Raw genomic sequence first — 288,358 nt, 5'->3', positions numbered from 1 at the left:
CTCCAGTGGCATCCCGTGGGTTTGCCAATTCTATTATTATTATACTGTGTGTAACATGAGACAATTTTAGATGAAGCAACAGAAGTACTAAAAAAAAGTCTTTTAAAAAACTACTTCACTGGCTTTAGTTCGATATCATACGTGGGTAATTTGTAAGAGGTATTAGGGGCACGCCCGCCTCTGGCACGCGTGTTCCAAATCAATTTCCAGTCGATAATTTTACCACCTACGTCGATCTGTGTGGCCTCGCCCGATACCTCCATATTATCGATTATGATCGGTCTATCATTATCGTGGGTTAATATCGATAAAGTATCGGTCACGATCGATTCCGCGTGACGACAACCAAACCCGGCGGGGACCCAGACGGGCAGGAAGGGGATTTATTCAATAACGCGCACGTCCGATGATGATAGACATTTAAAAACAAGGCGAAACGTTTCTCGAATTTGTATTACTCTGTGTCTTTTAATTTGCAACGATTTAATTTCGTTATTGCGATCCAAAGTATCAAAATTAACACCGCGCCATATTTTTTTTATAACGGCCCCGAAACTGACATAAAATTCCTTTCTGACAGCTTTTTGTTATAACAACAAACCAAATTTAAACAAATTTTACTATTAAAAAAAAATGCAACTCAGTAATGGCGATTGTTTATGTAAATGGGTGAATAGTGGGAAAATATAATATTTTCGTTGTTGAATCCTTTAGTTAGTAGTATAATCTTACTAAAATTATTTATTATTATTATTATTTAATGATCAAAGAATATTTTACGTTGATATACTTCCTGATGAAGATTGTCGAATAACCCAGAATTTCATAGCGTCACATTAGACATTTCCTTGTCAGAGAGTCAGGTGATGCTGCAAGGTTGCCAAACGGTAAAGAAAACATCATTCGGAAATCAAATAATAGATATCATGACGAAATCGTTATTTAGACCTCGAATACAGAAGAGAGAAGGTCTAAAAGAACATGGTGGCCTTTAATCATCAGAATCACATGTTTTATTTTGTTTTTTTAATAAAAAATATAAACTAAGTTTAATCAATCAAAAACAATTTGTAATATATATTATAATTTCTTCATTTAGAAAACCTAATAATTTTCAACAGAAAACACTGGATTCCATCTATCGAATATTTGAATGGTTCCTAAAGCAGCCAATATGAATGATGTAAGGTCAATTTTATTTAGAATGCGATAGTAATTGTAGGGATTGTTTTCTTTGTCATACATATTGATACTAATGGAAGAGAAGTGCGCCAGTAGATTGTCTACATCCTAGGTCGCCAACCTGCCGATCGCGAGCTACCGGTAGCTCGCGGAGGCAATTCTGGTAACTCTCACAACGATTTTAATTTTAAGAATACAAACTGCAAAATCAGAGAAGCTTCAAAATTCCACAAAAAAACTAATTGTCTTAGGTAGGTCATAGGGGTAGCTCACTGTTTATTCTAAAATTAACAAAGTAGCTCAGCACATTGAAGAGGTTGGCGACCACTGGTATATATTATTTGTTAACCAGCACGTTGTGAAATTATTTGTTCCTAGACGGTGGGAATACTTGCTTATAGAACACCTTATAATAATTCCATGTTTATCGTAATTAGCAAACATTTTTTTAAAATTGCACATCCTTACGTTGCACGTGGTTTAGACATTTTTTGAAAAACAAAAGAAAAAACAATTTGCGGCAGATGATCAAATTCGTTCCAGGCCGTCATCTTTTTCTTCGCTTTTGGTTTTGGGATGGTTTCGGTTTCTGTAGCGACGAAATAAATAAGCAGACAGTGGAAATAGTTTAAAATTTAATGTTTTGTCTACGGTGACCACATCGACGACGGAAATAAGTATAGCAGAACTTAAGCGGTCCCCCTATATAATCCCCTTTTTATCCTTTAACTTTGCGCCGTTCTTCCCGTTTGGCGCTTGCTTCGACGGCCCCCCCGTACGCCCCCCGATTTTCCCATTACCGAAAGAGATTCCACCGCCCCCGATGCCGCCGCCGCCGCCGCGGAGGGCTTGATTTATTTTATTGCTTTTAGTACCGTTAATGTTTATTTCGGTAAATTACAAGAAAGGGGTTTGCGCTGCACACGAGAGTGTGTTCGTTCGGTTCCCGTCGACTATGCAAATAAATCCGCTAATACGCAATAATGTAGAGACGCGACACACACACACACAGACGCTGCGACGACGGGGTTTGGGGGACCGTTTCGGTTAAATGACGCGTGGGGGTTCGATCCCCGGAATGCGGCAACGAAGCAATATGCACAAATACGAGCAGCTCCATGCGGCCCAACTCTCTCCCGCGTCCTGCGAGATATTCTTCTGTGGTATTATGGTGCGGCGCTACGAAATAAACTAGAAAAAAAAGGGAATACCAATTATCCGATTTACTTTTCAGATTCTTTGTTTCCCTTAGCAAAAACGACCGCGATAACTATTCAGTTCTATTTTACTATACTTACTGTTTGTTGTTGTTGACTCTCATGCGCAACCGCCATCATCAAAAGACAATTTTGGTGCGTCGCTTTGTGCTGTGAATGCTTTCCTGTGGTGCTTAATAATATTGACATAGAACCATCTATATGGCGTGTTTGAAGCCAAGCATTTAATATGTTCATTTAAAACTGTTTTCTATTTAATTTTTATCTATCTAAGTCAAACTTTTAAAATATTGTCATATACTTTTTTTTAATTTTCTGATTGAACTAAATGTTGGTTTTTATTACAGATCTAGGCACACTATTTAAGAAATGGATGTTTCCTTTTGCCATAGTTGCTTAATTTTAAGAAGCACCTAGTTGTGCTAGTCGTTTCTAGTCTTCTGTATAATTGTATTATAAGGACAAATTGCTCAACAAATTTCTGACAATAGCTGCACTATAACTATGATATTCTCTGCTTCAGAAATATTAACCAAGCAATTGTATCTGTGTTGTATGAATTTTTAAATTACCATCAATAAAAAAATATTTCTCCTAACAAACATATTTTTCACATAGTAATAATATTACAAAAATATTTAACTGCAAATCAAAAACTCTAGGTGGAAGACCATTTAGGAACAAAAACAGATGTTTTTAAATAACTTTTTCTTCACGAAATTAGATTGCCCTTAATTTTTATTTTCAAATCAATATATTCTTTCATCAATAATCAGATTGCTAACTCGTGTGCTCAGTAGGGACTTAAACTAAATGTTAATAAAACTAAATATATGATCATTAGTAAACATGTCTCACATCAGGACGATGGCATATATGTGGAAGGTACACCTCTGGAACGAGTTGGGAGGTTGACGTACTTGGGCAGTAACATCAACGATAAATGGGACCCATCTAATGAAGAGCAGCATTCGTAAAAATGAAAAAAGTTCTCTGTAACCATAATCTAACGTTGAAACTGCGAATGAAAATGGTTAAATGATACGTACTTCCGGTTCTCCTATATGGGATGGAGTCATGGACACTCACTGACGCGACCATCAAGCGTCTAGAGGCGTTCGAAATGTGAGAAGTATGCCATACTGCACCTCATAATGGAGGGAAAAGTGAATAGCAAGAGGGGCCCTGGATGGTTGAAAAATCTAAGACAATGGTATGGAAAATCCTCGATCGAACTGTTTCGTGCAGCTGTTAATAAAACAATGATTGTCACCATGGTGGCCAGCCTGATACTGAACGATCGTTAAACGGTCACGGCACTATAAGAAGAAGAAGATCAATAAAACAGGTAAGGGAGGAGTTTCCAACCTTTTCGTACCTGCGCCCACCTTTGTTGCTGCCGTTTCAGTATAATTTCATAAATGCTCGACTAATAATATAATTTATTTAATTGGCTACAAGATCATATACGATATTGGAAACAGCTGCATGACCCCCTTCCAACAGTCTCGCGCCCCCTTAGGAGAGCGCACCCTACACTTTCCACTGTCCTAAGGTGTCCAAAAGCTATGTAGTTACGGCTAGAAATCTTTGCTATTCCAGATAAAATCGATGCCATAGAAAAGGTCTAAAGTCTAATTAATGATCCCTAGTCGCACAGTTCCCATAGAAGCAGATTGTTGCAACCAAAACCAAAAACTTACAACAACCGTATTTACATAGGCTATAGCCAAGAGCTATTGTGAGCAAAATTCGTCATCATATTTCCAAATTTTCTGTGATGCAATGGAAATTTATTTAATTTATTTGAGAACACCTGTAAACATTTCTCTATACCCTCCCGTCACGACGTTGCAACAGCGGCAAAAGTCGACAAACTCCATTGACAACGCGTGCCACGTCACCGCGACTGCGATCGCCGATACCATCTTTCCATTGGTCGCCCATCGTCACCCATAGTAAACGAACGACGTCGCTCGAACAATTACCAAATGCACGATTTTTTGTAATTATTGTTAAATCGCGACCGTACTCTATGACGGTTTAATAGTGTTTTTTAACGCAATGTTACTCTGACGTAACTGTTTCTGGTTTAACTGCTACGCGGGGACAACGATCTCCGCGTTACAAGATGGCGATCGGATTACTAAAGAAGTTCCTGGCATCAAGTCGAGGGTCTACCACTATTACTGTCGCAATCTTCAACTAGAGTTTTAGAAATCATAAGTGTAATCCAACCAAATTATAATATTTAAATTTAAAAAGAAAAAAAAATTAAGGGACTGCTCGATCTGAACGGAAAATGTTTAGAGACAGTTAGGTTTGTGTTTTTGTTTCTAGTCATGCCACAAAATTTATGATTACACGTTCATTTGAGTGTAGAATGAGAAAGTTGGGAAAATGACCCGCACCTACTCCTAACTAAGTCACGTAAAATTCCCATTGATCGTACGCGAGATTCAGAAAAACATCTGTTGATATTTATTTTACGCACAAGGTAAGAATGAACCATCCAACCAATCTCTGGTGACATCTGGTGAGGAAAGAGCCTGGAGTCGCTCAGCGCAAACTCAATAGAATGGGCTCGTCGAACTACACTAGCAGTAAAGGCACTACATCTACTTAAACATGGAAACACTGTTACCACACGACTAGTAGTCGGCGTGGCATTTTCTGAATGTCTTGCTTTGTCTCTCAATTACGTAACTTTGCATTTGGTCAGTGACGTTACTGTCCACGACCCACGAGTAGTTCAGCAATGACACCCATCAACATTGATTCAAAAGAGTAGTGTAGGAAGTTTTTCGTTCATAGCTTCTACAGGGGCGCAGTTAAGTAGCGAAGATTTCTGGACGTTTTGTCTAATCACATTTACGTCACTTTTCCATTTGCTGACGGCACTGCCCAGCGACCGAAGCACCATCTCACTCCCCCAATCAACAACCCTACTACTGTTACTTTTAGCACCTGTCGCCCCGTCGGGGCGGGGGCGGGGGAAACGGTTCGAAAACCCCGGGATAAAATACGGCCGTTTGAAAATTCTCTTCCCGATTGCTTAACGACCGGCACTGGGGGCCGCTATATCTTATCAGACGAACATACTGTAGCACTATTTAAATTCCGCTTTGGGGCTTAATCGTCGAAATATAACCCTTAACCTCTCAGCGGCACGCCCTCAAACTGTAAAATATCGGAGGGTTAATTGCGAAATTTTCGGCGGGCGCTAAATTTTCGATGATTTAAAACTTTATTAGCGAAGACGCAACATCTGCTCGCCTCAGACTGTATTTAGTTTGCGATTTAGTCGTCGACCGTGTGCGCCATTCGTCACTATGTAACATGTAGCCTCCGGGGTGGTACGTTAAGGATTCTGTCAATTTCGATCGTAGCAGAACAGACCCGACGGACCTCGTGTGTAACCTTTGCAGCATGTCAACATCAATTTTTGATGTTGACATGCAAAGCCATATGTCACAAGATTGGCAAAACATTTGGAGTGGAACTAATGCTTTGCTTCAGAAATTAGAACCAGAGGTAGAAACAAAATATGAATCTCAGGATATACAGGCCATGTGTAAAATATTACAAAATTATAGTGTAAGAATCTGCAAAAGAAAATAAGAACTGATCGGTCTAGCAGGTAGCCCCATCCTAACCTGTGCTCAGCACGTAGGGCGTCCATAAAGGATTTCACCTCCAATTCCCTCGAACAAAAAAAAGAAAAGAATGTGATTTGCACAAGCAAGGTTCGTCATGTTGAATTGCTGAATTGCTGGAATCAGCACTCACAAAACATTGTCTTCCACAGTCAAAGAAAGAAATCACTACCGTTACTTCTGTTGTTATAATCAGAATTCTGCGAGCTTGAAGTTCCATGTACGTACAGGCTAGCATAGTCAGGACACTCGGTCCTATCTCGAAACGTAAAGTCGTAAATACTTGGGGAAGAAAAACTTATAAATAAAGCTGTCGAGAAAAAATTCGGGAAATTATTTTTCAATTTCTGAAACCACCGCCAAGGGACGCAATCGTATTCTTCAATTTTGAGGACTAGTCTTTTTTCATTCATTTCGCTAAAATGGTCACAGTTGTCAAGTTGGTATAATAGTATATTATCCAACAAGTGCGGTAAACGTCATTTGACTCACGAGTTTATTTGAGCGGAGCAAGTTTTTGATAAACTAGTGAGTTTTTGGGTACGTTTTTGGCAAAACAACACGAATACATTCACAGACATGACCGTCAGAATTGACAAACGTCAAAATTCAAAGCGTGAGAAATATCTCCGAAAATTAGGTACTTTACAGACGGGAGTAGAAAAATTCAATTTTTTTTTGTTAAATCGATTTTTTCTCCTTTTGCTACATCTCTTAGGGAAAGTAGGGGGGTTTGTCCGAACATTTTCGGAAATGAATGTCTATAACTTCAGAAGAACTCAACGGATTTAGTCAAATTTGAAAACGACTATTCTTAGGTCATCAACGCTGCCTTGGGCTGATTGATTTAGATAGCTTGTATCGCCGCTAGAGGGCGCATTCGAAGTCGAAATAATATCGCATCTTCCGGACTATTTTCAGTATATAAATATGTATAATGATACTGTGACATGCTTGTTTTTTTATTGGTTTTTTATTAATTGATCGTGAATCTTCTACAAGTATGAGAGGAAAATAAATAAAAACTGTTCCCTCCTCGTAGCCCCGTCGTTCCTCTCGCTTACTAGAACTTGCGTGAAGGTGAATTTTATAGAACCATGAGGAAGTAGTATTCCCGAGCGCCAGATTTGATGGTTTTTGTCTTTGTTTGATTGCAGCAAGGCGTGGGAAATTTTTTATCGACCCATAATGACGTTTTACGAGGAGCCTAATGAAATCTTTCGTTGACGGTGTAATTTTAACGACATTATCCGATCGTTGGTGAAACTGGGTGTCGAAATCGCAGATAAAAAATAGATTAGATATACCGATCAAACATGATCTACGAACTGAATAGTAGATATAATTTCAAACGTTTGGAGCGTACACAAGAGCCCGTCGGGCTTCAATTGCCGCTGCGAATTCGCAAATGTAAGGGCATAATTTGGGTAAAAGGGACAGTCGACTTTGTGTAAGAATGCGGACTATTACATATGGAATTTGGTCATTTGGCTGATGGCGGCGCGGTCTGATTACACACGGACCGGGTGGGCGACGTCGCGGGAGTAGAATTAATGGGGCGGCGGGGGGATAGTCGTTGGAGACCTGTTTTTTTTACCGCGTGAAAATTCGAAAAAAGTGATTGTGATAATTATTTTAACAGTGTGAACTGAATCAAAATTGAAACGGTCTCCGCAGAGAGTCTGCATTGAAAATAAAATTTCCACGGAGGCGACTGCTGTCAGTGGCGTTCGGCAGGGATCAATATTGAACAATATATGCGTCAAATCTGGCTACTCCCCTTGAAAACTGCCGAGCACAATACTATGCAGACGATACGCAAGTATATTTTTCGTCTTCGCTGTCAGATCTAAATAAATTACAATCTTTTTAGTTCTCTAGTTAGTTTTTTTTTAGATGATACATTCTCCAATTTAGATAAATGAGCGAGAGGAAGACAAGGATCCTCGTTAAAACCCGTGCCTTTCTATTGCAAAATTTGCCTCGCTTTTCTCTCACGTCCTTGTCATTCCATTTTCGAAATCGAGTCACTATTAGTCAAATTAGCAATTGCTATGGAGCTTCGAAAATTTCCAATAAATATAACATGAGTTTAATTACTTATGGTTCGCCCCTCCTTTTTTTTTCAAAAAGAGTAGATTTTTCAGTAGGCGTGTCTACCGAAGCGCAACAAATGACGTAGCAGCTCGCTACGACGCTACACGGATGTAACCACGTTTTAAACGTCGTTAGATACGAAAAAAATATATCGGCCGCGGTGGGAGGGGGGCCGTCCGCATTCGGCTCGTCACACACACGTACACGTTCGTCGTACGATCCGTGAAATGCGCCACGCATCGCATGGTTCCGTAATCGCGAACACCCTGAAGGTGTAATTGCGTTTAAAATCCGGACATTCGACCGCGCGCATCGGGCGGCGAAACCGTCTTCCTTTGGTTGACGAAGCGTTGCCCAAACACCCGAAATGCTGAAAACATTTCAGAGAAGGTAATACATAGGACAATTACAGAGGAATTCCATAGGAACTTTAAACATATCGGCGACAAAGGTTAGGTTAGTTAGGTTAGGTTAATTATCGGCAGGCAACATAAGGGTTAGGTTGGTTATTGGTGTAATCACGATTTCACCAGTGGTTAACAACGAGTTGGTCTTTTATCAATTCTTTAATATTCCGTGGTCTAATACGTAACAATATTGGATCTAGCCTACCCCAGATATCATTCACTGTCGACTTTGATTTTATCTTTGACCTGACGATAATAGAAGTTCTATCAAGAAGGCGCTGCAGGAAATCTTAAATTTTCCAATGTGGAATTTGTCGTGGGTAACTTTGCTACTATTCTCTGGTATTTTAAGTCTGGAGAGACGTAAAACAATTTATTTCCCGAGGTTTTTTTTTTACTTTCGTTTGACTTGCTGTTAACGAGGACAGGTTCAGTACCTCAGAGTTTGGATTGAGATAGTGAAATTTTCTTCTCCCGATATGACTAAATTAACAAGTCGATCTATGAAATCCCCTGTGATAGCCATCACTCAAACCGTTGGCAATAAAAAAGCAGTACTACGTTGCGGTTTTCCGTTGCTTCAAATAATCAATACTGATACCGATCAATCTAGAAAATTTTCCGAAACAGCAGTGCGATCGTCTAATTACCTTAATCATTAATAAAACACGTCGAAATACACCTGCCTATAGGTCGATTTCGAACGGCAACAACGGTCGACGGTGCAGACATCATAGTTCGTTGAAAATTCTTTAATTAACGAACAGATGAGAGAGAGAAAGAGACGGGAGACAGGTGTAATCACCCTCTTCCACCGATAATGACATTTTAATGTGGGTATTTCTTTAATAACCGATAAAGTTTGATGTCCCATTGTGTTTTCCTTTTTCTCTTTTTTTATACGTCGACCGGGCAGACGAGAGACGCCATTTAAATATTCGTCTGATGACGATTTACAACGCCGGCTTCCCGAGATTAGGTTTTCGCGACGTACAGGCTTAACAGTTTTTTTATGTCGTTATAAAACCCGGCCGCCGTGATTTGGGTTAAATTAATAAATAGATATCGTTTTGTCTTAATCAATGAATTTTCACGGATAAGTGATATTAGATATCATTTGCACTTGAAACTCTGCGTTTGAAGTGTTTTCGGAGTTCAACAAGCGAACGGATGATATCCCGGAATATAGTGTCATCACATTTTTCCATCCATGAATCAATACGTGAATATATATATATATATATATATATATATATATATATATATATATATATATATATATATATATATATATATATATATATATATATATATATATATATATATATATATATATATATATATATATATATATATATATATATATATATATATATATATATATATATATATATGTATGTAATATATATATGTAATGACATAAAAAGTCATCACATATTTTTTCAGAAAATTACTTTTTTTATATTATGTTTACTGTTTAATTTTTAATCACCGTACGCATTCTAAATTTGTTTTGGACGAAAATGGTGACGTGAAAACCAGCAAATTGATAAAAACTGTGTTTAAAAACAACCGCCCCCCTCTTGGCACCCCTCCGCATCCGTACCGCGGGCAAACATCGATAAATTACCAGAACCAGAAGAGCGAAATATTAACCGAAGTCGGGGGGTTGGGGGGGGGGGGGGCGGATCAGTCGCGTTCCGTTTTTCCCTCCAACTTCGGGCTTTGATCTCCTTCGGATGAATATAACCGCTTTTCATTGAAAATTACATCCGTAGCGTTTAAAATATTTTCTACAAAAGCTTTTCAGATGGAAATCATAAAGAAATATTTTCTACCTATCCGTCCAGAAATACTAAAAGGAAATCATTACTGGGGGGCGAGGCACAGCACCCGTCCCCCAACCCTGATGGTTAGTTTACTATTCGGTGTGCGACGTGTTCACAGGGAGATGCGATAAACAATTTTATCGGAAGTGAATATCTCCAATTAATAAGGAGTTTTTTTTTCGATGTAGAGAACTTTAAGTTGCAATAAAACAACGATGGATTATTCGATTGACATGAATTTTATTTATCCGCAAGATAATCTTGTGGCATTACATTTTAAATTTGATTTCTGGCATATGACCGGATATAGTCCAATCTGGACGTCCAATTTTCGATAACTTTTTCCAACATTTGTGGTCGTATATCGGCAATAACACGGCGAATGTTGTCTTCCAAATGGTCAAGCGTTTGTAGCTTATCCGCATAGACCAATGACTTTACGTAGCCCCACAGAAAGTAGTCCAGCGGTGTTAAATCACAAGATCTTGGAGGCCAATTCACAGGTCCAAAACGTGAAATTAGGCGGTCACCAAAAGTGTCTTTCAATAAATCGATTGTGGCACGAGCTGTGTGACATGTTGCGCCGTCTTGTTGAAACCACATCTCCTGGACATCATGGTTATTCAATTCAGGAATGAAAGAGTTAGTAATCATAGCTCTATACCGATCACCATTGAATGTAACGTTCTGGCGTTTGAAGAAGAACGGACCAATGATTCCACCATCCCATAAAGCGCACCAAACAGTCAGTTTTTCTGGATGTAACGGTGTTTCGACATACACTTGAGGATTAGCTTAGCTCCAAATGCGGCAGTTTTGTTTGTTGACGTAGCCATTCAACCAGAAGTGCGCTTCATCGCTAAACAAAATTCGCTTATGAAAATCTGGAACAACGGCAATCTCGTTTTGGGCCCGTTCGACGAATCTACGCCTTACTTGATGATCGTTTGGCTTCAATTCTTGCACGAGTTGGATTTTGTATGCACGTAAACCAAGATCATTCCGCAAAATCTTCCATGAAGTGGATGGACACGGATCCAATTCCTATGCTCGATGGCGGATGGACTCATTCGGGTCTTCCTTAATGCTACGTTCTACAGCAGCAATAGCTTCTTCTGTACGCACCGTACGGCGTCTCTGCGGATGCGAGTTATCAATAAGAGTAAAAAAATATTTGTATTAACTAAAAATAGCTATTTTTTGATATATGCCGTTGTTGCACCCAGCTCAAAACAGAAACCTTTCAAAAAACACAAAAGCTCGAATGCGGGACAGCAATTTTTTATTTTAATTTTTGAAAATTAGTTTGTTTTTGTTAAAGAATAGAATGGAATTGAAGAACAAAAATTAGAAAAATTTTATGAATGCATAAAGTGCAGAAAGTACTTGTGAGTGGTTTTAAATTTTCTTCTTCTTTTACTTCTGTTGGCCAAACTGCTAGGGATCATTCGGTCATGGTTTTAAATCTGTAATAGCTTAAGCATTGTCATACTCATATAATCAGATCGTAATCAGTGTTTGTCGTTCGCTTAGTAACTTCAGGGCCGGGATCTATGTCAAAAAATCAAAAGTTCAGATTTTCAAGAAATTATATATTATGACATGCCAATTGTTTCGACAACACCAAACATTTTGGTTTTTAATTTAAAGTGTTGCAAAAATCTTGTCCGCTTAAGACAATGGTGCTAAGACTGCACATCACCGGGCTCTTTATATTTTAAAAAACACGTAAATTTGGAAGTTAACTCAATGTACCTTTAAAAAATGTCTTGGAGATATTTCAGTAAATATTAACTATGAAATAAGAATATTCATTTTGGGGGGATGCGGATTTTTGTTGTATTTGCGCTTAGTGTAATCTATTGTAAATTTCCAAAGAACGCTCAAATGCATTATCTCTACGTGTGTCAAATTTGTTTAATTTAACCATTTATTTATTCATTATGAAATTCTTCATCTTGTCACGTTATAATCTCACACGTGAATAAATCATTGCCCTCCAGAGAATTATTGGGTCTCACCTTATCTGGTTACGACAGCAATCATTCATATGTAGGCAACACTCCTCACATCCGTTGCCCCTTGCCGATTTGCGTCACAACAACGAATGACTTATGCAGTCTAATTTAGTTAGACGTTTTAGTTGTGGCATAAATTACTTTACTAAACCATTTTTGCGGATTAGGTCTTAACACATTAGGGTGGAGATTGACGCCCGGAGAGCAGCCCTTAGATTGCATATTATGGGAAACTGGAAGCCGGGCACAGAGGGGCACGGACACCTTCCATCTGTCTCAAGCCAGGAAGAGGGACAAGGATCACTGCAAAGGACGACTGGCTCTGTCCGGAAGAAAATTTTCTTGTGCCTCATGGGCTAGTCTAGTATACGGACACTGGAACACTGGAACAGGAGCTTGAGTATATAGAAACTCTCCTATAGCACAGTATCATCTGCTCACCGAGTGCCCTGCTTTGACATGGGCCCTGATCGATCCGGACTCGGTGCACGGTATTGGGCTAAAGGAGTTGCTGGCCTTCTATAGGAGGGGCGACATTCTGGACTCTCTCTGGAACGGTCTGGGGGCACAACGGGCCCATCTGGTGGCCTAAGTGCTTGGACGCCCCCCTTTAATACCAATACCAATACCTACAGCACAGTTGTCCCTATATATTCCAGGTAGAGATCTATGGGATATTGGTGTATGCTTACGGGAACCTCAGAAGAGGGTACTCGGACAAGCACATCTATAATTGCAGTGATAGTCGAGCAGCTGTCCAGTCTTTGTGAAGGTGAGCTCGGAATTGCTAGTTAACTGTCGTCAATCTGGTACTCGCTCATTTGGGCATTAGGGCCGGAGCCTTCAGTTGAAATAGCAGCGTGCTGAAGAGCGAGGGACGCAGTTCGCTCTGCACTGAGAAACTTTACAGGCCCTGAGGACACTGCCATCTAAGAAGGCACCTCCAATTCATCTCCTAACCAGCTGCGCACCCCTAGGGGGAGCCGACTAAGTGTACTAGGAGCTCGATACTTCCTCTTTTAGGGGAGGGAGTGAAGACTTGAGGGCATAATGGATCGAAAAGTCTGAATGCAGCGCCCTGGCCATAAAGGGCAGAAAGCACCGCAGATAGAACAGGAATAGCAATATGCCATTTTCAGCATCAACAAATGCACTGCACTAATGACATTTATAATATGTTTAAATATTCACTCTCTGGAACGCCTTTAGCATACGAAATTTTTGAAAAAAAACCCTTTTACTTTTCTTATTAAAGTTTATATGCACATTCTTATCTCAAATCCCAGAAGAAGAATAATTTTGTTTGTTTAATAAGAAGTATACGCGGCTCGCAGTATTAATCGTAAATAAAAATTCCCAAAGGTCAAAACGTAAACGTTTAATTTTAAAAAATTAAAAACAATACGGAGGGGGGGGGGCGCGAAAATTCGTCCGTCAATCAATCAGTCCGATCGGGTAAAGGCCGTCAAATGCCGCGCGTTTCAATACAATTGCGGTCGACGTGACATTTGTTTTCGAGCCGATGCGTTTTTGTTACAGTCGGTCGCGTTCCGGATTGAAAATTCGACGCTTTTGTTCCGGGCTGAGGGAGGGAGGGAGATCGTGTTCGACATCTAGTGAGGCTTTGATAGAATCGCCCGCATCCGTATGCGCAAAAATATTTAATAATAATAACAATTATTTAACAAATCAAAACATGACATTTGATATACTTTTGTAAACATTTTGATATTAATTTATTTATAAACTATTACTTTAGTCACTTTCGTTTTTCCTATATTGAATGTATTGCGTATGTTTATATTTTAAGGGAGTTCGGTTGTGGCTTCCAACCTTTTAAAAAGAAAAGGTGGTCATGAGACTTTTAACCAATAGGACGGTGGTCGACTTGTTGTGTTGCTAGGTAGTAGCCGGTCGTTTGGATTTTCAGTATCCCCAAGAATTAGGTATGATTGAAAACAGTTAAACGATTTAAAGATCGGCTTTTATTTCTCTTCTTAAAGTATGAATCTTTAACTAAACCGTAAACATATGCTGATATTATTAATTTAAAGTAGGGGAGAATTTAATTACAATGAAAACATTATATGTTATAGACAGAATAAGAAAGTCTGTTACATTAATATCGCATGTGACTTTCTTCTCTAAGGACGGCCTTAGCAGAAAAAAGAAAGATTTACAATGTTATTTTAAACAATTCAATTCAAATGCAGACATTAGTTTTGTTTTATTAAGAAAAAGCACCAATGCAGCAAAAATATATTGAATTTTAATCAAATCGTTAATTTTTTTTTTATTTTACGACAATTTTTCTCTGATTGCTCCAAAGCAACTAAAATAGAGAATTAAAAAATACAAACAAACAAAAATTTTACAGTTTCCCCGTCGATACTAAGGAATTGATGTGTTTTGGTCTGGGTTTGAGAACCGGGCAAATTTAATTGCAATGAATATCCTGTTTTTTATATCCATATTTAAATAAATTATGCATGTTAATAAAACAGATACAATAAATATTTTGCTCCAACTATTTCGGTTATATTCGATTTGGTGTTTCCAATATTCGAATTGAGCAGTATACTCACTATAAAGGTAGAACAAAAAAAAAACAAAACAAAAATTTCGGTACTGGATTTTGGAACTGTATATAAAATAAGTTAAGAAAAGTAAGAAATATCAGATTAAAACGGAGAAAAAAAAGGAGATGAGAAAATTGTGAAATAAAGAAATATTACCTTTACTCAAAAATTAATTATGGTAATAAATTTACATCACCAAAGGTGTTATCATCCATAGTAATAAACCCTGACTTCATACTTACATTTTCTAATATAACCCAGATTTCTTATGTTGGGATTGATTTGTTCTAGGCCGCTGAAACCGAAAGTTTGATGACGGAGGTTGGGATACAAACCACCATCGTAACAGGTTAAATTCTTATTGCCGCTAGTTGTAGGTCTATAGTACAAAACAGTTCATTGCCATGTTGTTTGACCTAAAGTTACCAGGCGCAATTCTTCAGATTGTCCGAAGCATAATCAAACTTGCACAGTCAATAGCAGTAACTTTTTTGGAGCCTTTGAACCTACCTTTATCTTTATTAATTAAAACCGCCTAGTGAACCAGTGCACAATAATGGATTTGGAAGAGTATAAAGCTGTCATGAAACTTGAGTTTAAACTTTGCTTAACAGATATTTACACGTTTTTGTAAAGTATCATTAAGACAGAAACTAGAAGTTGAAACAGAAAGAACCGACATTGGCTGTTGTTCTATAGGTGAAGTGTGTGTCCCGTTGCTTGTTTCCGTCTAGGTGTTCATGTAATGTCTCATTTCGGCTCCCAAACATGGATAAGGCCTCTTAACAGCTCCTTGCTACCATGAAGGCGCGTCGAAATAATTTCTGCACCTTAAATGCTGCCTGGCTATAGGGGTGTTGATTTTCTCTGTAGTATGTATTTCCACTTGAAATGTGCCATTTTCCCTTCCACAGGATGTGGTGAGATTATTCATATTTGATTCAGCAGTTGATTTCATGCTTGCCCATTTTGTGCAATCCTATACTAAGGGTGCAGTCTATACTAAGGGTTTTGTTCGGTCTACTCATCTAGTGGGGCATTTGCCTTCTTCTTTCTGATCTTTTAGTTATAAGCACCAGGTTATTCCGGTTAGGAGGCTTGTACGCGGATCAATTTCTTGTAACACGGATACGTTGGTTGGACGCTCTGACCATGAGACGCGTAAACCCACATTTCAAAAGCCTCTATTCGGTTTTTTACTGTTTTGGTTAAAGTCCAGGTTTCCGCTGCGTACGTTGCAGTGGGGAATATTAGAGAATCAACTTAACGGAGTTTCGTTTTTTTAGTGATAGTGATAGCTTGGTAGTCGCTGATCTTTTCAGCGACTACCAAGTGTACCAACATTTCCCAGTGTTGGTAATTTAGGAACCAAGATAGTTAAAACTGTTTGTCACTTCATAGCCTGCAATTTGTATCTTGTATCTCAACAATCATTATTTTCGTTTTAGACAGTCTGTTATGGCTGGTATGGTTGACGATATGATCACTGTGTCATCAGCGTAGCGCAAGTTGTTAATCCGCTTTCCGCCAACAGATATTCCGTCTTGTCACTCGCCTGGAACCTCTCTCATGACGTATTCGCTATATGCGTTAAATAAGATTACTGAAAGAATGCAGCCCTGTCGAACTCCTGCGGTCGTTCTGAAGGTCCCCGACCACATCCCGTCGATTCTGGCTCTCGCGCTGTTTTTATGGTAGAGGACCAGTTCCCATTTGCTCCATTATGGTCGAAAGGAAGCTCCAGTCTACTGTATCAAACGCTTTCTGATAGTCTACAAAGCAGAGATACGATGGAATATTAAATTATCTAGCCTTTTCAATGAGTTGCCTGAAATATGCTGGGATATATATACGAAGGCCAATATTGGTTATCTTCTTTCACCAGTAGGTCAGTGTTGTTCTGAGCCCACTCTTCCCCGCTAGACAGGTTTACTTCTTAAGGCAGGTTCAACTTAGTTACATGATGGCCGCTCCAGAAAGCAACGACTTTTAACAAAAATCCTGCCGCTTTTTACCTTATCAGTTCAGCACACTTTTCGGCAATCAAAAACGGAGTCGCGAGCGCGATAATAACACGTCGCTATTAGAGAGGATAATTCAATTTGGTTGGTGTCGAGTAAAAGGCAACACAAAAATTACTGATAATCGTCATTTCAAAGGATTTCCAGACGCCACACATCCCGTCCTCGTCGTCGCTTTAAATTACCGAACTAAATTTCTGACAATTTATTCGCTCGTAAAGGCCTATCTCGGCTCAAACGCCGGGTTCGAAATCGTCTGACTCATCTCTCTCTCGTGTGAGTAAACTTTTTAATTTTTATTAGGAAATCGTTAATAAAAATTCTTAATTAACGCCCGTCGCGCGCGTACATGTGCGTGTACAAGCGCTCCTCCCCCCCGCCCCACCCAAACTGCATGCGGGCGGATTTCTTTCGAATTAGGGGTGAGGTGGGTTTCTTCAATCGGACTACCTACGGATATCCTAAAAATATGCTTTTTGATAGCTGTTTGATTTTTTTTTGGGTGCCCATTTTCCAAAAAACGCCACATTTTTTAAATGTGATTTGGCAGTATTGATTTGAAGATTTCTCTCTGCAAAGCAACTGAGCTGGCGCAGTTGCGCAGTTGGAACGAAGTTATTTTGAAAAATGTATACCACGTATATTTTGGTTTGTTTGCTCGTTTGCGTCATTTAGAGACGTAATTGATAAGTTTCTTGGGAACTCTTAGGACGAAAACTACGAAAGTATTGTTCAAAATATGTTGATAAAGCCTGGCGGCGGACTACTGGATGTTAAAACGGAATATGCCTTTAAAAACACACAGACGAATGTCCGGACAATGCAGCTTTCTGGCGAAAAGACGAATATTTCACTCAAAAAAATCCGGGTATAGTTTTGTTTTTTTAACTAGGATTCCACTTTTTTAATGGATAAAAAAAATTCTTTAATCGTCGCGCGTCTATATCCGACGATATTTGCGCGCTCCGGTTTATGAATTCAACTAACTGACAAGCGAGCGGGGCATTGCGCTTTTATAAAACGCAGCACCTGTTTGCGATAAGGATGGAATATTCGGCCAAAGTTCCAAAGTCCAATCTAACTTAACATACTTTAAACCATTTTCTTTTCCAAAATTTCTAAATGGATCACCCCGTATCTCGCTACTCTTGTCTAGTTGGCGTGTAAAATAATTACCCAGGGGCTTCACTCCTATTATAGTCTATTTTTACTATGATAAAGGCAACAGATTGAAGATATAGGAGGTCACAGGAAAATCGTAATGTGAAAAAATATATAGGGGGTTCCGTTTTAATTATTATATTTTTTATTGCCACACCGTTGGGAGTATTATATTGACGAAAACTAACTAAGTAAGCACTATTTAGTCATTCTCTTAGAACTAAATCACAGGTAAGTGACTCGAAAGATGAGGCTTCGATACCTCTTCTAAAATGTTAAGGAAGATTGGTCCGGCATCTTGTGATATTTTAACCTCCCGTGTAGATTCCCCAGAGATTATTATTTATTATTTTGTTATAGGTGTTTGCAAAGGTTCTCCACCCGACCGTCGCAGATATAGCACACCCTCACCCCGTTCCTTTTTCCGTAATACGTCATTACTTTGCTAATTACCCCGGGAAAAGCGTCTATAAATTTGCCACCCTTTTTCAACACCGCTCGCCCTTTATCTGGTTTTACCGATAGGCCGGGGCCGCGGAGGCCCTTATGCCGATGCCCGAATAATTCCCCAGATCATTCCCTTCAACCCTTTTTTGGGCTCTTCGGGCACATGTGTCTCCGTCGAACCGGGGGGCGAAGAAGAAGCCGTCGCGGCGACATCTACGCGTCGTCCCCATCAACCCTTCTCCGTCTAACCGGATGGGTGAGACGGCAAGCGCGAGCGAGCCGACTAGCGTTAGCGGGGGGGATGGGGGGATCGAAGATGCGGGAGGGGGGCGCCTTAGTATTTAGCGTCGCGCTGTAACCCTTTTATTTTAATGGCGGTTGAGTTAAAAGGGAGAGACAATGTTATATAAAGTATAAAATTACCCCCGAGGAATGTGGATTCTAATGCTCCCTTCGAGGGGTGGGGAGTGTTATTAGTGACAAGCGCGGGGCAGTAGTGGGGAGGGGTGGAATTATTTTAAAAATAAAAACGATCAGTCAATCTTGTAAAATGAAAGTTGACTTTTCAATCGCCGATGACGTCACCCATTTACATGTTAGCAGTTCCTTCTGTAGTTCTAAATTGCGATAAATAAGGAACTCTCTCTAAAGTAGAATTGCAACTGATTAATAAAAACGTGAAACAAATTTCAAAATACAAAAAGACGATTAGTAGTGTTTCCTATTTGCATTAATGGGAGAACGTCTATACATTTTTTTTAAATATTTTTAACTAATAAAATTTATAATAGTGTATATCGAATGTTATACATATTTTCTTTTGTTAACCAGACAAGCGAACAAGCTAACGTTAAATAGTCAGGAAAAAAGGGAATCTAAATAATAATTACTGGAAGTGAAAGCTATGGTTGACCTGGAGTACATTTGTACTGTCTAATTATGACAGGTTGCAGAACGCGACAATGGAAACATAAGTCGCTATAAGCAATAGTGGGTGGTGGAACGCCCTTTCCTAAATCCATACTGGTTTGAGTTAATTTCGTTTGACCCCAAAATAATAAGACGAACTCTCGAAACTGTTGGGATAATTGAAACAGGTTTCATCTTTCTCATGCATTGGGACAAATTTAGATACTCCGGACATACTCAAGTAAGGAAACTCCCATTTGTTATGTATATCAATGGGAAAACAATTACGTTGCAGTACTCTTTGATGGTTTAATGGTTGGACCCTTAATAAAAAAATGCTCAATAAGATTAGTTGCTCCATGTAGGACAAGATCGGGAAAGATGTAGAGACATCGTGAACCGGGCAGTTGTCAACGTTCAATGGGAACATGACACTTGAAGAAGAAAAAATTTTTTTGAATTATTTATTTCATTTTGATACTCTGTTCTGTATTTTTTATATATTTCATAACGTAATGCAAACCGAACCAGAAGTGTTTCCATTTGCATTGCATTTTCAATGCATTTTCAATGCAATGCAATGCAAATGAAAGATTAAAAGGGAGTTTATGTCTGACAGTGTGAAAATATACATGGGGACAGATGTAACTTCGTATAGTAGTGATAGCAGTGAAATAGTTGAAGATAACAAAAACAAATCAAGTTTAGGATCATTTTTGGCCCACAGATATTCTTGGTTTTATAACCGTATGAATAAAATAATGCAAATTAATAATATATGCAAAATGAATTCACATTTTAGCACAATTTAAATCCACGAGTCTCTCTGACAAATCTCTAATTTATTTGGGATGTCACTTATGAATTATTCGTAATTTCTCAAACAACTAATACCAAAACTTGTTTTATTGCCAGTTTTCAATCCATTACAATCCAAGAGACCTAGACGATAATGCTTTGGACGAACCGCGATCCTTTAAAATGTTATAGAAAGAAAAGGAAATGAAAAGCAAATATGAGCAATCAGTAAAATTACACATATGAACATGTTCGGCTGGTTGTGCTACTACTAGATGGCGTGAAGGTCTCGACACAAGCATTGACGTCATTACCAATAAAAGCGCCTTCTTTCCGCTTATTTTGCTTTCACTTTCAAGCCGAAGTTGTTTTAGTATTCCTCTTTTGTTTATTTGTTATTGATATTAATGAAATATTTAAAATGATAGTTTGACCCCACTTTCGTTTCATTCGTTCCACTTCACGAGGTATTTGAAAAAGTTTGAGGCAAATATGCAAGAGGGCTATACTATAGTCATCGAAGTCCATCGTGGTCGTGGCCGCAGCAGCGGTGAGAACAAGTGGACGGCAATCAAGTTGGCGCGATTAAAAACAAACGAACGCTGCCCGCATCCGACGTGCTTTAATTGCCGTTTCAGTCCCATTAAGCGTAGTTTTGTTAATGAATACTTAATAATAATTTTAACGGCTGATTTTAGTGGTTCTCGTTCGACGCTTTGGTGCGGGGTGCCTGACCGGGGAGGAATGCCCCACGCATAAGGGTTTGTTAAAGTTATACTTCCATTCGGTCGTTAAGGATCAATGATGGTCACTTTAATTTATAAATATCATTAAGTGTACTTTCAAAACCAAAAAAAAAAACCCTACACTGGAATTTAGTCTATCTCCGCTAGACGACTGTTTGTTGACATTTTGGAGAATTTTTTTAATAACAGATGATGTTAATATGCGAGTTGCCTCAACATTCAACAGGGATGCCAACATTTTTTGACTGTTTGAAACTCTAATTTTGGTTAGTCGAAAGTGACACTGTTTAACCTTAGTTATCTTGATTTACTTGGTTTTAGACACAAACCTTTGGTTTGTTTTTTTTATATTGGTTTAGATAGTTAGGAACCTTTTGTGAGCTAAGATTAGCCTTCTTATTTCTTCTTATAATATCTTATGATATATATATATATATATATATATATATATATATATATATATATATATATATATATATATATATATATATATATATATATATATATATATATATATATATATATATATATATATATATATATATATATATATATATATATATATATATATATATATATATATGGTTAGGTATCATAAGATATATATATATATATATATATATATATATATATATATATATATATATATATATATATATATATATATATATATATATATATATATATATATATATATATATATATATATATATATATATATATATATATATATATATATATATATATATATATATATATGGTTAGGTATCATAAGATATATATATATATATATATATATATATATATATATATATATATATATATATATATATATATATATATATATATATATACATATATATATATACAGTGTGTCCAAGATAAGGATGCACAGCATGGGGATCTCGGAAACTATAAGAGATACAGTGTCGGTTAAATTAGACAAAAGTTGCGCATTTTGATACCGAACAAGATCCCGTTTTACAAATTTGAAAATTCCAAGCCGTTCCGGAAATATCCGAGAAAAACCGAAATATTGCGATTTCGTTTTTATTATTTTTTAAAGCTATTTGAAAAGATATGAAAAAACGGAAAACACTTTTCCATTGGCACTTTTTAATCTCTCCAAATTGACGTTAACAAATTTTCATTACAGCGTTTCGATTCCATGGAACCACCATCAACTTTGATTTTTCTTATGGGACGGAAAAAAAGTACACACAGTATTAGGTTGTGCTTTTCATTGCGAATTCAACGATGTACGATACAATACGGTTACTTATGTTTTTATCCAGAAAAATGGATTTTTAATACATTTCAGCATTTAAATGGAGTAGGCCATGACAAAATGACATCCAGTCAATTTCAATGACACATTAATGTTATTTGTCTTTGTTATCAGTCGATCATAAGTTTATTCCTTTAGTTATTGTTTTTGTATTTTTATTGTTGTTGTCTTTTTCTAATTTATTTTGTTCTACAATGGAGGGAGGTAATTTTACAAACGAAGAAAAATGTGATATGCTGTCTTGCTACATCTGATGCCAAAGAAATTGTGTGGAAGCCGAGCGTATGTATTCTAACAAATACCCAGAGCGGAGACAACCTGACAAGAGTATTTTTCGGCGTTTGTTATTTAATCTGAAAGAATATGGATCATTTAAGAAGCCTGCATTATCCCGACAAAAACCTTCCAATGAAGAAAACCAATACATTGTTCTACAATCTGTTATCGAAAATCCACAAACTTCTACCAGAGAAATTGAAGACCAGAATGGGGTAGCTAAATCTACAGCTCAGTTTATTTTAAGGAAAAATGAATTTAAGCCTTACAAATTCAGAATATGTCAAGGATTAAAACCGGGTGACGACGAACGACGTAGACATTTTTGTGAGTGGTATACCAGGATGTGTGATGAGAGTTTTAATTTTCCATATAAAGTGATTTGGTCTGATGAAAGTATGGTGACCAATAACGGTATTTATAACAGGCGCAATACACACTATTGGTCGCAACAAAATCCACGTGTTAATAGACTATCCAGACATCAAGTTTGCTTTGGGTTTAATATTTGGTGTGGGATTTTTGGTAGCAAGATTATAGGCCCTATTTTCTATAATAATTCCTTAACTTCCGAGCGGTACCTTGACATCTTGAGGCACGATTTAGAAGATGCCTTAGATGATTTACCGCTAGGCGCTGTGCAAGGCTGCTGGTTCCAACAAGATGGTGCCCCAGCCCATAACTCCAGAGAAGTTCGCCAATATTTAACTGAACGGTTTGATGGAAAATACATTGGGACTTACAGTGAAACACCTTGGCCTCCAAGGTCCCCGGACTTAACTCCCTTGGACTTTTTCTTATGGGGCTACATAAAAAATGAGGTATTCAAAGAATGTTTTGACAACGAGGAACAATTACGTCAATCAGTACGAGCAGCGTTTAATAAAATTACTCCTGAAATGTTAAGTCGTGTTTTGGAGTCTACCGTGAGACGGGCGTACTTATGCCTAGAAAATGGAGGTCATTTATTCGAACATTTGTTATAGAATTTGTTTTTCATTAACTTGTTGGATTTAGTTGTTATGTTAAATGAACAGTTAGAGTTAGTAAATAAATAAACACATTAACTCGAACTTGTCAACCATTTTCTTTTGCCTTTCATCGTTCGGATCTCATGGTCTACTACAATAAAATACTAGAAATGTATTAAAAAGCCATTTTTCTGGATAAAAACATAAGTAACCGTATTGTATCGTACATCGTTGAATTCGCAATGAAAAGCACAACCTAATACTGTGTGTACTTTTTTTCCGTCCCATAAGTCCCAAAGTTGATGGTGGTTCCATGGAATCGAAACGCTGTAATGAAAATTTGTTAACGTCAATTTGGAGAGATTAAAAAGTGCCAATGGAAAAGTGTTTTCCGTTTTTTCATATCTTTTCAAATAGCTTTAAAAAATAATAAAAACGAAATCGCAATATTTCGGTTTTTCTCGGATATTTCCGGAACGGCTAGGAATTTTCAAATTTGTAAAACGGGATCTTGTTCGGTATCAAAATGCGCAACTTTTGTCTAATTTAACCGACACTGTATCTCTTATAGTTTCCGAGATCCCCATGCTGTGCATCCTTATCTTGGACACACTGTATATATATTATGATATATATATATATATATATATATATATATATATATATATATATATATATATATATATATATATATATATATATATATATATATATATATATATATATATCTTATGATATGAAATATCTTATGATATTTCAGCATTCCATATCTAATAAGATTTTTCCATAAAAATGTTTTTCTATTCTGTCAACTAGTACAAATACTTATGGTTATATTATAAGATAAAATCTGAGGTGCATCTCTGCCTGTTGAGCAATCACCGTTTTTGTATGAATGTACGTATTATCCTTCTTCTACTTCTTGGTGATAACTTTGTACTATCGGGTTGTCTTCTGTTTTAGAAAACTCAGTTACCTTGTAAACCTTGTAGAGAAAGGCCTTTTGTTTTTTCTATTCATAACCCACCAGTTGATAAATTTATAAAGAAATTGTACTTCTTTTGTTAAATTCCAATTTACTTATTTTGATTAAATTTTATCGTTTCTTAACATCTCCCAGACATTTTGAAACTTGTAGAAGCGACCACTTGTAAATATTTGTTGGCGAATCACTAATGGGCGATCAGAGGTGTAGATTTAACTAATATTTTCCTCATCGCATTGTTATGCAAAGGAAACATATATATACTTTACAATTCGAAATCCCTCTCTCCACGCCCTGAACCCCCGAAATACATTTGTCAAAGATCAAGAACTGGCCGTTTCGGCATCGGCGCGGGCAGGTCCACAATAAAAGGGCAATTCAAACAAATGACCTCCGCACACACACACATCCACGCGCGTATTCGCGATGCCGGATAAGACAAAAACGCAAAATCCATCATTAACCGAACGGCATTGTCCTTTCGCGCACCCCACCCCCCTCGCGCCGCCCGGGGAATCTAATCCATCCCGAAGCACAAGGGGGAAGCCATATCCAGAAAGGTCTATATGTATGTGTGTCACAACTGTAAAAGGACGGCGATGGTTTCGCCGGTCATTCGAATAAATGACGTTACGAGAAAAGGATAAATACGTGGGATCAGTGGTGGCGTGCGGTGGTAGTCCGAAAATTTTCATTTTTATTTCAACAAACAAGCCCACTACGGAAATCTCTTGTGCGTCAATTAATATATTATATTTTTCGCGAACTCGTAACACAATTAATTATCTATAGCGCCACCAACGACAGGATTAAAATTATTACATAACCAACAAAGTTTGTCTTACGTTCCATTAAATACAAACAATATAATAATTGACCTAACAAGATTAAATGATGAGTTAAATGGAATGTTTAAGAAAAATCTACTTGAAGAATAAATTAATTGCAGTTTTATACTAATTATATTATTCGCTTGCAAATGGTGCAATTTTATTTCGAAAATAATGGTTCCGTGCGGAATACGTATCGCGTACTACGTCCATTTTATCGTCGACAAAATCGTCCATCAGAGCAGTTAATTCGATGGAACGTTTTCGCACCACGGAGAGCGTAGCATTGAGGAAGACCTGAATGAGTCCATCCGCCATCGAGCACAGGATTTGGATCTCTGTCCATCCACTTTATGGAAGATTTTGCGAAAGGATCTTGGTTTACGTGCTTACAAAATCCAACTCGTGCAAGAATTGAAGCCAAACGATCATCGAGTAAGGCATAGATTCGTCGAATGGGCCCAAAACGAGATTGCCGTTGTTCCCGATTTTCATAAGCAAATTTTGTTTAGCGATGAAGCGCACTTCTGGTTGAGTGGCTACGTCAACAAACAAAACTGCCGCATTTGGAGCTAAGCTAATCCTCAAGTGTATGTCGAAACACCGTTACATCCAGAAAAACTGACTGTTTGGTGCGCTTTATGGGATGGTGGAATCATTGGTCCGTTCTTCTTCAAACGCCAGAACGTTACATTCAATGGTGTAGAGCTATGATTACTAACACTTTCATTCCTGAATTGAATAACCATGATGTCCAGGAGATGTGGTTTCAACAAGACGGCGCAACCTGTCACAGAGCTCGTGCCACAATCGATTTATTGAAAGACACGTTTGGTGACCGCCTAATTGCACGTTTTGGACCTGTGAATTGGCCTCCAAGATATTGTGATTTAACACCGCTAGAATACTTTCTGTGGAGCTATGTAAAGTCATTGGTCTATGCGGATAAGCCACAAACGCTTGACCATTTGGAAGGCAACATTCGCCGATATACAGCCACAAATGTTGGAAAAAGTTATCGAAAATTGGACGTCCAGATTGGACTACATCCGGTCATATGCCAGAAATCAAATTTAAAATGTAATGCCACAAGATTATCTTGCGGATAAATAAAATTCATGTCAATCGAATAATCCATCGTTGTTTTATTGCAACTTAAAGTTATATACATCGAAAAAAAAACATCCTTTATATGCAAGAAGAAGATCTACTAGTAGTATCAGTAATAAAATTATACAGCACTCCCTAATTACACTAATACTAATCTAGCTAGTTCTCCTTCGCAAAATTCCATCATCCAATATGAGTTAAGCAAATTGGAACATATTCGAGCTTAACTAACCAATGTGTATTCAGTCTTCAGAACAGCAACATCAGAAAAATAAATCCAAGAGCTTTAATGGAAAAAAAAATTACAGATTCTTTGAAAGTTGAAATTTTGCCTCCGATTTTTATAAATAATTCAATCAACATTCATGAAATTTGGAATTTGGTTTTTTAAGCAGAGAAGTTCGACTCGGTTCTTAGTTTGCATGTGATTTGCAGAACGCAAAGTCTATAAAATGACCTCACTTTTTAATTTCAGGGTGCATTGGCCCCAAAGACATTACCTTTTCCCATAAAACGTTGTAAATAACATAGCCTTTAACATTTACCTTACGAAACCAACAATTTCAAACTTCATGCCGCCATGTTGCCCCACCAATTAATCAAAAACGAGACAAAAATTATAATTTTGACACTGTGTATCTTAGTTATTAACCACTTTCGTGGTTTTTGCATTGCAATTTTTTTGCAAAATAGTTTTGCTGAAGACACATTTTAAATTAGGTCAAGGTTTGTTATTTAATTAGCAACAAGTTTCGTGGTGAAGAGGTTGGTATTTTTAATTATATCATTATATCATAAACTTGTTGCTGTGGAGTGCCGGCAAAGGCAGTAGGACACAAACAACCTCTTCGAAGGTTCCGGTCGAACTTTGAGGTTCTCGTCACCCCGCGTTACGCCACTGACGTTCGAAATTTAAAACAAACGTCGTATCGAAGAGAGACGGCCGAACAAAGACATCCGAGAAACCGGGCTGTGCGAATTAGCCCGATATTGTTTGATATATGATTCGAATCATACATCACGACGACGGACGTCCCGTATTACAATATGAAGGGGGGTAAAAGGGTTTGACTAATCATCGGGGTGGGGGGGGCTGCGTCGCGACGCGAAGGAGATCGTCAAGTGGGCGCAGGCCATCGGTCGTGGAACAATGGGGCGGCGCGCGAGGGGCATTAATTAGGTTGGGATATTGATTGCTACGTCGTAGATGATAGAAGAAGAACTTCGTAGTTTTTTTTTCTTTGAGCGGACTGGTCGTATAATTATTCGTAGACGCGTTAACTGGAGGGCAATTAACGCGAGCGGTTCGGGTCACCAAACTAATTTAAGTGGCCCCTCGTTATTCCGGGAATATTAAGAAATAATATCAGGTGTTGTTCTGTATATATATATATCTATGTCGTACACCATGGGAAAGTTGTTTCCGAAATTATTTACGGTCGACGGACTAGGAAATGGTCGGGTTCTGGGAATCGTTGGTCGAATATGGATGCTTCTACGAGGAAATGGGTGATACGCGAGGTGTTTTGGTTCCGAGGAAATGTTCGAGATTCGTATGGGGTATAGGGGGGTAATGTTTTAAATTCGTTTTATGCATTCGTTGCATGTATTGATATTGGTATGTATGGTTGTTATATATACAGTGTGTCCAAGATAAGCATGCACAGCATGGGGATCTCGGAAACTATAAGAGATACAGTGTCGGTTCAATTAGACAAAAGTTGCGCATTTTGATACCGAACAAGATGCCGTTTTACAAATTTGAAAATTCCAAGCCGTTCCGGAAATATCCGAGAAAAACCGAAATATTGCGATTTCGTTTTTATTATTTTTTAAAGCTATTTGAAAAGATATGAAAAAACGGAAAACACTTTTCCATTGGCACTTTTTAATCTCTCAAAATTGACGTTAACAAATTTTCATTACAGCGTTTCGATTCCATGGAACCACCATCAACTTTGATTTTTCTTATGGGACGGAAAAAAAGTACACACAGTATTAGGTTGTGCTTTTCATTGCGAATTCAACGATGTACGATACGATACGGTTACTTATGTTTTTATCCAGAAAAATGGCTTTTTAATACATTTCTAGTATTTTATTGTAGTAGGCCATGAGATCCGAACGATGAAAGGCAAAAGAAAATGGAAAAACAAATTCTATAACAAATGTTCGAATAAATGACCTCCATTTTCTAGGCATAAGTACGTCCGTCTCACGGTAGACTCCAAAACACGACTTAACATTTCAGGAGTAATTTTATTAAACGCTGCTCGTACTGATTGACGTAATTGTTCCTCGTTGTCAAAACATTCTTTGAATAGCTCATTTTTTATGTAGCCCCATAAGAAAAGTCCAAGGGAGTTAAGTCCGGGGACCTTGGAGGCCAAGGTGTTTCACTGTAAGTCCCAATGTATGTTCCATCAAACCGTTCAGTTAAATATTGGCGAACTTCTCTGGAGTTATGGGCTGGGGCACCATCTTGTTCGAACCAGCAGCCTTGCACAGCGCCTAGCGGTAAATCATCTAAGGCATCTTCTAAATCGTGCCTCAAGATGTCAAGGTACCGCTCGGAAGTTAAGGAATTATTATAGAAAATAGGGCCTATAATCTTGCTACCAAAAATCCCACGCCAAATATTAAACCCAAAGCGAACTTGATGTCTGGATAGTCTATTAACACGTGGATTTTGTTGCGACCAATAGTGTGTATTGCGCCTGTTATAAATACCGTTATTGGTCACCATACTTTCATCAGACCAAATCACTTTATATGGAAAATTAAAACTCTCATCACACATCCTGGTATACCACTCACAAAAATGTCTACGTCGTTCGTCGTCACCCGGTTTTAATCCTTGACATATTCTGAATTTGTAAAGCTTAAATTCATTTTTCCTTAAAATAAACTGAGCTGTAGATTTAGCTACCCCATTCTGGTCTTCAATTTCTCTGGTAGAAGTTTGTGGATTTTCGATAACAGATTGTAGAACAATGTATTGGTTTTCTTCACTGGAAGGTTTTTGTCGGGATAATGCAGGCTTCTTAAATGATCCATATTCTTTCAGATTAAATACCAAACGCCGAAAAATACTCTTGTCAGGTTGTCTGCGCTCTGGGTATTTGTTAGAATACATACGCTCGGCTTCCACACAATTTCTTTGGCATCAGATGTAGCAAGACAGCATATCACATTTTTCTTCGTTTGTAAAATTACCTCCCTCCATTGTAGAACAAAATAAATTAGAAAAAGACAACAACAATAAAAATACAAAAACAATAACTAAAGGAATAAACTTATGATCGACTGATAACAAAGACAAATAACATTAATGTGTCATTGAAATTGATTGGATGTCATTTTGTCATGGCCTACTCCATTTAAATGCTGAAATGTATTAAAAATCCATTTTTATGGATAAAAACATAAGTAACCGTATTGTATCGTACATCGTTGAATTCGCAATGAAAAGCACAACCTAATACTGTGTGTACTTTTTTTCCGTCCCATAAGAAAAATCAAAGTTGATGGTGGTTCCATGGAATCGAAACGCTGTAATGAAAATTTGTTAACGTCAATTTGGAGAGATTAAAAAGTGCCAATGGAAAAGTGTTTTCCGTTTTTTCATATCTTTTCAAATAGCTTTAAAAAATAATAAAAACGAAATCGCAATATTTCGGTTTTTCTCGGATATTTCCGGAACGGGTTGGAATTTTCAAATTTGTAAAACGGGATCTTGTTCGGTATCAAAATGCGCAACTTTTGTCTAATTTAACCGACACTGTATCTCTTATAGTTTCCGAGATCCCCATGCTGTGCATCCTTATCTTGGACACACTGTATATATATATAGTGTTCGAAGTGTTTTCGGAGCGCGAGCATTGAAGATGCCAAGTGAGATTTTGGCGAAACGTCTGCAGGATTCCAGTCGGATGCAAGATTTGCAGGATTCCAGTCGGATGCAGGATTCCAGTCGGAGTTCAACGAGCGAACGGATGATATCCCGGAATATAGTGTCATCACATTTTTCCATCCGTGAATCAATACGTGAGAATATATATATATATATATATATATATATATATATATATATATATATATATATATATATATAGTATATTTTCTAAGGAGCTATTAATTGGATAGAAGACAATATGTATTCACTTTAAAAGGTTAAATGTGCTTTAATACACTTAGATAAGGTAGTTCTGCCAAGTTTAACACCGGTTTCATCTTTTTCAAGCCTCCTAATTAAAATATCTAATGTAGGCACGCTTTGTTCCTCGTATAACTGCTAAATTTTACGCCGTATTATATCTTGATCACTTTCATCTATCCTCGAGAAAACGTCAACATCGCTTCTTTTTTTCCTCGCTGAAATGGGATTATTCACAATTTTCTATAATGTTGGAATTTTCGTCAATGTGGCCGTTTCTTCTAAAGATGCTTGCTTGCTGGCACCACGTTCAATGAGAGTCAAATCAACATTGTTTATAACTTCCTTAGTCTCAACAGAATAGTGTTTTCTACATTTGGGCGGGAGCATCTCTTGAGATACACTAGACTCGCACATATTTTGCATAATTCGCACACGATTCAACACACGTTGTATTACATACGAAATAAGAATGATTACTAATAAACTTAAACTAAGTAGTATACCAATCCAAAGAATATTAAACACAGGTAGGTATAAAATTATTTTCCATCACGGACCACAATTTTACCCGAATTTAAATTCCGATCGCCCTTGGATAATCCCATGCAAAAGCAATTGGTCACTTTCTTATATCTATGAACAGACCATACCCACAACAGGTGTTAGGTCCTTTGTGCGACGCTGTAAGTTCTGCGCTTGGCTACAAACCCCGGCATTGTCCTCGACGCCGCACCGCCACCCCACCCCGCGCAGATAAAACTGATTTACAAGTTTGCGTTTACGATTTCACACCATCCTTATCGGCGGAGGATCAAATAAAGTCGGTTTCTTGTAAACTTCCGACACTACGCCACCTTATTAGAGACCTCCGCCGCGGCGGAGGGTTAACAATGCCGCCCCCGCCAAAGCGAAACGCAAAACAGACCGCCGAGATTTTTCGTCGCCCCCTTTTTTTCCCGCTCCTAACCGCCACCCCCTCGTCCGCCCGCCCCAACGACCGAGAGACTCAACAGGTGCAGGTATTGATATCAGTTTATTGGAAAATGGGGTGTTTTACAGGCCGATTTGAAGTATCCGGCAAGCGGCACGAACCGCCCCCCGATGTCATTTTACGAGCCGGCGGCGGCGACGTTAAAATCGAACAACAGGGGCGGGATGGATCGACGCGATTTTAACCGTTTTTTTTTTATTGCTTGTCGCCGGCTTGCGTTTGGAATTACAATATTATTTACTTATTAGCTATTTTTTATTTGTTCATATTCATTCATATTGAAAAATAATTGCAAATAAATGCAGAAGGAATCCATAAGATTTGTAAAAAAGTTAATGAATCCTCTCACTTTCGTATTTGATATAACCCACAGCAAACCGTGTAGATGTGGGTCAAAATATGGGCAGACACCATGTATCTACAGTGTATCCAAATAATTTGTTGTGTGCGATTTGCTTTGTTGATGGAGAATTATAATTATTGGTTAGTTGGTTGGAAATTTTTCGAAAACCACTGTTTAATTGCTCAAGTTAATGCAGTCAGTCAGCGGTGTATGGGGAGTCCCGAATACTGAAGAGAAATGAAGAAATTTCAAAACAGCATGTCTCAATTTCTTTAAATATAACGCCCAAGTTTTTTTTTATATAAAATGTTTGGTTATGTTGATTTGAATAAAATCAATCTTTACGGCTCTGGATGTTGTTTTCTTGATGTATTGGTTGTCAAGAATTAGTCCCGGACATTCTGTCCCTTCACGTAAACTTAGAAGCTCATTTTAAATAGTGCAGTTTTGTGCAAAAAATTACAGGCATACATAAGGAGTGAACAAGGACTTATGTTTGAAAAACTCGTAAATAACCATTAGGTTTAATGTGATCTGTAGCGAAAATTCAATTGCAAAAACAAAATATGTATGGCACTGTTATTTCGACGAAATTCTAATATCTCATCAAATATTTCTAATTTAAGTTGTAATAATGGATTTTCATTATACTAAACGTATATCTCAAAAATGTCAAGCTTAAATCCTAGCCTTGTCCAAGTCATTCTTTCAGTCATTTTTCGAAAGGGTCGTGATTTTTTTTAATTCTTGGCCGAAAACACCCACCCATTTAACAGTACAAGCTGCGTAATCCGATTGCCGATCCCGAATATCTGCATTCGTGTAAATACCCTCGCCCGTACGTGTGCATACGCGTATTCCGCCGCCCCCCACGATTGAAACGCGGGGGAATAACAACCCCCGCTGTTGCGCTCTTGACCCAGTGAAGCTCGCAAAAATGTGGGTCAGATTGCCAAGCACCAGGGTGACTACGGAGGGTGTGGAGGGGGCCAGGTCGAAAAACTCGTTCAGTGCCGTTTATGTCGGTTGAGACGTCGTCACACCCTAGAAAAAAATTGCGGGAAATGTACCGTGCGATATTATCAATTTTTCAAAAACAAAACAAAGATTAAAAATTTTAAAAATATCGATAACAATGTACACATTCCAACGATCGTTAATGAGAATGTTTAAAGAGATTTCGGCCGCTGATGCTTCTGCGTCGTTAAAGTCGACATTCCCATTTCTTTTACGGTTTTATATTAATTGTTTATTCCGGGAAATCGAAATTGGGCAACGGGCGTTTGTTTGACGTTTTTAACAAATTTACCAAACCTCGTTAAAACGACAATAAAGTTAATTTATGTGCTACCGATCCGGGATACTTACGCAATTTAAATTCTGAGAAGCCGCCGTCATGTTTTATTCAAATATGGACGTTACATTTTAATATATTAGAAAAAAATCTATCGGTATACGAAACTTTTCGAATGCCCAGTTCAGTTCAACACAGCAAATTAATGTTATGATCGAAATTCTTATAATCTTACTCTCGTCTGGCGTCCAGAATAATGATTATTGAACGTTTGAAACTATTAAATAACAATAAAACCAAACTAGATTCTTGAAATTACAAAACAAGTCAAAAAGCGGTCATTAACCCACTGGTCATAATGGCACTGGTTGCGTGAGCTGACAGGACTCAATAATGGCCATAATAATTACTAATTATTCTTAAATGTAGTGGTACGAACGAATTTTCCATATTTCAGACAGTCATACTACTCTACGAAAAAAATGCATGATGTTTTCCCTGTGGGTAACTTGTTTCCAGGTCATGTTCGTTACTACATATTCTTTTTATCGGTCATACTTATATGAACCGGACGTAATGGCATCCGGACACAAAATTGGTCATAATAATTACGAATTCTTGTTATAAGTCCCATCGATGGGGAAATGTGGGGGTTATGTTTGTTAATACACCTGAGAACATATCCGGTGCTCGTTCTGGCTGTCCATAGCACAAATCTCAACCAAAGACCAAGGTCAAAGTCGTTGCAAGTAAACATTTTTTTGAATTTTAGGAATGCACCTTGTTCAATTCGGATTTCAATGTCCTTGTCTGAAGACCATTCTTCATAAGGCCCAGTTCCAAGGTACCTAAAATTTTTCCACGCATTCTATAACTTTTCGATTATCCGTTAAACTGGCACTTTTAAATGTATTTATATCTCTAGGGATAACCATGAATTTAGTTTTCTTTGTGTTTGTTTAATCCTACATCCGGGCTACAGTCTCCCATTAAAGTAACAATCTGTTGCAGATCATCCATCCATCCATCATCTCTGATGCATTATCCTCAGAAATATTTTTAGGGAACGACTCGTGAGGGTAATGAGTCTGTGTTCTTCGCATTTTCGTGCACCGGTCTTCTTTGGTAGAGGAATAAAATTTGCAAATAGTCACTGTTCCGGGTATTGCCCAGTGTCATATATTTGGTTGAATTACTTGCCGCTCTCGTCTAAAAGATTGGGTATATCTGATCGCAGATAAACCATTTAAGAGACCATGTTCGCATATTTTTGTTGATAAAACCCATATGAATCGGTCATAATGCCATCAAATGCGCAAAAAATTGAACGGCCATATTACCACTTCTTCGCAACCGTTATGACCACAGTTCTGGCACTGTATTTAGGCATCACCGTTTTCCAGGGACGGCCGCGACGCCACTGGGATTATGACTGTGAGCTGTCCGTGCTTTTTTTTATTTGTTTAATTGTTTTTTTCATCAATTTTACAGTCGAAACGTACACGAACGTATAAATCACGCGGGCGGTCAACACGGTGGAAATATAACACGTCCTTACATATTATTATATGAAATTTTATGACGGCCACGACGCAGCGGCAGCGACAAAAACCCCGAACGGGTATATGTACGTCCGAACAATAATTTCGGCCATTAACGTTATTAACGGCGGCCGTAAATTCCGAAAACTAACGACAAACAGAAGCCATTTTAATAGACGTGACGACTACGAAAATCGTCATTTTACGGGAAAAAATTTAATAACCACGGACGCGGTCTCTCGTTCGCGCTCGCGTATCAAATATTAAGATCTTCTACGTTCGGATAACGCGGGAAGAGGGACCGAGAGGGAGCGAGAGTTTCGAAGAATCGGAACGGTCGAAGATTCCGACGGCAGATGGTAAAAATGCCGTGTTTAATGTTTACCTTTTTTTTCCTCTCTCCCGATTCCCTTAATATGCGTTTTATATCGTCGGTTTTATGTCCGAGATCTGTTTTGGAAGCTCAGGACGTAAACGTTTCAATCCTATCGGGTTACACGTGGGAAAAATGCGATTTCCTGGAAGCGACCGTCTCTGGGGGTACCACGGGGACTTCGTTTCGGGCTTCTGGTGCTTAATGGTTCCGTTAACTAATTTAAAGATCTTAATTGAAAAATGGTTGCCTTAAGGGTTCTCCATTATCACCAGTTCTTGAGTAACCAAACAATCGCAATATGGGAATCACTCTAACAATATATAAGCAGGCACAGAGTAGAATGCTAGTAAAGCTCTGAAGAAGCCAACAGGACGATTCACCAACAACCGACACCGGAATAATCCAGAAAGTTGGAACATTATATTGGGTTGTTCGGAAAGTCATTTCGTTTTTTTTTTGGGAACATGAAAGACAGTTTTCGTATAATGAATAAATATTTTATTAAATTATATATTGGCCATTCTGGTCCCACACCTTTTGCCATCTTTCTGGCAGTAACATAATTCCCCTCTCATAAAAGTTTTGGTCCTTGCTGGCAAAAAACTGGTTCAGGTGGTTTTTGACATCTTCATTTGAGATAAAGGTTTTGCCATCCAAAAAATTTTGCAGGGACCGGAACAAATAGTAGTCGGAAGGCGCCAGATCCGGAGAATATGGTGGATGTTGCAGTACGTCCCATTCAAGCTGTAAAAGTTTTTGGCGAGTGACCAAACTTGCGTGAGGTCTCGCATTATCCTGGTGGAACACTACACCCTTCCTGTTGATTAATTCGGGCCTCTTCTCTTTAAGTGAATCATTCAATTTGTCCAGTTGATGACAATAGACTTCTGAATTAATCGTTGTATTGTCCGGCAAAAGCTCAAAAAAAACGATTCCTTTGACATCCCACCAAACGGAGAGCATCACCTTTTTTTGGTGAATGTTGGCTTTTGACACGTTTTGAGCCGATTCATCTTTTCTGCTCCATGACCTCTTGCGTTTAATATTGTTGTATACAACCCATTATTCGTCCCCAGTAATAATCCGCTTCAAAAATGGATCATTTTCTTGACGTTTGAGGAGCGAATCAACGCGTCAACAAATTTCGCTCCGTAAGGACATGGGGCACCCACACATCGAGCTTCGAGGTTAAGCCCATGCCTTTCAAATGGTCATAAACAGTCGAATTCGACAAATTTAATCTCTCACCGATCTCTCGTGTGGTTATTCGCCGATTTGCATCAACTAATGCCTTTATCGCATCTTTGTCAGCTTCGACATGCCGTCCAGACCGTGGTGCATCTTCGACATCAAAATTGTCGGATCGAAATTTTGCAAACCAGTTCTGGCACTGGCGTACTGTTAACACGCCTTCTCCATACACATCCGTCAATTTTTTTCTCGCTTGGATAGCATTTTTACCTTTTCTGAAGTAAAAAAGTAAAATATGACGAAAATGCTGCTTATTGCTCTCCATATTTAAAAGGGCACCAACCAAAAACTACTGCGTAGAATTAATAGAACTTTTTCACACACAAGCCTTGCAATATCAGCTGTCAAGACATATAATGATTATGCGGCTTAAGTGTGAAGTTGGTTTCGAAAAAACGTAATTAAGTCCTCTGACGGGAAAAAACGAAATGACTTTCCGAACAACCTTATAATTGTTTTCCATTTTTGTCAGTTGCCGAAGACTTGAAAATGTGTCGGCCTTAAGAACATGTCATCTATAAAATGCCTGTAACATAAACAATAACTTAGAAATTAATGATTTAGGAGTTATCTTGTACCATTCTTTCGGGAAAGATTTCAGAGAAGGGTACTGAACATGCTCAATAAATTCAAATTGTGCGGGTCTACTGAAAAGAGAGAAACGATTACTTAGGAGTTGCCCTGCACTACTTCCTCAGAAAACATTTTGGAAACTTACTTTGAAAATGCTCGATCGATCATTTATCTTGCTATGTACTACTATTTGATTGGAGTTTTCTGCTGAGAGACCCCTATCATAATTGACCAGAAATACACAACGCTTAAAAACGAATGAAGCTATAGGTCTTAGTCCATAGTTTAAAAGCAAACACAAGTTCAGGGTTTAGGATTCAGTTCTTCCCTTACATTATTCTAGTAATATCTGTTTAAAGAATAATTATTATTATTACTAGAAGAGACTAAATTATCATGGTCCAGGACATGAAACAACTGTGACATTATGTGAACTCATTAACGAAGCCTAAAGCAAGCCAGCAAGCCCTAAAACCACCTTCTAGAACTTTTTCATTCCTGCTGATATCCCGACGTCGTAACCCTCCTTCACCCCCGGCACGACGTCGTCCAAGAAACACAACATCCCACCCCCCGCCCCCGGTAATCGATAATCCGGCGAAAACGAGGGGTAGGTTCGAGTCCCCGACCCTCCCCCTCCTCCTCCTCCTCAGCTAACCGCTATATATGTTTCGGTTACTCTCCCGTTCGCTTCGAAAAAACGCGAGATATATCGCGGCACTAAAGACACCCCCCCTACCCGCCCTTTTCGTCCCGTTCCGGCCGTGGCGTCCGTCTCAGTCGCACGCTATCTTGGAAGTTACTCGAGTCAATGATTTATCCCTGCGAGAGCCGACGGCGTTCCTTAAGCACCCTCGACAAAAGGACTTTTCTTTGCTCCGGCCAAGACTCCACTTGGAGCAGCTCTCGGTTATTTATTGGGGGTCTCGCGCGGGGGTGGTTTGTTTATCCCGTGTCGGTTTTTGTTCGGTCCTCGGCTAGTGGGAGACTTCGACCCCAACACCCGCACGTCTATGTAACGACCCGGTTCGAAGGTTCCACCTTTACTTTTCAAGCTTTCTCCTTGTCGGGGAAGCGATTCTTCAATGCCGTCCGGCCTGCCCTTTACAGCCAACATACATATTTCGGGTATTCTGAAAACGCTTTGTTCAGCTCGAGAGTTAGATGATCCAGGTGATGGTTGTACTATGCTATATTTACTCTTTGAGTGCTGGGATTACAGTGGAGAGTGGCTAGTTGCTCATGAATTCTAGGGACAGCACCTTTTCCATAGACAATATTATAAAGCATTATAAGGTTTCTTCTCCTAGATCGATGTCACATTCTCTGATTAGTATTTTCTACCTGAAATTATTATAGACTTATTATAGATGAAAGACTAAAAAGAGGAACAGCATGCGGGTTTGACCAACATTTGCTAAAATCTGCCTCTTATTCAGATTCTCGTCCAAAAAAAAATGACCCCACAGAAGAACGCTTTCTAGACTCAATCTAGGAATGAATTAACGGTATTCCTGTATAAACTTAAACTAGAGGGAAGGATCAAAAATATTAGTCATGAATTGATTGAAGAAAATGTGGAACGGAGCAAGAAAGTGAATCAGATAATGTTGGCTGGCTAGAGTAGAAGGAAATAATATGCACCAGTTGCTTTGACAGGGTTAGCTTTATCAAGAAATCTAGAAGTAGCATCTCTTCCATGGAGAATATGATAAAAGGTAATAAGTTCTCTTCTCTTATATCGTCATCATATTAAGGATAGGAAATATGTTAATATCATCGTAATTGTTCATTTGTAAGCTATTTTTATTATTATTATTATTTGGTTATCTTTTATATTTAACCTGCTAGAGTCTGTATCGCAGTGAAATGTAATAAACAAAATATTTTTTCTACTCCCATCTGTAAAATACCTAATTACATACCGATTTACCACGTCAGTTTCGTTTCCGATCCGGATCCCGAACCACTTCGGACTTTTCTGGGATTTTACCGCACGGGTTTGGGAGCAATCGGACGTTTGTCAAGTCTGATGGTCATGTCAGTGAATGTATTCGTGTTTTTTTGCGAAAATGTACCCAAAAACTAACGGTCGTAGAAAAAGTGTACTACGCAACACGTTCGGTAAACTATTTAAGTTACTCGTTTATAAAACACTCGCTCCGCTCGTGTCAAATAAACTGGTGAGTCAAATTCTGTTTACCGCACTTGGTGCATAATATACAATATCAATCTAATTTTTTAAATAATTTATGCTCGATCAACTGAAGATATTCCTTATGTACAGCATAAAATGGAGACCAGGCATGAGAGAAGTATTGGAAATGAGGACTCACAAGCGAACAATACAAAAATTTTGATGTATTTACACCGGTGAAGTACTATGGTAAAGGAACCAAGCATCTGAAAAGTTTTATTAACGACATTATGAATTTGATTAGATTAATTGATCAATTTGTAGACATTTAGACATAGACATACGATTTTGCATTTTGAAGGGTTAAGATTCATGCCATTTTTGGTGAAGAACGTGGCCCATATTTACATTCGAAACGTTGACATAGTTGATGTGATATTGATATTGATATTTGTATCTTTTTATCAGCTATACAGGACTATGACGACCGAGCCCAATTTTGCTGTTAAATAGTCCAGACTCGTTAACACGATACTGAAAAAAAAGAACGGACAAACACTCATCACTTAAGCCCCGGGTATATTAATTTATTCACAATTAACCAGTTTAAAAGGGTTCGCCGTCTCACTCTCTCCAGCTCGACACTCGTCTGAATACGGTTAAAATAATTTTTAATCATTAATGAAAACGGTCGCGATATTTTAACGCCATCAAAACACCACCAATTCTAATAATTGTGAGTTGAACTAATTAAGGACTGGCGAGTCCGCGCGTCGAATACACACCGAGTGTTAAATAGTTGTCTCCGATATAGTAATTGGACGTTTCCGGAGACCGTACCGGCGGGGGGGGGGGGGGGGGGGGCGACGAGCGTTGTTTGTGTGTGTGTGTGTGTGTGGGTTAGGACGAGCCGGTAATTTGTTTAAAATTGTTTTTCGTTCGTGCGGCGGACTTGCCCGTAGGATCTAAATTGGTGCCATTGGTGGTCGCCTGCGCGGTGATTCATTGCAAAACTCGGTTTGCTTAAATTAAAATTATACTAATGGAATTGACAGGTCATTTTTTTTGTTTCAGTTGACAGAAACAATTTCAAAAATACAATTAAATTTGTATTTACCACCTTCTTCTTGAACGTATAATGTATAATGCTTTCCGTGCCGTGGAGTTTTCCAATAACAATACCGTTATTACTTCTTTGAAAAGCTTTGACTCACGTGAGTCAAACCCTCTTGGTTGTCTTATTATAAATATATTAAAGACGCGTTATTGTTAGTTTACTATTTTGATTTCATATTAATTTTCAATGAATAACAATAATAATAACAATAGTAATATTAATAATAATTATATCGCCACAAATCTGCAAAAAAAGCACGACTGGAAAATTAGTAAGTGCTTACCTCTTGCCAATGAAATAAAAGATATGTGGAACCAAGGAAGAGTCATTGTAGTACCATTTATTATAGGCGCAACCGCAGAAATACCACATACATTGATCGCAAACCTTAAAAAGCTCAACATTAGAGAACGGATATGCACATTTTGGTGGAATTTGACTAATCAATTAACAAATGGTCAGTTGACCAGTCCCAACACTAGTGCGGAGAAATAAAACCTCGCATGCGGAAGGACGACCGGGTGGCCCACCAATAATTTGACCAATTTCGATAGTATAGGATAGCAATTTTTAACAACTTTATTTTCTCTGTTGTTCTAAAAATCTGCTTAAGCGTGAAGTGATAAAAAAGAATATAAAATATATAATACATAATAATATTTATTACAGACAATTCGCGCCAAAAAGAAGTTGGAAATAGGAAAAAAAGAATCAAAAAAATTATAAATTAAAAGAAGAGAAAAAAACTACTGTTTGGGGAAAACAACAGGGAAATTATAGTGTACGGTATGAAGTAATTAAAAGCAATTCCAGAATAATTCCAAGGAGGAAAGCGAGCAATTTCATACGGGCGGAAAACAGCGTAGCCAGTGCTTTTTCATAGACCATAAGTTTTTGCGGATAATAGAAATTATAGTTGCATATATTACGTACAGGGCGTATGATAAATATAAATGTCATATGGTTTATCCCAAATGGATAAAATAAATAAAATCGTTATTTTACAATTTATTCTGTTGAATAACGCCTGTAGCTGGGCGCCAGAATATAAACAGACCACCCTGTACTATTTATAATAATGTTCACAATAGGCTATTTACTACATAGTAATATTTTGTAAGTCAATAGTACCCAACAACGAAAAAAAAGAATAAGAAAACAAAACAGCGGACAGTGCCAAGAAAGCGAAAAACCAGTAAAAATTAAACATATAAATCTAAACACGCGTAACCTCTCCCTCACCCCTTGCGCCCGCGAGTGTCCAGACGCCCGCGCTCGGCCTCCTTAGTTCTCCGTACAGCAGACGAATCAAGCGTGCTGCCACCGCGTTGCCGAAAACAATTGAATTATTTATACTCCGGTCAACGGGGGGCCGCCGCCGCCGCCACCTATACGCGGAACATAATAGAAAATAAACTTAATTATGGCCGCTGCGCGCTTAAGAGACCCGCCGCCTCTGGGCTTGCCCACTAATGTCGAATTAACAATTAAATATTGCGAAACATTCAATTTATGAATTATTCTACCGGCGGGGGACCAGGGAGGGGCGGACGCCGCCCCCGCCTCCCTCTCCCTCGAAAATTACGCTAAAATTTAGATTAGATTTGAGAGTTGGTCGGCCGCTAAATAGATTTTAAGGTAAACGTTGTTACCGCCGCCGCCGCCTCCGTCTGTGTTGTTTTGTTTGCGCGCAAAGTAAATATGGAAGACGGGGGTCCCCCCGAAGCTTTTTATTCAGATGTTTGCACCGCTACCGTTTCGCCGGCTCGTTACGCCGCTGGCGACAACGACAAACTTCGACGGCGGAAGTTTTGAAGTTTTCCATCGCCCCTGGTATAGCAAAAAAAAATCGATTTTATGCTTTTCGAGTTTTACGAACATACGTATTATTTGGAGTGCAATGGATGACAATTGCAATTATGTGCCAATCGCATTTCGTGCGGAAGAAATCAAATTACGTTGCCTGATTTGTTATACGAAAGCAAATTTGTAAGAAGATATCATATACCTATCATAGTAACACTTTTATTTTGAGAACATCAAATATGACACCATTCGATATATAGAAACATAAAGTTGTTAATACATTAGGCTAAATTTTGGACCACCCTGTATTATAACACATACACGCAACTGGTCAACGTAAAGAAACTGTAGACATAGTCATAATTAACGATACCCAAATCAAGGCATTTGCAATTACCAAAAAGACAAAATACCAAAAACATTTGGATTTATTTGTGAAATGCTTTTTATAAATACCAACATCCTTGTAGATCTGTTGACACACATATCTCTTATGTTATCACCTGCTATTGTTAGTGGCTCTTTTTATTTAGACGCAAACTTACCAAAATCCTCCTGGGGTCAGCAGGATTATAAACTTTAAACATTTTTGCATTATACAGGAATACGCTTAACTTTTTAAAGACAACTTTTTTAACGCTTTGTTATAAGATTTAGTCTATTTTGTGCGGTTTCTAAAAACATGATACGAATAATCCAAATAAAGCGAAATGGGTCAAATATTCGATTTTATCGGTTCTCATGTCGATCGGCCCACGTAACCGTCCGCCTAACCTCCTCGTGACTTTGACGTGTTCGACCTTGACTCCTTACCGCCACCCCCGCCCCCAGACGACCGACCAGCCACACCGAGCCTCTCCACGTAAAAATCAATCGAATACACGGGACCTCGGCAGAGCTCTCTCGCCGTCGTCGTAGTCGTCCCCCCTCCGGCCCCTCTTCGACCCCGCGCGCGCCCCCGCCCCGCGATGTTGAACCGATCAGTCGATCGTAGCCGGTCGGCTATTGGCCGCCGTGCCGCGCAGAATCGATACATGCTATTCTATTGCTATAGATGACTACCTATCGAACCAATCGAGTCCTATATATAGGGCATACGGAGGCTGCCCTATGTATTACCTGCTCGATCGGTTCGGGCTTATGTATAGATATATAGGTGAGTATAGATAGGAGCGGTGACTGCGGACGATCGCGTAATATACAGAGGGTACCGCGGGAAATTGCCTCGCGCGAGCTCAAAGAGGTGCGTTTTTTTCATTCGATCGACTGACGCCGTGGTTCGGCCGCCGCATCGAGCCTCGAGGTGAGATCAAAAAGTAACCAAAACTAGGGATAACTATTCTTTGTGCAAAAACGTCCAGTAGACAGCAGCTCCTTCGAGATCTCGGAAAATTGGACGGTACTTTTTTCTTGGGAGGAACTCTATGGTGAAAAGCAGAACTCGCTATGGTATGGTTTGTTTTAAATTAAATTTAAATAACTGCAGTGCAACAACAATAACAGCGATAACACCAATTACATGACGAATGATAACAGAGATTTAATTACTATCTACAAGGAACCTTAGCAACGCCTTTCTTATTAGAACCTACATTCTGAAATACCCTAAATTAAATTAATCTGACTTACCGATACACTGCTTATATTACATTACTTACTACTAGGGAAAAACTATTTATAAATTCTTCGTTTGCTGTTACAAAGTTGCATTATTGATATGCCTGTGTGTGTTATTGTGAAATTTGCTAAGTAGAATAGTAGAAATAAGGAATAAGTCCTTTATGAAGGCTATCATGAACCTGTTATTAATGTCCATTCGGAGCAATTGCGCAGTTACGTCACGACATCTTTATCTAGTTCATTACTGGATGTCCTAAATTGACTCAGGAATTTTGTTTGAATATATATAATATAGCTAAGACATACGGGGCATTTTTGATTACGTCACTATTTATTACTGCACAACTGCTTTGAGCGGAGTACAGAATGTTCGCGTCTTTCACATATAAATATATTTTTGCATCGACCCGTCTGAAATTTTTTTCAAAAAATCACTCAGCTGGATTTTTTCAAATATCTGGAGCATCCTATGGAGATCAAAAAACATGAATACAAAACGTCACCGTTTAATCCACAATGTTCCGTTCGCCACGCTTCTTTAGTCAAGGGTAATAATTTACCCTCCCAAAAGGCGCTATTTCACTTATGGCCCAATTTATTTCCGAAAAAATCAATTTTTGAGTTTTTCGCCCGTAATAGGTACTCCCTGTACATTTGTAATCTCTAGCGTCTTCCGGTTAAACAATTTTTATGACAGGTCAAAGGGTTTTCGAAAAAGAATATTTTTGTGGGATCCCTATTATACAACTGCGATTTTTAAATTTTAAAAAATACTTACCCTCAAACCCATCCCAGAAACAATCGGTTCCGTCCGAATTTCAAATCGATAGCTTCAAAAATCGCAAAAAAAATATGCCCTCCGAGTTTGCATCGCAGCCATTTTCGATTATGTTGCGAGGACAGAGCAGTGTTAAAAAGGAACCACATTTTAAAGGAATTGGACATTTTACAGAATTAAAAACAATAACTGATAACATAGTCTATCGAAGCCGAACCTTATACAGGTCGGGATGACGTGGACGTTTCCTAGAAACGAGACTATACAGAAATCCCCCGCCATTGGTCGGCGAATTCGTATATAGACCCTCAAAGTGTGTCAGGCAGCTCGCCCGGTCTGTATTTTTTTGCCTCCTCGTCCCAATATCGATTTTATATACGCCGCCCCGCTTCTCCTTCCTGCGCTTTTTCTCTTTTCGGACTTTTGCCTAATCCGTTTTTCCAATTGCCTTCCCGTTCGCAAAACGCAGACGACGTGGCATATGAGGACGTTGAAATTCGGCAGCCGTGTTTTTCGAGGGCAGAAAAAGAATTAGAACATAAATAAATGACAGCCAATAGAGTAAGACCGTGAAAAAAAAACCTCTTATTATTTTTCATGCTTTCTTCTCTTTTATCAGGATCTGAGATCCTTTACTGTTACCAGGTCAAAATTGCTTTCTTTTTTTTAACACTTCTATAGGGTGCAGTTTTCTTTGGTGCCCCATACAAGAATCACAGTAATTCACATGTGGAGATCGTGCGTTTGACAACTCCTTTTGGATGAGAGTGATATTATTATTATTAAACCAACTTTTTGTGATAGTGATGGTTATGTTTGTTTTTTTTTTTATCTTTATGTCATTTTCGTCGTTTCCTTGAATTATAACTATTAGTAAATTATTTTTTTGTTATTAAGTACCAATTTTGAAATATGTAAACCAATTGGCTGTGTTCTGGCACGTTTATATATGATTTGAAGTTTGCAAAAATAATTTTTTCCCTATGCATTGCATTTTTGTTTGAGTGTCAAATTAAAATGGTCCCAAGTCTTCAAAATTGGGAGAAACGACAGAGATATGATTAGAAGTTTTCTAAATATCTATCTTAAATTTTTTTGTCCGTTATTTAGTTCGTTTTCTTGAAAAATCACCTATATTAAATGGTATTACTAAAATAACAAATACGTTCACAATAATATATTCATAATACATATTTTCACATAAAAAATTAACGCGCTTTACAACATTATGAATCCAAAATAAAATAATCTTCTTTCGAGAAGTAAATATTTATGCATAAGTTTCTCCATATTAGTATTCTGTACCTACATTTTTTACTCTCTCAAAGCTAAATCTCTAAAGAGTGCAATGGATTCAGCAAGTTTCAAGAAAGAGGAGTAGCCATCTTTTTTTTTATAGTACATCAGTACATAGTATTTAATGTAACTTGAGTGATATCAAATGTGTAAAAAGGAAATTTAGTCTTTCGACTACTCACTGTTTACAAGAGGTACATAAAATATTATTCGAGAATTTAAAAAAATATATCAATTTAAGAACAAAAAGAGAATCGAAAACAGCAAATAAAAAAAAAACAAACAAAGTAGTAAATACAAATTGGAAAAAAGGTAACAGCTGAAGGGCAAGCACATAGTATTTTGTAAAGTAATTTTGCAAAACATTAGCTTTTGGGTACAGATTCACTCACTGAATGGCGTGTGATGTAACCCTCAGACCCGACAAACGTCAAAATACCATTGAACTGAGGTGGCTTTTACTTGATGAAAATCCGTTTATCAAATTAAATAAGAACTAAAAGTTCAGATTTTCAAGAAAATTATATATTTTTAAATGACAATTGTTTCGATAATTCAATTTAAATTTCGGGAAAATCTGAACTTGCAGTTATTATTTATTTTCAAAATACCATAGCTAAAATCTACCGTGGCTAAAGTATAGCGGAACCGTCCAAGGTGGCTAGAGGCCGTGGTTAACGAAGCTATAGTCTTAAGCTGCCACTTTGGGCAAGCGCAAGCGCAGTACAGAACTGAGTATTTTACATCGGGACGATGATGATGATGATTATTATTATTTTACGCCATTAATTCGAATGATACAGTTGCCGATATTTCTTTCCGGTATGAGCGGTTCAGAGTCCTGCCCGTGGTCCCCGCTGTGCAGGTACAACGACGCGTCGCGACGCTCCGAAAAAAAAAAACAACGGGCCGACTAAAAAATCCACTCTTCGTATTGGCCGTCGCCGATATCGAAAAGCCATCAACCAATAGCCGCCCGTTCTACCCGATATATACTTCCGATCGAACCTATGTATACATACCGACGGTATATGTATCGACGTCAAGAGACGCCCGATCTGGCATCGGTGGTGGGGAGCGGACCGTTCGATCGGGTTGGGCGGATATCGTAAAAAAGTCCATCGGCTCGGCTGCTCCCCCGCGCCGTCTTCCCACCCCCGCCAGGACCCGCGTCGCGCAACACCCTTCCCCCCTTTCCGCCGACCTCCCCCCCACGCCCTCCGCGTCGCCGCGACCTCGCGACGACCCTTGACCCCGCCGTCGAAGCAGCAGTTCGACTCTTAGTGCGCTCGTATAGATGTTCGATTTTTGCGGCGGCTATCGTCGTGACGCCGACGCCGTAGCCCCACGAACGTGGGGGGAGACGCCCCGCCGACGGAGGCAGACGACGCTGCATCTGGATGCCCGATCGCAGGAAGCGTATCCGTCGAGCGCGGTGGAAAAATGAAATTCGCCTGGTCTACGTTTCGAGGGCAGGTTATGGTTAGTTATCGACATTCACTCCTCCTCCCTCCCCACCGCTTCGGACGTATGCGTGCGTATAGGTATTCCAACCGGACGCCAAGTTTGGAGGAAGATCGCTGTCGTTTTTTGGGTTCACTTCACTTCTCCTATCATCATACTTTTCCTAATGAAGCGGCTGTTATCCACTCTGTCCAAGATAAGAATGTCTATCATGGGGAAATTGTAAACCACAAAAGTTGTATCTCTTATGGTATCCAATGTCCTCATGATAGACTTCTTTGGCTCACTGCCTACAGATTTAGAGGCCTTTCCAGTAGAGTTATATACTATTATTCTCACATTTAGTCAAGAGTTACAATTAAAGCACAAAATTAAAGAAATATTGGCCATAGCTTCTTGATTGATTAAATAAATCACTTTCTCTTTAGTTATACTGTGTTCTTCTTGGTAGAACCGCATCTGCGGATTTTCGGTTGGGGTGGCTGCAAATCATTTGACTTGCTATTCTGACAAACCAAAATTATGGTTTTCAAATTACAAAAAACCTTCCTCAAAGTGAGAAAAAAATATATTCCAATCTAAAAAATGTAAAACACAAAAGTCCATACCATCACTTTACCAAGATGTAAAATCCTTTCACAAATTTAACATTAATTTATGTTATATAAGGTAAATATATAAAATAAATGTTTTGTCTATTTAATAATGGCAACATTATAGGGAGATTCACTTCATTTTTTCTCTTGGTTTTGTAACATTAAGGAGAATTTTTTTCTTATAGTTTATAAAGGGAAGGAAAACATATACGAGGTGCGTTCAAAAAGTAGGGTGACTTTTGTCATTGGGCTGGCTACGTGCGATCGATCTTGGTTTTTTTTGTTATGTTGATACAGATGCAAAAAGAATGCAAAAAAATGTTTATAAGTGGTACAAGCCAATGATAGACGCCGATAACGAACCTAGCTCTGTGAAGTGAAAGAAGTGGTGTTGAAAAATCGTTGAATCACTATTAGAGATGTGACTGAAGAGCTTGGCATCTCTATTGGCTCTTGCTATGCAATTTTTTCCCAAGTTTTGGGCATGAAACGCGTAGCAGCAAAATTTGTTCCGAAACTGCTTAATTTTAAACAAAAGGACTGTTGAGCGAGCATCGCTCAAGGGCTGTTAAACAATGTAAATGATCCAGTTGTCCCAGAATTGCCAAGACCGAAAGAAGCACGTCAAGTTCGATCAAATGTAAAGGTTTTCTTTGACTATCGTGGCGTAGTACATCAAGAGTTCTTACCACAAGGTCGTACCATCAATAAACAATATTACCTTGAAGTTATGCCCCGAGAAGCAATACGAAGAAAACGCCCCGAATTGCGGAGACACCAAAATTCATGGATTTTGCATCACTGCTCAAGAAATTCCAGAAACCTATAAAAATAGGAAGGTTTAGAACGATTGAGGAGATTAAGGAAAAACGGCTATTCCGGAAAATGCTTACCAGAAGTTCTTCGAGAACGGGAAAAAAAGTTATCACGAATTATATCTGGTAAATTGATAAATAAATACTTTTTGATCAAACTTAAGTCACCTTACTTCTTGAACACACCTTGTAAAATTATTATGAAATACAAAAATTGTAAGTAAACGACAAGTATTTGGTCGTTCCTAACTAACAATTTGTTCAAGTATATTATTATTATGCCTCGAATTAATTTCTTAATTAATTTTGATTATTTCTTAAAAGTATTATTTATCCTTTTGGAACCAGTGTCCACTGCGCTTATTTGCGTGCTACTTTGCTTATATTCACTTAAATTAAAGAAAATCTTGTTATATCTTATTTATATTACCAATTTAATATTATACTATATTTAAATTTGGAAAATATGTTGACAAAATTTCACATTTATCGCATATCGGCAAACGCCCCCGAGTGTGTGTGGTTTTTTTTTCGGGTTTTTGGTAGCGGATTTTTCCACACGGGCGGGTCGGGATGCGACGCCCGATATCCTACGGGAACGACGCGCGCCGCCGCGACGTTCTATAGATTCATCGCGTGCTATTCGATTGGCCGATGGGTTTTCGATATCCACGTGGCCGATTCCCGATCGGACTCGTCATTGGTTCGATTGATTTTGTTTATCGGGATATCGGCGAACCAATCGGTTGGTTTTAGTTGCGCTACGGCATCTACTTCGTAGTATGTCCGGATTGTAGGCCATTCAGAATGTTCAGTTTGGAAAAAAAAGGGTAAAAATGCGGTTAGGCTTGAAGTATTTTGCCTCTGAAGAATGGCCAAAAGTCGCTTTTTAAGGAGGTCAATAAGATGTAAAATTATTTTAAAAGGGTTGTGCATACGTATATTTTTTCGGCAAATTTAGTCATTATTGCAGCTCGCTAGTAAATTGAAATAAAATCCACACATCTCGCAAAGCTCTTTCTCCTTTCTACTACGAAATATAAGAGACGCCGTGCCTCTGGACATGTGGTGTTTTACACTGAGCATTAGCGACCCACTTGGATCAAGTTTTTAGATAGCAAAAGCTCACGGCGAAATATAATGGGTGTTTTTTTTCGTTTAAGTTGGCATTACTGTTCAAGATGGCGACCCATTTAACAGCTGTCAAGTGTTTTATTCTCAGTTTGGTTTGGCAATTCATCGTGAATAGACTCACGCCTGAACAACGCTTGCAAATAGTGCAATTTTATTTCGAAAATAATGGTTCTGTGCGGAATACGTATCGCGCACTACGTCCATTTTATCGTCGACAAAATCGTCCATCAGAGCAGTTAATTCGATTAACCATGGAAGGTTTTCGCACCACGTTTACTCTTATTGATAACTCGCATCCCCAGAGACTATTGTTGCTGTAGATCGTAGCATTGAGGAAGACTCGAATTGGATTTGTGTCCATACACTTTATGGAAGATTTTGCGGAAGGATCTTGGTTTACGTGCTTACCAAATCCAACTCGTGCAAGAATCGAAGCCAAACGATCATCACGTAAGGCGTAGATTCGTCGAATGGGCCCAAAACGAGATTGCCGTTGGTCCCGATTTTCATAAGTGAATTTTGTTTAGCGATGTAGCGCACTTCTGGTTGAATGGCTACGTCAACAAACAAAACTGCCGCATTTGGAGCGAAGCTAATCCTCAAGTGTATGTCGAAACACCGTTACATCCAGAAAAACTGACTGTTTGGTGCGCTTTATGGGCTGGTGGAATCGTTGGTCCGTACTTCTTCAAAAACAATGATGGCCATTTTTTTTTAGAAACAGGTCAAAATAAGTGACTCACTATCTGTCAAAATATTTCACTTTATCTTGGACCAAAACTATATTATCATGCAATGAATGTTGTGGATGCTTGAATGGGAATGAGAGTCTTTTCAAGGGTTCAAAGCGATTAAAATAGGAAAAGGGTACGTAAAAGTAACTTTTCATTTTTATTTTAAGTTTCCTATCGTAAATTTGTTAGTCGCTGCCCCAACTACCAAAACTATATCTCCAAATTTACATATGTTTAAAAGCTCTCACGCAGGCCGGCGCCCAAAATAAAGAACTTTCGCATCACCAGACCAGACGGCAATTTTTTTTTTAATTTTTTAAAGAAACTTTCACAGGCTGCTGTAATACTTTCTATTGAGTCGAACTACCCAACGTTTCGATTATCATTCTGTTGGCTACTTCAGAGCTTTACTGGAAATGTCTGCTCTCACGCGAAAGTCCTTTAGTTTAGACGCCGGCTAGTCCGTTTGATCGATTATTGAATACTTGTTACAGTGTATAAGCTGTTTTGTAACTAATACAAATTGTGAGACTGCAAATTCTATTATTATATTGTTCAAATTTTCATATTTTTGAATACCTTAATTTCAATATTATATAATATAATTCAATATTGAGAGCTTTGTTTTCTAAGCTCCCCTCATATACACACATATACACACACTCAAACAAAACAAAAATAATGATTTGCACATCTCTCGTTTTTGAATCGCGTTTTTAATTGGGCAAACAATCCGACAAACAGGCAAAACGGAATCCAAGATGTTACGTCCCGGCCCCTTCCGTCTCCCTTTCATTCGGTTTTCAGACGCGTTAGGCCGGTACCTGTGGCGGAAAAAATATTTTTTTAATTCCGAATCAGGCAAATAGGGATTCGACAGCTAACAAGACGACACAACTCGCCTATAGTCGTCGGTAACTTCGGCTCGTTATTTCGAGAAGGTTCGCGCGAAACGTCGTCAAAACTAACCAAACTTTCTTCGCGACAAAGACCGAGCTACGAAAAAAAACGAACACACCCGCACTCACAAGTGCATACGTGTAAAGGAACGAGCACGCTTGAGTAGTTTCCTTGCAGAAAATAGAGTCAAGTGTTTTGGATCGTACAAGCGAGCTCGAAACAATTGAAGCGCATTTTCACTCGACGCCGCTTTGTTTCTGGGTTTGTGAGGAGCGGGAGCTCACCTCGCCCACTTGATAATATCGCAGCGTAATTTTTCCCGAAGACTTATTTGTAGTTTCGTCGGGAACGTGTCGCGTAGCTGCGTTCGGGAACTTTATTTCCGGAAAATAGGGAGTAAACATCTGGAGCCTTCGTTTTATTTTCCTTGGCCACCTCGCAAGCTAGTAATCACTATGTACAAATCGGCTACTTCTTATGATGTGCGCGTAAACTACATGATCGCCTCTAACCTGGAATCAGGAATCTTTTTATCCAGTTATACCCCTCTTGCAATGCAAGTTATCACAGTAGACAGTTGACTAAAACCCATTCCTCATGTGACACAAAATAACGACTTTTTTTTTCCAAGAAGATTATACCAAAAAGCAATTAATTGAGGTTCTACAAAGCTTGAACCTAAAAAAGGAATATGTCTATGATAATTATGCAAAAAATCTAGGGCATACAGTTTTAAGGCTTCCACCTTACCACTGTATATTTAATCCCGTTGAACATTTTTGGCACCAACTGAAATCCGCCATTCGTCGTAACAATGTTTTTCCCCGTGTCAGCTCCAATGTCCTCAAAGTTATATAACATCCCTCCGCAAATTCTGTTAAACATATAGAAAAAGCAGGACAATCGTATAATAATTAGAACAGGCGATGATAGCGATAGTGATACTGATATATTATGTGAATAATTTTAAGTAATTTAAGTAGGTAATAAAAAGAATTTGTAATTTTATTTTAGATTTAAACATAAATATATACATAAAAAATAAACAAAACTCCAAATAATTAAATTCTAAGCAAAGTACGGACCTGTTCGGCCATATTTCATTCTTACAGCTTGCCCGGGTCTTTCCTTAATTCGTATCAGTTAGTCACTTTCTTATATCTATAAACAGACTTTACCCTCCAAATAATAAAATCTCAGGTTATTCGTAATTAAAAAATAAATAAATATACGTAAATTTGTATTGGAATTTTTATTACTTTTATTAACGTAGTGACAACGTATTCATATTGTGTTATTGCTATTATTATTATTATTTCTTTTATCACTGCGCATAAAATAAGACCAAATATTTTCCTGCTGACTTAACTATTGCAAGCGAAACTAAATATTGTAGAGTTGCTTCACCTTTGACACACTGAGAAGTGATCGCCGGTAATTTCAATCGGGAAGGACTTGATCTTGTGTATCCAAGAGTGCTCCTTTAGTTTCAAGAAAAAAGTACCCTACTTAAGGCAAATATTGTTCGCTACGTTATCAATACTTTTAATATGAAAGTGGATTTAAATTATGACTTCATTTTTTTAGATGGCAAGGTAAGATGAGGTAATAATAATAATCATTAACTGGTTTATTTTCAACAGGTATTCCATCAATTTTATAAAACGTATAAAGTAAAACAAAACAATAAATGAGAGCGCGCAAATTGATTCTTTTACCTGCCCCAAAGCGAAAATGTTAACAGTAATAATAAAAAACCAACAAATGGGAAGTTAGAAGCAAGAAAGCTAAAAATTAATAAAGTATTCCTTAGACTCTGTTTATATTTATAGAAATTACAGTGTACGGTCTAAGTCTAAAAATAAAAAAAAGTCTGAACGTGAATTATAGCGTGAAATCAAAAAGGAATTCGCTCGAGCAGAGGCAGACAATGTGTACAATTAATAATTTTGTTTTATTTTTCTTTTCAAAGAAACTTTCACAGGCTACGGTAATGCTTTTTACAAAACTCCTGCGTCGGTTTTTGCTTAGTCCGCTTAGTCGAAATTGAAACTGGTCAGTTTCAGTCCAGCTCTGAAGAAGCCAACAGGATGATTGGCGAAACGTCAGCAATTTCGACTAAGTAAAACCCGACGCGGGAGGAATCCAGAAGTTTTGTAAAAAGCTGCACAATCGTTAGGTTTAGGTTTAGATTTAGGTTTGTTTATTTAACCACAGTATACAAAATGTAGGTGCAGCAAGTCAAAACAAAATGAACAAATACATACAAGGATAATAACACAATATATGAATAAAAGTACAAAACACGAAACAAATTTGTAAAAGTAGACAGTTCACACAGGTTTAAAATTTGAACTTTAGCACTGTAAAAACAGTTTATTGTCAGTAGATTCTTAAAACCTCTCTTTAAAGAATTGTTACCAAGGCAATATTACTAGGTAATTTATTGTAAAAGTTCAGGTTTAAGGAATTTCTGATCGATTTCGGGGAATCATTAACCGGTGTGCATTACGCGTGGCGTAGGAATGAGTGTCAGACCAAACAGAAAAACTAAATTTATTAGAGTGAATCTCGATCGGGCTATTGTATATGAAAGTGGATGGTAAATTCGTAATATGAATGCTGGAAAATGTGTTCTACGGGATCCTGTATAGTCCGCGTGGCGTAGGAATGAGTGTCACGCCGAACAGAAAAATTAATTTTATTGGAGTGAATCTCGGCTATTGTAGATGAAAGTGGAATCGTCATTTGCCGCAAACCAAGATCGCACCCTCTCCTCAGCAACATTACTTCTACTGTTCAGTTCGTCTAGAGACAAACTTATAAATGTAATAGTGTGTACTTGGGCTTAATAAAATGTGCAAAATAATTTATATAAATGAGGAGAAGGAGCGGATCCAAAACCGATCCTTGTGGGACACCGTGACGCTGGGGTAAAAACGAAGAGCTCCTACCATCTACGCTCGCACTTTGAAGACAATCTGACTCTGATAAACCTTTTACAATAAGAAACTATGATTGACACAGTCGAAGGCCTTTGATAGAAAGAAAGAGATAGAGATGCATGCTGTCCATTCTCTAACAACAATCGCACGCACCGCTCTTATTACTTTCCGGGTAAAAAGCCCTACTGTTCATGAGCCAAAAATTAAATTTTTAGGAAGTAGTCTAACAGTAACTCTTTCAGTATAACTTTAAAAAATCTTTAATTAAATCTTAATTGTTTAACCGCTTTTTTATAAAAGCGGAATTACTTCTGCATCCTTAAATTGATCTGGGAAAGTACTGCAGGCTAAACAGGCTTTTTATAAATGTTTTAAAAAGTGTTAAAAAAATCGAATAAAGTTTGACTGTAGTTTTTAACAGAAGACGCGTTGAGACGCGATTTTTGTAGTAGACAGATCTTAGTAGTATAACTTTGTGGATTCTTGACCCGTACTGTGGTGGGGGAAGTCAAGCATGTTTTTTGTTTTTCCATAATTTTTGCAGCTGGAAACTGAAAAATGGGCGTGGTAATCATTCCGCCATTGCCAGAAAGTTGTTTCCGTAAAACTGACTCGCGAAATTTTGATAACCCAGACGCGGCCGCCATGACGAAGAAAACGACCAAAACAAACGTTTCGTTTTTCGACGTTCGGTTTAGATTAAACAACGGAAATGCAAATTCCCAAGCCGGGAACAGGGTTTCCTCTCTCTGTAATTAGTGATGTCCAATCTAATGAGTGGGCAGAGTGACCGGCCACCAGAAGTAATTTGCATCTTGCAGCTCGGGCTAGTGAGAGGAATTCTTCGCGTCCCGCCCGTTAATTCCCCCCACCCCCCTCGGTTTCCGGTTTTAAAATTCGCAAATGAAATTCGTTTGCCGTTTGCTCTAAAACGCGCTCGGTCGCCATATATATGTGTATACGGCCAAAGAAACGCCAAGCGGGGGCGGGGCGGCGCGGCGGGCGAAACGGTCGTAAGCCACTGGTATCGGAAAAAAAGCCTCGTATTTGACATGATAGGCAGAAAATAAGTTAAGTGGTGAGGAGCTAAAGATAAACGTAAAAGTTATCGCGACGCGGGAATATAGTGTAAAATTTTTGGATTTTGGAAAAATTACACGCCAGATCATTAGTAGTCAGATGTATGTCACACCAGCACGTGTAAAACCGCATCTTGCCTGAAATTCTACATTCAGCTTGTAATTACACATTTTTCATAGGAACTTTTATAATGCAAATTTACACTAAGAGTAAACAGTAATTATTCCTATTTTAAATGACCTATATTTACAGTGTTCTGTTTAGTACTTTTACACGATTACATATGTAGAATAGCATAACAATACAAATTTCTGGTTTAACATAGTAATTGCATCTAAAATATACATAGAAGGGTTTGGCCAAAAATTGAGTTAAACAAATAAATAAAATATTCGAACTCAACACATAACCGCTAATATAAAGGTTTCTTTATATGAAAAACATCGGACTCATTTATAATAACTTTTATTAATGTAACCGCGCCTCCAAAACGCCGAGAAGACCAAACCAAAATCAAAATCAATTAATCAATCAGGCAGAAAATAAATAAAATATCATTTTAAAACATATTTTCCCATTTTTTGAATAGAGGTAATTAGGCACTAATTGGTAATAATTTTAGTGTAAATTTAAATGAAAAATTGGATTTAAAAATGTTCTTTAAAATACTTTTTTTTAATACAGTTCTATAACTTCTCTAACCTGCGAAAAATATTGTAAAACTGGTGTGGAACTATTAACATTTTTTAGGCTTTGTTAAACGTTGTTCTTTTTATACTGTAGTGTAATTTTATTATATTTTTTTTGTAGATATATAAAAACTGGCGATATTAAGAGTTTTGCGATCAAAATAGAAGTCGAAGAGGAAACCTATTTCTACTAATCAAACGTGAAAATACGTTTTTTCTGCTGTTAAAAATACACCACGAGCCCGGAGATCTAGGCAATCATAGGATCGACTCGGAGATAAATTTTCCGGGCAATTTAATCGAAAATTGCAAGCGCTCTCGCAGAGATATTTCAATTTCTTCGAATTGCTTAAACCCAATCCGAAATTCAAATTGAAAAAAGATAATATAGAACAAAGGATAAACTGATATGCAAGCTTGTTTGAAACGAACGAATATTCTAGACAACATTCTCCAAACAAAAAACCAACAAAAATTAAGCCCTTAATACTAAATAAGACCAAATAAAGAAGCCGTGGCTATAGTACACCTAAAAGTTGTGAAACGGAAATGTTCGGAACCCCCTCCACACGATCGACGACAAACTTTTCTGCAGAATTCTTTCCGTATCTCGTATTAACAATAAATTACGTTTTGAATAACGCATTTGTCGGCTTGCCATGAGTTATCGGTTCGTTTCGGGGGGTTATAGGGGGGACACCAGCCAGTAAATAACCCCGGCGTTATAACACACACACACAGCCAGCCAGTTACCCGCGCATTAAGAAAAGACACGCAATATTTCGTCGCTTCTCGGGCATCTCCCCCCGCCCGCCCTCTAGTCGGAACATGAAATATTTCCCTACTTAAGGTGATGGCTTTTCTTAAAATCGCGCGCGGTGTTGTCGTCTCCGCGCGAAAACCTAAATAAATTATAACGACACGGCCGTGTGTATTTTTATTTGGCGACGAGTAGAGACGAGGCTGAATTTATCTATCTCCCCCGTTTCACGGAAAACGCTTTCCTCCCGCCCCTTCCCCCTCCCCCTTCCCGCGCGTTGAAAATACGATTTATTGTTTAAGGAAATATTATATTTCATTTTTTTTACGTCACTCCGTCTGCTCCCCCGCGCGCCCTTAGCAAATCTACGGGGTTCGAGATTACGATTGCTCCAATGCGTCGTGCAGGAATTTTTTTTAGCCCCGTAAAAACGTTTATTTTGCCTGAGGCTTGTCAACTCCTCCCCCTTTCCCAGCGAATCCGGAAAAAAAAAAAAAAAAACGAAAAAGCAAGCCACGAAATGCAGCCCATCGTTCGCTCGCGTGTAACTTCGACTGCATATACGCGTTTAGGAATTTTAGGTATTTTTTAACGAATTTTTCGCAATTAATTTGGGCGTGCGGAATTTCGGTCGACGAGAATTTCGACGGCGGTTTTGCCACCCCCCCACCCCTTGTATTGGTAATTTTCAATTCAAAATCCGATGAAAAATACGACCACAATATTCAGCAGATAAAGTGATAGTTAATTATGTCCCAAGTATAGACAAAGATTAGAAGAATACTAGAAGTGATTTGAGGTGCCATCTTTAACATATGGTTAATGTATTATACCACTAAATAGCAGGAACCAAATAACGTCTTCTATGAAGAAGAGATGGGACTTTATTTCGGTTGAAACCAGACTAAATGAATGAGCATTAGCAGTACAACGTTGGGATATCACTTATTTTCTTGAATTATTTCTGCATCTGCGTAGCAGCACGCTAATCTCCCAATCATGTTTGAAACTTCCGCTTTCCTAGGTCAGTTTTGATCGATAAGTTAGGTCCAGATTAAAATAAATTTATTCTGAAACGATTAGGAACTGAGTTCCTCTTTGAAAAATACCAGAAACCAGATTTCTAGGGAGCTTTATTTGAACTAAAAGGAAGAGCATTTGAAATCTAGCGATGAATTTTAAAAAGAGTGAAAAGACTACGAGGCGAGTTAGTACTATTTATAAAACTTCTAGATTCCTCCTGCACAACATTGTTGATGAACCGAACTTGCTGGCTTTTCGCAGTTTTTAATGAAACAAATCCAGCCTGGGAAGTTTCTTTGAAAATTTAGGCAGGTTAGTCCCTGTAGAACATTGAATATCACGTAATTTAGGATAGACTCCACATCAAAAGAATTCTCGATCTCCAAGCGGTCAACGAAGCTCGCTAGAAAGTTATGCGTTTCTGAGTGAGTTTTTTGTTAGTTTTGGTTAGTTAGTTGTATCAGAATAAAAATAACTCCGCTAAGATGGCGCTTTGTTTGGAACCGTTTTTAGCCCACGGATGAATGTTTAAATGTTTGTAAAAACTCTCTCGCTCTCGTATGGCTGAACGTATCTCAGTCGTGTTATAAACTTCCGCGTTCCTAGATGAGTTTTCGTGGTCCGTCGGACTTCGAGGCAACATTGTCGCGCCAAGTAGACGCGAACTGACACTAATCGAACCGGCTTTAAACAAATTCGGGCGCCTCTCTCATTGCAGGGACATAATACGGCAATTAGCGGCCGATGTTTTGATCGGCGCGAGTCCAGAAATAACCGAGCGGATATTAATGAACGCGGAGGTGAGAGTGTCGGTATTATTGTGTCGGCGACTGCCAAGAATCCGTTGAGACATAAATATCGGACGGGAATGGATCGAGAGGTTGTGCACTAGATGCGTGGACTTTGCCTCCGGCACGCCATGTGGATACTTTTCTGTCAATGTCTAGAAAAAGGGCGGAAAAGATGGATTTAGGTTTTCATGGTTGTGGCTTTACCATTTCTTCTGTGGAATTCTTGTCCATTGAGGGCATCAGCACTACTAGGGGGGCGACGTAGTGAATAATAATTGTAAATTGTAGAAAAAATTGGAACAAAAAATGCAAAGAATGAAACCAGTATAAGAGGCAAGCTACGGAAAAAAAAGCAATTCACCAAGAGACGTACAAACATTTACACACCAATTGTTGTGTTATTACAAAAGAATTCTGTAAAAGCAATTTTTGAGCAGATTTGTTTAAACGGTTGGGAATTTGTTGCATAAATTTAAGTTTAATGAATTGTCCTTTGCTTTGGTATAATCACTCGGTCTGATCTCATGCTATAATTTTTTTTCAGTGTCCCATACATATCATCCTGCACCATAAAGATGTTGACAAATTTTACTGCAACCAGTAAAATTCATTCGTTTCTGCGCTAGTCCATTAACACACACGATAAATAATAGGGGATCAAATATTGAACCCTGTGCCATATTAGATACTGCCCATTTTCACATTGAGTCTATATATCTGGATTCTAGGTGACTGTTGATGATAACATTTAAAACACTCACTCAAAATCTTCTTTTTTTCTAAATAAAGAAAAATGATCTAAAAGAAGGAAAGACAAAAGAGATGTGTTTGTTGATGTTTTATTTTTAAGAATAATCCCATTCGAGGAATCCAAAGAAATATATACAGAGTGTTTTCTAATTGAATGTAAATAATTAAGGAACTATTTTTAGGTCCTTTTTAAAATGAAAACTTCATATGAAAATATGTCCTAAAAGTCTCAAATTTTGAGTTATCAACTTCCTTATTAATTAATTAGAAGATTGTTGTTTTTACTTTTACAGTTTTAATGAAATAACATAAGATCCTGACAGCAAAAAAAAACACCATCTACTATTTGCAATGTTTAACAAAATTGTATGTTAATAAATTAATAACAACCTTTTTGAAAAAAAGTAGATCGTAGAAACTAGACAGAAACTGATATTGCCGCGCACTCTTCAGTGTTTCTTATTAAATCGCAGGAAGCTTTTATACGATCCTGCAGCTCTTCTGCAGTGATAACCAAGGTGTCCCGATAAGGAAAAGCCCAAACTACTTAAATCTGGCCGTTTAGCCTTTATGGCAGAAAAAACGGTCCAATTAAGCAATTTCCAACAATTTCGGTCTAAACATTTACCGAAAATATGGTTATTGTGGGAATTTCTCATTGCATTTCTGGAAAAGTTAGTTTCTTCTGTAATAAGCGTTTCTTGGTCAAACAAGTTGTCCAAAAGCCATTGAAAATAGAAAATAGAAATTAGAAAATAGTGCAAACCAAGACGTGCGAAATATTAAGATTATTTTTAATTTTTCTAATACTAAGTGCAGGATTTTCATCAATAGAATTTGTGGAGTTCTTACCCCCTCTTAATTGATTATTTGCCCTCAAAGTACCTGTTTCAGTCAACCTTCTATGTACATTTTAAAATGTTCGCTCTTGATATAATCGCCTTGCTTAAAATGCATATCTGCTAACTCTTCTGTACGGAACTGCACTTTAAAACTGATGTCAAACTATCGCCTTGACAACAGAATTCTTACAGACACAGCCTGCTACAATGAAAAGAGATAATTATAACGATTTCAGATGGACAATTACTTAAGCAAGAAAGAATAATGATATATTAACGATATTGTAATGAAAATGGAGAGAAAAGGATTGAAAAAGAAAACAAGAAACTAAATTTCGTTTTAAAAAAAATTTAAGAGCCCCCCCACCGTTTCGATTTTTCGCCCCTGTATACTAAACGCCTTTCTCCGCCGCCTCTTTGGGGCGGAAAAACGATCTGGACGTATCCAGAACGGAAACTTATGTTCGCTTTCGCGTTTTCTCCATTTTAATCCATACTTATTACCGGCGTCTTATTCTTTTTCTCGTGGCCCGATGATTAACGATAATTGGGTTTGGAAAAACGATAGATAGAGCCCGGGGCTCTCTGGCCGGAACGCCGGGAAATATTTCGCCCTCCTTAACTGGCGGGGAAAATCCGCCTTTTATAGGGAAAATTTTAATAGGAGAACGGGGGACGGGAGAGGATCTATTAGTGTTTTAAGGACGTATTAAAGGATTTAACGTAATTATATTTGCTCCTTCTCTGGTCCGCGATCGAGTTGCGCTCTGTAGTCGTCTCGTCGCTGGTGGGGAGAAACTGCAACCCCCACCCAATCACAGACCCTACAAAGGAAACGAAAAAAAACAATAGAAAAAGGTTTTTTTGCAACAAATATAATAACGAAACTATTTTTTAATACTTTCGTACAAAAATAACAACTCTACAAAATAAACGAAATGAAGAGTGTTACAAAAAAGTTGTCCAGTCGACCATATGCATATTTATATGTTTATTTTTGGTTCGAAATAGCCAGCTGTAATATCCTTTTAAGTCCTTGTTTATCCTCCACAAACGTATAATATTCTACTTCCAATCCAGCCAAGCGCAGACTCAAGACATACAACTTATACAAGAGGGGCCCAAGGACGGAACCCTGAGGGACCCCCCAATTATCAACCAGTCCTCCGGAGATGCGTATTGTCTCTGGTTAAGTATAAATAGTTTCTGTATGATTTGAAGCAAAAAATTGAAAAATGCAATAAAAGAAAAAGGGGAACGTATTAATCATTGACGATTTTTATTATTTTATCATTTTATGTGACGAATGTAATTTTTTTTTAATTAAGTTAAGATGCTTTGCCTATCAAATTTTTGTTGGATTGTATTAAAAAATGCAATATAAGATGCACACGAGGACACAAACCAAAACTTTATTCGAGACATTTAGATGAGATTAAAGGAACTTCTATTAGTAAAAAAATTAATTAGGAAACAATTTTCCGACTTTTTGATTATCAATTTAACCCGAAATTTTCTGCGGGTGGGTTACTGAAACCAAAATATATTCCAACATTTTCAATTGTTAAACAATTTTTTTCATTTTTTTCTTTTATAAATTTTTCCGAAAATTTTCTGCTGGGTGTAATAAAACGAAATAAACGCGTTCAAATAAGAAAAAAAAAATAACCCCTGTGGCGGGGGGACCGCACGTGTTTATCGTCATTCATTTGTCCGGCGGCGGTCTGAACAGGACGCGGCGGTATTTTTGCCGTAAAACCAACTGGACTGGAAAATTAAATTTCGCAAAACGTTCCACGCACATTAGTTTTTGTTTCTGTTTAGTGTATGTACGGTTGCCGTTATTAGTCGTTTAGATACTAACGCCTAATTGTATCTATCGCGCCGGGGGTATTTTCGACTAATTGTCCAAATGGACGACACTGGAGTGATGATGGTCCGATCTTTCGCTAGCCGACAGCCTAAAAAGGAGTGTCGCATTAGAGAGGGAGGAAATCGTCCTCTATGATTTGGAAATTAGGACCTCTGTTGCCCGCTTCTCCACAGTGTACTGATAACGTTTCCTAAGGAAGTTTTATTCTCTCTAAATGCACGTGGTGTTATAAAACAATTGATTATGTAACCATTGTTGCTTGCTTTCTATTTGAACGCCTTTGCAAAATATATATCCGTTAAAATCTTCTCTGTACTCTACTTTTGGAAAATTGGTCCTTATTATACTCTTACTTAAGCACAGTGTCTGCATAATTTTTAGCAAAATAATGAGAAAAGAAACTACTTCATTTCCCACTTAAATACAAATAAATGTAAACAATTGCTGTATTCTATGATCACAGTGCATCGATAATGTTATCGTCCACATTTAAATATAAAAAAAATATATCCATTTTAAAGTGAGCTGAAAAATGTATATTTTTTATTTGTATTTTATAAAATGTTTGATTTTCTTTTCTATCTTCTTCTTCTTATATATTTAATTTTTTTAAATTCAACTTCTCTGTTCGAAATGCACTTTGCATTTAGCTGTTCAATAGAAATCATAATTGTTGCTTATAAGGGGTGTCTTTTTTCGATGTATAGAACTTTAAGTTGCCATAAAACAACAATGACATGAATTTTATTTATCCGAAAGATAATCTTGTGGCATTACATTTTAAATATGATTTCTGTTTGTTGTCTTCCAAATGGCCAAGCGTTTGTGGCTTATCCGCATAGATCAATGACTTTACATAGCCCCACAGAAAGTAGTCTAGCGGTGTTAAATCACATGATCTTGGAGGCCAATTCACAGGCCCAAACCTTGAAATTAGGCGGTCACCAAACGTGTCTTTCAATAAATCGATTGTGGCACGAGCTGTGTGACATGTTGCGCCGTCTTGTTGAAACCACATCTCCTGGACATCATGGTTATTCAATTCAGTAATGAAAGAGTTATTAATCATAGCTCTATACCGATCACCATTGACTGTAACGTTCTGGCCATCATCGTTTTTGAAGAAGTACGGACCAATGATTCCACCAGCCCATAAAACGCACCAAACAGTCAGTTTTTCTGGATGTAACGGTGTTTCGACATACACTTGAGGATTAGCTTCGCTCCAAATGCGGCAGTTTTGTTTGTTGACGTAGCCATTCAACCAGAAGCGCGCTTCATCGCTAAACAAAATTCGCTTATGAAAACCGGGAACAAAGGCAATCTCATTTTGGGCCCATTCGACGAATCTACGCCTTACGTGATGATCGTTTGGCTTCAATTCTTGCACAAGTTGGATTTTGTAAGCACGTAAACCAAGATCCTTCCGCAAAATCTTCCATGAAGTGGACACAGATTCAGTTCCTGTGCTCGATGGCGGATGGACTCATTCGGGTCTTCCTCAATGCTACGCTCTACAGCAGCAATAGCTTCTTCTGTATTCACCGTACGGATTCTCTGGGGACGCGAGTTATCAATAAAAGTAAACGTGGTGCGAAAACGTTCCATGGTTAATCGAATTAACTGCTCTGATGGAACAAGTTTGATAAACGACACTTTAGTCACGAGTTTGTTTTCGTACGATCGGGGCGAGTGTTTATTCAGCGAGTGTCTGAAGAAGTTAATAAATGCGTTGCATACTAGGTACACTAGTGGCTCGCGGCAGTGTTTTATGCAGCGTTATGAAGTCTGATCAGTACATAATTGGATATTTTAGAATAACGAGTACAAATTAGCAAATTATTCAACAACAACAACTGTTTGAAGTCTCTGTTCGCTATCTGCTGAAACCCAATGGCATTGTCATGCATCTACCAAAGGATATGGGTATCGACGTTTTCACCCAACTTTCCATTTTATCCGTAGAACCAAGGAAGCGAAATCTCGTTACCACAGTTATAGTCGATTTCATTGTCTTCCTTCGTTGAATACCCTTTACAATCTTAACAGATTGTGATAGTATTAGACTCACATTAGAAAAGAAGGACATTGAACCTAGTATTTCTCGAGTCTTATGATTATAAAATGGAACACCGTCTCAGTAGGACAAGTTCTGATAGGTGAACCGCTTTTACCTCTGAAGCGTTTGGGAACTCTCTCGGTTACAAACATATTAAGCATGTTTTAATCGCGACTGGTGCTCCATGGGCAAATGGACAGGTCCGGAGGGTAAATTTTCAATTATTGCACTTATTGTAGCCAAATTATCACCAACATCTGATTCTGAATTGGTATCGGTATTTACCCTATCTTAAGGAATATTCCGTTAAAAGCCTGCGTAACATCCGGTATAGCGAGTTTGATTAACATGAGAAGAATAAAAATAAATAAACGCAAATACTCGAGATACAACCCGAGAACTCTCGCCATCGACGACAAAGGGACAAGCAACTGTCATTCAGTTATATTTCCCCGATTTCCACTTTTGGGACAAGTGCTTCTCGAGCTCAAAACAAATCATCTGAAGTGATCCACGGCAGATTGCCGATCCCGTAGTACCGATATTGTTTTTATTACGAGCTCAAAAGGCCTACGATGCCGAATACTTTGCTCCGAAGACGTCCTGTTATGCAAAAGGGGAACAGTAGCATCATTACCGTAGACTAAAATACAGTAGACGACCGGGGATATAATATTTTACAAAATAATTCAAAACCTGTAATAAAATGTAAATCCTCTAGAAACAGCTCAGCTACTCTTTAAATAAACGCGTAGCTATCGTCGATAATTACAGGAGCAACTGATAAAAATGAAGTATGTCAAAATTAGCCAGTTGTTCCACAAAATTACTTCAAACTTGTAACGAGAGCATTTAAACAGAGTTTCATTTTCATGGAGAATGCACACAGTGCAAAGTTCATTATGGTTTATAATATCGATCGAAAGCTGAGGAATTTTAGAAAACAGTCAACATTATTTAAACACAAATGGCCAAGCAACTGTAATTCATAAATAAATAATATCTCAACAATGATTTTTGTGACATGGATATTATTTATATTATTATATTGTATGATATTGATTGATTTTAGGTTACTATAAATGTAAATAAACATTTCATTATTGTAAAACTCTAAGTAGGTAACTTTAACAGAAAATTTGGACAGAAGACGTAGATATAAGAAGAATTGATATACCAGCTAAAAACTTTTCCTATTATCGATGACTAAAGAAATCCTGTCAGTTATCCATTTGATTTATGTATTTTCATTTGAGTTAGTTTTGGTTTGTACACAAAAACTTGACCCCAACATAAACCTCCATCATGGAATTCGACAATATTTCCGGCCTGCTTTCGTCACGCGAGGCCGGGACCTAGAAGCGTGTTGCTCATTAAAGCGCACTCGAGTCCCGAGAGGCCGAGCTCTCTTCAATTGTCTGAGCACGAGAGGCCGCCCGACAGTCACTTGTTTCGCCGTTTCTTTCATCGTCGACATCCACCCCGGCGGGGGTAGCGGGCACGACGTTGCCGCCACCTTCCTTCGATAGGCAGATCGGGCAATAAACTTCAAGCCCGCAGGCCCCAGTATAGGACCGTGGTGCACACCGGATGCTTCAGCTTCCGCCCATCCTGCCGCGACAATCTTTAAATCATTCAAATTTAAATCATGTCGGCGAGTAGAAATAGACGCAAGGGGGCGGGTTAGGATGGCCGCCCCGACCCCTTTTTTTTTCGGAATTTCGCTATCGCATACCGTCCGACCGTTTCGACTCATCAACGGCCGATAAATCCACGTCGGGCCGCGATTCCCAATTGGTTCTCGACGTAGCGGGACGAGGGATGCGGCGTTGCAGGAATTTGCTCCTGCAGCTGCAGCAGGACCGCGTCCCGTCGCAGGAGCCGATTTACAGCCGCGGCAGGTTTATTTATCGCCGTTCGATCCCGGCAGCGGATATAGAAGTGGGAGGAAGGGTTATTTTCATTGTTTTTACAGTCCATAGACACGTAGCAGGAACGGAAGTATGCGGTAGTACCCTCTAGTCATTTAACTGGGGGCAAAGTCGTCAACGTTTGGGATGTTTTATCTTGAGATTTGTCCGGGGCTTTGCCGAGAAAAACTTATGCAACTTTTTTTATCACCGTTTAACAACTTGTTCAGCTGCGAAAATGTTGCCGTTTATATCAATTGAAGCGCTAAAATTGCTTTATTTTGCTCTGGTTCGCTTCTCTTATAAGATCCATCAAAAACTCACTTGAAGTTTTTTATAAGCCTTTCTTAAATATAATCTCATTTATGCGGCAATCTCATCCTTAGAAATTCGAAGGCAAGGTGACAAGGTGCGTGGATACTTTTTACTGTAAAACGTTTTTCGATTTCCGTCTTAACAGGATTTTGAATCGAGTGTTTAGAAAGCATAATGAGGAGTTCAGATAGATTTACATTTAAGGACATTGCATTATGGACATAGATTTAAGATAACGGTGTTTCTCTACAACAGTTTTGCAGTGATAATAATTTATACTGTTTACTTTTTAATTCTACATTATTGTCATGTAATTGGAATTATTCTAGTCTGCGTCAAAGATATATCTGCAGAGTGTCACTAGGCATTGGCAAGCAGGGAAAACTGATAGCTTCGTACTTAATTCCTTTCACTTCATTGGACAATTAAAAAGCGTTTATAATTTATCAACTCCCTTGTTTACAGAGCCATAGAACAATCTCAGCCCGAGTCACTGAACCCTGAATTAAAACACGTTACCTCTACTCTTCTCTCTAATAATTTCCACATTAAAGATGTACTACACTACACTACACCGCAACTTTCATCACAACACAATTACGAAACAGGGCATAAAATTTTATTGGAAAAAACCAAAATTCTTACATGTAATCAATTCTTTGAGCAGATGTAGCTGTCTATTCGGGATCTCAAAAACACGCCTAACGCCCAAACCACCACACCAATGATTTTTCCTCTATCGATTGCATTTTTCCAGTCAAACAGTACATTTTGAAAACCACTTTCACATGAGCTGTTATTTCTGAAATCCGACTGATACTCCCTAAGAATGTTATTTTCTTCAATATAACTCTATTTGTTTGGAATATTCAAAATTTGCTTTAGAAGCAATTGTCGCAGAGCCTGCTGGTGGTGACCATAGGTTTTGTTAAAAACCAAAGCCAATAATAAGCATTTTCCCATTTGGGGTTGTTGTCCTGATGTAGATGGCGATGGCATCGTCCACGAAAACGCATCAAAGTCGTCGGCTATGACGACGCCGAGAATAAAATCTAAAAACGGTTAATGAAGCCGTACGGCAGTGAGCGTGTATGTACAAAGCCAACGGCAGCACCTGAGTTATGCCAATAAGTTGGTACACCTGTCGTTCAGTGAATCACCCGTCCGATCTATCAGCTCGGGCTAATCAAAGATTTCTAAATTTAACGGCAGGCGGCGGACCCGTCCGCCTGAGAAATGCGTATCGCTTTAGTCTATTTTACGTGGTATTATCGGAGGCTGATTCTATAGGTTGTTTGCCGTTTGAACCGACGAGTTAATTAAGGGCACGGGCGGCACAGAATTACTCGTCGGTTTAGCGTGGAAATCGAAAGATTTTCGTCGGGAGAAGAAAATCAGTAAAAAATTTTTTCAAGTATACAATCAGAATATTATTAGAAAGCTCAAATAACTAAACATGACATATTTATGAACATATATTGGGTTGTTCGGAAAATCATTTCGTTTTTTTTGGGAAACATGAAAGACAGTTTTCGTATAATGAATAAATATTTTATTATATATATATATATCGTTTATTGACCATTTACAAATACAAAACGTATTTTTAAAGTCAGCAAAAGAATAACAATTTATAAAATAACTTAAAATAATTTAGATCTACTGTGCCCGATAAGTAACAAATTCGTTTATGGAATAGAAACAATGCTCTTCAAAAAACTTTTTTGATAATTGTTTGAATTTTTTGATGGAAAGTCGTTTAATATCAATATTTTTGGACCGAAAAATAGTGTTTGCAAAAATATTATACAATTCTAGATTAAGTTTATTTTTTTGTGTAGTACACAACCTCGATCTTAATGTTTTGATATTGTCAGCTGTTCGCGTCATGTAACTGTGATATCCACCATGAGTCGGAAAAACAGACAAATTTGAGTGGATTTCAACTAAAGTTTGGAGAATAAACATACATGGTAACGTAAGTATTTTCAATTCTTTGAATATTGGGCGGCAGTGGCTGGACGGCGGAACACCCCCAAGAACCCGAACCGCAGACTTCTGCAATCTAAAGGCTCTCTCGGCCTCCGTCGCGTTCCCCCACAGTAGTAGACCATAAGATAAGATGCTATGAAACAGTGCAAAATAAACTATACGGAGAGTGCTTTGCGAGATCGAACCTCGCAGTTGTCTCAGAACAAAAACCTGAGATGACAATTTACCGCACAGGTAGTCTATATGAGGCGACCACGTTAAAAACGCATCTAGGTAAACACCAAGGAGTTTGACCGGTTCAGATTTTTTACTTCTTCGATTGGTATTGAAAATTAGAGTCTTTGTTTTATCGGAATTTAATTTAAGTTTATTAGCAGAGAACCAGTGCTCAATCATAGAGAGTGTAGTGACAGCCTTTTTATTTAAATTAGTTAGATCTTTCTCCGATTCAATCAATGATGTGTCATCCGCATAGAGTATACTGCGAGCAGCATTTGTTGCAAATACTACATCATTGACATATATTATAAACAAAAGTGGACCAAGGATGGAACCCTGAGGCACTCCATTAGTAATGTCCAACAGAGTGGATTCCCGATTATTCCAGACAACATATTGCTTTCTTCCGGTCAAATAAGATTTTAAAAGGGCTAAGGTATTTTCACGAATTCCGTAGTACTCAAGTTTAGACAGAAGTATATTAGTATCCACGCAGTCGAATGCCTTGGTGAGGTCGCACATCGTTACCGAAGTCGACAGGCCCTCCTCAAACCCATCAATCACATGCTCAATCACTGTGTATAAGGCACGGATGGTGGACCTACCTGACCGAAAACCAAATTGGGAATCTGTTAACAATTTCCTTCCCTCAAAGTAAGCAATAAGTTTATCTTTTATTATCGACTCAAAAATTTTTCCAATGATAGGAACGATTGCTATTGGTCTAAAATTATCTAAGATATTAGTATCCCCTTTTTTATGGAGTGGAAGAATTTTTGTCACTTTTAATTCATCCGGAAAACATCCCTCTTCAATGCTATTGTTTATTAGTAACGTAATAGGTTTCAGAAGTGAAGATATTGATTGCTTAATAATATTGGCATTTAGACCATAATAGTCAAGACAACGAGAGTTTTTTAGTTTTAAAATCGCTTCCCTAACATCACTCTCCACAACTGCCGACATAAAAAACGAGAAATTAGGTCTAGATGATCTGGAGATGTAGGTCATAGCATCTACTACTGAAGGTGTGATGGTTTTCGTTATCTCCGCTGACACAGAAGCAAAAAATCTGTTGAACTCCAACGGAGTAATAGATGATTGAATAGAGTTACTGTGCTTAGACCGTCTCTCCGAATTAACAATATTCCATGTCGTTTTAGATTTATCATTTGAACTCAGAATTATGTCATCATAAGTCTTCTTTTTCTCCACCTTTATAGTGTGACGATATTCTTTGTGGAACCGCTTGTAAGCATGAAAGTCTTGGTTACTTTTTGAACTATGGTATTTTTTTTTAAGGCATAAAAGATGCTGGCGCATTTGTTTAAGGTTTTCATTGAACCATTTAATTGGCGAGCAATGGATGGTAGAGTTAACAATGGGAAAGAAACTGTCGACAGCTCCCCTAAGTTGTTCAATAAACATAGAACAAAACTCAACGCCACTTTGTTCGTTACTGACAAGTTTGGACCACTCAATGTGCTCCAGACTGTTGCCGAACGCAGTTATACGTTTATTATTTATTAACCTTCTTTTAATTTTATCATGATTACGACAAAGCACTGACGAATTAACTTTTATTAATTGTCCCAAATGATCTGACAAAACGGGGTCACAGACTAGGACACTTAACCGGTCACTAGGAAAATTGGAAATTACATTGTCCAAACAGGAATCTACGGATTTAGACTTCCTGGTAGGTTCTTTTACAAAGAACTCTAAGCCAAACGAAATGAATATATTTTTTAACTCCTCTGATTGTGAGGTTTTTTGTGTTAAGTCTACGTTAAAATCGCCAACAATAATTAAGTTGTCATAACGTTTATGAAGAAAACTTATCATTCTGTTCAAATGATCAATAAAAATGGATACATTGCCTGAAGTAGAAGATCTGTAAAGAGCAAGTAAAACAGTCTTATTATCAATAATTTCCGCTGCACAAAATTCTGCATGAGTTTGAATAGCAAATCCGCCGACATCTAGATATTTGTATTTGATATGCGGTCTTGAAAAAATAGCAACGCCACCATGTTTAAGTTTTGGTCTACAAAATGACGAAATTAAAGTAAAATCGTTCATTTTAACCGACTCAAGCCCACCGCCATCCAGCCAATGCTCAGAGAGGCACAAAATATCAATATTATTTAATCTTGCAAACAGTGAAACTTCATCAATTTTATTATGTAGCGCTTGAATATTTATATGTAAAATATTGTAGAAATTATTAGTTGACAAAGAATGGATTTCCTGCACTTTTCCCCAAGCCTTAACACTGTTCATTCCCTTGGGTGGCACAAACCTCACTTGCTCCGGACCCAAACTTCTTAGATGGAAAAAATCTGTTTATCTTCACTCCCACAGGCCAAAGATTCGGATCAAGAATCTTACTCGAATCTACCTCTAAATTATATTATGGCCATTCTGGTCCAACACCTTTTGCCATCTTTCTGGCAGTAACATAATTCCCCTCTCATAAAGGTTTTGGTCCTTGCTGGCAAAAAACTGGTTCAGGTGGTTTTTGAGGTAATGGTTTTGCCATCCAAAAAATTTTGCAGGGACCGGAACAAATAGTAGTCGGAAGGCGCCAGATCTGGAGAATATGGTGGATGTTGCAGTACGTCCCATTCAAGCTGTAAAAGTTTTTGGCGAGTGACCAAACTTGTGTGAGGTCTCGCATTATCCTGGCGGAACACTACACCCTTCCTGTTGATTAATTCGGACCTCTTCTCTTTAGGTGAATCATTCAATTTGTCCAGTTGATGACAATAGACTTCTGAATTAATCGTTGTATTGTCCGGCAAAAGCTCAAAAAAAACGATTGCTTTGACATCCCACCAAACAGAGAGCATCACCTTTTTTTGGTGAATGTGGGCTTTTGACACGCTTTGAGCCGGTTCATCTTTTCTGCTCCACGACCTCTTGCGTTTAACATTGTTGTATACAACCCATTTTTCGTCCCCAGTAATAATCCGCTTCAAAAATGGATCATTTTCTTGACGATTGAGGAGCGAATCACACACGTCAACGCGACGACACAAATTTCGCTCCGTAAGGACATGGGGCACCCACACATCGAGCTTCGAGGTTAAGCCCATGCCTTTCAAATGGCCATAAACAGTCGAATTCGACAAATTTAATCTCTCACCGATCTCTCGTGTGGTTATTCGCCGATTTGCATCAACTAATGCCTTTATCGCATCTTTGTCAGCTTCGACCGGCCTTCCAGACCGTGGTGCATCTTCGACATCAAAATTGCCGGATCGAAATTTTGCAAACCAGTTCTGGCACTGGCGTACTGTTAACACGCCTTCTCCATACACGTCCGTCAAGTTTTTTCTCGCTTGGACAGCATTTTTACCTTTTCTGAAATAAAAAAGTAAAATATGACGAGAATGCTGCTTATTGCTCTCCATATTTAAAAGGGCACCAACCAAAAACTACTGCGTAGAATTAATAGAACTTTTTCACACACAAGCCTTGCAATATCAGCTCTCAAGACATATAATGGCTATGCGGCTTAAGTGTAAAGTTGGTTTCGAAAAAACGTAATTAAGTCGTCTGACGGGAAAAAACGAAATGACTTTCCGAACAACCTTATATTAATCATAAAATTCTGACGTGTCACTTTGCACTTGATATTTGGAAATTGGAGAAAATTTGGTGTCTTATCATAATGTATCAAAAAAAATATAGCCCAATTTTTTTTTTGTAAATTAGTTCGTATCAGATTTGCTAAGTTTAAAATCTAGCGGAAAAAAATCTATAATTTATTTTAGAAAGTAAAGTAATAAAACTTTCTTAGGTATGCAAAAATAAAAAAAAATGGTTTGCCAAAGGAGTTCCAGTAGAATTCTGGAATTCTAAAGGACTATAAGCACCTATCTGCCCTAAGAATATGATGATTTTTATTTTTTTATTATTGTATATTCTGTTAAAATATTACCAGAATGGACCTGAGGCATTAATTATATAATATTAATTACCATTATTTTTTACTAAACGTTTTATACAAAACACATTAAATTCATTGAAATAAATAAAATAAAAAATTCATCATATTCTTAGGGCAGATTGCATAAAACAATTGTGCTCTTAAGTTCAACATAGCAAGTTAATTTCTCGTTATGTTGTTCAACACGAATTGAAGTTTAGTTCAGCAAAACTACAATGAAATTATGCTGACGCGTGTTGGTCAGTTTTTCACTTGTATCTCTTACTTTTACACTATAATAAAAAGAAAAAAGTTATACAGACAACAGCACGCATGAAAAATTGTTTCATTTCTATTATTCCGTTGGAAATCTGCTTATGTTGAAAAATCCTTGTCGAACAATATGATTGTTCTCCTGGGATAGTGAAATCTATGTTTCATGTTCTGAAATTTCTCGGGATACTTTGTTAATGACTCTATTAGCTGTTGATTTGTATACACCAGAAATCTCTCCAGTTACTTGTAAAATACTGCCTATTGCAAGAAACCTCAACATTAGAAGTGCAATTTCTGAGACTGATAATGCACGACAAGTCACTGAAATTATTAGAATCACTAGTTTCATCGCCAATACTGATATTAATTAATATATAATTAATAAGTAGAAGAATATTCTGCCTGTCCACTACTCATTCCCTGTTATACAACTCATCAATTATTCTTTCCATAGGCGGATGGAATTTTTCCACATTTCAGAGGTAACAGTTTTGTTTCTATAATTCAATAATTATAATATAATTCTACGAATAAGTTTAATGGAGTTAAAAGTGCGGTGATATGGAAGTAATTCTAAAAAATTACTCTTTCGATAAGTCGTCTATCACATACTTGAGTGGGGGTTTATTTCTCTCTCATGGTTAAGCAGTTGGGCACAAAATGCATTCCATTTTGGTATTGGCGTACCTCAGTGCCGTTAGAAGTTTAGATTTGATTAGAGTTATGCTGTTCAATCTCGATAGTGAATTTTATACGATTATGTATTAAGTTAATGTAATTTAAAAAGGAATTCAATTGTCTGTCCGTTACAACAAAGCAAGAAAAGACATCGCCCACATATCTATACCACTATAAAAAACTTTTACTTACTGGATGTTCTAGTATGATATTTTCTAAATTACCCATAAAAATCTCGGCTAACAAAGGATTAAGTGGGTTTCCCATAATCGAACCTTCTTTAGAGATATAAATCTGTCCATTACATTCAAAATAATTTTGGTCTAAAGATACTATTAAGCAATCTAATAAATCTTGTTTCACCAATGGGTTAACCTGCTTCCGAGTTAGGGTCAAATCTACTAAATCTATCACATCCATAGGTGGAATACTGGGAAATAAGTTTTGTACATCAAAAGACAATAGGGTTGCGTTAGGAGGGATTTTGGTACCTTTAATTTTGTTGATTAATTCAAAAGAATTATTTTGGTTTAAAATCTGTGTGGAACTTTAAAATATTTACTAATGACCAGTCGATATTTTTTATCTATGAGATGAAGTTGGAGTCGTCTTCGTGTATCGTGATCCAGAAGCACCATTGAATCAGCAAGAAGATATTTTAATATTCCACCAAAATAGTAGAAAGGTCAGCAAACCTTCTTTTTAAAATAACCCCTTACTGTTGGTCGCGATCAAAGTCTTCTGACAGTTCTTGCTATCCAAATGCAAATTTTCGAAAGGAAAAATATAATTTATTTAACATCAACTAAAATATTTTTATCGAGATATCGAAGATGCTTTAAAAGAGGAAATTCTGTTCAAAATATTGGACAAAATGGGCATAGAGTGACGCCAATTTCCCCGAGAACATTTCTATTCGTGGGCAGATGAAATCGATCAATACTTTGTAGTTCACTATATTATAAATAGCACACAATAACCACAAAGGTAAGCAAACTATCCACTTAAAAAATCTAGATACATAATAACATTATAACAAACTTTCCAAGAAAAAAATGCCAGCTATAAACATAGCAATAACGTCAACTCACAAACTTCTAGTTCAGAAATTTCTAAGGAAGGTACCTCTCCCCCGAATTAGCCTATAGAAAATTTAAATTGGTAAAAAGAAAAGGAAACGGGAAAAAAGAGCCTGAATCGTAGTGAAACTTTGTAAATGAATAATTGGTGCAGAATATTTTGTCACTACAATTTTCTAACAGGAAAAGTGTTAAAAAATTCAAAATTTGATATTAATTTGCATTTCCCCCACCCGTCCCGTACCAGGAACGCGTGCAATCAACAACGTCACTTGTAACGAGTACGCCCGCAAGACGCCGTCGTCGCGACGGTGCGTATCGCTTCGTTTTTGTTTCGGCCGTTATTATAAATAGAGTGGCGTCGGAATGTGGGTGGCGGAACGCGCGCGCCTACCTCTCCTAACAATTAATTTCATTATCCTTTACTTAGCGCGCGTAATTTCGAAACGCGGCTCTGAAACCGTGCCAATAATATCTCTCTTCACTTGCCATTTACTTTGACGCATTGTCGCGTCGATTTTACGCGGAAGTTCTCGGAGCGAAAAATCGCCGGACCGGCGGCCGCGTCGATGGACCCCTTTAACCGGGCGCTCTGCCTGCCAAAAAAAAAAATGGACTAATGGCGGATACGTATTTTCCCGCGAGTGTTTTTTAATCGCTGTTTTTCATTAATTCTTTGCTTTTATTTATTTATTTATTTATTTATTTATTTACAGCCCCAAAGGCACTCCAACAGACGCGACGGTTGTTATACATACGAGCACACCTAACTTTATAAAGAAAAACTACGTCTGAGAAATTTCTGCTTGTCTCAAGCGACCCTAATTTATAAGAGTGATTTTAATGCCAAAGTGTCTATCCCTATTATATATAAAATTCAGGTTTCTTAAAATTTGATGACGCTGTTATAAGAGCCACCGGATGCGTAATCCAAAATCCAGATTTGTTAGGCTTCTTTTTGCAATATTCTCTCTACGTTACAAATGGTCCTTGGATTTTTTGTGATGTGGTTTATTTTCTAGATATCAAATGTTCTATTTTTGTTAATTTCGAAAATTGATGTTTCTAGAATATGATTTGTTGATATTTTTTTGTAAAATTTTATTGATTCTGTTCTGATTTTTTTATTATTTTCGCTTTTTTTGGTTGTGTCGTTTCTTCGCATTTCGTAATTTTCTTAATTACACAATTAATTTATTTCAAATCAATTAATAGTTGGAAGCTTTTAAAATTATATTCGTCACAAGGAAAATAATTTACCTGAATTATAATTGTTTCCGTTTATTTTCACTAAACTTTTACATTAATTAATATCTTCGGCTTTTTTGTTCTTTTTTTTTTAAATTTTATTGCAGGCGTCCATATAACTGTTTGCCATTGCTTTCATTGTCCATTCCATGCATCAACCAAAATGGAGTGCCAAAGACATCACGGCAGAACAACATAACGTTATAGTATCATAACTATTTTAAGTTATTTTTAAGTTTGTGCGTTTATTTTTAGTCACTATTTGGGTTTTTCACCTCTTTCGAAACACGATCGAATTTTCTAGCGCCATTATGACCGAGCGAACGCAATAATATACGGTAATATTAATGAAGGAGCCCGAGCGGAGCAGAGGGGTCACGCTAGACTGATCCCCCCGAAGGTTTCCGATGCCCCCCATCACACGTTAAAATCGTAAAAATGACGTCTGGAATTCGTCTCGGATTGTTGCCTTCGCCGAAGCATTGAACTTATGTGAATCCTAATAAAAAAAGCACAAAAGAGATACAAGGATATACCTATATATATACGCGCCGACTCGACCAGTAGTAATTATTATTTTCAGCTTGCTACAGGGCGGTCGTCTAATTTCTATAAAAGCCCCGGCAGATTTTTTAATTTCTGTTTATTGATTTAATGGAATTTTTGAATATTATCAGGATACGTTTCATAATTGAACACACATTCAGTGGATTTTGAGTCCATAGATCTTGAAGCTCGTGGTTGATGATTTTTTGCTCTGATCAATGGAAAAAAAAACATTTAAAATACTGAGTCAAATTTCATGTAAACATCCAGAGCTAAGTGGATTGAGAGGACATTTAACCAGAGGTTAGAGCAAGTCCCGCTCTCTACCAAATGTTTCTTCCCTCACTGAAACATAATAACACTCTAGATATACATCTACTTTCTCGTAGTTAAAATAGCACCAAAAAGACTGTATCAAACTTCACCTTTATTCCCAAATTACTACAGAACCCAGTGCGGCAGAACTGGGAGCTCTGAAAAAGCTGAAGTTTGATGAACTATACTGGAGGCATTGGAGGCAAATTTCATCAGACGTGAAACAAGTTTCTTTTTGAATATTTCCGTCCTCTATCTCATTATTTTAACGTATATTCAACAAATTCAACCTACCGAGTCGTTTCAACCGATGAAACGCCATCGGGGGCAGTTGTTTCACCCTGTAGCGGCATTATCTGCGGCCGTTATCGGCGATTTTTACGGTTCAGTCGAAACAATATCAGAATAAATTAATAAATTAGGCTTTAATTACACAATTTCACCAACTGACACGTCGCTGGCTCGGATCGATCGTATGACTCGGTCGGTATAATTAAGATATGGTGGTCCGCGGCGGTGGTGGTGGCGGCGGCAACGTCGGACACCTGCCAGCGTTGCCGAGGTAGGCGACGGTATTTTTTTTTTTAATTTTTCGGATTTTACTTTATAGGGACGCGACGTTTGGCGTTTTCTTTGGTTCCCTGTGACGTACAAAGTTATGAGCCTTTCACTTCGCATGGAAAAGGTTATTAATCTTTAATAAATATTAATCGAATTACGTACGAGATATAAAACGATTTATTTTTGCGGTTAGTTAAAAATTATTGCCACGGAAACGATGTATTTGCAAAAGATAGGAATTAAAAACTAATTATTATACTTAGTTGCGATAATGTATGGGAATGCAATCTGCGAGGAAAAATGATAACGAATACTTAAATAGGGAGCGCGATAAATTTTTTGAATGATCGGGTCACAGAATACAAATCAAAAATAGTCTGCAATCACAGATTAATTTAATGAATAATGAATATTAAGTATTTTACAAATTTTTAAAAATATTTTATAATATTTATTATGTTGCTAGTTTTACTCGGGACCAATCTTCCAAATACAGTATTTAAATTTGTTTCTACTGATATTTCGCACTTTTTCCTCAATGTTCCGATTTCCGATCACCTTTTATTTTATTTTATTTTAAATTATTTTAATAATATTTATTTAATTTTGATACTATTTTTTTAAATTTACAGTATAGCTTTATTTATTTAGTAATATGTATTGACATTGTTGTCCTTTTTTATTCATTCTTAAAATCTCGCAACTGATTTTAGTGGGGTTTACAATTTGCTTTGTTTTATTATGCACTTTGGGCATTTTTGGTTATATGTAACTATAATAATATTTAACTATCTTCTCGAAATATATTTTTTAATTTAATTTTTATTTAATATTTGATATTTATTAGTTTATATGTATATATATATATATATATATATATATATATATATATATATATATATATATATATATATATATATATATATATATATATATATATATATATATATATATATATATTACTTTGATAAGCTATTCATATTAACATAAATTTTTTAGACGAATGAAAAGCCCCGTCGTCGATCCAGGAGTCCGCGAACAAATTCCGATCCGCATTTTCGAAACGTATTTAAAACGTTGGGATGCAATTTCCTATAAAATACAACCGCTAAATTAAAGCCGAGTCAATTGGCGGGGCCATGAATCAACCCCCCGGTCGCGACGACTGCGAAAATACAATCGTAAATTACCGAAAATCACTCTGAATGTTATAATAAGTGATATACGGTTAATTATGGCGAAATTTACACCGGGTTTTATTGCATTTCTATTTCGATATTCGGCCGGCATCGGCCGCTGACGTCACCGCGCCGCGCCCGCATACCGACGCGTACGATTCATTTTGACGTCGCACCGACGTCCACCTACCGAAATTAACCCACGTCCATCATTTTTTTACCCTCTCCCTTCCTTTTGGGATATATATATATATATATATATATATATATATATATATATATATATATATATATATATATATATATATATATATATATATACAGGGTGCTTCAAAAAAATGTATACACACTTTAAACTATTGTAGTTTTCCCGCTCTACAAGGCTAATGTTATATTTCTTCGCCAGGTGCCAGCATAATCGTCCCTCTATGTTATATTATCAGTTGGAATTTGTAATATCAACATGGGGAACGTACGTTTGAGTTTTGAAGAACGTAAGCAGGTTATTAAGTGGTACTGGAAGTTTGAGAATGTAAATGAAGTTCAAAGACAGTGGAGAAGGGAGTATGATACAGAACCACCTTCAAGATTAACAATTACACTCATACGAGACAAATTCGAAGTTCATGGAACAGTGTGTGATGTGCATAAAGGTCATTCAGGTCGGCCTCGAACAGCTGCAAGTGATGAGTCATCAACGGCAGTCTTGGAACTGTTTCAACGCTCTCCTAACAAATCTTCAAGACAAGGGGCACGTGAAAGTGATGTAAGTGCTAGCAGCGTGCTACGCATTCTGAAGAGAGGCAAGTATCGTGTTTACATTCCAAGGCTGGTGCAACAGCTAAATGACGACGATCCAGATCGAAGGTTGCAATTTTGTGAATGGATTCAGGAGATGGTGATACGTGAACCGGGATTTATGGGTAGCATCATTTGGTCGGATGAAGCCCAATTCAAACTTAATGGAACTGTCAATAGGCACAATTGTGTTTACTGAGGTGAAGAAAATTCTCATATTACAATTGAAAAAGCTGTAAATTTGCCTGGTGTAAATGTGTGGTGCGGTTTGTCTTCAAGGGGACTCATTGGACCTTTTCGATTTGAAGTCACTGTAACTGGTATTAATTACCTAACAATGCTTGCTGATTGCATATTTCCTACCATTCGTGCATTATACGGTAATGATGATTTTTATTTTCAACAAGATGGTGCTCCGCCGCACTATCACAGGGACGTACGAGCTTACCTGGATCAAAATTTGTCGGGCCGGTGGATAGGACGCAGGGGGCCAATCGAGTTTCCAGCACGCTCTCCAGACCTTACACCACTGAATTTCTTCTTGTGGGGCACAGTAAAAGATGAGGTGTACAAACGTAAACCACGTAACCTAGACATTCTTTGGAATGAGATTCAAGCAGTGTGTAGAGAAATCTCATTGGACGTTTTGATACGATGTACAGAATCAGTGGTGATTCGTACTCAGAATTGTATTGATGCTGCAGGTCACCAATTTGAACAGTATTAACATTTGTTATTTATGTTTCATTTACATTGGACTTTCAGCTTTCTATTTTCCTGAAATTTAACTTTGTAGAACGGTAAATAAATTTTCTATGGAAGTTCAAAGTGTGTATACATTTTTTTGAAGCACCCTGTATATATATATATATATATATATATATATATATATATATATATATATATATATATATATATATATATATATATATATATATATATATATATATATATATATATATATATATAATGTCTTCCTTAGTTGTAAATCAAACCCGCGATTAAAGTGGCGTTATACCATTTTGGTAGGGTAACTGATCGAGAATATTATTGTTGAAAATTGTCAGGATCAACAAGAAACCCAGGCCTATTAAATTGAGGCGATAATTTTATTACAACGCCCGGAGTTGTAGTACCCAAACGATGAAACTCCAAGAGGAGGAACGCACACACCTTTTGTTCCTTTCCTACGAGGCGGCGGTCTGTTTCTTTACCGAAAATTTATGTAATAAAGCGGCCCCGACGCCGGCGGCGGCGTCGGGGCAAGTGTTTTGGGTCAGTTAGGCATTATTGACAATGCAAATAGGGCATTGTTCAATTAGGGAGCTCGCACAATGACCAGGACCGTAACAAACGTTTTCGGACAAATTTAATTATTCATTTCCGCGGGCCTTTGCTATTTGTTTTTGGGCGGCGCGCGCGTGTGTGTGTGCATTTTGGTTATTGTTTCCTCCCGGAGGTGTACAGGTCATTCGAATTTTAATGCGCGGTTACTGGAGAGGGAGAAGTTTGAAAAATTTTATTTAGTGAAATTTTTTAAAATCTCAAAAAAAGCAGTCTAGAAAAGCAACTTTTGACCCAATTTTCCACTTAAAAATCTCGAGCAGAAAGAGGTGCCACCTGACAGGCTCCTTTGATGATTTTATTTAATATGTAGGTTAATACTTATATTTATATAATTTTTCAATTATATTTTCTTTACAATGATCTCCTGCATTTTTTATAAATTTCATTTCGTTTTAATTATTAGCATGTTACAAACATAGAAAATGTATACAATTAGGCATGAAAAATAACATATAATAATACTTTTGCAACCTAATATACACGTAAAACATAAAACATCACTGAAACTTATCACCGAAAGCGGGGAGTCGAAGAGGTCTAGATATACTTAGTGATATCTTGAAAAATGGTAAACTCGCCCCAAGCTGGAAAATGAAAAATGAAACTGACATGGTAAAGTGACGCTTCCCGCACACCAGATCGGTGTGTACTGAAGTATTTTACAGACGGGAGTAGAAAAAGTATATTATTAGCGCTTGACAGTGTAAAAATTTGAAGCTCCAAAAATTTTGATATTTAAGGGTTGTGATTATTCTAATTGCCCCAAGTTGTAGGTCAAAGTCTCTGCACCGGGGCCCCAGTTAATCAGACCATAAGGCAAGTGGGAGCCAGTTAGAGAATGATATGCTGTCAATAATGTGTTACAATCTTCGGTGCCCTTTAGGCTGCGTATTAGAAAAATGTTTGAGACTTTTTTAGCCACTTCGTCTGTGTGCTGGAGCCAATTTAGTTTATATTTAATTTATTTTGAATATATCTTAATCAACATTTTTAGTTACTGTTAAAAAAATTTCTTATTTTTGTGAAATTTCTCATTTAATGTTTTTTGGGTACCTGGAGATCTACTCCAAGCATTTTTTAATATTGAAGGTTTATTAATTAATAATTTTAAAATTTATTATTTGAGTTATTAATTAATATTAGTATTGAATTAATTAAAATATTTTCATTTTTTTAATAAAAATTGTATTAATCATTGGCGATAGAAAAAAATGAGACAATAATAAAACAGTTTTTCTGAAAAACGCCGATTAGGTTGAATTTAGTTAATCATTGGAGTCTCATGTTTAACAAGGACATACATAAATAAGTAAATAGAAATCAAAATTATCCGAGACGGCCCCCCACGTCCCCCCATAATGCGGCCTCGTAAATGCGACGGACAGCAGCACACTTTTACTGCCCGGTATCATGAATATTTATTTTTTTTCATGCCACGACACCCCCGCCGCCCCCCGGGAAACGACAAAATCAATGGTTCCGACGGCCCGGGGGAGCGGGGCGCGAGAGAAAAAACCCCCGGTTGCGGCTAAATAATTAAAAAAAGTGTAATTAATAATAAAGTAAATGGCCGTAAATGGTTATCGCTTTTACATATCAGCGTCGATAATTTTATATAAATATAGAACGCGAAAACTATAGCGTCGGAGGGCGTACAAAAATAATCGATATCCCGCGTCGCCACGGGGAGTCCCCCCTCTCGACCCCCGTCCAACCGTCGATGCGAAAACTTTCCCAGCGCCGAGCTATCTCTCACAAGGATTAAATATGAAAATTAGCCGCTTTTAAATATCGTAATAAATCAAACATCAATAGTTCTACGACCCTTTCGTTGCAAATATCATTCGGAGGCCCACACCCGGTATTCAAATTGATACCTTGAGCAAACACATTATGCAGATTCCGGCGGCAATTTTTTTCCGATCGCCCCGTATGCAAATATTGCACGTCGGCACAATGACGTCGATGATATATATTAAAGTTTTAATGTGTCTTCTTTGAGGTCGTCGGAATGGGATTTTTGGTTAAGGATCAAGGAGCAATCGGAAGTGCCCTTCAAAGGGATGCGATATTCGAGATGGTATACCCCGAAAGGGTAGGACGCAGGGGGGACAGGTATAGACGTTGTCGCCGGTAGGAAGTGACCCCGTTTTTGTGATTTGCATGTCTGGGACCTCATCTTTTAGAAATTCTTATGCGGTGCGATTGTCGACAGCAGATGTTCCAGGCCAGATTTTTTTATTAACCTAAAAATCGCGTTTAATTTTTTTGCAAGTGCACTTTTCGATATACTACCAAATTTGGGAGTTATAGACTTTGATGAGAATATTTTGGATTAATTGTAGAGTGTTTCTCTCTTTCTCCACCCATATGTAACAAACTTCCTTGTTGTTATGGCGTCCACTATCTCTATTTTTTCTTAAATTCTTCTTGCAGTTCTATAATTTGACCGAGGATCTTATTTCTCTCCAGTGTCCTTCAAGCTCCTTCAACATGGCACCCATGTATTTGTACACTCTCAGTCTTTCGACTTCCTCATCGCGAACATACAGCATACAATCGCCAAAATAAAGAAGAGTTTATATTTCGAAAGTTTAATTACAATTAGAAGCATTTATTTGCTATACTTGTTAACGGTTGACTTACAATTGACTGTTTCACTTCAGTGCAGCAGAGACCTTTTTTTAAATTTTATTTTGTTGGCGACGGACAGGCTACCAATTGTGAATGATGGGATGGTTATGCAGAAAATTCTGCAAAGAAGAAGAAAACGTTTTTGTCCTCACTGAGGAAAAGATTATTTCGCCATTTCGCAAAAACCGTTATTTTTTCGCCATTTGTTGTAGTCAAAACAGCTAACGACACATTAAAAGAACACTTTTCAGTTTGGGCACTTTTAAATTAGAATCTTACTCGTCTTTTGAAGATAAAAAGATAAAAGAAACCATAAACTAATTTGACGGAAGTAAAAACATATCTTGAACTGAGTTAAAACTTTAAATTAAATTAAATTAAAAATTAAAAATTTTATTTACGCATTTACAATATTATTACAATATACAATAGTATAACCTAATAAAAATAGTAACACCAACACTTACAGTTGCTAAACTACCGAGAGAGTCAGAAAATAAATCAATATGCTCGTTATTTGGGAGTAAAATATTTGTCAGCTTGCACATTCGATTCATAGGCGAGTTAATGCCATAGTTGGTCCTATGCAAATCAATATTAAAAAGGTTCTTATTTCTTGCATTAATAGGAGAAATATGAAAACCAACAGATGCCAGAAGATCTGGCGAATCCATCAAATTATTGAGGACTTTGTATAATGTAGCGATGTCAAAAAATATGCGCCTACTCTCCAAAGATGTCAGATTCAAAAGCTTCATAATCTCCTCGTAGTTTATCCCTCTAAGGAACTTACGCCGCACACGCTCTATTCTTCCCTTGTGAACTGCATAGTGTGGTTGCCAGACACAGCTAGCATACTCTAAAATTGAACGCACAAGCGCACAGTACAGCTCCCTACACGTAAATATGTTCTCAAAACCCTCCAAAGTCCCAAAAACAAACCCAAGCAATGGAAAAGCTCTGTTAGTTATAAAATCAATGTGATATGTAAATGTGAGCTCCGAATCGAGCCAAACTCCAAGATCTTAAAAAGCTTTAGCAAAGCAAAAGCGAAAAATATTTTTTAGGTCATTAATGAAGACACTAAAAAGAAATTTGGAGAGATTTCCCCCTTGTGGTGCACCCGACGCCACAACAGTCTCTAACGAAATGTAATTTTTAACTTTAACTGATTGCTTCCGGTTAGTTTAGTTAGTTAGATTCCCATCCATGAGAGCTTCCTTACCAGAATGCCATGGTCAACCATGTCGAAGGCCTTGGAGAAGTCAGTATATATAGCATCTACTTGATACCCATTCAAGACCCCCAACAGCGAACGCCCATAGCTCAGGAGGTTCGAGGTTGACCTTCCCTTGACAAAAACACAATAGTCCTCTAAAGAATTTGTGCATTTGAAAGAAAATTGCCATACTTATTTGGGATTTGTATGTTTTCGGAAATTAAATCTTTTTTTGTCCATTCATATTAGTTTATGGTTTGGTTATTGGTGTGGAGGAAGACCAAGTTGTTTCATTTATCTTGAATAGGACTAAGGTTTATTTTTCCATATTTGACGTTAAATTTCGACAACAGGAACGTTTCGAGCCGCAAAGACGCGCGCTAATCGTCATCGACCTACGAGAAAAATAAAAGCAACCCTTCCGAGTTCAGATAATAAATTCCTTTATGTAAACATCGACCCGTCTCTGTGCCCTCTTTTATTTGGACGCTAAAAGCCGCGTTAACGCTTCCCTTTAAGATCCGAAAAGAACCCGACGCTACTACGTTTCGCATATTTTTACACCGTCCCGCTTCGCGGTCAACCACGGGTCGTTATACACGCGCATTCGATTAATTAAAAAAAAATGAGGGGTGAAGGCGACAAATTTATTTTATCTCCGATATATCGGGGAGGGATCGGGAAATAAAAAAAAAAAAACACACGCTGGCAGCGTTTACAAAATTAATACGGCCAATAAAGAGTGTGTACATACACGCGTCAGGGGGCGGCGGCGGCGACCGCTCCCGATACACGGAAAAGTCACCGGTTGACCGCCCGAAACAAAACACGGCGGGCCGATATTTTTTCGTTTATCAAAACGGCACACGCACGCCGATCCCCATCGATATGTCCCTGCGAAAAAGTACCCCCCCGGGGGGGCGGGGGCGTTTTTTAACGCGGCGCTGTTGTCCGATTTCCGCCTGTGAAATTCGAGCCGCTACTAAACAGATAGAGGCACTGCCTATACCGATAATACAGGAACTTACTTATAATGCAACTATGAAAAAAAAAAAAAACGAGTTAAGTGTGTGGCAATCGCTGTTTAGAAAGAAAATGGCGCCAAGTGCAGGTTAGTGGGTAAAATGTAGAGGCGCGGAAAAGCGTTACCTTCTCTAAAAAATAGTAGAATTAGGATCTTAAACTTTATTAACGTATTTCTTTGACTAGGTTTAAACTATAAACTACGCCACATGAAGTTGCCAGCTGTAGCTGCCAGGTAGTATAAAATGGAACTGTCGTAAAACTTTTATCTACCTCTGATAAATTGTTGTAGTTGAAAAATGTTGAAAATCATGCCACGGGGTTTGTTGTAAAGCGTTACAACATGGCCCGAGTTATGATATAGATGCCTAGTTATTTTTTTCCTTTCTTCTAGAACAACACAAAGCCAAGAAGTGTACGAGTCAAGGGCAGCTGAAGTTTTAGAAATAAAATGCAGTATTCGGAAAGCTAGTCATACTTTAGGGTTATGTCACGTCTCTCTTTATAGGTACGCGAAGAAAAAGAAGAAGAATGAAAGTTTACAAGTTGGTGCGGAAGTACTTTCCACAGAAGTAAGGAAACTAGCTTACCAATGCAATATATGTGATACAAGAGACGCTATTTCTTTCATTTGTATTACTTGTTGCTCAGATGAAGATTAAACTTAATTATAATGAATGAATTGATTCTTAAGTAAGGTCAATACTTTATTAGATAGATATAAATGAGTTAAATTGTTACTGTTAATTACGGTGATAAGAAGTGTATTTGAGTTGATTTGTGATAAGAATTATATAATAGCAATTTTAGGAAGATGTCAATTTTGTTAAAAGTAAACAAAAAATAAATTATTAGAGATATTAGTGTCTTTTTTTTTCTCGTTACTACTAGCCCGGTAGACGCTACAACTTGCCACAAGCACGAGGAGGGGCCATTTTAACCAGTCGACAGGACAAAGAACAAATTGAAAACAAGAGAGTATGAAAACCTGAAAACAGTGCTCACTCCAAATGACTAAAGAAATCGAGGAATGAATGATAGTTAGTGATGGCGATGGTTGAAGCCAAGAAACTTTTTGTTAGTATCAAGTTCGTAGCAAAATTTGTTTTAACGATGTTTTAATTCTAGGAAATTATAAGGTTATCGGTAAAACTCCTAAACATGAGTGTGAAACCAATCCGGAAAGCTAAGATTCAAACCGTCATGTTTATTAAGTTTTTCAAAAGCGTTATTTAGAATTGGTATATTTTTTCATTCCGTATGCAAAGTATTTGAAAGAATCCAACTAAATAATGCCTCCAAAAGCCTAAATATATAGCCCAATACGGTCAACTAAGGTCGCAGAACAGATTCCGAAACAAATACCAGCACTAGCTCGTTCTTATTTAAACTTCTGTTGGAAAAAATTACATCTTGATAGGCCGGATACAGATCGGCAGAATAATAAATCTATCAGCATCTATCTATCAAGTAAAGTGACAACAGAGAGAAACACACACGTCATGCACATGATGGATCAATGTGGTATTCAAGATATATAAAAAAATAAAGAGATGGAGATAAAATTTTTAAAAGAAACTTCCTCAGACTAATGTTAACAAATCCTCAGAAGATTTGTAAATAGTAGATGGAGAGATAGTTGGCAGTCCACGATGCAGGAAGCGATACAAAAGCAAACTCATAATGAACACATCATTAAGTCTTAAACAAGTACAAGAACAATAAGACGAAGGGAGCGAACCATTCAAAACCGCTTTCTTCAAAATATTTCAATTTCAATTTCAATTTTCCAGTTAGCACCAAATAGTTTCAATTTCATCAGCGTCGATTTTCCGGGCGAATCGAACGAATCGGCAACGCCGCAATTACTACAATTCCATAATTAATTTTACAAAAGTTCCCCCCCGGTTTTTTCTCCCCGTCATTGGCCTTACCGCGTTTTATATAGATGACCGTTAGATTATCAACGCACGAGATCTACCCACCACCGGGTAAAAATTGGTCGCAACAACTACAGCAACTGACGGTGAATTAACACCCGATATTAGCCGCAGATAAGAAAACCTACTTTATATTCCGATCATTAAAGGTGCGTTTTTCGCTTTTAGTATCGGCGACCCAAACGGGTCGATAAATAATTTGGATTGTCTCACAGTTCCTCAAAATACATCAATACTCATGTTAGAGGTACTCATCACCATGTAAATCGGATCTGAGAAAACTTTTGCAACCTGATAATCATAAAATGAGAGGAAAGGGTATTAACGTTGAAAGACACTCTTTTATAACACTGGTCTGCAAATTTTTTTTTTCACTCCTTCTCAATAACAATATTATAAAAGTATAAATTATTATAAGGAAATAAAAAAATGTGGCGGATTGAGTTTTACAGTAAAAAATCCAAAATTATATTAACCAAACTCGATTGAGATTGTAGACCTGAAATATTTTTATTTTCAGCCCTCTCATTAACTGGTGGAACTGGAGGTGGAGTATCTTTATCACGAGGAATTGGTCTCTTTGCAGATAGGACGTTCGGATAAACAATCTTATCCTCGTGTAGATGTCATGCAGAAATAACAATCATCCTCATGATTTTGAGGCTCACTCCAAATCATTGGCATTGAAAACGGCATGGATTTGTGACTTTCTTCAAGCCAACCTCTCAACGGTCTTGAGCAGCTATTGCAGCGTACTTTTGGCAACCAACTTTTATCTCGCTCATCGATAGAAAATCCAAAATATAGCCGTTTTAACCAGATCGGTCGTGACATGTCGCTGGGTTTTTAGTATGTATTCCCCACAAATGTAGCAAAAACAATCTGGGGAATTTTTACAAGTCCGTGGCATTTTGTAACCTAAAATCACATAAAATTAATTTTGAAACAACTTTCAGACTTCTATTTTATATTTATTGACTCCACTTAAAAAAAAATACTCAAACTACACATCAAATACTTAAATCCAATGTAGAGAACATGAACTTTATGCAAAACTTACCAAAATATTTGATATAAAAGGTAAACAATTAAACGACAAGTTTTCACTGAACTGTTGTAGTGTCACAATAAATACTGCGCATGCGTGTATTTACTACCATAAAAATCACCTTCGGCACTTCCCTCCTTTCTCTTACAACTCTCTGAAACTCAAGCTCTATAAAAAAATTAGCCAGATTTTCGTGCGGAAAAAAAAAACAGGGAATATGATTGAAGAGAAAAGGTGTTGATTGCAAAAAGTCAAGCAAAAAAAAGCGAAGAGTCATCAACATAGATAGATATAAATGAGAAGAAGACAAATCGCTTTGGCTATGTGTGAAAAATATTACATTATTATGCCTTAAAATGTTTTAAACTAAACTAAAAACTACTAAAACTAAAATATTATCCAAAAACTACTAACTAACCCGCGGAAAAGTGCAGTTCAATTATGTCTTTGGCTTCGTACTATCTATCGGACCGTTTCTGTCCAACTAAGCAAAAGAAGAACGAAAGAGTATAGACATACATATCACAAGCACCACATAGATCAAACCTGAAGTTGGTTAAACCTGATAGTCAGTCGGTGAACGAGATATTGCATAGTCTGAGGGAAGAACACGGGGTCTCTGCTCAGGCATAAGCAGACGACCTTGTGATAATGACGCAGGGGACGGACGTGAGGAGGATGCTGGGGCTCCTGAACGGGGCATTGGCAAGATTCTCACAATGGTGCCTGGACAGCAAGTTGGCTGTCAATCCTGGCAAGGTGGAGATGGTCATCTTCACTAGGAAAAGGAAGATGGAGTGCAACCTCAACATTTCGATGGATGGGGTGCCTCTTTCTGCAAGCGGAAGTGTCAAGTACTTGGGCGTATGGTTGGACTCTAAGTTGACCTTCCAGGAACATGTAAGATCAAGGACCAGGTCGGCCTTTGGAGCTCTGTGGGCGTGCCGGAGAGCGGTAGGGGGCACTTGGGGCCTGGGACCGAAGATCATGCAGTGGATCTACGGTACCATGGTGGTGCCTATGCTCACGCATGGGGCAATTAATATCCATCACAAATATCACATTTTATTGTTTGTTTGATGAACTCTACTTTAGGCACAAGTTCGATTTGGTACGTCCATTAATTTAGCAAGCATGATTATATTCTTTGGATGACGCGTGATAAACAACAAAATATCAGCCGCGACTAAAACATCTGAAATGAGTAACCCCCTTCGACTGCAAAACTAAGGCTAAAATTATTTTAATTTAATTTATTGATTTATGACAACAAAGCATAACTTACAGGTTGGGCGAAACCGTTTGCAAGATAAGTGCGACAGAGGTTACGAAACGGGTGTCCCCATTATCCCCCTGACCGGGCCCCCATCAGAGGTTAATGCCGTCCCGATATATCACCCGATCTCTCGGCCCTGTTTATTGAACACTTCCCGAAGCAGTTTGTCTCTGCCCCGCCGGGTCCTTGTATCCCGGTTTTTGTCCCACGCCTTCGACTTTCGAGTGCCGCGCGCCCAAACATCCATTGTGGGGTGGATTTATGGGGCAATTTGGTTTTAGTTTATGTTACGGAGTTAGTTACAGGTAATCAAGGACACGAATCGAACGTCGCTGTTGTGCGGGTGTGTATATACACGCGAGATGAGGTGAATTATGGAGGGTTAAAGTTCTCAAGCGAGAGAGAGTGCGTTAACGCGAGACGCATATCTCGGAACAAACCGCGCTCTACCCTATCTTGAAGAAAGTTTGTTATTTTTTGTTTAATTCGAGACATAAGCAAAATTAAGTGAGATTCAGGTAAGAGAGACAAGATCAACAGCAATTCGCAGATCACAACTCAGCAAAATTGATTAAGGTTGCTGATCAGTTTGAAATTTTCGTGCATAGGATAGATATGCCAACATTAAAGTAAAGGTGGGACCACAAATAAATACACAATATAAATAATTCAGATAAAATGAAGTTAAAAAAAAAAACAAAATTTTCGTATCCACCAGTAGGCAGTAAAATTAATATAACTGACTAAGGTAAATTAAAATTAAAACAGGACATCAACAGCAGCTGACCAATTTGGAATTTTCTTCAGTACATGTACGAATATTTAAGGTAAGATTATATTGCGACTAGTCAACCATTATTGAAAAAGTGGGGCCGCAGGTATCTGCAAGAAATTTGGGACATCTGTTGCCCTTATGTTCTTTTGACAAGAATATAAACACTATAGTTATTCTGCTAGATTGTTCAAAGATAATTGATCATTTGAAAATTTTGAAAGGGGGGATTTTTAATTGACAGCTCGAAGGCTAACAGTCGGACGGAGTAACACCGGATAGCTCGCCGCCTCCCCGCGAAATTACCCAAAAAGCAACCCCCCCCCCCTCTGCCCCCTTCGCAGGAACATCAGGCCTTAACGAATCTTAACTACTTTAAACCAATTAAAACTAGACCGTAAAACGAAACAGCAGCGCCGCGTCGGGAGAGAGCAATCGAAAAAATCGGTTGATTTGTGACGGGGGGGGCGTCGTTCACCCCTTTCGCTTCGACGGAGCGTCGAAACTTTATGTCTTTTGATATTTTACGGCGCCTCTTCCCTTCGCCTCGGCGTCATGTTCCCGACGACTGGGAATTAATTCCGAATCGATAAATCGCCGATGAAATTAAAATATGTCTGACGATTTACGACCGATGGAGGAAACCGTTTCCCTACCTACCACCACGGCGTTCATTTTGAATTGGTTCCTTTAATAGTATTTTATACGATTTTAAGTGTTCAATAAACGATAGAATGATTGCTATAGTACGACCAAAAATATAGTGCATTTTTTGCTATGACGTTTTAAGTATTTTTACACTACCTTAACCGCAGACCTTCGGAGGACCGTCCTAAGTATGTCTTCCCTGAGATGGACTGTAAAAGATATTTATAGAAACTTGAAACTTGAGGCTGTTTTCACTGGATATTTCAAAGGGTAAGGGTAAGGGTAAGACTCTATTTATCTTACAGATCATTTTTGTCTTGTGCGCCTGTCGATTAACAACATTCTTCTTTTTGTATTTTTGTGTCTTCTACATAGTTCTTTGATTAGTCTATTAGAGTGTTCATAAAATTGCATGAGACAAAGGCAGATCCGAAACATGTGGTCACTATCATCCAGTAAATGGATAGCCAATTGAAGGAGTATTTTGAGTTTGTCAGTTCTGTCGACCTCGTCACCGGGAATAAATTAGTATTATTAGTCCAAAATGTACCCAAAAGCTAATCATCGTCGAAAAAAATACTCAAGCATTTGCTTATTTAAACTCGTGGCTGAAGGGTTACTTATCAAAATTGTTGGATATAAGAACCATTTAGCAATAACGCTTTGCAATTCCTCTTGAATGCAAAACTCGAATTTTCTAATTAAACGTTATAAAATCGTCATCTTGAGCGACGTTGGACCCCTGAAAAAAATTCCCACAGAACGAGTCGTCACCCCGTGGCCTTGATAATTAAAATTAAAGGCAAATCGACCCCATCGCAGATTCGCGATATGCCCGCTACATCTTTCAGCCCTTATTAGCGATATTAAACTAGTTCTAGGTACCCGGAATCGCCGTATGTTAATTGCGATCGACATATCCGGTTAATTTTTATATTGTAACAAATCTAGGCGCCCTGCGTACCCTTCGGCACTTGATATGCAAATGGTCCCTATAGTTTCTTCCAAAGGGTTTAGTATCTTACGCCGAACCAGCTGCTTGTCTACCGTACTATGCAAATCGATGTTCGGTTTAATTATTATGTATCAGTTGCTGATCGAATTCGGCGATGAGAATTTTCTCCACCGCTTCTCTATCAACGGTCGCGACGCCACGTGAGAAAAAATCGTTTGCCCTTCTACGGAATTACACGTCACGGTGGTTGATTCTACCTATTCTAGCGCGGACTACAGAGCAAGTCCAGCTTTATGTTCGATATTAAGTTAGATGAGGTTTGTTTTAGTCAGTTAGTTAGCAAAAGCCAATGCAATTGAAGATTAAAACTGAGTTAGGGTTGGTTAGTTTTTGAAGATGCCGACTTTCTTCGTTGTAATATACACTCAGTGCAGTTATATATCTAATAAATGTTATCAAACAAAATGGATTTTAAAAAATGTATTTAAATTTGTTTTTCTACTTATTGTATTGTAATAAAAAAATGGCAGCTGAGCAAATATATTTAAAAATAAAAACAATGAACGCCAAGCGTTTTGTGCAAGCGGAAAAAAGATCACGGTTGCGCCTATTAAAAAATCATTTGGATCCCTGCTTTCCCCATTTAGTTGGGTGGATGCGCCGCCGTCGCGGCGTCTTGCGATTCAATTGTTTTAGACGATACGGTTTTGGCTTATACCCACACCGAAACAATTGAAAAATTGTTAATTGTTTCGCCGGTCTCTCGAAGAAATCGGTTTATCTTTTTTTAATGCGCGTTACTAAACATCCTGATTTAATGCCGTTGCCTTTATATTATGATTTTTACGCAATTTCGGAATAATCGTGGGTAACGATTATACGGATTGCCTATTGTGGAAACGTCGAAAGTGTTCCTTTATTTTAGTGAAAAATTTCATCTTTTAACTTTTTTTCCGCTGCCTGACTTTTACCACCACGTCTATTTGTCCATAAATAATACAAAGATCAAGTTTATTGGTGTCGATTTGCAAAGAAACTTTTTATTAATTTCCTAAGGCACCTTCTAAAATTATCAGTGGTACAACTCCCGGGAAATTCGAAAGCCAAAAAGTTTTCACAAGCACTTTGACGAGGTGGCCTAATCATCGCCAACATGACATGCCATATTTTTATTTTTAAGTTTGTTTACCTGTTTTATGGAAAAGTTAAATTTGGCAAGTATTGATAATTGATTTTGAAAGATGTCGAAAGCAAATTTACAAACGTTCAGTAAATAACTTTGAAGCATACGCAGTTACAACTTAAAATAATTCCAGTTATTTTTGAAATTTGGTAAAGTTTGAATGTGTCCGTTATTTTTTTTTTCACGAATCTTCAAAATAATAGGTGATTGTCTTGATCATTCCTCCTTCCAACAAAATCACTAAAGTGGATTCACGGATAAAAAAACATTGTTAATAAAGCAAATCTATACGTACACTCTCTATGACAATGCAACTTATATCTATTTTACTAATACACCTACTGCAACTACTAAATATTCCCTTAGGGTACTATTAACCGATTCGTATATTAACCTAAGGCAAAAAACTATTTACTAAACTTAGTGCTGGTTCTACTAACCTAGAAATACGTACCTGAACAGAAGGGAATCATGTTCCCCCAATACCTTTCCATTTCACTCACTAACCCTTGCACTTTGCGCCAGTTTCTTTCTAAACAGCAATTTCCACACACTCAACTTGTTTTTCGACAATATTTAACCAGACCTAAGCGTATTTTGTGAAAATTCCGCCATTTAAACGTCGCATCCAAATATTTTGGTTGTGGAATACCGCAGGGTCATTCTCAACACTCACTCACTCCTTTACTTCGCGTTGGTTCAGTGCCTTTGTTTATTTATCTTAGCGCTGTTGCTTTTTAATTTTTAAGTATCATCTACTTTCAAATCCTTGAACAATATTATTAACGCACATAGCTACTTAGGCTTTTTCTGACTTTAAGACATCGACTCTAGGATTCAAGATTCGAATTCGATTTAAACTCCAAGGATCTATTGTGACTCTCTACCTAACTATAGAGCTTGAAAACTCAGGCACTATCCATGGGCCTTCACATTTGCATAGCACGGGTGTGGATGTTTCCATTGGCAGAATCTGCATTCAGTGTTTTTTTTTGTTTCAGTCATATTAGAGTTAGATGCCTTAAAAGCTGGGGCTCGTTATTCGACCTACCAATATTCTTAGTGCCTTGCTTTTCTAGCTTCACAGGTCTGCTGCAAATGTGGCATATCTCTCCTTTAAACGTCGCATCCAAATATTTTGGTTGTGGAATACCGCAGGGTCATTCTCAACACTCACTCCTTTACTTCGCGTTGGTTCAGTGCCTTTGTTTATTTATCTTAGCGCTGTTGCTTTTTAATTTTTAAGTATCATCTACTTTCAAATCCTTGAACAATATTATTAACGCACATAGCTACTTTTTTGAGGTAGCAAAAATAAATTTATTGCCTTAGGCTTTTTCTGACTTTAAGACATCGACTCTAGGATTCAAGATTCAAATTCGATTTAAACTCCAAGGATCTATTGTGACTCTCTACCTAACTATAGAGCTTGAAAACTCAGGCACTATCCATGGGCCTTCACATTTGCATAGCACGGGTGTGGATGTTTCCATTGGCAGAATCTGCATTCAGTGTTTTTTTTTGTTTCAGTCATATTAGAGTTAGATGCCTTAAAAGCTGGGGCTCGTTATTCGACCTACCAATATTCTTAGTGCCTTGCTTTTCTAGCTTCACAGGTCTGCTGCAAATGTGGCATATCTCTCCTTTAAACCTCGCATCCAAATATTTTGGTTGTGGAATACCGCAGGGTCATTCTCAACACTCACTCACTCCTTTACTTCGCGTTGGTTCACTACCTTTGTTTATTTATCTTAGCGCTGTTGCTTTTTAATTTTTAAGTATCATCTACTTTCAAATCCTTGAACAATATTATTAACGCACATAGCTACTTTTTTGAGGTAGCAAAAATAAATTTATTGCCTTAGGCTTTTTCTGACTTTAAGACATCGACTCTAGGATTCAAGATTCAAATTCGATTTAAACTCCAAGGATCTATTGTGACTCTCTACCTAACTATAGAGCTTGAAAACTCAGGCACTATCCATGGGCCTTCACATTTGCATAGCACGGGTGTGGATGTTTCCATTGGCAGAATCAGTCATATTAGAGTTAGATGCCTTAAAAGCTGGGGCTCGTTATTCGACCTACCAATATTCTTAGTGCCTTGCTTTTCTAGCTTCACAGGTCTGCTGCGAATGTGGCATATCTCTCCTCCACTGCGATGATGGCTGATTTTCCAAGGATACTTTTAGCCTCGTTACATATTTCTTAATTATTCTTCAACAGTTGGTACTTATGTGAGGCATCAATTTATTAATGATTTATAAATAAACCTCATTATTAAATATTCATTTTACAGTAAATCAATGTTCTATACCCGACATAAGTTTTTCACTCCACCTGTCGCGATCGATGAAACGAAGAAAAAAACCAGCGGCGGCAACCCCGGAAACAGTTTCTATAATTCCGCGTCTTGGGGCCGTTTCCTTTCGAGGGCTATAATCAATAAATACAAGGGGGTCCCACACGTGGTGCGTATCGATATAAACGTAAATGTTTTTTAAATTCCTTTCCGAAACGGAAACGGATGACAATTAAACTGTCTTTTAACTGAAAAACCGTTGAGTCGAAACCCGTCCGTCTCCCCCCGTCCTTCTGCCCGAGTCGCCGCGCGGTACACGGTGAGCCATGCAAAAACTGTCGCCGTATAACCATTTTAATTTCGACAGTTTACTTAGTGACGTCATAAGACAGTAGTAATATGCGCGGGCGTGTAAGTGTAAGTAAAGGTTTTATTATTAGTCGTGAGTAATGTCATTGTTAGGAGTTGCCCGTTCAGGGATACGTCTTATAGATGACGAAAGACTTCGTAATCGTATAGTACAGAACTATAGCCCTGAAATATTAACTGCCAATTTATCACAAATCAAAAGTTCGGCATAAAAAAAATGAATTAAATTCTTGTTTTAGACATGTACAAAGTATTTTAAGATATGCCAGTTTTAAGTTCAATGTTTGTCACATTCAGCGTTATCACAAACGTCTTGTTTTTTTTTTATTTCAGTTATTTACTGAAACACGGAATTTAATGTCAAACGCATAGTTCAAAATTACTTAAATGAAGTGAATGTTTAGACCTTCGATCGACCTCAACGCAGTCCAGATATTAATAAAACACATTTATGAGATCAAAGATCATTAATCCCATATATGTAGGGACAATGAAAATATTTTTGAAAAAGCCCGTTAAATGTCGTTTTTAACCAAAGTAATTGCGAATTCTATCGACAATAAACAACCAAAGTGACCGCTGACAGATCGCCAATAAGTTTGGGTGGGGCCTTTTACGGCAGTGTTTTCTTAAATTGCGTTAAATGAAAAATAAATAGACATCACTCGGATTTCTTTAAAAACCTGATAGGTTCATGAAAGAGAAAAATTACGACCATGTCGCAACTCAGCCAATTATCAAATGTCATAGCCACGTGCTTAGCATGAAATTTTACCAAATAAGGCCACTATATTACTTAAAAGCTATATGATTTACCCCAAATAGATACTAGATATATAGAGAGCGTGTTTATGCCGTTAGTACAGGAACTTTGGAAGCAACTGTGAAAAAAAATGAAAAACTCTAACATTCAACCACCAACATGGCCGCTGACAGATCGTCAATAAGTTTGGAAGGGGCATTTTGGGGCAATATTTTCTCAAAATATGCTTAGATCTCGTTAAATATTCTGGGAAAACAAGTTAAGTTACATAGTATATGGACTAATATCGATCAAATATAAATTAAACGTCTCGTCGAGTCGTCGATGTCATCCGATTATAAGAAGTAAGGCATGTAGGGATGTTCACTTTTTTTTTTTACAATAAATTGCGCTTTTTATTTAATAAGTGAGACAAAGACGTGAACACAATACAAAATGCTGAGAGAATATGCGACTGTGTATGTTTACTAAATGTAAACATAAAACTATAACAATAATATAACTTCAACTACAAATCCAAGAATAACCTTGTTATCACATAAATTTATACTTGATTTTTACAACTCAGTTATTTCGTTTGGGAATAATTAAATGCCTTTTTAAATAAAAGCTAAAAGTTTTGCATGGACCAAGAAACTTTGATTTGGGAACATGATCTAAGGAGTTGAACAAAATTACAGTATTATATGTGAAAGAACATCGAAATTTTGATAACGGCATAGCGAGTGTGATTCGGTGTCTTCTCCGATTCAGGTCATGAATTGATTTCCTAAATACTGATTTGTCATCCAAATATTTAGGAATGATCACGCGTTTCAAACAGTATAGACATTTTGAATACAGCAATCTCAAACTCATATAACACTGTTTGGAGACATACATGATCAAAAACCTCATACTCTCATCAATATATAGATCCAGATTTTTAACAGACTTTACAAGCTGAACAGGTTTACATATAATTTCACCCTGGATTTCATGTTGACTTTCTTTCTCTTGGGAGCGCTACACTTTGATGGATTTAAGCGTAGATTATGCCCCCCCCCCCCCGCAAATCTTATTCATTCAAAACTGAGCTGACACCACTTAGATCCTCCGTATAAATAAAAAATAATAATGTATCTTTTTATCTTTATATCTTCATCCTTTTTTCGCCAGTTGGATACAACTGCAGAAAATTTAACGTTTTTTCATACAAATCCAGTGTACCGACATTCGTGATCAATAATATCGAATGCCTTTGTGAAATCCAGTGCAACCAATGCTGTCATGGACTCAAAATTTCGTCCTTTCCTAAAACCATTGACAGCAACTCGTGTATTTGTTTGTGTACTACTTTTTCCGGAATTTCTGACAAAATAGGTAATAAGCTTATCGGACTCACGTCTCCAAATACGGACCGATCAGCGTTCTTGGGAATTAGTACGACCAATGCCTCTTTCCGCAACTCTGGGAAATATCCGATTTCAAGGCAACATTTCACTAAATGACAAATATATATGGCATACAAAGCTTTACCATCTCCAATGTGATCCAGTCCACCTCCATAGCACCAGATTTTATTTCTGATACGAAATTGTTTAAATTGTTAGTATTATAAAAATGTATGGTTGATGCAAATTTGTTATCACTTTTCTGGAAGCAAGAGACGAAAAAAACGATTCATTTCTTCTGGATTTGGTGGTATCTCTACAGTTATATTATTTTTCTGGATGGTCGTTTCTTTTAGAGCTTAGTGGTGCGTTCGTTTTTATGCGACGTGTAGCTCACAAAAGCTTCAGCTGGCACGCGTGTCCCGCGACGTTTTCGCCAATTTATTCAGCCGGGACTATTTTAGATTGCCAAGAAATATTTAATATTTCCTTTTTTTGATCTTGCATATTAATTAATTAATATTAATGAGTATATATTATTATTATACCACGCACCATCGAATAGATGGCTTTTAACCGAAAGAAAAGGGTTCTCGGTCCGCCCTGTATACCGCGGGCGGTGACGAAACAGGTGGTGGCGGCCGGTCGGGGAGCCCTTGAGCAGTGGCTCGCGTGATCGAAAAGCTAACTTTCGAATAAACGATCGAATAAGCTATTAAGAACCTATCGGGTTGTTTTTCCTCGAATAACTGTTGCGTGCGGTTATTTTATTTTTGGAAACGTCCCCCCTGCCCCCCTCGGGCGCAGCGTTTTTCCGGGTTCGACGGCGCACTTTCGGTAGTTTTGTTTATTTATGTTTATTCAATAAAATAAGCAGAAATTCTTTACGGCTTCCAGTTAAAATTTCTATTATTTAACTTTTTCTCCACAATTTCGAATGATAACTTGTTATAGTTTTGTTCAAATTAATCAAGTGAAAATTAGCTACACATAAATGTCCAACTCGATTAAGCGATTAAATTTTTCTCTATAGTAATTATGGACATTTTATTATCATTGGTACATAAAATATATCCATTTTAACTTTTATTTGCATACCTAATGAGTGAAACGCTTTTTTCTTCCTCATTTTATTATTTTTTAATTTTCAATGCTAACTAAAGCTTTATCTTTTTATGTCTATTACTGTAAATTTCACGTATTATAAATACAATAGATGATCGGACAATGCGGACACAGACGTAATTAAATTATATACAGTGACACAGAATATGTTACCTTCTAGTAACAAATTTTGGTTTAATAATTTTTTTATTAATAAATATCTTTCTTTCTAATATCTCCAAAAATATTAAATCTTAAATCTGTGTCTTAGATTTTTATGCAATTTGGTGCGATCAAATCTTTATCCTATAGTGCTTTGAGAGTATTATACGTAGCAAAAGTATTGTCAAAAAAGTATGGTTTGGTTGTTTGGATTGGGTTTTAATTTCATGCTATTTGTAAAATGGCGGACAAACCCCTGCGAAATTGTCTTACGATAACAATTACATAAAATATAGGTATTTCAATTTCAATTTACACAGCCCACCTTGTAAAGGTAAAGGTATACTAAGTAAAGTAATATACCTAATTGTTCAGACTTCTTTAAATAAAAATGAAAAATAATAAAATTATGACAATAATAGTAATAAAGCTGTAGAAAGATTGAAACGCTACCGCAAAAAAAGAAAAAATATACCACACCAACAATATAACAAAAAAGAAAAAAAAAGTAGAAAAGAGTTTAATTTTTTTAATCATACTATTTAAAAAATATATCAAAAAAATCGAAATAAATGTTGAAGAAAACTTTGTTTTCGGCACAGGCAATCGAACGTACTTTTTTTTTTCGCCTCAGCCCACGGTTTGCTTATAGACCGCGGACATCAAACGCAGAAAAGATTTCCGCCGCCCTGTTATCGGTCAAATTGCGGGTCAGACCTCCGAACGCCGATACAACCCCCGAAGAAGAACAAACAATCTCTCCACCACCGGAGATCCCGCACACACACACACACACATGCGCCGCCCCCTCCACCCGTCCCGGTCCATCATTCTTTCGAGGAGCAAAAAAAAAACAATATATATATATAAAATAGGAAGGGGTATGTAATATTGCGCCCAACACTTCGATTTCGGTAAAAAGAAAATATATCTCTTAGTTCCGAAGTCTGTATTGGTCGGGCGAGAGTCGACCGAACGAACGGCGACAGACTACGACAGCGAGACGGGTGCGAGAGAGAGGTAGCGACGAATTGAAGGCGATAGATGGCGCCTACTACCAATACGGGAGGCGGAGCCGAGCGTGACAGACGAGGACGGAACGATCGGGCGATAGATGCATCGTGCCGGCGCCGAAGGACCACTGTCATTCAGTATTGGGGTTAGACCCGTAGAGGTAACACGTGACTCAAAGAGTTTGTTCCGGTTTCATGAACTCTGTGTGAGTGTGTGCGATTTTTTTTTGAGGAAAGTCGCGGTGATAGACACGACTACGGGAGGACCGAGGGGGATGAAGTGATTTTTGGGGGGGTCTCGGCGTGAGGACACCTGTGTTTTGTTGTTATTGTTGTTGTTCGCGGGAAAAAAAATGGTGACGACGAGGACTGTTGTTGTGGACCGGCTCGTACGATAGGATTGGCGAAACTGGCAGAGCTGGAGGAAAGACTACTTATGCAGCCGACGACTGCAGCCAATCTGCCGCCTCCCGGGGGTGATATGGACCTGCAGACCATGCAGAGTATGGAGTGGCTGTTTAAGAAGGAGAGGATTTACCTTTTGGCGCAGTTCTGGCAGCAGGTAGGTCCGCGGGAATACGATTTATTTACCATTTCTCTCGATGGTTAACTTCAGATATTGACACCTGGGCTATCAATATGAATGGGGAAATGTTTACCATAGGTGACTTCCTAACTCAGACACTGCATTTCTTATTTAAAATATTTCTCTTTTTCTTTAATTTCCTAACTAGAGGTTTTATAATAGCAACTATAAATACCACTAGAAACGTAAAATTAATAAACCTTACCGAAAAATATAATCAAAATAGTGGAAAATCGAAGGGCTAGAAAAATGACGATTAAGATACGACTAATAGTAAATATGTTTACATGTCGATGATCACCGGGTGTAACTTTTATTTAAAAAAACAATTAAGAATACAATAAACAGTATTATAATTTTAGCTTCGTATATAAAATGTCCTAACTTTTAAAAGCAAAGAGACAAACTTAAAAAAGAGAAAAATTACGACGAAAAAAATAATCACGAAACCTATCGACTAATTAATTAAGTGAAAAAACGTGGAAAATGCACGATGAAAACCGAAGAAAATTAGTTTCAAAAGTTCAGTGGGATTAATGCATCGATGAAAATAATTCTTCAAATTCAAACCTTCCCAAGAAACAACGCGGCAACAAATAGCAAAATTTCGCGATGTCGATATTGGCATTTAGCTTCTGTTCTGCCAGATATTATTATCAGTGTCACTTTTCCAACAAACTTCGAACGGAAATAAAAAAAATTGAAAGTATTTTAGTTACTTCGTGCCAATTGTAAATGTATTTTGAGTAAGCTTGTTGAATGCCATTGTGTTGATATTATCTTACTTACGCCAATAAAACCTTTTCTTTCAATTTCGCATATCAAAAAAAGGTTTATATCGGTATTGATTTGGTATTATCGTTAGGAACGGGAGTGACATTTATACATTTATTTTAAGTGACACCAATAACGGTCAGTAAAAATATACAATAAATACCCTGTCCAAAATCTGTTTCCGAATGTTCCTCTCGACTTTTTTTTTAAATTATTAAATATTTTTTATTTCTGGCGTGGGAGGGGGTCGAAACGTAATCAACAACATTAAATTTAACAAGAAGCAAACAAAGCCGACTCCTTTCGAAAGAGCTTTGTTTTCGCGATTACGACCTTTTCTGTGTGTGTGACCTGCCGAGCATTTTCTTCGATTAGTTCTGCCACTCGAATCGCCTTCGTTTCGGTCGTTTTTTTAGTTCGGAAAACTATAAAACGCGACGGCTTCTATTTATAGAAGGCAAAAGAGTTTTAGACGGGAACCTCAGGTCGGTGATTGTATTTCACAACAAACGGAAAGCCGAGCGCGGCGGTCTTATTAAAAACAGCCATATTGATTCGTTTGAAACGAGCAATTATGCCGCCCCGAACTATTGATGTCCGCGCAAATTAACACCGAACAATTTCTGATTTTTTTACACGCAGGAGGATTGACATATCTCAAAAACCACGAAAACACGATTAAGACAAACGTAAAGTCGATAATTGGTAAGCATTGTTTCTATTCAGTTTCAGGCAGACAGATGTTTCTTATAGTATTTAACAAAAAAATGTTTTCTGAGAAGAAAGAAATCCATGTAGCTAATTTATTATTTAATTGGCCCTCATTAAATGTTTGCTAAATATATATTGTTTATTTTTCGATTTCAATTTTAAAAACTCCCTCAAAATGGAGTTCTATTATTATTAGATTTTCCGTATTTCGATATTAGATTATCATGAACGTGTGTTAAATAAGGTCATCAATCAATCAATCAGCAAGACAATAGTGAAAAACAGTTATTTTTTTTATAAAAACCTCGACAAATGCGAAAAGACAGGAGAACAATGAGACTAAAAAGAAAACAAACACAATACACGCTAAGATGCTAGTAAAACTTCTATTGTAAGCAAAACATTAGGAACTTGTTGCTTGCTCTTTTACGATGAAAATGATGTTTTGCATCGTATTTTGTCCAATTTAGGATAATTAAAAACGCAATATTTGTTTAATGTCCAAACTGATATAACTTTTATTAATGTGGCCATAAACGTGAAACGGTCAGCTTGAAAAGCACTCTGTCGCCTTCCAGGCTGCAGTTTCCTCGATTTCCGAAAATTGACAATCGAAAATCGAGGTTTAACTAAACCGGCCCGTTTATTTTAAAACCGCGGTGACTGATATCCAACTGGCAGACGATCGCGACGATTATAAATAGCCGCAACGTAGGTGCGTTTCGAAATATACCGGGTGTTTCCGCGAACCCGCCTCGTCTAGGATTCCAAGGGGGGGAAATTTCTATTAATTAGATCGCCCCCCGCCGCGCCCCTCAACGCCCGGTGATCGAGTGGTCCCGCGCGATCGAGCTAAAGAATTTTCGGTAGTAAATTACGGCGGTCGGGCGGGGGCCGGGGGGGGGCACCCATGTGAACCGCACGGTCGCATGCCTCGGATTCCCCGCGCGGCACCGCGTTTATTTTTGTGTTTTGTCGACGACGAAATAGCCGAGGCACGGGGAGAGAGATAGACGGGGTTAAATGTCGTTAAGTCAGATCAAATGTTTTCTATATATTTGGAGGTCGGTGTCGCAAAAAACGACGAATGGCAGATTTCAGTTGGTGCCAACCATGTTCAATGGGATTAAATATACGGCGGTAAGGTAAGGCCTTAAAACTGTAGGCCCAGATTTTTTGCATAATTAAGTTCAAGTTAAGTGTAAGTTCAAGTTTGTACAACTTGTACAAATGTTTGGAACTAGTTTCTTTTTAAACCAATTTTCAAATAAATCAGCGGTGGTGTCTTCATGGTAATCCGGAGAAGAATCTTTAATGTTTTTCGTAGACAGGGAAAGTCCATTTGGAATCCAACCATCTTTAGAGCCAGCATGCAAAATAGTTATTCTTTTACCTCTTTTTGATGGCGCGTTTGTTTTACACTTATCAATTGAGTCAACCCAACCCTTTTCCGGGGTATCATAAGAGTCGAACCAGGTTTCATCCAAATAAATCATTGGCCTTTGTTGTTCTCTGTAAATCCTAATTTTTTCAAGATATTCCACACGGACCACGATTTTACCTGAATTTAAATTCGGAAACTTTAGGTAATAATCTTGTTGCATTGTATGTTAATGGCCACCCTTGGATAATCCCATTCAAAAGCAATTGGTCACTTTCCTATATCAAGCACTCATAAATAAAATAAACAAAAACTTTACGTATTATAAGATTGAGTACAGTTTGGATGCGTTAAATAAAAATCAAAATCGATCATCGATTTTAAAACACAGCAAAAAAATAATATTATATAAATTATATAAATTATTTAAACTAAAAAAAAAAGTGATAACAATAAATACAAAAAAGAAAAAAATAAACATCAAACTTAGGGAACGTAAAATATTCATTTCATTCTCTTGGAGAATAATACGTTATGTTAAGTAGGAATTTACTTCTTTCATCCTCAAACCGTTGACTATTTCTGACTATTATATTTGGTGGAAGCTTGTTAAATGGTTGAATAGCCTTATAATAACTTGGAGTGCTAGGAGTCTATTGTATAGTCGATATGCGGCGAATATTTAACATTTTTTGTTGTGGAATAGTGATAAATATTACGAGAAATATTAAAATGTTATAAGATTCACACGGGTCTCTTGTTCTGCGCTTGAATTACTGTTCCCACTGTTCCTCTTTGCAGTTTAAAATTTTTCTTAAGTAAGGTAATGACTCTCATAATTGATGTGGCAATTGACGAAAAGACCATATTTAACAGTGGACCATATAGAAGCACCCAACATCTCTCGAACTTATTATTAACGATGGCGAAGACGAACGCCTTACATTGAAATGAAATGTGATTTTTTTTGTACAAGTGATCAACAAGTGATTTTTCACAAGAGCCATTTTGAAAGCATCTGAAAACGCCAGTTCTATAGATGGAGTCAATGTTTGAGTGTTTCCCCCAATAACTTTCGTTACGTTATATATTAAAATAAAAAAACAACAAAAAACAAAATTGTTTCTTAGTATTAAATATTTTCTTAAAGTCGGTGTCATCGCACCGACCGAGCGGCACACGCTTCACATTTAGGAGGTAAGCGGAACACTTATTTGTTTACTACAAACGTAAAATTAGTCTTCGGATCTCGCGACCGATTTATGGGGGCCGCGATAATAAGCGGGGGTATTTTTAAAACTTTGAGGAAATCGGGAAACGCTCCCCATAATTTACGAGGCGTCCCCTTTGGGCGTCCGGATTATACGACGTATAAATCGTGCGGGCTAAGACTTGTCACGCGTCGTGGTCGATGAGAAAAAAAATATTAAACGCCTTTATTTTTACGTTAATTAATCGTCGCGCGGACCCCCGCCCGGCCCCCCTCGATCTGTTGACACGATGCTGGAATTTTCGTGGTTTCGTTAGAGGAATGTTACCGCGTCTCTCTTCCCTCTCTGTGACGTATACATTATTTATTTTATCGTGTGACGACCGACTTGATTTGCGGGCAGCAGGGCGGGGGCAAAAACAATTATTGAGTTTTATTTATAAAAAATTGATTTTAAGGTTTTTAAGAAATTTGCTTAAAATATTTAAACAAAAGTCAAAAGTTTGTTTTTCAAGTTTGACTAAACTTGACACGTTCATTTAGAAGCATTCTTCGATTAAATATGAACAAATATGATTAAATATGAATAAAATTACACAAATCACTAACGTTTTTCTTTTAAGCAAAAAAAAAAAAAATCTTACAAGACCGTGCTATTTTATTTGGTGTTAACTTTTAATTCGGAACAGCTTTTTTTTTTAAATGAGCGTAATTTATTCCTGAGAATTTTTTAAAATATTTCGTGACCTAACCCGTCTGCCGGTGGTACAATTCTAAGTACACCTAAAATGTTAGTCCAGATATATTTCAGTATTCTATATTTTGAACCAGGATATAAAAGTCTGGACGATTAATTTATTTTATAAAAATCTCATCAACCTTTTAAACATGTGTATTATTTGAAATGCCAACGGAATACATTAGTTATTTTATTAAAAGCTTTTGTTGCAATGGCGCAACAGTATTAGTAGTACTTTACGTAACAAGTGCTGAAACATACCCATGTGTTGAATACACTTCCAAGGTTGAAATATTTCAGTCCATTTATCTCCGTTGCTAGGGAAACCAAACCCGTCCCCAAAGTAAATTGAAACAGCCCCGACAGTATTAATAATATATTATGCAACAAGTTTAATATGCGGCACTTTAGTCACAAGTGGAGCGGGTCTTTGATGAACGAACAACCCGGCACGCATGCATTCACTCAGTGACGTACGATGTGACAATCAAAACTGGCCCGCATCAAAGTACCATCGACAGAAAATATCCAGAAAAGCTCGAATCGAGCCGCGCCAGTGTTTAATGAAGCCAACCTATTAAAGTGATATCTTGGGCACGCCTGATAAGTGTATAATTGTTAATTTCAGAGTGGGAAGTGGGAATGTTTTTCTCCAGTCTAATAGAGATCAAGAAATATCACTTTCGGTACCGTTTAAAACAATATTTTAATTCAAATTTGAAATAATCTGTTTTTGTGCCCATTAAGGGACATCGCTTGAGATCAGTGTGACATGCCTCCTGATTTACAATAATTTAATTTGATTTGCTCTACCGTTCAATCTTTTTTTTTTTTGGCTCAATTTTGTATACTCAATATATAAAATAAACGAAATCAAAACGTTGCTTTCGTTATGTAAAATTTAATATTTTAGGTACTATGCAACAGGTTTGATAAACGACACTTTAATCACGAGTTTTATTCGACACGAGCGGAGTGAAAAAGTGACCGAAGAACAACCCGCAGAATAGACTGAATATTTTCCATTATTATTTTAGTGAAGTTGAGAAATTGCGTTTGATACTCGCATCTGATGTTACCGCTTCGAGATATGTATTTTTTACAATTTAATATTAATCTATTTGCTTCCTGTATAATGACAATTAATTAAAAAAAAATTAAATAAATAAATAAAAATAAATAAACTCTCATTTGCCGAAAACATCCTCCGCGAAGAAAACGGAAAACTGACGTTTCCACCTTTGCGAGAAAAAACCCATCGATATATCTACGACGAGGGAGAGGGGCGATAAATAAATAACTATAGGCGGCTGAGGCGTGGGCATCGACAGTAATTTGCATCAAAATCCGATATCGTGTGCTACAGAATACCGAAACCCATAAATTATCTTCTCCTCCTAAAGGTTACAAGAAAACAGATATCCTCCGAAGGTGGTTACTAAATAATAACGGCGTCGACTTTATCGACGGAAAAATTTCGCGAACGCGATCGAGGAAAGCCTCGCGTGCGATACGGGTGGACGGAGAAGTGTTAGTTCCAGGGTTTGCCGCAGATGGGGCGCCACCACGCAGAGGGAGAAACGGTCCTGTCCGTTCTGATACGGGTGATTTTTCTTGCTCGTGGCCCCGACAAAGTGACAGCGGGTCAAGTTTAGCGACGAGGAGATTCTGTTGTCATTTTTTTCATCCCCGAAAATCTTGAATTTGATTGAGAGTTGAATTAAGAAACTGTCTAGGGCGTCGATTATTTAAATTAATATCATTATTCAAATATTTTCTATTGTTTCCTTACATATTATATCCCCATAATTTCTCGTTAATATTTCCCCGTAATTCCTCAAATATATTCAATATATTCTCATATTTTCTTATGTTTCCTTACCTAATATATATATATTCTCGCCAATCGGCTTTAATCTTGGTTGAAACCACTAAAATATTTCCCCAAATATTTTTCCACATTTTCTCATATATCCTCGTGTACCCACAGTATTTCCCCATAATTCCTCGTATCTTTTTTGCCTCAATATTTCCCCATATTTCGCAAATAATCGGAGTTCGTGAAAAAACCATTGGACAAATAATTGATCATTTTGTGTATTTAATATCACCTGCAACACTTACATCCTACAAGAATATTATATTATATCAAGACAGTGTTATTTTCCGCCATTTTCCAATTTCGCTTTTCGTCAAACTTCGCCGGCTTCAATACGAGTCTCGAAAAAAGCATTCTTACTCAAAAGGCAAGTTTTATAAACTTTAATCGTGAGTTTATTTAGGTACGAGCGTGTTTGATTGAAGTGTTTCTCAGGAAGTTTATAAACATGCCGTATACTTTGTATTCTTTTGGGTATATTTAAAAAAAATCAGCACATTAATGACGTGTAATCGCTCTCAACCCGTGACTAAAGGACCGGAAACGCTTGGAAGTTTTGACGTGACATTTTGCGTTTGCGCGACATTGGTTTTATTTGCTTTATCTGGTCATCATCAACGTGACTTTTTTAAAAAGTCCGTACTATGCTCTTCGAGATTAAGTAAAGTAAAATCAACGCGTCAACTACGTATTTCGGACGTCGTTTGCTCGTCAAATCGACGTCTTTTCCAATTTTCCCGGCTTATTTTGCACCCGCACCAAAACAAAAAGCCGAGCGGCAAATCCCACCGAAATTTGAGACGTCTAGACAAAATCTCCCCACCCCGTATGACTTTCGCGCCTCCGCCCCCCGTCCCAACATAAAAATCTTTCATAACGCCCGGTTCGAAAAGTCGGATTTAATATCGCCGGACACTTCGCCTCCCCCGCCCACCCCGTTTTTTTTTCCGTCAGCGCGAAATCTCCCTCGGAAATCTCAACGCTGCATTTCGATATATACACGCCAGGGGTCGCGGGCGGCGAGCGGCGAAGGGAGAAATTTATATTTCTCCCAGATAAAGCCTTTTTCGGGGCGGCGGCGTATATATATTCGCGTTCGCAACGTATTAGTAATTTTTACCCCCTTCCAGCGTCGGGCTACCCCTTTTTTAAGGGTCCGAACTGTGGATTTATTGACCCCCGGGCTGCCGGGACTATATAGCACGGAGATACGGCCATTGAATATATCAGATTTTTATATGAATTCGTTATGGACTTTTCGGGGGGGAGAACGCGCGACTTTCGCGTTTTTTTTTCTCTCCCTCCTGCGCGAAAAATTAATTGCTGCGGAGACGTCAACTTTTATTGGGCCGTTTTTTCGCGACCGCTTTCTGCGGCGGATGAATTTTAAATTTTCCTGTCGAGCGATAATAAACGCGCCCCCGTGATCCTGCGGATTACCGGGGGTGGGGGTATTGGTTTTTTTTTTGTTTTCGGGCGCCCGGGAGAGGGACGACGTCCCACGTTCCGTATATTATACGAAATTTACGAGAATTACCGCGCGCCCCTGGAAGGTAGGGAGGAGGGGGCGAGGATTAAAACGGCCCTCGCTTAAAATATTCAATTCGGTACTCTTTCGTCCCCTACCGTTACCGTGTCAATGATTCCTGGTCGAATATGGGGATGTTGTTCATACTCCTCGGTATGAAGAGGGCTACTCCAAAGACTCCTCTGAACTCCAATCGAGTATGATGTTGGACGGCTGTTGTTTGAACATTGATGCTTGAAGCAGTTCTGGAAACAATCCGGGAGTGCTGATCCGAGAACTGTATTCTAATTCATCTAGCAACCGGGTGCGCACCACTAAGAGGTAGCAGTACTAGTAGGAGTAGTACTAGGAGCTTAATTCGTTGACTCCGGAGGACTATCGAAACTCACTATGTACTCTTCGGTCTTCTAGGAGAGGGAGCGCCGGTTTGCAGGTATCGGAAGGTCTGAATGCAGCGCTTGGTCCGTTCCGACAGGGACACACCGCGCCCAGGAAAATGACAACATTTGTTTGTAGGAACTACGGTTACTGTTACTCTTACTGTTACTTGTCACTTAGATTCTGGCATTCGTCGGCAGTTCTAAGACGCAAAGTGTCGATAATTGAGGCTAGGCAAAGCAAAACAGATCACATTGTAGCTTCCTTTCGGATTAGAACCGGTTTAAGTCAACCTTAAAATGGTTTTGGAATCCGTTTCGCAGTCCTTAAGGCCAATCTGCAAAGACATTTGACACATTACTACTAACGCTTTCTGCTATCATGACTGCGATTCTAGACTTCTTCTCGTTTTCTTCCCCTAACGGAGGTTGGATATTATAGCTATGCTAATCTTATTAACAGCTGCTCTGAATAGATGGTTTGATGTCATTCTAAACCATTCAATTAAGTTTTTGACTCCTTCTCGAATTTTAAAATGTTTACGATCGGCCAAAACGGTGTTTAAGATGTTCCGCTGAGGCGCCCAGACGAAAAGGACGTCACACGGAAGAAGTTAATAACGTCATCGAATCACTTAACGCCAAAAAGGAGGACGAAACGTCGTCGGACGAAAAACGAAGGCCGTTCGATATCGGGTTTCCGATTTTTCCCACGAACGGCGGCCGGTAAAAAGCCGGTAAAATTCCCCGCGCGCGGTTTTGCAGGAGAAAAAGTCTGTTTTCGGGGAGGGGAGGGGCCCCCGCGGAATTCGCGGCCCGCGATCGGGGAACCGGCGGACGCGTGAGAAGGAAGCTGTCCCGCTGTTCCGAACCGCCGATAATAATTGTCCCCGGTTTTTGGGACCGTTTGTAGGCGCGCGACGTTGCCGCGTAGCGCCGGTTTCCCTAGCGTACAGGAAATTGAAGTCGATCCGGCAACGTCGCGCTTCCGTTTTCCGCAATCGCAGGATTCTGAAGCCGTAGATAGCTGTAGAGAAGCTATCGGCATGGAAACGTGTTCAAAACTTTTGAAAAACATGTACATAAAATATTCTTATCGCATTTTTTTCTGCTAAGAGCAAAAAGAGAAAGAAAACTGCTCTCTACTAAAGAATCACAAAAATCTTAGATTTAATAATTTATTTTTCATTGGCTTGCTGTCATATTCTGAAAGTCTTTGGGATCTCTATAAGGAGATTTATTACTTTAGTCAATAGGAGTGTCTTGTAAAAAAAGTATTCGTTATAATTCGGTAGTTGGTAAATAACATAAAATGTTTTTCCAAGAGAAACTGCGTTTACTTTTTTTTTTGGAAATGGATGTAGGTTGGAGGGGTTTGAAAGGTGGTGTTGTCGACAAATGTTGTGTATATCATATACGGATCGCCATATTATTAAACATTATGGTGAACGGTGAACCTCGTGGCTGAAAAAATACTGATTAGTTAGCTAATAGCTAATAGAAGATATCATTATAATTAAAAGAGCTCAGTCAGACAATGTATGCAAATAAAATAATATATTTTTCAGGAGAATGAGACTTGTATATTGTGATGCAATTCATCTGCAGAGCTTTGATTTGATCAGGGCGTTTCCATTCTAAGCCAACCTAATCGCTAAAAAATAACCAGATTCCAAGCAAACTCGTCTGACTAATCGGGCATCGATTACCAGAACGTCGATTATCCGGCAAGCGACCACGATGGGTCAGCGTATTAATAAAAATCGCCGAGATTTCGATCTAACAAGGCGGCGGTCTGAAAAAGTACGCCGCGACAATAGCGAAGAATGAAAATAAAAGCACGCGGTCACCTCGAGGGGACCGGGGGGAAACAAGCGGCGGATCCGAAATGAAAAATATTGGACCGGTCTACCAAAACAAGATTACCCAACACCTCGTGGGTATGCCCGGCCGTATATATATATTTGTTTTGGGTCATTATCTGGGCATGGGGCGCCCGGTGGGTGTTCCCGATGTTAATAATTTTTCACGTCGAATTTCGGGGGACACTCGACCCCCTCCCCCTTCGGAGTTCGAAGGTCCTCGAATTTCGAGATTTTTGTTTATATATTGAAGTAGGCATTCCTAGTTGCGACTTATTTTGGTAATTATTTTAAATTCTGAAATCCATATCTTTCATTTAAGAAAAAGGATTGTCTAAAAGTTAAAAAATCAAAAACAAATCAAAAACTTCTCTAAATACAAAATGAAAAATAAAATGTGTGCTACTTAAATTCTTATTGTATCTAGATCACAGACAATCTCTAAACTGATTCGTAAACTTCTGCATAATTAAAATGAATGTAAATATAATAAAAAAGGGAAATATGTTTTAGTATATCAGAAATAATTTAAAAGAAAAAGATTTTTTGAGGCCTCTTTTACAGAGTCTTCTAAAGGAAGGACTTTCCGATACATGTTTATTAATCAAACTAAAGTTATTTTAAATAATCCGTTTACCTTGCAAATTGAATTATTCTTTTTTGAAACACCCAGTATAACATTAAATATGGTAAATTTAACATATCGAGAAAATGGAAAAGAAAGTAAAAACGAAAGTCGCGAAAAACGGTGCGCGAAATGTGAGTCAGGAAGCACCGCCGCTCCCCCGCCGCGACCTACCCCAATCGGCAGACGCTGCAGGAAAAAATTCCTGCAAAAAACTCACGTCTCGTCGATTTCCCGTCTAACGTACGCGGAGGTATGCAACTTCCCGATAAGTTTCGGGGGGCGCCCGGAAGGGAGAAAAAAACCGACCGATTGACTCGTCTCGAAGGGATGATCCCTCCCCCTTTCCCGTGACGTAATATATATAGGTAAAGAATAAGACGTCACCGGGTTACCGCGCCCTCAGACGCAACAGGAAAATTGGGTCGACCCCCTTTTTTACACTTCCGGGACCTTTTTTCCTTCGCTTTTTTTTCTCTCCCTCCCGTTTCTCCTCTTCCTACTTAAAACCGCGAGTTTCCGAATCGGCGGCGGGACGCGGGGGGGTCGAAACGCGGGACGGAGGCGAGAGAAATACGATAATTTATCAATTCCCTTCGGAAAATTTGATTATAAAATAATTAATCCTGAAACCGCGCTGTCTGAAAGTTTCGGCGAGAATTAAAATATATCGAGGAATTTTCGAACTCCCCATGATGTATCGCTTGGCGTCGTTTGTCCCCCCCTCACTCCCGATTTCAATCCGCGAGACTTTTTCCCGTCAAAGACTTTCAATACGACTCAAACAAGATTGTCATGATTTGGAATAGGATAATATACATTTTTCTGATTTTTCTGTCGTGTGTATTTCATGGTTGTGCCTTAAACGAGCGTTTTTAATTATGATCCTTTCGGACTTTTGAATTACTTGCTCGTATCCCGTCCGTATATTTTTATACGAGCTTTTATATTTAATTTCTGCTGCGTCGACTACCTTTTTAATACGACTTTGGGATCTCCGCACGCCAGAACGCAAACAGACGACCCAGGTGCTTAGTCGACGTATATTTTAATTAGGCTTTTACTCGCCTCATGCAAAAACATAACCTAATCTACATGTTTCAGCGTCTAACCTTTAATAGGTTGTAATTACCGCCTCATTAACACTCACTATGCGACGACCAGGAATGTATGAATTAGTTATGCGATATTTAAATCTCCGCAGCCCAGATTTTCGAGACTGCTGGACTACGCCGTCAGTTCGCTTTCTAGTCAAGAATTTCGCGGGTCTTTCGATCCTCTTACTGACGTAAATAGACTCGGCAACTAATTCCTCATCGAACAGCCGACCTATTTTGCTGGTTTTGATTACTAAACCCCCCTTTTGCGTAGATTGCAATGGTTTCTTGCTGCTTTTGCTAAATTATTGCATAGGCAATCCTTCAATTAACTTTCAGATTGAAATTAATGACACTAAAGTCTGTGAAATGAATGAAAACGAAAAATGATGGTGATAACAAAAAGGAAGCAAGCAACGGGTCAGCCCATTGTAGACGGAAAAACAATTGAACGAGTAAGAATCCTGGCACTCATTGAACAGGCATGAAAAGTCTTCATAAAAATGGAAAAACTATTGACGTCTCCGGACTTTTCACTAACAGTAAGAACAAAAATGGTCCAATGGTATATGTTTCCCGTGTTGCTTTATAGATTGGAAGGCTGCACGCTGAATAGAAAAACTACAAGGAGGTTGGAAGATTTTGAAATGTGGACTTACAGACGCATGCTGAGAGTTTAATGGATGCGTAGAACTACAAACGAGGAATTGTTAGGAATCTCTTGGTTCGAGAATGGTTTGATCTATCGACATTTGAATTATTTAGAGCAGCAGTATCAAAAATGAAGGTAGTCATGATGATCAGCAACCAAAGATATGAGCATGATACTGAACATAAAGAGCAAAATCAAATTCATGATTACCAGCAAATATTGAGCACCATTTACTTGGAAAAAGTGTCCAAATGTAATAAATATTTGGCAAGCTGGAAACAGAATGTTATCTGTAGTGTGTGGTATGAGGAGAAATTCCCAATAGAAACTAATTTCTGAGAGAAAAATAAGAGAATGAATTCTCAAATCAACCACCCTGCATCAGGCTGAATGATTAGCGGATATACCAGCAGATATTCCGATATATTCCATTTTTTTACTGAATCATCAACATAATATAAGGTTGTTCGGAAAGTCATTTCGTTTTTTCCCGTCAGAGGACTTAATTACGTTTTTTCGAAACCAACTTCACACTTAAGCCGCATAACCATCTTGAGAGCTGATATTGCAAGGCTTGTGTGTGAAAAAGTTCTATTAATTCTACGCAGTAGTTTTTGGTTGGTGCCCTTTTAAATATGGAGAGCAATAAGCAGCATTTTCGTCATATTTTACTTTTTTACTTCAGAAAAGGTAAAAATGCTGTCCAAGCGAGAAAAAAATTGACGGATGTGTATGGAGAAGGCGTGTTAACAGTACGCCAGTGCCAGAACTGGTTTGCAAAATTTCGATCCGGCAATTTTGATGTCGAAGATGCACCACGGTCTGGAAGGCCGGTCGAAGCTGACAAAGATGCGATAAAGGCATTAGTTGATGCAAATCGGCGAATAACCACACGAGAGATCGGTGAGAGATTAAATTTGTCGAATTCGACGGTTTATGGCCATTTGAAAGGCATGGGCTTAACCTCGAAGCTCGATGTGTGGGTGCCCCATGTCCTTACGGAGCGAAATTTGTGTCGTCGCGTTGACGTGTGTGATTCGCTCCTCAAATGTCAAGAAAATGATCCATTTTTGAAGCGGATTATTACTGGGGACGAAAAATGGGTTGTATACAACAATGTTAAACGCAAGAGGTCATGGAGCAGAAAAGATGAACCGGCTCAAAGCGTGTCAAAAGCCAACATTCACCAAAAAAAGGTGATGCTCTCCGTTTGGTGGGATGTCAAAGGAATCGTTTTTTTTTTGAGCTTTTGCCGGACAATACAACGATTAATTCAGAAGTCTATTGTCATCAACTGGACAAATTGAATGATTCACTTAAAGAGAAGAGGCCCGAATTAATCAACAGGAAGGGTGTAGTGTTCCACCAGGATAATGCGAGACCTCACGCAAGTTTGGTCACTCGCCAAAAACTTTTACAGCTTGAATGGGACGTACTGCAACATCCACCATATTCTCCAGATCTGGCGCCTTCCGACTACTATTTGTTCCGGTCCCTGCAAAATTTTTTGGATGGCAAAACCTTTACCTCAAATGAAGATGTCAAAAACCACCTGAACCAGTTTTTTGCCAGCAAGGACCAAAACTTTTATGAGAGGGAAATTATGTTACTGCCAGAAAGATGGCAAAAGGTGTTGGACCAGAATGGCCAATATATAATTTAATAAAATATTTATTCATTATACGAAAACTGTCTTTCATGTTCCCCAAAAAAAAACGAAATGACTTTCCGAACAACCCAATATATGCATTATATAGGTAATGAAGTAGGTCTGTGTAATGTTTTGTCGGTTGATTTTTAGGAGTGAAATTGGGCCCTTTTCAGTGACCAGTCACGTTTTTGTTGGGGCCTCAAGTTCAGTTTCGCAACAAGCGTGAGACTGCACTTACGTAGGAATGTTAGGGCTTAAACTGCTGAAACAATTGGTGGCAAATCTCCTTTACTTTTTTTTAAACAGAACTGTGAACGCTGGGTTTTTCTATTTTCAATAACTGTATGAACCAATTTTTTAGCAATACAATGCCTGATCACAAACTTCCTCCGACAAGCTGAGGTAACTCCTCCTCCGTGACCAGCCAGGTTGTGAGATTTACAACCCATTGAACTTGTATTGGATATCTGTAGGAGAATTTCTTCTGGATATCTTCACGTTCCACAGTCCGCGGAAGTTTCTTAAAAAAAAAAAACAGATAAGTTGGATAGAAAATTGAGTCGCTGATGCAAGATGATCCTCAGAGAACCTAACAAAGACAGATATCATATACTTCGCAGCATGCTACATTAAAACTTACCTACAGACATAACAACACTATTGAATTTTTATGAATTCCTTTCATTAAATTGTTTTATAATGTCCTAAAAAAACTCTACAAAATATTAATATATAGTCATGGTCAAATCAGAGAGTGACGTGTTTTGGCCAGAATTCCGGTAGAAGGTAACTATATCAAAACTTTTATTCACAAGAATTTGATATATGAGTTTTTTTTCGATTCCTGAAAAGTTGAACAAGAAGAGTTACGACGACGATATTTATATTGAATTGGTGTCACAATTTCTCTATCCCAGAGTATAATTGCATCTCTGTACAGGTTGTTTGCGAGTTTGGCGTGCGGGACCTTCGATAAAGACTCGCCGATTGATAGACTTCAAAGTCACGCGTATGTTTGATTTCCGGTGGATATTGGCGCCCCTTAATCGCTTTTACGACGTTTTCGCGACAACAAAACAAAAATCCTGATCTCGCGCCGTCTATAAACTTTTACAACTCGCGCGCAAACAAAACGCGTTTATCATTTTTCCGCCCGCCTTGCACAAAGATCGGCATTTAGAGAATTTTATCAGCGATAGCAAGTTCGAAGGCGCCTCCGTAGCTACCCCGGTACCTTCAAAACTACTCAGAGTTCAGGGACAGTGCAACCAATATCAAATGCACTGCGTGCTCTCACGTTTTTAGTCCACGTTACCCCAACTATCAGAAATATCATTTTCAGTATTTAAAAAACAAAACAAAAACGATATAGTCTGTCTAGACTTTGGAAAAATGTTTTGGTTAGAGTACCGGAAAGTGAGAGAAGAGAAAAATTCTGCGAAACTTCATTTTGATGGACTATAGAGATTCGTACTTACATGGGCTAGATTTTTGAGTTTGATGGTATAAATCACATGGCTGTATATTATATATTTACTACATAGAAAAAATTACAATTGTCGGTCATTTTGACATTGATATAGTGCCTTCATCTTTTCGATTTTGATTGAGACGAAAACAATATTAAGAGTGAAATGCAGTGGCGTACTCACATTCCCACAAATGACTTACTACGTTCTTTGTTTATATTTTAGCCATAGTTGCCTACGGTCTTGAAGGAATGCCCGCATTGGGCCGTCTTCATTTATTGTGTATTTATTTTACCTGGCATAAAGTATAGTGGAGATGTAATAATTTTTGTTATGTATAAATCTGCCAATGACAATAATTGTTTTATATTTTTATTGCCATTAAATAGTGTTGATTATTCTCTATTCAATGACATGTCATAATGGCTACTTTTTGACTTGTTAAATGCAAATTTAAACAAACGTTAATTTATACAAAACTTAGTATATATACAATGGTGAATATACGCCAAGGAATTCTATATTAAAGCATCTATCGAAACCGTTTTTATCTTTTTAATATTAATTAAAGTTTACGAAATTAATTAACTAGTTTTATTTACGCCACTTACTAGAAACCCCAATTACCAATTACAAAAATTACCATGATTCTACAAAAAAGTATTAATTGTTTGTTTTAAGCAACTGGCAAAATGGTGAGTTTATTTGTCTTAGGCTCTTTCGTGATCTTTGAGCCTGATATTTTTCATCCGGTCTCTACAATGTATTCTTTGCCGCATATGCATGGAATGCTGTAAACTCCAGGCATGTCAAATGGAATTTTGTCTTTGACGGATCAATGATGTTGAGAGATTTTTGGAAAAATATTATTTTAAATTACTTTAAATTTTCTTTCTCTCTCGTAATATGGAAACTAAAATTGCTTGAATGCTAAGAATTATTATTGATTAAATAACACGGAATTAAACTAATTAATTTTACAACATCGCTTTTAATTTAATTATTGGATCCTACCTGACTGCGCCGCCGACTATACAAACCCGATCTTACGGTTAACTGTCACGTCTGAGTCAAAGGTAATCTGGCAGCCGGTACATCCCCCGTCCCTCCCGCGTTCCCTGCTAATAAAAATCCCATGCGTAAATATTATGTCTATCTATAACCTCCGATATATTTTAAGTGGCGTACCAGCTAGGCGGGGTCCGCCTGTGTCGAACGAACATATGTTTCCGATATTTCAAACGACGATGCCACCACCCCACCCGAGGCCCACATGTTTTTCGACTTTATTAAAAGCGATTTTTCGATTTTTTCGTATGAGCCGGCTGCCGAGTGAGACACGATGTGCGCGACAGTCATTAGTTTTTAAGACGCGTTAATTATTATCCGTACGGTTCCCGTTTATCGGCTATATTTGCCTGCTATAAATAGACACTCGTCTCTCGCGTCTTTGTGTCCACGTCCCCCCCACCCGCACGAAAACAAAGAATCGACTCGAAATTATCCGATAAACGCGCAAAGTTTCGTGGAAAATCGACGAGCACGCGTCGAAAAATGTTTGATTTCCGAGCCTCCCCCACGTTTGTTTGATCGTTAACGCCCGGATAAGTCCGTTTTCTTCGATAATTGATCAAGTTCAAACAAAGGGGGCCCCCGCGGGGGATATCCGATCGCGAGAGCTGACTTTAAACCTCTTAAGTCGTGTTTCTACCTTCGCGGCTCCTTTAACACGCTTTTATTCGATCCTACTGACTGCGCCAATCTCGAAAACCCGTAATTGGCGAGAAATTAATCCAAAAATACAGTTTCCGGACGAATTTTGACGTCTTTTAATTAGGTTAATGTTTGAATTTCGAGCCTTCGTTTGTTTGATCGTTTAATTGATCAAGTTTAAACAAAGGGGGAATCGGACGGGCTCCCCGGGTGAGACGCCGGAATCCGGTTGCGGGGGAAATCGTTCAGCCGTTCTTGTAGATCTACGCCATATCAACTGCACCGATCCTTAACCCCCAGTCCCGCGATTGCGTCGATCCTGCCGACTGCGCCCATTTTAGAGACCCAATTTTTGTGTTTTTACGCATGGGTTTCCTCTGCGCTGCAATTCTGACGTCAATTTTTTTCTTTTCCAGGTAAGCAGCACCAGACGTATTATGGTACCCGATTCCTATCGGTAAGTGGTACCCTTAAGTCGCGATCGTTTAGCTTAAGCGTCTCGGTTAATTGCGAGCAGGATTCATTGTTCATCGTCAGGGACGTTTAAATTTTATCTATCCAGTCATTACCGTCGTATCTATGATACCGGAGTTGTAAAAGATTATACGTCGCACGTGTGTCTGACATGTTTTTCCAAAGCGGTTTATGGCTCGTAATGCCCCAACAATCTCGCGAAGCGTTTGATAATTGAAACTTGAGACAGGTGCGTATTTAAGAAAAAAAAATATAGATCCACAAGGACGGTGGAATTAAAAAAAGTTTTTACAAACTTTGATAAGCTTATATCTTGGTAACTATTCGAGGCTTGAGGCTAGCGGGAAAAGTTTTATTACTTACGTTGTAATGGGTGTTTTTTTTCGATGTATAGAACGTATTACTGTTCAAGATGGCGACCGATTTAACAGCTGTCAAGTGATTCATTCTAAGTTTGGTTTGGCAATTCATCATGAATAGACTCACGCCTGAACAACGCTTGTCGAATGGGCCCAAAACGAGATTGCCGTTGTTGCCGATTTTCATAAGCGAATTTTGTTTAGCGATGACGCGCACTTTGAATTGAATGGCTACGTCAACAAACAAAACTGCCGCATTTGGAGCGAAGCTAATCCTCAAGTGTGTGGCGAAACACCGTTACATCCAGAAAAACTGACTGTTCGGTGCGGTTTATGGGCTGGTGGAATCGTTGGTCTGTACTTCTTCAAAAACGATGATGGCCAGAACGTTACGCTCAATGGTGATCGGTATAGAGCTATGATTACTAACTCTTTCATTCCTGAATGGAATAACCATGATGTTCAGGAGATGTGGTTTCAACAAGACGGCGCAACATGTCACACAGCTCGTGCCACAATCGATTTATTGAAAGACACGTTCGGTGACCGCCTAATTTCACGTTTTGGACCTGTGAATTGGCCTCCAAGATCTTGTGATTTAACACCACTAGACTACTTTATGTGGGGCTATGCACAGTTATTGGTCTATGCGGATAAGCCACGAACGCTTGGCCATTTGGAAGGCAACATTCGCCGATATACGGCCACAAATGTTGGAAAAAGTCATCGAAAATTGGACGTCCAGATTGGACTACATTCGCGCCAGCCGTGGCGGTCATATGCCAGAAATCATATTTAAAATGTAACGCCACAAGATTATCTTTCGGATAAATAAAATTCATGTCAATCGAATAATCCATCGTTGTTTTATTGCGACTTAAAGTTCTATACATCGAAAAAAAAACACCCCTTATTACAGTTTTTGTAAATGTGCCAAGTAACTATACGCTTTTCAAAGCTAAGCTTCATTATACTAATTTAACACTGTTTCGCCTATCTGATAAGACAAAGTGGCGGGAGATGATTCAAAGTTTGTTGAAATGAACAGTATCTCAATTTAAACCACTTGATTTCGTTGGAAAACTCTTTATGGTTCCATCATTGAGAAAAAAAAATCATAATTCCGTTAAAAATTGAATTAATATGACTTTTTTCATAAAAAGTATTTGAATAACTTATTCCTAACCGAAAATATCGAAAAAAAGAAATATAAAAATTATACGTATCGTGTAATTTATTTTGCTGCACAAACTAAGGCCTTAAACGTATTCAAAAAATTAGTTCGTTGTTTTAATTTATTCTCAAAGGTAATATTCCGATGGTGCCACTCTGTACGTTTACGGTGCGATACAGTTTCTGTCCACGCGGCGTGAATGTTAATCTTTCGCGCCTTAATCGATGACTCACCACCAATTAAACTATTAAGTCATCGATACTTGCGTATCATCAAAGCCGTCTAAATAAAATGCATAAAACCGTATTATTTGTCCGATCGTGCTTACGAGTACAATCGGCGCGATTCCAACGGACCAGGCATTTAATCTGCACTCTGTAGAGTTCGACATCTCGGTTGCCTTTTATCTTCCCAACTGTACAGTACTGTACATTTTTTACTAAATTTGTACATTTCCAACTCTTAAATTTTTTATCATTTTTATCATTCCCCCAACTGTAATAGCACTTTTTTTTACTTAGTCTGTGAATCTATAACTCTCAGGCACCTTTTATTTCTAAGCCTTTAAATCTATAACTCTGTAATGGTTTTAAAACCGTAATAACTCAGCAACCGTTCGACATAGAGAGCTGAAACGTTTTACCATTTTTACCACATCCACCACAGGCACTTTTTTACTTGTTCTATAAATCTGTAACTCTGTAATGGTTTTAAAACCGCAATAACCCAGAAACTGTTCGACTAGAGAGCTGAAATTTTTACAATTTTGACCATAAACCCTAACTTTTTTTACTTACTTAACTCCATAATAATAATAACTCTATATAAATCTGTAACTCTGTAAGGATTTTAAAACCTCAATAACTCAGCTCCCGTTCGACTTAGCTAATTTTTTTACCATTTTTACCACAGGCACCATCTGTACGGGCACTTTTTTTTACTTATTCTGTAAATCTATAACTCTGTAATGGTCTAAAAACCGCAATAACTCAGCAACCCTTCAACCTGGAGAGCTGAAATTTTTTACCATTTTTACCACATCCACCACCTGTACAGGCACTTTTTTACTTATTCTGTAAATCTGTAACTCTGTAATGGTTTTTAAACCGCAATAACCCAAAAACTGTTCGACTAGACAGCTGAAATTTTTACAATTTTGATCATAAACCCTAACTTTATTGGCACTTTTTCACTTAGTCTGTAAATCGTTAACTCCATAATAATAATAACTCTATATAAATCTGTAACTCTGTAAGGGTTTTAAAACCTCAATATCTCAGCACCCGTTCGACTTAGCTGATTTGTTTACCATTTTTACCACAGCCACCATCTGTACGGGCACTTTTTTTTACTTATTCTGTAAATCTATAACTCTGTAATGGTCTAAAAACCGCAATAACTCAGCAACCCTTCAACCTGAAGAGCTGAAATTTTTTACAATTTTTACCACATCCACCACCTGTACAGGCACTTTTTTACTTATTCTGTAAATCTGTAACTCTGTAATGGTTTTTAAACCGCAATAACCCAAATACTGTTCGACTAGACAGCTGAAATTTTTACAATTTTGATCATAAACCCTAACTTTATTGGCACTTTTTCACTTAGTCTGTAAATCGTTAACTCCATAATAATAATAACTCTATATAAATCTGTAACTCTGTAAGGGTTTTAAAACCTCAATAACTCAGCTCCCGTTCGACTTAGCTAATTTTTTTACCATTTTTACCACAGGCACCATCTGTACGGGCACTTTTTTTTACTTATTCTGTAAATCTATAACTCTGTAATGGTCTAAAAACCGCAATAACTCAGCAACCCTTCAACCTGGAGAGCTGAAATTTTTTACCATTTTTACCACATCCACCACCTGTACAGGCACTTTTTTACTTATTCTGTAAATCTGTAACTCTGTAATGGTTTTTAAACCGCAATAACCCAAAAACTGTTCGACTAGACAGCTGAAATTTTTACAATTTTGATCATAAACCTTTATTGGCACTTTTTCACTTAGTCTGTAAATCGTTAACTCCATAATAATAATAACTCTATATAAATCTGTAACTCTGTAAGGGTTTTAAAACCTCAATAACTCAGCACCCGTTCGACTTAGCTCATTTTTTTACCATTTTTACCACAGGCACCATCTGTACGGGCACTTTTTTTACTTATTCTGTAAATCTATAACTCTGTAATGGTTTAAAAACCGCAATAACTCAGCAACCCTTCAACCTGGAGAGCTGAAATTTTTTACCATTTTTACCACATCCACCACCTGTACAGGCACTTTTTTACTTATTCTGTAAATCTGTAACTCTGTAATGGTTTTTAAACCGCAATAACCCAAATACTGTTCGACTAGACAGCTGAAATTTTTACAATTTTGATCATAAACCCTAACTTTATTGGCACTTTTTCACTTAGTCTGTAAATCGTTAACTCGATAATAATAATAACTCTATATAAATCTGTAACTCTGTAAGGGTTTTAAAACCTCAATAACTCAGCACCCGTTCGACTTAGCTCATTTTTTTACCATTTTTACCACAGGCACCATCTGTACGGGCACTTTTTTTTACTTATTCTGTAAATCTATAACTCTGTAATGGTCTAAAAACCGCAATAACTCAGCAACCCTTCAACCTGGAGAGCTGAAATTTTTTACCATTTTTACCACATCCACCACCTGTACAGGCACTTTTTTACTTATTCTGTAAATCTGTAACTCTGTAATGGTTTTTAAACCGCAATAACCCAAAAACTGTTCGACTAGACAGCTGAAATTTTTACAATTTTGATCATAAACCTTTATTGGCACTTTTTCACTTAGTCTGTAAATCGTTAACTCCATAATAATAATAACTCTATATAAATCTGTAACTCTGTAAGGGTTTTAAAACCTCAATAACTCAGCTCCCGTTCGACTTAGCTAATTTTTTTACCATTTTTACCACAGGCACCATCTGTACGGGCACTTTTTTTTACTTATTCTGTAAATCTATAACTCTGTAATGGTCTAAAAACCGCAATAACTCAGCAACCCTTCAACCTGGAGAGCTGAATTTTTTTACCATTTTTACCACATCCACCACCTGTACAGGCACTTTTTTACTTATTCTGTAAATCTGTAACTCTGTAATGGTTTTTAAACCGCAATAACCCAAAAACTGTTCGACTAGACAGCTGAAATTTTTACAATTTTGATCATAAACCTTTATTGGCACTTTTTCACTTAGTCTGTAAATCGTTAACTCCATAATAATAATAACTCTATATAAATCTGTAACTCTGTAAGGGTTTTAAAACCTCAATAACTCAGCACCCGTTCGACTTAGCTCATTTTTTTACCATTTTTACCACAGGCACCATCTGTACGGGCACTTTTTTTTACTTATTCTGTAAATCTATAACTCTGTAATGGTCTAAAAACCGCAATAACTCAGCAACCCTTCAACCTGGAGAGCTGAAATTTTTTACCATTTTTACCACATCCACCACCTGTACAGGCACTTTTTTACTTATTCTGTAAATCTGTAACTCTGTAATGGTTTTTAAACCGCAATAACCCAAAAACTGTTCGACTAGACAGCTGAAATTTTTACAATTTTGATCATAAACCTTTATTGGCACTTTTTCACTTAGTCTGTAAATCGTTAACTCCATAATAATAATAACTCTATATAAATCTGTAACTCTGTAAGGGTTTTAAAACCTCAATAACTCAGCTCCCGTTCGACTTAGCTAATTTTTTTACCATTTTTACCACAGGCACCATCTGTACGGGCACTTTTTTTACTTATTCTGTAAATCTATAACTCTGTAATGGTCTAAAAACCGCAATAACTCAGCAACCCTTCAACCTGGAGAGCTGAAATTTTTTACCATTTTTACCACATCCACCACCTGTACAGGCACTTTTTTACTTATTCTGTAAATCTGTAACTCTGTAATGGTTTTTAAACCGCAATAACCCAAAAACTGTTCGACTAGACAGTTGAAATTTTTACAATTTTGATCATAAACCTTTATTGGCACTTTTTCACTTAGTCTGTAAATCGTTAACTCCATAATAATAATAACTCTATATAAATCTGTAACTCTGTAAGGGTTTTAAAACCTCAATAACTCAGCTCCCGTTCGACTTAGCTAATTTTTTTACCATTTTTACCACAGGCACCATCTGTACGGGCACTTTTTTTACTTATTCTGTAAATCTATAACTCTGTAATGGTTTAAAAACCGCAATAACGCAGCAACCGTTCGACCTGGAGAGCTGATTTTTACCATTTTCCCATACCCCCATGTATCTGTACAGCCACTTTTTTTGCTTATTCTGTAACTCTAAGGGTTTTAAAATCTCAACTCAGCAGCCGTTACACGTAGAAAGCTATTTTTTTTCTAACGAAGTAGGAACCCATTAGACGTGATGTGAGATTCGACGCAGAGATACAAATTGGCATCTAAATACAACTGAAACATTACTGAAATTATTCGAAATGAAAATTTTGGAAATATTTCAAAAAGAATCGTTTATCCAAAAAGACCCATGACTAATATTTTAGCTAGCCTCAACGATACAACAAATCAAAAATTCCTCAGCCGTATACAGACGGGTCAAAGTTTATGGGGAAACAATGCTCCCTTGCGGAGCTTTTAATGATCATCAAGCGCAACCCCTCCAAGTTGAATCCCGAACGATCCAGCTATTTATTATAATCTCCAGTTTAAAATCTACCATACTTTAGATCTGCACGTCTCAGTAGTCACCAGTGTTGCATTCGGCACCGTGCCATCTGTCGTGTTCTTTGCCACCAGCGTTTTGGTTTGAGGCCCGGTCTAGCCCTCCACCGAATATCCAAGAGTTAAAGACCGAATTTGAAACGTGAAGCCATCTTCTCCATGCGCACTGCAAAATCATAATCATAAACGAAAATTGCTTTGATGAAGACGACATCTCAAATTTGGAATATTATTTGGTTTCAATAAATGCGTGTTGAATCATGATATTTTCTCGCCAAGCATTTACAAATAATATCAAATAGGGTATAACTCTCAGAACGGGAGGATTTGGTTAAATCGACCAAGAACGTGCGAAGGGAGAGAGTAAAGAAAGTGTGGATGAAGTGGAGGAATTACCCCCACTACTAGCGGATAGTTGAAAAGCACTATCCGTTAGATAACCGCCGGTCGGTAAGACCGACCGTCAGACGAAAGAGACGCGAAAGGAAGTCTGTAAGATCGGAACAATAAATCCGCGAGGCGGGGGCGGGGGCGGCTGCGGGGACGACATTGTCGGACCCATCGGTGCATAAGTAAGACCCGAAAAGGGGTAAAACGGGGTAAAACGTTAACATTGTAGAATGTTCACGGGGATGACAAATGAAAATAATTCATGTGGAATTCTTACATTCGCGCGGGACGGCGGGGGGGGGGCAAATGAAATTATGGGGGGGCGAGGGGCGTCCTGAGCAGATTTTGTCGCGGGCTCGCGTGTAATTGGGTTTAAAATTGGTTTAGGGGGGGGCGGGGGTCGTCCCCGTCGACGCCGCCATTGTTTTTGAGCGGTTATCAAAAACGATTAAGTTATGTAGAGGCACCCCAGTGTACCTTTAACTTGAAGTTTAAAGGTGATAAAAGATCATAAGTTTCAGCAGACGCTTCTGCTATACGGGGTGTTTTCCAATATCAATGGAGTGTTTCTTTAGTTCGTTTCGACAAGAGAACGACATATGGTCGTCTTAAATATATTGTGATAATTTATTTATGGTCAGTATTTAAGGGGATGATTTTTGACTAGACATTTAGGGGTCACTTTTTGGTTTGCATTAATATAGGCCGGTTGTATATCTACCATATTTCATTAAACTATCTTGAGTAGTATTACATAGAGTTATTAAAAATGATTGTTATTAAGGAAATTTACGACGCCATTTGTTAAATGTTAAGAAGTTGAGATTTGTTTGTGTACCTTCATTAATTAAATTATGCGAAAGGCTTACGTACGCTTAGATACGTTTACCAATTTAATTATTTTCACTAAACTTAATCAGAATTCAATACTCAAACGCTGAATCAATTAATAGAAAGACCCGCGACGCGTTTCTATCTTTGAACAAAAATGCCGAAGCGGCATCCAAGTCTCCGCGGGTCTGACGAAGAGCGACGACGTGGACCGGCGTCCGTCCTCGTCTAACGCGAAACAGACGCCGCCAATTAAACGAAACAAAAAAAAAATAGAAAGAGAGGGACGCGGGGAGAAAGAGAGAGATGCGAAACAAGACATCGAAACCAAATACTCGTCGCAGAGACGCAGATGCTTCGGGTTTTATGAAGCAATCATTAAAATTTTATGATTTTATTGCAGTGGTACTCTCTGATGGGACGCCAGTCGAAACGGTTTACACAAAAGTGCCTTTTTGACTTTGCCGATTTTCGAACGCGCGCCGCCGCCGTGTTTATCAAAAGGCCCGTTGTGTTATGGGCTCGCTAAAAGGAGCAGTTGTTTGTATTACCACCCGAAAGGTCCGACTTTTCGACCGTGTCTCAACTATTTCGAGATCTATCGAAATGTAATGCCCCATCCAACCTTCGAGGTTCAAACCACGAACGTAATGATCCATTTTTACTATAACTTCGACGGAGCGGGTTTTAGTTCTCAGCATTTACTCTGGTATTCTACATACAGCGAAGGTCGATTCTACCGGGGACACCCACGATACTGTGTGTCCGAAGAAATATTCAATAGCTGACCTGTCCGGGATTTGTTTAGTACTCTGAGAGAGCACAACGATACCACTCGTACTAGTCCGCCAGGCTGTGCCTCAGTGTTGCCTGCGAACACAATATAATGATTGAGTTGTAAATCTCTAATCAGTTGGTTTAGGTTTATCGAGAATAGGTATGGTCTAGCGAAAGTTCCTGATAGAAAGGCAATAAATGTTTTATTGCTGCAATTAATACGCTGAAGACTGCAGGAAGATAAAGCAGATCGCTGATAATATGAATGAAATGAAATGTCCAGCTGTAGCAGTTGTCCTGCACAGTCTGTTTTAGATTTAGAGCTAGAATTTGCAGGTCTTCACTTCACTTCATCTTGAATCTGCAGTCGTGGCGGACTAGTGTTTTTGAAAGCCAACGAAGAGTCACACACAGCACTAATGAAATTCGGCGCTTATCAAAGACACCAGAAGAACGCGACAAGATGAAGCGGTACCGCTTCCTCGTTGCTCAAGTATTTGGAGGCTCGTGGTCGACGAACTATTTCAGCTTCCGCAGAGAAGATAATTAAGGAGTCTTCACGGTGGCAAAAAAAAATATCGTGGGAGTCGCGCTCCACGTTACCCAAGACACACACACACACGCACGCACGCGAGAGCGAGCTGATTACCGGACATGACGTCACCGTCGATTTACTAATCGCATCAATCATAAATTTATGCGGTATAAGTGAATAATTCCGATCCCGTTTATTGGGCCAATTGATTGTTGTTTCGCTGGCTATTGTGTTTTTGTGTCTCTTTCTATTAAATCTAATTGCCGAGCGATGCTTGCACAGGAAACGGTTCCCCCCGTCCCTCCCTCTCTCACGCGGCTCATCTGTAGGGCATTCGGTATTATTGTTCATATCCTCCTGTTGATGTTGCACACGTACGTTTAATTTTTTTTTATTACGTCGTCGATAGATTGAACGCGTCGAGTGGGCGGATTGTTGTTTGAACGAGATTTCTTTCTCTCTTACGGTCACGGGTTTTTGTTAGGTTAATACGTTAAGGAACGGGCCAACGGCCTTGGAGTTGCGAACTTTAGACAGTATGGAAATCAAGCGTACAATCCACGTGGACTCAAATTGCACATGGCGAGAAAAGAAGTTTTGGGAACAGATCTGAAGAGGAAGAAAATTTCGATGTTGACGAATTGAGCTTTTTAAAGTGAAAGTAAATTGATAAAGATTTTCTAATAAATTTTTTAATGGCTATATCGTTACGATTTCGCAAAATATTTAAATTTAACGAAACGTTGATTAAAAGTTGATTAAATTTCAAGGAAGACAGATCGAATCTGTTAAAAATTATTCATAGCTGTACATTTACGTGTAGTATATACCTTTAAAAATCACCCTGTATACGTAATACTAGTTACTGTCATTAATTTAGTAATTCATATATTAGAAAAGAAGTTAATGAGTATAATCTAGTTCCTAATAAATATTAAGATTTTTATATAGCAAAAGGGAGCAAAGGTCGACTTAAATTTTAAAATTGCGATAGTACAGAACCGTCGTCGAAACACCTGAGGCACATTCGTGTCCTGATATTCATTTCTGCATTCCTGCTGCTCTGCTATCAATTTTGCATCCCAAACACAATTTCCAGACACCTTGCCTATAATAATTATTAATATTAGGTGTTAAAACAGTATATTAGTTTGATAAACGTCACTTTAGTCACGAGTTTGTTTAGGCGCGCGCGGATAGAGTATTTGATAAACAAGAGTTTGTACGACCGTCGCTATATCAATATATTTTTGGCAGAACTAACAGAACCCTCAAACTCCTCGCACTTTGAGTCCGTCTGAAAGTGACTAATGGGGTAGTTTAGAGAAAAGTTTGAAGTAACTCAATAAAATGAATTGGTGCTGCAACTTCTTCGGTCATTCGTTTACTAAACATTCGCTCCACTGTGCTCCGGCGCTTATCAAATATGTCGCATAATATGCTATTAACTTTAATTAATATACTTTATTCAGAAAATTACAAAAAAATGTAATAGTGCAGCTCTCAAACCTGTAGGTTTGCTGATTTAAATTTGCATTTCTGTATATATGTAAGAAAGAAGCAAACCTATAAGCAAGTATGCAAGTACAGAAAATTTTCAAAGAATGCTGGTGAGAACGAATGAAATTATGGGAAAAAAATGATACGCTAACCACTAAGTATATACAAATTATCAATAATTACCTAAATAAGTTCATTTTTATTCAAAATGTGACAAATCTGTGTAACTCTCAGACTCGTGACTCAAATTAAGTGCAGTAACATTTTTAATTAAATTTTGGGACCTGAAGTAGGTGTAACATTTTGCTGTTCTTACATTTGATTTTACTTGATGACACAAATGTTCTCTGGGGATAAATACACAGTGATATGAAGGAAGACGTTATAGTGTATTATGCCACCAGTGTGGCAAACGGCATTTGAGTAACGAATTTGTTTGACGCTTAAAGAACGAGTGACTTACAACGCGTTGAATACTATAATTTTTCTACGATCGTTAGTTTTTGGATACATTTTTGCAAATCTACACGAATATATTCACTGACGTCACGATATACTCACGAGACACACTATAAATGTGCGTTTATCGCGACGCTGCCGCACCGTGGCCCGTCCGCGGCGCGCGCCGCCAGTGCCGACCGGACGAAACCGCGGATGCGGCAACGCCGGCGCCGCGACCGCATCAAAACCGAATCGTTGGCTCTCTCTATCGGGCCGGTTCGGCAATAAAATCGGAAATCGCAAGGCGGGGGCACCGACGAAGGAGAAGACGAGAGCAAAAAAAAAACAAGGTGCTCGACGTGTACGGGGCGGGCGTCCGGCCGGGCACGGCCCCCCCCGTTATCCCCACCGCGCGCGATTTTTACGTCGCGCAGCCTCCCGCGATTTTCTATAGCGCGCGCGACGTGAAAAAGTCTGCGATTCCGCACGTATTTCGTCGATCTCGTCGTTATTGGACGCGCGGGCGAGTCCGGGTGGGTCCCGGCCCCCCTCGCGGGGGCGCAGACGATTTTTTTTTGCTATTACCTTTTTTTTTCTTCGAAAACGTCCTACTGAGATCGTTCGGTTAATAATTTCGATGGTGAGGAGTCCAGATGTTTCCAGGATGAACTATACAGGGTGATTCAAGATGGTGAACGTAAAAATTTAATTGTTTAGATAAGCCAGGGAGCTGTATCTATCTAATATAATTTCAGCTACGCCACGTTCGAACTTCAACTTTGATATTTTCCGTCATCAATTTCGGGTTATTTTTGTTTAATACCTCCCTATTCATATCATTGCAGTTTTCGAAAAATTTATGATTTTTCCTCTATTTTGTTCGACACATCTTTAATACATCCATATATGAGTTCGTAGAGAACTATAACTTCACGGATACACAGGAGCATTCAACACGATTTTACAAGCAGAAATGAAATAATGAAAATTTCACGTATACCTAAATATTAAGGATTCTGAATCAAAAATTAAAAAAAATAGAAACTTTCGCAGTGAAGGGAAATCTTTACAAGTTTAGTGAATTTTAGAATGGCAATTTGCAAAATTTATGCTAAATATTTTATTATTTATTCTGCACATTTTTTTTATTATTTTCTAAATTCTTTTTTTGGCTCCTTCGTTATTTAGCGTATTTTGTGATTGTACTAACGTCTTCTCATTCGTTGAGTTGTAAATTATAATACATTTTATTTTCACTCACACCTTCTTATTTGATTTGGCCACATTCTTCGTGAAAAAGAAAACACATTTATCAAAACTTTATTTAAAGAGTTCCCCTTTGACCCGTTACGACCTTTTCGTGGACTTTCACAATATATTAATAATAATCCATTAACAGTATTTTTTTATATTTAGCGCCACTCGTAATAAGAAAAAACAATTTTATTTTAAATAAATTGTCGCCCTCAAAATACCATTTTGCTACAATCCAAATAAAAAAACGATGTTAAAAATACCAAAATATATCGCTCACACATTTTATCCAACTCGTTAAATATTTATATACTATGTTCTATATTTTACCTTTTTTAAGGTACCTTTTTAAAAGCTTTGCAAAAACCCATTCCAAAATGAATATGAAAAACCATATTGGAAAATATTTTTCCAGACTGTTTTCTCAATAACAACTATAAAACAAAGACTTTTCCAATTTTGCATACCAGATCTCGAGGCCGGACGGCAGATATATAAATTAATAAGGGCGGTGCAGTCGAAGCAAACATCCCCCCTCGGTAACCCCTCCCCGCCCCCCCCGCATTCGCCGATTCCCGAGTTCATCCCCGCAGTCGTCGAAAATTTTGTCACTCTTTGATAACTAATTAGTCTTCTAGGGGTTACCGTCCCTTATTTTACGATTTTCAACCCTTTAAAGCTGGCCCTCGCCAGCCCTCGCTCGCTCTGACCGCCCCTCTGCGAAACTTTCCACCCTTATTTTGACGAATATCAACTTCTGACGCGGCCGGCTCGATACCGTGCGTTCGCCGTTTTGCAACTTTAGCAATTAGCGCGTCTCTTGGTTCGATCGGAAGCAAAAAAAAAAAATGAATGAACGTCGAATACTGATAATCCTCGACAATTCGCGAGGAAACTTCCGCACCCGACACCACCACCCCCCGACTCTTGTCCCATTCGACTCTTAATCCCCTGCGGCCCTGACTAAAAGCGGATTACCAGTCGCTGGATGCTGTCCATTAAGACAATTGAATTTCCAGATAATAAAGTTAAACAGTTAATAGTTAAAACCCTATTGAAAATTGGACTATGCACGCCTTTCTATGCCAACGACGACGTCTCTTATGTACGCAAAACAGTCAAGCTTTGCTTTGTTTCCGGTAAGGACCAGTGCGGTACGTACGCCGTGCTTCTCACGGAAGTTACAAAGTGTCGTCCAGCCAAGAGTGAAACGTTTTTGTTGCTACCAACACTAGTGGAACTGTAAAATTGCAGAAATAAAAAAACCGTGTATCAGTTGTGAAACAGCTACTAAGATGCAAAGCAACTCAGGACTAAATAAGTAGCTTCATTGCGTTATCGAACGGAATCCAAGTCATTTTAAGACCATTATCTTAGTTATGGAGGTGCATTGTCACCTCTGGTTAGGGCGCTCTGCTTAAGTAAAATATCTGACTAGATTAGACACGGCTTTACCAGAGTTTTACTCTACATATACGTAACTAGCCAGTAGAAAATTAAACTAAGCAAGAATATTATCATAGCTGTGGGATATCTACTAAGGACCAAAGCAACGCAGGACTGAACAAATAGTTTCCAAGTGGACTCTAAAAAAATGCAGGAGATTCCGACAAAACCTCTTGGCTTCACAGGTCTAGCATTGACCTTTTTACAAAACTCCTCCTGCATCGCTTTTCGCCAGTTTTTGTCAGCAAAAACCGACGCAGGAGGAAACAAGAGAAGTTTTGTAAAAAGTATTACAGTAGCCTGTGCAGGAGCATACAGGATTTGGGTATAAGGACAAGTTTAGACACGTCGACCCGATAGGTTACACCAACGTGACGTAAGGACCAAAGTGTAAACCCATTCGAACTGAGAACGATGCCTCAAATCCCACTCGCGCCGCCCTTGTACGTCGAGTTGCGTTATTCCCTTGGAGCCTTAACAAAATTAGAAAGTCCTCGGGACGCTGGGGGGGGGAGGGTGCGGGCGTGTGGCGCCTCGACCGGAGCAACTCCATCTGTTAATTTTATTAATCCTTTACTATGGAACGTCGAGGCTGTTGGAATTTGGTAGTCTCTATCTGTTCACATTCTTTTCCGTATTGTACTGCAGGGGCCTTTTGTTTTTTGACGTGATTAGAAGCACGGAGGCGAAAATCCCGCGGACGCACGGTATACGTGACTAAGCGTGTCGTTAGTCGCGCACAGTAGCGCTGTATAGAAAAAAAAACACACAGTAAAAGCTTTCAGTTCTTTAATTCAATACTTATCGAACGGACGACGAAAGCGTATTAAGATTTTTTTGAAAGGGCCTCATTGTTGTTATAATCCGGGGCCAATTATGAACAAAATGGTCGCTTATTTAAACACACGAAACTGCCAGTCATCGAAATTCCGAATCGAGAGCGGACAGAGAGAGAGAGAGACGCTAATGTATTGCTGGAGTCGACATGAGTGAATTTCAAGCAAAAATTGTCTATGAAATTAAGTGCGAAAATGCTAACGGTGTCAAAATATGCGCAGTCCAGTTTGACACATTACATGTTGAAGTTTGGTTACTAACTAGAAACCAGAAATAGTCTGCTTCATTTGCAAGGTGGAGCAATTTTATTGAACACTTTTTCATTTCATTTGACTTTTCTCTTTTTTATTCCCTCAAAATTAAATAGACAAAAATTTGGTGATTTACTATGATTTATTGAGGATTAATAATGATTTATTGCAGCTCCGATCTCCAGATTTGTACAGAATTGTCGATGATTGAACGGATTTTATGCGGATTTATAACTTTTTATAATTATTGATTTATAGTATACACAAGCTCTGCAGGGGACGTAATTAAACATTACCAAATGTTTTTATTTCCCGCGACCCCTAACCTCGAAACCGCGCCACACCTCGACGTCGTCGGTCGTCTCCCAATCAAACTTTTTTAATTTCTCTTAATTGGCGCGGCGTTTTTTTTTTTTTTTTTTTTTTTCATTCGCGTCAATCCGAAGGACCACTCGAATTTAATTTGATGAAGAATTACGCCGGTCTCAAAGGCTCAATCCGTCGATATCCGGAAGTATCCTTTTCACAGTTTAATTACCAAAAACTTTTCTGCGAAAGTCGATCCCTCTTAAAAGAACCAATAACTCCAGCGCTAATTAAGACTTAATCAAGTTAAGTGTGCGGGAACCGGGGAAGACGGGGACACTGTCGCTTTACGGTGTTCACGGCGGTGGTGGTGGACAACGGATTTCGAATTCCTCCTCCTCTTCTTCTTCTTCTGGTGTTTACAATTCCTTATGTCCAATGGACCATAGGAGAAACAACGTTCGGTATTCGCGACCTGGGGGAATAATTAAATCCTCTGGCAACACCGCATCCCGTTTATCAATCGTGCGATCTTCGATGCCGCTCGGTATTCCAGGTCGCTTCTATGGTTCAAGGTCTTTTGGTCCCCTCTTGCGGACTATACGTTCTTTTATCTAGCGAATTAGTCGTTTTCTAACGGTGACAGACGTCCAGAACATGTAAGGGATGCCTGTTAATATATTCGGCCATGATTATTGCTGTTGATATTGATTTTGCGAATTTCATATCTGATCTTTAATTTGGTATATTTGATGTAGTTGAAAATTAAGATTAGAAGACGGGAAAGGGCTCAGCTAAACTCGCCTTACACATATCACTAAAATATAATAACTAGTTATTTTTCTTAATAAAAAGGTTGATTTTGAGAATTTTCTTTTCCGTCTTTGGTAAAAGGCTGTCTCGCCGATTTTTAGTTTCATATATTTAGAAAAAATGCTACTGCCTTGGATCTTTTAACCATGAGGTCCTTGACATATTTATCAGAATGACACGCCAAAGTATGACATGACGCAGCAAAGTATTCTAGTTTGAGCTGCTTAGTTGTTAGCATTTTTCCAGATGTTTGTTCATTCGCTCTAGCACTAGTGAGTTTTTCACTCTATTCAACCAGCAGGCTTTCAGTAGACGACGGTACATCCACATTTCAAATGCTTCTGGACGCTGACTCTATGCAATGCCAAGGAGAACAGGAATCACGTAACATGTAACAGTTTTCATTCGCAGTTTCCGTGTTAAATTAGGGTTACAGAGAACTGTTTTTTTGTCGTTGGTGTTACTGGCCGAATACATCAGCTTTTCAACTTGTTCCAGAGGTGCTTCTTCTATATATTCTCGTTGATATTTGTCATGAGGTGGTATTAACAGCTGTCGGAAATCTCTGGCATCCATTTGTCGTGTCGTCCTCTATCAAAAACTTTTTTAAAATCAATATTGCACAGATACACATCACGATTCACGTCTCGATACCTCTGAACAAGCACCTGTATGCCACACAGGGCTTCTCTCGTTACCAGATCTTTAAGAAAGCCTATCTGGGTCGCACTCCCCTGCAGGCAGACTTATTTTGCTTGTCGTACATGCCTCCTAATTTCTGTGTTTTTGTATTACTTTATCTGATTCTTATGAATTTATTTAGAAATGTTTTCCTGTGTTGTTCCTTTTTCTCGGTTCTCTTAAGTTGAATTCTTATTTTGGCTACGAGAAGGTTGTGAAGCTGAATCTCTTGCTGATACAATTTCTGGTGGTAGGTGTATCTGCAGGCAACTTCTAAGTGTGCAGGAGTCTTTTAGGAAACTTAAAGGGAAGGCAGCGAACATGTATTTTCTATCGTTCCTTACACCCAGACCGTGCTCTCCTATAATGTCTTCATGCTATCCCTTTCCGATCTTTCATTTAGATCACCCATGACTATCGTTATTTCATGGGTTTTGGTGTGAGATAGTACCTGCTCTAGATCATCATAGGCGCATAATCTTGAATAATGTTATATAATATAAATATAATAATTATTATCCGATCCGATCGTTACGGCTTGTGCTATGTGATATACGACGCAATTATCAATATTCCTCATTCCTCGGTCAGACTGAGTATCTTGTTTCACTTTTGCCCAGTATATTTATATTCAATCTTATTATGTAAATATAATAAGAGTTATCGAAAAACTGAACACCGAAAGTTATACCTTTGTAAAACCGACAAACAAATTAGGCAATAAAATACCTGTTTCAACGGGCATCAGACAAGGGGATAGACTGAGCCCAATCTTGTTCCACCTATAAGATGGTATAAAAGCTGTCCCTCAGCATCCCAAATACTCTTGGCAAACCTTTGATGAAAACACAGGACCCGGTCCTAACGTAAGAAGAAGAATATTATTGGCATGTTCCAAATTTAAGATTTGTTGATCTGACTCTCGCGCCCGTACTCAAGGCAGTTAAATTCATCAGCCAAAATGCTGAGAATTTACTATGGAAATCTAGCTGAGCTCTCTCACCGGCGACAAGGGCTTCATCCTCAGTCAGCTCAGTCAAACACGTCACCGAAAATAAACTCATATATCTTCGATAAATCAACTGAAAATAAACTCTTATATCTTTAATTAAAAGCTACATATTTAGCTGATAACGCGCCGTCCGGTCCGTGCGATCGTGCGTGCGGGTCAAAACGCGAACCGTCGCGTCCGGGTAACCAGCTGGCGACGACGCTCGATTGTTTCGGCGATCAGGCACCTGTTTTCGTCACGGCACGCTGGACGTATCGGGGCTCCGTCGACGCGCCGCCTGCGATACGCGTTAATAGCGGACGAATAGGCGCGAGTTTTACAAAAAACTAATCGAAGGGGGGGGTCGTGAGGGCCCCCCCGACAACAAGAACGGTCCGGAAACGGCCGTATACAAAGTGGCCGCGACCTTTCTTAACGCGCGGGTTTGACGTTTTGTTTTCTTTTTCGGAATCCGGTCCCTTCGGGGGAGACTTTTCAATTGAAAAATTGTCCATTAGCGACGCGCGTGGGAGAGGCCGACCCCGGCCTGCGATTGTTTCGTCGCAGTTGTCGGCCGCGCTTTTGTTTTTTCGTCAATCATTTGCATTTTTGTAATGTGAAGGTTCGCGTGTCACCCGATACCCCCTCTTTGTTCCCTGTCGTTTTATTTATTTAAATTGGGATCGTTTCGAGAATAAAACCTTCGAAATTAACGGCGGATGAAGGAGGGGATGGGAAGGAATGGCTGCCCTCGAAAAAAAAAGGGAACGAAGGATATCCGCTTGGTGAAGTTAATCAGGGGACATTCGGATTTTGTTTTTTTGCCCTCATCTTTTTTTGTGTCAATAACCCATCAATAGTTTTAATATAAATAATCTTCAAAATACAATGAAATTTATATTGATTTATATAATGGTGGCCATATTATTATTGTAGTATCGTATTCGGATATTCCTTGAAGACGGTTTGTAGATAAATTGACATCACAAACGTATAATAATCTATTATAAAAAACACATTATTATTCAATAAAAATGCATATGGCGGGCGAAAAAAAAAATTATAACTGGTACACACTGTTCCAAGAAGACGCCGATGTCGAACCTCGGAGGCCCCAGAACGTCAATAACTAACTGATGAAAGCGCCGAAGAAGTGAAACAAATGGGGTTGAAAAATCGTCGAATCACTATTAGAGAAGTAGCTGAAGACGTCATCATCTCTCTTGGCTCGTGCCACGCAATTTTTTTTGAAGTTTCTTGCATGAAACTTGTAGCAGCAAAATTTGTTCCGACAAAAGGAGCGTCGAAGGAGCATCGTTCAAGTGCTGTTAAACTATATCAATGACGATCCTAGTATGTTCAAAAAGGTCAGAACTGGTAACTAAGACCAAAAAAAGCACGTCAAGTTCCATCAAATGTCAAGGTTTTGCTTACTGTTTTCTTTGGCTATCGTGGCGTAGTCAGCAAGCAATACGAAGAAAACAATTGGGTTGCATTGCATTCATGCATGCATTTAATTGCATCACGATAATACAGCTGCTCACTCATCGTTGCTTGTGTCTAACTTTTTGGCCAAAAACAAGACCACAATCATGCCTCAGCCACCGTATTCACGTGCGACTTTTGGAATGAAGAACCCAAGGCTATACCAAAAAAGGTTGGTACAAGTGTGTTATATCTGGGTGAATAGGACAGATGAAAAAATAAATACTTTTTGGATAACCTTTTGAACACACCTGGTATATTTTTTAAATATTTTTAAAAAATCCGTTGACCTAGCTGTTGATTGGTGAGTGTTGTAGTAATCGAAGGTATTATTTCTTCAATTTGTATTTCTCTGTTCTATAAATAACTACCGAAAACTGGTAAAAGACGTTTCTATTTTTTTTTTCTATTTTTTAATACTTCGCTGTCGACTGTTTTTTTCTTGCTAATGCCTCTTTTAGATTAATTTTCAACATTTTTATAATTTGACACGCCCGTTATATGGTACCCACAGACGGAACAGTATAAACAGACGTACGCAATCCCGTTTGATACGATGTCGATCTTTTTTTTTCTCACGAAACGAGCTTACAAAGTAATTCGTTCGATAGCGTTCTCGGTAATTCACTTTCTGCATATCTGCATCGGAACTTTATCAAGTGGTAATTCAATCGGCCCCGGAGCATAAACATAATATTTAAGAGTCGGGTGTCGACTATTTCACCTATATTCCTTGTGTTCTCCGCACCAAAACAAGAGCTTTACCTAGAAAGCTTACACTGGAAAAAAAACAACACGGCGGTCGTTAAGAAGAGACTGTCGAACGTAAATTATCTGTTATTTCCTAACATGTACCCGCTATACGTCCTTAAGTGCAAACCAATTCTAATTCTAAAAAACTAACCGAAACTAAGTGAAAGTGACTAATTTTAAAAATATTTCAAACCCACCATCAATTATTATCAAAACTAAATTGTGGACATTAAATAAAGTTTGCGTGGCGGCGGCTAACTTGTCTCTTCTATTCTATCACAATCTTTTCACGGAACTTACTAATCTGAACATCAACAAAGGGGCGGAACTGGACTCTATTCATCCTATTTTGCTTACCAGTTATTCATTTGTTTTGGCCAGGCCCATAAGTATTTCAAAATTCTGGGAAACAAGTTTTCTTGGACCTATTTCAAAAATTATCGTATTATAAGCATGTATGTAACGTTTCCTCATAGGAAATTTTGGATTTCATCCTCATGAGGATACTGAGTTAAAACTTGAAATTGTGTAGCTAATTGCGGACCTGCCTTGCTGATATCTTTTTGTCTTATAAAACTTCAAGAGTTCCTCAAGGATCCTACATTGGACCACTTCTCATTCATTTAGTTGTCAATGGCCTTCATTAATGTTTTAGATTCTGCCAATTTTTTATATTTGCTGACGACTTAAAACTCTTTAAATGCTATAGATAATGAGCTTTTGCCGTCCATAATGGTCTTGGGAATTAATTTAAACTCTGAGTAATATAATAAACATGTGTTTTATGACTGTGGGTTTTCTCAAAAGAAAGTCCAGAAATTTCTCTTTCGTTCTCTTTTGTATTCTGCCTCTTGTAATCAGGCGTTCTCGTCATGAATTTTTCTGCTCTTTCAACTTACTAACGCATTGGCTGATTGTTCGATTTTGATCTCACATATTGGTTTATTTTGCTTGCTCCTATTAGATCAACACGCAGCACCCGTTTCATGTTCCTCGTCACAGTACAAACTATGAGGCTAGTACGTTTAAATGACGTACCTAATCAATCAAAAAATCATCCGATTTCAGCTCATTTGACCTGTTTTGCTTGTGCCTTCGTATTGGTCTTAGTATTAGTCTAACCTTGCTTTACATTGCAGGTTAACATTTCTCTATGCTATTTTAGTCTAGATAATATCTGAGACTTGGTCGAGAAATTTGCAGCACAGACTGCTCCCCCAAATCATCCAGGCTTGCAGGAAAAACTCCATTTGTGACGAAGTCGGAGAACTTGGTGCGTATTCTTCAAAAAGTCGAACTAGATCTTTTATTCTAGCTTTTTATGTTTGGCAGCTAGCTAATACAAGAAGAACTTTGCCTAGATAGTTTACACTCGTAAAATCAACACCGTCTTTAATAAAAGACGATCGAATTTAAATTGCCGATTATTTTCCTAACTAACCAACCCAAACTAAGTATGACTACTATTCTATCCAGATGGGTCATCTTATGTTTGATATCTATAACTAACCAAAACAAGAAGTTTACCTGGAAGCTTACACCCTTAAAATCAACACCATCGTTAGGAGACGGTTGACCAGAAATCGTATATTATTTCCTCAATTATATCAGTACCCGTTAACAAGTGAAAACTAGTTCTAAGTCTAACGCGACTAAACTTGTCTCAAAAGATAATGAGACTTTTCTCTTAGTCAAAAGATCTTGCAGCCAAGACCGTAGATATTTCTCACTAAGGTTGAACAGCCACTTGTGGGACAAACTCCATTAGTGAGGAAAAACTTACTAGTTTTGATGCCTTACTAACCAAAACAAAAGCTTTAGCTGGAATATAAAATCGCGACGGACGCCGTTGTCTTTATTCGAAAATAACCAGCTAATAAGCATCTAAATATATCGCCGGGAGAGGAAAAAAAAAGAGAAAATCCGCCCGAGAGAGACTGTCGAACCCCGTCGAGATCAAAAAAAGATATTCTCAAAAATGATTTAGATTTCCTGTAGACGCGAGAGACGTCGTCCCCGTGCAGATGTCGCCCCAGGCAAAAAATAAATATCGATGGTTTGTTAATAAGTAAAAAAATATATATGTCGGGTGTACATGTGTTCGGTTTCTCGATAATAGGCCCGGGCTTTTCAGCCGCTGTTAATATAACCGGAGGATAAGATCACTGACGCCGGAATCCTGATGTTATTGGTTTACCTTTTTTCAAATTCTCGCCTGTAATTCACAACTTCTTTGTTCCAAAATTATACTTTATACTTTAATGTTGCGGTTTACCGTTTTCGATGATAATTTTCAAAATTTTTGTTTTAAGGTAATTTTTTTCTATAATTTTCCAAAAAAAAAATGTAATTAACAATTCGGTCTAACCAAAACTAATCAGTAACATGAATGGAAAGGGGCCCGAGTTTAGAACCCCGCGGAACCCCCCGGACAATCGAGAAGTATGTTAACCTCCGAGTTTGCGCAACGTCTCAGGTTTAACAAACTCTTTCCGCAACATCCACAAAGGCAAACGCGTTTAAACAAATTAGCGGTCGCCATAAATTATTTATAACAATGTACTGCGGCGAGCTGCAACATTGCGATTGTTTATCTTTGTTCCGTGATGTCGGATTTTTCGCAGAATCAAGTCGGCGCGTCGATCGGCGTTTTCTCTAAATTGTTTAAATAATCGGAACGCGCGCCTGTGTGTATAATGCAAATAAAAATTCGAACCTAAAATAGTTTATCGTTGTTTTTTTTTATATTGTCGACCAGTCAGTTTAGATACTTGGAAGCAATCGTTATTTGTTTTTTTTGCATTAATTAAAATGTTTGTTCACCAATTCTAATTAGTAAATTAAAATTATTAGTTTTTTTTTAATTCTTTGGCAATTATTGAATGCATATTCCTATCAGCACTTCTATAAATTATCACCTCCTTTTTTTCCCAGCCAAGAATTACTTTATCCATTTTTTTTCTTGGTAAATATTATAAATATAATAAGTATAAGTATAACTAATAATTATAATAAAATTTTGAACCTAGATATTAAAAAAAAGAGGATGAAAATCAATGTTATAAAGATGCTAGTTCATCTTCCATAACGGAAAAAAAATGCTCGGTAAGACCATACCCGATCATGAAGTCACAAAATGTTTAATGTCTCTAACTTATTTATCTCTATCAATGTTGAACAATATCTTGAAAAAAATGTTGTATTACATATAAATAAATAGTCGTTTTACTTTTTTTGTATCATATTATGAGGTTTATTTTTAAATTTGCTTTTAAAAAATATTTCTAAAACTGGGCACAGCTCAAAAAATCATTGAAACATCGAATTTAATCATAAGATGAGATCTTTTTTTTTTAAATATCATTTATATTCGCAAATGACGTAAAAAATTTAGTTTGCTTTTCTGCTTAAATATCTTCAAGAAGACATTTGGTTTGTGCCAGTATATGAGACCCAATGGCTTCCCTCTTAAGTCTCTTTAGTTCTTCAATGGCCGTTTTCTTATATTTCTTTTTATGCATTGTTAGCAACCTTCGAACTATTTAAATGTCTAGGTTTTTTTTTTGGCTGTCCTGTAATGCCGCAAATTCAGTTTTTAGTATCATATTAAGTGTCTAACTAACCAAAACTATCTTAAATTAAGCAATACTTCGATGTCAATGATTACGAGAATTATTGTGTCGAAAATTAACAGTCATTAAGTAGTTCGCTGGTCATCTAATGTTCCCGACGAAAAAAAAAAAATTGTAAAAACTTATCCGTCACACTCAGACGAACCTGGACGTCGTTATGTCGAGCTTCATTGGCGCATCTGGCGTTTGTCAATTATCGAGCCCCGCCGCTGATCTGGAGACATGCCCACTTAATAACGAAAAGTTTTGTCTCTCCGCTGGGGCCCGGGGTTTATTTTGGTCTGGCAAACACCGTCAAGGTTATACGCACCATCGGTACGGGAGCATACGACACGGAAAAATGGTACCCTCCCAACCCCCTTACGTCCCCCGGAAAGCAATAAGCGCGGCGCGTGTAATACGAGTGCGCGTTTCGCTCCCCGAAAAAGTCATAAAATTTAAATAACTGATTAGGCGGGGGTGGCGGGAGGCGCCGTCTCCCGCGAAAAAGAGATATAAGATCATTATTATTGGCTGAATATCAGAGCGGTAAAGTATCCCCGGTTCCAAGGCCCGAATTAAAAATCAAAATATATGGCCCCCCGTGCATATACGCCGACGCCGCCGACGCCGTTACTCCCCGCTTTTATTAATAATAAGGTGGGCTCCCGCGCAAAACCAGGGGCGCGCGTGTCGAAACACCTCATTCTCCTTTCTCTCTGTCTCTCTCTCTCTCTCTCTCTCTCTCTCTCTCTCTCTCTCTCTCTCTCTCTCTCTCTCTCTCTCTCTCTCTCTCTCTCTCTCTCTCTCTCTCTCTCTCTCTCTCTCTCTTACTTTCTTTTCAAAAATTTATTTTGAGGTAAACTAAAAACAAATTATGCATAGGAAAAAGGTAAGCTATAACCTGTATCACGGCAGTATCTGCGAATTAATTATTAATTATATTAAATTATAATTAATAACATGTAAGGTAATTCAGGTAAGCTTTGGACCTCTACAATTTTTATATATAATGATGTTTGCTTATCCTACTCATTATTTATTAATTTTATGTAGCATATTTGAGCTTTTTTATTATATAGAGTGTGTGCCTAATTGTTTATATTTTCTTACCTCATTCGTCCATTCATTTTTTTTCTTTGTTTCATATTATACTGAGCTCAGCTTCGAAGACACAACACATAAGGGTATTTGTATAATAAGCAAATCTATTTGCTTACATTACTATATATATATATATATATATATATATATATATATATATATATATATATATATATATATATATTTTTATTTTATTTTGAACTTTTGAACTGGAAGCATCCCATAAATATGCAGGTTAAAATAATTTTTTTACTTATTTTTTTATTCTTTAATATACAAGGTAGACGCATCGAGTCGTGGGTGTTATATTATACGGGACGTCCGAATATTAGGCAAGCTCGTTTCTCGTTCTAACCGTTCTGCGTTCGCATTTACGGACGCCACTGCGCGCAGCGATCGAAAAAGTTGAGGGATACGAGAGAATGGGGCGCCAAAGCCATTGTTTTTATAATAAAGTTGAGATATTGCCCCGTGCGGTTCGCGGGAAGGTGCGCGCCCGAATGGGGGTATAATTCACCCGGTGGAAAGATGAGAAAATCCGACGCCAGCGACTACGCGTATTACACCCCCTCCCCCATCAGAAAAATATAACGCTCGATCGGCAACGGCTACGATGGCCATCCGGCGATGTCTTAATGCCGACCGACACGTCGAAATGGTTTTTAAAAAATACAGTGGCGTCCCGTCGTTTTAAGGGTTGGCGCGTCGCGATCGGATGATTTATAGGACTCCGTCTCCTTCCGGGTTATTAAATATTCCGCATATGCAAACCCAAAAGTAACTCAATATCCTCACACGATCCTCCCCCCTCAGCCCCCTTAGGGTGAATATCATACGCGCGCTCTCTCTACGGGATTTAGATACCCCGACCGAACAAACTACATAAATCACTATCAAATATTCAAATATAGACGGCATTGTCTTAGAGGGGTGAGTTTTTGCGCCCTCTCGTGCGTAAGGGGGCCGCGGTGCATGGATTCAGGATATATCCTCTGCAACGCCGATGGGCTATTATTCGACATTGCGAAAATAATACAATATTTATTATCACACTTGGTGGTTTGCTCTCAATTTAAAATTAAGTAATTATTCAAGAGGAAAATCCTTACTACCTACTCTGAACTACCCAAGTATGCGCTTATCAACCATGTTTTAGCCTTTCAAGCCTTCACAATAATTTTTTTAAACGTCTTTAAGAAATTATTTTTCCTTTTCTTCTGGCCTTTCTTTGGATAATTTTCCACCTACACATTTTGTACCCACATCTTGGGCGAGAATTTTTCCACACTTTTTATACTTCCCTTGTGCGGTGGTGCCCGTTACGAATGGTGAAAATAAATTGAAATTGTTTGGTTGGTCATCTGAAAATTATTTTATCTGTGCTGCCATCTATAGATGAGTAGAGAAACGTTTTTAGTTAAAACCTGGACGGCTATCTATCGACACTAAATCCGAATTTAGGATTAAACAGGGCCATTGCTTCTACTGATAATTCATTGTTAATCAAGAGACTCCAAACAAAAGTAAACAAGTAGATAATGTGAAATTGTTCCTAAAAAAATGTTCGGTACGGCCCTGTCCGTTTCGTCTGTATAACAGTTCTATAGAGCGCAGCTATAAGCGATTGTATCGTGCCGATTTGCATACTGACCATATGTAAGAATGGTTTCAAGGGGTGAGTTCAGGTTTCGGTTTGTCGAGGCTGTTTTTTTTTGTATATATTGGTTTGATTATGAGTCACCGGACTAGTTCGCCGGGGGTCAAAGAGGTCGATTTGCCGCTGTCCCGTTACGGGGTGTGATTTACGGCACCCCGTTTGAGCGATCAAAACGTTTTTGCTCCCCGCCTCCCCGCCAAACTCAAGAATTGAATGGAATTCATTGATATACGATTTTCTACCAAATATTTATATCCTTATTTTCGAATTTTAACGGAAATAAATAAATCCTTATAAATCTCTGTGTAAATACCATTAATTTCAATAATTTACGGCGGGTTCCTTCACGTAAATGTAATTCATCATAAACCACTGTAAATCCTCAAAAATTCGCAAAGAAACACGTGACTCGTCCAGGCGGCAATAGCAATGTCACTGTAAACGACTGTAAATCCTCAAAAATTAGAACAAACAATAACCAATCTCAGAAATGAAAAATTAAAAAATTCATTGTTTTAGTACCAATACAATGGGAGACATTTTAATGTGTTTTCATAAGGAACCAAAATGGAAACTGCGACTCGTAGAACATTTTTAATTTTCCGTCACTCATGTCACCATGACGACGGCGACGAGGACCAGGTTAGTTGCGTTTTTTCGCGTTCCAATCAGACAGACGGACTGGCGAAAGAAAAACAACGCGAAAGTGCCATACTTAACGATGGAATGCGGGATATTGAAACTTCCCTCTCTCCCGCATTTCCGTTAATTGTAGCCCTCCAAATACCTGCTAGGTTTATTATTAGCTTCCCCCCCCCACGCTTCCCCCGCGGAAGGCAGGCGCGCCGTGTGCCGCAAACCTATTAAAGCGTCGAAAAATTGTTAAGTAATGTTTTAATTTTTTTTTTATAAAACTGTGCAAGGTATGCAAGATAAGATATTCTTTAGAAAAAAAATCCATGCAATGGAAAACTTAAACTCATGACAATCCAAGCTAGAATCCTTAATATTCTTTGCAGACAACAGCAAGCACTTTAGGACAAATCCATCTTCTGACCGAACATTTTTCACAATCTGTACCACCACAAATGATCAACATTCAAGAAATATATCAGAAAGAAAGAAACATACATGGCCCAACTCTGCCTTGTCACTCGAGAATAATTTTTTTGTTAATGACTTTACCCAATGACAATAACACGACGAAGATTGAGGCAGGTTATGGAAGGTCATAAAAAAATAGAAAAATGTGTTAGGTATATTGTAAGAATAAATTACCAAAAAAATGTATCTAAAAAAATAATCAAAACACCACGCAAAACAAAACAAAATAACTACCTAAGAAAATACTTTTTTTTGCTTTCAAGAGACTTCAGTAAAACAACGTTTCCTTAAAGTCACTATTTTTTTTGTTAAACAATCCTAAATCACGCAAATTTACGATAGTTGACTACTATTTTTCCGGCTGCGGCGGGTTGAATTTACTAAAATCAGCGACCGTCGTCATGGGGTATTCTTCGGGTACACCAGACCGCGCGCATCCGCCCACATCCCGCCGCGAACACAATGAACTTTAAAATACAAAACGGGCGGAAACAAAAAGCGTTCGATTTTCATATTCAGATTATTCAGAAATTACGTATAAGTCAGCCGCAGTCAAAAGTCTCGTCGTCGCGCGGCCACGCCCGCCTGATCGTTCTGAATCATAACATAATTTCATTCCGAGTCGAAACGCCTACGGTAAACGTCTAGCGGCGTGCGTCTGACAAGGACGTAACGACTAAACCGGCTACTCTGCTGCCCCAGACTACAATGGGCCCGCGTTTTCGTTAAAAGGTGGCCCATTGAAAGGGACCACGCTCGCGTGTGGGTAGCCCTTACACAATAAATTTTCGATGCGAGAATGGGTTGTAATTTTTCGGATTCTGGGGGTTTCAGCCTCGCGCGTCTTCGCCGCCGAAACGCGCATACGAATCGCTCGGACGAGCCGACCGCGATGCGAAGATCGCGTAAAACCTAACCTCATAACAATACGATTTTTAATCCGTAAAGGCTGGTTTATACTTGACGCGTTTCTTCGAGAGCTGATTCGTCGATTTATTTCGAATTGCAGTTTTAAACAGCGAACTCGATCTAAACTGGAGTCACTTGAGGAAAATTTCGCAATAAAGAATTGAAAGATATTAGAAACATTTTGGCCCCCATTCCATTGGCAAATACGAATACGAAGGTTGTACTGTAATTTCTTGTCAGCCGCTCCAAATAGATATGGGAAGGTATACAAATATAACCAGAAATTGATGATCAAAATTAATTCTTCTTTTTCGAAGAAGCGGCAACGTCGTTAAATCGTTGTCGCTTACAGGCTTAACAGGCTTAAAAATGGAAAAATAATATAAAAATATCTTTTATTAAATTTGTCTGCCATTCGAACAAGGGCCACGATTAGAACCCAGCCAAAGTGAAAACAAAAATTTAAAACAAATATAATATAATATTAATAATATTATTTTGAAAGTTGGATTGGAAACATTTAGGTTTTGGGTATAGCTTTCTTCACAATTGCGCACACTCCGAGAGGCTTAAAAATGATTCAACCTCTGCATTTTTCGCTTTCAGCGGGCGACGCTGGCAGAAAAGGAAGTGACGACGCTCAAAGAACAACTATCGAACAACCCGGCCACGATCAACTGCGAAAACAAAGACACATCGAACATGGACAGGCATCAGGCCTTCGAGAACGAAATCGCTACCAAAGATAAAGAGGTAAGTCGGACGTCACCGAGAGAAAACACTAAACCAAAACCGATTTAACACATGGGCTACATATGTACAGATCAGATCTAATTGTGATGCGTACTTTGGAGAGACTCATGTATTATTGTAGATACGAGACGCACCTATTGTTTTTGAGCTACAACGGACAATTAAAAAATGTATTATGTAAGATTTTGGTCTTGGAAACATTTCTTCGTTGCAACTTCTGAACAGAAATAAAATGGCGAATTTTTAAATTTGAAAAAATAAAATCTTCGTTTTCTCAGGACCAACACCAGAGTCTGATTCTTAAATACAGAGCTGATGGCTTTTTTTTGCGTCATATATATCGCAGATGCTTTGTATGGTTCAGTTTTTGGAGTTTTGGTGTTACGGCGCTGTTATGCTTCTTATGAGTTGTGTTCTGATACAATAATTCCTCCTAGCTGCGTCTGAGTTAATAGTGAACACAATCATTTCATATTCAAAGGAAAATACTTTTCTTAGTTATGTAAACACACTTTCTTAACTTAAAAATTTAACAAACTTCTTTCTTTCTTTCTTCCTCTTTATTTTCCTGTTCGAATGTTTGATGTTTTGTTCTGTCATTTATGAATAACGGAAGTGATAGTGGGCCCAGTATCGATCCTTGCAATACTCCGCTGGTAAAACAAGAAATGAACGAATTTTTTTGTTACGCGTCGACTAGTATCCCCGCTACGCCCCCTCCCCGCGTCGATATCGAAGATAATTTGGCATTTTTCGCGGCAACTTTTATTGAATATTGTTGTCGAAAGGCATTAAAACGGAGGAGGGAACGCGAGGGGTAATGGGGAGTGTGGGGTCGGGGGGACAAAAGAAGCGAGCAATAAAACGGAGGGTGGGCGCCGGAGACACGCGAATCGAAGATATAATAGGAATCGTGATTCACGTGATCGGGGAAAATATATTAAAAAAAAAAACACGGATTTTTTTCTATATCGGTAATTGATTGTATCTGGTACGTCGTTCGGAGCCGCGAGGGGTCACCCGAATACCGTTTAATCACGTCATTTTTCCGATAATTTTCCCCGCTTTTATTGCTTTTGAGGCGGCGCTGGAAAAAAATCGAAACGTGAGAGAAAAGAGCCCGACGAGCCCTTCGACTTCGGCCCGCTTTAAATGTGTTAATGGACCCATGTTAAAATGTACAAGGTGTTTCAAAACGTATTTAAGGCGTTGGTTTCTTAATAAAAAAAAAAAAAAATTATACTAATTACACATCATAAAAACAACAAACTTTAGAGATATTAAGCATTCCATCACCAAATACACTTCACCACAACCTCCCAAAGACAATGAGTTCGAAAGCGACCCCACACTTGATACCGGAATTTTATTTGATAAAACTAAAATTGTTGCGTGTAATCTGCAAGTAACCAAATAATCTTAACCGCGACTCAGATCTTTATCTTTCACCAATATGGGAATCAATCAAACGCGGCAACGATCATTCCTTATTTAGCTCTCTCTCTCCTTCAAAGAATATACAAGCACACAAGCTCTGAAGAAGCCAACAAAAATTATAAAGCTTTCATTTTTTATCATAAAAAGAAAAGGAGGGACACTAAAATTTTATGGAGGGATTAGTAATATAACAACACACTGTTTCACTTTTTTTACTATCGTTTTTTACCCCTACCCACCCAAAAATAGTTACTAATATAACAACACACTTTTTGCATACTGTTATCTGTTATGGGAGTTATCCAAAAAACACTTTCAATAAATTAATTATGATTCGGTTGTAATAATATGGAATAGCTTTTTTTAGATTTTTTAAGCGGCCCATTGTGGCACTGGTATTACGCAAAGGGCTGAAAATCTACGAATAACCAGAATTTATAATTATAATAACGAAAAAAAAAAATTTTGGTTAGCAAATTTTTGAGGTGCTCCAGGGCGCCCCCCCAAACTAAATATTTTTGTGATCCGTCTAAATCAATAGCTTAAAACCCAGTACTCGCAGCGATATGTGTTTTGTTTAAAATTCCAATATGCTCTGATTTCGGGTAGACGTGGCAACGCTGTATTTTCCAATGCGGCAAATTAACTATGCTTAACTACTTAATAGAAACGTAGTTCTTAAAATATCGACACTTAATGTATATTTTTTAATTTGCCAATAGGGTTCACACTCTAGGCCAACGCTTCTAACCATAAAGGGCGAAAGAAATATTAACGTTAAGTTTTTTGTTGAATTTTTTCTTTTTTTGTTTTTTTAAATTAACGGTATAACAGGTATGGTGGATGAAGGGGGGGGGGGGTGAAGAAACGAAATCTCGTCGGTCGTTAATCATCGCGATCGTTGCGCCGCGGGGCCGACCAATAAAAACAATAAACTACAAACTGTTGTGTGGGTTATACACTACCAGCAGCACTTTTTGTAATTAGCGAATTAATAGATGAGAAATTAAACAGCTGCGATCGTAAAAGAACGTTAAAAGAGAAATAAATATTGATACGATGCCGCTGGGGAAAAGATCGGAGCGAGGGCGACGTTGTCGCTTCGTGCGATAAATTAAAGCGAGCATTGAAGAAAAAAAAACATACAAAATAGAATAAACACTCGGCAAAGTAAGAAGTCACATGGGGAAACCGAAAAATAATCGTGGAAATCGTAAAACGGGAAAGTACAAAATGACACCGAAACTTAAAAAATGAGGAAGAAAGATAAGAATTATGCGGAAAACAAAAAACGTGTACAATCGTGTGGGGAAGACAAAAAAAAATGAAAAACGACTCCGGAAATTGATATGTATATCGAAAAACTGAAAATTAAGCACAACTTGAAAAAAACGTGAATCTGAACCGCTTATAAAATCCCTGGCGTGCGGCAATGTGAAAGAATTGAGCCAAAAGGGACAATTAAGCGGGAAAACGTAATACGAAAGTTTTAGGGAGATTCCGTCGCAGCCGGCAACGCGGCCGAGCGTCCGATGACAAATTAATAAACCGTCGGGATTAAATCCCCGACATCGTCGTCGTTGCGTTTATTTTTTTTTTCGCCCGTTCGCGCGACCAACTTTCGTAAAGTAGGATTACAAGCGGTAAACTCCGTTTTCCGCCAGCGTTCACGCTCCGCGGGCTTAAGACAGAACACGGCGACGACGAAAGGGGGCGGAATCAATCGCTACTACGGGGTTTTTGTCGAAAGATACTCTTGTCGGCACCGATATAAACCGATTACGTGCTGGCGGGGGTGGGGCGGACGAAATCCTTTTAGGAGCAGGCGTCATATCCGGACCGTCGTCGTTGTTGTTGGGAATTGAAGGTTTTATTTTATTAATCGGAAAAACGATCGAAACGATCCAGATCGCGAAAAAACGGACAAGGAAATACAAAATAATAAATGTAGCATAAGGAAAAAAATAAGACCTACACCATACAAGTGATCGCGGAAAATTAAAAGAAAAATAAATCATAGTATTGGGACTGCTCAATTGTCAACTGTCAAAAAAAATAAATAAATAATATCTTGTAATTGTAGAGTGCTATCTATCATTACTTAATAACGAAATGTATTTCATAATAAATTATTAAGCATTTGTGATGTCCAATTTACTTATATTACCGAATGGGATACTCAGTGACAAAAATATCGACTCCGCTTAGGTCTCAGAATAAATAAATATAATTTATTATACCATTATTATTATTATATATTAAAAATTTACCAAAACAAATGGAATTTTTCAACTGCTTCCCCATTTGGAACATTCTTCATTTAGAATTTGAACTTCTGTTTCAATCAAAAAATGCATCCATCGGCGTCAGGTCAGGACTGTTGGGTGGCCATTCATTAAACCTTTGATTTAAAAAAGCGACCTCCATCTTGTTGAGAGAATTCGTCGGGGAGAAAATTTAGATAACCATTATCGTTTGAAGGAAAGTCGAAGAAATGAGTTTGACGTCCTTGAAATTTAAATTCCCAGTAGCAATGAAGATTTACTGCAAAACAACCCTTTTTTCTCGATGGCTGGGCTTTAATTTCGTCGTAGACCTAATTTTGAATGTCTTGTGTCCTCCTTTATCGAGAGTGGTTCGAATCGTCCGGTACGATGTATTTATTTCATCAATAAACTCCTCGTTTGAGATTTCCGATATTTTTGTTACGCAAATGTTGGGTTTTTGTTCAAATTTTATTTCTGCAATCCGGGTTCTATTACAATTGACCAATTTGAGCCTCTTATTTGCTTTAACAAATGTTTCTAAAACTAATTGGTTTTCTCTTTCAGATTAAGGCACTTCATAAGAATTTTTTTTTTGCCAAATCTGTAACCGATAACTGTCACTGTCAGTAATAAACAGAACATTTTGTTTTTTGGTGACTACCCACTTCACAGCCACCTAAGAAGTTATAAATTCTAGAATATTGTTTTATTTTACGTTAAATAAAAAAGTTAAAGGATGGGGGGGACATTATGATCACCTGCTAGGAAAAAGTAAAAATTTCTGTGGCAAGGTAGTGTGGTGATGCCGAAAATCGTGCGGAATCTGAGAAAAGTAGAAAATGTCACGTAAAATAAAAAAAAAATAATAAAAAATGTCACAACCGAAAAAGACCGCGAAAAAGTAAAAAACTGAACTTAAAAATTAATTCGGAAAATCGGTCAAGAAAATGAGCCGCGTAGCGCAAAAGTAAAAAAGACCGCGAAAAAAAAATGACATGGAAGAGTTACATAGAAGTAAAAAAAGGTTTCACTGAATTGAAAAACTAGCACGGAGAAGTAAAAATGCTCAAATATACGAACAATAACACGGGAAAGGAAGTAAAATTATACCCAAATGAAAAAAGTGGGATTTCCCGAAAAAGCGAAAAAATATCCATCGATTATGGCCCATTGTCGAAACGTTGCCCAGGTTATGGAACACGAGGACGATCGGAATGACTTCGGCGATATTAAATACACCCCCGAAAAGTGAAACAAAGGGGCGGGAGAACCCTTGCCGAAACATTAAAGGGTTCCACCCGCCTCGTCGTGCCCCCCCCCCCCCCCGTAAAATTCGCAAAGGGATATTCGGAAATATAAAATAAATTGGCACACGAAAGGTTTTCGAAATTTGATACTAATATACGGGTTTTAGGTATGGGCTTTTTAGACGTCCGCCTGGGGTCTACGTGTGTGCTTCGGTCATTATCTTGATTATGTCATTAGAGTGAGAGAGCGGGTCGAAATGGCCGGGCAGTAAAAAGGTCGGTTTTTTTAATGAACTTAGACGGTTATAAATGATTTTTAATGATTAATTCTTGGGATACGGTGGAAAATGTCGAGTTGCCCGATGTGATGCCTGCCCCCTCTATCTGCGATCCGAAGAAGTAGAAAAAGCTTCCTCATTTCTCTTTTTCGTTTTAATGGGAGAATTTGTTTAGATTGTCTTCCCCCCCTTTTAAAACGTAAAAATTGGGATACGCAAAAATCAATTATTTTTCGGATTAACTTTAAATTATTTATTTTTATTCATTTATTCATTTAATTTTAATTTTTTTGCGTATTATTTTATTTTTGTATTTCCCTTAAAAAGGCAAGAATTATTTTTTTGTTTAATGAGTAAATAATTTTGCAATCAGGTAAGATCGCTATAAAAAAATCGTAAAAATATGAAAATAACCCAATAAAACAATTTATTTATTTTTATCATAATTTTAGTCCTAATTTTTCAAACAAATAAACTTTGAATTTTTTTCGTTTTCATTTTCAAAACTAAAATCTAAAAAATTTAAAATATTAATTTTTAAGTTTTCTCCAACTGAGTAAAATTCGAAGGATAATGCAACAATACAATTTATAAGTTTTTTTTTGTTTTTTTTTTAAATAATTTTATTGCTAATTTTGCAATCAATTTTTGAAAGAAATTTTTTCAGCCGAGTAAAGGTCATCACATCAATCACTGATTTTTACATATAAAATGACATTTTTCATTAATGTCAAAATGACACCATTTTTTCAAAAGTTTTGTTTATTTTATTTTTTGGTTAATTTTGTTTGCAAATTGTTATTTGTTATAGTTGTTTTTTAAACCTTGCTGTATACTTTTTTCTTTCTGATTTAATAACAAAAAAAACATATACTAAAAGATATACAATGATATTTTTTTACACGATCTGAGAGTCGATCAAAACCCCTAAATAACTGGACTGCCCTGAAAAGCGCTGCATTGTCGGATTTTAAATATAAAGTGATGTTATTAAAAATCGGTGGTTGAGGGCCGCAAAATGCGGTTCTCGACGTCCTTTTCAATATTTTTAACGATTATCTCTAAAAATAAAAAAATTTCTTCGGCCCTTCTTTTACATTTTTCCCGCCGTTTAAGTAATCGAAATGAACGCGTGCAATTGCACTCGATGACTAATAATTACCGGCGTTCGTCGAGACGCGCGGGCGGTATCGAAAAGCGAAAAAAAAAATCGTGTCGTTCGAAATTTTTACGACCCGCGCGCGACGAAAATAGAACGTTTCGAAAATATGTAAAACCCATAAAATGGACGTTGTAACTCGTTTATTTCAATTTAAAAATCTGTCCGCTTCAGAAAAAGATAAAAGAAAAAAATTTATCGACGTATTCTATCGTAAATACGTCGCCGACATATGAGAGTCGGCGTCTCACCCGACGACGTCTATTAATAAATGGGTTATTTTCGAAAAATATATTATAAGCGACGGTAAATACAAACTATTTCATTTTTCTTTCGGGCGTTGTTGATCCGGACGGCTCCGTGTCGGACGAAAATGTTTTTGTTAGCAAGAAATTGATTTCTCCTCAATCTCAGTCTATTGTATTATCTTGGTTCGGGTTTAAAGGCCGTGGTCGATTGGAATTACTTCCTAACGTTTCGCTAGCACGAGTGGCGAGCTTCTTCAGAGGTCCTTCAATCTCCGATGTTGGACGTAGACTGACGATTTCTCCTGCGCAGGTTGTATTTATGCCGATTGGTGGTGGGGCGGGGCTTGTTCCGCTTCGGTTGGTCTCGGGATATCGATCGGTACTGCTCGGGCGTTCCTAAGGATCGGGTTCCAGATTTGGTTGAGTCTAAGGGTCTCCTCCTTTCGGTTGAAATTGTGTTGATGTTTTTGTATCTCAATGGCTTCCCTGACTAGTCTGTTGTGATAGCCGTTGACCGATGCTAGTAACTTACAGCTCTCAAAGTGTATCCTGTGTTCCCCGCTGCTCAGTGCGTGTTCAGCTACTGCAGACTTCTCTGTATGTCCTAGCCTGCAGCTTGCTTTATGCTCCTTAAGTCTCGTTCCCATTGATCTCTTGGTAGTCCCGATGTAGACCTTTCCGCATGAACACGGAATGCGGTAGACTCCTGCAGCTGAAAGTGAGACCCTCTTGTCCTTCGCTGACCTGATGGTCTGCTGGAAGATCCAGCCTTAACCAATTTATCAGTCTATTGTTTTTTTTTTTTAGTTTTGCATTGCCTTTCGATTGTCAGTCCCAGTCCTTCACAATCTAATTTCGTCCTTTTTTTTTTTGAAAATAATGTTCCCTCAAAAAAAAGAATCGAAAAAAAATCGATGTTGTTTGATGCTTTGCAAAGCGATTTAATTGTTTTTCTTTTCTTCTCTATTTTGTATATCTTTGCTCTGTGTTCGTGATTAATACTATAGAAAAAAATAAAACTCGGAAAATAAATTGGATTATAACTTAAATGTTGAAGCTTATTATTTAAAAAAAAAAATTTCTTCAAAGCTTGAAAAATGAAACTAATTAATTAATTTATTAAACTTTAATAAATATATATAAAAAATTAATTAATTAAAAAATTCTAGAAATAACAAGCTTTTTAAAAATTCAATTAATAACTAGGACAAATTTAATGGAATAGAATTAAAATTTAATAACTAAGATTTTTTGATTGAAACTTTATCTTTAAACCATTAAATTTATTCGAAATAAAACCATTACAGAAAAAATAAAACTCAAATTATTAACTTAAATATTACAATTTCTCATTTCTTAAAAAAAAACTTTTATTGTGGTCTAAATAATAAAGTCAATTAATTAATTAATTAATTAAAATTTAAAAAACATATATTTTAACAATACTAGTGAAATAGAATTAAAATGTAATAACTATTCTATAATTGTAACTTTAGCTTTAATTAATTTAATTAAACCTAATTAAAACTGTTATAACGGAAAAAAATAAAACTCAAATAGATTGTATTTTAACGAAAATGTTACAATTTCTCATTTCTTAAAAAAAAACTTTAATTGTGGTCTAAATAATAAAGTCAATTATTTAATTAATTAAAATTAAAAAAAAAAACATATATTTTAACAATACTAGTGAAATAGAATTAAAATGTAATAACTATTCTATAATTGTAACTTTAGCTTTAATTAATTTAATTAAACCTAATTAAAACTGTTATAACGGAAAAAAATAAAACTCAAATAAATTGTATTTTAACGAAAATGTTACAATTTCTCATTTCTTAAAAAAAAAACTTTAATTGTGGTCTAAATAATAAAGTCAATTATTTAATTAATTAAAATTAAAAAAAAAAACATATATTTTAACAATACTAGTGAAATAGAATTAGCATTTATTAACTACTACTACTACTACTTAGAAATTTATTTAATTAACTTAATTAAACCTAATTAAAACTATTATAATGGGAAGAATAAAACTCAAATAAATTGTATTTTAACGAAAATGTTACAATTTCCCATTTCATAAAGGAAATCGTCTTCATCAAAACTAATTTTAAATTTTTATAATTAATTAATTGACACTTAAAAAATATTTATGTTAAATCAAAGGTCGAACAGCGCGGTTAAGACGCCTGCCGCTAGACGGCGTCGGCGTCTGCCGACCGCCCACCCATACCTTTACGGCGATCGACGCGAGCCTGTGTCTAGCGCGTGGCCGTCGCGAAAATACCCGCAATATGGCGGCCGACGCTCCATACTCAACCTAATAACAACACAAATCGGGAAACGCCGTATAAAACTTATCTACGGTATTCGGTATAAATATAAACCGTCATCGTTTAGCCGCGACGCGAGCGGCGGCGGCGCTCTTGCTCACCCTTTTACTTTATAATTTATAACAATCCGAAAGAATTCCGCTTATCCGTAACGAATATTTTGCCGCCTTATCCTGCCGTCCGATCTCTCGCAGTAAATTATTCGAAATATAGTGGAAGTTTATTATATCGCATGCTATGACTCAAATAAAAGCCAACTGAATAAATAAAACCCTGCGAGTATGTACGGAATCGTTCGAGTGCGCGCCCGACTACGTACGTGTGTAAATATGGTTATATGCACTCCTTTTTTTATATGCCTCCCCGCCCCGTTCCGCAGGCCGTTTAACTGCCGATAGTTTGCCTTTATATATCTCGCCTTTCGCGACTTATACGCGTGCATTTTTCCCGTTTTAGACCTGCCATTACAACGAAATACCTTCGATGCCGCCGTGCGATCCGTCCAGCTCAGAATTTTTGATTGTAGCCGGCGACTTGCAGCTTGACATAAGCTAATCCAGTCTTGAATAATGCTAATGCGGGCTCGTTGCTCCTAATTCGGACTGCATCCTGTATTTTTGGACTGGTATGGTCTGTTCGTAGATATAAGAAAGTGGCCAATTGCTTTTGAATGGGATTATCCAAGGGTGGTCGTTAATATACAACGCAACCTAAAGTTTCGGAATTTAAATTCATGTAAAATTGTGGTCCGTAATAGAAAATAATTTTATACCTACCTGTGTTTAATATTCTTTGCTTTGGTATACTACTCAGTTCAAGTTTATTAGTAATCATTATTATTTCGTGTTGAATCGTGTGCGAATTATGCAAAATATGTGAGAGTCTAGTGAATCTCAGGAGATGCTCCCGCCCAAATGTAGAAAACACTATTCTATTGAGACTAAAGAAGTTACAAACAATGTTTACTTGACTCTCGTTGAACGTGGTGCCAGCAAGCAAGCATCTTTAGAACAAACAGCCACATTGGTGAAAATTCCAACATCAACTGTATGGAAAATTGTGGATAATCCCATTTCAGCGAGGAAAAAAAAGAAGCGATGCTGACATTTTCTCGAGTGTACGAGTTATACGAGGAACAAAGCGTGCCTACATTAGATATCTTAATTAGAAGGCTTGAAAAAGATGAAACGGATGTTAAATATGGCAGAACTACCTTATGGAAGTGTATTCAACACATGGGATGTAGAATCTTTTAGAATTCGGAAATGGCGACTGGAATATCTAGAAAAAATTAGGATTTACAGAGAACAGCAAAGGCCAATTATTTACTTGGATGAAAAGCGTTGGGTTGACTGAACTGATAAGTGTAAAAGAAACGCGCCATCAAAAAGAGGTAAAAGAATAACTAGTTCCAAACATTCCTACTAATAGCGTAATTGTAATGGACAATGCAAGTTATCACAGCAACAATAAAAAACTACATGTATAATAACGACATTTATTTTCACGAAGATTATACCAAAAAGCTATCAATTGAGGTTCTACAAAGCTTGAACCTACAAAAGGAATACGTCTGTGATAATTATGCAAAAAATCTGGGGCATGCAGTTTTAAGGCTTCCAACTTACCACTGTATATTTAATCCCACTGAACATGTTTGGCACCAACTGAAATCTGCCATTCGTCGTAACAACGTTTTTCCAATGTCCTCAAACTTATAGAAACCGAAGTTTTTAACAAGCAGAACTATCGTATATCCATATAATAATATAGAACAAATAATAATTAGAACAGGCGATGATAGCGATAGTGATGCTGATATATTATGCTGGTATATTAGGTAACAAAAATAATTTGTAATTTTATTTTAGATTTAAGCATAAATACATTCATAGATAAACAAATATTGTTTAGTATCTTTCCTAACAAAACCCCAAATAATTGAATTCTAATTGAATCAATTAGTCACTTTCTTATATCTATGAACAGACTTTAACTCCATATATAACGTTTCCCATTAAGCTCCCATGGACTGGTCGCTCCAAAAATGGTTTTCCAACTCAGGATCCTGTGAATTTCGACTTCCAGCTTCATGTCTAGCTTCTCCTAGACCTGTATCATGCTAGCTTGGACTTGCAACGTCAGCAATGCTCTTGCAACTCAGATTGGGAACCTTGTCGCTCCTAATTTGAACTATATCCTGTAAATGTGAACTGAGAACTTGTCCCAAACTAAAATGGACTTTTATTCAATCATCGTTTACTTATCACTCAGTTCCGGATAAGCGAATTTGGACCTTATCTTGCCCTCAGCTAATTATACTTTGGAAATGTTGTTGACTCTAAGATTTAGACTTGTTACTTTATATTTAGCTGTTTCAAAACTAATTTATCTATGTTATGAATATGTATGTTATGTACCATTCCAAGCCGAACTTGTAGCATGGGTATTGCTCTTGTAATTTGGATTTGTAGCTTCGTATCTGGCTAACTACGATAATGATCTCGAAACCCAAATTTGATCCGTACCTTGTGACTTGGAATTGTTTTTTTAGATTTCTCTAAGTTAGTTTACACTCGCACACAGCTAACGTCGCTTATAAACCATATTGCAACTAAATATTAAGCTGAAACTCTGAACTTAGACTGCTTACCGCTTTAAATCTAGTGATTCTTCCCTAGCTAGCTCTAGCTTTCAAATTTCAACTGCGACGGCGGTTCGAATATAGAGTATTCTAAAAAAATCAAAAAGGCGACACCGCCAACCCACCCCCCGACAAAGAAAGTGATTAGCAGAGTAGCGCCTCTTTCGAATCGCACGCGGCAGCCTAATGACTTTTTTAGTCCGCTGCTTCCGCTCTCACACACATTATCTTACGTATATATTGAAACAAAAGGTTATTGAGGGCCCCGCGCGCGCGCTAGACGCTTTTCAATAGATTTTTCCGTTTTTTTCTTCCCTTTCTTCTTTCATTCTCGAATCGAAAAAGGAAAAACACCATACGCGGCGTCGATGCCGAATTATCTACGATTTTCTTTTCCACTTGTTTTCGTACGGGCTTGTGTGAGTGTGTGTGTGTGTGTGTGTTCTTTTCTCTACTCCCTCCATATGACCGTGAAAGGAGAGTCTGCTTCCCAGATAGGCTTCGGATTCGGATGCATATATTATGCTTTTTGCTTGAGTTTGCTTTTATTTTTGCCAACGAGTCTCGGCGGTGGCCGCCAGCCTATCGGGCGGTATTAAATTTTTTAATTAGTTTCGCTCTACGACCGATGTTTAATAGACATATAGAATAATTGATCAGGCTCTTCTCCTAGCTAAAAATGTAGACTTAGTCTCAGTACTAGACGGCGTAGGGTCGTGTTCTCCGCATCTCTTACACTTATACTAGTTTCACATGGATAGTTTTTGATATCAACTACTCGTTAAACAAATCTAGGTTATGTTATTATTATAATTATTTGGTATTACTGTTAATTTTTGGTACGAAGAATGGAATCTTACATTCGAATGCTTTGCGATTCAGTAAGATATTACTAGAGTTACCACTTGTCGCATCTCGAACTTTTGAGCTTTCACACTAGTCAGCATTTTATCAAATCTTTTGACACCCTCGAAAACTATTTAAACTATTCAAGGTCCTTTTTAAACTCCCTTTTAACCATTTTTCACCCTCCTCCTTTGTCTCGCCACGGCTCGATCTTTGTTTCCATGCTAGGCAGCAAAAAATTATAGGGGCAAGGGCAGCATCTCTTTTTCTAATTTTTGTACAATTTTTATTTATTGTAGAAGAAAGAAAACCAGCCAAACATAACCTCTAAATGAGTTGGTTGAATTCTGAGTTCTCGCAGTGTAAAGACGATATGCTTCGTCAAGAACTTCCCGTCACTAATTTCTTGTCAGTGTAAAAACTAGTATAATTTCTAAGTAGTCTTCCACGCGATATAAAGTTTTCCTTAATGGAAAAATTTTCAACGTAACTTTGAAATACTTTAAGGTCCTACTTTTAGTACTTATTTAACAAATAAACAACACGCTTTTGCAAAACAACACAAATACATTCACTAGCGTTACCATCAGAACTGACAAACTTCAGCAATCTCTGAAAACAGCAGATTGCTCCCGAATCCGTTCAGTAATACCCGGGAGTGGTTCGGATCCGTGGAAGATCGCTAGATAGGTGTATAATTAGGTATTTTACAGAAGGGAGTAGAAAAAAATGTTTTCAAATTCATTCAGCGTTATTTGACCAATCCGGCAAAATAAACCCCCGACCTTTAGAAGTGATTTTTTACTTGATTTAACTTTGATGAGTATTGGATATTCAAGACATGTGATGTCTTCGCTAAAGGAGAGCTCTTCGTTATCCAACTTAATTCGGGAACCATATGAAAACCATCACGACATTCTTTTTAAAAATGGGATTTTTTTTAGCCGTCCTGAGAACTTACCACAATATAACCATAGAAGCTGCACATCATTATCTTAAAAGATGGGTCACTTGACATTAAATCTGTAAGTTTTGAATGGACTACATCAGCATAATCTAACGTTACTACGTTTGTCGACTTGTACCAAAGAATTGAATTGAAAACTGAAATTTGTCGTAGATAGATGCATTTAGGAGTACGATTCTGGACGTCAACTCAAAATTTTAAGTGTTCGACTTGAAGCTAAGCTGCCAACTCACAGCTCCTCTTTACATTTCGACCCCGTAAAACTTAACATAATTCGAAACTTATGAAGAGCAGGTCAACGTATTCGCACGATAGCTGATAATCAAAAAGACGCGTGAATATATTTTCCCTCGCAACATGCGCTATCGCCGGCGTGCGGGCCCGACCCGACTCCCCTCGAGTTTCCCACAGAAATGCCGCCGCGGTTTTTTTTCCTTCGACGTTATGTTTCTATCGGCCCATTTTAGCAATTATGTCTAATCGATAGTCGACATTCGAGGCATTGAACTCCCGATTAGGAGCTTATCAATTCCGTTTGTAGGAATTCGTTAAAGGAAGCGGAAACTTATTGGGCTGCGAGTTATCGAGAAATAATACGATATCAGAGCGTTTTTGACGATTGCGGTAGCCGACCGGCCTCCGCGATTGCCAGACCTATCGACTGTATACGTATATGTTTTTGTAAAACCGCGGAATATTCATGAGCGTTGTTAATGGGTCGAAACGGTGATGGGACGCCATTATTTCCTGTTCGTATGTCATTCGTTTCACGCATGTGTGACCGCGCCACTTGTGTTGAAGTAAAAAAAATTATACGCTCGTCCGCCAAAAAAGGAATTGCGTATTCAAATGACGTAAGCCTCTGGTAATCGGCGCTAACAACAAATATCCGATCAAATAAATAAATATATCGTACAGTGTGGGTTATCTATGGCCAAAATTAAATATTTGAAAAATATACGCTTATATATGTTGGTCAAATGTTCCAGGGTTATCGGTGATCCTCCAAATTTGCCAATAAGAAAAAAATGCAAACCTATCGATTTTTATTAGTAATAATTTGATTGTGTCGGAGTTAATATCAGTGCCCGTTCCAACTCCTAAGGTATGTTTAAGTACTCGCCATGTCTGGCAATTTAGACCCGTGATTGGACTTGCGCACGGACCCGTGACCTCGAAGTTAGAGGATATTTAAAAACCCTCAATTTTATTGTGTAAATTTGCGATTCTCAGCTCTTACAATTTGGAGTTGTTGTCTTAAATTACGACTGCTGTAGTCACTTAATTTATAATTGCATCATCTCAATACGATCCAAAATTTTGTCGATATAATATAGACTTGTAACCCCAAAATTTTACAACTATCATGTTAATATGTAATTGAACTGGATATCTAACTTTAAGGGCTACACTAACTAAATTTGGAGTGACACCAATAAAATATAGACTTGTATACGTAAATTTTAAAGCTACGGAGTTGTATTGAGGACATCTTGATATGTAAGCCCAAAACCAGACTTGCATGTCTAAATTTAAAGGGTTGACTAGAACTGGACTTAATTTGAATCAAATTGTAAATCGAAGGATGGTATTAACAAGTTTTATTTCTGAAATACTAAGCAAAATCTAAATCTCTACCAACCAGACTCGAGAATTTAAGAGATTAAGCATGAAGTACATACATCGAGCAAATTTAGACTCGTGTCGACAAAAAAAACTTAATTTAGATGGTCACTAATCGAATCGATAGTTCTAACCTTATTGATTCGGTAAATTTCCACTCGTAACCTTTCACTGTGGAATTGTAACTCCAGTTTCGTATTCGGAAATCGAAAACTGAAAAAATAAAGACGAACCGTCCCGATCCCAGACAATTACACAGGCATTTGCCGCGATTGTCGCGGTATTATATCGACATTGACGTTTCGGCCAGCCTTTGTTCGCGACCATTGACGACCGAAGTCGAACGGCCGTGGCGGATTAATCAAACTGACTTACGGTCACGCCCGTAATAGCGACCTAACAAGCAAAAAATTACCCAAATTTGTGGAATTTTTCCCAACTCGTCCGCGTGGTTTTCGTTTGTCGTTCTTCAACCGAGCGAGTTGGCTTTAACTACTGCGGGAAGATAAGTTTCGCAAGATTTTTTCGCTGGTCTGTGACGATGGCGACGCACGGAACGGGGGTATCGAGACTTGTTGGATTCAAATTGCGACGTGCAACGCCTACCGTGACCTTGTAATCGGGTAGAGCAGAGTTGTTACGATTTCGGTACTTATTTACATTTCGAATTGGAATTTATTTATTAATTATTATTATTATATATTGAATTTTTGACTTTTGGAATTTAAACTTTTCGAACCCAAAAACGTTTTCGACTTTGTGTAGAAGCACTAAAAGTCCGAATTTGAATTTGTTCTTTTGGGATGAGACTCGTTAACATCCGGTTTAGACTTTTTACTTGGAACTTGGCATTTTTAAATACGTTTTAGTCTTGTATATCAAGATTCGAACTAATCTCTTTTGCTTTGGATTTGTTGAATGTAAATGAAAGCTTCTAGATATCGTTAGAAGTATTGCAACTAATCTGAGTTCCGTATTTCGACTAATCCTTTGGACTTTGGACGAATAGTCCGAAATCACTCGAATCTGAACACTTTAAACTTGTACCAGATGAATTAAAATAGCTTGATTTAAAGGGATCGTTATGACTGAACTTGAATCTCTGGATTTAATTTTCCATTATCTGAATTTTGACTTGGATAACTAACTTTTGAAGCTGCACCAACTAAATTCGAACTTATACCAATAAAATATAGACTTGTAAGCCCAAAATTAAACTGATGAAGATCAATTTATATTAACTAACTCAAAATTGCATATTTAGAATCAGTCGAATATTTTAATATATTTAATTTATTTACTTCTTACATTAGAATTTGAACCATGTTGAGACCAGTTTAGATCTCGCTATAAGTTTTTAATATCAAGCTAATGTATTGCTATATTTCTGAGTTCAGAACTTAGGCTTGTACTTTTAACTTGCGTTTTTCTTCTTGGTTTGATTCTTGTAAAGCTGTGGCATTAAGTTTGGACTTGTTAATTCGAATTGACTTATTATAAAAAATAGCGACTCGCTTTCACCGTTTTCACTTTAATTTTTACCCCCACGTAGCGGGAGCGGCTAAAGAAAAAAAAAGGGCAAAGTATCCGCGTCGTTTCGAATTAAAATATTCATAAAACCGAACCGCAATCATCATAAATTTCTAGCCCCGATTCCGCAATACGTCTTCAAAGACACAACACCGAGGAGGAAATCCGTAGCGCCATCTTCAATATAATCTGATTACTTTCGTTTGTTTTATATTTGTTTTTTTTTTGTCTCCTCCTTGCTTACACGCCGCACCGCCCCCGCCCAACTCGAATTAATTATGACAAACGGTTTTCGCGAGGGGCGCAGGAGGAGTTGGCGGAAGAACGAATTAAGATGGCGGTCTTGGAGATGATGTCTCGCGGGTGCCGTCCCGATAGATTGAAGCCGGGTAATTGAGCCGCGGGATATGGGCGAATTTCACGTCGCGAGTTAATAGGAATCGGGTGTGGGGAGTTTGCCGGCTCGTGGTGATTTTTTTTGTCCCCCGCGGAGCGGGGCGCAAAAGTGGACCGCGCGCCGCTGGTCGCCGTCCTCTTAATCTTCGTGTAATTGAAATTTTCATTGCGCGGTAATTAAATTTAAGTTTTAATAATTGTATCCCGTTTTATCGATCGTACGCGATACAGGGTGTTTAAGGTGCGTTTTGGATGTAGGTGGAGCGCGCGTGTCTTTATTCCTTGGCATCTATAAAAAGCACAGATGTTGACGCAAAATTAAAAAGGCCAGATAAGTACCTTTGTAAGCATAGTTCCACCATTGTAGTTCGTCAATGCTCAATGAAAAAATCCTTATCCTTAACCCTTAGCAGCACTCGAAGCTCAAAACCAATTGAAGGAAAAAATGCGAGCAGTAGCTTACAAGTTGTATAATTAATGTAACGGAGTTTGAAGGCGGGTTGTAAAAGACTTTCCAACACTTTAAAAATTTTATTAAATAAACATTAAAAGAACTACGCCCAAGAAGGGTTGTATGGGGACACGGAATATTTAAGTTATGATAGGATTATTTTTGAACAAAGTATTTTGCGATAAAAACTCTTCTCCGCGCTTGTCAACAGAGCTTAGGCAGTCACTACACATTCACCAAATTCCCGTGGCTGAACAAAGAAGGAGCGACAGATTCGCTAGGCCAAAAAGTGACAATTTTTGTCAATTATTTTAATATGCATTTTGATACATACGAGCACTAAATATGAACGCACTGTCAAAAAACACGAAACATTCACCTCAATCAGTTTTTTTTTTACTTTACTTTTCACCGGATTTTTTTTTAATGTCATGGATTGTCAATAGGAACGCACAATATAACTAAATAAATACGGGTTTTTTTTTTTCGATGTATGGAACTTTAAGTTGCAATAAAACAACGGTGGATTATTCGATTGACATGAATTTTATTTATCCGAAAGATAATCTCGGTATTCGTCGAAACTACAAAGTGCAAAGTAAATGAGAGCCTTTTTTTTTTCACAGTTTGTAATTATTAATTACTCTAAACAAATTAAAAAAGCCCATAATGAGTTTCTGAGTATCTAGAATTTTATTTTTAATTTAATTAATTGAATTTTGTTTTATTATGAATAATGTAAATTTTTGATCAATCTAGAAAGAAAATTTCTAGAAACTGGGAAGACAAATTCCGAAATTTCATGAATAAATAAAAATAAGCGAGAGCCGTACTATTTTATTCCGAAAAAAATATACCACTCACACCCTAGACTGCGGCAATTGGACCATCTAAATTTCAATTTTTAGAAAATATTTTTTATATTTATCAAAGTGTCCTAGATGACTACTTCGTAGCATTCGTAGCTTCCTGATATTGGTAAAAAAAAAACACATTTAATTTTATATTTCAACGCATTAACTAACACTAACAGATTCAGATATGCCGGGTTCGAATGTAGTTTCTCTACGTCTCGTTTGGTCGTCGAAGCACCCCGTATAAGTAAAAAATCGTAATTCCTTTTCTAATGGAATGGCGATTTATCGACAATTAAATGTTGCGCAGCGCGGCGATCTTTAAAATTAGATACTCTCCACGTTCGAATCCCAAAGAAACGCGTAAAGATCGGATAGCGGTTTAGTCCGGGAACGAATGTACCAAGCCCGAATAATTCCCGATATGTGATCCTCTGACGGTACATTTCGGAGACTGTTAACAATTAGATCAATTACGGTAAAAACGAGTTCCTTTCACAAAAATTCTACGTTGGTTGCATAAATCGGTGAAAGTTATCGAAATTATATCCAGATGCGTTTAGTTAGGAACCTATCGAAATGGTACCACGATTTGTCGAATCTCACTTTCTATATGTTATATCTCGTCTGGGGTTTTATACGATCATTGCCTTATATTTATTGTTCATTTTACTAACGCTTGAAATTAGCCTCTTTCTAAATATTAGTTAGCAGTTAACAGGAATTTTAGGTTGCTGTTTAAAGTCAATTTTCATTAGTTTTTATTCTGCGCATGCAGCGAGAAGCGATCTAAAGGTTTAGGTGCTTTTTCCTTCATTTCATTGTCCTCGTTGGTTTAATAAAAGTAAGTAATATTTATTTCTACCGACTTGATGATTCCTTCGAATCGCACACGAAGGCGTCAGGGCTGTTAGACTAAAACCCATCGGCGCCTGAATCAGTGCTTCGATATTTCACCTCCAAAAGCGATTGAAATCTGCACTGGTTTGAGCAGCGAGCAGTTGATGAGGCAAAGTTTTGAAAAAAGGCACTCAAAAGGCTGTAGCGTGGCGATTCGGGAGTGGGAGGAGGGTCGGGGCGGGGGGTTCGTTTCCCCCGTTTTATTTCAATCCCGACGAAATCGTCGACATTTTTGGCTTTATCTTAATGAAATTTTCGTACACACGTACACAGGCCAGGACTGCGCGTTGCCCGAGCGACTCATTTCCATAATTGATTATAAATATGTGGCGGGGCGCGCTTTTAAAACCCTTTTCCTGAGAGGGAGGAGAGACCGGGCCGCGCGTATGTGTGCGTGCGTGAAGGGATCAAACGTCCAGTGGCGGACGAAAACGAACTGCTCCGAAGACGAAAGGTCAGGAGTGGGATGTCGACAGTTCGACTTTTGCGAAGTTTCAGGGTTAGGGAAAATACTGACATTTTTTTTTGGGGGCCTGGGGGGTTACATTACCACGTAGGGGAAGATGCGAGCAGCGCATCCGCCAGACGTCAAGGTTATTTTCGGGGACACCGCAGCTATCGTGGCCGCGTACGCCATTGGCGAAATCCGAAGAACATTATAGACGGGAGATACATTATTATCGGCGCTCCCCCTTCCTCCCGCCGTATCCCCTTTAAAAGGGAGCCCCAAAAGCGATATTTAGAATAGGTAGAACGAGTGGAGGCAACACACGTAAGAAAAAGATCGAAACGGTGTCAATCATCAGGATGAAAAGGGACGGAGAATAATCAATCGATATTTTACTTGAGACGTGGTCGGTACAGAACACTAATTGTCAGATCAAGGGGGTGCGGCGGTGGCCGGAGGGAAGTCGGAGGGCGCTTAACGGATGAATATTGAGAGAGAGAGAGGAGCCCGAATTCTGTTTTGTGTTTGGCTTGCATTGGGATTTCGAATAGCATGGGAGACAAAAACGAAGGGGAACGCGACAGCGATCGGATCTTTTGAAACGTCGGTTTGCGACACTTCCAGCGCGTAACACATGAAGATAAAGATAGACATACTGGAGAACCACAAGAACCTTCTTCACATCTTTGTTTGTGTAGATCTGCTGATGGACTCGCCACGAATGATCTACCTTATATTATTGTCATCCTCCACCTCGATTAGACCTCCAGTAAGGAATAAGCCCTCCAGTTTTCGTTGTAGGCGTAATCCAACGAACCCTCCATCTCTCATTACTGTTGATTGTTGGTAGATGTTATTCCACTCTGCAAAAAACTAATTGTGCTTCATTAGATCTGCTTGCGTGTATTGTTATCAGAGCCACATCTTCTAACATATTAGTAACCTTGGGGCCTGGGAAAAACATTCAGATAGTGAATCCCCCATTTCTCGTAAATACTTTAATCTTTAAATCAAGTGATGGATTGGTGTTCTCGCGGATATGCTTGAACAGCTATGATAATCTTTCAAAGACTGAAACTGAGTCAGTCAGTCAAGGGTCTGAAGAAGCCAACATGATGATTGGCGAAACGTCAGCAAAAACCGAAGCAGGACTCCAGAAGTTTTGTAAAAAGCAGCTATGAGTTTTTCATTGATATCTACTTTTGGAGCAGCTACGAAACATTATCCAACGGGCATTAATTAATGGTCGACAAGCTGAGTGGCCTTATAGTCTTTCCAAAATAAGCCTCGGGATGGAGAATATAAGAATATGGAGCATGGAGACTAGAGAATATAAGAATTATAAGAATATGGGAATATATATATAAGGTGATTTCTACAACCCCGTTGAAGCCAGCCCCAACCGTCAATCACATCCCGATCCACGCATTAAACGGATCGCAAAAAAAATGGGAGGAATTAACATGTCAGAAGTGGGATATGAAAAATTCAGCGCCGCGTTCGGGGAAAAAGTAATAAAAAAAGAGCGCCCACCCCCAACCCCGGCGACTACAATCAATCAGACCAAGAGGGCGACCCGTAACGTCGGAAATCGGGAATTTTTTTACTAATTAAGGACGCTCAAAAGGGAAGGTACAAAAAAATGAAACCGCACACACACACACACATACACGCGCGCGCTCCGCCGACTCGCATCGCCAAATAAGGGTTGCTGCCGCCGCCGCCGAGCCGAGGGAAAGAAGTGAGAGCTTCCTAATTTAAATATTAGATCTGCCCGTATATTTTAGTCCCAATCAGTCAGCCGGGGCCCGGTGCAGAACGAGAAAGGGGTGAGATTTCCATATAGCTTAATCAAACCCCCCTCCCCTTCGCGCGTTCGAACCCCCGCCGCCCCCGCCGCCGACGAAGCCGCGTCGTCCCCATATATCTCGACTCGATAATCAATAATTATACCCTCAAATATAAAGAGAAAAGAGCCACGAGAAATGCCGAATACTCGTTGCTAATGAGTCGAGTAGGAGATAGGTCGGGCGGGGAAGCGGCGGGGGCCGCGAGGGGGTGGTGGAAAAGCAGTCGCGTCACGCGAAATGTTCGGTTGTGTCCGTAGCTAGTCGCCGGGGTCTGACGTAGGTGTTCCGCAAGATCCCGCGCTTGGGCGGGAACGACCCATCCATTTATTTGCTTAATAAAACTACTTGTCCAAAAAATTCTGAAATAAGTTGACCACCCTCTGGTGATGATATCCACTAAAGGAGGATACACAAACATATTTGTTTAATTTTGTTAGTTTAACACCGTAGAACATACATCATGACGTCATAAAGCATTCGTGGTGTGACGTCATATTTAATTGACTCTGGGTAAATTTTAAGTCCAGGTAGATTTCAGCAACTCATGTAATAAGCTTCGTAATATATTGAACCAAATGTAAGATTCATTGATCGTCGATATAATACGATGGTGTCAAGCTAACTCTACGTTTCACCGACGAATAATAGCTTTTTCATATAGCTTAAGTGTCCCCGCCACGCCACTGTCTTAATGTCAAGAAACAACGCTCCCGAAAAATGTCAGCAATTTCAGCAAAATTGTTATTTACATACCAAGGTTGAAAAATGCACTTTACTCTAGAAGTATGTATATAACTTGTTCTTCTCACTTATAAATCTTCCCTGTCCCCCTATTTTTGGGGTCAAAAAATAGTTGTTCTTTATCCTGGACAATCTAGCGAAAAGAGACGCTCCTCGCTTATCTGCCCCCCGCCACCCCTTCCAGCGCTACGGCGCCCCCCTCTCGTCGTCGTCCGCGTGTGATTGAGTTTTGCATTAAGGGTTTTGCTCTTGCTACACCCATTTTACTAATTGCAATGTCTCCCTGACGTGTCGTTATTCTTAAACGCTATCCCCTCTTCCCGATATCCCGATTAAAAAAAAAAAAACAAAATCTCCCCGCGCACGCAGGCAACATAAACATTTAAAATGAAATTTAATTATTTTTTTTTCGGCGAGCGAGCCGCCGCGCCGCCGCTTCCGCCCCCGCAGGGGGTACGTTGGGATTCATTTGCATTTTTAGTGATATTTACGTGGCGTAGTAAAGATAGGCACGATATTTATTCGTTTTCTAATTTGTTTAAGTAGAAGACGGTAACCTACAAATAGGAAATGTATAACACAGCAATAGACGAAAGGGTGTACAAAACTTTTGACTAGGTCGCCAAAATAAAATTTATTAAAAGAAAGAGAATAGAAATGTAAATCATAAAAATACGTTTAGGCAAAAAACAAGTAAAAATGAAAGAGAAAAGAAACAAAATCACAAATAGGAATATAAACGAAAACCGTGCTAAAGAAAAAACTTTATTTATCGGTCCAGGAAACTATTTTGAACTGTAGAGGACGTCACTATTTGAATTTGTTCCAAGGATTCCAACACCAACACAATATGCCTTACAGAATGAATATAATTCGCCCCGTATCCTCCCAACGCCGAGTATGGCCAAAATCTCTCTCTTCTTGGCTATTTCAATTTCATTAGAGAGACACCTAAGGGTTCGTGGTGTCCAACATCACAGCAATATGTAGAAAAGGGTCTAACCAAGGCAATTTACCCCTAGCTCAGGTCAGGACATCTTAAGTCTGATGTGCATGTGCAGGTGCCCCCCTCATTTTAGTCTTGTTTCAAATCAATCGTATTTTTATACGGTGTACGGCAAAAAACCGGTAAACATTTTCGTCACAAAATGATTTTTCTAGCCGTCTGTGTATAGTAACGCGAAGATAACAAACTTAACCGCACAGTACACACACACACGCAGGTTGTTCTTCCCCCTCAAAGTGATTAACAATGTTTTTCAACGCTCCGTTGCGCTTCAATGATCGACTGAGTGTTTTATATTTTCTTTTATTGCCCATTGTTTGTTGCGTATCTTGGATGCACGCATGGCTTGCTTTTTTTACCCAAATTTCGACCGAGGCCGCCTAAATTCAAACTCTCCCACACTTTCAACGTACGCCAATGGTTTAGTTTCAAAATTCGATATTTCGATAAAATCAATATCGATTCACACTTATTTTATTTTATAGATTGTCACGCGTGCTAACCTAACCTAAAATTGATAACAAGCCGAATACTTTCGAGAGATTTCTGCGTAAATATCTCGTGTTGTTTCATTATTAGTGTGTGTGATATTGTAAAAAGGTGCGGACAAACCTAACCTTTATAGAAAGAACCATTTTCCAGTTACGATGACAAGGTTGGTCCGCCATGATGGAGTAGCGAGTTTTCTTGGAAACTACTTGATACGGTAGACGGTGTGTTTGTTTATCAGCTAGCGTTTTTATTGGTTAGATATCAATGAGATCAACGTATACGTTCACCCGGCTTGTGTGTATTTGTTCGCTTCCCGAGGCGCCATATTTTATTACAAACATTATCTTGTGCTAATATTCCGTTATCAGTCTTTAATTCCTCAATTTCAAACGATTTAGGTATCCAGGCAATGTTTACACTGAACGTGTGTATACCTCAAATCGTATGTATATGTATAATTCGGTTGGGGAATTTATCAGTATACAGAAAAGATTTATCATAAATTTGTTTGCTTTTTAATAAATTATTAAGCCACGTTAATTTATTTATAATATCATTTCACCCGAGCTTATTATCATCTTCTTAAGTCAGTTATCTCGATATCGTTCAGTACGTTTGATCGTCGATGCGCGAACATGGACGAGAAACAACACGTAAGTGTCCATCTTTGATTAACAAGCGTATTCTGATCGTATCGATCACCGGCGAGGTCTGGGCGACTCGAAACGTCGGGCGAATCGCGGTGAATAGAAACGCCTCTGGCGTCAACACACGAACCGTCTCTTATCTAAGCTAACGGTTTGCTTTGCTTTCCTCGTCACATTGGTAACGTGTAATAATTTTGTTTCTTACCACTTACATCGCTTCTAGAAGTCGCTCTTAACCACTGTTTGGGTTTGAGTCGATCAAACGAAATCTAAGCCTAGTCGCGAAGTCGATTTTTGACCGAAGAAATTTATAATCGGTGCACGATCATAGAAATCTATATAATCGGTCTAAATAAAAGCAAGTAACTACTATAACCCACTATCCTTGGATCGATCGATAGTGTCGATCGAATGAAAACAAAATCGATTAATCACTAAGATTTAAACCATCAAATCTAGGGTTCTTAGCAGTTTGGTATTATCATCGACACAAATTGGTCTATCGAAACGATCATATAATCTGTCTGACGAAAATGAAGTAATTGTTGTAACGAACTATACTGCGATCGATAGATGGGAATCGATATTAATCGAATGAAAACAAAGTCGATTAATCAATAAGGTTGTAACCATCACATCTAACATTCTTTGAACTTTGCAATTGTCATTGACAAAAATCGATTGAATGGATCTAAACTAAAAAATTTAAAGGGTTGCTCCAGCATCGATAGTATCGATCGAAAGGCTACATTTTTTCATCAGTAACTATTAAACTTTGTAATGTATTTTGTTTAATTTTTCTGAAAAAAAAATTGTCACGATTTAGTTTTCGATGTTTTGATTAACATTTCTCAATTCTGGACTACCGAATCGACGTTCAAGACAATGACACAATTTCTTCATATTTTCGCCCGATTCCCATACAATTCCGAATTTAACTCGTAGGAGATTACCGAGTGTTTTACAAACTCGATTGTTTGATTGTTCTAGTTTTATGCGTGTCGACATTTTTACCTCGCTCGTATACGAGGCCTCCTAAAAAAAATCGTTCCCAAATCCGGGAGTTATCACAAACCCCCATTCCTCGGAAACGTCGTTTCCATTTTTCCTCATCAAAACAATCGACGAGGCATTTATAATAAATTCACCCCCCCGACGCCCGAGGGGGCCGGGTAGGGGGTGGTTTCGATATTCAACCCTTTCAATTAATCAATGCACTCCTTAAGGCCGCGCGGGACGGGGAGAAGAGCGTGAGGGGATAGCGGATGCTTGCTTCGCGGAGATTACTAATGTCTTTATTTTCAATATCGTAATTGATTGATTTTGGGCGCTCCACGTAGAGAATCTTTCCTCCCCGACAGGCGTATCTGTCTTTGTTTTATGCTCCGCGCCCGGAGGGAGGGGGGTTATTAATTTGGGGGGGGGGGGTGGAACGTTTGGGGTTGATTGAAAGGAAATCTGATTGCCGGCGGAGCCCTATATATATCCCGACGAATTTTAAGGATATCGATCAGCGTTTGTTGCAACTTAGGGAGAGGAGCGTTGGAGGTGAAAGGGGGGTGCTGTGGTGAAGCCGTTCATAGTGCTAGTATAGTTTTAGGGTCAAGTGGCAGAGAAGTTTCAGGAGATCTAGTTTATTAGTCTCGCCCTGGCGGTGCCTTGAAGGTAATATATTTTTTGAGTTCAGCTTTGACAGCCTGTATATATTGCCTGCAGAAAATTTTAGCACAAGAAGAATAGAAAAGAGAAAAATAGTGCCTCCGAAGATAATGAATATGTTTTAATTCTTTATTTTTGACAAAGTGCTATCGAAAGAATACCACATTCAAATTGAAAACTGTGGAATTGACGAACCGTCAGTGGCCATGTTGATTGTTGAAAGTTCATGCAGCATATTATGGTCTTTAGTAAAAAAATGAAAACAAAGCTGTTTGTCCTGTTTTATTGGAAACAAATAATGGGCCTATCAAGATCAGAGAGGAGAACAGAAAAATTATGACAAAACATTTTACCCATCAGAGATGCAGTCATGAAATGTATTGGGTTGTTCGGAAAGTCATTTCGTTTTTTTTTGGGGAACATGAAAGACAGTTTTCGTATAATGAATAAATATTTTATTAAATTATATATTGGCCATTCTGGTCCGACACCTTTTGCCATCTTTCTGGCAGTAACATAATTCCCCTCTCATAAAAGTTTTGGTCCTTGCTGGCAAAAAACTGGTTCAGGTGGTTTTTGACATCTTCATTTGAGATAAAGGTTTTGCCAACCAAAAACCGGAACAAATAGTAGTCGGAAGGCGCCAGATCTGGAGAATATGGTGGATGTTGCAGTACGTCCCATTCAAGCTGTAAAAGTTTTTGGCGAGTGACCAAACTTGTGTGAGGTCTCGCATTATCCTGGTGGAACACTACACCCTTCCTGTTGATTAATTCGGGCCTCTTCTCTTTAAGTGAATCATTCAATTTGTCCAGTTGATGACAATAGACTTCTAATTTAATCGTTGTATTGTCCGGCAAAAGCTCAAAAAAAAAACGATTCCTTTGACATCACACCAAACGGAGAGCATCACCTTTTTTTGGTGAATGTTGGCTTTTGACACGCTTTGAGCCGGTTCATCTTTTCCGCTCCATGACCTCTTGCGTTTAACATTGTTGTATACAACCCATTTTTCGTCCCCAGTAATAATCCGCTTCAAAAATGGATCATTTTCTTGCCTTTCAAATGGCCATAAACAGTCGAATTCGACAAATTTAATCTCTCACCGATCTCTCGTGTGGTTATTCGCCGATTTGCATCAACTAATGCCTTTATCGCATCTTTGTCAGCTTCGACCGGCCGTCCAGACCGTGGTGCATCTTCGACATCAAAATTGCCGGATCGAAATTTTGCAAACCAGTTCTGGCACTGGCGTACTGTTAACACGCCTTCTCCATACACATCCGTCAATTTTTTTCTCGCTTGGACAGCATTTTTACCTTTTCTGAAGTAAAAAAGTAAAATATGACGAAAATGCTGCTTATTGCTCTCCATATTTAAAAGGGCACCAACCAAAAACTACTGCGTAGAACTTTTTCACACACAAGCCTTGCAATATCAGCTCTCAAGTCATATAATGGTTATGCTGCTTAAGTGTGAAGTTGGTTTCGAAAAAACGTAATTAAGTCCTCTGACGGGAAAAAACGAAATGACTTTCCGAACAACCTTATAGAAACTAAAACCTCACTCGAAGAATAAAAATCTACAATTTCTCGTTCATATTTATTGTCTTTTCAAACATGTTTAATATCAAAAGCCAAGTTAAAGTTAAGAATTCCAAAGAGGCGGCTCTAGTTTGTTATAAAGGCATTAAAAAATTGGTGCACAAAATATTGATTGATTGATTGATAAAATGATAAAAAATACAATTGTTTTCTTAACGATTTGAACAAAATCCCGTCAAACCGCCGCCCTAATTTGTTCAGGGCCGGTCACTCAGCAAAACAGTAAGACCCTAGCCGGTCCGCTTCTGTCTCCCAGCTTTTTGAATGTAGGCTGTAATCATAGAGAAAACAAAAAAGAAAAAACAATATCAGGTCTAAACATATATTTGCCCAATGTAAAACTTGCTTTGGTGCTCAACAACCATTTGTCTCCTGCAAATAATAATAATATAAGATAATAATAAGACGCCTCCATATTATTATATCTAGTACCTATGAACTTGAGCCTAACCATATCTGTCTATTCCAGATAAACCAGTTACTAGAAGAAGTCCAAAGATTGCAAGGGTGCATCGCGAAGTTCCAGGACGAGCTGGAACAGAAACGGCAGCACATAGCGCGACTCGAGACGCGGCTCGAAGCCCAAAAAGACTACGAGGACCTGAAGAGACAAATCGGGATTCTCACGTCGGACCTGTCGAACAATCCGGACGCAAAAAACATCGAGCTGCTGCTGGAGAAGTCGAAAATCCAGGAGCGCAGAGACAAGAGCCCGTCCAGGGAAAGCGAAGGTGAGGATGCAAAAAAGTCAAACGGGTTCGGATCGGGTCGTCGGCGCGGCGGCCTCGCATCGATTTCTACGTCCTCCAAGTGTGCGGCGATTGGCCAACGTTTTTATTATTTTTATTGCTTCAGTTTTTGTGAAACTCGCGCGGCCCGTTATTGTTTCCAGTTTTGAAAGGATCTCGGGGTTTCGTCACCCGTGGGAACTGGTTTAGATTATTATGTTCGTTCTGGTTTCGCGTTCGGTCGCCATTTAATTTATATAAATGACATTCGGAATTGTCAAGCCGATTTTACCTACTCAAAGTGCAAAATGTGTTTTTTAATCGATATTATATCACGGCATCTTATAATTTTATATTTACCAAACATGTGCAACAAACTTAAAGCAAAACGAGTATTCGATAAACATATTCTGAAAGACCTCGTTGTATTAATATTGTCGTTTGAAATAGGGTCATTCTACCATAGTAATTTTAAAATTAGAGCTAAACAATTGCATTTATCATGCATCAACGAAGGACTTCGGTAAAGAAAATGGCGAAATGCCGGAGCTGTAGCTTGTCAAAATAAGACAACTTCTTGGATGTCCCAAAATGACTTGACCGCCTTCTAAAAGCCTTGTAATCATCTGTAATTTTTTTTGTTACCCCCTCTTAATTTGTTAGGTTATTTAAACAAAATGCTCCGTAAGTTCCATCAAAATCACGTCATATCGAAGGTTGTGGTAATTTATCCTAAAATGTCCCGAGAATGCCGGAGAACTTTGAATGTTTTTTTCGGAAAAAATCAAAGCGTTTACATATTTTTTAGTATTTAATAAAAAAATGAAAAAAATATCAAAATGTTCGCTGGAAATAAATACTCTAAAAATGAAAATCTATATTTTCTGTAAATGATTTTCTGCTTAATGTCTTTGCTGTCATCTTTTTCATGGCACGTGGAATATTTCTGACTTCTTTGTCTATTATAATTTTTGCTCGCCCTGTAGACGCTAATCATATTATTACACACACACACACACAGACGTATTTTAAAATCGTTATGCCCGTTCCACAATCTACCGACGAAGATCTCTTCACATGATTTTGACTAATAGTTTCCGTTTTTTCACGGTCGACCGCCCCCTAGTTTATAGTTTTTTTTTTTCATTATTATACGTGTAAGCACGTACCCAACGTATTTATATGAAAACGTAGATATCTCGTTAATTAATAATAACAAAGGCGCCCCCCGAATTAAATTTCGTCTAATTGTTTTGCGGGGCCTCATGAATAAGCGATTTTTTCTTTTCGGGAAATTTATTGTGCGCCTCTCGTTTCTCACGGACGATCGTCCTTTTTTTATTATTCGCACGCTTTAATTTATAACGTAAAATCGGGCGTCCGTCCATCGCCGTTTTGCAGACCTAAAAACAGTTATATGTGAACTGGCTTCGGGGCCTTAACAATCATATTTTTAAGATATACACAGTACAAAAATAAATATATTACGTTATTAAATTATTATTAAATAGTTATTACGTTTATTTATTCAAACCCTTTATTTAACTATTGGTGTATATTGGCTGATTGTTTTGCAAAATCATCACTCAATCAGGCAAAAATGTGGCGCACATTTTTTAATTTTTATTTGTAACTCTTATTCGAAAATTAAGAAATAATCGATCTTTCTTTTTTTATTGTTATTTATTTTTTAAATTTTAAAAAGTTAGTTATAGGATTCGATCAAAAGAATATCCGAGACAATAATACAATATTCTACTCTCATTTTAGAAACAGACTTCAAGAGCGGCCTGTATAAACGCTCAGAAAATAAATAAATAAATGAATAAATGTTAGAATTAAAAAAAATAAGAATAATTTTTTTTAAATGTTTTCATTTTACATGGGGTAGCACGACAACGGGTATTTATCACTGTTTTGATTTTTTTTTAATGGGTTGATTGCAAATAGAAATAAACAAAAACTAAAATTTCTTACTAATAACGAAATTGAGTGTATCTTAGAAAGTATGGTATTAAATGAGTTCTTGAAATTTGAAATGTAAATGTATCAATTTATGTTTGCGTATTGGCAATAGATGAACTTGATAAGTTCGCCCATTTATCAAGATCCCTTGTATGAAATTATTATCCAGGGAGTAATGTCAATTGACAATTATTGACAACAAAGTTATCAACAACAAAATCACTGTGTTATATAAACACTTACATTGTGGAAACTCATTAAAACTTCTTTTCAATCGGTTTCGTATCTCTACGTTCTATATACCCGCGTTTCTTCCACAGGGGTGGCGGCGGAACACCACCAGCACATCCAACCCCCCACCACCTTACCCGTGAGTCCCCCCTCCGCGCTGCCGCACCCCTTCCAAAACGTAGACGCGTTCGGCAGTCTATTGGGTGAAGAGATCGTCTCCACGTGGCGGAAAAACATAGAGTCGCACCAAAAATCACCTTTGAATTGTGCAGATGGTATGACGAAGAGCACGACGCCGCTGACCGCCGTCGAGACGTCGAACGCGGACAAAAGCAGCGCCGCGTCGACTCCCCAACCGATGGACGCCCAGTACAGCCCCAACGAGAACCTGATGGTCAACGGTAACCCCAAAAGTCCGCAGGAAGACAACAACAACCACCACGTCAGCAACAACAACATCCCGTTGGCGGCGACCATGTGCGCCGTGAACAACTTCCTACGCACCGACGATACCCTGAAGAGTCCTTATAGGTTCGACGAGCATCGATCTCCTTTCAAGTTCGCCGAGGACTTGGGTATGGCCCCCGGGTCGATGGTAGGTAGACTCGGCGAAAGTCTGATACCTAAAGGCGACCCGATGGAAGCTAGACTCCAGGAGATGCTGAGATACAACATGGACAAATACGCGTCGCAGAATTTAGGTAGTAGAAGCGGTGTCGTGTCGCTTGTTGCTCAGAACTGAAGGTTGCTTCTGACACAGATACCCTCCACATATCGAGGCGAGTGAGAGAACTGCTGTCCATCCACAATATAGGCCAAAGGCTGTTCGCCAAGTACATCTTGGGACTGTCCCAGGGCACCGTCTCCGAGTTGCTGTCTAAGCCCAAGCCATGGGACAAGCTCACCGAAAAGGGGAGGGATAGTTATAGGAAGATGCACGCGTGGGCCTGCGACGAGAACGCCATCATGCTGCTGAAATCGCTCATACCAAAGAAAGGTAATTGGCTCTGTTGTTGCGCTCAGTCCTCCGTACGCCAGCGTAGTTTTTTTTTAAACGTCTATTACGGTGTTAAAAGAACCACTGTTTAGGCGATAAATTCGTTCTAAGCTAATCGTAGTTTAAACAACCTCCTAACGGAAGCGGTTTGAATATCATCGGCAGCGTGCAAACAATTACGAATAAATTATTAACAAATATCGCGTTTTTTTTTTTCGGTGGCTTTTCGGGCGAATCGAAACGGGCCGGATGCGCGTGGTGATTCACCCGATTTTTAATAATTTTCGAGCGTTGTTGAACAAACGATTTGCGCAGCGGTTACGTGATTGATGACGCGTCATTATCGCGATTGTATCGTACATCCTTTAATTCACAGATCGAAATTAACGAATATCCGTATCGATTTTTTTCAAGGTTCCTTTTCACTTTTCGATTTCTTATTTACTCGTTCGCATCCGATTTTAAGAAATAATAAAACTTTTCTTAATTTATTTCTACGCCTAAGTTTGGAGTACATTTACTATAAACCTCTTAAAAAATTCCTGAAATTCACACCTACCATATTTGAAAAAATCTGGAACGGTAAAATGGGAATTTTTATTTTAAAAAAAGGACAAATTATGTTTTCTATGTTATAGGGGGTGTTCTAAAAGTAATGCACCAAATTTTTATGGCATATTCTATACCGAAAAGCTATTTTTTTATGTTAGATATTTTATTGAAATTTGGACCAAATTTCAATCTCTTGACTTCTTCCCGATCGATTTCAAGTAAAAAAAAAATGAAAATGATAATAAAAATGTTAAACATTAAAAAAATAAATGTGTCAAATCTGGTACGGGCATCACTGGTACATTTTTTAAGAAATATTTTTCTCATCACAAAATGTGTGTTACTGCTTGAAAACCGCAACTAAGTACGTATAATGGTTTAAAAATTATGACAAAAAAATATTTTATCAAAATTTCAACACCCTGTATCTCGGTTTCTGTATATATGCTTATATAGAAAAGTAGGGTTTTGTTTTCAACTTAAAATATGCCATACAATTTTGGTGCTTTAATCTTAGAATAACCTGTATAATAAAATAATGATTCAAACATAGATTAATTTTTATATATTTTATCTGCTTTTGTTTTAATTATAACCTTAATTTATAATAGAGTTACATATAGAAAAATGAGTAGCGATATTCCGAGTCATTTTATTTTATTTAAATTTTTAAAATCCAACAGTAAAATCGCAATTCGTTTTCCAGATAAAACATATGCTTGGTATTTCTTTTATGGGATGTGCCATTTTTTTTATTTCATTCATTTTTACTATTTATAAAAAAAATCAGTTAAAATGATCTGTGATTTTCGTTGCATTGCCACTTGCATTTTTATTGGCGGATTCATCTTAAAAATTCAAGAAGTTCGATATTTTCAGAAATAAAAAAAATATGAACAACGCAAATATTCCATAAATGATACGTGTTGGAGGAAACCTTTCAAATAAAATTAATAAATAACCGATAGGTTAATAAAAAATATATATTTGATCGGAAATCAGTGGCGGCGTTTTTCCTGCCGTTTCGAAGCCGAATTTACGCAAAAATAACTCGGTTTCTAGATTAGCGATTAATCTTTGTCGATCTCACGCGGATTCGCTCTGAAAAGCAACCCGACACACACACACACACACAAAAGTAGGAACACAATAAGCAATTAAGCATCGAGAATTAACAGAATAATCGAAATATTAAGAGACTTAATAATATTAAATTTGTTATTAAACAACCGGTGAACGCCCGTACATGGCCTATAGTGTGTGTGTGTGTGTTCTACTTTTACCCAATAATAACCATTTTTTTATTGGGTTGTTGGTGTGGTTTAATTGTCCGCTGACACGGAAAGAAGTCGATAAAACGTTTGTCAATTATACACGTAAGATGCCCGGTTCGAATTCGGCCGCGCCGCGCGCCACTGGTTTTTCACTCGAATAAACGAAATATAAAAAAAAACAATTAGGTCGATTTTTTTTTCGCTTTTTCCACGCCGCTAATTGTGAGAACGTCTCAAACAAACGACAAACGATCGCGTTGCAAATTGTTCGGATCCCTCAGTTCATTCGTCATTATTGTCGCAATAACAGTGTTATTTTATTTTTCGAGTTTGGTATGCTCGAACGCGAACGAATCGCCCTGCCGTAAGTGATATAATTTTGTTTTTCGACGCGCCGCCCTTCTCAATTCCAAAACGGTGAAAGTTCCCGAAAAAGAATCGAAACGTCGCTCATCATCAGACAATGTTAATTAATTTAGTTCCATTATTATTCATGCCGATCTACAACCTTCGGCCAACTAACATTCGTCGGAAATTATGAATTAACAATTCCAGAAGAAGAAGAATTCTGCCTGTCGGCGAGACTCCATTTCACCAAGGGGTCCACAAGTTTTTCTATGGAATAATTAATCAATCGTTCCTCCCAATTTCTCTATAAGAGTGCTTTTTCGTTTCATTGGGTTCGCCGTTAATCGAATTGTTCCTTCCACTTCGTTGATATTCAATTCTTCATTCTAAATCTACTGTATTAGCTTATCTGTCAAACAATGTCTTATATATCTATCTAAACGAGTGTCATGTCCAAAAGTTCTCAAACAATTTATTAGGGATCAGTACCAATAAAGACATTACATAATATATTCATAATCAATTCTTCATTTTCATCTGTAGTTTTCTTGTAAGTCACGCTAATATTCCATTAACCTAGTGGACTGGCTCCAATAGTTTCTTAATATACCTAATTCCACAGTTTTTCACTATATACGATTGTGATGCTAGGCATAGTTACACCAAGTAATCCTAAAGCTCTAAAAGAATTTCCTAAGGCCACCACCAACACCTGCACAGTTCCTGCACAAGAGTGTTCTAGAGAATTCTTTAATATTCCTAAGGCTTCCCGCGAAGACACGATGCGTTCGTCGATCCGCGCTTCCCGGTCAGAAAATTATCTGATTTTGCACCCTAATCGTTCCCCCACCGCACCGCGAAAAAATCATCCCAGAGTCGAAAATAATCGTCGGCGGACGAAACGAACAGAATTGAAAACCTGCCAAGTTATTTGCTTCGTTAAAATGCTTGTGACGATTGTTTTCCTTGGTCGCATGTATCATTTTCAATTTGCCTCATTAATTTCGGACCCATAAATTCGTCCAAATGACACTTCTACTTCGAATAAATCCTATCCGATCCGTCTACCAGCTCCTGGACGTTCTTTCGAGGTGACTCAAGGACTCAAACTGGCTTTCTATACTCAAAGAACCATCCCTGAAAGTTTCGCCGTACTTGAACGAAACCAGATATTAATCATAGTGTTGGTCGGTTATGATTAGAACAGTTCCACTGGGCGCCGGTTTCGTTCTGCCCGTTATGCAGAAGCCAACCGATTTCACCCGAACTTAACTGTACGCTGTGGGAGAAAACATCGCGTATCGTTTATCCGCCCGGGGCGGACCCAGAGGTAATCACATGGGTTCGGATCCGTTGACAATCTTCCGAGCAGGTTCCCATGAAAAAATAATTGGTCCTTTGAACGCATATTAAAACATCATCAGAAGAAAGCGGCGGCTCATCCGCGGAGGACCTCTTAAAGTAGCGGGTTTCTAATCATATGTGGTCGAACGGAAGATGCGTTTTACCCGGAAGACAAGACCCGGCGCAAATTATAGACGTTTACGCTGTGGTCCGAGATTAAGTTCGATCGGTACCGGTTACCCATTTGAGGTTAGGAAATGATTTTGACAGGATGTCGCTTGCTTTTCAAATATTTCAATAGTTTTGAGCGGCACTTAATGGCTTATCCCTCCTTAAATTATATTTTGGCGTTTCTTAATATGTCAAGAACACCTTTTGCGTGCATTTCAAGAGATTCGATATAAACTGCAATGGCCAGAGCGTGCGAGAAAAGTGAAGCAAATTTTACAACAGAAGAAGGCAACTAGTAATGGGGATCGATATTTGTATAATTTTTTTTATAATAATATAAAAATAATAAATAATTATAAAAATTTTTGTATTTCTAAATAATATTTAGATATTTTTTCATGTAATTGCTCGGTGAGCCAGTTATAAACCAAAATCAGATCATCTAATACGGAAATGCTTTAGTTACTCAAAAAAATAAACTTCCTTTTGCTGCAAAGTGAGGTTAAAAAACCAGCTGATCGTTCTTACTTTCATATTATTTGGGTTCTTGAAATCAAAGAAATTTGACCAGACGAGAGACCTAGAATGTTTCTAGGAATCAGAGTCGAAGACTTAGGATGTTGCTTTCGTAGTATAGTTTAATTTGTTCGACGTTGCCGCTTCTAGGGATCACGCAGTGTTGCCGAATGTTCAACTTTTCGTGAAATTGTACCATCAATTCGTATATTACTTTCCGAACACGGAGGTTAGAAATATCACTGCAATCGGCGATTTGCTCGTTAGGGGGCGCGGCCCGCCGCTCAGTGTCGTTCGTCCGATAATCGGGGCGTTTCGTGATGAGATATAAATGACGGACGGGTTTTTATTTCACGTTATAAAATTGATTATAGGTAATACGCGACGGCGATGATTTTTAAGGCCAATTATTTGCTCGTTACGGGTCCAATTTTCGATGTTTACGAGCATTTAATTGCGCCGACGTTAGGAATTACGATTAATAAACGTGCGTTGTGTGTTTATGTTCGTACGGAAATTTTTTCAATCCCTGCCGCTCGTTAGTGTATACTGCACGCCGTTTTAGGAGTTTTTTCAGAAAACGACAGATTGTTCGATCGATATTTTTGTTTTGCTGGTCGTATTGTACTTATATAGTCAATTCTGTGTGCAAATTAGAGCATTAAAACTAATTGTAATTAAATATGTAGGAGATGTTGAGAAATACGTTTTTTTAATGCTACTTTAAGGACGGTTCAAACGAATAGCTTCATTTATCATACCCCCAAAAGTGTCTTCGCAGATTTCTTCGTTAAGGTCGCTTCCAACGCCGAACGATCACGAATTTCAGTTCTTACGTTCACTTTATAAAAACCGATCGTTATAAATTCAGTAATTTGTTAGGTTAACGGACGGAGTGTATAGTTCTGCTATTTTTTTCTTTTTGCTTTAACGAAATCGGGTACACCCCCGCCGCCGTCCGACATCGTTCTTTGTCACACGTCGTCTTAATTTATTGGCGAACGAGTATCGTTTTTAGCGAACAAACCGATTTGGACGAAATCCAAAACGGGTGATTCACTGCTTACAGGACCGCCTATGATTCGACGCGGATTTGTATCTTCGATAATTTTGGAAATAAGTCCCGTTCATGCGCGAAAGAAAGCTTCAGTAAATCCTAACCCGGACCTTATGGTTTTCGATACCAAAAAAAAAAAACGTAAAAAACGAAATCAGAACTACATTATCTGCGCATCCCTATAAATTCTGCAATGACAAAACTGATTTTCAGAGTCAGAATCCAAGATTTATTGTGACAGGTCCCACAATTATGACAAAAGTATCTTTCTTGTTGGGATTTTGAAGGTGAGAAAATGTAATGGATCTCAGGACTGAACGCTACTCGACACATCCTGATAAATCCTGAACTACATCCGAACTACATCCTCGGCATATTCGGCAAATCTGTAGTACCGGATTTATACCTTCGATACGGCGAACAGATACAAATACCCCCCGCCCCTGTCCAGCCGAGGTGTGAAATTTGTGCATCGTAATTTTTTAAAAGTAAATTGCTTGATTATTCCACCAGCATTTTTTAGTAAATTCTTAACCCGGACCTGGAGGAAATATAAAGTCTGTTCATAGATATAAGAAAGTGGCTAACTGATGCGAAATAAGGGAAGACCCGTAAGAATGAAATATGGCCTTTGCTTAGAATTTAATTATTTGGGGTTTTGCTAGGAAAGATGCTAAACCATATTTATTTATTTAAGTATGTTTAAATCTAAAATAAAATTACAAATTATTTTTATAACCTATTTAAGTTACATAAAATTATTCACATAATATATCAGTATCACTATCGCTATCATCGCCCGTTCTAATTATTATTTGTTCTATATTATTTACAATATGGATATACGATTGTTCCGCTTTTGTTGAATCGACCCAACCCTTTTCCGGGATATTGTTGTTCTCTGTAAATCCAATTTTTTTCCAGATATTCCAGTCGCCATTTCCGAATTCTAAAAGATTCCATGAAAACTTGCCTTTTGTCATTTTTTTTAAATCTAAAACTCATGTGTTTCACTTCCATAAGGTATTTCTGCACATTTAACACCGGTTTCATCTTTATATATAACCGGTAAATTTTGATCACTCGAAAAAATGTCAGCATCGCTTCTTTTTTTTTCCTCGCTGAAATGGAATTATTCACAATTTTCCATACAGTTGATGCTGGAAGTAGTATACCAAACCAAAGAATATTAAACACAGGTAGGCATAAAATTATTTTCTATTACGGACCACAATTTTACCTGAATTTAAATTCCGAAACTTTAGGTAATAATCTTGTTTTATGTTAATGATCACCATTCAATTGGTCACTTTCTTATATCTATGAACGGACCATACCTATAATTTCTCAATTTGACTGATTTTAGCAGAAGCTTAAAGTTTGTAAATTCGAACCGCATCTCCGATAAATCCCAAAAGTTGCGACCACGCCCTCGGTACATTTCCGATAAATTCGGTAAATCCATACTGCATCCTTAGTACCTTTCCAGTAAAGTCAGTACATCTTCGGGTAAACCCTATAAATGCGCCCCACATTTCAGGTAAATCTCGTAAATATCACACCTCCCGAGAATATTTAAAATACATGCGGAGAAAAATTTTCATAAATCTTTGTCCATGTGTGCGTTTGGCGCCTCTCCCCCCAACCCCTCCCATTACCGATATTGACATTTTTCGAATAGCGCATATTTGCGGAAAAGCGGCCGCGTAGCAAAAACAATGTCCGCCACGCGGGTTTGCAAATGACGTCCCGCGGTATTATCATTTAAAACGATCGACAACTCGATGTTCCGTTTTTTTCGAATGACCGGAAAACAAAGAAATCGCCCGCGCGGGACGTATCGGGAAATAATAACGATAAAAAATATACGTATCGGACGCGATTTCCCTGTATAGCGTCGCGTGTCGACGTTGCATGCGTAAAAAGGCCGCATTGGCCGTTAAAAAGTTTTCTTGCGATCCAGAGGCCGATAAAATCGAAGGCGGCGCGGAAATTCCACCGTCGCGGCGTTTCGATTTTTTCACCGATGAAGCTAGACCGAAATCGTCGATGTGTCAAAAAATAGCTATTTTTAGTTAATTGTACCATAAAACTCGCACAATAACGATTTTGCCGAGTTTTTTAACGATTTTACGGTAATCCTTTTGATTTTAAAAAAGTAGTCGCTCAAACTTCCTTCAGTTTTCATTGGGACAGTTCAGGCGACATTGTCAAAATAACTGACGCGTGTTTTTTCAAAGTTGAGAAAGATGCCCCTGACAGATTTTTCTATAAAACATCATTTAGTGAAACTGACTGACTGCAGAAGCATCAGCATTACGCAAAGAAAAATGCGAATGTGAATCTAGAATGTGCTTATCGAGATGTTATACCAATTCCAAAGCAAAAGTTTAATGGTTTCCTAAGAGTAATGCTATTAAAAAAAATGCCACGGTCACTTTTATTACGGCCTAAAAGGTGACAAGGACTGAATTGTCACGGTTTTTTAGTTACTTTGAAAATAGTGCTTTTTGTTTATTAGTATTAATAATACCTACTTTTTTAATTTAATTTCCAGTTTGGTTTTTTTTCAGTTACCGCTATATACCTATCTCGCAAATGAACCTGCCGTGTTGTATTTTTCATAAAAACTTTGATCTACCGTTTTATCGAGAATTTACGAAAATATTGCACCGAAATTGATGTATGCAAAAAAAATTAATATCTACACAAAATTTTGAAAACATTTAGAAATGAACCTCAAAAAATATGATTCGTTCTAAAAAGAAAACAATACAGTAAGCGATATGATATATCCCAACGTTTCTCGCCGCCCATGTACGACCTAGAAGATTACCACAGACAATTATCCTTACAGATAATTTTTCCTCCCCAGGGAAGGACGGTTCCGTGCCGTTCGGTCGCCCGGAGAACGACATGACGGAGGAACGGTTAGCCCACATCCTAAACGAGGCCAACCAGTTCCAGCAGATCAAAACCGAAGACTCGCATTCGAACGAGGACTCGAAATCGCCACACGGATGCCCGAGTCCGTTCTCCAAAGACTCGTCGCTGAACAAGAGACTGAAAAAGTACGAGAACGACGACATCTCGCAGGAAAAAGTCGTGCGCATATATCAGGAGGAACTGGCCAAGTTGATGAGTAGACGTATGGACGACATGCGGAGCCCGAGGGACGGGTTCCCGGGGGGGTGAGTACTCGCCGCTTCTTAATCAGGGCAGAGCTAAACTAATATACAGTATGTTTCTCCCGCCTTTCTTCAGCAACGTGCCGATAGATCGATCCGATGAAATACGCATGGCTTTGGACGCCTACCATCGCGAACTGGCCAAACTCAACCAAAGCCAGTCGCCCGCGAGCCAAATGCCGTTAGGGTTATTGGCCCTTCAGCAGCAAGCGTTAGCTCAACACCAACACCAGCAGAGTCAACCGGTGCCGTCCAACGGGGGCGTCCAGGACTTGTCCCTACCCAAAGACAAGATGAAAATGATCAACGGACTACCGGAGGATAAAGAAAAGGACGATGACGCGGTCTCGCGACATTCCGGCAGCGCTTTCAGCCTCGTCCGGCCTAAGATCGAGCCTGGCACTCAACCGAACGCGAACTCTTCCGCTTCCAGCCCGTTGGGCAACGCGATCCTTCCCCCTATGACCCCGACGGGGGACGATTTCACCGGTTCGGCTGCCGCGAGTCCTTTGCAGCGGATGGCGAGCATTACCAACTCGTTAATATCGCAACCGCCCACTCAACCCCACCACTCGACGCCCCAGAGACCTCTAAAGGCGGTTCTGCCTCCTATAACGCAGCAACAGTTCGACCTCTACAACAACCTAAACACCGAAGATATCGTGAAGAAAGTCAAAGAGCAACTGAGCCAGTACTCGATATCGCAACGGCTCTTCGGCGAGAGCGTCCTCGGACTGAGTCAGGGCTCGGTCAGCGACTTGCTCGCCAGGCCCAAACCGTGGCACATGTTAACTCAGAAAGGTCGCGAGCCTTTCATCAGGATGAAGATGTTCCTGGAGGACGATAACGCGGTACACAAACTGGTCGCGTCTCAGTACAAGATCGCTCCTGAGAAGCTGATGAGGACCGGCGGTTACGGTAACGGTAAGAGGTCCGGTTAGTCGCCGGTCGCGGCGCTTCACTCTCCTTGTCTTTAATAGCTTGCGCGACGCCTATCGGAAAACCGATGCCGCCGACCAATAAGATGCTCAGCGAGGCTGCCGGTCTGCTCAACAAGATGCAGCAGGAGTCGCAGAACATGCTGCCGGCGTCGCTGCAACTAGGTCCTCCTCAGGGCGCACCTCAGCCGCCTCCACCCCCGATGCTTCTGACGCCGCCCGGCTTGCCACCCCACCACGCGATCGGTCTTCAGAACCAGGACCTATTGAAAAAGTCCGCTTCCCACGGGATCCCTCCGATGGGTGGTCACCAGACCGCGATGAGAGCCATGCACCAACACGTCAGCCCCAGCGTTTACGAGATGGCGGCGCTCACCCAAGACCTCGATACCCAAGTAATCACGACGAAAATTAAGGAAGCGTTATTGGCGAACAATATCGGCCAGAAGGTAATTATTCCGATGGGAAAAGTCGTGTTCCGCGATCTGACGGTTCCGTTTCAGATATTCGGCGAAGCGGTACTCGGTCTGTCTCAGGGTTCCGTTTCGGAGCTCCTGTCAAAACCCAAACCGTGGCACATGCTTTCTATCAAAGGCAGAGAACCGTTCATTCGAATGCAGTTGTGGCTCCAGGACACCCATAACGTCGACCGGCTGCAAGCGTTGAAAAACGAACGACGAGAAGCGAACAAGAGAAGACGCAGTTCGGGTCCGGGACACGACAACTCGTCGGACACGTCGAGCAACGACACCTCCGAGTTCTACCACTCGAACAGTCCCGGACCGCAAGGACCGGCGAGCGCGAAGAAGCAACGCGTGCTCTTCAGCGAAGAGCAAAAAGAAGCACTCAGACTCGCGTTCGCTTTGGATCCGTATCCGAACGTCGCGACGATCGAGTTCCTTGCGCAGGAGTTGAGTCTGAGCAGCAGGACGATCACCAATTGGTTCCACAACCATCGGATGAGACTTAAACAACAAGTACCGCACGGTATGGGTTCAGATCTGCCTCCCAGAGATCAGAACTCCGCTCAGCAACCCTTTGATCCGAGCCAGTTTCGTTTGTTACTCAATCAGAGGCTAGTCGAGCTTAGCAAAGAACGTATGGGTTTGAGCGGGGTGCCGTTACCTTATCCTCCGTACCTGGCGGCCAACACTAGCCTGGCGGCGTTGATTTCAAGGGGTTTACTGCCTACCGGCGATCTATCCGACCTCTCGGCCCTCAACAACGCGGTCAAAGAGCAGATGAGCGGCCTCGACTTGTCGATGCCGTCGTTGAAACGGGAACCCGGCGATTTCGACGACGACGACGATGTCGAGAGCAACGTCGGGTCGGAGGACTCGAACATGTCGGGCAGTTTGCACGGCGGCGGTGAAGCGAAAAACGAGACCAAAGAATCTTCCGTGGCTTCTAGTCAGCAGAGCCAGGGGAGGTCATCGCGAAGGAAACCCGCGGCACCTATGTGGGTGAACCCCAATTGGGAAGAAGAGAAGCAACAGGGGAAGAGGGACCTGACGAATCCCGACGAAGTGATCATTAACGGAGTGTGCGTGATGCAGACCGAGGATAATTACGGGAACAGGAGAGGGGCCGAAGAGACGGTGCGCGTCGAACCTCAAGCGGTTATGGACAGGTTCGATGACGATCGTAGTGAGACGTCATCGATAAGCAACGAGGAGCACCACAAAGACGAAGACTTGGAGGAGCAGCATGAAGAAGAGGACGCGAGCAAGAACGACGACGGCGACGACAAGGTCGTGAAGCGGGAGAGCGAGGAGGAGAGGTGGGATTACTAGATTGTTTTTCTTTTTTGTCTGTTGACTTTTCGACTGTTGGTTTATATATATATAGAGTGTTGAGGACTCCGGTGCAATTCGGGAGCGGACCGGTTTTTAAAAAAAAAAAAACCCGTTGTAAGATATTTTTAATTGTAATTAGTTCTTAAAAGGAGAGGAAAATGAAAACGATTCAAGTGCAATCATCATCCACGGATACGCGAGTATTTTTTTTCGTTAGGTATTATTATAAAGGAAAGGATATTTATTAAATGCGACATTGTGATTTTTCTGTAAGTACTACTGCGCGTGCGTCTTGCCAAATTTTTTATTGAGCGCGTCCGTTTATTAACCCCCTCCCCCCCCCCCACCCGGTTGAGTTTTTTGATAATTTAAGCGAATTTCTGTAGTTAATACGAAGACTGTTACCGCGTTATAATAATTAAACGAGAAGCGAAGAAAAAATGTTTCGAACATTTTGTGATATAAGTACACCGAACGTACGGTTCGCGTTGCGACGGCCAAAATCGCAATCCTACGGTACAAAATAGGACCCACACCCCTCCTCCATTTTTTTTTACCGCAGACACGCGTTTATTTATGTTAAATTTACGTTACGTTTTAGGCATATGTGATTTTCCTTTTCGTCCGGTTATCTACTTGCCAACTGTCTCACGAACCTCATATCCTCACAGAAATTTTCGGATGGAATCTCGGCGCGAGCCGTTTTGAACATCAAAACTTGTTTCGAACATGCCTCAGTGCGACTGGGTGAGGCTTATCTTGGTTTCCCGAAAAATAAACAAACTGGATCTCCACGCACAGATTTCATCCTACCGGTGTCAAAAATCCGCATAAAGAATAGTTCTAGTCCGATATCATAGAGGGCATGAAACACACTTACTTGACTACTACCATGGCCAGTTCCGAGGACGCGGCAACATCGGATAGTGAGCCAATGTAGCCGCATCTTCGACCCGATCTCAATCAGCTGTTCGGTTTGAATTCATCGTCGTTCGCCTAGCTTTAATTTTTCTCCCAAATAACTTAGTAATGTAAACGTTAACATATCGTTATCGATAAGTGATCCGTGCGAGGAAAACGATCAAAAAACAATTGAAACATCAAAATTCGCGTCTGTAGGACAATTTTAAAGAGTGAGTGTGAGCGAGCGAGAGTGTGAAACGAAAAGTGCAATATTAATTTCGGATAAAACGCGAGTGAGTGAGCGAAAAAAAAACGTGTTTCTTCCAAAAATGTACTCAATGTAACGAAAGGCATTGTAAAAAAAATAAATACGTAATTTCTGTCTTTGACCGAGGCAATTATCCTTAGCAAACAAAAAAATAATGTATATTAATGCACATTTTTAAATAAAAAAAAATACATGCATGTAGAATATATAGCGAAATAGATTTTTGTTTCGTATAGAAATTGTTTAACGTTATGCGGCTTGCGTGTTGCGTCGGACGCGCGGCGACGACGTTGTTTGTTTTGTTTTGCGGAAGCGAAGGCGACGCGCGTTCGATGCCGGACGCGTATCCCACCCCCTCCGAGCGACTTGGTGACGTCTTGCCCGTCGAAGTGTCAGTAAAAAAGAGCATTTTTTTAGGTCTGTAAGATCTTGTTTTTTATTATTATTATTATTTTTACTTGTACATAATTATACCATATCAAACATTAAAAATTCCTAAATTAAAATTTTTCTCTGTATTTAAGACGACGTGTTTTATTTAATCCGCATTAACCACGAGACACGAGACGATGATGTAACGACACAGACGACTGTTGTGGTTTTGTAATCTAAGCATCCGAATATAACCGTTTAGTTCGATGAAATCCAAAGATCGTCCATAACATTTCTTGTCATCGTTCTAGAGTCAAATTCATTCGAAATTTAAGTGAAATTAATGCTATCTTCTGTTGTAAAATATGTACCTCCCTCACGTGGATTCTATTTATATTATATATATTTATTTTTAATTCGAATTTTCTCATCCCTAATTAATGGCAACTTGAGAGTCGATTACGCTTCAATAGAAATCTCCTATTATCATGTTCTCTCTCGATCTATGGTCCTCAACAGAAGTCGGTAATGGGAGAATGATCGGTGCAAAACAGGAATTGAAGCTAATAGATGAACGAAATTATGTACGTTTGGGATTTTGTAATCGTACCAGAAAACTTGATATCGGTTACAATATGTGGATTTAAGTGTTTAGTGTGTAAGTTTCAAAGTGTGTAATCGTCGTCGACCCCGCTGTTTTTGTCTGCCACGTCGGTTGAAGGCCGAATGGTCCCCGGATGGAAACGGAGATCGCTGTTTTTTCGTTATCGGTCGAAGTTTTTGGCTGCCTGAGAACAATTGTTGATAACAGTTTCTTTGACGTGTTGGTCCGTAAAAGAAGAAAAATCCTTCGACGGACGTCGGTAATGGACGAATGGCCATGGTAATATTGCCTAATTGTTTGTGAAAAGATGAAGATTATCTGTGAATAGGGTTACGTTCCAAAGTATTTTTGCCGAATTATAACGCCAGTTATTATTTTTCGAAGCAGTATTACCGCAATATCTTCGGAAAAACTTACGTTTTCGACGATACACTTTTGATGCGACAGTAAAGTATGCACAGAATTTGGGGAGAAGGGTAAATTAAAATGTCATAAAACAATCCAATCATTTTAATTGCAATCGTTGGTATAGAGGCACGTATTTCTCCTCGCAAAAGCTATCGTCGCTGCTACAATTGCCATTGAGTTTAACCTCACTTTCTCCACCTTCAAATTGTCTTTCGTCCACCTCATATTCTTCGGTTTCATCGCCGCTAGACGTGTCCAAATTAACATGGAAAGTTCTCTCGAACAGATCGTTCTCTTCTGCCGGATTCGACATGAAGAAACTGGACGAATTGATAGCGCAAACGTCTCCGTCGAGTACAGCGCGGCAATCCGACGGATCCCCCAACTCGCTGGCATATTTCTCGATAACCCGATCGACGCAATCGAATTTCCGCTTCGAAACTATGTTTCCGACGATGTCTGACACCTCGAGATCATCTTCGTCGCCAAAACCGGACATATCGGGATCGAACGTCGGCTGCACTCCTTCGAAAACTTTGACAGGCGTCGAAAGTGCTTTATCGACATCGAATTGCACCTGGACTTCTCCGGAACCCTTGACGGGGGTGGAAAATGCGTTGTTGGTAGCTCGCTTAAGAAAGCTTTCCAACGTTTTCAATTTTGGCTCCCGGACGGACATTTTACTGAAACTCAATTCGAGTTCTCCGACGGGCCCCTTCTTAACCCTTGGCTTTCTCGTTTTTTTCACCATAACGTCGTCGCCATTTTTATTTTTACGTTTGCCCGTCTTTCTCGGCTTAACTTTTGACTGCTCATACTGCTGAACGAGTTCTGGATACGCCTGCTCCATTAAACCCTTAGGCTCCACCGTGGACCACAGTTTCTCCGTATTGACGGCGTCCAGTTGCTTCTGGGGGATTAAGCCTTCGAAGTGACCCTCCGGATCCGACCACAGGACCTCGTAACTGGGAACGCCCTTGGGATTTCGCGCCTTTTTTATTTTAGAAGGCAACACTGTCCCTTTTATGTTGCGCAGGTCGGGATTGCGACACTGCCATCTGGTGAGGACGGGTAGGATTTTATCAAAAGCGTACACCCCCTCCCACTGCAGAAATTTGATTGCGAACGTCTACAAACTCCGCCCGTGGTAGATTCGTCGCGTAACCCCCAGTGGCTACTTACGATAAAGTTGGCGACGTCGGGACGTGTCCACTTTAAGTTTAAAGCGGACACGTTGTCCTTGCGCGCGAGGTACTCCTCTATGAGCGCTTCGTCCGGAAAATTGGGGACCTGCATGGCTTTGGTGCGAATGGCAACCTCGTTTTTCATTTTCGACCGTTCCTCTTTGTATTTGAAAGGGTCGCAGCCCCTAGTAGTCCCGCACGATTTGCATCCTGTAGTCCAAAAAAACCCTCAACATCTAAGATTCTAATGCGTGTTTTGGGGGTTTATGAGTTCAACTGTCTAAATTAATTTGTACTACCTATTACCATTTTTGCTGTGACCCTGCACTTTACCCCCGTGGCCGCAGGAGGTACAAATGTTCTTATCGTTCAATCTTCTCTCATATTTTGCATAAGTAAGTTCGTCGTCCCTCCAAGATCTCAATCTGTCCAGCACCTCATCATCCGACACTGTCTCGAAAAACTTCATAACAGAATCTTTACCGACGCCACGGACCCCGTCTGAATAGTCCGAACCTACTAGCAATGCCATAGCCACGATCTTGTTCCTTCCCAGCTCTAAAACCACTCTAAGCTGAAGCCTCCGATACCTTTACCCCTAACGAACTTACTGAGACCCTCGAAAGCTTTCCCAATATCATAAATATCCACTGCACCGCCACTGGCCGCGTTACCACCTTGGGCTGATATAGAAAAGTTCCTGTAAACGACTCGCGCCCCGTACGCAAAACAATCAGAATCTTGGCTAATGCACCCGTCAACGAGCTGTAACACCGTCCTTAAAACACTCTAATAGTGGTTAATATCCCACAACAATACCCCGTCTTCATTCAAGTAGGCGCATAAACTTTCAGCCTCGCCATTGCCTTTAATGCAAGCGACCCCCAGCAATTTCAACATTTGCTCGCACTGTTTGAGAACAAAATGAAACCTACTCCTGTCCTTGCCGGTTTTCACGCCATCTGTTTTTGGCTTGGCTCCCTTAAATTGTATCGCATTCCGAGCAGCTATAGTGTCGTATTTTAGTTCCGGAGCCTTGCCTTCCAGAACAAACACGGGGCTCACGTCCATTAGTAGTAGGAAACAAGTCCGAAAATACAAGTTTCTGCGAAAACGAAACGATTTTCACTCGGCAAAGACCGTCACACTCGTTAGGTTACCTTAAATACATTCTGGGTTGTACTTGGTATTCCGCGATGTTTTGCGCCTCGCAGATCCAGCAGGATAAATCCACGGCCACCGTTTTGCCCTGCAACTCGTATAAAGGTTTCCTGTCGCAGAAAGGAGTTAAAATCGTCCACAAATTTTTGATCCCCATTAGTCTGTGTTTAAATATTGACGACTTCCGACTACGACCGTTGGCAATTTGAAATTTGAATGGTAAACTGCTGTGTTCTGTGGCAAATAGTGGTGGAAATATTCAGATAATTATAATAATAATAATTATACTCATTCAAAAGAAAAATTGTAGGATGCGATATAATACGACGTCTTCGATCCCTAAATACAGTTCCCCGATTTTTTAAATTTAACTCGAATGTTAGTTTTGTGGCAATAGCAATATACAGATTATAATTAGGGTTGTGGAGCTTTTCAACTTTTATCTGTGCCCACTTACGAAATCACTTCCAAAACGGTGAGCCAAACCAAAAGTTATCCTTGATTCGAATCTTGCTTTTGTTGGTTAATTTTCATTATTGTTTTGCTCCTCATGGCGAAATAATCGTTTTGAATATTTTTCCGTCGCGAGCAACGAAAAACATAAAGTTTAAAGCGTAAACTCCCCACGTCGCGCTATAAAAATTTTCAAATGGCCGTGCTGGCACCGGGCATGGACGAGAAGATAAGCGCGACAAACATTAAGAAAAAAACGCTTCTGACGGCACAGGACTTGAAATTTGCGCGGAGGTTGGCGGAAAACGATCCAAAAATAAGACAACGAGCCCTCAAACACCTCAAGGATTATTTGAATGTGAGGTCCCAGAATACAGGTAGGTGGTTGCCTATACATCCCAAACACCTGGTTTACTTTTATATTTTGAAGCGTGGAGCAGCGACAACTTGCTCATACTATGGAAAGGTTTGTTTTACTCCATGTGGATGGCGGATAAGCCGCTCGTCCAGGAAGAATGCGCGGAAAACATAGCGGGCTTGATACACTCCTTCAACACGTTCACAGAGGGGATGGAATTTTTTCGAACTGGTTTAGTCACCTTACAAAACGAATGGTTTGGTATCGATCAGCACCGGCTCGACAAATATTTGATGGTTAGCTCTTGCTCCTCTCACATGGGATGTGTTCCACAAGCATTCACAACAATCAAAATATTCCTACGTCACTAGTGACGTCAATATTTTCCCTCACACTAGGCTCACAACCATCCCGCTAAAAAGCTTACTTAATGCCATTTGTAATGTTTAAATGAAAGTTTAAAAAGACTCCACGATAATAAGGGGAACAATAAAAACCGCGGTTGGGAGCCTTATCCCTGTGAGCGCTTAGTGGAAGGCATCAATGATCATCCTGTTACGTAGACTGTTTGCAGCTGGTGCGAAGGGTGCTGCGACAAGCCCTGATGGTTTTAGCCAAGGTGAGCTTTAAAAAAAAGTTCAACCTCGAATTTAGCACAGCTTTGGAGGACACCGTGTTGAGTACAACCAATAGAGTGCCAATAGGATTGTTCATGCACTTTACCGAGATTTATTTAGAAGAAGTGGCCAAAGTAGGGTGCAGAAAAAGGGGTGGTGTCTCCTCTAAGGTTGGTTGTTTCAGACGTCGTTCAAGAAACTACAGAAGAACCGATTCGTAGACCTCGTCAGGCCGTTCATTATCAAACTCGCATTCGCTTCGGATCCCCGGGAGACCAAATGGATAAGCAAGTTTATTTTAACGCAACTGATGAAACAACACAAGCTCGGCATTGAGTACAAGGAAAAATATGAAGTCTGGCGTTCCGTAAGTGACTGTTACTTCCATTTGCAGTTAACATCAACTGGCGTATGTTCCAGCTGGGTTTCCCGGGTTCTATAACCCAAATACAAAAAGTTAACGTGTCGTCGACGGAGGACGACGCTGAAGAACAAGCGCCTACAGCAGAGCCGCTGGACCCCAGGGCGGGAAGGGTCGACGTCGAGCTGTCTCCCATAAATTTTGACCCCGCGGATGTTGCGGAAACCCTGACCGAGTTCGTCGGCGACCAGAAGACGTCTGCCACGTCGAGGAACGTCCTGAGATCGTTTTCCGATAAGTAAGATTTTGTACTTCCAAATTAGCACCGCCTAAGAAACCTAACCTTTAAACCTAAGAAAAACTCGGCAACGGTCATGAGGTCAGCTTTAAAGGAAGGACCTTAAATATTTCAGCTTTAAAGAACTGTCCCTGGGGCGATACCCGTTGGGCGCGAAGAAGGCGAAGAGAATTGCGGACGACCAGAGGACCGACGACGTGGACGTTACGAAAGCGGCCAAAAAACTTATGAAATTCGAACGGAAACTGCTGGCGCGGGACAGGAAAGACAGAAAACGGGCAGCGGCACCCTCGAACGACGGCCCCGTCGCGAAAAAGAAGAGGAAAGGAGCTCGAAGTGGCCCAGACGATGGCGACGAGACCGCGGATGGCGCGGACAGGAAGAAAAGTTACCGGGAAGTTAGAAGTGAGAAGAAACTGAGGAAGATCGAGAGGCAAATCATCGAGGACATGCCGTACCTCAAGAGTTTGCCGGACGACGCTGACGTCGAGTACATATTCAAGCGGAATTCGGGGGTGTGGTTCGTGACTAGCGAGCCGGTTGGACCAGTGCCGGGTAAGTCCAATATTCGCCAGCTATTTTGGACTACTGTATTATGTATTTTATACGATATATACTTCTTCTTCTTCTTCTTTAGCGTTTTCTAAGTCCATTTTTCAACATGCGCCTCCCCAATTTCGGTCGGCGATTAATTTCAAATCATCCGTCCATCTCATCGGCTTCGAAATTCCAATCCAGGACTGACTTTTGCCACTCGTTACTTTCGCAAAAATCGATAAAATCGAATTTTTCGAAAGTATTGGTACAGAAATGATCAACGTCGAAAAAGAAAAACTTTTTTTTCCCGTTCTCCGTTTCTCTGTAGACCTGGCATTAATTGGCTTTTGGACGCTTTACAACGCGGCATTCAAAGTTGGCTCCTTTTGAGCGGTGCTCGAGCTACACAAACCAGTAAAAAATGGGTCCGCTGAAACCACCGCGTCCATCTTTATTTTTAGATTTTCGACCGATAAGTGTCCGAAATTTGAAGCGGTCCACGTAAAATTTGACAGATGTATAGAGCTTAGCTCCGTAACGAAGCCTATTGAAACTGGGGGGGCTGGGGGGTCTTTTAGAAAATTTAAAAACTGCAGGGTATCGAGAAAAAAATCATTTCTCCAAGACGGTATGTGCGATCGAAAAGATTCTTTAACCAAACGACGCGCAAGATCCGAACCGAAAAGTTTTATGCTTGATGATTTTTATTTAATGTACAGGGTGCGTCGGTAATTTACAAAAACCTGAAAATCGAGCTCCCTTTATGTTGATAATAGACCATAACTAGAAGGCTGTGATTCTGTTGTCAGTTTCTTTGACATTTCTATATAGCCCGTATGAACGGCTAAAACTTTTGAATTTAAGGTTTTCACATATTGTACAGGGTGTGCGCCCAATTTAGACGCGATGACGTCATTGACTATTACGGCAGACTGCATAGTTTCAGTAAGAAATTATTTTCTCGAAAACCATTTAATCCAGTGCTAAAACCTCCATCTGCGGCATTTTTTCAATTATGTACAGGGCGTGTCGATTATGGACAAAAAATCAAAGAGCCTGAAAATTGCTTTCTTCTTGGGTATATTATTAGCCATTAATAAAACGCCATAAAAAAGGAATAATTTGGTTTAAACAGTATCGTAAACTGCATCGAAAGAGTTCCAGGTTTCATCTATCAATCATACAGGGTGCGCGAGATATTAAAAAAAAAAAAAGAAAACATTACAAATACCTGTTACTTGTACAAATTACAACATTTATCAAAGTTTGCCGTCAGTTTGAAGTTGAAATTACATCGATTTTGTAAAAGTTCCTTAGTGGTCCGCAGGAGCACTATAGAAAAACAATGCGTCCCTCTAGGACACGAAACCGCGAAGCGCCTTCTTTTTAAAATAAAAAGCTGTTTCGAGCTACGACCTACGAACTTGCACCGACGATTTTTCGAAAGCAATCTTGTTAGTTTCTCCCCCGGCAACGTGTCCTGCATATTCCCATTTCGGTCTTAGGGCCTTGTGCACTACGTCGATTACCCTGCATTTGTCCTCTTATCTTTAAGAGATAATCCAAGCATTGCCCTTTCCATTGCTTGTTGTGTGACTCTTAGAATGTTCATGTAGGAATGTATGTAAGTATTAGGGAGATTCATGCGTCAAAAATTTTAGTTCTTAGATATAGTTGAATTTGTTGGTTCTTCTTCTTCTGAAGGCTGCCCAAACTAGTGTTCGCCCTCTTTTCATTTCTTCCGTCTGGATATCTCTATTAAGAACGATTTTTTAGGCCAGGTATATCTATGCGGTGACTTTCTATTTCCTTGTCTATCTTTGTGACATTTTCTTCCGTGTACATTACCTCGGTTTTTTCGATGTTCATCTTCAAACCAACCTTGCCGGACTTGTTAGAATTTCTTCCTTACGTTATTAGCTATTAGAATTATATCATCGGCGGTTTGCCATTGATGTTTACGCGATGTTTGTTCGACCAGTTCAGTTTGTTGCATATATCTTCTAGGAGCAAGGTGAAGAGTTTAGGTGACAGACGTCTCTTTCTAGATTTGCTGGTTTTGCGTGTTCTTTCTGGTCGAGCAAGTGTGTAGCTACAGGCTGATTCTTGGTACTTTGTATTAGGGTAATGTATCTCTCAATCCTGCAATTCCGCAGGGCTGTCAGTACCGCGCGATGTTCCACTGTGTCAAATGTTTTAGAATGGATAGAATGGAAATTTATGGTCATATTTTTATATCAGTATTCTCATGGTTAATAAGTGGGCTGATATTGAATAGCCCTTTCTGAAGCCAGCTTGTCCATATCGTTGGTATTCATCCAGTTTCTTGGTTAGCCCATTAGTAATGATCTTATATAAACGTGATAGCAGGTTTTTTGGTCTGTAGTTTTCTAATTTTAGTGCATCGCCCTTCTTTATTACTTTACAGTTATTCCATGCGCTGGTTGTTTTTCCCTGGTGGTGGCAACTGTTTACTAATGTTGTTACGATCCGTCAACTGCGGGTGCTTTGTTAATTGCTCTTAATTGCCTTTGTATACTATACTAATGTATTGTAATGCTTTTCAGCTCCCGGCCCGCATGTCTTTTCAAAACCGCTCCCGATGCCCAACAAGGCCGCGAAAAAGGAAGATCACGAATCGGGTTAGTCAATTTTAGTTTGTCGTATCCTCCTGAGCCGAGGTGTGGTGGCTCGGGATTATTCGATTTTTTAATATTTTCTTTCGCGTCCGCGGCGTTTACTTTTTATTTGCGCCAGAGGACGACTTTTTACTTCGGAATAAACGTATTAAGTTGCGGGGATTTGTTTCATTGTCGCCCCCGGGGGGCGGGATCTGTTTTTTGCAAAGTTTCATTTGAAAAGTCGCGAAACTGACCAAAACTAAGTTTAATAGTGTTTTTTACCTAGAGTATAAACTCTAGGTGAAAAACATAAAAAAAAGAGAAAACAGTTCCGCGGTGACGTCACCCAGTAAATATGTCACGTTGGCTACTATCGACGTTTGTAGTAGGTCCACACAAATGCAAAATAATCTCATCGATTGAGCACACATTTTTCGAAAATTCATGTTATATTGTTAACCTAGGGACGTTCGTCGCTTATTGACAGTCCATGTGCATGAAAAACTGGATATGTCAGAGGTTTTGGAATGGCGGACTACTCTTCAAAAAGTTCTTGTCATTATTACTATCATTTCTTCCCAAACGTACCCAATCACTCCGCAAGACTCGCAACGTTATGTTGACAATCACCATCTAAATCGATCGTGTCCGTTGACAGCGCGTTTTTTCCGTGGTATTTCTTCAAAGTAAAAACAGTTACGTGTTTAGGGAAAAGTCCGGTATGCAGTTTTCGTCCATGCGCGAAGAATCCTCCAAAAATCTCTCATACCCTCCCGAGATAACGATTTTTACCGCATCTACGACCTCTATCTACGGAGTCTGCAGCCGTGGCCGTCTTCCTTCCTTCAATCTTCCCATGATCCTTCTCCCAACTGTCTTCTATCTCATCTCTCTTCTTCCAATCGGACTCCATTCTCTCACTTTGTTGATGCATCTGTTCCTCACTCTTCCAACACTTGACACTTTTGGTTGCTATGTGGTGTATTACATCTTCATTTGCAAGTCGGTCTCTTCTAGTGAGTCCACAGCATCTTCTCCATAGCCATACCTCTGCTGCATATGGCATTATAATCTTCACAATTGTATCTGAATGGAGTTGTTGTATACATGATCATGTCTGCCCAAGCCTGTTCTTTATTCCTTCTTTTTAGACAGTGTAAATTCCAAGTCCTCTATTGATAAATTGACTGCATTCTCTTCCGCCGTTGTCATGTACATTGCCCTCTTCTTCGACCTCTACTGTATTAAATTTATCTAGTGCCAAAATGGTTGCGAGTCTTGCGTGAGCATTGAGAAAACAAACGAGACGAGAAGAAAGAACACCCTGAGTATTTAGAATCGGTTTTTTACGCACCGACCGAATTTAAAGTTTCTTGTAGTTAGTAGGTAAGATAACGCCGGTAAGCTCGGAGGTCGTACCTTAAAAACCTTCCTTTTTAGACGGGAGCCCCGATTACAAAACTACCAACGTCGACGACGCCTTGACTGGAGGCCGAGAACATGTTTTACCGTCTCCGACCAAAACCGACAAGAAAATGTCGAGAACTGATCGGGAACTGAAGAGGATTTTCGACGAGTTCGAAGGGAGATCCTCGAACGGCGTCTTCAGTTCGCAACCTTTGCTACTGACGCCGAAACCGAGGCTTTCTTCGACTCCGAAGAAAGTCCGAATCAACACGAAGATGAATGTGTCCCAGGAGATTTACGAGCATGTGCTACGGGTGGTTTCGTCGCCACAAATCCCGTACGACGGTGCGAAGAAACCGGCTAGACCGGTGTTGAAACCCACCAGGAAGGCCATACCCATCAATCCGTTTTACAAACTGAAGAAAAGCTTCTTTGATGGTCTTTGACGTGGCCCCTCGATGTTACGGCCCTTCGTTGAATTACAAACAGAGATGTATTTTTCATCCACAATAAAAGCAATTTTAATCACTTTAACGTTGTTACTTTTTGGCGAAACTTTTAAAAACCACAGTAAATGGCGTTTTGCGCGGGACAGTAGTCGAATAAAATTACTAACCACGGACTAAAATAGACTGGAAACATGGAAACACCCTGTTACCTTGAAACTATGACGTCTGTGTGCAAAATACACAGATTTCTTTTTTTTTTAAGGAACGAGTTCAACGAATTTGCATTTGAAATTTCTTTTTTGTTTGATTGCAATAAATAAACGAAATAACTTTTTGAATTCTACTATAAGCATGTAATATTTCCCTGCGAACAGATTAAACAGAATATAAAATATAACTTTTACCAAAATGGTATAAATCAGTAAAAAAAAAGGTATTCGATGGAGAAAAAATTTGGACTTAAAAATCTGAAAAATTTTATTATGTCAAATATAACTTAAATAATTCAATATTTTTAGTAATACAACGTTAACATAATTGAAAAACTCACCTGGGATAAGGAAACGGAACTGCTGTTGGTTTTTATGCCCTCTCTTTTGCAATAAGACATCACTTACAATTGCAATGAGAATCGCAAACAATAATTTCCAAGCTTAAAGGTTAAATTTGAGTTTAACTCTTACTATATATAACTTGAATAAGTTTGGAAGGTATTTGTAAGATGATGCTTTCCACTAGTGCGATTTTAGCATTCGACTGCACAGCACGCTTTATTTAAGTTAGTTTTAACCGAATATAGCAGGCAAAATACTAAAATTATGGTAATTAAGTCTTTTTGGTTCACAGCGCTCAATTGCAAAATCGTATCGCCAGCACCATCCCTTACTTGGCCGATTTTTAAATTAAGAATACACAGAAAAGCTCCGGCTACCTTACGATTGGCGATTTTACAATTCAATGGCGGGAAAAATATATTACTATAGTTTGAAAGTTAAGTTGGGAATGGTACATTGTTTTCATAATAAGTTCATGTTTGCGACGTATTTTTTTAAGTTTTATGTTACTGTTTAAAAAATACTATTGTTAGATTTAAATAAATCGAGATTGTTTTAAAGACGACTTTTCCGATCTTGGCGTCAATGTCGAGCGGTGCATGCCAGAGCAGGGCATCAAACTGATGCCCGTCGCCACCCTCTGCGGCGTCCCGGCTCACGCGCGCGAATAGACCCGAAGATTTCCCGACGCATCCGAAATCGATAGATCGCGCCAATATTTAAATATTCGAACGTAATCTAACACGGCCAAACTGACAACATTCCGCTCTCGGAATGCATGACTCATTTGAAGTGTCACAGACATGAACACACAGAAAAAAAACAAAGTTTTATTTCTTTACAGCAACGTTAAAATATATAGATGTGTACATCGGTAAAAATTCGTAAACCTTTCATTCTGCAGATTTATCATCAGCCGTCCCAGAGTTCCCTGTAATGAACAAAAAACGAGAATTCATCAATCAAATGAATTTCACAAACAATTGGGACTAGATTTACGTAATAACTCACAAGCTGACAGACACGATGGAAATTCTGTAGTAAGCACGCATTTACAAATACAGAGTTGACTTGAGTAGCACGATGGAAATACTGCAATAAGCACGTATTTGCGATGGGCTCTCAAACAACAAAATCAAAACACAGAGTTGACTTGAGCAGCGCGATGGAAATACTGCAATAAGCACGTATTTGCGATGGGCTCTCAAACAACAAAATCAAAACACAGAGTTGACTTGAGCAGCGCGATGGAAATACTGCAATAAGCACGTATTTGCGATGGGCTCTCAAACAACAAAATCAAAACACAGAGTTGACTTGAGCAGCGCGATGGAAATACTGCAATAAGCACGTATTTGCGATGGGCTCTCAAACAACAAAATCAAAACACAGAGTTGACTTGAGCAGCGCGATGGAAATACTGCAATAAGCACGTATTTGCGATGGGCTCTCAAACAACAAAATCAAAACACAGAGTTGACTTGAGCAGCGCGATGGAAATACTGCAATAAGCACGTATTTGCGATGGGCTCTCAAACAACAAAATCAAAACACAAAATACTCCAAAGACTATTTAAATTAGTTTTATATACACAACTCAAATCAATCTAACACGGCACAACAAGTCAAATTATGTACTTACAATTGTCTAGTTGTAATAATCTTTGGAAATCGTCAGGCGTCCAATCAGTAGGCCAATGCCGCAACTGATCCTTAGAACATTTAAAAGTTTTCGGAGTACCTAATTTCTTAATCAAATACCGATTATTGGTAAGTGATCTCTTGATTATGTAAGGACCAACAAATTCACAAGAAAACTTTTCAGGTCTTTGACCTCGGCTTAACAAAACAGTATCACCTACTTTATACAGCTGATTGTCTCTTCGCTTCTTATTTAGATAATTCAACTGCCTTTCTGAATTTTGCCGTAGTTTCTTTATAACTGCGGAATAATCCACTGGAGATTTAGTTTCATCAGGGATTGGCAAATCGGTTAAGACTGTACGAATTTGAGGCGTTTGACCCTCTCGACCAAATACTAACTTAAAAGGTGAGCAACCAGTCGTCTTTTGTTTCGTAGTATTGATTACTAACTGGATCTTCCATACTTTGTTCGGCCAATCTGTTACTTTATTGGATTCAACTCTTAACAAATTGGTAATAGTTCGCATATAGCGTTCTATTTGTCCGTTGGAGCGATGAACACCGGGGGTTGTCACGTGTAATTCGATGCCAAAATATTCGGTAAATGATTTAAATATTTTTGCTATGAAATTAGTTCCAGCGTCGTGAATTAGTTTGGAGGGCGTGCCAAATATGCTGAGGAATTTAGCAAAATTTTGTGTTGTTTCTTCTGTAGTAACGGTGGATTGAGGATATAGGAGACAGAATTTGGAGAAGGCGTCAATTATAACAAGGATATATTTATAGTTTTTTGGATTACCTGGTAAGGGGCCCAGACAGTCGACATGAACTGTATGGGATGGTTCATCGGGCTTTGGGATAGAAGTAAGGAAGCCTTGTTTAGGACCCGTCTGATTTTTTCGTACTGCACATATCAAACAGTGTTCAACATACTTTTTAACATACCTGGTCATATGGGGAAACCAAAAGTAAAGTCTGATTGAGGCAAGAGTTTTTTCCCAACCTATGTGACTTTGATCATCGTGAAATATTTTCAAAAGACTATAACGGTTATTAGATGGTACAAAAAGTAAAGACTGAGACGATTTGTTATTTTTATTGGTTGTAATACGAAATAAGGTCTCTTTTTCTAATTTATATTTTCGTTTGACATCATCTTTAGCATCGTTCAAAGATTGAATGATTTGTTTACATTCCTCATCTTGACTTTGTGATACGGTAAGCCAATTTTTATGAAAATTGGGTTGTGAATCGATATGAGCTACAGTTTCAATTGGGTTCCTGCTAAGGAAGTCAACATGAGATATTTCAGAGCCCTTACGATAAACAATTTCGAAGTCGAAATCCTGCATATAAGCCCACCAGCGGGCGGTCCGCGGCTTAAGTTCTTTTTTGCTTGCAGATAATTTTAAGGAATTGCAATCAGTTACTAAAGTGAATCTTAATCCAAGCAAATATACACGAAAATTTTTTAAAGCTTTCACAACGGCCAGAGTCTCTAGTTCAAACGAATGATACATAGCTTCATCTGGATTGGTTTTTTGACTGAAATATTCAACTGGACGAAAGGTATCACTGTGTTTCTGCAATAAAATAGCACCGAAACCAATACTGCTCGCATCAGTATGCAATTGAGTCTCTAAATTTGAATCGAAAATTGACAATAGGGGTTTTTGAGTAAGGACATCAATAACATACTGCCTTGCTTTTTCACATTCAGTCGTCCAAACAAAGGGAACATCATTACGAGTCAAGTGAGTTATACAAGCTACTTTGGAAGAAAAAGCGGGAATAAATTTACGGAAGTAGCTCGCCAAACCGATGAATTGGCGCACTTGTTTCACGTTAGTGGGTGACAGACTTTCCTTGACTGCTTTAACTTTATTCGGATCAGGTCGGATACCATCAGCCGATATTTGACGACCTAAATAGGTGATGTTTTGCATAAAAAATCGACATTTACGAAGGTTAATTGAAAATCCGGCTTTAGACAAAGCATCAAGAACTAATTTTAGTTTACAAAATCCATCCTCAAGTGTGATGGAGGGTATTACTATGTCATCCATGTAAACAACCGCGGTGTCATATTTTAGGTTACCTAAAGCCATATTAATTGCTCTCTGAAAGACCGCAGGACCATTGGCCAGTCCAAAAGGCATTTTTAAATACTCATACTGACCATCCGGTGTCACGAAAGCGGTTTTTGGAATCGACTCGGGATTAATCGGGATTTGGTGAAAGCCCGAAGCCATATCAAGTGACGTGAAAAATTTATTTTTGCCTAAACGATCGAGCTGATCGTCAATACGTGGCAATGGATACCGATCTCTTAAAGTTATTTTATTCAAATGACGATAATCGACACACAATCGAAATGTCCCATCTTTTTTCTTAACGAGTATAATCGGGCTCCCAAATGGAGAATTGCTCTCCCGGACGATTTCGTTTTTAATTAGATCAGCAACGATGCCACGTACTTTCTGACGCTCAAACTCCGACATACGGTAGGGATGGTGATAAACAGTTTTGTTTTCTGTCAATGTGATGGTTAATTCCCCGGTATTGACAGGTTTAATGGTAAAATCAGTAGCAGTTGACAAATTCTGATAATTCCCCAGCAGTTTGATTAGTTCAGCCATTTCTGCATGCTCCAGATCACTTGTTATTTCCGAGTTATGAATGGTTCGAGTAGAATTTGTAAGCGCAAGCATGGGCATAATTTTTTGAACGTTTTTATTTTTTATTAAAACTACATTATTTTCGTAAACATTTTCACCAACGATAACGTCATATTTGGAATGACTATGCGGCACAATAACAAGATCAAGCGTTATTTTTATTTCGGGAAACTCTACCAATGCTTTGGTAAAAGAAAAAGAATTATGTATGGTACCGTCGAACCATCGTAAAGGAGTAACACGCGGAATTTTCTTTAGATTTAATTTGTCTACCAACGTTTCTTTTATTAGCGAACACGTGGAGCCGGTATCAATTAAACAATTTGTAGTGTAACCCGAAATAACGATAGGCACAGTTTTTAACTTGTTTTCATTAAAATTATGTGAATTGAGCAAAACGTGATGAGATTTAAATTTCTTTACGGTTGGGTCCTGTCCGGACTCTGAAACTTCACTTCCTCGACTTTGTTTATTTTGCCGACGAAAACAATTTTCAATGCCGTGACCAGGTCTTTTACAATATCGGCAAACATCAAACCCTTTATTATCCGAGTTATTGGTATTCTTAGTTTTAGATTTACAATCGCGAGAAAAGTGTCCCGATTGACCGCAAGAATAACAATTTGCCTGCGTCGTTTTTTTGTGTGAAAATACATTATTTTTCTTATTCAATTCGGATGCCGATTTTTCGACCAGAGGAATTTTTATGTAATTAGAGAGAAATGCAATTAAATCACTAACAGAGGCGGCACTACAATTATAGGCCGCAGTTCTGACCGCAAGATCGTCTATTGAATGAGCAATTATTTCGATCAAATCCGAATCAGACCAACTTGCCCGCGTGCGCTTTAATTTTTCTAATTTAATTCTCGCGTATTCAACATAACTGCGCGCATCGGAACTACGATAATTTACAGCATCGCTTAACAGTTTACCCAAATTCTTTTGTTTGGGAAAAGATACAGAAAAGTCAAATTTAAAATTTTCCCACGTTTCTTCCGTGGGTTGCCATGCCGAAAACCATCTTAGTGCAGATTTTTGCAAAAATGGACCAATTCTACTCACGGTTTCCCGATCTGACCAAGCAAATTCGTTCTTATACCCTTCAATTTTTTGTAACCAAATACCACTATCCATATTGTCGGGGTCAAAACTCGGCAAGGCCAACGAAATGGGAGTGGTTTGGGTGGCTGGCGATGTGGTTGATGTCGGCGACGGCTCCTTTGTACCGACACGCTGTTGCAAATTCTCAAGGATCGACGCTATGGCGCCCAAAGATCGATTCAGTTCTTCTTCGGCCATTATAGCACACTCCAAATTACGTTAAACGATTACACGTGCACCCCACACCTGATGTTAGATTTAAATAAATCGAGATTGTTTTAAAGACGACTTTTCCGATCTTGGCGTCAATGTCGAGCGGTGCATGCCAGAGCAGGGCATCAAACTGATGCCCGTCGCCACCCTCTGCGGCGTCCCGGCTCACGCGCGCGAATAGACCCGAAGATTTCCCGACGCATCCGAAATCGATAGATCGCGCCAATATTTAAATATTCGAACGTAATCTAACACTATGGTACAGTTTGCCTTTACAGGATTAATCATTAAAGAAAAACTTACCGTTTCAAATCCAAACACAAATCATATTGCTCTCTTGATGGGTGTCACTCAAGAAATATTAAATATTATCATAATAGTTTTTGATGTAAAAAGTTTATTCTTGCAACCTACCTGACACACAATATATTTGCCACTTAACGACGAACTAGCTTTATAACTGCAACGGACCCTTAATTTCATAGGAAGTAATTTTGATTTTGCTAGATGGAAGGCATACCGTAAAAATGTCCATCAAGTTATCGGTTCTGAACTAGACCTAAGACTTTGCATTTAATCATCATCTTCCATGAATCACACATCACAAAAAATGATAAAACATAGCTACTCATATTGCTTTATTCTTGCTTAAAAAACATTAAATTTATAAAACGCATTGCAAATTGCAAGTACAACGTTCATATTACTTTACCGTTAGTGGCGCCACCAACGGAGACTAAAGACGCGAATCTTTAGTTAGTATACTGTGCATAAAATCATGGATAGTTGGTTCTGTCTAAACCACGGATTGTGGTAGAAAGTCCTTTAAAAAGGACTTTCTACCGTCATGCCTTAAGCTTTTCGGACACTTAAAAATTATTTGTGGGTATATGGTTTAGTGCTGTTTCAGAATTGGGCGGTAAAAAAATACTTCATAAATAAATTATTACCATAGGAAACGTATTTATTGTACACACGCACTCATTAATAACATTAATTGTAAACGCAACATTAGGTATTTAAATTGGGCAAGTTCGTAAGGTTACTGTGTCAGCGTTTTTTTAGTAATATTTTAACACTCGAGACTCGGGGTTATATCACATTGAGTTAAAACAACAGGAAAATTAACCTAGTCTATTGCTCAGTCGCCGTTTTGGTTTGGTAACTGTCTTTTCAATTTTCATCTCGTAATACTGTTTGTCGACGTCCACGAACTTTGCCAGACGTTTCATCTGTCTCTTCTCCCTTTCGTCGGTTTCGGGTTCTTCGCTACCGGGCGGATTGTTTCTCATCTAAAACGATCGTTCCGTCGTTAGTCAACTTCGCATTCGATTTACCCGTACCTAACGTTTTTTTACATATGTGGCACCGACTACCGGTTTCATTCTCTGATCTGCAGATACCTACCCTGACGAATGGATGCGTCGTGTGGAATGGCTCTGGCATTTCGCAAAGACCGAAAACTAATTGATAACGAGCGAAAAGGAAATGAAAACTGAAGCGGTGTATTCGAATTACGGGGTGTCGTGAGTGCAAAAAAAATGCTAGGCAACACACTACACGTAAGAAGAAATCTAAGAAACAATTAAGAACGCAAACAATAGTAGCAAAAAATACGTAAATAAGTTCGGTGGACGCGGAATACAAGAAAAAGACACATTCTGAGGCAGATCCTGTTTATTTATAGCATAAGTGTGTTAGTAATTATTAGTACTACTGGAACACCACCGTGGTAAAAAGGTAACCATAACCAAGTCTTGAAGCATATTATACAAACCGCAAACAAATTACCCAGTGCCTGCTGAACCAAATCCCGTAAAGTTAACTATTTTCTTAAAGAATGGAAGCTCAGGTTAAAACTATAATTAAAAGCTATCCTATGCAAAAAATATATCAAATTAGTTTTCCGTCGCGTTAGTCCTCTCCGGAAGCCTTGTTAAGCCTTTGCTGTAAAAAAAAATTAAACACTCGTTTAATCGCTATAGCCAACATTGTATATACAACTAACATCAATATATTAGCAATTTAAAACGCAGTTAAAGTGTGCTTTGACAATTTGACAATTGACAGCAGGTAGCTTGGTTTTTGTGACTTACCATTATCCTGTACTTTTCTTTGCAAGCGAAACGACTTTCGTCCACATCTTGGTAGCAGTCGCTCTTGTAGTCTTCAGGAATTGCGGCGCCTTCAAATTCACATAACTTACTCAAAGGCCTCGCCCTGAAATTGCTCTCCCTTTAAGACATGCCTCCAATACACCGACCAAGGCTTACTTAACTATGAGCTTATCCATACCGGTGGGTTTGTGAATTGGACAGTAAAAAACGTCAGGGGTGTTTTTGTCGTAAACTATGCTCTTCCGCATCATGTCCTTGGCACCGGCAACCACCGCCAGAAACAGAGAAAACACCCAAAAGAACGCCGCGACATTCATCTTCTTCGCACAAAAGAACCAGTCCAAACGAACAGACTTCCTGTTAAATCTGGGTTATATAAATTCTTTATCGCATCAAGCTATTGCCAAACACTTTTTTTATTTCTCGAGATCAACGTTCGAACGACAATACGCGATTATAGCGAACGTAGATCGCTGACGCTGCGTAAAATTTCGAACATCAAGCCTTGAAAGTAATGTTAAAAACTTTCACTGTTGTTGGTCGCGTATAATTTAGGTTAAAGGAAACACCAGAAACGCCATGGCAACGGGCATAACAACAAAACAAAATGTTTACCTGCGTGACGAAAATTCGGCGAGAATCAAAAAGGCGTTGGCCGGGTCGATTTTTGGAAGTATATTTGGAAATGATTCAAACCCAACGCCTACTTCGTTTTTCTGTCGGACTTGTTCCAACGACACCGATGCAATGAGGATCGGATTTGGTAAACCATTCACAACCCACTCGACACCAAATATTTCACTCTACGCTGTTATTTTACTGCATTTATTGGAGCGAACTGACCACTAACTTACTGAAGACTGAAATTATTAACCGACACAGAATAGCAGGTAAACGGTTAACAGTTATTTGGCATCGTAGCCGTGACGTCATTCGCGAAGTAGCCGTAGGTGGTGCTTTTGGACAAGTGATTTAATATTGACAGCGGACAAAGTTTACAGAATAATATAATTCTGCAAAGCTACGTATGCTATATTAATGACGTAGTTGAAAGAGAGGTTGGCTGAGGTTGAAAGATGTAATCGGTAATTTAACTACACGTGTAAAATAGAAAGAAGTCTCGGAAACGCAGAAACTAACGAACGATGGCTTATATATTTTTATCGTTTAAATAACAAATAATGGGGGTACATGTAAACAATATGTACAAGTATTTATTCTTCGGCGACCGTAACTAATTAAATAATATTACACAACCGATTTCCTTTCCTAATAAAAAATAATACATAAGTTTCGTAATTAAACAATACAACAAAGAAACCGAAGCAGAACATTGTTGGTTGCATCTCTCTCTGCGCGCTGCTTCTGTGTCCATTGAAGCACAGATATGGTAAATGGTTCTTCCCGTGCTCTTCGAAAATAGATATTGGCTTTGAAACACGCAAGCCCAATTCAAAAAATTTACAGTTCAAGCTTTATATTTTCATTTGGCACGTGTTGCGCTACACTAATAAATGTTCCGAGAAAACCCAAAAGGTAAAGTTTAGTTAGACTTTTAAATAACATAAACAACAAATATTAGGGATAAATGGTGGATTTGAAGATGGCGCCTATAGGTGTAACGATATCTACGAAGGTGGAAGATTTTACAGTTATACTTAATGGAAAGAAATATCAAAAATAGACAACCCAAAGGTTTAGAATCGATTTTTTTGAATAATCATTTTGATTCAAGTTCGTTCTGTAATCCCGCCGTAAGAATTAACGGCGTATACGTCTTACGGCTAACAGTCAGAGTTTATTCCCTATACTTATAATATTTAATTAACATGTTATTTTTATATACAAATTTACTACGAATTGCATGGATACAGCATTGAATAAAAAATGGTATAATTATCATATTTAGTATTTGCGGTAAATTTCGCCGATTCAGACCGTTTCGAATCCCTGTTGCTCCAGAGAAAATAATTGAGTTTCACCACAATTCTTTTTTAACGCAAATAATTGGGGATAGTGCTTAAAGTTCCTTGTTCTTACATAACTAAATTCTATGTCCGGATATTATCACAACCACCGCGATCCAGACGACCGAAAATATCCCTGTCGTTCGATTCCCTAGTCTTCCGCCATCGCTGGCTTCCTTTACTGATGTGGTGAGTGCTTTTTCTTGTTCGCGGAAGAGGTTTTTCGCGAGCATGCGCATTTTCGTGATCCTGTCGTCGAATACAGCCGTCGAGCTGTTCGTAGGAGCGTTGAAGTTGCAGTAGTTCTGGTCGCAGCAGGATATGCACATCTGCAATATATTTGAACTTGGCAATAACAATATTTATAACCACAACTAAGCTTCTTTATTAAATATCGCTTTTTTATTATTTTAACGTTATAATTGATTACGAGTAGAAAATTCGGAACTGGCGATGAAATAGTTGGACTAAAAAATAGTGAGTCGATCGAGATTATCAACAATTTTCAAAAGTAATAACAATGTAAATTAAAATGCCGTTATCCTCGTTTCGAAAGATAATGATACACTCTGGAAAGATCCCATGTAGCCACGGTCCTTTTTATTGGTTTTTGTACTTGTCTCCTTATGTTCCTGGTTTCCTTATTTTGGTCGCAAAATTCTAGGCATTTATTCTCGCTGATTTGACGGTACGGGTCTCCCTTCTCTTCACTCACCCTCTGCGCGTCGATTTCCACGCATCCCACCTTGTTCCGCTGACATTCCCTCTCGGTGGTGCATTTCTTGTTGACGAGCACGCTCGTTCCTTTGGAGTCCATTATGTGCAGAGTGTGGCAGAATGTTTCCCCTGAAACGATATCCCTGTGAACGTGACGTCACTTTTGCATTGTTTAAAAATTCAAAAAGCGGGACTAGAACACATCTACTGACCTACAGGAATCTTACCTGGTTTGCAAGGTCGGTCGATGGCAAACTGGTTACAAATTGGGTTGTCAGAAACGTTGACGCAGATGTAACAGGTGACTGCGTATTTGTCAAAGTCGACAAAGTCCTGCTGGTTGCTGCTGCCCTCGATCGTGTTCGAAATTAGATTGGCGTCTTCCAAGGTGTTGGTCATGAAAATACAGCTCAGAAGCATGCCGATTCTGAACATCACAGTCTGTAACGAGAGAGGCACTTTGGTGCACATTGCTGTCGATCGAATTGATTGGTTCGTTGGTATTGGCGAAAATTAGCAACGGTACATAAGAAATTTCTATATAAAATATACGAAAACGCAAAATCAGTTTTTACAGTAATAACGGATGAAAAAATAATTAGAGATTAATAATAAAAGGTGGGAAATAACGACTGTTGTAATTAAGGTAAATAACCAGTTTCTGATTGAACCTGTAGAATATATTGTAAGTCGTATCTTCTGTCTGGGTAGTTGTAGTTATAGTTTAATTGTATATAACTTGTAGGAAAATGTATGATATACAAAATAAATGTCTTTGTTACATGACACATCAAGCATATAGAGAGATAAACGACATTGACACTGGCACCGAATCTTATTTGAAAGATTAGGTGGATGCTGACATTTTTAAGTAAAAAAATGCAAACAATATAAAATTGAAGTAAATATTTTATAGTTGGTGTCGCAGATGATAATAGTTGTGGACACTTAGGAGGTTACGGTTCAAAAACTTAATAGGATTAAAAAAATAAATATAAATAATTGGTCAGTTTTGGTTAGGTAGTTATAAAAGCAATAATTAATTTCGTACATTAACATTAACATTTAGGTATAGGAAGGAATCATCACTTTTCAATTTTAAATTTCAAATTTAGACGTACAAAGTACAAATTGCAAACCAATTATTACAATTCGAAATTTTATTTGGCAAATAAATGTAGAAACAGTCATTAAAGCGTAATTATGCTTGTGTTCTTAGTAAATATTATAACTCAGCAGCTATTACAGTGGTACCGTGGTAGTCTTTGTAATTGTGACAGATTCTCTATTTAACATAATTTAAATTAATTTGTTTATTACAGTATTGCCAAATTTTTAAGTATCAAGTCTTTCTACATAGCACGGCGTTTGATACGAAAATAAATTCAAAGTTAATATTCCGTCTTGTTTCAGCTAAATTTTTCCATTTGATTTTGTTTTTGTTGATACTTGTAAGCAATGAAACTGGCCCATATACAATATTTATGTTTCTTGGAAACAAGTCCGTGGGATAATTTTTTTTTACATTACATTATTTTCAACAACCATTTTTGCGTATTACTCAAAGCCTTTATGTATGAGTACGCTACTCCATCTTGTTCTAAAATTCCATACGATAAAGTACTACAAAGTAAAGGACCTAATACAGTGCCCTGGAAAACTCCACAAGCTGTTTCTTTTGTTTCCCATTGTCAAGGCTTATTGGGCCTCTACAGAAACTAATTATTCTCGCGTGTCTTCTTGACAACCTTAGAAAATGCAGAGAGCAGTGACACTGGTCTATAATTCTCTACATTGTTATTCTGAGACAATTTGCAAAAATGAAATTTTGAGCGCTTGTGTATTACAGTTGAAACTTGTCTACATGAAACTATTGCATCAGATTTTCGTAAACAATAGCCGCAGTTTCAGGTGTCTAAGGCTTAAAATATGTCTATAATATAGATTTATTGGACCTTATTTAAAATAGTAAATGAAAAAAATCGTACGCAATCGCACAGTGTGCGGCTCCGTCCGGCAATATTTCCATAAAGACCCGACGCGAGCGATCCTATGCTAAGCAGTTTTGTTTAGAGGAGGGGTTCGGTGGTCGAACCCCTGCCGCAAGCACGTCTACAGTTTGGATCGCAATCCCACGGGATACGCGCGTGGGTGGGAATTACCCGCAATTCAATCTCTGCGGATCGCGACCCAGCACGTACTACAGAACTGTGCCCGGGCGAGAGTATATAGTCTGTTTGCCGGAATTTTCGTCGATTTGTTTTTTGAAATATACAAACGAGGGCCAAACTCCCCTCCTTGAGATTGGTGGAATTTGTCACAGAGCTTCGACCCCTCGCTCTTGGTATTGCAAGATTCGTTTGACGCTAGTTGTCTCTCTCGCACGGCGGAGAGAATTCAAGAACGTAGTTAATATTTTTTACCGTTTTTACTATTTTTGAGATGATTTGTTATTATTTTTCTTACGAGAATGATTAATTATATCAAGGAATACGAAATTATTCTTTCCTTATTCATGTATTATTATCTACAGACAACGGCTAAAATATGAAACAAGTTCATTTAAAAACCAGATATTGGATTTGAAGAAACATGCTCACAAACTTCCATCATAATTTAGAAATAGAAAATGTACAGGGTGATTCAAAAATTAGATGTCCACACAAGTTCCTTTTTTATATGGAACACTATTTTTTTAAATCAAGCAAAGGAATAAAATACAGAAATTTATTTTTGAAATGAACACGTAAATATTAAGATTGGTTTCGAAAAATCTGAAGAAATTGCAATTTAAAAGGATATTTTTTCAAATATATCGCGTCCCCTGTATTATAGACGAAACCTCTCTCGACACAGTTTACGATACTGTTCATATCAAATTATCACATCCTTAAAAAAAAAAAAATTCTAGAATCTATTAGAATTTTTTGCGCATAAACTTGGTACCCTGCAATAGAGGATCTAGCCCTGGATCTCCTTAGTATCCTGGTATACGAATTTTTCCAATGGAGTAAAGAAAGAAACTACTTGTTTTCTGAATCCATGTATAGTAAGTGACGTCATCGCGTGACGGATTGGCTATATGTGGGTCTGAACTTCTACTTCTCTGCCAAATCTGAAGTCGGTGGCCGCCAATTTGCTGCACCTATTACGTTTTTTAATATTGCACTGAATATCGCGAACACCCTTGTTTTTTTTCTTATATGGACGCGCTCTATCCAATCATCTGTAGTATTCGTATGCTGGTATAAAAAAAAATAAATTTAAAAATATTTTTAGTAAGGAAATATTTGTAATGTTATAGTCATATAATGGCTATATTACACAGTCGAAGAGTAAAATGACTTCAGCAGTACACAAAAGTTAAAAAAATCGCCAAAAACCACTATTTTACTGCCCGTGCTCAAAAAAGTACTTTGGTCAAGTCGACATACTGTGATGTCACGTTCTCTGAGAAGCTAAGCAAATGTAATGCTGGTAATGATCTGATATTTTGACAATATAGGAACTTTGAGAAGGAATGCGCATGCGCGATCATTTCAAACCAACCAATAAAGCGCCGTGCCACAAACAACATGACTGGCAGTTTGACAATTCGAAAAGTTTCAGGGTAGATAGGTCACAATAAATGTTTTTGCAAAAACGAAAGAAGTACGGGGAAATCGCCCTTAAAAAGGAAATGGCGCAAAGTGCAGATTAATATGTAAAATTTAGAAGCTTTCGCGATGTTTCAGACTCCGGCCCTCTTCCAGACGGTTCTCGCGAAAACCAAAACGGACATTTCGCAGGTTGTTTGGAACAAAACGTCGCGCTAAGGTAAACTCTCGGTCTTTCCCGTTAAACCCAATTTAATAATGAAGCCGCTAATGTAATTGCAGCGAGAATGTAGCAGTAGCGACGTAAGCCGAGAATAAATTCGCCTTAAACGCTTTTATCTCGAATTAAATTTGCCGTGTTCCGGTAGTTGTTAAAGGATACTACGCCGCCGCTACGGTGTTTGCATTCGGAACGCGTACGTCGGCTACGCCGTCTACAGGTAGGACACAGCGCGGAGTATTAAACTGTGTCACGAACGGATTATGACGGGTAGAGTAATTTCGTGTTAGGCGTCGGTGAAGACGCGTCGAAACAGCTGCCGTTTTCGCGTAAAATTTTTAGTTTATTTTTCCAAAGAAGAAATGTATCGGGGAACCGCTACGCGGCAAATTCAATACGATTCGCCGAACTCCCTCCCCACCGCCCGAGTGTTTTATATTCGACGTCGGTACGAAGTCGGAAACGTATTTGCCTAATTTATAGACTGCATAACTCGAAACGTCTATTTGCTAGGCGGGAGTCGATGTAACAAAAGGACGATCAAATATCTCAGATGTTTTGGTTTATCGAATATGAAAAATGAACGAATAAATATTAATGAGTAATAAAAGAAAATGAAAGAGAAATTAACCAATAAAAACAAGCTAATTCACTTCACTTCGCTCGCATGTATATTTAGCGTCTTTCTTCATCTAGCCCCAAACGTATCGAAATGTCGGCGCCAAAGGGTAACAACTGAATAGGAGCCGGAAAACCCTTTCACGGCGACTACGTTTGATTTACTCTCCGAAATGAAATTTTTTTTTCGTCCTTTCAGCGGGGTTTAACGGATCTTCGACCCCAGTTTTTCGCTTACGTCGAACGTGTCACCCTCCCCGTCCCCCGAACGAGGGTCGACTTATTGGTAACATATTTACTGCCCTATAAAAATTTTACTGCCGGCCCTGATGGCGTCGCTCGCGAAAGTCGTCATAGACTGAGCGACAATTTTTCCTGCTGGCTTACATCGAACGACTCGCCGATTGCAAAACCAATAAATTCGAAATATTTTTCCCGAAAAAAACTCTCTCAGACAATATATTAAATTATTTCTTGAATATGTGAAACTTTTTTCTTACGTGGGTAAGTAGTATATATTTAACTTCACCATCCTCCGCCCACTGAAGGGTACCTTAAAATAAAAAAAATATATATACAGATTTCTAACTAAAAATAAATTACATATTTCCAGTTCGGGTAAATAAAACCCTGAAATACTGGCTTAGTTGGTAATCGGAAAAATTAGACATAAAAAGTGACAGTTGACGCTATTCCTAAACTGTTTGTTTTCGATGTTAATTTGGCAGCCACTTTTCCACTTGTTACAGAAGGATACTTTTTAAGTCTAATTAATCATTGTTCACTAGAAAAAAAAACTCTCTTGATTTAACCCTAGGCGTTCGTAGATATAAATATCCGTAGATTCTTATGCCGCGTTTAGCCCTTTGGCCATAATGCAGTTTTCTCGTAGCAGCGAAATTACTTTGATCGATGGCGGGGTAGCGATTTTAACCGCGCTAGGGGCGTGTAAGTAGCGTTGGGGTCGGCGTAGTCTGGTTTCGTCGTAACATCTTGATACATCGTAAGAGGCCGTAGCCATGCAGCGGCGTCCGCGTCGAAGATAAACGGCACCGTTTTGGTATCGAAAGCTGCCTAAGATTTATTTGTCTAAAACAATTCCCGAAACAGTTGTGTTACCGCTCTTTAAAAGCGTCGTTCTTTTGTGGCACTACAGCAAAATAAAAACAATTCATATCTGCACAAATGTTTTGTGTGGTATCTTCATCGGATTGTCATGAAAATCAAAACATGGTATTTTGCTAGATCGATCATTACTAGTTGACAGCTACGACTGCGTTTTGCTAACCAAGTGAGTATAATGAGATGTTATCAACTCAGTTTATATTATCTGCTAATTTATGCATGGTTGAAAAATACACGAAATTGTTTGATGTCATCGAATCGAATGCGAAATATAATATATATTAATATATATATAACTTGTCTATCGGAGGCATGCGTTTAAAACCTTTCCCAGATAAATTTTTATTACAAACAGCTTGCGAACTTGAAAGACATCGATATTACTCAATCCGGTCGGTTTTAAGCCTTCTTCGGTTAAAAGCTTTTGTCCTTCGTCCCCCTTTAACTCAACGAGATAGCCTTTTATCGTGGTTTATCCATTGTCGCTGAGGATTTATTTTTATTTATTTGTTTCATTCACACAGCGTCCCATACACAATCAATCAAACGCGTATCCTGTATCTTTTCTTTTAATTTAACCGAGGTCGATGGAACTTGGAAAAATATTGTTAAAAAATCAAAATAAAATTTGGTCCAGGTCCGGCTCATTTTTATTATAGATTATTATAGATCAGATCTTACCTTACACGCGTTCTTCTGCCATTTAGCGGACTTCCGTCGACAAAGATGACCATCGGTTCGGGGCTCCCAAAGCGTTAAACTAAATTCAACTTAAGGGTGGTTACGAAAACAAGCCGCGGGTGCACAAACCTGATTAAAGCCCGAAAACCGAATGTCCAAAATGTCGGTCGACCGTTACGGCGGGCAGAGTTGGCCTGCCGCCCCTGTCCAGGGTAGGAATCTCGATAAATTTTGGAAGTATCACGTCCACTAATATATGTCTATATCCGCAGGGGTCGTCCAGTTATGCGTGAAGTATAAGCCGGTCCTGACCTGCGCCCCCAAAGTTATTTCCGAAACTAAATCGCACGGGAAGCAATGACTAAGGGTTCCATATTACGATAAATTTAAATTAGGACCCCGTGTTTAGTGGACGCTGGTTGGAAAATTAGCTTACGGGTTTGATTGTTTGGTGGTCCCGCTGGGGTATATTACGGGGAGGCGGTTTTTCAAGTTTTCGACCGAGGAAAATCGTGACGGTAAAAGCCGGTGGTCCGGGGTCCCGACGGATTAGTAAAACGCTGCCTTTTGTTTTATGCACGATTTAAAAGTTGTCGGCGCTCACCAAAGTTGAACGTATACTAGTTGGCAACCACAGCGCACATTAAACTTTAGAGTTTTACGGGGAATATTGCAGTATTCGGCAAATCTCCACAACTTTGTAAACTATGACAGCCACTACGTATTTTCGTAAAGCACACTAATTGAACCTGTATTACCCTCTTACACCTTACAGCTTCCTTTAAAAACAATAATAAGTTTTTTTTTGAGAATCATAGCTTCGCTTTTTTTCTAGCAATGTTAAGCTTTTAAGAAACCAACTAGATTGCAATGGTTTGGGTGGGTCAGATCCTAGAAGCGAACATTCGGTTCCACATAAACGATAACGATAACACGTAGCTTGTCCTAGAATCAGAAGCGGGATTTTCTTTCACAAGTGACGTTCCCGCGAGGGATTTCCGGTCGTAACTACAGTTTAGGCAAACGAAAAGTTTTTTTTTAAATTGAAGTTTAGGGTTGAAGCGGCCGCCACATTTTTATCGTCGAAACGGTAAACGGGACAGACAACTAGCGAATTCAAATCGGACAATTTGTATGCGACACGACGAATTCAAAGCGACGGAGTCAAAGACGTTTTAAACGCGTTTTAAAGTAATCCCCAGCGCGCGAGGGGAGTCCCCGGAGACACGATTTGACACTAAATTTAGTTTGCGCGAAAGGTACGTACCGGATTCCGTTTGTGCAAGTCAAATAATATGAGCCATATTGGATTTTTGTTGTTTTTAATATATTTTTGTTCATGATGACTACAAGGCGTCCCCGTTATTGGCAATAACATGTGACGGTTTCATATTTCAATGGTAAAATTTAGCATTTTTAAAGTACCAGTGCTGGCACATTTGCGAAGTAACGGGTTTATTTTATTAGTACCTTGTAGAATTAATTGTACTGTCCATTTCCTTCACATTTTGCTGTTTGGCGAGTGCTTCTTAACAATTAAAATTCTTGTTTATTAGGTTCATATCGATTTTGCAATTTGAACACACGTTCTTTTGTAGACTCGGTTCCTTTAGTTTCGGACTTGTACTCCCCGGCCGATTGTGTTGCCGAACCATAAATATTTTATGCTGCAACGGCTGTGTGCGTGGCCCCTTGTTCGCTTGGTTTTCTCTTAAGTGACACCGGTTTACTGAGAGATACTAATGCAAAAAACAGAGTATTAGTTGCGCATTAGAAGGAGTCATAACCATTACCATCTGTCACTCTATGAGACTAGGGACCGCATTTGCTTTTCATTGCTTCGGTATTCCTTGGCGAGCCTAGTAAACATTGTTTTGTTTCTTAACCTATTCTTCCTCGATTTTCTGTGACTGGCCGTCCGGTCGCCACCATAGATAGCGTTCGGGTAATTCGATCTCGTTGACGCAACCTCGATTCTTTGGCACGGGCCATACGGCCATCACCACAGATATAGTTCGGTTGTTCTTTCTACTGGCGGCGTACCGTCGACTAGGTTGGCAAGAGTGGCGTTTTCCCTCTAATTTTTTGTGCCCGTTTAGCCTTTTAATAAAACTGGTTGTCTGAATCGTCCGGCATTTTGTACGCTGGCTTTTGAAGCTTGGGGTTGTGGCAGATTTTCTTTTGTGTGACCGATTTCTTTTTGAGCCGGTAGTGCTACCCCAATAAGAGGGGGATATGTAAATTGGTCACTAATTTATGATTTCCCATACTTTTGGATCTATTTGGAGTTTGGAATGGGAATCTTCCTCAACGAGGGATTTTGAAAAGAATTGTCATTGCCCCATATTTCCAGAAAACCCTCGAATCGAGGTAAGTTACCTTTTGGAACCATTTCGCCACCTAATCAGTGTTCCTCAATTTATGCCGATTTTATTTTAGGGTTTTTTTTTTTAATTAGTATTGTACGTATTGTTGCTCCGTTTCCCGCAAACCTTCCACGTGGTTTCTTCTTTCACCGGAATACCAGACCAGGCTTGGTGTCTTGCAGTGTATGCTGTCTCTTGGGTACATGTTTAGTTGCGGAGTTTCCCTTATCGAGCAGCAGGCTTTCCGGACGGACTTTGCTGGGTTAACTGAGACTGCCCACCTGCGGCTGTCCCATTGAGCCACCATTCCATCTTGGCTTGGTTCCCGGGATAGTGACAGACAGCTGTGTAACGTTCGGGACATCTTGAGGTTTGGGTAGCTTAAGTGGCCTGTTCTCTTCAAGAACGGTTTGCGGAACTTATAGCCTTAAATTATAGTGTCTTACATTCTTTTGCACCGCCAAAACTTGAAGGTGAGATTTGACACTCACACCTACCACCAGGTTGAAGGAAATAAATTATTGTTCGTGATTCACTTGTTTATTTCCTTTACGGGTTGGAACCTCGGGTTGATAAGTCTACTTTTTTCGAATCACGTGGCGCCTACCTACCACCTTCCGGGACTGACCGAAGTGCCCTTCACCGCCTTCCAACCTGGCTTTGGTTTAGTATATATATATTTTTTTCCTTTTCTACTTTATTAATTTTTCTCGGGTGTTAATGAGCTAGCCTAGGCATTGTCTTACCTCACTATTAAATTACGAATTCAATTAATTAATGCGTTTCTTTTTCACGACCCTGAGATGGAGAGGTAAGAAACATAGAAAAAAGTAATCAAATATTTGTGAGTCACTGCGCAAAAATTGAGGTCCAATAACAAAATTTCCAGACCTTTTTTAATACGAACTATAATCAAAATTTAATGTATTAATAGAGAAAGCAAAGAAAAACGATTTTTTTCCTTTGTATCAAAAAATAAAGACTGCAAAAAATTTCTAGTCCGGGACTTTTTTGAAAATGCTAGGCAACAAGCTAATTCTTTGGAAATTGTTTCATTTCATCAAGACGTCCAACTTTTTCCTCTACGAAAATCGTTGTATCCACTATCCACACAGGTATGAACAGTTAGTTTTTAGCTAGATCTATAGATATTTAAATATATAATTTCAAATTAAATTTGGCCTTGGCCTACAAACAAATGGGCAAGTGATGAGCAGCATGCTTAATTTTTTACCGTAGCTTGCTAATAATTTTTATAAACAAATGATCACATAGTCCTACAAATAAACTAGTAGGACTTTTCAGTCCTACAATTTAATATTTTTTTGTTCTTAAAATATTCCTACAGCGATTATGTATGATGCTGTTTAAGAAATCAACATTTATTTTTTGTTATTTATTTATTGTTATTTGTTGTTAACGTGAAATATTTATAAAATACAAGGAAAAACAAAATTGATAAAATAACCTTTATTTATTAATTAAAATGTATTTATTGACAAGTCGTCATCGTCAGTTTCACTGGATAATTCATCTTCTCCGATGTTTCTTTCGACGGTATCCATTACGTCACTCATATAGTCGAATTCTGTAATAAAATAATTAAGAAATTCGTTAATTGCTGAATAATTGACGGGAATTTTTTTTATTTATTGGTTACCTGGATGTGTAGCAGAAATTTCAACAAAAGATGGACTTCGCGGACCATTAAACCAATAGTACTCGTATTTGCCGTTAATAATTGTCCATCCGTAATCTTCAGGCTACCTGTCAGTAGGATTTTGCATATGTGAATTACACCACAAGCTGCAAATATATTGAGTCCTTTTAATCTTTAAATTAGATCGATCGAACCCAACAATATATTTTTTTAATATTAACTCATTATCGTTTTTGCATTTATATTTTTTTTTCAAACAGTTTACACGGTTCCTTTCTTGATATCATCTTTTGTTCTTAATAAATAAAATAAAAAATTAAAAAAAAATCAACATTTTCATTTTACATTTACTTAAAAAATAAAGTATAAACTTACCTTTCATAACATAAATATTTAGGTTTTACTCTGAACTCCTTGTAACAACAAAAGTGGTAGCCTATTACATCGCCATCCCAATGGTCAGGCAAATTTTTTTATCCTCCCTCTTTTTTCACGAAAATTAGGTTTATCACGGGGTATATTACAAAGAATACACTCTATGATCACTTTCACAATTAAATGTTATAAAAGAAAATTAGTTAACACGTGTTGACAAGCCAAGTAAACAAAACTTTTTAATGCACAATGTATGTTGTATGCGTGCGCTGGACACTACGTTGCTAGGTTACGCGCATGCGCGTTGATGATGAATATATACCGCCGATTTGATATAAGCATGTGTATGTATACATACCACGTTTAAGTTAAGGGCAATTTTCGAAATTTTCCAGTGTAGGACTGAAAAAACCTACCATTTTATTTGTAGGACAAATGTTGTTTTAAATTATTTATCTGATTATCTCAAAACTTAATAACAATTAACAATAATCAATTTGACATGATTTGATACCCGTTCATTCTTTCAGCTACCTGTTTTGCAACTTTTCGCAAAATAATAGCGGACTGCTCCGTATCAGGAATTAAATACCATGGCTCGGATTTGATTTTTTCGGACGGCTGCTCGTTATTAAATATAAGGGGTCTTGTCTACCATCGATAAAAATGAAAACGTACAACAGCGTAATGTCCGATAGTTTATAATGCGACGCGTCACGACAGGCATTTTTTCGAGAAAATTTACGAATTTGTCGGACGAGCGGATAGCTCAAAACGAATTAAAAATGAATCGATCGCCGACGGCCCCCACTCTCTCCCAGTCCCGATTTTTTTCGGCCAACGCATCGAAACAAGCGCTCACACGAATGTCGTAAATATTGTATATGGGTTATTCTTCGCGTTAAATAAATAACGAGGGATATAATTTTTTAAAGATAGACGCTGCCCGAAACAAACACGCGACCGAGACCTCCATTTTTATATTGATTTGTGTTAATAAACAGTGGAAAATGTTGTAATAAGACAAGAAGGGAATGCTTTTTACAAAACTTCTGTATTCCTCCTGCGTCGGTTTTTACTTAGTCGCAATTGCTGACGTTTCGCCAATCATCCTGTTGGTGTCCTCAGAGCTTGACTGAAACTGACTGACTGAAAAACCGACGCAGGAGGAATCCAGAAATTTTGTAAAAAGCATTACAGTAGCCAGTGCAAGTTTCTTTGAAAAATTAGACAAGAAGAGAAATTGATTAATTTAAACAATTTAATTGGGCAATTGCTTAAAGCTGGCTTGTTTGGACTTTCACTATCTTTATTTGAATGACACCTTAATTTTTCAAGGGTATAATTAATAAAGATAGTAAAGAAAGTTTGTCCAAACAAGTAGGATTAGCAATTCCAAAAGGCATCATAACAAAATCTAATTTACAGCAGAAAAGCTTTTTTAACACTTATTATGTACACAACAGTTCTTTTATTGGTGTTCATAGCCACGCGATAGAAGCGCCTTTTGACACAAATTTGAAAAAAATTCCAAACTAGTGATAAAATATTGATGATCTTGATACTACGAGAATATGGCTAAATCTGAAAAATTAATTTTCTATAATTCACTAAGTTTGTTAAAAGGACGTCTCGGGTAAATTACCAATTATCACGTAAACGTAAATTTAAATGAAATTTTCCTCACCGTCTTCCATTTATCTTCAAATCAAATCGAGTTGGGGGTTTAGCAACTCCGGTCGAGCAGTGTATATATACGCGCCCGGCAAAAACACACATCAACTTGTTAATTTCTGGTCCCCCCTCTCATCTCCCCTCCACACAGTTTTAACATTCATTTATATTCGGTTCACGAGTGGTCCGCCGTCGCTATTAAATATTTTATACGTCCGTATTAAATGACTGCCGATTTCGACTTTCCCTCATCAGGGTTTTTGCCCGTTCGGTATTTCTCGTAGAAGGGTGGAGAAACTGTTTTATTCGCAGTTTCATTACTTTTAACGGCTTTATCAGCAACGTTCTCTTCAATTAAAAGGACATAAACAACATATACAGGGTGAGTAAAAATTGCTCACTGGTTTATTAAAAACTCGCTCCGCTGCGCTCCGCTGGGCTCCGCTCGTGTCAAATAAACTCGTGAGTCAAATGCCGTTTACCCCACTTGTTGCATAATATACTATTTCCTCACGCTTTCCGAATACCAATTATACCCATAACAATATCTTTTCTTCGATAGATAATGGAATGGTTCAAAATCTAAATATATTTTTTATTGTTGCTGTTGTTTGAAAATAACATCGTTTTTTATCATTATTTTTAAGTACATATATTTTTGTTTTATTTTTAACGAATAACATCAACATCCACATTGTTAAATTTCTTTCCAGCTAGGAAGCTTGAAGTGAGTATGGTAGATGAGGTAGTAGCCCCCAACCCAGATCGTTAATTTTTTCATGTGGTCTGGCATTGTCATGGTACAGAATAATGCCTTTTCTGTTTTCGAAAACTGGACATTGTTTGGTCAGAGATTGGTTGACACGATCCAACTGTTAACAAAGGGCGAAAACTCCACCAAACACACAAGAGAGCCTTCCTTGGGTGAAGGCCCGGTTTCGCAGTCGGTTGGGTGTTTCATTTGGGAACAGCCATTGCCTTTTGCGTTTCGGAGTGTCATATGTCCGATTAGCTTTGTTTGCCGCAGATAAGTCATGCGGAACCCAAACACCTGCTCTGCTTCTCTTACCTATATGTACCAAATGAATGAATGGTCGACCAAGGTTGGTTAAGTGCTTGTGACAGCTCTTCAATTGCCTGACGAGGACCCGTCTGTCTGTAGGATTCTGCAATGTTCTTGTCGGTCTGTCGCAGGAAAACCTCCACGAAAACCAATAAAGATGGCCTATCGCAGGAAACTTAATACGATTGAAAGAACGATAGACGTACTCACACACATTTTAACACTTTCGTTTCAAATAAAGGCGACCTCAAAGGGAAATTACCGCGCCCGCCTTTGACTGATAAAGGAACAATTTATCGCAGCGACAGAAATACGAGCCCGGAATATTAAAGGGGGCATCTGCACCGTCTTTTATTCAGCCTTCTGGAGTTGGAATTAGCGAGGGACTATATTCGCTGCTGTCGTAGCAAGCAATTAAAAAAAAATAATAAAATCACATTTAACGTAAATATTTAATCAAATGCAATGAAATACAATCGCGGGTCGTAGCAAAAACAATGCAATTAAACCGAATGTTTTTAGACTATAGATGGAATAATGGCCATTTCGCAAATGTATTAATTTAAACATTATTCATGAATTCGATACGATCGGTAAGGGGATTTACCCTTGGTAGACGGCTTTTATTCCGTCAACATTAATTGAAGACAAAAAAAAAATATACGAATATAAATTACTTTTAAACACGCCCTACCACCCAATATTTGGGTTTATTTTATGTGATATTTTGGCTAAATTCAAATCACGAATCAACCATAGCTTTACTTATGCCTGCTATTTTTATTTCGTAAATTCCTGTGGGTGTTGTTGATTTTGGTGACAATTCGGAGCCGTTATGTATTCGTCGATGTATTGAAGAAAAACATTAAAGAAAAAGCCCTACTGGATCAAAGTACAGGGTCTAGAGGAAGAAACCGACAGACTTGGAATTGTTTTGGAGATACAATGCAAAGAGGTCCTTTGAATTATCGATTTCTGCCAATAACACGGCGAATGTTGTCTTCGAAATGGTCAAGCGTTTGTGGCTTATCCGCATTGACCACAGAAAGTAGTCTAGCGGTGTTAAATCACAAGATCTTGGAGGCCAATTCACAGGTCCAAAACGTGAAATTAGGCGATCGTCTTTCAATAAATCGATTGTTGAAACCACATCTCCTGGACATCATGGTTATTCAATTCAGGAATGAAAGAGTTAGTAATCATAGCTCTATACCGATCACCATTGACTGTAACGTTCTGGCATCATCGTTTTTGAAGAAGTACGGACCAATAATTCCACCAGCCCTTAAAGCGCACCAAACAGTCAGTTTTTCTGGATGTAACGGTATTTCGAAATACGCTTGAGGATTAGCTTAGCTCCAAATGCGGCAGTTTTGTTTGTTGACGTAGCCATTCAACCATCGATAAACAAAATTCGCTTACTTGATGATCGTTCGGCTTCAATTCTTGCACGAGTTGGATTTTGTAAGCACGTAAACCAAGATCCTTCCGCAAAATCTTCCATAAAATGGATGGACACAGATCCAATTCCTGTGCTCGATGGCGGATGGACTCATTCGGGTCTTCCTCAATGCTACGCTCTAGAGCAGCAATAGCTTCTTCGTCTCTGGGGATGCGAGTTATCAATAAGAGTAAACGTGGTTCGAAAACGTTCCATGGTTAATCAAATTAACTGCTCTGATCGACGATTTTGTCGACGATAAAATGGACGGAATGGACCATTATTTCCGAAATAAAATTGCACTATTTGCAAGCGTTGTTCAGGCGTGAGTCTATTCATGATGAATTGCCAAACCAAACAGAGAATAAATCACTTGAGACCTGTTAAATCGGTCGCCATCTTGAACAGTAATGCCAACTTGAAGCCCAGTCATTTTCCTATTAACCTGACTTTTTATCAGTAAGGGTATTTCACTCAGGTATATGTTTGATGTTGATATCTTTCAGAAAACATCTTGGTCACTTAGGGTATTAAGTACTCCCATGACGATGTTAAAATTCTTCATGGAATAGCAGTGAGGCCAAGATTTGCATCAGTGTTTTAAAAATATCCAAAACATCCGATCGCTAGAGTAATAATAATAATAGAGTAATAATAATAATAACAAAGCAAATTACATGAGAAATAAACAAATCTAATTAAAACCTCACCTAAATCTATAAATAAATTAGAATCTGACCCCCAAACCTTTTAAGTGACCTATACGTCCATCACGCGTCACTATAACGTTGTAGCCAGCGGGTAAACTGCTTTTATTAACTCTCTCAGCCACCATCAAACATTTACAATCACCGGCTAGTCGAACACCTCTTCCGTTTTTAAATTAGCCCCCAAAGATTGATGATCCACACATTCCAGAAGATCCCTGGGTTGAAATCTTTGCCTGGGATTAGATTACTTCGACAACACGTCAAATCGGCCAAACATGCTTGCCTTGGTCACCAATTAATACAACTTCTTCCACCATAACCTGCGAACTAGCCACTAGACACGAAAGTAATAGGGTGTGAATTTATTACGGATTTCAAATCATAAACTAAAGCCGATAAAACCTCTTAATTTAATACAGCTCGTCCTAACACCTCTCTCAACAACTCCTTAAGAATTCTTATGAGTTTCCCGCAAAAACCACTCCATCTATGGGTCGTTTGAAAAAGCCGCTTTGGATTGTCCTGGACCACTGTACCTTAAGACAGTGGATTTTTTCCAACACAAGTTCATCTGGATATTAATATCCATGTTAAATAGAATAATTCTTAAAGTCAAGAATTTCTTCATCGGCTGGCATGTCAAAAGTTTAACGATTCCTGCCAAGCGTGCTGTAATCTCAGCATTGGAAGCAAAATAAAGGGACAAGTAAATCCTAGCGCGTCAAAAACATATTGGGCCACATATGCTTAAAGTATCTTCATTCGTATTCCACATCACTCCATTGATCTTGGTGTCAAAATAACAATCCGTTTCTCGAACTGGATGAATATACTCCCACCCTCTTTGCAATTGCATTCTATCCTCTTCCAAGTTCACAGAAATTGTGTCCAAGAAAAAATGTTTGGTGGTCAAAGCCATTTCCTTACGGATTTTTTGCTGCGCAGAATCCGTAGTTCCAAGTTTTTAGTTCCCAAGGAGGCATTCTTCATAAAACTCTCAGAGAGGTAATACCCGAACTTTCTTGAGGTGTTGTTCAGTTTAAAGGGCTCTAAAACTGTGAATACTAACTTCGAGAATAAGAATTCATCGGCAAAATTAACAAGTGCCTGCTCACTTAAGGTGGGGCCGGTATGATTCATTTTGTCTAAGGTCGAGTATACTGCTTGCAGAGCTACATGAATACTTTATCAAGATTTGCATTAATTTTTGCTTCCAGTTATTTTATTCACAAGCCATTAATTAGAAAATACAACGTAAAATTAATACTTGTCAATGCTATTCACGGACGTGAAGACAGAACGTTAGTAATGATTAACAATTAAAAAACCTATATTTAGAGATGGCGAGTATGGCGTAATACCCTGTTAGCAAGCAGCTTCCGAGAAGTGAATTTCATTATCCAAATATTTACGACAGCAACTGAGAATCAACGCCAGTGTATCGGTAGAAACCATCGCAAACACAACCCGGCCGCTTGAGAAATCTTCTCCGGACCAATTCAATTTCATTGAGAAAAGGATTTCCAAAAAATGCATTTCAGATTAGATATCAATTGTCATCTTTGTAAAAATGTTTTTAGTCTTGATTGTGGTATATTGCATTGCCCTATTCTATGTTAAGGATTTTGAATGTGCTGAAGATAGACATGACTAAGCCAACTAAATGTTGACGTTGTCCAGCGAATTATTTACCCTGAAAACAAATCTATTCACCCTTCGCCTCGAGCGTAAGCTCATTCACTCAAAGCTTTTTCTCCGTTTTAAAAGCACCTCCCCCTCTCCTGCTCCGGCAGCGACGTATTTAAGACGCCGTTTTCGTCTCTTCAATGGCATTCGCGCCGAAAAAAGAGAAATTGCCTTTTGAATGGCCGGGCTTTTTCCCTCCGCATCGCCCCAAAACCTTTTGGAATATTCATAACGTCCGAAATACGTCATTTGTTACATTTTCCAATAGGTTCGGGGGGTTGGGTGGGTGAGGTACACACAATTGGCGTCGATTTTTTTTTGCGACGATTTTTGCCTGACAAACGACATTTTTATGACGTGCGATGGCAATATGTCAGATAAATCGACGGCCATATTTGGAGGATCTGCGAATAATATTTCGGACCAAACGAAACGGGAAAAAATACTTTATCGCGAACGGGATGAGCTCGTTATTATGTACATCTGTTTACTTTGGTACCCATCCATCATCAGTTTCAAATTTCCATAGTAATGACGTTAAACTGGCGGTTGGGGAGTATAATCAGTCCCCGAAGCAATTTATGTTAATGTAACATTGTTTGCCTATCGACTAGGCTACAACGAAATCCGACGCTATTCGGGATGCAATCCGAAGACACCGATTCGTTTTATTATTATACAAAGTGGATTTTTTTCTAAAACTAACCAAGTAAATGTAAAAACATCTTTTGAAACATTCGTGAGGTTAAAGTAAACCAAAGTATAATAAAAAAATAAGATGCAACTAGTGACTTTTTGCTTTAGCATGGTTAAAGGCAAAATGATATTTGAAATTACGTTATTGTAAACACAGTCTTTTGAAATCTGATATTGTATAATATTTTAACTAATAACTCTGCTTCTGCACTTCTGCTAAATACCTACTAGCAAGCTGAAACATTCAGACGCATGACGATGTTTAAACGAAGTACGAACTACCGTCATGGTTCACTCAGAATCAAGTTAGACATACTACTTGCATCGCTGTGTGTTTTCGTATTCACTAGTAGATTACTTGTACGGTTTCGGCGCACCCCACCGCCTTCGTACCTCTGTCGGATTGTCTTAAGTACGAAAATTAATTGAAAGTGCTTCTCGGTATACGTACCCGAACGTCAAATCCGATTTCGTGGATGTTATCGAAAAATTTCACGCTCCATCGCTCTCGTCCTAATTAAGCATTGTAAACCGACAATAAACGAAAATCTTAAAGAGATAACGGCGAGTCAATAAAAGTTTTATTGCCATGGCTGGAGTTTAAATCGAAAACGGGCCATCGTTATCGGAAGTTGTTCGGCAACTGTGCTCCCAATCTTCGACGCCGATTATTAGTGGAACGAATTAAACCCGTTCGGATAACTCATCTCGTCGGAAGTTATGGGTCAGTAGATAATAGACGATCGAATCCCGGAGATGGAGCTACGGCTATGGTCGATAGAAAAGCGAGATTATTTTTCTTTAGGATTGGTATGGCGAATGACCTCGCTTAAAGCCAAACTGTACCTCAGTAAATAAATAAATAGCGTGTTTTATTAGTTGAACATTGAAAATTACTGTTACGAACGAGAACAGATAAACACACATTAGATGTAGTCAAATCACTCACGTACAGATCAAAACTACTTTACAATAATGATAGACTTTCTTCGAATAATTTATACAAAAGTCATACAGGTTTGTCTAGATTCAGTCTCTATCGAACCGAAACTTGCGAAACATACACCATTATAGCCAGTTCAGTTGTGCATTGTTTGAAGTATATCGGTAAACATGTTATTGGTTAGTTACATTCAAAAATTTGAAGCCCTCCAACAACAACTATGGAAAGCTATGGAAAGAATGGACGTGGGAGAGATATGGATTCATATAACGTAATTGACTGTATAGAGATACAAAATCACAAATAAAAATCGGCAATCAATTAACGGAAAATGTATGAAATTCTCTCTACATGATAGTGTAAGATCACGCTCAAACCTTTTTAACGGTTTTCTTACTTCTTATTATCAAAACCAAAGTAAAAGCAATTGAGTATGATTTACAAAAAAATCTGTTCGTTTTATTTTAGGTCGAACGATTTAAAAAGTCGGTTTAATTTATTTTTTTAATATTATTATTTGATTAATTTATTATTAATTATTTATTTTTAATTTATTTATGGTTGGAGCGAAATTCGAATGAAATCATTTTCTACTCTAAGGAGAGCGTTAAGAGAAAAAAGGTATATTACTTAGAATTTATAATGATGGCCTCTTCGTTTCAAATCTGAAGCATGTTTAAATTGTTATTTTAAGCATTTAAAATAATATTTGGTGACGCTTATTTTAATATCTGTCCCATAAATAATTTAAATGGTTTGATTTTCAAATCAAATGTACACAATACTTTCGTTTTACTAACAATAAGTAATAAAAATTATCATGCACAAGAATATATTATAATATAATATATCTTTAGCGATTTTATTTTTAAATTTTACAACGTAATATATATAGTATTATGCTTAGAAACTTATTTCTTGGTAATCATTGACATTTCCAATCTTTATGCGGTTACGTGACAGCAATTTCTATTTCTTTTTAATAAACAATTCTCTGCAAATATAATAAGATCAATCTCAATTAATAATGCAGAACCCATTTGCCTTCAGAATATTAATGAATATCCCATTGCCAAATTGCCTATAGCTCACCAATCAGGTTTCGTGTCCGTTGAAATCAGCAATCTGGCAACACAGCCGTGTTTGTTCCACATTTCGCGCTTCTATGATCTAAGGTCCGTATAAAATAATGACAGAATAGTTAAAAACCCTGTGCTAATCTGGTGGGCGCGACTCAATCGAAAAAGTTTGTAGTAATCACTCACATCGAGTAAAAAAATATCGGAATTTCGAAGAAACGAACATTGTCGAGTTCTTCCCGCTGTCGCCTACGCTGATGCGCATCAGGATTCACAAGAACATCGTCCCCCAAAAGGAAATATTCTGCTATCCCGGGACCGTGTACCACAACGCTTCCAAAACTTATTTATTGACGTTTTACACAAGTGAGCAAAAACATTAAGCAAAATCTACATATATCTATAATTACAAAGGCACCGCGACATGACATAAAAAACGCCAACCATCATTAAAATTGGTAAAGAAGAAGAAGTGATTTGACCTTAATGGAGAACTGTCTCTGCGGCAGTTCTCTGACACTTAGAGGCAATATATTGAATAATTTAAGTCCATAATAGTCCTTATAATTTCTACTCTTTGCAATTCTTGAGTAGTTAATCAACATATCATTTCTGTTTCTGGTGAGATGCTGGCAAACATTAATATGAAGGGGATATTGATCCTGGCTGCTTTTAGTATACTTTAATGCCGAATAAATATAATATATGAAACAGCTAATATTTGGAGATCTTTAAACTTTGCTCTTACGTCATCCCTAAAATTCAACTGGCTCGCCTTTGTATCGAAAACACTCTTTCGGTATATAATAATCCCTAATAGAGTGAAACATATACCATTCTGACTATACTTTGAGGGATTGCGCCGACCAAACCGCGCAACAAGTACACCACCCTGGAGAGCTACTCACAAAGACCAATAATATGCTGCTCAAACGTCAATTTCATAGGTTGTCAAAACGAATTCTGGAATGGAGGCCTCTAAGGACGAGAAGCATTAAGATAGAGACCTGAGAGTGGAGGACATCAACGGCGTACTGGTAATGGAAAGAATCTAAGAAGAACCGAAGGAGATACGGAAGTCTAGGCATTTGGAGCAATGATTGTGCTGCCTATTATCTGATAACGTATTATTGTTACGAAAAAAAAAGTGATTTTTTTGTAGAAAATGCTGAGTAATGAGTTGCGTGTTAAGTAGTCTCGAATAAACTACAAGGCGTGCGGTTGCTGGTCCAAAAACGTCATCGCTTGTACCCAACTAGAACCAATGTTAATTCCTCGCACACTATAACGGATTGCTTCCGGACGTTATGTTTGAAAAATTAAACAAAAAAACAGCGACAAACCAACCGGACAGTAATTTACGAGGAGTGGGGGGGGCGTCGCGCTTAATAAAAATGGGTCGCGCGTACAATGACGTCCGGCTCTATTGTTGCCAACGAATTGTCCCGAAGCGCAGAGAAAATAATGTCCGCTTCGGCGAACGGACGGACGGACGACGTTCGAGACGAAATCTTCTCGCCGTCCGCGAAACGTCCGTCCCGCCATTAACCCGATTGCGTCGTCCATTATCCGCGTCCCGCAAATCACTTACGGTATTGGTCAATTGCTGTTAAATCGCTCGTTATCAGTGTCATCTAGTAGATGGTTTTCGAGCGCGCGACATCGATTGACCCGCAATCAATTATACCGCTTTATGCGTTTCGAATTTGCAAGCTCGCAATTGATTTTTACCCTGTCGCGGATACTTTAAGGGGAGGGGGAACGGGCCAATTGCATATAAACTAGAAACGAATACATGCCAACGGTAACCAGTCACAATTTAACAATGAATGGGGTACATATTTAATACACATGTCAATTCTAAAGGCAAAATGTTGATATCTATGTCAGTATAACCTTAGTGAAGAACTAATTACTGCTCTACAGTTTGATATCAGTATTTGCCTCAATATAATAAGCTATTTGCAATGTCTTCAAAACGCATGTATTCGTTTTATTTGTAATGTACCATTTAGAGAACACATAACCTCACTCCGTGTGCGCTTAAATGAGTTAACAGTTGATGATCCCAAGGTAGATCTCTATTGGTTATAATTAACAATCATAACCTTAAATACTTAACTAAATCTCTTTCGTTTTCAAATTTAAAGGAACAGTTTGTTAATAAGCAGTTTCGGTACTAGATAAAAGTTCTGTGTTTCGCAGAAGGGAGTGTAGAGGCTTAGGAGGCATCTTGGCTTGCTAGGCATTGGAGACATGGAAGGGGAGGAGACCCCGTATCATCTGCTCACCGAGTACCTTGACATGGGCAAGATTGTGAGTCTTCGGAACTGCCCTGATCGATCCGGACTCACTACACGGTATTGGGGTAAAGGAGTTGCCGACCTTCTATAGGAGGGGCGGCATTCTGGACGCCCTCTAGTGCGGTCTGGGGGCACAATGGGCCCATCTGGTGGCCCGCGGGGAGCCCCCTTTAATACCAATACCAATGCCTGAATTTTTCAATTTTCTGACATTTTTAGGTAGATATTGTTTACCTAGTTCGCGGATAAACTTTACTTAAACTGGTCTGCATTTCCTATGTTTCTTTTCACCAATTCTAAAAAAAATATCCCGATCACCGATTTTCCCGCTAACTTCTAGGCTATTATTGTAAACATCTAACAAAACTTCTTTTAGTGGTACGGTTTCTTACTCAGAAAGTCAAAATACAAGCATATATTTCCTCTACTAGAACTTGAAAAGTTTCGAGACCAACACCCTAGCGATATACATCGCTAGGGTGTTGGTACATAATATTTGGGACGGAAACTAACCAAAATTCTCGATGCCGAAATTACTAATAATGAAAAAAATATTTTTTGGGGTTTGAATTGATGAGAAAAAAAATGTTAGATAGTTATTAATTAATAAGCCCTCTGGAACAGTTTTTTTATATTTGAGCTTACTAAACGCGGGGTGTGCGAGATTTGCCATTATTTCATCCCGCTGAAGGATCCGGTAGTAGGACAAACATTTTACACGAAATTTTAGGAGGAATTTTGGATTACAATGCTATTTGTTCTTCGGCCATTAAATTCATTCATTAAATTGTATGATGTCATTTTAAATAACGCTCTGTATATTATACGTATGCAATTTGTGCTTTCTATTTTTCTTCTTCTATCTATACTTCTTTTTCGTTATCACTTTTTGTTATAAATGGCAGTTAGGTGTAGGTTAGATTTTTTGTAACATGGAAATTTGCACAAATTTTTTATATATTTGACAGTTTTGACATCTTGTTAATTGTAACTTTATATTTCGTCGTTGGAAAGTTGAAAACAATAATCGTCTTTATTATTATCATTAAAATTTTCAAAGTTTTACCTTGCTCGCAGTCGGATATTTACACGATTCGATCGTCCCACGCTTACACGTCGACGCTATCTAAATGGAACGAAAAACCATTACGTGAAAATTCCATGTATTGGAAAAATGGGATTTTCCCACGCGCGGCAACGGACGCGATGCTCCATCGAGCAAAAACTGGGAAAATTTGCACAGCCATGGAAAATCCCCGAAACTAATTAAAACTGACGCCGTTCAACAATGAAAAACAGTACGCGTTATTCGTCGGCACGGCGAACCGAAAAACGCGTCTCCGGGGTGAATCCGTCGAACAACCGATTTAAAATACAAAACGGCATCCGGTCCGGACAATAAAACACCAATCTAATCCGTTGTCGTAAGCGACGTTCGATTTTGCCCGCCGTCTTCTATACGTTTCCGGCGTATTTTGAAATATTCATAACACCGGTTTCGGAATTTTGCCGCAATTTATCGTCGCTCCGGCCTGGGCCGAGCGTTTGATTCAATAAGACCGCCGTAAAACGTCCTCCGAAACGTATTATTTGAATACGACGTCGTAGGCGAACGACCGAGCATATACGACGCGTCACTTCAAGATAACCAGTAGACATTGGCCGAATCCTAGCAGTCTTGGCCAACAGAAGTAGAAGAACCGGTCGACACTGTTCTCCATGTGTAGTTTGCCACAGAACAAAGAGAGAAAAAATACGATTTGTTCTCGCCTGGGCACGACTGCTGTGGTCATTCGCCCATTTTCCGGCATCCACGGAGGATTTTTCTTTTGGTCATAGATCAACACGTAACAAACCGATACAAAAAAAACCCGGCTTCCTTCCGCTTCCATCGCGGACCATCCGGGTCCATCCCGCTTCCTACCGGCGTGAACAGAGAAAACTGCGAGGTCGGCACACTTAAGCATTTTAAGAGATTCACTAAACAGCAACAAAAATCCCACGAAAAAATAACCAATGGATTCCGCAGGGAGCGAGCGGAGGTTAAACCACCACGGAACAGGCAAACAATCAGAAGGATAACTCGCACTTTGCCTAACCTAAAAATGGCGATTCTCTGTTTTCACTGTTGTCAGACGGAATCTTTTAAAGGTATAAGCGTCCCGCGGTTTCGCTGTTTTGTCCATAGAGCGCGGTAACGGAGCCAGATAGGTCTAGACGTCTGTGGGAAAGGTGAGTGTCGGTCCAAAATTTAAATAAGATGGCGTATCGTTCCGGCAGTATTTTGTCAAAGCATGCCTAGATCTCGTTAAATGTTTTAGAAAAACGAGTGAAGCGTGTAGATATCGGCACTACATTGGTTAATAGAAATCGCTATCGCTGTAGCGAACTGCCTCGTGGTGGTCCGGCTTCGAAGAAGTGTGTATTAGGTTTTTCTCTGTTTTCAAATAGTTACATTCTGCAGAACCAGTGCCTCATGATAATACATTCCAGTTTGAAAAAACTCGTCCAGTGACCCATTTTGCTAACCTCACTGGCCTCATGCTGTCCACGTGGTCTCTCCGATGTTTTGATTTAACAGATCTGAATCGCATCTAATGTTTTGTACTGCCAGCGTTTAAGAATAAACACATCGTCGAAAAAGGATAGCAATGTGGACGTATTGAGTATCGGCCCCAGAAATCATTTTAAATTAAAATGTGTCATTGAAATTGAACAAAAATTTGAATACGCTCCCGCCTAAATTTAACGAAAATGTCTTCAATACTGCTATGCAGTCTATCTTTATTAAATGAAGTCGCCAATTGTGGAACGTCACGGATATTCGGAGGAGTCCAACTTCGCGGCTGTTTGTCTATTCTGTTGTTACGCTTCAGGGCGTTCATAACTAAATCTTCATCAAATAAACCGATACACGCCATTTTAAAACATGGAGTATTGTTGTTCGGTAGGCGTTGTTTGAATCTGTATTACGATTTTAGAAATAAGTCAACACCGAAATATCTGATTAACCATATTTGGGGTATAACTAATCATTATTATAACAAGCATTAAGCAACATGAAGCATTGTGTACTAACTCCATTATCTCCGGAAATATGAACAAACGCCGTCAGCCTTACATTTATTTGATAGCCTAGAACTTATTTCTGATTAAAAGCCCCCGCACTGTGAAATTTTCATAGTAATCGAATTGAATTAACTTTTATCTTGCAATCTTTACTGAGTTGATAACTAACCGCTTGGCGTAATATACAATCCAATTCGTTGCTCGACGCACGTAGGGTAATATCAAATTGAATAGTTAGTATAGTCTGTTCATAGATATAAGAAAGTGACTAACTGATACGAATTCAGGAAAGACCCGGGCAAGCTGTAAGAATGAAATATGCTTAGAATTTAATTATTTGGGGTTTTGTTAGGAAAGATATTAAACAATATTTATTTATTTATGTATGCATGGATGTTTAAATCTAAAATACAATTAAGTTTGAGGACATTGGAGTTAACACGGGGAAAAACATTGTTATGGCGAATGGCAGATTTCAGTTGGTGCCAAACATGTTCATTGGGATTAAATATACAGTGGTAAGGTGGTAAAACTGTATGCCCTAGATTTCTTGTATAATTATCACAGACGTATTCCTTTTGTAGGTTCAACCCTTGTAGAACCTCAATTAATTTGCTTTTTGGTATAATCTTCGTGAAAATAAATGTCGTTATTATACATGTAGTCTTGGATTGTTGCTTTTGTGTCACATGAGGAAGGAATGTTTGGAACTAGTTTGTTTTTAAAGCAACTTTCAAATAAATCAGGGGTCTTCATGGTAATCCAGAGAAGAATCTTTAATATTTTTCGCAGACAGAGAAAGTCCATTTGTTTTACACTTATCAGTTGAGTGAACCCAACCCTTTTCCGCCTTTGTTGTTCTCTGCACATCCTAATTTTTTTCCTCGCTGAAATGGGATTATTCACAATTTTCCATACTGTTGATGTTGGAATTTTTGTCAATGTGGCCGTTTCTTCTAAAGATGGTTGCTTGCTGGCACCGCGTTCTATGAGAGTCAAATAAACATTGTTTATAACTTCCTTGGTCTCAATAGAATAATGTTTTCTACATTTGGGCGGGAGCATCTCCTGAGATACACTAGACTCACACATATTTTACAAAATTTACGATTACGATTCAACACACGCTGTATTACACACGAAATAAGAATGATTACTAATTAAATTAAACTAAGTAGTATACCAGACAAAAGAAGATTAAACACAGATAGGTATAAAATTATTTTACCTGAAATTAAATTCCGAAATTTTAGGTAATAACCTTGTTGCATTGTATGTTAATGACCACCCTTGGATAATCCCATTCAAAAGCAATTGGTCACTTTCTTATGTCTATGAACAGATCATATCTCGCAAGCCACTGCTTTCCAAATATCGCCTTTTACGCTGCAGTTTGTTTTTGTTAATCGCTTGCTATCGTTCATCTGTTTTAATGAAAACGATCTAATTTGAAAAGCGACGCCGAAGCGATTTGAATTGATGGTTCCGGCCGCCGCTCCGGGGGGCGACGGAGATAAGTCATTCCTTTCCTGCGCCTTTTTTTCCAAAACTTTTTCGTGCGGTTCAAATTTTCGGTTAAGTCGATTCTGGGCGATTTTGTTGACGAATATTCTAAGCGTTTCCGAATACTGAAAGGCAGTGAGGTTTTAATGGAATCCAGCAGAGCCGGCAACGTAATCGCCGAGTCAGTAGATTCCTGGATTCGAAGTGGTGCCGTCTGGCTGTCGTCGTCTCCGCCCGATAACTTAGGAACTTAAAGGGCGCATCTCCAGTCATCTTCGGAAACAATTTCGAAGTTGACGTTTTCATCGACCCTTCGCTCTGCCAGATAGATCCGTATTTCTTGCAGAATATTCTCATCTCGACCGACCGATACCCGAATACTCCCGCATTCGGCCGAATTCCCATCGCGGAGATGGGACCAATTTAATTTGGAGCGTTTACGTTCATTACCAAAAAGCAGGGACGCACTTCGAAAGTTTCGTACTTGCAATATCGATCTGGTTAGTTTTATTCTTTATAAATTAAATAGTAAGCGAGTCTGGTAGGATTGCGTTCCATAAAAGCGAAGCGCCGCTAGATGACAATCAATCAGTCGAAAATGGAAGCCGTACAGAGCTGAAATTACTAGTGTGTACAGTAAAAAGTAGTGCGTAAATAGTGACTTCATAATTTTTGGTGAAGAAAACTTTAAGAGCCTTTGAGTTTTACGCAAACCACCGCGTTTATCGAACCCGGATGAGTTTAGCGTAGGTTCGAAACAGTACGTTAGTTTTAATTTGAAAAGAGACATTTTACTGGTTTCTTCATATAATTAATTTGTCCTCACTAATACATTTACTATTGATTATTTTCAGATCAAAATATATTAGTAGTATGTTAGCTAAGTATACAAATTTAATGCACACTTTTTCTAATTCAAAGGGTTCGCATCTTTACGCGATTTTTATATACTTAAGCATCTACTGCCGCTAAGATCCCGTTGAAAAATAAATTCAGTGCAGATTCCAACTGCACACACATGTCCTGATTTTCGTTCACTTATGAAACTTACAAAACAACTTTGAAAGTGAACCAAGACAAACTTTAACTATTCTCGTAAAACCATTACTCTGCGCTTTGCTGTCTAGCAAATAACTAATCACTGTCGTCGACTCCAGACACTATGCTAACACGTTCTCTCCTGCAATAAGAGTGGAGCTGTGCTCTCTCGCCGAGGCTCTGCCCGAGTGCGAGAGTGTAAACGAAGGCGTCTTGCCTCGGCGGTCTGGGCCTGCCTCAGTGTATATTTAGTTTCTACCACTTTAAACTAAATTCGCAAATGTGCATGGTGACATGCACTGCGATCAAAAGCATTTGATAAAGGCCGAAACAGCTGTCATTTAAATATATTTATGTGAAAATCTGAACGTTTGTTCTTATTTAACTATAGAAAAATGCATAAAAACCATGAAGTACTAGAATTACTTACCTCTTAAATGTCTTATTAAAAGGACTCACGCTCTTCGAACTCTTTATTTATTCCGGAAGACAACTGTATAGATATATTTGCTCTTTTTCCTAGATAGTTCGCTAGATAAACCGGTAGATGTCCATGTTGAACTTATTAAATTAACCTCATATGACGTGCACGTTAACAATGTCCAGCCGGACAAGTACGGCGATATTGATTTCGAAAAAAAAATTAACAGTGAATCCTTACTGTTAAGCCGAGTTCAAAATATTTGTTGCAGTTCAAGGTCACTGTTCATTCTATCTGGCACTCATGGCGCTGAAGTCAGTGCGTACGCGCTCCTTGTTGATAAAGGAGTGCAAAGGGGTACTGAGGAGGGTGGCTGAGGAGAGAAAGGTCACGTTGGTCTGGGTCCCGGGTCACACCGGTATCCGGGGCAATGAGGCAGCGGACGCCTTAGCCAGGGAGGGCTCCTCGCATAGGCATAGCCCCGCTTGGGGATCGCCCCGTGTGTGAGGCGGGGAGCTCTCGAAGCCTGGGCGAGAGACCGGGCCGCGGGGGGCTGGAGAGTTGCTCCGGGAATGAGGCAGGCGAGGCTTATGATGGATGGGCCCGCCCTTCCACGGACCAGGGAGCTGCTTAGACTGACCAGAAGGGAGTGTAGAGCACTAACAGGGGCCTACACAGGACATTGCAGGCTTAGGAGGCATCTTTGCTTGCTAGGCATTGGAGACGACCCGGAGTGTAGGTGGTGCATGGAAGGGGAGGAGACCCCGTATCATCTGCTCACCGAGTGCCCTGCCTTGACATGGGCAAGATTGGGAGTCTTCGGAACGGCCCTGATCGATCCGGACTCAGTGCACGGTATTGGGCTAAAGGAGTTGCTGACCTTCTACAGGAGGGGCGGCATTCTGGACGCCCTCTAGAGCGGCCTGGGGGCACAACGGGCCCATCTGGTGGCCTAAGTGCTTGGACGCCCGCGAGGGCGCCCCCCTTTAATACCAATACCCCACGACTTTTCGAAGATAGTATTAAGGTATGTCTTTTTTCAAACATACGGTAATCTGTTTTAAACGCAAATTACACTCACATGAAATAGTTTTAAGTTATTTGCAGAATGCATTATCACTAAACTGAAGAAATATTGGATAGGAAATGGAGAAATGAAAAAAACCTACACAGGCATCAAAGACACGATAAGGAAAACTGGAAGGGGTAGAATTTATTAGGAATATTATCACCAGGTTGATGAAATGCATAGGGAGGACGAAACAGTTAACCTATCCAACCTAATAACCCCGACAGCAGTTCCTGTTATAAGGACACTATAGGTAAGTTTCAACAATTTTTTTTATTGGTATAATTAAAAAAAAAATAAACGCTTATAACATGTTCTCATTTTGGAAGTACTAAGACTAGGGAGTCAAAGAGTGGAACGTTTTATCTACGAAGAAGGCTGACAAATATCGAGGAAGCTCGATTACAAAAAATTAACCTCTTACGAAACGCCATTGAAAGAAGCAAGAAAATCCAGGAAGAAAGAAATAAAATTTTGCACTTATTATGTAAATTTTTACAGTCTTCGTAATACTTCTAATTTTTGGTATTGAGCACCTATTACCTTCATTATCCTCAAATATTCGAATTGGTTTTGCTAATTCCAAAGCCATTTGACCAAATTATCCTCCCTCATTTCGCTTTTAATTAAAGTGTCCATACGGCCCGTTTCTACTAGTTTCTGATGTAGTAGGTACTAGAGTACAAAGACGTTTCCACTTATATACCTTCCAGATAAACCTTCAAATAAATCTAAATCTCAAAATCAACGACACCCAAACAAAAATAAGCCACCGTAACCTCTACATACACGCTTTGCTACGTCCGCTGAATGCGGCCAATGTTAGTGATTGTCCGGGAACAGGCTGCAGAAGAGTTCTTCTTTCCATTTTGCTCACACCATTGCGTAAGGTCTGCTGCGCCACCGCTTTATGCAGCAAATGAGTATCAACGCGTATCACGTTAAACCCTAACCTCAATTCCAGCGAGATGCATTTTACCGTGTATTCTTCGAGGTGTTTAAACGTGGTTATATAGTCGGAAAACGGGTATAATTATCGCGAGAAATCGAGGAATCCGAATTATTATGCGAAGCAGAACTCAAAACTCCCGTGTATTTACGCCAACATCGAGAGACAACGTTTTCACGGCGTATATATACGCGTTCAAACAAAACCCAGCAAGTTTGTTTCCGTGTTAATTCTCTCGTAGTCGGTGCAGTTGGTACGCGTAGGAGAGGTGTGAGATTTACGTGGCCGTTCGTCGCCATAGAGACCGACGTGATTAATGGTAACTCCTATGCGGATACAAGGTGCTCGTCCGCTGCTCAACGACGAGCACGTATATTACGAGACACGTACGATGGCCGTGTTTCGCGGTATAAAATCGCGTCGACGGCCGCGGGGAGGGGACGCGTTTTGAAAGTCTTCGCGAAAAGTGACGCGACCGATTATGCAAAACGGGAATAATTGAGTCGGGCGGGTGAAAGAGATCGGCCTCGCGTGACGAATAATTTTCGTATCGCTCCGACGTCAACGGCACGACGACGTTTATATGGCGGACGATTATATATTATAAAAAAAAATAGGATACGCCTAAACATAAACTATTAAATGTTGATGACGAACAAAGACTAGATGGAAACTTCCGACTCAAAAATTTTCGCTTTACCCACAACATTTTTACAACCTTAAAACATGGACTTCCCAATGTCTAACGTTTTTTTGTTTTATAATGGTAATTATAAACCCCTATACCGCTTAAATCTAGAAAGGGAACGGTAATCAAATTTTTCTGTCCCATGTATCCGCCGCGGAAGCCGCAACACGCTAGCCAACTTGCTCCAGTAATAACTTTAATTTTATGACTCTCAAGTGGAATCAATTCGTGAGATTCGTGTCTAAATATGTAGCGTCGCCTTTTCTTACATCGTAACTTAATTGTATAAGGTGTTTTCTATGTTTTTGTCGTGTACAGTATTTTTTTGTGGAGCGCATGGCCGCAGACTGTCTGCACCATTGGGTTGGATTCGTTTGAGTAAGCGCAATTGTAGTGACATAGCATTTGTAATGAGACAATCCAAAGAGGTAAAAACAAGTCGACTTTTATAAAAATTATTACAATAAATTTCTGTAGTACGAATCTCGATATTATTACGAGAGTTTCGCGTGGTGCGGGCGACATGTTGGCAGTTAAGACTGATTTTAGGGCAACTGCTGCAGATTTAAATATTATTAGGAATAATACGAGTGTGGTAGATCTGGCGGGTTATACATTTAGTCTGGATTATACAAGAGTTTATGTTTTTGTTATTTACACACCTCCTAGCATACCTAAACCGGACTTGGTGAGTTTTTCAAATCCTTCGGGCTCGTTCTGTCAGGGTTCTGATAACCCCATACTTTTGACTTTGGATTTGCGAACCGGAGAACCTCCAGATGGAACTTGAACACCTAAAAACTGCGTTCGAGGCAAATGGCTACAGTAAGAGGGAGATCGAGAGATCAATGAACTCAAGATCATCAAGATCACGGGATACCGAACAACGACCCTCCACCTCCCACGCATATCTGCCGTATATTCCGAGTGTCACCGACAGGATTGGCAGAGTATTGAAAAGACAGGACATCAAAACAATCTTTAAGCCTACAAAGAAGATCCAGCAGACCATCAGGTCAGCGAAGGACAAGAGGGGTTGACTTTCAGCTGCAGGAGTCTACCGCATTCCGTGTTCATGCGGAAAGGTCTACATCGGGACTACCAAGAGATCAATGGGAACGAGACTTAAGGAGCATAAAGCAAGCTGCAGGTTAGGACATACAGAGAAGTCTGCAGTGGCTGAACCCGCACTGGGCAGCGGGGAACACAGGATACACTTTGAGAGCAGTAAGTTACTAGCATCGGTCAACGGCTATCACAACAGACTAGTCAGGGAAGCCATTGAGATTCAAAAACACCCACACAATTTCAACCGAAAGGAGGAGACCCTTAGACTCAACCAAATCTGGAACCCGATCCTTAGGAACGCCCGAGCAGTACCGATCGATATCCCGAGACCAACCGAAGCGGAACAAGCCCCGCCCTCCACCAATCGGCATAAATACAACCTGCGCAGGAGAAATCGTCAGTCTACGTCCAACATCGGAGATGGAAGGACCTCTGAAGAAGCTCGCCACTCGTGCTAGCGAAACGTTAGGAAGTAATTCCAATCGACGACGGCCTTTAAACCCGAATGAAGATAATAGCTTATCAACGGGCCGCGAAAGCCTTAACCAATTTATCAACTTAACAGTGTTTTAAATAGTCATAACCGAGTCATAATAATAAGGAATTGCCAGAGATTTTCACATGCAGGGAATAGAGTTACAGCAGCCTTGAAGAGATAATGCTTTTGCGAAGTTTTTTAGGGGGGTATACAAGACTCGTCGACGCAGATCCCTCAGTTAATGTATTTTCCAATGCACGTATTACTATTGATCACTTAACTGATGGCACTATATTAAGAGCATTAGGACGAGTTAAGCACAAAGTATCTTGTGGTCCTGATAGAGTTCCTTGTTCACCTTCCCAGATGTCTGGAAGGAGGCCGGAAGAAAAGCATCTGATGTATCCAATTACAAAGCCGTATCGATATTATCGCCTTTTGCGAGGGCTTTCGAGATGTCGCTGCATGGTAGTATTTTCAACCAAATGAAACACTTGGTAACCCTCCAACAGCAAACAAACTCTCTGAGGATGCTTGGATAACAGAATACGTGTGGAGTTTCGCGGTCACTTATCGCTTAGGCTTATGGCTAGTAGCGGCGTTCCCCAGGATAGCAATTTAGCGCCATTGATATTCTTGGCTTTCGTTAATGATATCGTCTCCAACGTTGGTAGTCAAATTTTGCTCTTTGCTGATGGTGCGAAATTGTTTAGAAGAATTGATATAGTGGTCGTTTGTGTGTCTCTGGTGAATGATTTGGAAATTATTATTACTAGAACTTTTAATTACCATTTGGATAACGCATTATTAAGAAAATGTGGCAATTTCAAAGACCTGAAAAATTGTGTTTTAAAATTGAGCACCAGGATGGTCGTTCTGGTTAGTGGCTTGAGCCACTGGCCTCTGCGCACTTTTTATAAAAGTTTCCCACTGGGCGATGAGGTTTATTAACTTTTGTAGGTTTCATATCATATTTATAAGGGGTTTTGAAGTAAGTTATATATAACCCCAAGAGTAAAAGTTTTATAATCAGGTTTTAAGAAGTTTATAAAGTAATGGAAACGTTTTGGATGTAATTAAGTATTTTCATATTTCTTGCATGCCTGAAGCTGCGAGGTCTTAGTTGAGCACGAGCATAACATCCATGATGGCGCTTATGGTCTATAGTCAACCTCGGTGTGTGTTGCTATTAACCATCACACATATATCTGGCATGGAGTTGTAACATTTTTGTTTGTTGGTCCGTGTTGGAGCTTAACGTACACGGTATACGCTCGTTTTTATTCATAAAACTCAATGCCTTCAATGTAAGCGTTAGAGAGCTTGTCGAGTTCTTTAAAAACGAGGAAAACTCTCTTTAAAACGGGAGAAAAGGGTTTTCGCTTTCGGTAGTCGAACAAAGGTTTACCGCACTCTATTGAGATCGAACAGCGTCTGGCGGTACAAAACCTGGTTTGTTTTTAAAAAAAAACATGGTTAAAAAGTCAGTCGACTATAAATTTTTCCTGAATGAAGACTTGCATTATGCGTCGCCGTGTCACATGCTCAACTTGCCGCATATTTCCCGTAGAAGACATCAAAGGGACATCAAACTTATCCACGAAATTATCCTTGCATTCATTCCACGTGCCATCCGGATCGGTTAGAAGTCACGGACTTCTTCTGACCCTTAGGACCTTTAGTGGTCACCCTTTCATTCTCTTTCTTATGGATTCTATTGTAACCTTCAAATGGGCTTCGCTCGTAAGTATAAATAAAAACCAAAAACTAAAAAAACATCGAAAAATAGGTTAAACGGATCACATAAAATTATAAATATAAAAATATTTGCTATTGCGCGAACTTGCCGGGTTTTGAAACGGATCGATTTCGCGATTACAATGCCCGGGCTGGGGGGGGGGGGTTATTTTGCGCGCCCCCTCGGCCCCCCTTTTTCAAGAAAAACAAACCCTCCCTCGCGAATCAACCCCACTTGGGCCCAAGTTATTGTTTTGTAACGACAAAGGCAATATTTATTTTTCTGTGAAAAGTTTTCAAAGAGTCTTTTATCCCGGGCATTTTCCTCTTCCGAGGAGTATTTTATTAGACGCATTATAATAAAAAATTACCCACCCCACTCGTTACACGCGCTGATTTGTTCGGAACGTACGTTTATCTGAACTGTCGTCGATAATAAAACATCGCTCAATTTGAACAAATAACCAACCCCAGACAGAAGAAAATCCTTTCTTAATGTGGATAATGACCTTATTAATGTCATCAAATCTTTTCTTACCGAAAGAAAACAATATGTGGTTTTTAATAATTTATGACGTTTTATCATGGTGTGGTCAGTTCATAGATATAAGAAAGTGTCCAATTGCTTTTGAACGGATTGTCCATGGGTGGTCATTAACGTACAATGCAACAAGATTATTATTATTAATTAAGGTAATAATCCTGCTGCATTGTATGTTAATGACCACCCTTGGATAATCCGTTCAAAAACAATTGGCCACTTTCTTATATCTATGAACAGACCATACTCTTCCTACCTTTGATAAATGGTCTTCATTCACTTGCAACAGGATATTAACCGCACACTTAAATCGGAATATAGAAAACCAAGTTTATTTTAATTAAAAAAAAACGCACAGTTGTTACATTTTCAAATAAAATCCAATAATATATTATAACTCTTTCGTCGTATACAGATCATGCCTTCCATAAGACATTACCTAGGCACAACGGAAATTGTTTCTATTTACGTAGGGCCAAAACAAACATAATATTTTTTTCCGAATGAATAAAATGTTAGGAACTCGGTTAATAGATATATTGATTTTTCTACTAACAATATTCATAAGTTTCTTTGAAATTTCGAAGCAGTTTTTTTTATCGAGTCTTTGTTGTTTCTATTTCGCTTGTTTTTAGTAACTATTGCTTGGAGTAAAATTTGCAGGGTACCGATAGTATTATTATGGTTTGGGCAGACTTTTTTTTATGTACCTATACTAACATGTCGAATTGGAGCAAAAACTTCATATATATTGAGCAAACAATATTTTAAAATCTGAAAATCCGTTTTCTAGAATATTCAAACAATCTCTCTTCTTCATGCCGCTTCTTCTAAACCGTTCTCGCAGATTCCGCAGCCAGGATATTCTTCTTCTTCCAATTGATCTTCGGCCCACAATCTTTCCCTGAATTATCAAGTGAAGCAGCTCATACTATGGACCCCGCATTATGTGACACAGATAGACGATCTTTCTCCTCTTCACTTCTTTCAACACCTCTAACAATAAACAATCTCTAAAGTTTCTAAAACTTTCTCTATAATATATAAGGTTGTTCGGAAAGTCATTTCGTTTTTTCCCGTCAGAGGACTTAATTACGTTTTTTCGAAACCAACTTCACACTTAAGTCGCATAACCATTATATGTCTTGAGAGCTGATATTGCAAGGCTTGTGTGTGAAAAAGTTCTATTAATTCTACGCAGTAGTTTTTGGTTGGTGCCCTTTTAAATATGGAGAGCAATAAGCAGCATTTTCGTCATATTTTACTTTTTTACTTCAGAAAAGGTAAAAATGCTGTCCAAGCGAGAAAAAAATTGACGGATGTGTATGGAGAAGGCGTGTTAACAGTACGCCAGTGCCAGAACTGGTTTGCAAAATTTCGATCCGGCAATTTTGATGTCGAAGATGCACCACGGTCTGGACGGCCGGTCGAAGCTGACAAAGATGCGATAAAGGCATTAGTTGATGCAAATCGGCGAATAACCACACGAGAGATCGGTGAGAGATTAAATTTGTCGAATTCGACTGTTTATGGCCATTTGAAAGGCATAGGCTTAACCTCGAAGCTCGATGTGTGGGTGCCCCATGTCCTTACGGAGCGAAATTTGTGTCGTCGCGTTGACGTGTGTGATTCGCTCCTCAAACGTCAAGAAAATGATCCATTTTTGAAGCGGATTATTACTGGGGACGAAAAATGGGTTGTATACAACAATGTTAAACGCAAGAGGTCATGGAGCAGAAAAGATGAACCGGCTCAAAGCGTGTCAAAAGCCAACATTCACCAAAAAAAGGTGATGCTCTCCGTTTGGTGGGATGTCAAAGGAATCGTTTTTTTTTGAGCTTTTGCCGGACAATACAACGATTAATTCAGAAGTCTATTGTCATCAACTGGACAAATTGAATGATTCACTTAAAGAGAAGAGGCCCGAATTAATCAACAGGAAGGGTGTAGTGTTTCACCAGGATAATGCGAGACCTCACGCAAGTTTGGTCACTCGCCAAAAACTTTTACAGCTTGAATGGGACGTACTGCAACATCCACCATATTCTCCAGATCTGGCGCCTTCCGACTACTATTTGTTCCGGTCCCTGCAAAATTTTTTGGATGGCAAAACCTTTACCTCAAATGAAGATGTCAAAAACCACCTGAACCAGTTTTTTGCCAGCAAGGACCAAAACTTTTATGAGAGGGGAATTATGTTACTGCCAGAAAGATGGCAAAAGGTGTCGGACCAGAATGGCCAATATATAATTTAATAAAATATTTATTCATTATACGAAAACTGTCTTTCATGTTCCCCAAAAAAAACGAAATGACTTTCCGAACAACCCAATATAATAAATGTTTTATTGAGAATTCTTAACGTTATCCAAAATTTCTTCCGGAAGCCTTTGAGACTTGTCATGCATAATTTCATACTTAAAATGCCTCCTAATGTACATCCCCATTCTCTTGTTTTCTGAACAGATTTTTCCTGTCTGGATATTATCCAGGCTCTCGATGTTTCTGACATCCACATAAGTGCTGTATGTGATCCCTAATGTCTGAGAAATGGCCAGTTAATGGTCTAACAATGAAAAAAGCTATCGAAAAATTTTTCATTTACTCTTTAATTTAGATTAAATAAACGAAAGTATAAGTTCTATAAAATAATGCAAAAAATAAACAAAACAAAATTCGCTTAGAGTAAGATAAGCAAATTGTTATAATTATAAATCCTGTTTGAAATATTTATAAAAAGTTAACTTATGGACTTATATTTATTATTTGTTCTGTCTTTCCTAAGCAGTAGAATTTGGAAAAAAAATTTTAGAAGCAGAAGCGACACCGAAAGCTATAGACCCAATTCCTCAGTTTCAAAAATGAGAGGCCTTGTTAATGACTTCTGATAGTTAAACGTGTAAGGATTAATATTATTAATAATAATTAATGATTGTATATACAGAAAAGCACTTTTGTAAATCAATACCTATTCGATTTTTCCAAATTTTAACTGATTGTGATGATCTTTAGATGAACCTGGTTAGACTTATTAGTTGCAGTGGTGGTTTACGTGTTACGTGTTAAAAAAAAAGCACTTTTCTGAATGAATACCTTTTCGATTTTTTAGTTTTAGTGGTGGTTTACTAAAAACACTCCGAAGTCGTTTTTTCATACCGTAAAGTGAATGAAGATAAATGCTAATGTTGCAATTCCGTGAGATTTCTGGTGTGAGTTTCATCAGAAAGTAAATTGACATTTTCTTTGAACAGTGACGATATATGTATATTATTTTTTAATGACGCTTCAAAGCGATTTTTCATTCTTGGCTCATGCTCTATTGCCGCCCGTGAGTGATTTATAGCCCGCGCTGGCAGCAATCTTTTTGCGGTTCCTCCGGAAAAAAAGAACATAATCTGAGGGATAATGTCGTTTTTCCCGAGCACTAAATAAATTGAAATAAATTGAGCGAAGGAGAGGCCCCGAAATTTTGATCGCTGGTATTTACGACATTCCCGATAAGTGCCGAGTTATCGTGACCAATAATGTATTCTAATTTAATTATAATTTTTGAAATTTGATTGATTATTGTTGTGGTATTTGTGGTTAATTCGAAATGCAGATTTTTCTTCAGTTTTGTTTTCTTTATTTAGTTTAGATTAATTAATTGTCGTTATAGTTTGGATGATCAACTGCTTTTAAAATTTTTGAAAAAAATGTGAAAACACCAAATGTTTAACTTTTAAATTTTAAAAATCCAAAATCTCCATGTTGTACAAAATCGGCAGTTATATTATATATTACTGCGAATATCTCTTACATAGTTTAAATACTCGAGTAAAAAAGTGCTATATACAGGATGTCACTTAATAAATGTTATTTAATAAAATGTTATTAGGCACCAGTGGTATAGAGATTCAGGATGTCGAAGTTTTATTTTTTTTCTATAAATAATTTTTGATTTTGAACGTGTTAATTGAACTCTTTGTAGAGAGTGCTACTTACGTGTCCTTTCTTACTTTCAGACGCTCATAGCTTCTACGGTATTACGCTGTATTATATTTTTCAATTATTTTTACGTGAAAACCCGCCTCTTAGAAATCGTTAGGAGGAATTGTTTTCGAAATATTTTGGTTTAAAGTAACCGATTGAAGAGGTGTGTTCAAACAGTAAGGTGAACTTTAAGTTTTATCAAAAAGTATTTATTTATTTATAAAAATGTTGTCCCCTTTAAAGTAATCCCCCCCCAGATTTAATACACTTGTACCAATGTTCTTGAGTTGTGCCTTGAGTTATTTCAGCGATTTCTTCTTTATCTCATCAATCGTTCCAAACCTTCTTTCTTTTCAAGGGTTTCTTGAGTATCGGAACAGGAACAAGCCGCAGGCGGGCATGATTGTTGTGGTTTTTATTTGGCTAAAAAGTTAGACAGAAGCAACGATGAGTGAGCAGGTGCATTATCGTGATGCGAACTCCATCAATTGTTCTCCCTCAAATCTCAAACGGCGCATAACTTTACCGTACGTCTCTGCAGTATTGAGATTTGATCAAACGACGTGGTTTTTTCGGTCTTGGCGATTATGATTGCTTCGATTGGGACGACTAGCCTCTGGTTTCGACGTTTAACTGTTCAAAATTAAGCAGTTTCGGAGCAAACTGTGCTGTTAAACGTTTCATGCCCAAAACTTCGGAAATAGTGATTCGACGATTTTTCAACACCATTTGTTTCACTTCTTCAAAGCTTCCATCAGTTTGTACCACTTATAAACATTTTTTTTGCTTAAAGTAGATTCAATTTTTTTTGTAAAAAATTGTAAATCCTCTTTGAAACGCACTGTTATTGGTTATGATCGGTTGTGACGTCAATACGGACGGTAGCGTAGAGAAGCCATTAGAGAACGACAACGCGATCGTCTTGGTGGTTTTAATCTTAACTTTAGTCTTGATCCTGTCGTTTGTTTTTGTTATCATGTGTTTAGTATCAAAAAAAAAGTTTTAAAAATGACCGAAGCCGATTTTTTAAAAGTCAATTTGATAATTTACCTTTAGTGGTTTTAAATCAATATAAGATCGTAATTAGCTTAAAGTTTTCTAAACTGTAATAGGATGGATGCAAGTTCGAAGGGTTAAAGGGACACCTCAACATCGTGTTGACAAAAAACGACGGCCCTTATTTTCTGGTAGATGAATAAAAAGTTTAACTGACGTTTTACGGATTGTACTCAAGCACGATGGCACGATTTGTAATATTGTTTTTGTACTGCTTCCATTATTATCACGTAAAGCACACGAAGCCAAAAATAAACGTAAATAATATAAGTCTCGGCCTATAACCCGAGAATAACATGTAGCCCCGTCGATTGAAAAGAAGCGGTATGACGTCACGATCATTCCCGCGCGTTTAAAAGCAATAGCCGGGTGTCACAACTTGAATTATTTTTCGCAACCTAAATATTGGGTTTTGAGTTTTTATGTTTGGTATGCGTTATTTGTATACATAAACAAATATAAGTGTGGTTACGCCACTGAAACATAAGGTTCCAAAAAAAAAGAAGACGGCTCCGACGCCCGAAGCGGCAATAATTAGCCTCCGAGACTAAAACAAGTGAAAATCGGCGATTTTAATGGGGTTTTCGGTAAATTAAAAGGAAACTTTTCCGACAAACGCGTAACCGGAAAAGATTGGAAAATCGGCGGCGGCGTCATCCAACCCTTTCGGCCCGATTAAGTGGTGAGCGATGGCGTGTTAGAGCGGTAATTTTTTAATTACCCTTAGTGCGGGGGCGTAAAAGAAACTCAAACCGTTTCGTCGACGATATAGTTGGGACCGACTAAACTTTTAGTACATCCTGTTAAATTTTCCGGCCAAAAAGTCTCTCAATTGGAACAGTTATTTTTAATCACTGCGCCTAACTACGAGCGTAATTATATTTGCGTCTTTGTCTAACCTCTCGGCACTTCTGTATGCCTTTCCTTTACCTCGTCGACTAGTCGCGTCTCTCTCTCTCTAACCGTGCGTCAAAACAGATCCGTATTATACTCGATTGTCTTTTTGAGTTGCCACCACCGATTTAACTCTTTATAACATTTTGAAATTTTCTAATTGTTTTGTTATTAGTGTGATTAGAGTATTGGACATTTTAGGATCCCCTGAGTCAGCTCTTTGACAGACTCAACCTTTGTAGAATAGAAAATGTTAAGATTCGCTGGCTGTAATTACTTATACGAGGCTAGCGCCAAAATTTCCCGGCCTGACATACATGCAGCTCCAGTATCACGATAAAACATTGTCTTCTTTTAAGCATATATCTTAAAAGGCTGAGAAAAAAAATTGAAGTCTTACGTCAAATAGTTTTTTATTGTTGCGATTGTGGAAGAGGTGGTATTGAGTGATCGACGTTTAAGGGTTAAGGGTTAAGGAAAAGGATACAAGTGTTCATCGAATCCTGCATGATCATTTAGGTATGTATACGGTTAGTGCAAGATGGGTTTGGTACTCTGTGGGTCGGAACCGAAACCTGTGATAGAGACCATTGTGACGGGAGATGAAACTATGGTTCTCTATTATGACCCTTTATGGAAAAAAGAATCAATGGAGTGGCACCTCCAGGAGAATTCAGAGTCTGCCAGTCAACAAAAAAGGTGATGGCCACGATCTTTTGGAATTCTTTTGATAGATTTTAAAGAAACTAATACCACTGTCTAGGGTAAATATTACGCAACATTCTTACATAAATGGCGAGACTGCATACGTGTAAAACGTCGAGGAAAACTGACCAGACGCGTGCGTCTTTTGCACGAGAATGCACCTGTCCATACTGCTAGCGTTGCACAAGCTGCCATTTTAGAGTGTGGGTTCCAACAGATAAATTATCCTCCCTATGATTTAGATATGGCCCCCAGCGACTATTATTTGTTTGGATATTTGAAAAAAGACGACGAAGTTGAGTTAAAACAGGCTATTTTAGCTCATTTTGCAGATATGCCAAAATAATATTTTTTTAAAGGGATTGAGTTGTTAATAAAAAGATGTAATAAGTGTATTGAAGTTAAGGGGGATTATATTGAAAAATAATACAAAATTTTGGCGCTGCCCTCGTATATGAGTATATTATGTTTTTATACCAACTAAAGTGGTTTGGGTTCACATTTACTTGAAGTTGTTTCTGTGTGTGTAGCACATTAGATCTGATATCTGATATTAAAATTGTAATAATATGTGCTCACTGGTTTAATGAGCACAAGACGCACGTATGGCGGTTACTTAACTAAACTAAGTTTATACCCAATATGTCAGAACCAACGGTGCCAGTCAGAGAAGTTCTTTAAAAAGACACCGAAATTGTATGGAATCAGAATAATACATTTGTTATTACGTAACAAAAATGGCGAGAAAAGAAAAACTATATCGATTATTTCCGTGTTTGTAGATAGTAAAAAGTCGGGTGTCCTTTTATACGGATGGATGTGACAATGCATTAAGGAATCGGTCAGTCAGTTTCAGTCAAGCTCTGAAGAAGGGAACCGGAACAGTATTACAGTAGCATTTTGGAGTATGGAGTTGAAAAAACCTTATTTAGTAGAGACTATAAACACCGTTATCTGGTCTACGATGTAGGATACCAACTCTCGGATTTCCAGTTCTGCCGCCATCTGCGAATGAAAACTTTAAAAATTCCTGGCGACAGAGGGAATTCAAAACGAGAATATTCGGCCCATGTAATGCGCTCTATAAATGTTATCGCGCGGACCAACATTTGCTCTGCGAAGCTCTAACCAATATTTACTTTCACGATGGGATACAGGGACGGATCCGGATTAGCGCGGGATTAGATTAACCTATATTTATATTTTATAATCTGCAACGTCTGAGGCAGCTTGTTGACGATGCTGACTATCTTTTTAGAAATGTTTTCTGTTTCGCTTCGCCAAAGTAATTAACCCTATTTTTTAGCAATTATTTCTTATATGCCGACAATATGGTGTTCTTCAAGTATGATTAACCACAACAACCTTGACAAAATTTGAGGATCTGCATCTGATCTGATCTATATCTATATCTCTATAGATCATCGGGTCACAGCGGAAGGCCTGAATATCGGTCAGCACACACAATAAATCCTAAATACTAAATCCTTCTTCTTCTTCTCACGGAGGTCGGAAATCATCATCTCCATTATTGATTTTATCTCTATAGATCATCGGGTCACAGCGGAAGGCCTGAATATCGGTCAGCACAAACAATAAATCCTAAATACTAAATCCTTCTTCTTCTTCTCACGGAGGTCGGAAATCATCATCTCCATTATTGATTTTATCTCTATAGATCATCGGGTCACAGCGGAAGGCCTGAATATCGGTCAGCACACACAATAAATCCTAAATACTAAATCCTTCTTCTTCTCACGGAGGTCGGAAATCATCATCTCCATTATTGATTTTATCTCTATAGATCATCGGGTCACAGCGGAAGGCCTGAATATCGGTCAGCACACACAATAAATCCTAAATACTAAATCCTTCTTCTTCTTCTCACGGAGGTCGGAAATCATCATCTCCATTATTGATTTTATCTCTATAGATCATCGGGTCACAGCGGAAGGCCTGAATATCGGTCAGCACAAACAATAAATCCTAAATACTAAATCCTTCTTCTTCTTCTCACGGAGGTCGGAAATCATCATCTCCATTATTGATTTTATCTCTATAGATCATCGGGTCACAGCGGAAGGCCTGAATATCGGTCAGCACACACAATAAATCCTAAATACTAAATCCTTCTTCTTCTTCTCACGGAGGTCGGAAATCATCATCTCCATTATTGATTTTATCTCTATAGATCATCGGGTCACAGCGGAAGGCCTGAATATCGGTCAGCACAAACAATAAATCCTAAATACTAAATCCTTCTTCTTCTTCTCACGGAGGTCGGAAATCATCATCTCCATTATTGATTTTATCTCTATAGATCATCGGGTCACAGCGGAAGGCCTGAATATCGGTCAGCACACACAATAAATCCTAAATACTAAATCCTTCTTCTTCTTCTCACGGAGGTCGGAAATCATCATCTCCATTATTGATTTTATCTCTATAGATCATCGGGTCACAGCGGAAGGCCTGAATATCGGTCAGCACAAACAATAAATCCTAAATACTAAATCCTTCTTCTTCTTCTCACGGAGGTCGGAAATCATCATCTCCATTATTGATTTTATCTCTATAGATCATCGGGTCACAGCGGAAGGCCTGAATATCGGTCAGCACACACAATAAATCCTAAATACTGAATCCTTCTTCTTCTTCTCACGGAGGTCGGAAATCATCATCTCCATTATTGATTTTATCTCTATAGATCATCGGGTCACAGCGGAAGGCCTGAATATCGGTCAGCACACACAATAAATCCTAAATACTGAATCCTTCTTCTTCTTCTCACGGAGGTCGGAAATCATCATCTCCATTATTGATTTTATTGACTACCGCCCTGAACAATTCTGTCGAGCTACATCCATACCAATCTCGCAAACTTTTTAACCAAGAAGTTCTACTACGTCCTACACGTTCCCTTGATCTTTCCTTGGATGATTTTTAATGATTTGATAATGAATTTAAGTTGTTGTCTCGACCGCATAGAGACCTTTTCATTTTAATTAAAGCTTGTCTTGCTATTTCTAATCTACCGTTTAATTTCTCCAATTTGTTCGTTATTTTCAGTAATCAATGACCCCAGATAGTTGTATGATTGGACTCTTTCAAGTTTTGTGTAAGAGATCATCAAGTCAGCAGTAGCAGTTGGTTTTTTTTATATTACCATGAAAGTCTGTCAAACAGTCTGTCAATAATTTGTCCGTTAACGGTTATTCGAGAATCGTGTCCCTTCAGACATATGGTTTCGCTAGGATCTCAGCCTCTTCGGTCAAGCTATCGTCTTTGACTCTTGTCTGATTTCAATATTGTTTAGCCTAAATTTGAAAACACGCGCTTTGTGGCTTTGAAGCTTTTTGAAAAGTCTGCATATTGGGATAGAAACCATAACTTATTAATTTACAAAAATCGTTTTTACTCTAAACAGTTTTTCGTAGATTTTCTGGGGAAGAATTTAAATCAATACACGAAAATTCGAATACGCTCATTGGTTTCTGTTTAAAAATTCGGAAATAACTCTTGACAAATGGCACCTTTTCTGAGGAAACGTTGTTCCGTCTGTCTGAGCCTTCTCTTTAATTATGCAAAGTCTCGGTGCCCTTTTGTCCTTCTGAGATTTCGCAAAGGCGTCAGGAAATGAAAACTTTCTCGCCTGGAACAGGTGTTTTATTAACGCCTATCCGCGGGTATTCATTAAAATACGGCGTTAAAATTTCTTTGCTTTAATCCCCCGAGTCACCAGGAGTGACCGGCTCAGTTTTATCGCACCTCCGGGTTAAATAGAGCAAAGCAAAGCGAAGATGCGGTTAAAGCAAATATGGCGTCGCGTTCTTTTCGCGGTCCAGGATTGTTGTCGTTTGTTGTTGATGTTGCCCGACAAGAACTGTTACATTTTAAGAATAGGGATTTTTTTTTGATTAAACTGTTATATTAATTCATATAAACAGTACTTTCTTAGCTGTCGAAGCTTTGGAGTTATTTCTATTGGTTTTTCAGACTCCGTGTACCCTTTTTGATTGAAGTGCCGTATACATTTTATTACAATTTATTTCTTACCAGATACTAACAATATTCAATGTTGTTAGTCACGTGCGAAATCCAATTGAGATTGTGGTCGATGACTTCATAATCGTGGATGACGGACATCCGTCAAATTCTTGCGTAGGGTTTCCAAAATTTGAAAATGAGATATTTTGAAAATTCCTACACAAAGAAGCAGTTATTGGAATTTCTTAAGACGGAAACGTATGATATAAAGCATAATGTGGACAAATTGGCCAAGGAGCGGGGATTCAAAGTGCAATTTTAATAGAACTGATATCGGGACAGCTGAAGCAAAGTTTAAGAAGAGACAACACCTCGCCGAAATTTCTGAGGCAATAGAATTAATTAGAAGCGGAGTAGAAAAAATATCAGTGACGATAGTTATTGTTTTGATGCAGAATAACTATATTTCATAAATATTCTAGCGTTATTTATCATTCTAAAGTAATAATTAATAATAATCGAGGAATCTCACGGATGAAACTCTGAACAAATCCGTCAGCTCTCAGCATTTGTATGCAAGAAGTACTGAAGTACGGTTACGGAACGTCATTGTGGCATTGCGAATCTATTTATTGAGGGTTAGGAAGAGAAACCCACTAGAGGTAAGTCTGTGGTTAGACTTTCGTAAGCATTTACCAAAGTTAAATACCGGATATGTCGTAAACACGGTACATCGTCGGGCGAACTATACTTACGCTGCGTCATAGAAAATTAGCAGAAGTGTTTTTCACGATCTAAGAAAATTCATTGTGTACCTAAACCCATATAAAGTTCGACACTGCTGCTATGTGACGAAGGCATCGATTTATTTTAAAACCAAAAATATTTTTGGTTGTTAAAAATGGACATTCTGATATTTTCCTGCATGTAGAATAGTTATTATTTGACTTCTCTTAGATGGAGCTTTAATATTTTGTGGAATCACCAATCCATCCCTTATGGGGGTGTCGTTATCGTTCGGTTATCTATCTATATATTATATTCTCGCTATTCTCAGTCTCAGTGATTCTGTGTGATTTTCAATGCAAATTTCAAACGACGTAAAATGCGGAATTAACGTCACCATCAATAATCATCAATAACCTTGGGGACAATCTTCGTGAAAATCAGGATAACGTGGGCAGTAATAACAATATCTTAGAAAATTGAATTGAAAAATACAACAAATACACATGCAAAAAGGTGAAAATTTTCATTAAAACCTCAACTGAAATGCCTTGTGCAACATATTGTATAATAAAATAATAATAATAACAATCTAATTAATAGCAGAAAACCCGTTTGGTTACATTAGAAAATTTTTAGAAAACCCCTGACTAGTTGTCTTTCGGCGAGAAAGGACAACCCGAAAAGATTGCGCTACGGAAGAAAATATGGCGGCTGCAGCTTCTCAATTTCCGATCACGTCGCTGAAACGAGTGGGGAAATGCCGAAAATAATCGGGCGGCCCTTTAGCGAAGGAGTAATTAAAACAGAAGCGCCTTACAGGGCCTGATCAATTGTTGCTAAAATTTCTACCTGCCAGTAAGCATTCGCTCCCTAATGTAGTTATGCGTTATGGTAATATATATTGAATCGACGGAAGTAGTATAGCTAATACGATTCTCAACCAACAAGCTTGCACTATTATTACAACAAATTTATGTCAACTCGTAATTATACAAACTGTATCGTCAGAATTACTAGTCGAGTGGTTACAAGCTAGACTATTTTACCACGATCGTCTTAACCTAACTGAACACGATTTATCCATGTTCAACATACTATCCCACTTTTATTGGGTTGTTCGGAAAGTCATTTCGTTTTTTTTGGGGAACATGAAAGACAGTTTTCGTATAATGAATAAATATTTTATTAAATTATGTATTGGCCATTCTGGTCCGACACCTTTTGCCATCTTTCTGGCAGTAACATAATTCGCCTCTCATAAAAGTTTTGGTCCTTGCTGGCAAAAAACTGGTTCAGGTGGTTTTTGACATCTTCATTTGAGGTAAAGGTTTTGCCATCCAAAAAATTTTGCAGGGGCCGGAACAAATAGTAGTCGGAAGGCGCCAGATCTGGAGAATATGGTGGATGTTGCAGTACGTCCCATTCAAGCTGTAAAAGTTTTTGGCGAGTGACCAAACTTGTGTGGGGTCTCGCATTATCCTGGTGGAACACTACACCGTTCCTGTTGATTAATTCGGGCCTCTTCTCTTTAAGTGCATCATTCAATTTGTCCAGTTGATGACAATAGACTTCTGAATTAATCGTTGTATTGTCCGGCAAAAGCTCAAAAAAAAACGATTGCTTTGACATCCCACCAAACGGAGAGCATCACCTTTTTTTGGTGAATGTGGGCTTTTGACACGCTTTGAGCCGGTTCATCTTTTCTGCTCCATGACCTCTTGCGTTTAACATTGTTGTATACAACCCATTTTTCGTCCCCTTGCGCTTCAAAAATGGATCATTTTCTTGACGTTTGAGGAGCGAATCACACACATCAAGGCGACGACACAAATTTCGCTCCGTAAGGACATGGGGCACCCACACATCGAGCTTAAGCCCATGCCTTTCAAATGGCCATAAACAGTCGAATTCGACAAATTTAATCTCTCACCGATCTCTCGTGTGGTTATTCGCCGATTTGCATCAACTAATGCCTTTATCGCATCTTTGTCAGCTTCGACCGGCCTTCCAGACCGTGGTGCATCTTCGACATCAAAATTGCAGGATCGAAATTTTGCAAACCAGTTCTGGCACTGGCGTACTGTTAACACGCCTTCTCCATACACGTCCGTCAAGTTTTTTCTCGCTTGGACAGCATTTTTACCTTTTCTGAAGTAAAAAAAGTAAAATATGACGAAAATGTTGCTTATTGCTCTCCATATTTACAAGGACACCAACCAAAAACTACTGCGTAGAATTAATAGAACTTTTTCACACACAAGCCTTGCAATATCAGCTCTCAAGACATATAATGGTTATGCGGCTTAAGTGTGAAGTTGGTTTCGAAAAAACGAAATTAAGTCCTCTGACGGGAAAAAACGAAATGACTTTCCGAACAACCTTATAGTATCCTAGTCGTGCACTTAATCTGGAGTATACGAGGTCAGCCAAACCCAAGGTAGCTTGTGCTATATAAACCAACGCGGACTATTATTCTTGCCAGAGCTCACGTTAGATTTGGGTCCCTTCTTTTTTATTTCTGAATCTCAGTCGTCTCACCCGGGCAGCTGCGAGGACAACTCAAACCTGTAAAGGAAAACCATAACATTTCGTATAACTATGTAGCCAAACGATCGTCACCTGCAATGACCAGTAGGTTAAATCTAAAATATTTGCACGCTTCTTGGCTAACACCTCTGGAACACGAGTTACTAAATGGAGCCCACGATGCGGAAAAGAACAATTATGCACTTACGTCCAACTTTCTACTACTCCTATGCTTAACAGTATGCAACCAACATTTCATCAGGCCAACCAAAAAAGCAGCGCAGAATGATTTTGATATGAACTAAATGGATTTACATATTTTTTACGGGAAACTAAGCCACGACCACGAAGAAACAACAATGATTTTGCACACATCAAATCCCAATCATACATTATGGCTTCGTAGGACAGACCATATTTGAGGAGCCTTAAGGTAGAAATAATGTTAGTCTCATAACATCAACATACATAATACGTATTTTAACTTGAAATCGATGGCAGTCAGCTTGAGTATACGATACAGGACCAACATATAATATACTTACAAAACACACGTGAACTGGGACACGCGACTCTCACTGTATTTTCAATTCGTTTCCGCATTAAAAAGTCGTTTTTGCTACGTCCCGAAAAGACATTTTCCGAGAGCGGCCTTCGCTAAAGTAGTTTACAAAACGATCGCGTCGTTATATACGTGAAAGTTGGCCTCGACGGCGTGGTGGGGGCAGACTCAAATGCCGCATTTCGCAAACCGGAAAAGTTTTTAATAAGTTTATATTTAAATAAGCCGGAGGCGGTGCCTCGTAACGGTACCGTTTTTCGCCAGGACACCAAAGGCGTGCAAACAGGCGAACAAAAGGGCCCAACAGGTGGTGACCTGGAGACGATTTGTTAAGAGCTAAATGATAATGGGGAAGTAGACCCTTACCGAAGAGTTAAATTGAGGGTGGTCAGACTATAATTGTATTCGATAATTCACTACTCGAAAGTTGTTCAAAATTGCGGGGTACGTTCTACTCTTTCCCTATCCGCCCAGTTGGTGAGGGGGGTGGGTGAAACATAAGCAAGATTAGAGAGGTGTATTAGCAGGCTGTTATATAAAGTATAAGCTTCCAAAGAAATTGTAAGTGGCCTTCCTCGGTCGTTACCAGAGTTGTTTAAATTCGCTTTACCCAACACATTCAAACCCCCAAAACGTGCTGTCAACGGAATCAACCTTAAAATATGGGCGCGAAAGCGATTTAAATCAAAAGAGCCCGGGCGAATTGAAAGATGTCGATTGACGATCGAATTGATAGATCTAACCTTTATTACGTTTGTAGTAACTCGCTGCAAAAATTGTAAAATGGTTGAGTAACCGATAAATATTCCTAAAACCGATTTGTAAACATGCTTTCTATTTTTTTTTTAATATTTAGTATTTTTAGTAGACGTGAGCTTGGAGTATGAGGGAGCGGAGACTGATTATTATCCCTTTCAAATCTGTTATTATTTGGTACCTGTTAAAATGATGTTATTTAATACTGTGGATTAAACTAAAAGCAATTTTCTGATTTGTTAAAATCGACTTTTCTAACCTCCCCAACCCTCACCAACAGCTCGACGCCGCACCGCGAAAGAACAATTTCATTTGACCGGGCGCCGCTTGAATAATATTTTCATTAAGGGCGTTATTTTGCCGCTGTGCCGTATTATTAACGTCTCATGTAAAAATTTAAATTAAAGTTCGCGCGGGACGGGTGTCTTTGGACTTTTTTTTTAAATTAAAAATAAGCCCTAGAATCCCGCTGTCCCGTAAATCGTGCAAGAATATTGCGGTATCACGGTTAGGCGAATAATTATGACATATTAAATTATCCTGTTCTATCTCCGGTGCGTCGCTGTCCTAACGACCAGGGCGTTGAGTTCAGACCTCCCCTGCCCTAGAGTACTCTCAAGTCAGTTTTCTTCTTCTTTCCTAGTACTCTTAAATCGGCTGTCCTCTAATGGTGCATAGTTCGTTAGGAGGTGAATAATAGTTTCTTGCTCTTGTAAGCACAGCCTACATCTGCTGTTGCCGCCCAATCGTATGATACGAAGCTGCCTTCTTAGATGGCAGTGTCCTTTTAGGATAAGAATTCTAATTCATCCAATGCCTCAGTCCCAATGCAGAGAATCGCCCCCGGTAGCAATTTATTCAGCTCACTTTTCAGCAGAGTTTCATATACGTCTCCCCCCTTTGGGACAGCATCGGTGCTGAAGTCGGACATCCTGTTAAGACGGGCGTTTTAAAGACCCTACCTGTTGGAAAATTTTGTTCCGCCGTCTCCCCGGGCTAAAATCGAATAAATCACGGCGGTCTCACGTCAGAGACCCGCGAACAGAACAAGTTTTGTCTCCGGTTCCCTTTTACAACGTTGTCAAATTAATTACCTCGACTCTCGGAAGATATTTCAGTTCGGAAGTTCCGAGAGAAGTTTGTACCTTTTAAACGGAAAGCCTCCGGCGTCCCGAAGGAATACCGACGGGGAATTATTTAAATAGATGAGCATTGTGGTCATTAATAAAATTGGGGGCTCGAGCTGACGTAGTGGGGGAGCCCTCTCGCAGAGATTTCATGAAACGAGACTAAGAATTTGAAAGTTATCGGACTTCTTTTAATACAAAAAGGTGAAAATCTTAATAACAATCTCAACTTCATTAATGCCTTTTGCAACATAATTTATAATAATAACGTTTAAATAACAGTTAAATTCCAACCAAACATAACGTTAACATCGAGATTCATTTTTGTACAGAACCATCTTAGTTACACTACTACTTATCGGGGAAAAATCCTACAAGACTCCTGATTTCTGTGGTCCCGAAGAAATGAAAAATTTTTTCGACGTTACCTGACTGTCGCTCGGCGCGAAAAGACAACCGGAAAAGATGGCGCTATCGAAGAAAATTTCGCGGCTGCAGCTTTTCAATTTCCGATCACGTCGCTCAAACGAGCGGCGGTTCGTTATCGGGAAATGCCGAAAATACTCGAGGGCCCTTTAACGGACGAGTAATTAAAACTGTTGTCGGAGTTACTTTTCTCCAGAAGCGCCCTACAGGGCCGGATCAATTGTTGCCAACACATTTTCAACCTCGCTAGTAGTAGTAGTAGTGTTTTCGAACCAAGTAGTAGAGCTAAGAGGATTCTTGGCCAACATATGAATCGAAGCTAGTAGTACATCTAAGGGGGTTCTGGACCAAAATTCAATATACAAAACGCAATCTACTTCCTCTGGTATTGGTGGCTGATCTCAAGCAGACTTAGAGACTAGACGAAGTTAAAGTATACTTATTTGTTCTTAAAAAATGTGTGACCCCTTGCAAGTACAATTATCACGCGTATTAAGTTTTTATTCACCATTTAAATGTCGTTTTATCCCATCAAAGGGTTATACCAGCCTTTGGCCCGGTCTATCCCTTTGTCTCGTCCGATCTCACGTCTCTTGCAAATTTAATATCGTCCACCAAAATTCGGATACTACGTAATTAACTTTGCATATTCGGAACACCTTTATCAAACATCCCGGCCAAGTAAGATTAAGCCTGAATGGAGCAATCTACGTAGACATCCTTGCGGGAGAGCAGGGGTCTCGTCTGGTATTGTTCCCCGTAGGATATCCCGCCGTCTCCTACATCGCGTCCCGTTATTAATGGGGTGGGAAATCGTTACGCGATACAGTTTAAGCAATTAGCGTGAAAATTAGCTTTGCGGCCATGTCGAGGGGTACGTCGGAAAAGTGGCTCTAGCTACGCGTTAAAAGATGGCGGAGAATGTTACTTAACTTATTTACTATAAATTTAAAATGACGTTTGGGCAATAAAACTTAAAAAATGAAATCAAACTGACGCATCACACAAAATTAGCAAGATTATAATGTGTTCAATAAAATTGCACATTAACTAAAAAACGTTTTATTTTATTTTGGAAGGCTTTAGTAACACCACCGTTAACGCTTTTATTCCGTGGATATACAGGGTAATAAAATTGAGTTTGTTTCCGAAATTAAACATTTAGGGGTGATCTTGGATCCACAATTATGCTTTGGTAATCATGTTGAATATCTATGCAAAAAAATTGGTAAGAAAATAAGGTTTTTTAACCGTGTATCCCGGTTTTTATCGCAGTGGACTCGGATATTGGTGTATAATAGTATAATTTTGCCTCATTTTTCATATGTTTGTTCATTGCTTATATCTTGTACAAAAGAAGATTTAAATAAGTTACAGTTACAACAAAATATGAGAATCTCCTATAAAGAGTATGTTAGACCAGCTAAATTGGCTAAATGTCGAGCAGTTCATTGGAAGAGCAAGTTTAATGTTGGTTAGTTAGTCAGCACTTCAATGTTTCTATGGTAAAAACACCAAATCTACAGAACACTCTATTCTACGATGGTGTTTGTAATTTTAATGAACTGCCGGATAATATTAAGGGCGCGCCTTGCCCAAGAGTGTTCAAGAAGAGACTTACGGGGCATTTGGGAAGTTTATAGTTTTGTTTAAGCAAGTTTTACTTGCTTATGTAAATAGCCAAGTGCTAAATAAATAAATAAATAAATAATAATAAAAGCTTGCTGGTGGTCCTAATACTGTTATGGAAATATTTTTCTTAAACAATCAAATTAATCGAATGTTATGGAATTTATAAACGTGTTGAATATCGAAGTTTTAATATATTAATTTTTACCCATTATCCTTGAAACGAAGTGAAGGAGATGAGATAATAAAAATTTAGCATTGTGTATTAAATTTTCTCTTCCCTTATTTAACTGAATTGCCAATACGTCTTTTTCCGTAAATATATATATTAGTTAGGGTCTTTGTGCGGGTACAAACCGGCATTCGCCAGAGCGTATTACGATACAACGACCCATTTCTCTCGAGGCGATAACGTTCAGCATATTGTACGCGTTACCGAACAGGTACGGCAATCAAAACCCCGCATCCCGGATTTGAATACGATATTTGTAATTATAATTGAACGGTCCAATACGTCTAATGGTAACTTTAGATGATTTAGGATCTGTAATGTTTTGGTTAGTTAGTAATATTTTTTGCAGTATATCACAAAACTGTAGAACGAATACGTGAAATTGTTTGTTGAAGTATCGGTCGGTGTTTCAATTTTTTGTATTTAGTTGTTTGTATTGTATCGTATATTACGTATATTACGAACGTTTGAATTAAATTGAAATTTACCTATTAGTTAGCAGGTTAATCGGTTTCTAAACATATTCCTTGCAATACGCCATTGGGCAACACGAGTGTGAAAGGTTTGTAGGTAACGTTTGGAGGGTCGGAAGTTCTATTCGCATTGCCTTGTTTTAGGTTTACGTTAAGGCAGGTAAATATAAAAAAATACTATACTACGATTTGTGAATTGTGTTTTCCCAAAACGTGGTAAGTAAAGATACATACATTTTTTGGATGCCAACAAAAAAGTACAACCTGTCGAATCTAGCCAAGACTCACCCAAAAATCATCCTCCGACAGTATCCTAAAGACGTTTAATCCATTCGTCGGCCGGTCAACAGTTAACTGACCCGTCTGACGTCAACAGGCAACCAGTTATACACGAAGTCTCGACCCGCTCAAATCGCGTCGCCAGATTTAACCGACCAATGACCCACGGTGGCGTCCAAGTTCACGAAGCGTCATTTTTCGGAGACGAACGCGGGCTCGATCCCAGCCTCCCGTCGTAACTCGGCAGCTGGACTGACAACGTATCGAAGTCCTGGGAGCTCGACATCGGAAACCGGCGAACGCCGAGCGGAAAGACCCGAACATCGTGGGCGACCCGATCCTCGCCGACAATTACAGCACGCGGGGAGGTGCGGGCGCCGTTTTCTTTTGGTCCGCGTTCCTACGATTTTTTTTTGCATCCTTCTTGTTCTTCTTCTGCTTGTCCGACCGTGGTTCGACGATTGGGGGAAACGTCGAACGGCGTGGGTCGGAGATGGAAGAGGGATGGAGTTGTTTTAAACTGTCTTTCTTTTACGAGTACAATTTTCGATCAAGAACGTCATAAAATAAAAGTAAATAGTTGCAAAAAAAACAACCCAACTGACATTTTTTTGGAATTATTATAAGGTAACGCTTTCTATAGTTTTGGTGGTATAAGTTTTGTAAAATGTCCAATAAATACCAAAACGCTTTGAGTTTTATATCATTGCATCTACAACGTTTCATTCACCGTCAGGTATTTTCAAAGCGTTCTTAAAAACCACTTTTGCTCTTGGGGTTTTAAGCTTACCCCTAAAACTCTTATAAATCTAAAACCACCTTATAAATGGACCAACTATGAAACCAAAGCTGTAGGTTTAATATGTTTTTAAAAATATTGCCCCAACAATTTTTAAAAAACGTGGTAAAAGTACAGAAAAAAATATGACGTTATGTAAACATCACTTAATAATCATAGTTTCAGGTATCGAATCTGTCTTGCTAATAAAAAATTACACCTCATCAGGACCACTCACACAAAGTAACTTAGTAATGGACACTTAATTTGCTTTCCGTATGTTCAAAATATCACCAATAAAAAATTCTGAAAAAACATCACTTGCATTTCTCCTAAAATCTCGATCGATGGGTTAAAAATAAAATTCTCCTTAAGATGCAGGAGCCTACAATATACTCGGCAGCTGTGACATCGAAGAAAGAAATATAAAAATATTAACTGGACTAAAAGAATCTGTGGTGATCAGTCAGACGACCAGTTTTTTTCTTCTCTATTCCTTTTTTTTTTCTCATCTATTTTTTCTCCTGCCAAGATATTGTTGGAGTATTTTCGAAACACTGATAGTCAAAATGTCACTCCAAATGGTGTGATAGAGCTTTTTTTAATACACATTTATTAATCAATACGCCATTACACAAAGCCTGTAAAGTTGAAATTCTCAACCGTCTATCATGACCGTGACGTACGAATAAGAAGCTTTCATTATCTGAAATGAAAACATCAGCAAAATTTATTCGTCAATGCTTTCTATATTGTATACTGCTAGAGCCGATCCAGTTTTCATTGCGTCGAATGGCCCTATCGTCAGCGCCAAAGGTTTCTGAGCCCGCATCATCATGATGAGCAGCATTTTTTTCGCTCGTTCAGTGTACTCGTACCATAAAGATTCGTACAAGGCATCGGCAATGGCTAAGCTCTGTAAGAACCACGCTAGCATCAAAATCCAAAGGGTAACAACTTGCAAACTGACGTTCTCTTGTACCCTAGAAGAATCTAGATGCAACCAGCTACACAAAGAAAAACTGACTAACTTTAAAGTTAGTAAAAAAATGGTTACAAATGTCAAACCATTTCTTTAAATGTCATGTGTGCCGCTCTCTTATAATTCTGGGAATACCGTACCTAGATGCATAAATATGAAAGAGTTTACCTGGACTTGAATCTCGTTCGCGCTCCAGCCCAACACGAACGTTTGCACCAGCAGGGTGTAAAAGAAAAGTATGGGCGATGGCAGCAACTTCGTTTCAAACTAAAACCGAACGACAGCCGTGATGTTCGTCACAAAGTCCCTGCGAATAATTACCGAAATGAACTGCAACGACACCACCGCGAAATTGAGAGAGTTCAAGAGGTACTCCAGAAGGATCAGGTACTTCACCGACCCGTTCATAGTCTCGACGAACCTGCAAATATAACACTGAAGCTTCGCAGGACATTGCGAATACTCAAACTCACCCGACGACCTCCTGGTGATCGACGACGAGCATTTTCAAGCAGCTCACCACGTCGCTGTCCCTGTGGTTTAGCTTCGAGAACTCAATCTGCAACTTTTTCAGCATCGATGGCGCGAATATCATGCAGGAAATAAAGACGATCTTGGTAGACACCACCGCGAACGTATTCATGCAAAGACAAAGATCGTTTATGGCAACGAGGAGAGTGGCGTGTCTCTCGCGATCTAAAGAATGGCTATACAGGCCTATGGCAAAAGGTTTATCCTGTGACTCGTTGTAGAGGACGTTGTGCCTGTCGATCGAGCGTCGCAGGAACCAATTCTCCAGAATGATGCAAACGACCGCACCGCTGGTGCTGAATAAAATGTTCAGGTTGAAAGTTCTGCAAAATTGTGCTCGCCGCGAATGGAATCGCAGCAGGTTCCAGTCGCAGGAATTTAGTATGGATCGTTCCTCGCTCGCGACTCGTACCAGAACCTTTTGGAACTTGCCTGTCTGGCACATGAGCGAAGCTATCTGCACGATAAACAGAAGTATAATGTAGGACAGTATCCGGAACATTTCTTCTGTGCTTTTGGTTGACTTTTCACGCACGGTTTGGAGGCACATGGACGTCAGCATTATGGGGAAGTAGGCTCTAGCACATGCCGAGTAAAGGCTATAGATCTTTTGGAGGACTTCGTGACGAGAGGCCAACGACAGCCTCCACGTACCGGCGACTACCATACAGTATTTCGACACCCTCAAGATTTGAGGCGGTAGGTTTGCCATCCCTAAAAACTAGTCCCTCTTGTAGGCTACTAATCTGGCGTTGTGAATGGGGTGTCGTTCAAAATGCACGAGGTTTCCGAAGGCGGGACATTTTTATACCGCTTGGGAGTTTCGACATTTGCGACATTTTCCTGGGATCGTATACTTTATTCCTGAGGCCTGTAGTTATGTCCGCAATGCCGCCACGGTCCGCCCCTTTGAGCCGCACCCTGTGATTACCGGGAATATTAAATTTATCGGGGAGAGTCGGCTTTGAAGATGGACGTTGGTTTCGTCCTGCGGTCAAGTTCTTTTGTGCTGCAGTACGCCTCTGAATGGAAATACAGGTTGACAATGATGAGGGAGAAGGAGATAAGCACTCTTTTTAAAAAAACTGGCGTGTGCTTACGTTTAAAAATAAGATACTGTTTTCAGAATACTTTTGGTGAAAAAAAAAAGACGACGCAAACAGATTTTTTAAAAATTTTCTCATTTTTGAGATACGGGATGTTTTTGAAATTATTACAACTCGGGCTAGTGTAGGTATCATTTTTATTGAGTGACTTGTCGAAAAGGTAGTGACGGTTCTCTACGTAGATTTTAGCGTAAATTAGTATACGATTTCAAGTCGAAAAGTTACCCGACGTCACTTCAAATTTTAAATGGGTAAGTACCTTTCTATATATATATATATATATATATATATATATATATATATATATATATATATATATATATATATATATATATATATATATATATATATATATATATATATATATATATATATATATATATATATTTTTTAATCGATGGCTTTAAAATTAAGCTTGCAAGACAAGAAACCTCTCTGATCATCAGTGATTTTATCCAGGTTTGTTTTTGTGTGAACAATTTCCAGTATACATGTTAATTTAAAGAATGTCAATCCTGAATAAAACTCTCCCCAAAACCCAAAGCACTTTTGTATTGGAACGCCTATTACATGATTGGTTACTCTCGTCCGTTCTGACTGAGCATACGTGACCTTTGGCGGTCATACGAAAGATGTCGCTAACACGTTTTCATCGTTCAAGGCAAACCCATGGATACATCTTCCAGGTTCTGCATTGCCTCTTCCATGCTTGTTGAAAGGCACCACCTCGACACGCCACTGGAGTTTTAAGTTTATGATCATTTCACCAGTCGTAATATGGTCGGCAGTTTTATTTTTGTAAAACAATATTCGTAATTTCAAGTCCTCTTTTAAGACAAGTTGATCAATCACAATATTATCCACACCTTTTAAAGTCATTACGTTCGAAATATTAAGCGGGTTATGGTGTGATTCGAGCCCAAAACGGTTTTTTTTTTAATGTGAATCTGGAATCTCTTCTCGAACTGCGTTTGGTGCTTTGCTTATAAGGAAACGCAGCGATGAGGTCAGTACGAAATCGGATCGGCCGCCATTCGCAACAGTATCGCCTGCTTTAGCGATAATTAAATTATCGCTGACGTTTAATTTCGTAGCGTCTTCTGACTACTCACGTTAATTTCAATGTTGATGTCGACGCTTGCGTATTTTATCCATCTGCTATGGAAGGATTGGGCGTTGGCGTTTTCTGTGAATGTGACGATGAAAATTTGCTCATGTTGGGCAGCGATTAAATTAATGAAAGTTTCTTCCCACTGCACTGTACCTTTCGCAAGTCCAGACAGTAGGTGACGCAATTGTGCAATTCTTTTCGGCCATTTTCCCTAATAATCTGTATTGCTTTTGCAATACTGGACACGGAACTATCCCACTTCTGATGTTAATTCAAGGGAGACGTAAGGGTGCCAACCCTGAATAAAACTCTCCCCAAAACCCAAAGCTCTTCTGTGTACATCTTACTGCTACTGACTCAGTCACATAGGTCACATATTCATAGAAACCCTAGACACTAATCCACGTACCGCGATAAATTGCACAGAAACTACTGCAAAGTTCAGCGAGCTGAGAAGATATTCCATCTATATCATGTACTTCACGGAGCTGTTCATTTTCCCCACGAATCTACAACATTATTGGACAATTTAATACCTAGAGATTCGGTAGAAGAAGAATTTGCCGAAGAATAATTTTTATTTACATATTATATATATTCTCCTTTTGGCATTGTAGTTTAAAACTATGTGTGTGTCGTCCCAAGTATGTATTTCATTTTCCTATTATTTCTGTATATATTCTATAATTTTTACTTTGTCTAAATTTATAAATTACTCTAAACTAATGCTACTACATTCAATAGTTCATTTTTGTCGACAAAAACAAAAATCCGCCAGAGGACGGGACTCGTAGAAGTAACCAGTAACTCATACCTCATGACATACTGATGCTCTCCCACCAGAATCTTGAGACGTTCCAAAACACCGTCCTCGTACCTTGTCGAGTTCCTAAACTCTATCTGCAACCTTTTGAGTATCGAAGGAGCGAAGATCATGCAAGAAATGAAGATAATCTTCGACGATATAATTATGACCGCGTTCATATAGAGACAAAAGTTGTTGATGGCTATGAGCAGGACAGCGTGATCTTCTGGATCCAGACCGTAGCTGTATAGGCCTAGAGTGAACGGTTTCTCTAGAGACGCGTTATGCATGGCGTTGTACGCTGCGATCTCGCGTCTGAATGATAAGTTTTCCACTGTGATGGACGAAGCTGCACAGCAGATGGAGAGGAACACGTTCAAATTGAACAGACGACAGAAGTTCACCTGATTCGAGTGAAACCTCAGCAACTCTTCTTCGGCGGCCAGCAAGATCTGCTGCTCTTCCTCGATCACCTAACCCAGCAAGAGGTGTTTTATATCAGAGCATGCAGAGCAGAGAGAGAGAGAGAGAGTTTATTATTAAAGTCTGTTCATAGATACAAGAAAGTAATTAACTGATACGAATTAAGGAAAGTACCGGGCAAGCTGTAAGAATGAAATATGGCCGAACTGGTCCGCACTTTGCTTAGAATTTTATTATTTGGGGTTTTGTTAGGAAAGATACTAAACAATATTTATTTATTTATGTATGTTTAAATCTAAAATAAAATTGCAAATTATTTTTATTATCTACTTAAATTACTTAAAATTATTCACATAATATATCACTATAGCTATCATCGCCTGTTCTAATTATTATTTGTTTTATATTATTTGCAATATAACGATGGTGAAACATGTTCAATGGGATTAAATATACATATATATGGTAAGGTGGAAGCCTTAAAAGTGTATGCCCTATATTTTTTCAAGCTTTGTAGAACCTCAATTAATTGCTTTTTGGTATAATCTTCTTGAAAATGTAGTTTTGGATTGTTGCTTTTGTGTCACATGAGGAAGGGGTTTTAGTCAACTGTCTACTGTGATAACTTGCATTGTACATTACAATTACGCTATTAGGAGGAATGTTTGGAACTAATTTGTTTTTTTCTACCAACTTTCAAACATATGAGCGGTGGTGGTGGTTCATGGTAATCCAGAGAAGGATCTTTATGATTTTTCGCAGACAGAGAAAGTCCATTTGGAATCCAACCATCTTTAGAGTCAGCATGCAAAATAGTTATTCTTGTACCTCTTTTTGATGACGCGTTTGTTTTACACTTATCAGTTGAGTCAACCCAACCCTTTTCCGGTGTCGAACCAGGTTTCATCCAAGTAAATAATTGGCCTTTGTTGTTCTCTGTAAATCCTAATTTTTTCTGGATATTCCAGTCTCCATTTCCGAATTCTAAAAGATTCGATTAAAACTGGCCTTTTGTTAATTTTTTTAAATCTAAAACCCATGTTCTGAATACACTTTCGTAAGGTAGTTCTGCCACATTTAACACCGGTTTCATCTTTTTCAAGCCTCCTAATTAAAATATCTAGTGTAGGCACGCGTTGTTCCTCGTATATCTTGAACATTTTCATCTACACTCGAGAAAATGTCAGCATCGCTTTTTTTTTTCATACAGTTGATGTTAGAATTTTCATCAATGTGGCCGTTTCTTCTAAAGATGCGTATAAGGCGTACAATTTCCGAAGGAATACGTTAGATGAGATCGGCAGTCTCCACGTTCCGGCCGCTATCATACAGTACTTGGAAAAGTTTAGAATCGGCGGCTGTTTTTCCATCATCTGAAAGTTCCACTGAACATCCTGCGACAAATAAAAAAAGGAAAAAGTGAGGAAAGAGAACCAAAAGTTGCAAGAAAATTCACGTAATGCATATCTAAGTAGATTTCAAACAATACAAGGCTTGCTTACCGCGGGAGCCAACAAAATTTCGAAAAGGTACAAAAGAAATTAAAAACTACCAAAAACAATAAGTAATATTGTTTATAAATTAGCGGCTACAAAAAAATCAATGGATTCTCAAATATTAAACCCTTGTAAGAATAAAATAAATACACAAAAAACAGGAACGTGACTCTGGATAATAAAAATACGTATTGATGATAAAATTTCTGAATTTTCAATATGAAATCGTAATTATCGGATCACAGGCACCGTATTCTTAAGCGGGGTGGGTAAAACAAAGTTAACTCTATCGTTTCTGCAATCCTGCTATCCAGAATCTAGCAATCACCACCTCAAATGCCACGTACCCCAGTCGCTAACACTCGTTGTTAATTAGGTCCTAATTGCAATTTCAACCACTTGGCTGTTCATCAACCAAAGTCTCGTACCGAATTGGCACAATTTTCACCAGCCTGAATCATTTTATAACTTCGCCATTGCCTTGGCCCGAAGAGAAGGGGATAACGGAGCTTTGGGAGTCGCGACATTTGCAAAGCTTCCTTTAATCTACGTCCCGGCGTATATTTTTCTTCGAAGTCGGTATTTACGTCTATTAAAGGGTTCGTGGCGTAATCGAGCCACGCCCCAAGAGAGGAGGAATAATACATTTCTCGTGGGAAATAAAATTGAACCATTTCGTTTACTATTTGATGAGAGAACTACAGGTGTGTCAGATTTGGAGCGGTATCGATTCGAGATGAAAATAAAGGTTTTTAGGCTGTTCTGGTGAAGACGTACACCCACCCGCCTTTAGGGGTTCAGGGGGTGTTACGGGGTTTGCTTCGATTTGTGGGGCGTAAATACAGAACGAATTGCGTAGATCTTTGCAGGTCTGAGGTATGACGTTTGCGATGGCGATCGATCAATCAATTTTAACGGGAGTCCACTAGGACAAGTTGAGTTTGAAAGAGTTCGCCTAATTTGAAACACAGAAAAATGAGAATTTCGACGAAGGCTTGCAAGGTTCCACTGTTTCAGTCTGAATGGCCAGTTGAGCGATACCAAATTAGAGGAGAGAAGTTACCTGCTTATAAAAGTGTTGTTGTTGCTGAAGGGCCAAAAAAAACAATGCCCTGCGAGGAAAACACAGCTTGCGAGTCAGGATTGAGAAAGTAAAAAACCATATACCCGTGGCTAACATTGTATATAGTATAAAAGCAATATGTGTGAAAATTGAATTTTCTCCATTTGACAATAGCTAAAAACTTCTTTATTGATATTTTATTGAATCAAGGAAGATAAAATAAAAATATAAGAAACACGGACGTTACTTGGTGGTATAAAACCCACGGCGGAAATAGAAGAAAAGTGAATGAAAATGGATTTTTAAGACCACCACCTCCAATGAATTTTATTACAGGCAACGTGGCGAAGTACTTATATATGTATTTAATAACAATGTTTTTTTTTTCATTTCATCGGTGACGAGGATGTGTAAATTTGTAACACGTTCAACATCAAGACGGGCTGAATTGCAAGAAATAAGAAAACAAATTGTGTGAACTGTGAACTGTGAGAGGGTGTGCTTTTTAAGTTGTAAATAGAAGCCAATCCATAAGCTCTTACACAAGGGACTTGTGATATTGATATCATTTTGTGAATATTCTGAGAATGGTCATTGTGAAAATACTTCACCAAATACTAAGAGACAACTTTTTCAAATTGAAAAACCCAACTTGGAAAAGCTGGAAGGGAACTAACTGCAAGACTAACGACAAGGACAAAAAGCATCTTGAGGATATGAAGAAAAATCAACAAATTTTCTGTGGACATTCTTGGATCACAGGAAAAAACATATGGGTCATTTTTATAATATTAAAAATTAAAAAAAATGCAAAAACTTAATCACAATAGCAATCATTTAAATAATTTTCAAAAAATAGTCAAGTTAAATTATATATGACGAAACTGCAATACAAAATATGCATTCTTTGTGATATTTGTAATTGGCAGGGCAGCAAAAGTCTTTCAAAAATGAAAAATACCAATGAAATTAATTCAGGGAATACGGAAATAAAACATGAAAATCTTATTTAACGTATTAAAGACAGCTCAAGATAATAACATTACTTTCAATAAAGACATATTTTATTAAAAAAAAAATAAGGAAAATTTAAATATATAAATAAATATATAAATAATTGTACAAATATGTTAAAGAAGCGTTTTTTATGAAAATAATGAATGATCCAAATTCTATACCATTAAAAGATTATTTGTCTGTTGTAGATCCTATGCTTACACCTGTGCTTATAAAAAAAACAATAAAATAAAACTTGCAATGTATATTAGAAATGTGGCGCATTCGTCATTTAATTAGATTATGTTATATTAAATGATAAAAACTACTTCATTGATATTTTATTGAACCAAGTAAAATACAATAAAAATATAAAGAAACAAGAAAATACCGATCTAACCAAACCTGTGATTAAATTACCGGAAACGTCGGAAGTGGCTTCAGACCGTTGGAAACCGTTGGGATAACAGGCACGCTTGATCTGTGCAAGATTAAATATTTTATAGTGGAGAGTACCCAAATACTCAATTATATACGCCAAATGTCACTTTACGATGTCAGCTTTCCTCGGACATTTTGACGTTTTGCTGATTCATCATCTCTCATCACGCCACTGTTTTGTAAAAATGTACTAGAAAAGTGAAGTACGCAATACGTCGACTTCGCTCGTGACTAAAGAAACTTTTGATCAACGTGTCGTCTATCAAATTTGTTGCATAATCTAATACTTTTATTAATATTGCTTTAAAATCGCTCAAATAATCTCCTCTAAATAAAGAAAACAGAACCCCATCCACTTGTCGCATCCGTTGCCGATTATTCTAAACTAAACTAATGTAAAAGCAAACATAACCCTGTTATTCGCAAATGCAGCTAATAACGCGACTATACATACATCGAACAGGTGGAAAACGGTTCCGGTAGATTGGATTTACTGCTGCAACAAATTGAATTAGGGGAAATTAATTACCGCGCGTGCTGCCAATGGGCTCGTCGCCCGATGAGCAGCCCGATTAATTTCCACAATATAATTTTATTTATACTTCGGATTAACCGTGTTTGACTCGCGAAACGCGTTGAAATATGGCGATTTGTCTGGTGAACATCTGGACGAAAAACTGATTTAGTTTGCATTCGATGTTAATTCGAAAAACCACACATTTCGATTGTCTTTCGAGGGCGGTTACTGTTATCTAGCGCTTTTTTTCAAAACTACGGCAGCAACTAATCTCCTTCTCAAAATAACCTAAAAGACGTTTATTTTTAAGCAAATAATGAGAGATAAACCTCCTGCAACCCTTGAGAACGAGTCAAACATTTTCCTTGCGAATCGGTTCCAACAGGAACGAAAAACAACAAACAAAACGACACTCGGTTTCCCGGACGTTCCGACAAATCGCGATCGCAATTTTCAATTTCTCGACGTCCGTCAGACTTAACCCGCGATTTTGTCTTGTTCGACGGCGCAAGAATTAAGCTGTATTTTCAAAAGAGAACCCAGCGGTCTGCGGCACCTAGCGGACGTAACGCGAAACTGCCGCGGCGGTAAATTCGCCGTGTCGATAACAGATGGCAACAGAAGTGCGACGAACGAAAAATGTATGATTCTGTTCCTACGTGTCATCGCAGCTTTGTTTGTGGTTTCGTAAGTGAAAAGGGAGAGCAGACACCTGTTAAAAAGGCTTAAAATATTGATCAAGTACTTTTGCCGACCTCTAGGGAACGTCACATTAAAAAACTGTCATCGCTATCGATTCGTTGTTTCTATACCAGATAGTAGTCAAAGTTTCGATTACGAAAAAATAAGAAATTGGTAACTATAGTCTTATTTAGTAAATCGTCATTTTGCCATTAAATAAATTCCTTCGTTGTGACGCGGTGCATCCTCTGGTGGATGGAAGGCGTTACTATGCCTGAGTGATGAGACTCACCGACACCATTAGTTTGTCACTTTGATGCTAGATGGCCTCTATTAGCAAAATATTAAGTACCGGCTATTGTGACCATAAAATGACTATTATATTAAACAATGTTGCTAAAAAAAATGTGGGGTAGGTTATTCCATCAACAAGCGAATATTGAGTGGGAAAGTTTATCTAGTGCTAGTGTTGGTCCCTAACGGACGGTAAATGGCACTGAGGTATTTGACGGCTATAACGGTGTGGTAGCGGTTCGTTTCCTGTTTACTAGATGGAGAAGCAAGTCGCGATTATGAAAAATAAAATCTTTGCTTCAGCTGTTATTTTTTTAAGCTTGCTATTTGCACGTAATTTTAGAAATGTTTGTTCCGACGACTTACTAACGCTCGTCCGTCAAAAAACAACCGGCTGCCGGCGCTCAATTTAAATCGCCGCGCATACGTCGGACGTATTAAGACCGATGGAGAGAAACAAAAGCAAAACGTCGAAGATGCGGAGAGTTGAAAAATTTCGTATCAGATATTATACCAAACAAAGGAACGCGAATGACATGATCGATATAAAAATCCGGCTTCAGATACGCGGACACAAAAAGGTTTTATATTACAATTATAATACGTGATTGTTGTAATTTGAAGAAATATGACCGCGTAAACTTGTCTTCTCGTTTCGATCCGTCAGGGCCGGACTTGGCCCATTCAAATTGTTAAATGATTTTTCTTAGTTGCGCATAAACTACTGCAGCGTAATTGCTCCGATGCTAAAAATACGTAGGCCAAGTCTTTCCTGTATCACGAAGTCCATCGCAACTTCCACAGCGCGGACCCACCTACATCGCCTGTAGGTCGTAAAACCCAGAAAAAACAAACCCAGACGTTTTACCTGCGGCTACAATACAACCACTTAGCTCGTTGGTCTGTCGTAAAAGGGTAGCCTTTTTTCGCTCCTCTGTTTTTACCTCTTTGGCCGTTTTTTACCGTCGTTTACTCGTTTACGATATAATTATTTACGAGGGCCGTTGAGATATTATGTCTGACATCGAATAAAACACACCTGGATAATACGTTCTATCACTACGTGCCAAAACTGGAGAATAGGGAGGGGAAAATTTGGAAATAGCTGTGTCCGAAACACAATAAATGTCTTTTAATGAAACATACTGCGAGTATAGTTCTTCCAAACTTTCGCAGGTTCAACGGTTAATGTTTATATTATTGGACCTAAGTACCCGCGATAAAAATAAACAAGTAGAGAAAAAGCGAGGAGCATTGCAAAATGTCAAGGAAACGTCGCCTCTGCTGAGATTTTATTTTCATGTGCCCTGCGCGAACACGTGGCGTTTATATTTTAATGTAATGTTTTTTTTTTTTTTTCGTTCGGGGTGTTTTTTTTTTGGGAAGGTGGTGGCGGAGCGGGACGGTTTCAAGATGCCGTCGAGAGCCTCCGAAAGAGTTAAACGCATGCACCGGAAATCGCGGTCGGCCCCAAAAAAAGAGAGAAGATTTCGCGTGATGTATGTATTCATAATATTTATATAACGACATCAACCTTTTTCTTTATTACAATTAAAATTATTATTTATTTTTTCTTTCTCAAAATTTCAAATCATTATTTCTAATACTCCATTCTCTTATACCCGATAGAAGTTCCTTTCTACAAACTTGAACATAATCTCCAATTTCACATGGAATTCTTCGTATACTTTCGTACACTTCGTGTATACTTTACCACTGACGTGGTAAAGTGACGCTTCGCACACTCTAGATCGGTGTGTAATGAGGTATTTTACAGACGGGAGTAGAAAAAATTCTTTTTGCGGGTACAATACGGTTAACGTTAAATAGAAGTTAGACTTATCTTTTTAAACATTTAATTATGACTAAGAAAGTTTTGTTATCATAATTTATTTTGCTTAAAAACTAAAAAATAAGTTTGGGCGACAAAATTTTCCAAACAATCGGTTAAGGAAGTTTCCAAGTCTTTGCGATATAATTGAAAATGCTCATAATAGTCATAATGAAAAACTATATACCGGGTTTTCTAATAAAAACAAAGGAAGTAGGGAAAACAAAGTCTGCATCAATCAAAAATGCCCCCGTATCTGCTTTTGTGGCCACCTAAGTAAAATATGCATGAGAAAACTCCGGTTTTACTATTAAGCTTGCCGTTTCACCGGTTCAAAAAGCGTATTCCTTTATTTATATATATTTATTAGAGTTATATGTACGATTTATGAAAAAAATGTTATTATTGCCAAATTTGGATGCAAAATTGGAGCACCAACAACCGCTTTCGGCTAATACTATTAAAGTTATAGCTATAACGAGAATTTTCGAAGAATTCTTGAATTTTATGGGTCAATTTGGCCAACAAGTAAGAAAACCAACAAATTTCTATATAACGAAATTCTTGTGCTTCGAGGACTCGTGTACCACAGGTTTTCGAAGACCATCGCCGCTGGGTTGGGCCCAGACGCTCCGAATATTAGCCCGATTATAATAAGTCGATTTATCACTCCGTAAAGTTCCACAGAAATACGTAAAAAAAGCGACGCTTAAAATTTCTTTAAACAAGATTAATCACGTCGGATTTTGACAGGCCCCGAAATGTGGCTCGAACCCGTCTGGGCCGGGCAACTGACGTTCCTTCGTTTCCTTCGGAGATGGTATTAGTATTTTAGGGGTCACGATCCTTCTATATCTGGTGATACGGTCGCTATTTATAAATTGGGAGACGTTGGTCGCGTATTTCCGCGGAGAATTTTATAAAGGTATATCCTCCTATAGACGTCACGAAAAATTTTATCGTACCCTAGGCTAAGCTCCAAGTGTCCTGGTACGTCCTGTAAAGCGTCCAACTGAAATTTCTACCGATATATCAAAATTCGTTCAATTCAATTGTTCATGTCATATATACATATACAGGGAGTCTGCAACCTCCACCGATCTACTGAGAAAAAAACACGCAGATTTTAAAATTTAGTACTATGGTACGATGGCAAATATAATTAATATAATTATAAAAACATATAAAATTATATTATTGGATCCACAAAAGTTTGGGAGGAAATAAAAAAAAATGCTATGGTTCCGATAAAATACGATTATACCTAAACAACTTTGTTTACAGTCATGAATATTCAGAATTAAATGAATACAATAGTATGTATCGGGTGTCAACAAGATTATTGGCCGACGCGTCACTTCTTTACTTCAAGAAATGTTTTTCAGATTTGTTCTATTCAATTGTTCATGTCACTTCGAGTTTGATTGACTTAACATATACAGGGAGTCTGAAACCTCCACCGATCTACTGAGAAAAAACACGCAGATTTTAAAATTTAGTACTATGGTACGATGGCAAATATAATTAATATAATTATAAAAACATATACAATTATATTATTGAATCCACAAAAGTTTGGGAGGAAATAAAAAAAAATGCTATGGTTCCGATAAAATACGATTATACCTAGGTAACTTTGTTTAAAGTCATGAATATTCAGAATTAAATGAATACAATAGTATGTATCGGGTGTCAACAAGATTATTGGCCAATGCGTCACTTCTTCATCTCAAGAAATGTTTTTCAGATTTGTTTAATTAATATACACAGTATAAAAATAACCTAAAATTTCAATATTTTAAAAATAATGTATTTTATTTAAAATGGTAAAAAATTCAATTAAAAATCTATAATTTTTTTTTATTTTAAATAAACTTTGTTTTTATTTGCTTTAAAAAGAAAATAAAACTATCCACATTACATAAAATTAATTTTTAAAAAAAGTAATAAAAAATGCACGATATTTTAAAATGGCCTACTTTTTTATTAATTGGTATTGTTAAAATTCTTTTTGCGGGTATAACATGGTTAACGTTGAATTGAAGTTTCTTAGACTTACCTTTTTAGGCATTTAATTTTGACTAATAAAGGCTATTTAGTTTTGTTATACCTTATTTTGCTTAAAAACTAAAAAATAGTAAGTTTGGGCGACAAAATTTTCCAACCAATCCGTTAATGAAGTTTCCAAGTCTTTGAAATATAATTTAATATTTTAATGCGATCACCGAAAGTTTTGAGGTTGCTTTTTAAAGTGAAATAATAGTCATAATGAAAAACTGTGTACAGGGGGTTTCTAGCAAAAACAATGTAGGAAAAACGACGTCTCATGGGTGAGAACCCCCAACAAATATGGGAAAGTGTGGTCAACCCCCGAGAAAATCTGCACAGACTGACCAAAAAAATAAGAAATTCGGCGTAGTTCGAGAATCTTGCCGCGAGACGGCGCGGCAATCTCGCCTCGGCCTCGCAACGCGAACAAGCCCATTAAAATTAACCGAGAAAAAAGAAACGAGGATGAAAAAACGCGGGAACACACATGTTCCCCAAAAAAATCATATTTCATCATCATACTTCTGCTTCTCCGGTTTTTGTCGAGACCCGTTTTAAAGAACTTAATGCCCGCACAATACGATTTCCGGCGTGTAGTCGTTCCTCGGAGTCGCAGACGCCGAATAAATGATTTTTAAAACCCCCCCGGCTTTCCTGAAACCGTTTACCGCGATTTTTCACACGTCGCGGTCCCCGAGTTCCGGGCATTTGCCAGGCAATTAATAACACGTTTTTGGGTTTTGTTCCGTTAACGATTGTAATTTGAATTGCCGCTTCAAAATAGCTGAAGAGTTGCTTCGTCGCGAGTCTTCGCCATTTACTCATTTAACGATTCTGAAATACGTTTCACATTTATGTAGTTGAAACTCTTCAATGCATTTTTTTTTATTATTTTCAGGAATTAATTTATCGGATCTTATCTCAAGGCATTAAGATCAACGGCATCCTCATTAATAACATACGTTTCGCCGACGATACGGTCGTGCTCGCCGGCAGCCTACCACATCTCCAGAACATGATGGATCTCATCGTGGAACACAGCACACAGTATGGTCTACATATGAACGTTGCCAAGACCAAGGTGGTTGTGTTCTCCAAGACACCAAAACAGGCGGTCCTCCGGATTAACAACCAGGTCGTGGAACAAGTGTCGTCCGTTAAATATCTTGGAGCCCTTGTCAACGAGACCAGTGACTCCAAAATGGAAATCAGATCAAGGATAGAACAGGCCAGAAGGACTTTCATCTCAATGAGGACCCTCTTCAGCAGTCGAGATTTGAACCTACAGCTCCGCATGCGCATACTGCGTTGCCGCATCTTCCCAGCGCTACTCTATGGCGCCGAGAGCTGGACATTCAGCCAATCAATGGAGAGTCGCATTGACGCCTTCGAAATGTATTTGTATCGCCGTATGCTGCGCATACCCTGGGTAGACAGGATAACCAACGAGGAAGTACTGAGGAGAATGGGTAAAGGTAGAGAACTGCTGGCAACCATCAAAGAACGGAAGCTTCAATACATCGGACACGTTATGAGGGGAGAACGTTACGACATCCTCCGACTCATCATCGAAGAAAAAATCGACGGTAAACGATCTGTGGGTAGACGACAGAACTCGTGGCTAAAGGATCTGCGTCGATGGTTTGGACGGACATCTATAGAGATTTTCCGAGGTGCAGTTTCACGCACCATTATAGCCAGTTAGATCGCCAACCTCCGAAGGGAGACGGCGTCCTAAGAAGAAGAAGAATCTTATCTCACTACTTTTGCTCGTCCTTGGCCCCCTGTTGATTCACTGTTCAAGGACTCTCACAGACCATAACAAAATTAGCAGGTGGTTGAGTGATTAGTGAATTATTTGAAGTAAGTGACTTGAGATTGCACTCATTTTTATTAAACTGAACATTATAATTGTTACAAATATTCAGTTTTACTGGTTGATTTTATCCCTGTTATCATTGATTTTAATATCGACTATTATATTTAAATGACGTTTGTATGACAAGTTGTGGTTATTGTAACATTTACGGATAGTCTCTTTCTAAAATGAAATATAAATATAATCTTAAACAAAACATTTCTCGGTATAGTGAAAATCCTTCCTGTATTTTTTGGATTGTTGCTTTTGTGTCACACGAGGAAGGGGTTTTAGTCAACTGTCTACTGTGATAACTTGCATTGTCCATTACAATTACGCTATTAGGAGGAATGTTTGCAACTAGTTTGTTTTTAAACCAACTTTCAAATAAATCAGCGGTGGTGTCTTCGTGGTAATCCAGAGAAGAATCTTTAATATTTTTAGCAGACAGAGAAAATCCATTTGGAATTCAACCATCTTTAGAGCCAGCACGCAAAATAGTTATTCTTGTACCTCTTTTTGATGACGCGTTTGTTTTACACTTATCAGTTGAGTCAACCCTTTTCGTGGATATGATAAGTGTCGAACCAGGTTTCATCCAAGTAAATATTGGCCTTTGTTATTCTCTGTAAATCCCAATTTTTTCTAGATATTCCATTCCATAAAAAACAGTTTAAACCATATCATCCTACAGTTAAGTGACCTCAAATATCTGCTTTTTATTCCAACAGTGTCAAAGCATGGATGTTGCGTATAATTTCATTTCAAATCCTTTTTTAAGATCCAATATGCATAGGGTTAAGGCAAATTCGGCATTGAAAATCGTCCGTCTGCCAAATTCGTAGTTTTGGTTAGTTAGTTAGCCAAGGACGGCGGCAACGGCGAACTTCGGCCGGGGGTCCGCCCCCTCACGTAGTCCCTAATAATTCGTAAATATACGGTGGGGCTGCGGGAATTACAGAAAATCGAATTTTTAAATTACGGCAGGGCCCAAAATGACACCGGGGACGCAAAGTATAGGGTCGATGAAAAAGTCGAGAAAAAAGTATACGCGCCTATACGAGATCTGAAAGTGTAACACAAAAAATATTGCGGGAAAGTTCCGAAAAGTTCGCGAGAAACGATTTTTCCCGTACACGTATAAGGTGAGCAGGTGTATACGGTAAGGTGAGGAGTTTTGTACATTAGGCTATATGCAAATATTATCCAAAAAAGCTACATGTACTACTGACGTCAACTTCTTTATTCAGTGTAATTCGAATTTCAATGTCCTCCATCAAATCTGAAATAATCTGCAAATTCCCCCAACATAACTTCTTCTGAGCGCCGAAGGGAGGGTACGTATTGCTTTGTGGAAGATCTAATTCCCTATGGGGGAAAAATGAAAACCTGTATCATATCATGTCACTAGGTTGTTCGATAATTTCGATAGACTCTCGAGTTTGTTCCTCTTGTCTAATAAAAACTGCCGACGATCTGACCTATCCCCGGCGTTCTCTTAGTCTGGTTGATATTTTTCGACCTTTTTTTGATGTCACAGCTGCAAGATATGACGTAAACACCTGCTGTCTCGAGAGGAAACTGATCTCTTACTACTGCTTGGTTAGGTCGGTTTGTTGTTTTCATGAAGTGTATTTTTTAATCGAACTTATGATATTTTGATCATGGAAATTGTTCGAGGAAGGAAGATTTGAGGCAGTGACATTGCTCTGACGAAATGACCCAAGTCTGGTTTAGGATTCATAATTATGTCTGAAGGGGAGAAGTGTTGCTATTTTCTAATTCGATAGTGAAATTGACGTTTGAGTTTATGGAGTTTGGGTAATTCAGAAAGAAAATTAAGGATAGTTAAGGATGTTAAATATTCACGCCTTTGATATGTTGCTGGCTGAAGAAAAGAGGCAATTTAATTTAATTTAATTAATTTTACCCTTACTCAATAACCAATGTGGCGTCAGTGTGTTTTTTTATCTAAATATAAAATTGGAAACTGGCGTTTCTTTTTTCTTTACGCGCCGCTGGTTCATGTAACCGTTCGGGTTTTCTATTTCGTGCTGGAAATCGACGGAATAGGCACCTACGGACATGATTAAACAAACAATCCGTCACCGTAACTTTGGGTTTTCGTATATTAGAGGCGCAACAGCCGCGTATACGAAAATAAACAGTAAGTGACTTTATGGAAATCGGCCGGGCGCGTCGACAACGTTTTCGTTCGCCTGTCGAATACGTTGATGAAGTCGACGAGACGACGAGTTTACGCTCTTTAATTGTTTGTTTACGCACGAAACGAGCGTTCGTTAGATTTTTTTTGCCCCGCGCGGTTAATTAATTGGAAAAATAAACGAGACGCGGCGGACATAAAGCCGGTGTCTCTGCGACGCGCGTGCGCGGATCGTCGATTTATCGTTTCCAAAGTTTGTCCGTTGCCTATCATCGAATTAGTTCGAGAAAATCAATTTTCTTATTTTAAGTTGAATGAATAGAAAATTCTAGACATATTTTGTGTTTAATGTCCTATACCTAAGTCTAACCGTTTCGACATTTTTAATTTTTTATGACGTTTGCTGCCAACTTCTTCATTCGGAAGCATTTATCGTCTCACTTCAGTAAGTGTTGTTGTAGACGAAGGACTCGAATAACTGATTTCATAAGAAAATTTCGATACATATTAACACAGGGTGCGCGAAAAATAAGATTAAATATGAAATTAAAAAAACTGCCAAAAAATTTTTATTTAGCATTAAAAATGAAGGCAATTTTATATATAATTGTATATCACGAATAATATGCTGTTATCATATAAGTTCAATTAGTGTAAGGTGGCTATGACTGCGTTTGAACAAAACAAGTGCCGCCACTATGATGCTGCCGATGCATTTCTAACAGATTCAGTCTCATTTAAATTTCGGAAATAGTCGGGGCTCCTTGTAGGGCAGGTGTAACTATTCCCATTCTCCACAAATCATTCTCTATATTGTGCATTTAAATAGGTGCTAATTTATTGACTTTTGTGATAAGGAGCGCCATCCCGCGGCCAAATTAAATTTCTTCTGGCGCACCATACTTTGACAGAAGTTCTACCTGATCTAGTAACTTCCATATGTTCGTTATTTATTTTATTAATTTCAGCTGAGGTTGTAAATATGGACTCATCTGTCCAAACAATATTAGCAAATATATTTTCTGAAAAGTATCTCTCCATAAGGTTGTTGCGAAGACGCATTTCTTTCTTCAGGTGGCTCTGCATCATTCAAAATATGACGACGTCTATTTTTTTCTTTCCTCAGCGTTCCGTGTATTCTAAAGTGTTGGTAAATCTTGTCGAAAATCTGTAGTAAGCATGATGCGCAAGCAATCGAATAAATTAAATTTATAAACGATAAATAAGTAAATCAAGAATGTGTCATTAAATATTAGGACCGTAATCAACAACCAAACAAGCGTTTTAGCACTTGTTTTGTTTAAACGCCGTCATAGCCAACTCACACTAGCTGAGGAAAGGAAATATTTCAAAAAGTAAAAATATTGGGCGTATACAACTTATACAAAATGGCCTTCATTTTGGCAAATTGGTATATATTTTACGTCTTGCAAACTTCACGAAAAATTAAACGCCCTGTATATACCAAATTAAAATAA

General features: G+C 38.5%; 7 protein-coding genes and 1 long non-coding RNA gene across 13 annotated transcripts; 2 read left to right on the top strand and 6 right to left on the bottom strand.

Moving 5' to 3' along the window:
- Positions 1 to 32,778: 32,778 nt before the first annotated feature.
- LOC132706378 (uncharacterized) lies at positions 32,779 to 46,941 on the bottom strand. Its single transcript, XM_060677683.1, has 2 exons — positions 46,832 to 46,941; positions 32,779 to 33,064 (listed from the first exon to the last, which is right to left on the bottom strand). Exons 1-2 carry the CDS (start codon positions 46,929 to 46,931, stop codon positions 32,790 to 32,792), a joined length of 375 nt encoding a protein of 124 aa, XP_060533666.1. The 5' UTR covers positions 46,932 to 46,941; the 3' UTR covers positions 32,779 to 32,789.
- A 53,657-nt stretch (positions 46,942 to 100,598) lies between these two features.
- On the top strand, positions 100,599 to 192,284 carry LOC132706124 (homeobox protein cut). 4 transcript variants are annotated; one of them, XM_060677263.1, is made up of 9 exons: positions 100,599 to 101,006; positions 147,728 to 147,874; positions 175,974 to 176,235; positions 178,701 to 179,129; positions 179,189 to 179,425; positions 187,545 to 187,878; positions 187,928 to 188,799; positions 188,856 to 189,262; positions 189,317 to 192,284. In XM_060677263.1, the coding sequence occupies exons 1-9, from the start codon at positions 100,881 to 100,883 to the stop codon at positions 190,604 to 190,606; spliced, it is 4,104 nt and encodes a 1,367-aa protein (XP_060533246.1). In that variant the 5' UTR covers positions 100,599 to 100,880; the 3' UTR covers positions 190,607 to 192,284. The 4 variants fall into 4 exon arrangements, with proteins under 4 accessions (XP_060533246.1, XP_060533243.1, XP_060533245.1 ...); XM_060677260.1 differs by having other exon boundaries at positions 178,518 to 179,129; positions 187,563 to 187,878; XM_060677262.1 differs by having other exon boundaries at positions 178,518 to 179,129; positions 187,952 to 188,799.
- Positions 192,285 to 193,116: 832 nt separating this feature from the next.
- LOC132706277 (flap endonuclease GEN) lies at positions 193,117 to 195,903 on the bottom strand. The gene is made up of 6 exons (XM_060677521.1): positions 195,509 to 195,903; positions 195,168 to 195,453; positions 194,960 to 195,113; positions 194,655 to 194,906; positions 194,347 to 194,558; positions 193,117 to 194,293 (listed from the first exon to the last, which is right to left on the bottom strand). The coding sequence occupies exons 1-6, from the start codon at positions 195,664 to 195,666 to the stop codon at positions 193,262 to 193,264; spliced, it is 2,094 nt and encodes a 697-aa protein (XP_060533504.1). The 5' UTR covers positions 195,667 to 195,903; the 3' UTR covers positions 193,117 to 193,261.
- A 104-nt stretch (positions 195,904 to 196,007) lies between these two features.
- On the top strand, positions 196,008 to 202,686 carry LOC132706278 (ribosomal RNA processing protein 1 homolog). The gene is made up of 8 exons (XM_060677522.1): positions 196,008 to 196,339; positions 196,393 to 196,616; positions 196,895 to 197,071; positions 197,122 to 197,304; positions 197,358 to 197,596; positions 197,712 to 198,151; positions 200,701 to 200,775; positions 202,195 to 202,686. The coding sequence occupies exons 1-8, from the start codon at positions 196,159 to 196,161 to the stop codon at positions 202,605 to 202,607; spliced, it is 1,932 nt and encodes a 643-aa protein (XP_060533505.1). The 5' UTR covers positions 196,008 to 196,158; the 3' UTR covers positions 202,608 to 202,686.
- Positions 202,687 to 209,436: 6,750 nt separating this feature from the next.
- LOC132706377 (uncharacterized) lies at positions 209,437 to 211,863 on the bottom strand. Of its 2 annotated transcripts, none has more exons than XM_060677682.1 (4): positions 211,536 to 211,719; positions 211,077 to 211,286; positions 210,900 to 211,023; positions 209,437 to 210,095 (listed from the first exon to the last, which is right to left on the bottom strand). In XM_060677682.1, the coding sequence occupies exons 2-4, from the start codon at positions 211,235 to 211,237 to the stop codon at positions 209,928 to 209,930; spliced, it is 453 nt and encodes a 150-aa protein (XP_060533665.1). In that variant the 5' UTR covers positions 211,238 to 211,286; positions 211,536 to 211,719; the 3' UTR covers positions 209,437 to 209,927. The 2 variants fall into 2 exon arrangements, with proteins under 2 accessions (XP_060533665.1, XP_060533664.1); XM_060677681.1 differs by having other exon boundaries at positions 209,442 to 210,095; positions 211,077 to 211,277; positions 211,536 to 211,863.
- A 136-nt stretch (positions 211,864 to 211,999) lies between these two features.
- Positions 212,000 to 267,993, bottom strand: LOC132706375 (uncharacterized). Its single transcript, XM_060677680.1, has 4 exons — positions 267,764 to 267,993; positions 213,832 to 214,045; positions 213,603 to 213,733; positions 212,000 to 213,216 (listed from the first exon to the last, which is right to left on the bottom strand). Exons 2-4 carry the CDS (start codon positions 214,037 to 214,039, stop codon positions 212,965 to 212,967), a joined length of 591 nt encoding a protein of 196 aa, XP_060533663.1. The 5' UTR covers positions 214,040 to 214,045; positions 267,764 to 267,993; the 3' UTR covers positions 212,000 to 212,964.
- Positions 223,686 to 224,430, bottom strand: LOC132705869 (uncharacterized). Its single transcript, XR_009619523.1, has 3 exons — positions 224,246 to 224,430; positions 223,871 to 224,016; positions 223,686 to 223,798 (listed from the first exon to the last, which is right to left on the bottom strand). It is a non-coding gene; the product is annotated as an uncharacterized LOC132705869 (long non-coding RNA).
- Positions 267,994 to 269,118: 1,125 nt separating the features above from the next.
- Positions 269,119 to 270,892, bottom strand: LOC132706291 (odorant receptor 30a-like). 2 transcript variants are annotated; one of them, XR_009619575.1, is made up of 5 exons: positions 269,988 to 270,892; positions 269,836 to 269,935; positions 269,683 to 269,781; positions 269,293 to 269,515; positions 269,119 to 269,238 (listed from the first exon to the last, which is right to left on the bottom strand). XR_009619575.1 is itself a non-coding variant. In XM_060677545.1 (5 exons), exons 1-5 carry the CDS (start codon positions 270,755 to 270,757, stop codon positions 269,191 to 269,193), a joined length of 1,173 nt encoding a protein of 390 aa, XP_060533528.1. In that variant the 5' UTR covers positions 270,758 to 270,890; the 3' UTR covers positions 269,119 to 269,190. The 2 variants fall into 2 exon arrangements, 1 of the variants encoding a protein (XP_060533528.1); XM_060677545.1 differs by having other exon boundaries at positions 269,293 to 269,448; positions 269,988 to 270,890.
- Positions 270,893 to 288,358: the final 17,466 nt, after the last annotated feature.

This window comes from Cylas formicarius, unplaced genomic scaffold (genome assembly GCF_029955315.1).
Source record: "Cylas formicarius isolate icCylForm1 unplaced genomic scaffold, icCylForm1.1 PGA_scaffold_8__14_contigs__length_24414737, whole genome shotgun sequence".
Classification (NCBI taxonomy): domain Eukaryota; kingdom Metazoa; phylum Arthropoda; class Insecta; order Coleoptera; family Brentidae; genus Cylas; species Cylas formicarius.
This window is presented reverse-complemented; position numbering and strand designations above follow the sequence as displayed.

What these genes read in the sequence shown, in the direction of transcription:
- LOC132706124 (XM_060677259.1), top strand. Translation starts at nt 100,881, where the DNA reads ATGCAGCCGACGACTGCAGCCAATCTGCCGCCTCCCGGGGGTGATATG. An exon ending in ATACGCGTCGCAGAATTTAG is followed by an intron (nt 179,130 to 179,188) that starts GTAGTAGAAGCG and finishes CTTCTGACACAG; the next exon opens with ATACCCTCCACATATCGAGG. An exon ending in GACCGGCGGTTACGGTAACG is followed by an intron (nt 188,800 to 188,855) that starts GTAAGAGGTCCG and finishes TGTCTTTAATAG; the next exon opens with CTTGCGCGACGCCTATCGGA.
- LOC132706278 (XM_060677522.1), top strand. Translation starts at nt 196,159, where the DNA reads ATGGCCGTGCTGGCACCGGGCATGGACGAGAAGATAAGCGCGACAAAC. An exon ending in AATATGAAGTCTGGCGTTCC is followed by an intron (nt 197,305 to 197,357) that starts GTAAGTGACTGT and finishes CGTATGTTCCAG; the next exon opens with CTGGGTTTCCCGGGTTCTAT. An exon ending in AAAGGAAGATCACGAATCGG is followed by an intron (nt 200,776 to 202,194) that starts GTTAGTCAATTT and finishes CTTCCTTTTTAG; the next exon opens with ACGGGAGCCCCGATTACAAA.
- LOC132706375 (XM_060677680.1), bottom strand. Translation starts at nt 214,039, where the DNA reads ATGTTCAGAATCGGCATGCTTCTGAGCTGTATTTTCATGACCAACACC. An exon ending in CGACCGACCTTGCAAACCAG is followed by an intron (nt 213,734 to 213,831) that starts GTAAGATTCCTG and finishes ATATCGTTTCAG; the next exon opens with GGGAAACATTCTGCCACACT. An exon ending in TGGAAATCGACGCGCAGAGG is followed by an intron (nt 213,217 to 213,602) that starts GTGAGTGAAGAG and finishes AATATATTGCAG; the next exon opens with ATGTGCATATCCTGCTGCGA.
- LOC132706291 (XM_060677545.1), bottom strand. Translation starts at nt 270,757, where the DNA reads ATGGCAAACCTACCGCCTCAAATCTTGAGGGTGTCGAAATACTGTATG. An exon ending in CGAACGAGATTCAAGTCCAG is followed by an intron (nt 269,449 to 269,682) that starts GTAAACTCTTTC and finishes TGGTTCTTACAG; the next exon opens with AGCTTAGCCATTGCCGATGC. An exon ending in AAACTGGATCGGCTCTAGCA is followed by an intron (nt 269,239 to 269,292) that starts GTATACAATATA and finishes TTTTCATTTCAG; the next exon opens with ATAATGAAAGCTTCTTATTC.
- LOC132706277 (XM_060677521.1), bottom strand. Translation starts at nt 195,666, where the DNA reads ATGGGGATCAAAAATTTGTGGACGATTTTAACTCCTTTCTGCGACAGG. An exon ending in CAACCCAGAATGTATTTAAG is followed by an intron (nt 195,454 to 195,508) that starts GTAACCTAACGA and finishes TCGTTTTCGCAG; the next exon opens with AAACTTGTATTTTCGGACTT. An exon ending in GCAGGGTCACAGCAAAAATG is followed by an intron (nt 194,559 to 194,654) that starts GTAATAGGTAGT and finishes TTTGGACTACAG; the next exon opens with GATGCAAATCGTGCGGGACT.
- LOC132706378 (XM_060677683.1), bottom strand. Translation starts at nt 46,931, where the DNA reads ATGGACTTTTTTACGATATCCGCCCAACCCGATCGAACGGTCCGCTCC. An exon ending in CGTCGATACATATACCGTCG is followed by an intron (nt 33,065 to 46,831) that starts GTATGTATACAT and finishes ATTTTTTTCTAG; the next exon opens with GGTGTGACGACGTCTCAACC.
- LOC132706377 (XM_060677681.1), bottom strand. Translation starts at nt 211,237, where the DNA reads ATGAATGTCGCGGCGTTCTTTTGGGTGTTTTCTCTGTTTCTGGCGGTG. An exon ending in ATGGATAAGCTCATAGTTAA is followed by an intron (nt 211,024 to 211,076) that starts GTAAGCCTTGGT and finishes GAGCAATTTCAG; the next exon opens with GGCGAGGCCTTTGAGTAAGT. An exon ending in AAGAAAAGTACAGGATAATG is followed by an intron (nt 210,096 to 210,899) that starts GTAAGTCACAAA and finishes CGATCGTTTTAG; the next exon opens with ATGAGAAACAATCCGCCCGG.